This window comes from Hemitrygon akajei, chromosome 14, assembly GCF_048418815.1.
Source record: "Hemitrygon akajei chromosome 14, sHemAka1.3, whole genome shotgun sequence".
NCBI lineage: Eukaryota > Metazoa > Chordata > Chondrichthyes > Myliobatiformes > Dasyatidae > Hemitrygon > Hemitrygon akajei.
The window spans coordinates 18,630,724-18,919,081 of NC_133137.1; the positions used below are offsets into that span (position 1 = coordinate 18,630,724).

General features: G+C 41.7%; 6 protein-coding genes across 12 annotated transcripts in view; 1 reads left to right on the forward strand and 5 right to left on the reverse strand.

The window, feature by feature from the left end:
• Positions 1-7,732: 7,732 nt before the first annotated feature.
• On the reverse strand, positions 7,733-178,777 carry hip1rb (huntingtin interacting protein 1 related b). Of its 5 annotated transcripts, none has more exons than XM_073065535.1 (45): positions 178,677-178,777; positions 175,905-175,998; positions 175,738-175,778; positions 174,696-174,854; positions 171,081-171,273; positions 170,525-170,691; positions 170,325-170,426; positions 169,227-169,398; positions 168,660-168,761; positions 165,310-165,398; positions 160,723-160,823; positions 158,490-159,443; positions 157,341-157,518; positions 155,370-155,510; positions 94,126-94,190; positions 92,509-92,650; positions 90,806-90,862; positions 84,088-84,168; positions 82,661-82,737; positions 77,663-77,724; positions 64,531-64,671; positions 55,963-56,020; positions 54,172-54,247; positions 52,434-52,577; positions 48,702-48,775; positions 48,540-48,612; positions 46,571-46,754; positions 44,813-44,901; positions 39,519-39,635; positions 29,824-29,925; positions 23,208-23,402; positions 22,208-22,355; positions 21,062-21,148; positions 18,111-18,218; positions 16,615-16,751; positions 15,259-15,369; positions 14,459-14,517; positions 14,327-14,357; positions 13,986-14,048; positions 13,145-13,245; positions 11,581-11,686; positions 10,717-10,840; positions 10,550-10,611; positions 9,493-9,687; positions 7,733-8,683 (listed from the first exon to the last, which is right to left on the reverse strand). In XM_073065535.1, the coding sequence occupies exons 1-45, from the start codon at positions 178,710-178,712 to the stop codon at positions 8,633-8,635; spliced, it is 5,649 nt and encodes a 1,882-aa protein (XP_072921636.1). In that variant the 5' UTR covers positions 178,713-178,777; the 3' UTR covers positions 7,733-8,632. The 5 variants fall into 5 exon arrangements, with proteins under 5 accessions (XP_072921636.1, XP_072921637.1, XP_072921638.1 ...); XM_073065536.1 differs by having other exon boundaries at positions 9,413-9,687; XM_073065537.1 differs by lacking the exon at positions 178,677-178,777 and adding an exon at positions 177,763-177,875.
• denr (density-regulated protein) lies at positions 178,583-211,471 on the forward strand. 3 transcript variants are annotated; one of them, XM_073065542.1, is made up of 9 exons: positions 178,583-178,828; positions 178,917-179,106; positions 189,329-189,434; positions 190,110-190,129; positions 196,759-196,843; positions 203,761-203,841; positions 205,762-205,878; positions 206,328-206,467; positions 211,207-211,471. In XM_073065542.1, exons 3-9 carry the CDS (start codon positions 189,338-189,340, stop codon positions 211,249-211,251), a joined length of 585 nt encoding a protein of 194 aa, XP_072921643.1. In that variant the 5' UTR covers positions 178,583-178,828; positions 178,917-179,106; positions 189,329-189,337; the 3' UTR covers positions 211,252-211,471. The 3 variants fall into 3 exon arrangements, with proteins under 3 accessions (XP_072921643.1, XP_072921642.1, XP_072921644.1); XM_073065541.1 differs by having other exon boundaries at positions 178,583-179,106; XM_073065543.1 differs by having other exon boundaries at positions 178,598-179,106; positions 203,764-203,841.
• Positions 211,472-242,748: 31,277 nt separating this feature from the next.
• Positions 242,749-243,777, reverse strand: LOC140738915 (hydroxycarboxylic acid receptor 2-like). Its single transcript, XM_073066930.1, has one exon. The coding sequence runs from the start codon at positions 243,775-243,777 to the stop codon at positions 242,749-242,751; it is 1,029 nt and encodes a 342-aa protein (XP_072923031.1).
• A 4,406-nt stretch (positions 243,778-248,183) lies between these two features.
• LOC140738965 (hydroxycarboxylic acid receptor 2-like) lies at positions 248,184-250,832 on the reverse strand. Its single transcript, XM_073066968.1, has one exon. The coding sequence runs from the start codon at positions 250,817-250,819 to the stop codon at positions 249,773-249,775; it is 1,047 nt and encodes a 348-aa protein (XP_072923069.1). The 5' UTR covers positions 250,820-250,832; the 3' UTR covers positions 248,184-249,772.
• Positions 250,833-273,195: 22,363 nt separating this feature from the next.
• On the reverse strand, positions 273,196-275,211 carry LOC140738966 (hydroxycarboxylic acid receptor 2-like). The gene has a single exon (XM_073066969.1). The coding sequence runs from the start codon at positions 275,184-275,186 to the stop codon at positions 274,149-274,151; it is 1,038 nt and encodes a 345-aa protein (XP_072923070.1). The 5' UTR covers positions 275,187-275,211; the 3' UTR covers positions 273,196-274,148.
• Positions 275,212-286,811: 11,600 nt separating this feature from the next.
• Positions 286,812-288,358, reverse strand: part of LOC140738967 (hydroxycarboxylic acid receptor 2-like) — a 3,171-nt gene continuing 1,624 nt past the window's right edge. The window contains exon 1 of the mRNA XM_073066971.1: positions 286,812-288,358. This exon is cut by the window's right edge and continues 1,624 nt beyond it. The gene's annotated coding sequence lies outside the window, so the exon portion shown is untranslated.

Here is a 288,358-nt window from a genome sequence, read left to right on the forward strand (position 1 = left end):
ACCGATAGCTCTTTGAAAACCTTTTATATATTGAATAATCATGTGTGTATATTTTTTTGAATTTTTTTATATATTGAATTTATTGATTTCCATCTCGTTTCACATTTACCTGATGATTACTCTTTGTATAATTATGTTTTTAGGCAAAATATCTTTCCAGTAAGCTTGGAATGTACTAGTATGTATGGGAATTGAATTTTCAAGTGAAAATGAGAAGGGAGATTTTCCTTTCAAAGTCTTCACAATTATGCAGTGAAGGGTTAAAAGTAAAAATGCTGATTTCAAGCTGTGTATTGGGTAGTTGCACGAATCAGGAGGTAGAATGCAGCGGCAGTACAGTTTTCATTGTATATTTACCTGTCTTTTGATGTAAATGTTAATGTCAACTTGATTTTTTAAAAGCAACTACTTTAAGTTCTATACATTGACTATAGAATTATTACAAATTGTTTTAATTGAAAGTTATTGAAAAAAAGGTTGCATGCCCTTTGTACAAAGTACTGTTGTCTTTAGAATCTAAGATGCTTGGATCTTTTGCTTGATCATAGTTAGAATGTTATAATTAGAATGTTGATATTCTCATTACTATTGTGGTTGATGCAAGTGATTAATCATACTGGGTTACACAAAGGCTGTAACTTGTAACTTGCAACTTGGGTGGTATGAAATTGCCCATAGTTCATTACCATTAAAATACTGATGCCCCTTCCTGAAATTCATAAAGAATATCTTGTCTGAAGTTTAATGAAAACTGTAAACCTTTTACAAAGTTACATTTCAGATATATAATTTAAGGTTTCTGTTCTCTGCTTCACTTTCGCTACCAGCACCAAACCCCTTCCTCCAACACTGCGGGACTGATTTCAACACATTTATTTGTATGGTACCAATGTCACAACATAATTTGATCCTGGTTTGGGTTTTATAGAAGGTGGTTGATTGATTTTTTTTATCGCCTAATGTTACTAAATCAGGTGGAGATTTTTTAAATGGTCTTTTTAGGGTAGATTTTATCTATCAAATGTTTAGTGGCCAAAAGTAAGGGTATGAGGTGAGGAAGCTAGTGGTGGAAGAAATGTTACATAAGCTGCAATGTGGGAGCAGTGCAAGAAAAAAGAGGCAGAGGAATGACGGGTAGAAATTAAATGGGACAGAACTAAAAGTGCTTCTATAATCCATGTTATTGAGTTACTTTAGAGCAGGGATTCCCAGCCCTGGGGTCCACGGACCTTTCAACTGATGGTAAGGATCCTTGGCAGAAAAAAATGTTAGGAAACCCTGCCTTAGAGGTTCATATTGCAAAAAGGAAAGGATTAAATTTCATGTGTTTGCTTACTGATGCTGCCTTTGAAATTAATATTATTGAGGCAAGTAGTGTTAGAATATTCTGAGGAACCAGGATTACCTCAATGTTGAAGATGAGGGAAATCGACTGGATTGTGTCCTGAATGAGACTAGTGGGAGGAGGCAACACTTGCAGGAGATGGGGAAAATGAGATACATGAACAGCAAATTCAGTGTCTGAACACTAGGGATTAAATACAGTTGTTGAACTTGAGCTGGACATAAAAGGGGAATAAAAATGTAAATCCTGTAGATCTTTATGTAATTCCTGTTGGAAACAAATATGTTGACGTGGTTGATCAAGTCTTCATCCAGCAATAGTCAGGGCAGTAGGGCCAATTCTAATTCTTTTTACTTGCCAGAGGTGGCAAGCTCACAGGACTGCATTTGAACATTGGTCTGCACCCAATTAGCTGTAAGTATTACCCACTTCTCATATGGCTAATGAGTTTTAGATTATTTATAATGCTGTTATATTACAATTACAAAAATGGAGAAAATGTATCTTTAATTATTGTGGAGCCATTACAACTGTTTGCAAAGAATGCAAGTCTCTGCTTCAGAAAATGCATTCTTTTTAATGTTGTGCCAGTAACAGAATGTTTTTTTTTGTTCTAATTTCACGGGGAACCTGTACTCAATAATTCCAACTGATCAAATATAGGCAATACACAGTTTCTGAAAGATTTGTATTCACTGTTAACAGATCTGGAAATGGGTGAATTTAGGAGCTGCTATTGGCTCTAGTAGAATTAATTCCTGTTCTCATTTCCATTCCGAAATGTCACTCCGTGGCCACCTCTTCGGCCACAATGAGGCCACTTTCGAGTTGAAGAAGCAACAACTCGTATTCTGTCCAGGTAGCCACCAACCTGATGACATGAACATCGATTTCTCCAACTTCCGTTAATTTTTCCCTTTTCTTCAATTCCCCACTTTAGCTTCTTGCCTCTTCTCCTCACCTGCCTATCCCTTCCCCTTCATGCCTCTCCTACTGCCCTTTCTCAAATTGCTCCTTTTCCAGCCCTTTGTCTTTTCGGTAAGACATAGGACCATACTTGGGCCATCTGGCCCATTTGAGTCTTCTCTGCCATTTGATCATGGCTGATCCATTTCCCTCTCAACCCCATTACCCTTTCACGCCCTGACTTATCAAGAATCTATCAACTCTGCTTTAAATACCCCCAAATGACCTGGTCTCCACAACTGCCAGTGGTAACAAATTCCACATAGTTGCCACCCTCTGGCATGAGAAATTCCTCCTCATCTCCATTCTATATGGATGTCCCTGTATTCTGAGGTTGTGCCCTCTGGTCCCAGACTCTCCCACAATGGGGAACATCCCCTCCACATCCACTCTGTCTAGGCCTTTCAACGTTTGAGCAGCTTCAATAAGAATCTTGCCCTTTCTACCCCCCCCCCCCCCAACCAATCTTCTAAATTCCAGCAAGTACAGGTCCAGGTCAAACACTCCTCATGCGATGAGCCATTCATTCCCAGAATCATATGAACCCTCTCCTATGTCAGCATCTCCTTTCTTAGATAAGGGGCCCAAAACTGCTCTCAATACACTTGAGGCCCCACTAGTGCCTTGTAAAGCCTCAACATTGCATCCTTGAGTTAATATTCTGGTCCTCTCAAAATGAATGCTAACATCACATTTACCTTCCTCACAACTGACTCAACCTGCAAATTAACCTTTAGGGAATCCTACATGAGACTCCCAAGTCCCTTTGCTCCTCAGATTTTTTTTAAATTTTTTGCCCATTTAAAAAATAAGTTTATACGTGTTCCTTCTACCATAGTACATGATCATACACCTCTTGTATTCCATCTGGCACTTGCCCATTCCAATCTGTCTAAATCAAGGATTCCCAATGTTTTTTTAATGTTATGGACTCCTGCCATTAACCGAGGGGTCCACGGATTCCAGGTTGGGAATCCCTAGTGTAAATCCTCTTGCAGCCTTCCTTCTTCATCAACACTCCTTGTCCCTCCACCTTTCTTCATATTGGCTGCAAACTTGGCCACAAAGCCATCAGTCACATCATCCAAATCATTGACATACAATGTTAAAAGAAGCAGGCTCAACACCAATCCCTATGGAACACCACTAGTTACCAGCAGCCAATCAGAAAAGGCCACTTTTTGCATTATGCTAATCAGCCAATGCTCTAACGATGCTAGTATCTTTCCTGTAATACCATGGACTCTTACCTTGTTAAACAGCCTTGTGTTTGGCACCTTGTCAAAGGCCTTCTGAAAATCCAAGTTCATAACATCCACCAATTCTCTGTCTATCCTGCTTATTATTTCCTCAAAGATTTCCAACACATTTATCAGGCAAGGTTTTCCCTTAAGGAAAACAAGCTAACTTTGGCCTATTTTATCATGTGACTCCAAGTGCCCTGAAACCATCTTTAACAACTGATTCCAATATCTTCCCAGCCACTAAGGTTAAGCTAACTGGCCTATAATTTCCTTTCTTCTCCTTCCTTAATTCTTGAAGAGTGGGGTGACATTTGCCATTTTCCAATCCTCCATGCAAGGATCTAGTGATTCTTGAAAGATCATTCCTAATGCCTCAATTCTCTTCAGCTACCTCTTTCAAAGACCTGGTCTGTAGTCATTTGGTCCGGGTGACTTATTTACCTTCAGAACTTCCAGTTTCTCAAGCACCTTCTCCCTTGTAACAGCAACTGCATTCACTTCTTCCCCCGACTCTCTCAAGCTTCTGTCATACTGCTAGTGTCTTCCACAGCGAAGACTGATGAAAAATATTATTCATCTGCTATTTCCTTGTTCTCCATTACTACTTCTCCAATGTCATTTTTCGGCGGTCCAATATCCACTCTCTCCTCTCTATAATTAAAAGTTAGAAAAAACTTAGTATCCTCTGATATTATTGGCTAGTTTACCATTATATTTCATCTTTTCATTCGTTATGACTTTCTTAGTTGCATTCTGTTGGTTTTTTTAAAAGGTTCCTAATTCTCTAACTTCCCACTAATTTTTGCTGTATTATATGCCCTCTCTTCTGCTTTTATGTTCGCTTTGACTTCCCTTGTCGGCCACAGTTGTCATCCTTCCCTTTAGAATACCTCATCTTTAAGATGTATCTATCCTGCATCTTCCGAATTGCTCCCAGAAACTCCATTCAGTGCTGCTCTGCCTTCATCCCTGCCAGTAGCCCTTTCCAATCAACTTTGGTCATCTCCTTTCTCATGTCTCTGTAATCCCCTTTACTCCATTATAATAGATACATTTGACCTTAGCTTCTCCCTTTCAAATTTCAGGGTGATTTCTATCATATTATGATCACGGCCTCCGAGGAGTTCATTTACCTTGAGCGTCCTAATTAAATTCAGTTCATTACACAACATCCAATCCAGAATTGTGCTTTCCCCTAGTGGGCTCAACCACAATCTGCTCCCAAAAGCCAACTGGTAGGCATTCTACACATCCTCTCTCATGAGGTCAGCACCAGCCTGATTTTTCCCGATCTACTTGCATATTGAAGCTCCCCCATTGACTGTCATAACATTGCCCTTTTTGCATGCCTTTTCTATCTGCCATCATAATTTGTAGCCCACATCCTGGCTACTGTTTGGAGGCCTGTACATAACTCCCATTAGTGTATTTTGACCTTTACATTTCAGGAACTCTACCCACAAGGATTCTACGTTTTCTGCTCCTATGTCATCTCCTTGATTTAAGTGGGTTTTTTTTACCAACAGAGCCACCCCACCCCCTCTGCCTTCCTGCCTGTCCTTTCAATACGATGTTTATCCTTGGATATTAAGCATCCAACTATAAACTTCTTTCAGCCATAACTCAGTAATGCCCAAGATATAATTTCTTTCGATCTCCAACTGCACTAAAAGATCACCTACCTTATTCCATATATTGCATGCATTCAAATACAACAAAGTCCTGTATTTGTCATCCATTTTGATCTTGTCCTCCTGCTACACTGCAATTCATCCCACTAACTGCAATTTTGCCCTATCATCTGCCTCTCCTTGCCAGCAGTCTCACTACACACTTGACTCTGCTTTTATACCAACTGCCCCATTCTCAGTTCTATCACTCAGTTTCTCATCCCCCTGCCAAATCCCTCTCAAATAGTTCTAACCAACCCGCCCGCAAGGATATTGGTCCACGTCAGGTTCATGTGAAACCCATCCCTTTAGTTTGTCGTACCTTCCCCAGAAGAGATCCCAATTTGAAACCCTGCCCCCTGCACCAGTTCCTCAGCCACATATTTATCTGCCAGATCATCCTATCCTTGCCCTCACTGTTGCATGGCACAGGCAGCAATCCAGAGGAGGAGGTCATACTTTTCAACTTTCTACCTAGCTCCTTATTCTTTCTTCAGGACCTCCTTGCTTTTCCAACCTACTGTATGTCATTTGTACCAAGACTTCTGGCTGCTCACCCTCCCTGTTTAGAATGCCTTGAACCCCATCCTTGGCACCCGAGAAGCAACATACCTTTTGGCTGTCTTTATTGTGTCCACAGAATCTCATGTCTACTCCTCTATGGAATCCCCTATCACTAATACAGTTCTCTTCTCTTCTCCCCCCCCCCCCCACTCCACCTTTCCTATTGAGCCATAGTGCCAGAGTACCCCCCTTTGTAGGCTGTCCCCTTAACGGTATCCAAAGTGGTATGCTTATTATTGAGGGAAACGGGCAAAGGGGTACTCTTCATTGGCTGTCCATTTCCTTTCCCTCTCCTGGCAGTTACCCAGGTATCTGCCTTCTGTAACTGAGGGGTGACTACCTCCCTGTAGCTCCTGTCCATCAGTTTCCCGTGTCACTTCCCATTTTATTTCATACCACCCACCTGGCTTCACGTATCTCCTTGTTTATCCCATAGCCCTACCACCTTACTTTGGCAACACTCACACAAAATGCTGGAGGAACTCGGCAGGCCTGGCAGCATCTATGGGGAAAAGAAAAAGTACAGCTGACGTTTCGGGCCGAAACCCTTTGGTAGGACTTTTTTTTTCCCCCATAGATGCTACCTGGCCTGCTGAGTTCCTCCAGCATTTTGTGTGTGAGAGTTGCTCACAATTCCAGCATCTACAGATTTTCTCTAGCTTATGACCTTATTTTGGTTCTTCCCCATTCCTTTCCGGTGCTGATGAAGCGTCTCAGCATAAATGCTGACTGTTTATTCCTCTCCGTAGATGGACCTGCTGAGTTCCTCCAGTGTTCTGTGTGTGTTGCTCAAGGCTAGAAACTCATTCCTTATTCTGACAGTTATTTAGAGATCTATATTGGAACTACATGCAACAGCAATATTGCACTTCACATATAAAAGAAAGATGATTTTTTTGCTAAAAAAAGATAGTTTTGTATTGAAAATTTACCCTAGTGATTTTTGGCTGGATGACTGCCAAAAGTCTTCCTGTACTGATCCTGTGAAGGAGCAGGATAAGATATTTAAGACAGGTTAAAGTACTGGTCAGAGAAACATCATTTAGGTTTAGAAATGCCTATTATTTGATTAGGATTAGAATATAGTGAGCCCAGAGTATGTATTTGCTGTGGTTGTGTGAATCCAGTTTCAAACTTGTATATTTGCCATTGTCCAGCAAGTCCTTCATGATTGGCAGGGCTGTGTAACCTTTAATTTTTTTTTCTTCTTTGGTCCTCTGCAATATACTCTAACCATACCTAGAGCTGGAAAGAAAGTTAACTTGATAGAGTAATAGAAAGTTGATAAATCTGCAATTAACACCTTTTCAGAGATGCAAGAGCTCCAGGCCCTTCAATTTGTGATAGAACACCAAAAGCTTAGTTGAGAATGGGTCAAGGTGTTTAGTGCTTGGTTCATTAAGGTATGATAGTCTTTGCCTCCTTTTCCGGTGACATATTTAAGGTGGCAGACTTTGAGATGCTTAAATCTTGGTGGTTCTTCGGATAGCTGTGAACAAGGATTAATTTGAAAATTATTTGGATAACAAGAGACACAATAGATGAGGCCAAGGAGACGTATAAATATTAGAGTGAGCAACAGAAAATGCTGGATCTCCTGCTCAGGCTGCAGCAACAGTGGACAAAATGAATAGTAGGAATGAGAGCAGTGAGAAGGGAATAAATACCCTTTGCTCTAGCTGAAGAGGGTTGAGGGAAAATACAAGAAATAGATATGGTTGTGAGTCCTAACAAATATAGCAGTGGAGAAGCCTTAGCTAAAGAAAGAGATTAGTGCAATCAAAAAACAAGTTCCACAACTCCACAGAAACTGGGAGAGAACAATTCCTTCATTTGAATAGTATTTTTTTCCCTCTTTCTCTCTTCCACCCTCCCCCCATTGTTTTTCTGTCCACCCAAGGCTTGGGGGCATTCAGTGCAACTTGAGTGAAATAAGTCCAGTATTAGAATGCAGCCACCATTGTTTATTTCTGAGTCACATGCAAATATAAAGCTCTAACCCCATCTCTTTGCACTACGGGGAGGGAGAAAACACCAACACCCCTTGAGGCAAATGGAGAGTTGGACTGATTTATTTACCTGCTCTGTAAATTGGCCTATACTTAATTTACTTCACAGGTAGGAGGGAGGGTGGGAGGCATAAGTTAGTTATTGAAGTTTAAAAACCAATATAAATCTTAAATGTATGTAACAGCAATACATTCTTATGGATACAAGATTTCTTTGACTTTTTTGAATCTTTGTTTACATCTGATGTACAAAAACAATACATTTACTCAGTTTATTTCAAATTTTACATTAAAATTCAGTTCTCAAAATTCAATACAGCTTAAAACAATGTTCATAGGGCAAAATTTTCTATTGCTAATAAATACACCACACCTGTTAAAATTTCCATGTACATATAAAATACTTTAGATTTCCCAGAAATTGAGTTAAAATTATGTACAAAGCTTTTGAAGCTACTGAATCTTTACTTAAGGTTGCTAGTGCTTGCCAGCAACTAAACAAATATTCTAGCCCAGTAGCAAATGTACAGTGCACCTAATTAATCTTTCTAACAAAAAAGTCTGATTCTTGAAGGACTGATTGCAAAAGGTTAAAATAAACAGTTATTTCAACCACGGATCCCCCCATTTCATCTTGCTTGACCAATTTGAAAATATGCATATTAATATATGAACTTAGCTCCTACAGTTCTGCTTTTCATTAATTCATAGGGGGCACATCGAAAGAGTAAAATGAGCAAGTTTATGGAATGTAGCACTGCCATCTGATGGGCTTGACTTGTAAAGAATGCAGAGCGACTTGTTCTCTGGTCCAGCATACTGCAGCCACCACGTTTATTTAGAGTTCCGTAAATGAGAAATGTAGTTCGGTTCAGATACATTTAACTGCAAAATATTGAATAGGTAGAGTCAGAAGTAACCCATATTAAGCTGTAAATACAGGGGATGCAGATTTTTTTTTACAATTTAAAAATTGCCTTCCATTTTATTCTACACTATTAGCTACTAGATCACCCAGGACATGTGCCCTCTTCTCGCACATTCAGAGTTTCAAGAACACTTTCTCCCCCCCCCCTGCCATCTGATTTCTAAATGGACATTGAACTGATGAACACCACTTTTTCATTATTTCTGGTTTTGCACTTTTTAATATAAATATGCACTTACTGCAATTCATTTATTTCTATACTTATCATGTATCGCTGCTAAGTTACCAAATTTCACGACGTATGCCGGTGATAATAAATTCTGAGATTCAGTGTTTAGAACTCAACTTCTTGCCAGAGTCAGGCACATCCTAAGGAAGCCAGGTTAGCAACTTAATTCTTGATCTAGATCAGGGGTCTGCAGCCCCTCAGTTAATGGTAAGGCTCCACGCCATTTTAAAAAAAAGGTTGCGAACCCCTGGTCTAGATCCGTGGACTCCATTGGTTACTCCTCTGTTATGAATTACCAGTTTGTTGTTCCTCTCTGCACCTTGTGGCTCATCAGGGGGCAAACTTCTGCTGTTTCCTTAGCATTTTAAATGAGGCTGAGTTGCTAGCTCGGTGCTCAACCAGGCACTGATGATAAGTATGCAAGCAGCTAGCTGGATTTGAACTCGGTATTACTTGCCTCAAAGTCTAGTGTGGATGCTACTACACCGCTGGCCTTGATTACCAGTTGCAGTATACGTTGGATGAGATTAGACTTGCCTGGGGATCTTTCTTGGGTGGGATGGTTGGTTTTTGGGACAGTGGCGGTTTCTTTGAAATTTCAGGTTTCGGTGGTAGCTTCTCGTCTTCTAATAGTTCATCGTGCGTTCCTCCCAGCTCGTAATGTTTCTTCCGGAGATCTCCAAGCTTCATCCTCTCCTGCTCCAGTTTATTTTCCAGCTCCAAAACTTTCACCTAAACAAAGCAGTTGATATACAAGAAATCAGGCTTTATACTCCGTCACCAGCCCTATCTGTTGATGCCCTTGATTTTTTTTTTGAGAAATATGCCTTGAAAGTAAGAAGGGACAAAGCTTCCACAGTTCAAGTAGAAGATTTCGTAGATCCATGTGTGTGTGTGCGTGCGCATATGCCTTAAACTGTGAATAGCTAATCCTTTAAAACTTACTTCCCCTTTGCAGCCTTTCAAACCATAGAATCATACTTTCATCCTTCAGGAACTTTTGTACAAGTCTATAAAATCAGCTCTTAATTTGAAAGTATTAGACTTTTGTCTCCCAAGTCATTTCCATTCAAGGAAGAAAGTTGACCCTGTGTTGCACTCTAGCACAGTCCCTTAGAATGGAGCACAATTTTTACTGTGCCCATGGTCTGTTTTTTTATCAATTATGCTATTGTTTGCACTGTTGTAACTATGTGGTTTTGTGCAGGTCTTGTAGCTTTAGTTTTTGGTCTTGTTTGTCTGGTGGATTTGGAGCTCCTTTCCGGGGAATGCGCTAAGACGGTAGCGCGATATTAATACGCAGCAGCCTCTCCGTTTGCTGGATTGGGGATTGCCAAACGTTATGTGGATTTTCTGGTGTAGTCTGTTTTGTCATGTGCTTTTGTGATACCATTCTGGAGGAACGTCTCATTTTTTAACTGCATTGCATTTGTGGTTTCTAAATGACAATAAACTGAATCTGAATTGAGCTTACTGTAACTAAATATACAATAACTATGCTGAAGAAAAAAGACTATTCCATCATAAATGCTGTCTCTAATGGGTATAACACTTAGTTGTTTTAATTGGCAAATATTGAAAGCAATAATTTTACCTGTGTTTCAATCTCCTGCTTTTTAAGTTTAATCCTTGACATTCCAGAAAAATCCATAGTATCTGGAAAATGGTGGAACAGTAACCTCAATACTCAAAAGCAAACAAGTGGACAATACAAGTATCAAACTGCTGACAAACCCTGTTAACCCCGTGGGGTCTGGTTACCTTTATCTTCAATCTGTTCCTGTCCAGATTTTGTTGATGCAACCACATTAGCAGCCATCTCATTTACGTGCCTGGAGGCTTGTTGCAATTGGGACAGGTTCCTGCTGTTCCGGCCTGCTTTCACCTAAACGGAGAAGTTCACAATTTGAGTGGGTAAACGTCGCTGAGGCTGCCTGTATCTGCTGGGGTCATTTTAAATGGGAACAGTAGAGACTGGAGTGCAGCAGAAGTTTGGAGAGGGAAAGGAATGGAACTGTTCTAGTGTCAGGAAATGTGCTGGGTTAGAGTGCAGATAAACAACGTGAAATCCACTTCAGCAGGATACACTGTCACTGCTATCTGTCTGATCCATCATTGTATTTGAGATGTTCCCTTCAAGCTGTTTTGTCTTCTATGAGGGGGTGATCAATAGGATTCAACAGGTGCATTTAAGGTCAGAGAAATGTATACAATATACATCCTGAATTTCTTTTCAGACATCCATGCAGAGGAGTGCCCCAAAGAGTGAATGACAGGTACAACATTAGAACCCCAAAGCCCTCCCCTCAATTCCCCCTCCCACACACAAGCAGCAACAAGGCAATGAACCTCCCCACCCCCACTACCATAAAAGTATCGGCGCCCTCCACCGAGCACTCAAGCGTGCAGCAAAGCAACAATAAAGGCACTGACTTGCAGAACCCCAAAGACCACTTGTTCACCTGATAATTCCACTTACCACAGGCGCTCTCTCTTCCCTAATAAGGGAAAAAGAGGTGTCCCCGTTTCCCTATTCCTCCTTTCAGTTGTACTGACTTCTCCATCTACCCCCTTCCCTCGTTTTCTCTTGCACGGTTAATCTGTTGTTACTGTGAGTCTCCTCACCTTCGATGCAGCTACAAGCTGCGCTGTGCTGGCTGCGACTTCGTGCGAGCAAACAATCAACTCCTCGTACTTCCCGGTCTTGAGCACAACTTTGTCAGCTGAATCTCTGGATTCCCCCCCCAAAAAAAAAAACACAAAAACATTCCTTATAGATCATTTCATCTCCTCGGTCCTGGGGCCAGCCCTCTGCTTGCCCCAAAATCTGATTACTGAAAGTGTGAAAGAAAATTGCAGCATGCCCAGTTAGCTGCTACAGTGAGGAAGGATGGTTACGTACCCTGGCAAAGGGAAAAGGCTTGCTTATCTGTCAACCTGTTACTGTTTTATCAGCTAGCTAATGCACAAAATGATAACTTAAGTGTTTCTTTTATAATCCTGAATGCAGGGGCTCGGTAAGACTGAGTGGTATGCGGTTTCGGTCTCCTTTCTAGAAAAGACCCACCAGACTGGTGGGTTCAGCCCACGTGATTGAGTGGGCTAGGCTTGTGATCTTTCAGTGTATGAACTTCACAGGGTGTGTGTGAATATAGAAGGACGTTGCTCCTCTGAGCTGTTTAATGTCAGGGCTCGCTATGTACGGGCAGCTTATTTGGCATGAAGATGGAAAAAGCTTCACTCATCTTGCTTCGCTGGAGGGCTGTAGGGACCTAGCTGAATTCATTTGTGTTTCTGGATACTAGGCGATTTGAGGACTATGGAGATTTGGTGTGGTAGATCAGCTATTACCAAGATGGACAGTAGAGCTGACAAAGGTCCAGTCCAAACGGTCTGCTCCTGCTTGCTTTAGTTCAACAAGGAATAGGATAGGAGCTGGAGGAAAGCACATCCAGCAATACTGCTAGTTAATGCTGGACACGTGGGTATGTAGAACAACTAACCTGAACTCAATTTAAGGTTCCTAACAGGTTGGCTAGGAATGTTTATTGAAGGTTTCGTGGAGAAAGCCTGAAGTAAGGTTGTGAGCTTAGTTATTTAACAAAATAGCCTACCTTTCCCGGAAACAAGTGAGCCTGTGAAACAGCTAAACATTAAATCATAGAATTTCCTCCACAAACAGTTTCTCAAAAGAACCCATCGCACAGGATTTTGCCCTGTGCAGCTTTTCTCATGAGAGCAGAAATGAATTTTATAAAGTTCCTTGTTTCCTGACAGCTCGAACTCGAGCCTTGGGATATATTCCAACAGTGGGTTTAAAGTAAGTTGGGTTCTAGGAGGAAGGGTTGTGGTGGGGGGGGGGGGGGGGGGGGAAGGTGATCTGAACCCATACATCAGGATACAGAATAAGATTCAAACGGACTCCTATGATACAGGGAGCAGAAGTTTACTTGGTGCCTGAGATGGACAGTTTATACAGTGCCTCAATGTCATTATTTGTTACGTGGTCCATGAAATACATCATGTCTTTCTATTTTCTAACACCTTTCCATCTAATACTACCCTCACTATTAGATGTAGGTATTTTCTCCATTACTTATGATACAGGGACTAAATGTCTTCCCTTTTATTGCCACAGTAGCACAAAGAACAAGAAAGCAACTACCCAGTGGTTGCAGCCAGTACTTACACCAACTGTGTGGCACCCCATCCAACAGCTTTGGAGGCAGAGATTAGGCCCTCTGTCCAGCGAGAGTTCTTTGCATAGAATTCTTTTGGCGTTGCTGCCCCCTGTAAATGAGTTATTTCTTCATTAACCGAGTCCAAAAATCATCACCTGCATGCATGTCAAAAGGCTTTGTACAATATTAAAACGCTCAGGTGATTTCCTTGAATTGGCTTCAGATCATTTTGCACTCCAATCCCTCCAAACTAATAAGTGCTGGAGGGAGCGTCCATCCTCCTGGGTTTGAGTGGGGAAGGCCAATGGAATGGAAACAAGGGAGTGAAAATGCTGGAATCTGGAGCAACACCTGTGCTACTTACTGGTGGAACTCAGCAGGTCAGATAATATCTATGGAGAGAAATGGACAGTTGACATTCTGGGTGCCTAGGTTATGATCGTCCTAAATTGCAGAAACAAACTAACAGGTCATAATTTTAAAACAAAACCATGAAGTCAATAAATCAACAACTAATGTTTCCAACCATCTACTTCAAAACCATCACAGGCATACGTAGGGAGTTTTCTGGAGTTATGTAAATATAGCAGATATTAATTCAAAAAAAAGTCCCCAGTTCTCAATGTACATTGCAAGTAGTAAATTGAAGTTAAGAGTACAGACTATCCCACAGACTAAGAGATTATGGTTAGCAAAATTGTGGTCATGAGCTTGCTTGTTGGGATAAATAAAGATTTCTATATCACCAGCTTCAGTGTCCCTGTGGTGACTTCAATCATGGTCACAAGAAGCGGTAGTGAGATGCTGGTGTTCCTCTCTATTGGATTGGACAATGACTTTTATGCTTACCCTGCCACTTTCCACAATCTCCTTCTGCAGGCTTGTGGAGGCCACCACCAATTGCCTTATTGCCTGAAAAGGAGGAAATGAAACGCAGATTTAAATCAGTAAGAATTGTCTTCTGATGAGACAACCATGAATTCTAGATTCAAAGGTCACTAGTCCAACAAAACAGTCTGCCGTAGACAACATTTGTTTAAATGAACCAACAGCTCTTCAGTGAAGTGTACTGGTCCTTTTTTACATGCAGAAAGCAGAGAATTTGTTCTATTAAACAGTGTCAAAAGTACAGCTGGATTTTCTGTCTGATAAACTGATTAATGCCAGAAGACCCAATGCACGGTTCCTACCTTCATGAGACTGGTGCAAGAGTTTAGAATTCTGAAACAAAGATAACAGGAAAGCCTCAGTGTACAGTGGCAAAAACATTATCAGTTTTTAAGTAAACAGAGTTCTGTGCGTGATGGTAGAGATTCACAAACCTTTCATTAACTTCAAGTTTAATCCCAGAGCTTCCTTGTCTGGCTTGCTTCATCATTTCCTGCAAGGTGGAACATTGAATGCTTTCAAATCTTGACCAGAGATTCAGAATGTACTGGAGAGCTCCACACTCCAGAAGGCAAGAACTCTTAAGACCTTTAAACGCACGGTGGGTAAACACTTCCCAGCTGGAATTTTTTAAACCATTAAGAACGCCAATCACATTTGCCATGAAATAGAACAAGCTTAAGATCTATATCTGAATTTTGTTCATTTGATTACAAGGTACATTTTAAATGCCTTTCATACAAAAAGTGCATTTCTAAATGACTATCGAGATCCAACTACATTCATGTGCCATAATCCATACTGAAACATGATCACCGTAAGCAACACATGATCTACTAGTCCTTACAACTAAAATATAGCAATCCCTCTCACCTAATAACTACTTAAAAACAGTAATTAAGTACAGTGTTTGGTTGCTTCCAATCAGTATTTGGCTGAAGTGCACAGGAACACAACTGATATCACCAGTAGCAACACGTTTTAGAACGTGCAGAGAAGTTGCTTGCACCTGGGATTAGACCAAGCTGGAAGTAACAACCTACAGGAAATTGCCCAGAAAAATTTGTAGGGACATCTCAAGAGATATTACTCTGTAATAAAACTGATTAGTCATCTGATAGTAGGAATATGAACTCAGGGAAGTGTAAATCGTGTTAGTCATAATGATATTGCACAAACTTAGGGAAACTTACAATGACCTTTTGCTTTCTACAAAAGGTTGACTCTATCCTACCTCAATTCTCTTTACTGCATCATCAATGGCTGCTGATGTTGCTGCCATCTCTTTATCCACCATGTCACCAAGCTCTTCCTGTCTGATGTCAATGCTCTTGGGCCTCAGTTCCTGAGGGAAAAATATAATTAAAGTCTCTACTCCAGCTACAGTTTTAAAGGTTGAAAACATCTACTGCAGATTGCTTAATACCATACGAATTCCTGTTTTCTCAAAGCCACCTTTTAACAATAAAAGCGAATGCATTTGTCCAGATATAAATTGTAATTGGCATTTATCCTCCTGGATAAAACCACAGTATTTCTAGGGCTGGAGATGCCGGAGGATGAAAATGTTGCAGGAACACCGCAGGAGAGATGTCATCAATGGAAGGAAATGAGCATTTGGCATTTCAGGCCAAGACCCATGAAGTGTCTTGATCTGAAACGTTGACTGACTACTTCCCTCCATATATGCTGCCTAACATCCCGAGTTCCTCCAGCATTTTATAAGTCGCTCCAATATTTCCAGGGCTCTCAGGATTCAGTTAACCAGCCGTATTTCCTTTCTGAACTGTTGAAACTTATGTTTTATTCTCGTAAAGCACTGACCCCAAGTCAGATTCTGACCAGGTTCAAGAACAGCAATACGTGCAATCCTCCCCAGATTGAAGAGCTCTACAGTCTAAACTCTAATGGGATTCAGTGACAAATCCAGTTTAAAACAGAAGCAGTTTTCTGAGGATTTAGCACAAATTTCAAGGAGGAATATTAATTTATTTCCAAGGTAGAGGGTTCAGTTGCTGTTTTGCAAGCTGAAAGCAGAATCCAGAAGGCTTCCAGCTGCTCCATAATCGCCTTGATAGAGTTGCATGTCTGTGTGTGTGAGATAGAGCGAGAACAATATATAATGGAACTCTGGAGGGCAGATGAATCAAGGTGCAATTAAATGAGGCAGTGGTCTTGCTGTTGCTCCAAGTCGTATGTTCCTTATGGACCTCCCTGACCACTGGAGCAGCCAGAGTACCAGACTATCTGCTGACATTCCCACTGCAATTACAAGTTTCAATCAATAGCATAGGGACTCGGCACTGCCAACTCATGGAGTCAGAGAGTCCCACCTCCAGAATGGTAAAAATGCAACTCCTTGATACGCATCAATGATTTTTCATTGAAAGCAGAGTGAACAGCTGGATCCTCACCTTGCAAAGAAATCAGTGCTCCTCCTTAAAGTTTACACCGCATCTCCAGTGCAATGAATTGAATTTTGCAGCTTTTCATGTGGAAAATGATCAAATCTCTTGGGAGTTCGCATACATCCAGATTTGGGCTTTCCTAAGATCACTTAAGAATGTGCCTGGTCAGTTGAAAGTCATACCTGCCCAAGGTCAAGGATTTTCTGAATCATTCTCCGAACAGCTGCAGGGTCTGCATGCGCAACTGACTGCTTATCCTTCAAGTGACCCAAATAGCATAGGCTCTCCTTCCCACACTCTCTGCAGCTGTCTGTTAGTCCTGTGGGGTTGGAAAAACATTTTTATGAAAGCAACCTGAAAATCATTTTAACAGGCTCCAACGTTCCCCAGGGAAGACCCCTGGAAAGTGATTACTTTGGAACAATATTCCCACAGTGACCGCATCCTGTACATCCTAGTTCTAGCGAACTGATGCTTAATTATTAAACCAGTACTATTCTTAGTAACACACAGAATGCTGGAAGAACCCTGCAGATCAGGCAGTATCAGTGGAAGGAAATGAGTTTCCACCAATCAATGATCTCACTTTAAGGAGTCTTTATCTTATGTTCTCATTATTTATTGCTATTTATTTATATTTGCATTTGCACAGTTTGTTGTCTTCTGCACTCTGGTTGATCTTTCATTGATCCTGTTATAGTTACTATTCTATAGATTTGGTGAGTATAGAACATAGAATAGTACAGCACATTACAGGCCCTTCGGCGCACAATGTTGTGCCGACCCTCAAACCCTGCCTCCCGTATAACCCCCCACCTTAAATTCCTCCATATACCTGTCTAGTAGTCTCTTAAACTTCACTAGTGTATCTGCCTCCACCACTGACTCAGGCAGTGCATTCCATGCACCAACCACTCTCTGAGTGAAACACCTTCCTCTAATATCCCCCTTGAACTTCCCTCCACTTACCTTAAAGCCATGTCCTCTTGTACTGAGCAGTGGCGCCCTGGGGAAGAGCCGCTGGCTGTCCACTCTGTCTATTCCTCTTAATATCTTGTACACCTCTATCATGTCTCCTCTCATCCTCCTTCTCTCCAAAGAGTAAAGCCCTAGCTCCCTTAATCTCTGACCATAATCCATTCTCTCTAAACCAGGCAGCATCCTGGTAAATCTCCTCTGTACCCTTTCCAATGCTTCCACATCCTTCCTATAGTGAGGCGTCCAGAACTGGACACAGTACTCCAAGTGTGACCTAACTAGAGTTTTGTAGAGCTGCATCATTACATGCCCGCAGGAAAATGAATCTCAGGGTTGTATATGGTGACATATGTGTACTTCGATTACAAAATTTAATTTGAACTTTGAGTTGATAATTCAGGCCTAGACCTTACGTCTGGACTCAAAGCATCCCAAGATGCTGCCTGCCTGGTTCTCAGAGTTCCTGCAGCACTTTGTGTGTTGCTCCAGATTGCAGCATCTGCAGTTCAGCAGCAAGTGTACAACCAAACTGCAGAGAAGCAGCTCTAGCACCGACGGAGCTTCGTCGAGACAGACCCCAGGAAATGTTACGTATTTCACCTGCAGTCTAAGCTCTGATGCTGAACGGTATGCTGGGACTGCTGTTAAGTGTTTAAGTTAAACATCTTTTCCAGGGTCCTCAGAAACACTCAATACTCACTGTCAGCGTGGTCAGTTGGTGCCAGATGTGAGGTGGCACTGCCATTTACTATGGTGTCCGCAGTCAAATGTGCAAACCTGGTCAATGCCTGCAAGAGGCTGCTAGCATCTGTGGGAACCAATGGAAGAGTGTCAAACTGAAGGGAACAATTCATTGAACACGCAGAATAAAGAGAATCAGCAAATTAAGGGCAAAATGCACACCTAATAAAATGATTTTCACAATACTTTCTAAAGGCTTTTTGTGCAGAACACTTAAGACGAGCCTCCTCAACATCCACAACATGATCTTTAACAACTATTTTATTAACCCCAATTAAGGTCTTTTTGATACTGATATGACACCAAGTGAGGTCTTAATAAGTTCAGGCTCCTAAGTCACTGAGTTTGGCACTAAGGCATTCTAATCCTGATTTAACTCATTTAAACACACAAACAAGGAGTGGAGAAAGCCACTTGGCCCCTCAATCCACGTAAGATCATGATCAACCCTGTATTCCCATCTGCCCTTTCGCCTCTTTGATTATCACATATCTACCTACTCTACCCCTGTCTTACAAATGTTCAAGAATTCTGCCACCATTGCCCTTTGTGGAAATTTCCCAAAGACTAATGACATTCAAGATAAAAACTTTCATCTGTGTCTAGAATGTGGAACTCGTTTTAAATCTGTGACTCCAAGTTCTAGATTCTCCTACAAAAGGAATCATGGGCTGTGTAGCCCACCGCAGGTGTTTATTTTTAAATCATCTCCTACTCAAAAGCTTGTCCAACTTTCCCTCATAAGACAACCTGCCCATTCCAGTCCAATAATCTTTTCCTGAACAGTTGCAATGCATTAAGACCCTGCCTTAAATATAGAGTACTCAAGAATTGGTCTCAACGATCCCCTATATAAATGAGACATATCCTTCATTTGTATTCAATTCTTTTGACAGTTGTCTTTTGTTAGTCTTCATAACTACTTGTAGCACCTGCATTTACAAATTGTACACTGGACACTCGGATCTTTCAGCATCTCAAAGTTCTGCAAACTCATCATTTCAATACCATGTTTCTTTTCCCCTGCTAAGATCCCCAATTTTCCACATTAAGTTACAATTGGCCAATCATTGTTTCTTATATTATCTTCACAATTTACTTTACTAAGTTTTCAGAAAATAGAAAGATAGCAATTTTAACTCTGGCACCTTTCATACAAATACTGAGGCCCCAGCAGAGATCCTTAACACTCATTACATCTTGCCAGTAGAAGGCGACCCAATTGACCTGACTAACCAGGTACATCAGATCCATAGTCACATGTTAACTCCCACACTTTTAGCTCTTAGTCTCTGCAACGACTTTTGATGTAATACCTAAACAAAAACCTTTTGGAAATCTGTCTAGATTATGTCACTTTGTTATGCTAGCCAATTTAATGGAGCTTGATTTCCTTTTTGACTTTGTCTGATTAACTTTCTAAGTGCTTTCTAAGTAGTAGGAGTTTTCTAAGTGCCCCACCACAATGGCCTTAATAACTCCTCCTAACATCATCTTTATAACGAGTTGTTAAATGTAACTCCTATATTCTTCTTGAAAATAGAAGCTGCATTTGATATTTTTCAATGTAATTGAACCTTCCTCAAATCCATGGAATTGTGGAAAGTTGAAATCAACTATCTCACCCGTTACTTTCTCTAAAATCCAGGAATGAAGTCCATCGGGATAGGAATTTGTCAGCCCACAGCTCCAACCACTTGCTTAGCACAAATGCAGGGTGATAGTGACATTGCTGATGCCATTGCCCCAGCACACCACCGCATCAAAGATTGTACTGGCAACAACAGACTGGGAGAACATGTGAAGGAAAGGCCTGCGTACTCCAAAGGACCGCAGTCTCCTCAGGAAGCAGAGGCAACTCGTGCTATTCTGAGACCTCATTATCCATCTGACTTCTCTAGTCTACAGATTAAAATCTTCCCTGATTGTTGCTCTATTCTTTTAGACAGGCTCCAACTATTTGCACCCTGCCCTGCGGATACTGACAAGTGCCCTGCACAGCACATTCACAAGCCTTTATTATTTCACATCTGCACACTTAAGTGTTTCCACATCACAGTGAACTGTGATGTTACAACAGGTCCCAATAACCATGGATGTAGGAAGCAACTGAGCCTCAAGTCCAATAACCCTCTGCACATTCATCAGCTGAAGACCTTTGTAAAGTTGGCCTTGACATTGTCAGTGTTCACGGTCACACAATCTGTGACTTGATTTTACAACCTGAGTAAGAAACTGCTATAGGGCAAGTGGTAGGGAGTGGAGATACCTCTACCAAAGGAGAGGTAAGGTGCTCTTTCCCTTGCTGGCCTGCAGCTCACCTTGGGTAAGGTATATAGCAGCTGCTTAGACCCCCCGATCAGGGTCATGTGAAGCCACGGGGACAGGTGGTGGATGAGCAGCTGGTGCACATCACAAATCCTGGATTTGCGACCACTGACACCAGGCAGACAATCTCTGAAGAGTACTGATAATGGCTGGGGCCACCCGTCTTGTAAAGACACCGCCCAGAAGAAGGCAATGGCAAAGCCACATCTGTAGAAAAATTTGCCAAGAACAATTACGGTCATGGACCATGATTGCCCACCTCGTATGACACGGTACATAATGATGATGATAGGATAAACAACCTATGAATCTTCACGTGGCAAAATTCAACATAATAGCACAGTTTGTAGTCTCCACAAGCCTTTCATAACATTTTAAGCTCAAGCAAACTGAATAGTACCAATGAACAGTTGGAAACCGGCACTTACACAGACCATCAGCTGATAGGAAAATCCCAGAGAAGTGAAGGAGGAAAATATTTACCAGTTAGTAATTCACCTTTACATCAAAGGTGAGCTCAGCTTTCAGAATAGCCACTGAATAAAATGTGACCATGTGTGATTGAGACGGAGGTGACAGTACCTGCCATGTTCTTTGTGTACTGGGAGTGTCCTTGCTGCATCAAGTTCACTGATTCCAGTGCTGCCTCTGCCCTGTTGATAAGGTAATCTACAAGAGACAGAAAAATCAGTTCTTCCCTTTAAAGTGCAAACAAGACACGTCCTGGGGCAGTCCCACCTTCACACAATACCAGCCTGCACATTGCTATCACAAAGTCCCGAAGGGCCACTCAACGCGGGTTTAACGCTGTACTTTGCAACTGTCGTCACTCCTGCAGATAGTGACCGTAAACTCGAAGAGCAAACATTGCCGACAGAGGAAGGCACAGCTGCTTCTCCCAACGTTATCCCTGATGCACCTCCAGAGCAGATTTCTAATTGCGAAGTGGAGAGCAAGCTTCCTTCAATAGCCGGTGTGCTACCGCATTTCAATCGTTACTTGGGCAACGAGCTGCTTATTAGAATATGGGGCAGTAACCCAACGTAGGACAGAACTATATTATATACCTTTAACGTTAGTCCGCAAAATTTGAGTGGCGCGTGGTGGGGTAGAAGATAAAAAAGGGAAAGGTGGAAATTGGTTCTTTGAAGAATATGGAAACATTTATAAAGGTGCAGTAGTATCATTATAAGTGTTGGGAAGAGGAATGAGCCATAATCATTGCCCCTTTATTAGGGAGGAAGAGAGCCTACGGTATGTTGAATTGTTTTTGCTGTACTGCAGATCACAGTCTCTCTCGGGGGCTTGCCTATTGCTTACTTGGTAGGTGGCACGTGCTGATGCTTTTTGTTGTTGTAAGTGGGGGAAGGTCGATGCTTGCTGCTGCTTGTGCGTGGGAGGGAGGGGTGGGGGGGACTTTGGGGTTCTAACGTCTTTACTGTCACTCATTCTTTGGGGTATGCTCCTGTTTTCGTGGATGTGTGTGAAGAACAAGAATTTCAGGTTGTATATTGTATACGTTCTCTGATAGTAAATGGAACTATTCAACTATTGATCGAGTGCCCACGGTTATAGCACAGCACCACCTCTTGATATGATTCTTGTCACAAAGTCAGAGTTTGTAAAGTATATTCCTGAACAACTTTTATCACAAGCTGCTTCAGATCATTATATTGCATTCTTGCATGGTGTGAAGCCCCACCTTTAAACCCCAGGGCGTGACCCTACCTGGTGAACTGGTGCATCGGATGTGCAGCGGATCATCGAGTTTTGCAATAGCGTCTTGAATGATGCTCTCAGCTTCCCTCACAGTGCCCTGGACCATGTGGAACTGCTCGTCCAGAAGTTTCTGCTGAAGCTGCTGCTCTCGGTTTGTCTGAAATACAAATCAAACGACGTCACATAGCTGTTTGATGCTCAGCAATTACTGGAGGGAAGGAAATACAGTTTTCCTGCCCTCTGCCTTAGACCATAAGACATAGGAGCAGAATTAGGCCATTCAGCCCATCGAGTCCGCTCCGCCATTCTATCATGGCTGATTTATAATCCCTCTCAACCTCCTTCTCCTGTCTTAACACCTCGACTATTCCCATTTTTCTCAGTAGCTCTCTTTTGTGTCACCATATCAGCACATCATCCATATCACTCTACACCAGCAGTTCCCAACTGTTTTTATGCCATGAATTCCTAACATTAACCGAGGGGTCTGTGGACCCCAAGTTGGGAACCTCTGCTGTACACTGTCTTCCACAAAGCTGCTTCATCATCTCTTTCAAAGGCCGTTCTTCCAGTGGAACCCATCTGAGATGTTTACACGTCTGCTCTTCCCACAGACACTTGCACTTCCTATCACAAATGGTGCTATAATGTTGTAATGCATTGAAACTACAAATAGCAATGGTAAGGTTAAAGAGAATTCAGTAATGTTGGTTAGCGGATAAATAGCCAGGATCCCTGCTCTTTTCTGAATTGGCCCCTGGGATGTTATGTCTATCAGAGAGGGAAGGTGGTGCCTCAGCTCGAAGCTTCACCTAAAGATTGTACCTCAGACAGAGCAGCCTTCTCATAGTCCTGCATAGTCAGGTTCGAATTTGCACTCACGTGGGACGACTGAACCCATAAAGCTTCCGATTCTGTGACAGAGCTAATACTGCAGAGTGACAGCTGGGAACTCTATAATCACCAAGCAGGCAGCCAAAACTCGGAGTGATAATTTAAAGACCCTGACCTTCTCCATAAATTTTCCCTGGAGTTCCTCCAGCTCCCGCGAGGCTTTGTCCTTCTCAGTGCGCATGGCCGTCTCCTTCTCCTGAATCGCGTTCTTCAGCGAGTACGCTTCAGCCTCCTTCTCAGCCACGGTCTTCCTCAGGCTGTCCTTCTCTGCCTCAAGGCCTTGCAGTCTTGTGCTCAACTCAGAGCCCGCCTGTAATTCAAGCACCCAGTGCATCAGTGAATAAAATCCCGGGATCTGCTCGTACCCCGGACTGACAAAGCACGTCAGGATCCGTTCAGAAAGGTGGAGAGCTATTTATCAGAATATAGAATTAGACCAATCTGTCCGGACAAGAGCAAAGTCCCCTTTGTATCGAACCCCAGCATCATGAATGAAGCCATTTAGGACCCTGTGTCCATGCTGGTTCTTTCAAAGAGCTATCCCACTCTTCTCTCTTTCACCACCACCCTGAAGATGGCTATTTTAATACAATTTTTGTGAATGATGGTGGGTGTGTTGGAGCAAGATACCTTTCCTCTGTGCTACTGTTGAACCATAAACTCTCCAACTATTCATAGGAAAATATTCATTATATAAAAGTGACACCGTCCAGTGTGAAGACAAGTAATATGGTTCAAGCATATTTCTAACTGCCCGTCTTTGTGGAAACAACAGTTCTTGGTGCCCCTGAGTTGGAAATGGGATTGGGGGGGGAAGGTGGGAAATGACTTTAATCACAGCTCCAGGATTGCTATTCACTGCTTCAGGGTGGAAAATGCATTCATGTAAATTTACGTCTGAGGAGTGGCCATCTAGCGTAATCGTCAACAGCCTCTTAGCTGTACCTCGTCACGAGTCAGCATATCTCAGCGAAAAGGGGAAGGAAATGGAAGGAAGATGAGTCCTACCCTGTACCGGTGTATTAGCACACGTGTTCCCCTCTACCCTGTACCCGTGTATTAGCACACGTGTTCCCCTCTACCCTGTGCCCATGTATTAGCACACGTGTTCCCCTCTACCCTGTGCCCGTGTATTAGCACACATGTTCCCCTCTACCCTGTGCCCGTGTATTAGCACACGTGTTCCCCTCTACCCTGTGCCCGTCTATTAGCACACGTGTTCCCCTCTATGCTGTACCGGTGTATTAGCACACGTGTTCCCCTCTACCTTGTACCGGTGTATTAGCACACGTTCCCTCTGCGCTGTACCGGTGTATTAGCACACGCGTTCCCCTCTATGCTATACCGGTGTATTAGCACACGTGTTCCCCTCTATGCTATACCGGTGTATTAGCACACGTGTTCCCCTCTATGCTGTACCGGTGTATTAGCACACGTTCCCTCTGCGCTGTACCGGTGTATTAGCACACGTGTTCCCCTCTATGCTATACCGGTGTATTAGCACACGTGTTCCCCTCTATGCTATACCGGTGTATTAGCACACGTGTTCCCCTCTATGCTGTACCGGTGTATTAGCACACGTGTTCCCCTCTATGCTGTACCGGTGTATTAGCACACGTGTTCCCCTCTATGCTATACCGGTGTATTAGCACACGTGTTCCCCTCTATGCTGTACCGGTGTATTAGCACACGTGTTCCCCTCTATGCTGTACCGGTGTATTAGCACACGTGTTCCCCTCTATGCTGTACCGGTGTATTAGCACACGTGTTCCCCTCTACCCTGTGCCCGTGTATTAGCACACGTTCCCTCTGCGCTGTACCGGTGTATTAGCACACGTGTTCCCCTCTATGCTGTACCGGTGTATTAGCACACGTGTTCCCCTCTACCCTGTGCCCATGTATTAGCACACGTGTTCCCCTCTACCCTGTGCCCGTGTATTAGCACACGTGTTCCCCTCTACCCTGTGCCCGTGTATTAGCACACGTGTTCCCCTCTACCCTGTGCCCGTGTATTAGCACACATGTTCCCCTCTACCCTGTGCCCGTGTATTAGCACACGTGTTCCCCTCTACCCTGTGCCCGTGTATTAGCACACGTGTTCCCCTCTACCCTGTACCCGTGTATTAGCACACGTTCCCTCTGCGCTGTACCGGTGTATTAGCACACGTGTTCCCCTCTATGCTGTACCGGTGTATTAGCACACGTGTTCCCCTCTACCCTGTACCGGTGTATTAGCACACGTGTTCCCCTCTACCCTGTGCCCGTGTATTAGCACACATGTTCCCCTCTACCCTGTGCCCGTGTATTAGCACACGTGTTCCCCTCTACCCTGTGCCCGTGTATTAGCACACGTGTTCCCCTCTACCCTGTACCCGTGTATTAGCACACGTGTTCCCCTCTACCCTGTGCCCGTGTATTAGCACACATGTTCCCCTCTACCCTGTGCCCGTGTATTAGCACACGTGTTCCCCTCTACCCTGTGCCCGTGTATTAGCACACGTGTTCCCCTCTACCCTGTACCCGTGTATTAGCACACGTTCCCTCTGCGCTGTACCGGTGTATTAGCACACGTGTTCCCCTCTATGCTGTACCGGTGTATTAGCACACGTTCCCTCTGCGCTGTACCCATGTATTAGCACACGTGTTCCCCTCTACCCTGTACCGGTGTATTAGCACACGTGTTCCCCTCTACCCTGTACCGGTGTATTAGCACACGTGTTCCCCTCTACCCTGTACCCGTGTATTAGCACACGTTCCCTCTGCGCTGTACCGGTGTATTAGCACACGTGTTCCCCTCTATGCTCTACCGGTGTATTAGCACACGTGTTCCCCTCTACCCTGTGCCCGTGTATTAGCACACATGTTCCCCTCTACCCTGTGCCCGTGTATTAGCACACGTGTTCCCCTCTACCCTGTACCGGTGTATTAGCACACGTGTTCCCCTCTACCCTGTGCCCGTGTATTAGCACACATGTTCCCCTCTACCCTGTGCCCGTGTATTAGCACACGTGTTCCCCTCTACCCTGTGCCCGTGTATTAGCACACGTGTTCCCCTCTACCCTGTACCCGTGTATTAGCACACGTGTTCCCCTCTACCCTGTGCCCGTGTATTAGCACACATGTTCCCCTCTACCCTGTGCCCGTGTATTAGCACACGTGTTCCCCTCTACCCTGTGCCCGTGTATTAGCACACGTGTTCCCCTCTACCCTGTACCCGTGTATTAGCACACGTTCCCTCTGCGCTGTACCCATGTATTAGCACACGTGTTCCCCTCTACCCTGTACCGGTGTATTAGCACACGTGTTCCCCTCTACCCTGTACCGGTGTATTAGCACACGTTCCCTCTGCGCTGTACCAGTGTATTAGCACACGTTCCCTCTGCGCTGTACCGGTGTATTAGCACACGCGTTCCCCTCTATGCTGTACCGGTGTATTAGCACACGTGTTCCCCTCTACCCTGTACCCGTGTATTAGCACACGTGTTCCCCTCTACCCTGTACCGGTGTATTAGCACACGTTCCCTCTGCGCTGTACCGGTGTATTAGCACACGCGTTCCCCTCTATGCTATACCGGTGTATTAGCACACGTGTTCCCCTCTACCCTGTACCCGTGTATTAGCACACGTTCCCTCTGCGCTGTACCGGTGTATTAGCACACGTGTTCCCCTCTATGCTGTACCGGTGTATTAGCACACGTGTTCCCCTCTACCTTGTACCAGTGTATTAGCACACGTGTTCCCCTCTGCGCTGTACCGGTGTATTAGCACACGTTCCCTCTGCGCTGTACCGGTGTATTAGCACACGTGTTCCCCTCTATGCTGTACCGGTGTATTAGCACACGTTCCCTCTGCGCTGTACCGGTGTATTAGCACACGCGTTCCCCTCTATGCTATACCGGTGTATTAGCACACGTGTTCCCCTCTATGCTGTACCGGTGTATTAGCACACGTGTTCCCCTCTATGCTGTACCGGTGTATTAGCACACGTGTTCCCCTCTACCCTGTACCGGTGTATTAGCACACGTTCCCTCTGCCCTGTACCGGTGTATTAGCACACGTGTTCCCCTCTATGCTGTACCGGTGTATTAGCACACATGTTCCCCTCTACCCTGTACCGGTGTATTAGCACACGTGTTCCCCTCTACCCTGTGCCCGTGTATTAGCACACATGTTCCCCTCTACCCTGTGCCCGTGTATTAGCACACATGTTCCCCTCTACCCTGTACCGGTGTATTAGCACACGTGTTCCCCTCTACCCTGTGCCCATGTATTAGCACACGTGTTCCCCTCTACCCTGTGCCCGTGTATTAGCACACATGTTCCCCTCTACCCTGTGCCCGTGTATTAGCACACGTGTTCCCCTCTACCCTGTGCCCGTGTATTAGCACACGTGTTCCCCTCTACCCTGTGCCCGTGTATTAACACACATGTTCCCCTCTACCCTGTGCCCGTGTATTAGCACACGTGTTCCCCTCTACCCTGTACCCGTGTATTAGCACACGTTCCCTCTGCGCTGTACCGGTGTATTAGCACACGTGTTCCCCTCTATGCTGTACCGGTGTATTAGCACACGTGTTCCCCTCTACCCTGTACCCGTGTATTAGCACACGTTCCCTCTGCGCTGTACCGGTGTATTAGCACACGTGTTCCCCTCTATGCTGTACCGGTGTATTAGCACACGTGTTCCCCTCTACCCTGTACCGGTGTATTAGCACACGTTCCCTCTGCGCTGTACCAGTGTATTAGCACACGTTCCCTCTGCGCTGTACCCGTGTATTAGCACACGTGTTCCCCTCTATGCTGTACCGGTGTATTAGCACACGTGTTCCCCTCTATGCTGTACCGGTGTATTAGCACACGTGTTCCCCTCTACCTTGTACCGGTGTATTAGCACACGTGTTCCCCTCTACCTTGTACCGGTGTATTAGCACACGTTCCCTCTGCGCTGTACCGGTGTATTAGCACACGTTCCCTCTGCGCTGTACCGGTGTATTAGCACACGTGTTCCCCTCTACCCTGTACCGGTGTATTAGCACACGTTCCCTCTGCGCTGTACCGGTGTATTAGCACACGTGTTCCCCTCTATGCTATACCGGTGTATTAGCACACGTGTTCCCCTCTATGCTGTACCGGTGTATTAGCACACGTGTTCCCCTCTATGCTGTACCGGTGTATTAGCACACGTGTTCCCCTCTATGCTGTACCGGTGTATTAGCACACGTTCCCTCTGCGCTGTACCGGTGTATTAGCACACGTGTTCCCCTCTATGCTATACCGGTGTATTAGCACACGTGTTCCCCTCTATGCTGTACCGGTGTATTAGCACACGTGTTCCCCTCTACCCTGTACCGGTGTATTAGCACACGCGTTCCCCTCTATGCTGTACCGGTGTATTAGCACACGTGTTCCCCTCTATGCTGTACCGGTGTATTAGCACACGTGTTCCCCTCTATGCTGTACCGGTGTATTAGCACACGCGTTCCCCTCTATGCTATACCGGTGTATTAGCACACGTGTTCCCCTCTATGCTGTACCGGTGTATTAGCACACGTGTTCCCCTCTATGCTATACCGGTGTATTAGCACACGTGTTCCCCTCTACCCTGTACCGGTGTATTAGCACACGCGTTCCCCTCTATGCTATACCGGTGTATTAGCACACGTGTTCCCCTCTATGCTGTACCGGTGTATTAGCACACGTGTTCCCCTCTATGCTGTACCGGTGTATTAGCACACGTGTTCCCCTCTACCCTGTACCGGTGTATTAGCACACGTTCCCTCTGCGCTGTACCGGTGTATTAGCACACGTGTTCCCCTCTATGCTGTACCGGTGTATTAGCACACGTGTTCCCCTCTGCGCTGTACCGGTGTATTAGCACACGTGTTCCCCTCTACCCTGTACCGGTGTATTAGCACACGTGTTCCCCTCTACCCTGTACCGGTGTATTAGCACACGTGTTCCCCTCTATGCTGTACCGGTGTATTAGCACACGTGTTCCCCTCTGCGCTGTACCGGTGTATTAGCACACGTGTTCCCCTCTACCCTGTACCGGTGTATTAGCACACGTGTTCCCCTCTACCCTGTACCGGTGTATTAGCACACGTTCCCTCTGCGCTGTACCGGTGTATTAGCACACGCGTTCCCCTCTATGCTGTACCGGTGTATTAGCACACGCGTTCCCCTCTACCCTGTACCGGTGTATTAGCACACGTGTTCCCCTCTATGCTGTACCGGTGTATTAGCACACGTTCCCTCTGCGCTGTACCGGTGTATTAGCACACGTGTTCCCCTCTACCCTGTACCGGTGTATTAGCACACGTGTTCCCCTCTACCCTGTACCGGTGTATTAGCACACGTTCCCTCTGCGCTGTACCGGTGTATTAGCACACGTGTTCCCCTCTACCCTGTACCGGTGTATTAGCACACGTTCCCTCTGCGCTGTACCGGTGTATTAGCACACATGTTCCCCTCTATGCTGTACTGGTGTATTAGCACACGTTCCCTCTACCCTGTGCCCGTGTATTAGTACACGTGTTCCCCTCTACCCTGTACCGGTGTATTAGCACACGTGTTCCCCTCTATGCTGTACCGGTGTATTAGCACACGTGTTCCCCTCAATGCTGTACCGGTGTATTAGCACACGTTCCCTCTACCCTGTGCCCGTGTATTAGTACACGTGTTCCCCTCTACCCTGTACCGGTGTATTAGCACACGTTCCCTCTGCGCTGTACCTGCTCGGTGTTGCGCAGTGAGCCCTGGACAGTCACCAGCTCTTCCTTGCTTGCCTCCAGTTCCCTTTTCAATTGCTCCATTATAAAGCTCTGCTCCTCCAGCTGCAAGTGACGATAATAAGCACAATTAGACCTCAGAGGCCAGGCAGACGTAGGAATTCAGGAAGAGCCCATGAAAATAATACTAGTCCACAACCTGCTAATCAGTCCAACTCCCTATTATAGGGGCGAACGCACGACAATTACCTGTTCCAGATTATGTGCCTTGTGGAAAATTAATCCAAAACAACCATTGATGAGAGATAAAGCAGGATGTTTTTTAAATAAAATTTATTCAGCATTTACTTCAACTATATAATATTTTCATTTATTTAGTGATATACAGTGTGCACTAGGCCCTTCCAAGCCACTCTGTCCAACAATCACCCAATTAGGCCCAAGCCTAATCACGGGACAATTTGCAATGACCAATTAACCTACCAGCCGGTAGGTCTTTGGACTGTGGGAGGAAACCAGAGCACCCGGAGGAAACCCACGCACTCACGGGGAGAATGTACAAATTCCCTACAGGCAGCAGGGAACTGAACCCTGGTCGCCTGTACTGTCAAGCATTGTGCTAAACAGAGTTAGGTATTTTTTTCCAATGGCATTATTTAATTACTCTTCATATTGAAGAAAAAAATTGTGAAAAAATGAAAACTGCTGAGACAATCGCTGGTAGCGACAGAGGCGTCTATAAAAAGGAGAGGCATTACATCAACTTGGTGTGAGAACTTGGGCTACTAAATAAATAGCCAGATGAACCATCCCTGCTAAGTTTAGTTCACTCATAAGTCTTCATCAGCTGGAAAATAATGCTTCAGTTACTTTGTCCATATGTCAACTTCATCTAATAAGCATAGCTAAACTTGGAACTCCATTCACTGCACAGGGCTGCAGTCTCCTGTTTCAGTAGTGAATCATATCAAACCTGATTTCACACATTCCTCCAACCCCATAAGTTGTTTGCAAGTTGCATTAGCAATTATGTAAATGGAAGCAAATTCTCAGATTTAGTGAATTTTCACCACCTTGAAAGCATTTGGAAATATATTTTAAGATATAAAATCTATTATGGAAAAGATTTTGGGTCATTTAATAAAATTTGGTTAAATGCATCAATGAAATTAAATATCCGCTCAGTGAGGTTGTGTATTTGAAAATCAGTCCATGGAATTCTTTTGCTGCATCTCAACTCTAGGGGGCGCCCTAGTACGTATTGACCTTGACCATGGGAGAAGGTGATCTAACTAATTCAATCAGACATATATGGAAAAGAAATCAAAGAACATTTTCTTTTATATATAGTGCTTATATATATATATTTTATATATATATAAGCACAGTATAATAACATTATATTCACAATATAATTTATATCTACAGTTACACTATTTACAAAGAATTTTCATAAAATGACAAAATAAATGCCATCTTGTAACAATTAGATTAATTCACAAATTAGTTTGAAAAACTTTATAACAGTGAAGCTGAGGAATGTACCATTCAGCAGAATTTGTTTGCATGTATTTATAGACGAGACAGGCATGGTGTTGTATATTTGAATCCCCAGTGACTGAAATATAATTCACCCTCACATTCTGCCTCAATCAGCTCAGCTTTTGACACAGTGGATGTATCCAGAGATACCGGCCACGTGACCGATGCACTGCCACCTGGCTGGTCGGAGGACACACCACGTGTCAATCAACATTTGGTCCCTTCCAACTAATCAATGCACGCTTAAATTATTGGTCACCTTAATTGGATTATCTCACCCAGCCCCATGCTTTAAAAGGTGAGACTTGGCCTTGGCTGGTCCTCTCTTACAGACCACCACATTGGAGGTAAGTGCATTGATTTATGTTTGGGAAGGTCTATCGTTTGTCCTGGTAAGGGAGCCGCAGCTATCCAAGGTCAAGGGGGATAGCTGTTGTAGTGCTTTTCCCTTGTTCTTTGTTTGTGTAACCGTACCCTGTCCCCACACCGCTTCCTGTGTATTGTAGTTGCTTGTGTTGACCGAACTTCCCCTTGTAAATAAATTCCTTATTATTAAAACTGTGTGTGTCCAGGCCTCTACTGTTGAGACTCAAAGAACCAGTTATTTTCCATCACAACAGTGGATCACATTACTCCCCTCAAGCGCCATCTAACAGGGTAGAAACTCACCGGCTGCTATCATTCTTTCCTATCCCCTTGTGGGCAAAGAGTCATTTGCCCCTCACACACCCGCTGCTGGTGTTTCCCAACGACCTAGGTCGTGCTTCACTCCTATTTCTCACCTGCACCCCCCCACCCCCCCAAAGTGCAGACTGACTCAATAAATGAAAAAGCATAAAGTTCCAGAAGCCGGAAATCTAAGGAGGGAAAAAAAGATTAGCTTTATAAAGGTCAACACTGAACTCCACCTTGTCACCACTCTCTCAATTCCTCCAATCACTTATTTGTCAGACTGAAAGGAATTTTACTCTAGGTATTGGGGAAACCAAACCTTCTAATCCCATCACAAACTCCACTCCCTGGTCGTGAACATCATCTCTCTCCCTAGCAATGGCAGGTACTGAACTAGCGATCTTACAATCTTAGCATGTTTGAAAATTCTTATGGGGCCAGACTGTATACCAGTGCCATCTTTAAAATGATTTTCATCTATATAACATTACCTGGCACAGTCAATCCTTAGTTCTTTTACTGAACACTTTTCCTCAGGGCGGCACGGTACCGTAGTGGTTAGCACAACGCTTTACAGTACCAGTGACCCAGGTTCAACACCCACCACAGCCTGGGAGGAGTTTGTACGTTCTCCCCGTGACCACGTGGGTTTCCTCCGGGCTCTCCAGTTCCCTCCTGCACTCCAAAGATGTACTGGTTTGTGGGTTAATTGGTTGTTGTAAATTGCCCTGTGATAAGGCTAAGATTAAATCGGGGGTTTGCTGGGTGCGTAACTGACTCGAAAGGCCGGAAAAGCTGATTCAGTATTGTACGTCAAACAAATAAATAAAAATCTCTGTTGCTTCAAGGCAAGACTGCTAAATCATATGTGGACAGCCTCCTATACTGCCCTTGGGAATCAGAGATCATCCAAAACAGTGCTAACTCCCAATTCGATCAATGTTCCTTGGCTCACTGGCCTGTAATGACTCCTGGCTAAACAATACCACAGTCATTATTCTTGATTAGAAAGTCTCTCCTGGCCTCATTATTCTCCAGTTCTAGCCTCCTCCAGCCCAACCGCGAAGATCTGCTCTCCCTCTATCCAAACTTGTTAACTACTATTTATTTGCTTGGCTGTTGGCAGCTGGGCCATCAGCTACCATGAACCAAGGACCTACAGCAGAGTTTCCCAACCTATGTTATGCCATGGGCCAATACCATTAAATAAGGGATCCATGGATGCCAGGTTGGCGATCCCTGAATTCCCTGCTCCTCTTTTTTTCCACTGAATCTCTCAAACCCCACCCAAGTTTCTAGTCATCAGTATTTTACACTCAGAGGCCACTTTCTCAGGTAAGGAGTGGTCTAGTAAAGTGGCCTTCTGCTTTATGTGATCATCTGCTGCTGTAGCCCATCCACTTCCAAGGTTCAATGTGCTGTGCGTTCAGAAATGCTCTTCCGCACACCACTATTGTAACGTGTGGCTTTCCGAGTTACTATCACGCTGCTGACAACTGGAACCAGTCCGGCCATTTTCCTCGGACCTCGTTCAGGAACAAGACGTCTTCACCCATAGAACTTTCGCTTACCGGATGTTTTTGCTTCTCGTAATATTCTCTGTAAGCTCTACTGGCAGCACAAAGTTCTAAGGTTCTGGTGTCTTAGGCGTGATAGAGGAGGAGTTATTAAAGAGGGAGGGGTGGAATTACTAGTCAGGGAAAATGCCATGGCAGTGCTCAGTCAGAACAAGCTGGAGAGGTTGTCTACAGACGTCGTCTATACAAATGAAACTGAGGAATAAGAAAGGGGTGACCACATTAATGTGATTATATTATAGACCACCACCAGTCCATGGGATTTAGAGGAGCAAATCTGCAGAGAGATCACTGTTGCAAAAATACATAAGGACGTGATAAAAGGTGTTTTTAACTTTACAAATACTGATTGGGGCTCCCATATGGTAAAAGGGCTGGAAGGGTTAGAGCTTGTGAAATGGGTTCAGCAAAATTTTCTTAATGAATACATACAGGTCCCAACTAGAGAGAGTGCAATATTAGATCTCCTATTAGGGAATGAGACGGGGCAGGAGACAGAAGTTTGCACTTTGCATCCAGTAATCATAATGTCATTGCGGGCATCCATGGATTTATTAAGAGCAAAATGATAGCAAGGGGACAAAATTGGCCCTCTGAAAGATCAGAGTGGTTGTCTATGCATCGTGCCAAAAGAGATGGGGAAGATCTTAAATGGACGTTTTGCATTTAATTAAGGCCAAGCAGCAGTGAGATCATGGTCCCATTAGAGATCACGGAGGAGGAGCTGTTTGCTGCCTTCAGGCAAGTTAAGGTGGATAAATCCTCAGGGCCTGACAAGGTGGTCCCTCAGACCCTGTGGGAGGCAAGTGCAGAAACTGCAGGGACCCTAGCAGAGATATTTTAAACGTCCTCAGCCACAGGTGAGTGTAGTCGAACAAGGGGATCTGGAAATCAGATTCATAATTCCTTGAAAGTGCATCACAGGTAGATAGGGTCGTAAAAAAAAGATTTTTGGCATATTGGCCTTCATAGATCAAAGTACTGAATACAGGAGTTGGGATGCTATGTTGAAGTGGAAGATGTCTGGGAGGCCCAATTGGATATTGTGTGGAGTTTCGGTCTCCTACATACAGAAAATATATGAATAAGATTGAAAGAGTGCAGAGAAAACTGACAAGGATGCTGCTGGGACTTGAGGACCTGAGGTACTGGGAAAGGTGGAGTAGCTTGGGACTTTATTCCCTGGAGCATACAAGAATGAGGGGAGATTTGATAGAGGTATGGAAAATTATGACAGGCACAGACACGGTAAATGCAAGCAGGCTTTTTTTCACTGAGGTTGGATGGGATTCAAACTAGAGGTCATGAGTTAAGGGTGAGAGGTAAAATGCTTAAGGAGAACATGAGGAGGAGCCTCTCCACTCAGAGGGTGGTGAGGGTGTGGATCGAGCTGCCAGCGCTAGGGGTGGACACAGATTCAATTCCAACTTCCAAGAGAAATTTGGACAGGTACATGGATGGGTGTGGAGGACTGTGGTCCAGGTGCAAGTCCATGTGACCAGGCAGATTAATAGTTTGGCATGGACTAAATGGGCCAAAGGGCCTGTTTTTGTGTCATAGTGTTCTTTGACTCTAGAGACTGTTGTGTGTGAAAACCCCAGGAGAACCTCAAGCAGAACATAAGGTACTGCTCTTCCAGTTTGTGTTTGGCTAAGGAGAAGATGGAGGGCAGACAAGTCAATGTGGGAATGGGAAGGAGAGTTAAAATGGCACGCAACCAGAAGATGTACGACATGACATCACCTTGACCATCATCATCTCTGGGTCACCCCTGGCCTGGGTTGTTAACTGATTTTAAAAAAGAGGCAGAATAATTTCAGTGTCCTCCGATTTGAATTAAAATCTTGACAAGATGGCTAGCTCAAGGCCTTTCATAATCCCTGTCATCCATCAGCAAGCAGCGTTAATGGCTATTGATCGGTTTGCAGAAGGCTGTGGCATCTTTATCACATTATGAAGGAATTGATTTCAAGAGACTCCAGAAAATTGTCCCAAAAGTGAATTAAAGGTTAAAAAGGCCTTCAACGGTATCTATATAGATCTTAATCTATTCCTGTGATTGCTTTGTTTAATCATTAAAGCCTTGAAACTTCATAAATGTTCTCCTCCACTACAGTAGCTTCAAAAAGGCAGCATCCATCATCAAGGACCCCCATCACCCAGGTATTTTTCAATGATTTTAAGTTCCCTGGCCCCCACCGCCTTATTTTCACCATGGATGTCCAGTCCCTGTATACCTCCATTCCCCACCAGGAAGGTCTCAAAGCTCTCCGCTTCTTTTTGGACTCCAGACCTAACCAATTCCCCTCTACCACCACTCTCCTCCATCTAGCAGAATTAGTCCTTACTCTCAATAATTTCTTCTTTGGCTCCTCCCACTTCCTCCAAACCAAGGGTGTAGCCATGGGCACCCACATGAGTCCCAGTTATGCCTGCCTTTTTGTTGGCTTTGTGGAACAGTCCATGTTCCAAGTCTATACGGGTATCCGTCTCCTTCTTTGCTACATCAACAACTGCATTGGTGCTGCCTCCTGCACATATGCTGAGCTCGTTAACTTCATTAACTTTGCCTCCAACTTTCACCCTGCCCTCAAATTTACCTGGTCCATTTCTGACACCTCCCTTCCCTTTCTTGATCTTTCTGTCTCCATCTTTGGAGACGGCTTATCTACTGATATCTCCTATAAGCCTACAGATTCTCACAGCTACCTGGACTATTCCTCTTCCCACCCTGTCGCTTGCAAAAATGCTATCCCCTTCTCACAATTCCTCCATCTCCACCGCATCTGCTCTCAGGATGAGGCCTTTCATTCCAGGACAAAGGAGATGTCTTTTTTTAAACAAAGGGGCTTCCCTTCGTCCACCATCAACTCTGCTCTCAAACGCATCTCTCCCATTTCCCGCACATCTGCCCTCACCCCATCTGCCCACCACCCCACTTGGAATAGGGTTCCCCTTGTCCTTACCTACCACCCCACCAGCCTCCAGGTCCAACGTATAATTCTCCATAACTTCTACCACCTCCAACGGGATCCCACTACCAAGCACATCTTTCCCTCCCCCCCGTCTTTCTGCTTTCCGCAGGGATCACTCCCTATGCGACTCCCTTGTCCATTCATCCCCCCATCCCTTCCCACCGATCTCCCTCCTGGCACTTATCCTTGTAAACGGAACAAGTGCTATACCTGCCCTTACACTTCCTCCCTCGCCACCATTCAGGGCCCCAGACAGTCCTTCCAGGTGAGGCGACACTTCACCTGTGAGTCAGCTGGTGTGGTATACTGCGTCCGGTGCTCCCAGTGTGGCCTTTTATATATTGGTGAGACCCAATGCAGACTGGGAGACCGTTTCGCTGAACACCTACGCTCGGTCCGCCAGAGAAAGCAGGATCTCCCAGTGGCCACACATTTTAAGTTCACATCCCATTCCCATTCTGATATGTCTATCCATGGCCTCCTCTACTGTCAAAATGAATCCAAACTCAGGTTGGAGGAACAACACCTTATATACCGGCTGGGTAGCCTCCAACCTGATGGCATGAACATTGATTTCTCTAACTTTCGTTAATGCCCCTCCTCCCCTTCTTACCCCATCCCTGATATATTTAGCTTTCTCCCCCCTCCTTTTTTTTCTTTCTTTTTGCCCATCACTCTGCCTGTTCTCCATCTCCCTCTGGTGCTCCCCTCCCCCTTTCTTTCTCCCCAGGCTTCCCGTCCCATGATCCTTTCCCTTCTCCAGCTCTTTATCCCTTTTGCCAATCACCTTTCTGGCTCTCAGCTTCACCCCACCCCCTCCAGTCTTCTCCTATCATTTTGCATTTTCCCCTCCCCCTCCTACTTTTAAATCTCTGACTATCTTTCCTTTCAGTTAGTCCTGTCGAAGGGTCTCGGCCCAAAACGCCGACAGCGCTTCTCCCTATAGATGCTGCCTGACCTGCTGCGTTCCACCAGCATTTTGTGTGTGTTGCTTGAATTTCCAGCATCTGCAGATTTCCTTGAGTTTGCCTCATTCTCATTGCTTCCATGAGGAAGGAGGTACAGGAGCCGGAAGGCCCACACTCAATGATTTAGGAACAGCTTCCTCCCCTCTACCATCCACTTTCTGAACAGACATTGAACCCATGAACACTACCTCACTATTTTCCTATTTCTATTTTTGCATTGCTTACTTAGTTTAACTATTCAATGTTGATATTAAACCTGATTGTGATTCAGCAGGACTCCCAGATAATTCATATTCAGACTACATTCCTTTCTAGAGTTATACCAGTCTCCACCTAGGAAAAAACTTCCACTAAACCTCCAAGCTAAAAGTTAACAAGTCATCACCATTCCAGATCAACAGGTAACCCCCATTAAATGAGTAATCCTTGCAACAGATCCCACAAATGGTGATATGCAAGTTGCATCATTTAAAAAGTATGTCAGCTTTATTTTTTGGTTTGGTGGTTTGAGAATTAACTTCACTGTTACGGGCTCAAAATAATCAAATCTTTCAATTCTCAGAGATTGACAACATCCCTATTTAGTGGAACACACACAAAATGCTGGAGGAACTCTGCAGGTCAGGCAGCTTCTATGGCAGTGAATAAACAGTCAATGCTTCAGACCCAGCTCCTTCTTCAGGACTGCAAAGGAAGGGGGAAGACTGAAAAGGAGAGGGGAATGAGGTGATAGGTGGGCAGGTGGGTGGGGAAGGAATCTGGTGGGACAAGAGGAGAAAGGTAAGGAGGAGGGGGCCTTGGGGGGAAGAGTTAGGCAGGTGAGAAGAGGTAAAATGCCAGAGTCGGGAATAGAAGAAAAGGGGAGGGGGAAGGAAAAATTAGCAAAATTTATTGCCTAACTATCTCTGTTAAATTATGTGTTTTCATCTTTCAGAGATGCACATACAAGCAACAAAACCTCATGCACTTTTCATTCACGACTTCCACTCCATTAGAGACAAGGCCACACATTGCACCCAGTTCCAACTTCATATCAGAGGAAGTTAAAACCTCTCTCAAATCCCATTGTTAGATCCTTCAGCAAGAGCTTCAAAGGACCTTGTACATCATCCATTGCTTCAAGTGACTTATTGCAACTGTGCGCCGCGTGCAAATTCCAGACAAGCTAATGGGAAGATCTGATGCTGTCTTACCAATCAACATGGACTACCAAGTTCTGATCACAATGTTTTAGCAAAAGAAATCCATATCTACCAAGAACAAGTTGTCAAGATTCAATATTAAACAAATAATGGGAAATAAACTCGTCTAGAAATAGGATTTCATCTTGTTTTTTGTTGTCCGAACCACGTGCACTCGTACTCAGACAGAACCTGCACAAATTTGTGAATCAGCCAAATGTACGTTAAGCTCGTTGCTACAGTACTTTACATCCCGAAGCCTACGTAATTACAGGAGCTGGGCAGTCCCCAACTGGACAAAAACTTGGCAACTGTACATATGTGGTAGTCACTTGCTACTTGGAATGGTTAGTTGGAGAACTTTTAAGGCCATCGCTGTACTGGTAGTTGCTATGGAGAAGCTGTTTGTGTCTTCACATTGGGGACACCAGTAAAATCTAATTACTATAAACAGACTATTTTAAAATAGAGTTCTGTTTATTTACCAGCTTAAATATTAACAAGTTTGTCGGTTTAGATTGAAAACTGGAATTACGCTGTAGGATGGACGTCTGGTGGCAACAGGTCTACAACAGCCACAGCTCTCTGATATTAAGATCTCAATACATTTACATGGACATCAACCAAATAGTAAAATCCCCTCTAACTCAAAGAAAATTGCCATTACTGACTGCAACATTGGCCATAACTAGAGTGCACTCATATTCTGACTCTTAAGGTCATTGACACATCGGCAGATGCCAAGTCAGAGCAGGATGCCAGGTGTTTACCACTCAGTCTTACCTTCATCTCCGCTTCCCTTTTGGCTTCCTCCATGGCAAATTCAAGCTCTTGTTTCGTACGGGCCACTTCCTCTCGAGTTTGCTGTGTAACCGTCAACTGCTTCGATGTCTCAGCACTCTGCATGTGTCAAACAAAGAAAGGATAGAGATTTGATCCCTCTCCTATCGTAGTATTATACTCTAGTTTACTCTCTGTTCATTATAAACTGCATTGTGCAATAGAGAGGTCTCTGGATCGCTCGGATCTATGGGTGCCAATCACAATGAACTTTATCATGGATACTAGAAACTGGTAAAACTCGGAACAAATCATGCAGACTTCCAAAAGAGGAGACCAAGGGAACACAAACCAATCCTCACAGCGGGGTCAGAAGTGGGGAGAGTAAGCAATTTCAGTTTCCTGGGCATCAATATCTCTGAGAACCCAACCTGGGTGCAACGTATTGAGGCAACTACAAAGAAGGCAAGACAGCAGATATGTCTCATTAGGAGTTTGAGGAGATTTGATTTGTCAACTAAAACACTCGAGAACTTCTGTAGATGTACCGTGGAGAACATTCTGACAGGCTGCATCATCGTCTGGTATGGGGTTGGGGTGGGTGGGGGGGGGGGTTGCTACTGCGCAAGATCCAAGCAAGTTGCAGAAACTTGTAAAGTTAGTCAGCTCCATCATGGTAGCAGCCTCCGTATTATCAAAGACATCTTCAAGAAGCAGAGCCTTAGGAAGGCAGCGTCCATTACTCAGGATGTGCCCTCTTCTCACTGTTACCATCTGGAAGGAGGTACAGAAGCCTGAAGGCACACACTCAGTGATTCAGGGACAGCTTCTTCCCCTCTGCCATCCAGTTTCTAAATGGACATTGAACCCATGAACACTACCTCATTTTTTTTTTCTGGTTTTTGCACTACTTATTTTAACTTAATGATTTAATAGACATATATGTACTTAATGTAACTCAGTTTTTATTTGTTCTCCATATTTATGTCTCATGTTTTCATTGTACTGCTACCACAAGGTTAACAAATTCCATGACATATGCTGATGATATTAAACCTGATTCTGAAATAGGAGACAAACAAACACTTCCTTTTGCACCACTGAAAAGAGGCATGAAAATCTGCTACATTGCGAGAGCCATACGTATTCGAGCCCAGGTTTGTCTTCCTTCTGTGACCAGTTGACCATCTCTGCTGCTTCTTGTCTCTGTCACAACAGTTGGAAATACTGATGGGGCCTTATTGTCTCTTCGGTAGTGATGGGGCCAAATAAGGTGGTCAGTTCGGTTAAAGAGTAACAAGGGCACCAGTTTGAGTTTCCATTATTGTTGCTGTAGAATGCTTCAGCCAAGAAAGAACTTGGAGGGTGAGATCGGGTTTCTCCCATTGCAAGGTCAAACAGCTTGTTGAAACTCAGCATAAACACAGAGGCTGCTTTTGCCAAGTTTATGAAGCAGGCTAATCTGACTCAAAAATCTAGAACTTGCTGAATTGACTGGATTAACTCACTAAGTTTTTGAAACTTCCGCCAAGGAGTGGAAATCAGAATTAACCCTCCAGGTGAACGATCTTTCATCAGGACTGGGAGAAGAAAGTCCAAAAAGAGAGATGGAATGAAAAAGAAGAATGCCTGCGTCTGTGTGGAGGTGAGGAGACAGACGGCAGAAGATGGTGCTGACAGCTTGTTTATAGTAACTAATGTGAAGAGAGAGCAAGCGTGAGAGCGAGAAACTATTCAAGATCCAGAAATGGAGATGGCTGCTAGGAAAGCCCAGCAGGTCAGGCAGCATCGGGAGTGGAGAAAGAAGACTGACGATGAGTATCACAACTGGCCAGTGATTGAAAGAATATTAAAAACTATTAATGCTGGAAAATGGAAACAATGACGATACTGGATACACTGAGCTGGCTTGAGAATTTGTCTCTTCACTGATTCAGGACCTTTAAGGTTGTTGATAGTCAATCTACCAATTGTCTTGATCAGCAGAAGCTGCAAATTAATCTGCTAATCCTTCCTAATTATCCAAGAGCTTCCTTAAACAAGGGACAGGTTTCTGGAAGGCTGTGGTCCAGGAGACGATAAAAAATAGAGCTGATGGTCAGCATCATCATCAGGTGCCGTGCCCTGTTTGAGCTTGGACTGCCATGGCCCACACACTCCTGTTTCGGGTCAAGTGGATCAATTCATTGGTATTCATTTCCAGTTCTCTGGCTGCTGTCTCCATCATCATTTGTCTTTGCCTTCCTCTTGCTTTCTTCCCTTCAATCTTTCCCATAATTACTGTGCATTCTAACTCCTCTTTCCTAATCACATGTCCGATGAAGTTACGTTGCCTTTTCGTGATCGCATACATTATTTCTTTTTTTTGTGCTTGCTCTGTTCATGACATCCTCGTTAGATATTCATTTCATCCATGATATTCTTTGCATCCTCCTCAAAAGCCACATCTCTGCTGCTTCAGTTCATTTCCTCATGTTACTAGATATTGTCCAACATTCTGAGCCATATAACATCACTGGATAAACGTAACATTTCAGTACTTCGAGGCAGGTTGTCATGCCTATTTTAGAGTTGGTTAGTATACTCTTCATTCTCGTAAAGAGTCTTTTGCCATCCCTATTCTTCTTTTGATGTCCATGTCGCACCTGCCATCTGATGTCACCCAGCTTCCTAAGTAGCAAAAGTTCTGTACTTGTTTTATGTCTTCCCCGTTTATTCTCAGCCTGCAGATAGGATTCTTCTTCTTTTTGGATATCACCACACATTCTGTCTTTTTGCAATTGATTGATAGACCCATTTTTGCACTTTCTTCAGCAACTAAATCAATTAAGTTTTGTAGTTCTTCCTCCGTACTTGCAATTAACACAGTGTCATATCGCATATCTGAAATTATTGATGCTTTCACCGCCAACTTTGATTCCCAAGATGTCTCTTATTTTTTGTAATATTGTTTCACCGTACACATTAAACAAATCAGCATCAAAGCAGTAATGAGTTTCCATTAGCAGCACAGGCTGGGCTGGGCACTGACAGTGATATGTGGGTAAGGCTACGGACCTTCAAACCTCTGAGGCATCTTTGAATGTCTTACATGACATGAACACTACTAGCCACCAGCAGCCAACTGGAAAAGGAAATGAGTCCGTGGAGGGAAGGTTGTTTTTCCACGATGGATTAAGTTGTGCTCGTAACGCTTTGCAGTTTCTTGCTGTCTTGGGCAGAACAGTTGCCATACCAAGCTGTGACGTTATCTATTGTGCACCTATAAACTGGATAAACGTGTTTTGAGTCACCTGTAGCTCTCCGAGGTTCCCTCTGGGGACCAAAACCTGTACAAACTCAAGTCTGACAATGTCAAGTTTCAAGCTTGGTTCTTTGCACAGGCAGTAAAGAACATGGCATTAAGATTTGATTCCATGTGATGACGCATTGGAAAAGCAATCAGATGTGTGCCAGTACTTTAATTCTCCAGGAAGAACTTAGAATAGACAAATAGTTCAAATGACTTTTCTTACCACACCCAAGCAATTAACACACATTAACACAGATTTCACATTGTAAACCAGCTGAACCATGCATCACTCCACCTAGAACAGCAGCTTCTGGGCAAGTTTTCATAGGTGCAATTCATTAAGCATATTCAGAAATGGTCCTTATAACCCAGCCTCAAATGTTTTCAACATCAACAAATCCCAGTAAACAGCTTTGCGAAACAAATTTGGTCCCATTTCCAAACCTGTTCTGATTTCAATAGTGCAAGGAAAACATTTATTTTCAAGTAGTTGCTGCGAAGATTAGTGAAAAATACCCAAAACCACTATGAAACATCTGCAACATGTACACAAATTACTAGCTATTCCAAGAAAACCAAGGTAACATGCCTGAATAACTGGCGTCCTGTTGCACTCACCTCAATTATAAGCAAATGCTTTGAGAGGCTGGTTAAAGACTACATCGGCGGCATGCTACCACCCACACTGGACCCCCTACAATTCGCCTACCAACAACGTCATAGTCACAGCACTACACACCATCCTCACTCACCCAGAGGAGAGGGATACAAACGTTAGAGTGCTGTTCCTGGACTATATTTCAGCATTCAACACCATAATTCCCTCCGGACTTGACAGGAAGCTCAGAGACCTCGGCCTGCACTCCGCCTTGTGCAGCTGGATCCTAGACTTCCTATCGGATCGCCGACAGCTGGTAAGGTCAGGCACCCTGACCTCTGCCCCCTGACCCTCAACACAGATGCCCTCAGGATTGTGTCCTGAGTCCCCTCCTCTTCTCCCTTTACGCCCCCGACTGTGCTACCACACAAAGCTCCAATCTGCTGATCAAATTAGCAGATGACACAACGTTGATCGGCTTTATTTCTAGCGTTAACGAGACAGCCTACAGAGGAGAGGTTAACACCCTGACACAGTGGTGCCAGGATAACAAACTCTCCCTCAGTGTCCAAAGAAATAAAACAGCTGATTGTGGATTACGGGAGGAACGAAGACAGGCTTGCCGTGATCAACGGCAAAGGAACTGCAGTTGAGAAGGTGAGTAGCTTCAAGTTCCTCGGTATACACGTCATCGATGATCTCACCTGGACTGTACACACCGGCTTTGTGGCAAAAAAAGCACAGCAGCGTCTCTTCCACCTCAAACGGCTGAGAAAGTTCAGCATGAGCCCCCAAATCCTCAAGACTTTCTCCAGGGGCACCATTGAGAGCATGCTGACTGGCAGTATCACCCCCTGGTACGGGAACTGCACCAACCTTGATCGCTGGGCACTGCAGAGAGTGGTACGGACAGCCCAGCACATCTGTGGATGCGAACTTCCCTCCATTGAGGACATTTATAGCAGCTGGTGCAGAAAGAAGGCCTGGAAGATCATCGTGACACCAGTAACTCCAACCATAAACTGTTTCATCTGTTTCCGCCTGGTAAGCAGTACTGCAGCATTAAAGCCAGGACCTACAGGTTACGGGACAGCTTCTTTCTACAAGCCATTAGACTTATCAATTCACGTGTCTGTACAGTGCAACAGAGTCATAACGCAAAGATTTTTACTCTCTCACGTCGTGGGATGGATGCAAGATTTAAATAACTTATAGTTCCTAATTTAAAGTCAAACACAATTGAGTGACAGCTATCTCAGCCCCACTTCCTCTCGTGAACCGGGATCACACTTTAAAGAAGGGACATAGTGCAAAAGGTTAATTACAGACAAGATGGGCAGAAGTCAAGTGCAAAATAATTCTGCTCATTTGGAAACGGACTGTGCTCAGCGAAACGCTCTTCCATACCTTTCTGAGGAGCTCTGCGTGAGTGTTGACAAGATCGCTGTGCTTTTCCTTCAGCTTATTGTAGCGCTGCTCATTCGCCTGCACTTTCTCTGTAAAAGCAAATTGAGTGACACTTACAGCAACAGAACTATTGATATATTGAGCCAATAAGCTTTGGCAGCATATCTCCAATTATGAGAATTTTGTGACATCTAAAGTTGCTTGCACTCACAGAAAGATAACTGAACCGTAAGTCCCTCTGCCATTCGATTTCAGAATGAAGATTGAAGCCACCAATATTATCTCACTACTGTTTTTACTTCTGTTTTGCACTATTTGATTAATTTATGCATATATATGGTTAAATTAATCTATATACATATACATAAACTTCTTGTAATTCAGTTTTTTCTACATTATGTATTGAATTTTACTGCTGCTGCAAAGTTAATAAATATTACAACATATGCCAGTGTCATATTTATTCAGGTTCTGATTCGGAATAACTCCAGTTCTCAGGTGGCAATGTGCACTGGCTGGAAAGGAAACAGGTAATAAATCAGCCCTGTTCAAAGTACAAAGTACGTATATCCAACCTTGAGCCACAAAGGAACCCATTAGAAAAGAAGAACGTCAACCACCCCATGTGCAGAAAATTAAAACAAATCATATAAACAACAACAGTAAGTGAACTACTCTTCTGCTGTTCACCTGTTTGCAATTAAACAAAACACGCCAATAAATATATCACATATATCCTCACTGCAGCAATGCTTCCAAGAACTAGTCACTATAAACAGCATATTTGCAGAAGTAACATCAGGGTCGTTTATGTTTTCTGTGCCATTTGGCCCACACGATTGTCTATTGATAAGGTGCACGCAGTCAAACACACACGATACACCAATTCCTTCATGAAGTTAGCCCCAAATTTGCAGTTATCGATGGCAGGTAGATTTCTCTGCCATTTAATGCTTCCTCTGAGTGAGGTCCTTTCTGAGACTCAGGGGGAATGAGAGCATCAATATGGTAGGTTTGTAAAAGCCTGGAGACACTAATCCTACAATCGTTAAATAGATAAAGGTGGGTTGTTTCCACTGGCAGGCGAGACTAAAACTAAGGGACATAGCATCAAGATTTGAGGGAATAAATTTAGCATTCCCTTTCCCAAAGAGTGGTGAATCTGTGGAATCCTCTGCCCAGTGATGCAGCGGAGGCTACCTCAGAAAATATATTTAAGACAAGGTTGGATAGATTTTGGCATAGTAGGGGAATTAAGGGTTAAGGGGAAAATCAGGTAGGTGGAGATGAGTCCATGGTCAGATCAGCCATGATCTTATTGAATGGTGGGGCAGGTTCGACGGACCAGATGGCCGACTCCTGCTCCTATTTCTTATGTTCCTATTCAAGATTATCATCCCTGTCACAAACTAATGGTATATTGTAGAGTGCATGAACCCCAAGTACTATTCTGTACAGGAATAGGTCTCAGATGTATTAGTAATAGGACATTCATAAGTAGGATCGAAACTTAAGCATGGGCTTAAAATCACCATTCCCAGTTGGAATTCAGATTATTAATGAACGGGAGTGAAGAATTTGCAGGGATGGGTTAGATTATGGCAAAAATGCACAGAGCGCGGGCAGGAACTGGGATGACATTAATTAGGCCTCATTGTGGTGTCAACTGAATGGGAAAGTCCCACCCATTGGATCAACGCCCTGACGCAGGCATTATTTTTGTTTTGTCTGAATGAACATGTCGAGAATACAACTCACTCTCTGTCTCAACTAGCAAGAACTGCACTTTGTCCGTGTCACCCTTCTGCTTCCGTAGGTTTTCCAGCTCATCGCGCAGCTCTTCGTTGTCGACCAATGCCTTCTGCTTGAGCTTGCGTGTTTCCTCCAGTTCTGTCTCCAGCACGTTAATCTGGGCTTTCAACTGCGCAATGTACGTCTGCGCCTAGCAACAAGATAAAGTCATTGGTAAATTCTCAGATTTTAAATTTTAAAAAAGGTCAAAACACAAAAGATTCACGGTCAGCGTGAGTGCTTCCCATTCCTTTAATTACGATGTGCCAAATCTGACTGCGGGCACACACACACACACACACACACTGCAACCAAACATTGGCGTGACTCTGATTACCAAACCTGAAGCTGGCGTCCCACATGGACGTCAGCCAGTACTGTACCAACATTTACATAGCAGTGCTCAAAGAAGGTAAAGTTTGTTTTGTGTTTGTATTCTACATGATCCTCGTTATGGTTGGAATTCAACTTGCAATTTTTGGTCTTCCATTTCCACATGACACCATGTGCCAGCAGGGGTAGTGGATGTTCACCTGTCACAAAGTAAACTTTATAATTTTTAGGGAGAACTTTTCAATTCAACAGGGACATAAACTTGATATGTGAAATCAGGTTTGGGGTGCAAGGGTTGCTGGAAAATATCATATGTTTTCCCCCTAAGTAGACCAATACTCCAAACCTGACACTGAAGTTATATTCTGCCATTATCCAGGATGCCTCAAAATGTTTTACAACCTCTTGAAGAGCCATCACTATTGTTTTGTACAGCAACGCATCCCACACAGCAATCAGAGGGCCAAACAGCTAAAGTTGTTTTGGTGACACTAGTTGAAGCTGTGTTGACTGAAATAAAGTTGAGAAGCGCAAAGTATTTGCAAACTGACTGAACACACCTGAAGACTTGGCTGAGCACCTCAGGCAAAAGATCGCACCTTCACCAATGCTGCAGTCTTTTGTTTCTGCCCTAAATTAAGCCTAACCATGTCAGAAACACAGGCATCCATGTGTGCCTTCTGTGGGGATCCCTACATTGTGAGTGCATGGCTCTGAACACCCCCTTGCGTCCTTACTGCTGTGATTGCTAAAGCAGTGCTGACTGAAGACTGGAACCCAACTGCCCCGATGGCCTTAAGCTTAGACTACAATGACAGATCTTCCCTGTTCCTAAACACCTTTGCGGTCAGAGACACTTGCCAACAGCTGAAGTACATTTAATTAAAATGCATTCATTTAAAAACACATTCAACTAGTACAAAGAAATTCACCAAAACATTAATTAAAACAAATATTTAAAAACAAAATCTTAGCTTTACTTCTCTTTTCCCTGCAGATCAGATGAATGGGACTGCACTAGAGGTGTCAGAGCTGGTGTGGACCCGAGGAGTCAGATACAAAGGGCATCTTACTCTGCTGTTCAGAACCTTAGGGGCACCAGACAGTGAGACAGACAGTGAGACAGACACACACACACACACACACACACACACACACACACACACACACACACACACACACACACACACACACACACACACACACACACACACACTCACTCACTCACTCACTCACTCACTCACTCACTCACTCTCTGGAGCTAGCTGGTTGGCTACAGAATCACCGTGTTAGAAAACGAGCAGGGCCGCCAGGATCCAGGCCTCAGTCTGCAGTGCCTGAGGCCTTGCAGAACAGTCACCACATGAAGGCCTCAAGGACATTAGGAGCTGTGCAGTCGCAACATGAAGATTACCTTCCTGCTGTCAGCCACGAGTAATTAAGAGAGGCTGAATATTCCTTCTAAGAACGTATTTTTTGGATTTTACTCACATTAAATCAAACATTGAGAGTTATTTTAACACTGGTAAAAACTCCTTATGTTTTACCTTTCTCAGTAACACTTCTTCCAAGTTCAAGGTGAAGTTTATAAAGAGGGTCTCACCTCTGCCTTTACTTTCTCGAGCTCTGCTTTCAGCAGTTCCACCTCTTTCTTCAGGTTGTCAATTTGAAGGTCTCTGCATGAACAATGCACAAAAGGAAATGTTGAACTCAAGCAGAACACCTTCTGCCGAACCCAGTCATTCATTCCCAAAGCTCAGCTTACCGATCGTCGGTCAGAAAGCCATTATTAGTCGGAGGACCAAAAGTAGCATCGAAAATATCCACATCCACCAAATTCTAGAAAAAAAAAGATATTCAGCTCTTCAATATGCAGAAATCTCAACTTCTTAAACCCTACGAAAAGGGACAAATAGCTCTCATCCTAGAGGAGGTTCTCAACCCTCTCTAGCCTCTTTGGACATTGAGACCTCTCCCCTCCCACATATCTGTTCCACTGACCATCCCTGGATTTATTCATTTCACCACTGCCAGCCAGGACTTCAACTTAGGAAGGAAAGTTGATCTTAAAGTAGCTTAAAGGGTCAGCATAACATCAGGGGCCGAAGGGCCTGTACTGTGTGGAAATGTGAGAGGTAAAGTTTTAAACTTGGGAGAAGAATACAATCTGCGCAAGTGCTTACATCGTGATTGGATGATAAGGTCACTTCAACAATTTTCAGTTTGGACTTCCTCACTGGTATGGTCAGTAAGAGGGCAGAATCAGGATTGCTGCCACTGGGAATGTAAAGAAATCGCTGCCCACGCGAGGGGAGGGGTAACAGAGGGTTGGGTGGGCAGGTATCAGAATCACTGGACAGTGACGCAAGGATCAACACAAATTCCAAACATCTCCTTGTGGGCTCCTCTGGACATCGGTGCTCTTCCTGGAAAACGCAAAGCAACTTTACACAATGCAATAATCCTCTTCAGGGACTGAATCCACGTCAGAGCAAAACTCACAGGTATGTGTTTGTGTGAGACTTGCGTTGCCAGGGAATGAAGCGCCATTGGAGCCCAGATGATACAAGTAAGCTCTAACTGTTGGACTTCCATGATGATCTTGCATTGTGGGTGACGGCAACTAACACTGACAAAAACAAGTTAAAATAACACACTCTGACTCCAGTCCCAACCCGAAGCACGAAAATGGAACTTGACTACAGACATTTCTGAAGGAGCTACTCAAAAGCTCCTAATTTTTAAAGTTCAAAGTAAATTACATTACCAAAATCACCATATACAACCCTGAGATTTATTTTCCTCTGGGCATATTCAGCAAATCTATAGAATGGTAACTCTAACAGGATCAATGAAAATCAACTAGAGTGCATGATGCACCATCAATAACTCTCTCTGAGACGTGAAGGCGAGATATCGGCTTTTATTGACTGGAAGAAAGAACAAGCAGTAGTTGACCACCATACTACATCCTGGAGACTGAGGGCCAGACTCAGGCCTCAATCGCCTTTCTACCGGGGTCTGTGGGAGGAGCCACGGTCAGTGGGAGGGGCCACAGGAGCAGTCAGCAGGGGGCATGTCCAGACAGGTATATGTAGTTCACCACAGTGCAGAAGATAACAAACTGCAAATGCAAATATAAATTTATAGCCATAAACAATGAGAACATGAGATAATGAGATAAAGAGTCCTTAAAGTGAGATCATTGGTTGTGGGAACATCTCAATGATGGGGCAAGTGAGTGTATTATCCCCTTTTATTCAAGGGCCTGATAGTTAAGGGGTACTAACTGTTCTTGAACCTGTTGGTGCGAGTCCTGAGGCTCTTGTACCTTCTACCTCAGGGCAGCAGTGAGAAGAGAGCATGACCTGGATGCTGGTGATCTCTGACGATGGATGCTGTTTTCCTGTGACAGCGTTTCATGTAGATGTGCTCAGTGATTGGGAGAGCTTTGCCCCATTATCTAGCTCAACAGGTTGGCATCGAGTGGAGGCTTGTGTGCTTCAAGGACTCCAACAGGCGATGCCAACTCAGGGCCACCGACATTGGAATGGCTGTGGACGAGATGTCAGGCAAAGATTGATCCAACCCCAGCTCCAGAACGGACAGACTCGTGTCTGCCCTTCCCAGGCCCAGCCATACGAAACAACAAACCCTGTGATATACTGGGCCAGATCCACTACCTTTACTAGCATTTTCCGTTCAAATGCATTGGTGTTCCCATAAACTATAGTCCTGTTTTTTTGCCTCCAACATAATTCCAACACAGAGTACAAGTACTCCCTGTATTCTATAGGATTCTTGCTCAGTCCTGGTCTCTGAGTGGCTGTCCTTAATTGGCAGGGTCCTAGCCCAAGTCATACGGTAATGTGCTCACACAAGCAATTAAACAAAGGTCTGCGTATGTATAAATGTTATTCATTTAAGCTTATGTTAACATCTGGTAACGTTGAATAAACTCTTCTCGGGCTTCCAGCCAGGTACAGGTATCAATTTTAACTGATATTTCGATGACAAACTCTGCTATCTTCATCAGGGATGATGCCTGGGCATGTCTAGTCTGGTGGGATTTATACCCCCCCCCCCCCCCCGGTCCATCCCTCCTGATTGGTTAGTCCTTATCCAATCAGTTTTCCGCTGACCCACCTGCTTATAATCAAATTCCAGTTCTTACTTAGAGAGCGACCTTTGTCTTTATTAAAATTCTTTTCCTCTAGTTTATTTCAATGGCTTTCTTCACCAGGTAGTCCTAAAAGCCAATGGCATGGCACAGTAGTTTTGTGCCATTGAAATCAATCCTATGCGAATGCAATGTTCTGCTCCTGCCAATTTCTCTGGGTAACCCACATAAATATATCACCAGGATCCTGAAGAATTAACGGATTAATGCCATCCACAAACACGCAAGGAAGCTCAAATATCAGCTGGGACTCAGGTTGGCTGGCGTTTACAAGATTCCCTGTGAATGCAGAGCAGCGTATATCGGCCAGAGGGGACACACAGTGAAAACACGCATCAAGCAGCACAGGAGGTATAACCGTTCGGGTTACCCAGAGAAATTAGCAGTAGCAGAACATTGCATTTGCAATGGCCACAGGATTAACTTCGATGGCACAAAACTACTGTGCCGCACCAATGGCTTTTGAGACCACCTGATAAAGGAAGCCGTTGAAATACAACTGGAGGAAAAGAATTTTAACAAAGACAAAGGTCCCTCTCTCTAAGTAAGATCTGGAATCCGATTGTTAACAAGATGGGACAGCAGACACCTAATTGGATAAGGACTAACCAATCAGGAGGGGCGGATGACGGGATATAAACACCACTGGACTAAACAAGCCCAGACCTCATCCCTGATGCAGATCACAGGGCTTGTCATCGAAACGTCGGTCAAAATCGATACTTGTACCCGGATGGAAGCCCGAGAATTATTTATTCGTCATACACACTGGGAAAGCACTTGATCATTTTTCATCTTGCATTCTTCTTGCTGCTGCTGCAGAAAGCTAGTCTATACCTTATGTTTTTATACACTTATGACAATAAACTTGAACTCTTCTCAGAAAGATGCAAAAAGGAGGTCGAGCTACCCCAAGTGCCCTGGCAAAAAAAAAATCAGCCCTAACCTATTACTTGTTTAAAAAAATTAAATGGCATGATCCAATAGTTATTTGTGAGTTCTTTGTAGTACAGCACTGACCCTGTTTCAAAAATACCTCATCCTTTTCAAAGACTCTTTAGTAAGACACAACATCAGTGCATATCTTACTTTCCTCCTTACTGATCTAAATCCTTATTAAGTTGCTATTATTGTATTCAAAAGCACTCCTCCCTTCACACTTCAGCAGCCTAACAAGGTCCATCCTAAAGCTTCATCTTGATTCATTGTTTTACTTCCGACATCTAAAGTTGCATGCAATTAAGTCCGTCACATGCTGTTTCAGGCATAGAAAAATTCCCTGCCAGAAGGATCTTCTAGGAAAAGACTTTTGCTTACCTGGGATTCAACCACAGGAGCTGCAGTAACCTCTACGAGGCTTTCAGATTCCTCGATGTCATCCGCTGGGGCTTCATCAGGAATAATCACTACTGGTTTCACATGCTCTGCCAGGGCTGAGGCTCTCAAAAAGTTCGGAGGACTCTTTCAAAACAAAAGAAAACACATGATATATATCTGAATATTGTCCAAAGGTATTGATAATCCAGAGCAACACACACAAAACGCTGGAGGAACTCAGCAGGTCAGGTAGCATCTAGGGAAATTCATAGATGGTCAACATTTCAGGCCGAGACCCTTCTTCAAGACTGAGAAGGAAGGGGGAAGATGTCAAAATAAAAAAGTCACGGGGAGGGGGAAAGAGGCTAGCAAGAAGGTGAAGCCAGGTCAGCAGGAAAGGTCAAGGGCTAATGGAATGTTGGGCTCCATTGCTAGAGGGATTGAACTTAAGAGCAGGGAGGTTATGCTGCAACTGTACAGGGTACTGGTGAGGCCACACCTGGAGTACTGTGTGCAGTTCTGGTCTCCATACTTGAGGAAGGATATACTGGCTTTGGAGGCAGTGCAGAGGAGGTTCACCAGGTTGATTCCAGAGATGAGGGGGTTAGACTATGAGGAGAAATTGAGAAGCCTGTGACTGTACTCGCTGGAATTCTGAAGATTGAGAGATCTTACAGAAACATATAACATTATGAAAGGGTTAGATAAGATAGAGGCAGTTAAGTTGTTTCGACTGGTAGGTGAGACTAGAACTAGGGGACATAGCCTCAAGATTCGGGGGGAGTAGTTTTAGGACAGAGATGAAGAGGAACTGCTTTTCCCAGAGAATGGTGAATATGTGGAATTCTCTGCCCAATGAAGCAGTGGAGGCTACCTCAGCAGATATATTTAAGACAAGGCTGGGTAGATTTTTGCAGAGTAAGGGAAATACGGGTTTTGGGGAAAATCAGGTAGGTGGAGATGAGTCCATGGTCAGATCAGCCATGATCTTATTGAATGGTGGGGCAGGCTTGACGGACCAGATGGCCGACTCCTGCTCCTGTTTCTTACATTCTTATGGAGAAGAAAGAATCTAATAGGAGAGGAGAGTAGACCATGAGAGAAAGGGAAGGAGGAGGAGACCCGGGGGAAGTAATAAGCAGGTGAGAAGAGGTAAAATGTCAGAGTGGGGAATAGATGAAGGGGGTGGGAATACGTTCATCAGAAGGGGAACAATCCTTCTGTGGCTCTATGAGTTATACATGAATCTGAGTTTCTTTCTATAAATGTGTCATAATTCCCACATCTGGACAATGATAGTTGTCCATGAAGAATATCCTGGTAGCTGTAACACAGGAGTTTTGGGTCTTCAAGAACATCGATTGTAACCCAAACCTAGATGATGAGAGTGAACTTGAGAGGACAATTTCCCTCATCTTGATTCAGGACAGATGGGAAGGAAATGCATTTAATCAAAGCACATGATAGCTGACCACGCAGAAATACCAACATCATTAACAGAGAAAGTTTTGATTCACTGTAATCTATGCAGAAAGAAATTTTTAAAATATATTTTGCTCTGTAAAGCAGAAGGAAATGGGTAACACTAACCATCTACAGAAGCTGCAGAGGAGTCTGCATTACAGTAAATGTAATTTTTCAGCCTGAAATTGAGGTCACTAGTTTGTAAGTTAAAATGAGCAGATAAAAGCCTTCATTAGGTAATAGTATCACACTAATTTTCTAAGAAATCCCATACCTCAGGCAATTTTGGGATCTGGATGAGACGCTTGAAATATAACATGTCACGCGATCGGCTAAAGAAACTTTTTAAGCTGCAACAAATTAAAAAGATGAAAAAATTAAGTTGTCTGAGCATGTCCATAAATACTGTACAAAAGTGTATTATAATGCATTACACATTATCCACTAAACAGTACCTCCCCCCAAAACTTTCCAAAGTCTTGTACAATCTCCTTCATCAGGTTCCCACCCACTTTTGTGACATCATTAAACATCAGGATGGTGTGTCTCATGTGGCATGTGGCCAAGTGGTTAAGGCATTGGACTAGCAATCTGAAGGTCGTGAGTTCAAGCCACAACCGAACAGTGTGTTGTGTCCTTGAGCGAGGCACACATTGCTCCAGTCCACCCAGCTGAAAATGGGCACCGGCAAAATGCTGGGGGTTAACCTCGCGATAGACTGGCATCCTATCCGGGGGGGGGGGGGGGGGGGGAGTCTCGTACTCTCAGTCACTTCACGTCACAAGCCTACAAGGCTCGCGAAAGACTTAAACTTTAACTTAACTATGGTGTGTCTCACACCCAAGTCTATTTAAACATATGTAGTACAAAGGTGAATTTGGCAGTAATTCACTGCTTAAGCAATAAGATTGTCATTCAAGTGTCAATTGATGATTCATGACACAGCACAATTTTCCAAGGCATAGCATGCTACAGGCCAAATGTTTTTTTTACTGCCTGTTACACCACTTGCGTTTAGGGCAGCAATGAAAGTCCTCTCAGGGCTTCCTTCATCATGTTAGTAGCTTCTTCTCAGTGTTCACTACTGTCGTTCATGCAAGTCCTGGGTGGAGACTCAGGAATCCTATCACACTCAGAGGTGGAAGGTTTCTTCATTGCTGTTTCTGTAACAATTCTGTTTTACCAGTCTGAACCTCCAAAGCTGGACAAAGTCTGTCCTCTACCTTTTCACCTGTTCGGCATGCGAGACTCTACCGAGAGCCAAAGTACAAAGCCCTGACTCCAGCCAACATAGCTCTCCGGGTCATTGAGGCACGCAAGCCTCCAAACCCTATGACAAGGTTGTGGTCCTCTTGGAGTACTAGAGTACTAATGTTGCTACATGGGAGTACTAATGTTGGTACATGGGAGTAATTTAAAAGAGTACTCGTTGGTTAGTATAGACATGATGATCTGTATTCTGTATGACTACAACATCACTCAGGTAAACAAGCTGAGTGCTGAGAGTAGGTATAGACCTCACTGGTTGGGATAAGATAGTACGAAAGCAACTTCTGGCTCAACAATTACAATCTATAACCATATAACAATTACAGCACGGAAACAGGCCATCTCGGCCCTTCTAGTCCGTGCCGAACGCTTACTCTCATCTAGTCCCACCGACCCGCACTCAGCCCATAACCCTCCATTCCTTTCTTGTCCATATACCTATCCAATTTTACTTTAAATGACAATACCAAACCTGCCTCTACCACTTCTACTGGAAGCTCGTTCCACACAGCTACCACTCTCTGAGTAAAGAAATTCCCCCTCGTGTTACCCTTAAACTTTTGCCCCCTAACCTATTTACACTTTGTAGCAGAATTCTACACAAAAGACAGCATAAATGTACTGTATAAACTTCCCCTCCCTGTTACTGCTTTGTTCAAACTTAGAAAAGGTCTGCACTCCGCAGGAGATTAAAAAAAACTTTATGAATTACAGAACATTTATTCTTCGCCCATCACTCCAGCCAGCCAGAGGACCCTCTGCTGTTGGTTAAAATTATCAACAAGTTCTTTGGTACCTGTGAAATTCGTCATAGAATCGATCCCTATGTCCTTGCAAAGTGTCTGCTGGAAGACCTGTTAAAGAAGGCACACAATAATGCAGACTATGTCATGAAGAACAAAACAATCACTTACAGCTCATGCGCCAACTATCACACTACAGAGACCGGATGTAAATGAGCATCGTGGAAACAGAGGAAAATAAAGTTAAATATGGTTGAAATTAATTTCAAGTTTATTGTCAACTGACTGGACATATATACAACCAAACAAAATGACATTCCCCTAGACCACAGTACCTGCACAGTACATATACATACCACATAAAACAAAATATTATCACAAAAAGGTTAATAAAATATAATTCAAAATGCATGTGCAGCACAGGGAAACAATGAACAGCTCACTGTCCTAGTGACAGGAACTCAATGGTGGCAAGGTATTCATTAGTCTCACAGCCTGGCAGGGGGTTGGGGGGAGAAGCTGTTGCCCAGTCTGACAGTCCTGGTCCTGATGCTCCTGTACCTCCTTCCTGATTGTGGTGAGTCAGATAGATAGTGGGATGGGTGGCAGGGATCCTCAACAATGCTTTGAGCCCTTCGCATACTGCACTCCCAGTAACTGTCACAAATAGTGAGGAGGGAGACCTCGGTGATCCTCTTGGCAATTCTTACTGTCCTCTGTAAGGTCGTACGGTCCGATGCCTTGTATTTATGTAGATAGATAGATAGATACTTTATTCATCCCCATGGGGAAATTCAACTTTTTTCCAATGTCCCATACACTTGTTGTAGCAAAACTAATTACATACAATACTTAACTCAGTAAAAAAAAATATGATATGCATCTAAATCACCATCTCAAAAAGCATTAATAATAGCTTTAAAAAGTTCTTAAGTCCTGGCGGTAGAATTGTAAAGCCTAATGGCATTGGGGAGTATTGACCTCTTCATCCTGTCTGAGGAGCATTGCATCGATAGTAACCTGTCGCTGAAACTGCTTCTCTGTCTCTGGATGGTGCTATGTAGAGGATGTTCAGAGTTATCCATAATTGACCGTAGCCTACTCAGCGCCCTTCGCTCAGCTACCGATGTTAAACTCTCCAGTACTTTGCCCACGACAGAGCCCGCCTTCCTTACCAGCTTATTAAGACGTGAGGCGTCCCTCTTCTTAATGCTTCCTCCCCAACACGCCACCACAAAGAAGAGGGCGCTCTCCACAACTGACCTATAGAACATCTTCAGCATCTCACTACAGACATTGAATGACGCCAACCTTCTTAGGAAGTACATTCGACTCTGTGCCTTCCTGCACAAGGCATCTGTGTTGGCAGTCCAGTCTAGCTTCTCGTCTAACTGTACTCCCAGATACACACCATGGTGCAGGCAGACACAACACTCTTGATGGCGGTCCTGTAGAAAGATGTGAGAATGGGGGCAGGGAGCCTTGCACACCTCAAACTCCTCAGAAACCATAGACTGTGCTTTCTAGACCAGTCAGGAGGTGTTGTGGTGCCACGCTACATTGTCAGTTACGTGTACACCAAGGAACTTTGTACTCTTCACTCACTTACGGCAGAATCATCAGCATGCAATGGACAGCGGTCAACCTTTGCCTTCCTGAAGTCCACAATCATCTCTTTTGTCCACGTTGAAACTCAGGTTGTTGTTCTCACACCACATGACAAACCTCGCTACCTCCTGTCTGTATGCCGACTCATCGTTTTTGCTGATGAGGCCAGCCATTGCTGTATCATCAGTGAACTTGACGATGCGGTTTGAGCTGGATCTGGCAGTGCACTCGTGAGTCAGCAGTGGGCTGGGCACGCGGTCCTGGAGGGCACCAGTGCAATAGAGCTTGACCTCTCGGACTGAATGGCGACTTCCTGTCAAGATCCAATTACAGAGAGGGGTCTCGAGACCTAGTGAGGACGGTTTACCCATCAGCCTCCGAGGGATGATCGTGTTAAATGTTGAGCTGAAGTCAATGAACAGCGTCCTGGTGTATGAGGTGGAACAGAATGGAGTGGAGGGCCAAGGCTATGGCATTATCAGTAGACCGGCTTGAGCAGAAGGCTAATTGGAAAGGGCCCCTTGTGGCTGGATGGTGGGATTTTATACGATCCATTAGATAGATAGATAGATAGATACTTTATTCATCCCCATGGGGAAATTCAACATTTTACCACCCGCTCAAAGCATTTCATGATTAGTGTCAGTGGGTGGCATTGTCACTCTCTTGGGCACCGGTATGATGGTGGCTGCCTTTAAACAGGCATTTTGAGCACAAGAGATTCTACAGGTGCTGGAAATCCTGAGCAACACACAAAATGCTAGAGGAACTCAGTAGGTCAGGCATAATCTATGGAGGGGAATAAACAGTCGGCATTTCAAGCAAAGACCCTTTATCAGGAATCAAAGGCAACAAAAGCTGTGTTGAGTTTGCCAAACAAGACCAATAATTATACAATCTGGGAAAGTTAGTGCAGTGGATTATTAAAAAGATGATGACGATGATGATGTCAACTCAGGCCTGAGAGGCCAGCGTCGGGCATTTTCATGCCTTACAAGGCGCAGAATGAAAGACTGTGTGGCGTGCCACTCCTCACAAAAGAGGAGAATGTTAATAGACTCGAGTTCTCCATTAAGAACAAGCTTGTTCAGTGCAAATAGCGAGGGCGAAACTCAGTGATTATGACATAAATGCAAATGCACTATCCGACAATTGGATTTACTGCCTTAAACTCTTCCAAAATGCAAATAAATATGTCCTGTAAACAGAGCTGGAGGTGCAATTGATATTATTCTCAGTCTGAATATTTTAAGCAAGTGATTTTGCTTTAAGTTTCCATGGATTAGAGCCTAAATAAGATTTTAAAAGAACTAAAAATACCCTTTCGTATGAATTTTTAAGAATGATTTTTATTGAGCATTTTCCATTTGCAGACATATTGGAAAAGCAAAATTGATAAAATCTGACAAATAATTCCATACAAAATATTACTGTATCTTTACTTATGGGTGTCCTTATCTTATTTCATAGTTCTAACAAATGCAATTCCTGCATCTCTGGGTGTGATTACATTCTACATTGTGTTATCTTGGTGACATAACAGAGGAAGGAGTCTGCGTGCATCCGATTTTCATTATTTATTGTCTGTTTGCTTGTTCATCTATTTATTGATGAACTTTGCTCCCTTTTGCATCTGGACAGTTTGTTGCCTTTTGTACATTGGTTGCTTGTCCGTCCTCTTGGGTGCAGTTTTTCACTGACTCTACTATGTTTCTTGGAGTTCCTGAGTATGCCTACAAGGAAGCAAACCTCAGGGCTGTGAGTCTACTTTGAATTTTGTCCTATATTTGCTCAAACCACCAATGAAGAAAATGACTACAGTGACATCCTTGCTGCTTATTGATTCACCCTATGTCCCCCATACCTGCTGGCTTATAGTCTATAGGCACTGAAAACTTCCCCCAGATAAAGGGGACACAGTCAGTTACAACCTTATCACAGATGGGGCCCCCCAGGAAAGATCTAAAACCAGCCCCATTTTCTTTCTTGGAGTAATAGTTAAGAAAGCAGAAGAAATTAATCCAACTTTTGCTGTTGCCTCAATTTGGTGACGTAACACTGATCGTCATAGTAATTTCAATGCTCTACTGAAGAGGAGCGATTGTATCTATTACATTGTCAGAGTAACTCTTCTGGGAGAAGGAGAAGGGAATACAGGCAAAGCTAGAACACGGAGATGTTGACCCCATAAGGACTAACTCTACTTTTTTTATTTCCATTTTTGCACAACTTATGTATTTAATTTAACTGTTTAATATATACATATACATACTGTAATAGAGTTTTTTTTCTATTATTAAGTATTGCCACAAAGACGACAAGCTTCACAACAGATGCCGATGATATGAAACCAGATTTGATTCTGTCTCAGTGGGTGGGGGAAATTTGGTCTGTGGGGAGGAGGGGGAGAAACTGGGCCGAGAGGGGGAGGAAGGGGGGAAACAACGTAAAACCAGATTCGAGCAGATGAATGCAGTTGCCTTTGAAGAGCACCGTGCTCTGCCACACACTTTGTGGGTGTGTCACAGCGTAACAGTGAGACACTGTGGACCGGCCAAACCGGATTTTCCAGACAGCTCCTTTCAGATTTCAATGAAAGGTCAAACTGACAAAGGAGTCTGCATATGTTGGAATCTGGAACAAAAGAATTCAGGTTGCTGTAGAGGGCAGGGTGGAGGTGACAAGTGGAATCAGATTGGAGAGGGGGAGGGATGTTACCCTCCCACACCCTCTCTTGTCCACCTGGATTCCTTCTTCTATTCACCTTTAAATCTGCTCCCTGCATTCCCCTACCCATAATCCCCTCTGAATCTGGCTCCATCCTATCAGCTAGTGGCCTCTATGCAAAAAAACCTACCTGATATCTCCCTTTTACTTTCTTCTAATCTCCTTGAAATTATGCCCCCTGATATTAGTCATTTCTGCCCTGGGAAAAAGTTTCTGGCTGTCCACTAGATCTTTGCCTCTTACCATCCTACACATCTCTATCAAGTCACCACAACACCTCCAGGTCATAGACTCAGTGATGGTGAAGAAAGATGTTGAGGTTACTCACAGAGTAATGTCAGGTAGGGTGTTGGAAAGGGTGAGCAGTTTCAAGCCCCTAGGCATCGGAGAATCTACCCAGGATGCAATCACAAAGGCGGCTCTTCATTAGGAGTTGGAGGAGATTTGGTATGCCACTAAAAAAGAAACCTCCTGTAAATTTCTACAGATGAACGATGAAGAGCCTTCTGACTGGCTGCATCAGAGCCTGGTATGGAGGCTCCAAAACATGAGACTGTAAAAGGCAACAGAGGGCTGTAGACTCAGCCATTCCCATTGTGGGCACAAGCCACCCTGCCAGAGGATATCTTCAAGAGGCAGTGCCTCAAAAGTTGGCATTTATCATTAAAGATCCAGGACTTTATATTATCAGCAAGGTGAAGACCAATGCCCAATATTTTAAGAAAACAACTTCTCCTCCATCATCAGATTTCCAAAATGTCCATGAACAATACATTGTTATTTGTCTTTGGTATTATTTATTGATTATTGTAACTTTTATGTATTGCACTATACTGGGTGCCTCAAAACAACAAATTTTATGACAAATGCCACTGATAATAAACATGAATCTGTAATTGTGTAGATTAGTATCTGTTCGCTAGATTCAGACTTTCTATTAAATTCCTGCTTGCCTGGTGACTGAATTTACAAAGAACCTCTGTTGTATTTACAAGTTGGACAGGAGGATTAGGGATCTGGGTGGAAAAATGCAACCCTAATTTTGTAAGCATATAGACCTTTGGCTCTTCATCATGAACATCTATATGCTTATGCAGTTTGCTCCGTGAAGCTTATTTAGGTGATTATGAGTGTTCTTCTGCGAGCAAGGAGAAGCAGAAACACCATCACCCTGTCTTCTCCAGGCATCTAACTTCTTATGAAACCCGAAAACAATACAAAAATTCTGTCTGGCAAAAGTTAAGGTTTAATAGGCCATTATATTCCAATATTGCACTACAGCACACCAACCTGAAGTATGGCAAGGAACATAATCTCCTAATCCAAAACATTTCTCTTTACGTTCGCCCCATCGTGACCTTTTTAGCAAAGTGCTGCCAGACTGAATGCAAAGAAGTTATCATGGCTACTAGGAAACTTCTCCAGCCATAACCAAACCACATTGAGCTCTCAAAAAACTTTCACCACCTACTTGCATTCCAGATATAGCAGCATTGCTGTTTGTAAAGTATCATCTTGGGAATATAATCAGCCCCTTTCCACATGGACAGCATCAGCGCTTGCCATGTTCCATCAACTTATTCAAGAAGACAACAAGGCTACTCAAAAAGCACTCTTGCCTTGAACTTACTATATTCCTGTATATGCATTTGAAGAAGATGGCCTACGCAATCAAAGGTGAGGTCCTTCAGACAGTTCACAAAATTACTTCTTCTACTTCTTCTTCCTTCCAATAGGATTCTGCTACTGTTGGAACCTGTGATTTCCATTCTGGCGGTGTGTTTTCAGGCCAACAGAGAGATCAGGCATTTTCCTGTCCCCCAGGGAGTTCGGTGAGGATTCCAGCAGTGTGTGCAGCCTGGAGAAGGGGCGCGAGCCCATGACCGACTCCACTTCTCGCTGACTGAAGTGTCGAGTGAGATTGAAAGCAATGAGGATGAGAGCAGAAGGTGACTGGGTATTCAACGCCATCTATCTGCTTTTGACGGGCCTCTCTCTCTCTCCTTCGCACTCAATGCTGCCAGAGTCTTGAATCTTGGGCAAGGTTTAATCAATGCAGTTTATGGATTGGACTCTTCAGTTCATGTTTCTGATTACTCCTTTTTTCAGCTGCCATCTTGTCCAATTCTCATCAGGGCCGACTGGCTCTGCGGCCTGCAGTCAATGACCAACAGTGTTACACTGAACTAAACTGAACATTCCTGGGCTATTCCACGACTCTGTGGCTTGATGTTCTATAACCTGTGCTTCTCGCTCGTTTTTTGCCGTTTGCGCGATTTGTTTTTTTGCGCTTTGGGTGTTTGACATTTTCTTTGAACGGGTTCCACGGTGTTTCTTTGTTTCGTGGCTCTCTGTGGGAAGATGAATCTCAGGGTTGTATACTGCATACATACTTTGATAATAACGTTTGAATATGCATATGCAACATCTCCTTAACCTGTGCAGTCCATCCACTTGAACAGAGTACCTCCTGAAAGATTGGAGATTGGATCTCCTGAAAGCTGGTCTTATAGTACCCAACCTAACTGGCCAACCAGTGTAAGATCAGCTTAACAGAGCTCCACTTGGTTAAAACACTGGGAATAGCTTGTTCAGTAATCTGTTTACTAAGCTAGCGCTGAACACTATTTTTCCCTGTTATATAAGCTGTCAAACTAATGATATGTTTACTGCAAAATTAACGTGTAAATTAATGTTGTGGAAATGTTTTCTCTCAACATGTGCAACGCAATCTTATTAGGCTTATCTGCAATGCAACTTTAATTATTCATCTGCCCTCAACAAACAAATCTCAAATATTAAGGACTGATATTGGATTTCAAATATTAATATTTATGGAGAAATAACATCTCAGGGCACTTTGTAAAGGTGTAAGGAAAAACTGAATGTGACATGGGTCCAGTATGTAAAAGGGAAAGCAAACTGCCCTGGACTCCTTTAAAAGGAGAGGTTAGATCTGGAGTTAGAAAGTCCAGTCCAGTTGTGTGGTTCATCGAGAGGTGATGAGCATGTAATCAGTGGCAGACTGCAAGAACCAGAATGGCCAGACAATTTTGTCTCATTGTACAATGAGATGGACCTTTGACCTCGCAGTTTACTTCATTAATATCTTGCACTTTATTTTTTTTTACCTGCACTGCACTTTTTCCGTAAGCTTTTACGATTTATTCTGCATGTTATTGTTTTACCTCATTCTACCTCAAAGCACCGTGTAGTGATTGGATCTGTATAAACGGTATGCAAAACAGGCTGTTCACCGTATCGTGGTACATGGGGACAATCATAAAACAACATTAATACCATCCGGTCCATCTCCTTTATCTACCTTCAGGCCTCTCACCTTCCCCAGCACCTCCTCCTTAACAACCACCACACTTACCTCTGCCCCGACTCTCCTTCAATTCGGGCACATTACTGGTGACTTCCACGGTGAAGACTGACACCAAGAACCTCGTCAGTTCCTTCACCATTTCTCTGTTACCCACTGTCATTTCCCAGTGATCCAACATCCACTCTTGCCTCTCTCTTTCCTTCTACATATCCAAAAAAAAAAATTAGATCCCCTCTCCTTAATATGCTCCTTCTTCCTTGGGATAATCTTTTTACACCATGGGCTAGTTTTCCCTCATATTTAATCTTCCCCCCAATACCATTCCATAGTTGTCTGTTGATTTTTAAAGGCTTCCTAATCTCCTGGCTCCCGTATGCCTTCTCCTTCACTTTTATACTATCCTAGACTTCCCTTGTCAGCCCATGAATGCCCCCTTCTCTCTTTAATATGCTTCTTCTTCCTTGGGATAAAATTCCACTGTCTCCCCTCAATTACTCCCAGAAACTCCCTCCTGTCTTTGCTGCTCCACTGTCTTCCCTGCTGGGGTCCCCTTCCAATCCACTTGGGCCAGCTCTTCCCTTATGCTCCCTTTACTCAGCTGTCATACAACCACATCCCATTTCAGCTTCTTCCGCTCAGACTCCAGGGCTTGGGATGGAAACACTCTGCTTTAAGTCCTCCGGTTTATTAAAAGGACAGCAGTATGAAGCTGGCCGTTCAAAAAACCACAGGGCTTCCAATCATTACTTCTGCTTGGAAAAATCACACAAGACACCATAAAGGGAAATACTCCAGGGGGGATTATTAATGGTGTCAGCAAAACTTAATTGAGATTTCTATCCAGCAATGATTAAATGGCTTAAAACCTAATTAATATTCTCTGCAATGCATTTATTTTGCAGTTCCTGGTTTCGTCAGGCATTTGAAAAGGGCTGCAGCTTTGCTGGGTACTTACATGAATGGAGCTTGAACATTAACTTCACAGTGTAGTGATACAGGTGGCTACAGTCTTGGATCACCTGAATGAGAGGAGCCAGTCGACACTGACCAGATGGTGTCTGTGATACTGCATACGAGGTATCCAGTGACCTGAATACTAAAAATAAACACGGAACAACAATGTTAAAATGAGTGCTTTGTTGCTACATTGCGTACTGGGGTCACAGGACGTAGGGGAACAGATTGGACTATAACCACATTAATTTTAAAAGGGCCATTAAATCAGAGAGGGAAATGAGAAACGAAAGTTGGTAAACAAACCTGGAAGCCCAGGTAGAGTTAATTCATAATCTTGCACAATCAGCTCCAGATAAAATGACTTCCTTCTATTTAACCATCTCTGGTTAGGTTTACATGGAAAAATACTTATGTGTATGATGTGAATAGAAATGGACCACTGTGCCATTGATTCTGCAAATCAGACAGCTTAGCAAACACCAGACACATTGCTGCAACACACTCAAAATGCTCCAGGAACTCAGCCGGCTAAGGATCTCGGCTCGAAACGTCGTCTGTTCACTCTTTTTCCGTGGATGCTGCCGGGCCAGCTGAGTTCCTCTAGCATTTTGTGAGAGCATCTGCTGACTTCTTCGTGCTTGTGAAACACATTGCTGTCCTCATTCCAGGTACTGCACGCCACAGTTAAGCTCGGGGCAAATTAAGCACAATTTGTAATTGTAATTCGCACCCCTGATCTGACTAGCAACCATGCACGGCCTTCAGCTTTCACCCATCATTCTCATATTCAGATTTAAATTCATCACACTGAAACACTGAAATCTGTCATTCCAATATTCCTTGCATTTTAAACAGCTGAAAAGCTTACAACAGGAAAATCCTCAATGAACCAGCAGCTCATACTGACAGGATATGACTTTTAAAACACAGGAGAGGAATTACTGAAGCGCTGGATCCAACCAAAAGGAAATGCTGCTCAAACTTGCAGATCAGGAAGCCAAAACAAGAGAAAAATCAGCAGATGCTGGAAATCTGAGCAACACACACAAAAATGCTGGAGGGACTCAGCAGGCCAGGCAGCATCTGTAGGGAAATTTTTTTCCCATAGAAGCTGCCTGGCCTGCTGAGTTCCTCCAGCATTTTGTGACAGCAGCAAGCCTGAAGTTTTTATCCCTTATTTAAGAAAATAATAAATAAAAAATAAGAAAATTCAGTTCTGGTCACCGAATTATAGGAAAGATGTCAACAAAACAGAGAGAGTACAGAGGAGATTTACTAGAATGTTACCTGGGTTTCAGCACTTAAGATAAAGAGAAAGGTTGAACAAGTTAGATCTTTATTCTTTGAAGCGTAGAAGGTTGAGTGGGGGCTTGATAGAGGTATTTAAAATTATGAGGGGGATAGATAGATTTGACGTGGATAGGCTTTTTCCATTGAGAGTAGGGGAGATTCAAACAAGAGGACATAAGTTGAGAGTTAAGGGGCAGAAGTTTAGGGGTAACACGAGGGGGAATTTCTTTACTCAGAGAGTGGTAGCTATGTGGAACGAGCTTCCAGTAGAAATGGTAAAGGCAGTTTCGATTTTGTCATTTAAAAAAATGGATAGGTATATGGACAGGAAAGGAATGGAGGATTATGGGCTGAGTGTAGGTCGGTGGGACTAGGTGCGAGTAAGCATTTGGTACGGACTAGAAGGGCCGAGATGGCCTGTTTCCATGCTGTAATTGTTATGTTATATGTTAAAAATTAACTGACCCTACGTTAAATTGGTACTTGGATAGCCCTTTAACATAATTACATCCTAAGGCATCTCATAGGAGCATAATCAAGAATTTCATAGCCAGCTAAAGTGCTGGGAAGTGGCTGAATGCTTGGTTAATTAGATGGTATGAAGAATTGACATGGAAGTAGGGAGAAGTGCAGACGTAGAGCGGTTTGAAAGCATTCTATGGAATAGGACATCTCACCTCCTGTGTACGTATGTGAGAATAAACAGGTTTTCACCATTGTGGTTAAATAATCTGCTGATGCCCTCTGTTAGACTCCACTGAGCAAGGAAATGAGTCAATACCAACACCCACAGAACTAGAGAGGAAGATCAGCAGACTTCAACCCTAAAAACATTTCCCTGCCAACATTTCCTCAAGCTCCGTCAAGATGTTGTATTTATTCCACTATTTATTTACAAATACAGCTGTTTCTATAGACTCGTACTCTTGTCAATGAACTAAAGCTCCTGACAATCTCATTCTTGTCTTCATTGGACCTACCTGGTTACATTTGCCGAAAGAAGTCCATGGTGTTGAACAGAAACCTTAATAACTACTACCTAGTGGCTGCAACACCTACCTTCAAAAGACCATAAGACCTAGGAGCAGAATTAGGCCATTCTGCCCATCAAGTCTGCTCCACCATTTCAGCATGGCTGATCCTGGATCCCACTCTACCGCATTACACCTGCCTTCTCGCCAAAACCCTTGATGCCCTGACCAATCAGGAAACTATCAATTTTCGCTTTAAATATACCCACGGTCTGGGCCTCCACAGGTGTCTGTAGCAGAGCATTCCACAGATTCACTACCCTCTGGCTAAAAAATATCCTTCTTACCTCATGAAGTGAGGTAATCTCTGGCAATCTCTACAAATCTCTGGTGAGACCGCACTTAGAGTATTGTGTTCAATTCTGGTCACCTCATTACAGGAAGGATGTGGAAGCTATGGAGAGGGTGCAGAGGAGATTTACCAGGATGTTGCCTGGTTTGGAGAACAAGTTATATGAAGCAAGGTTAGCAGAGCTGGGACTTTTCTCTTTGGAGCGTAGAAGAATGAGAGGGGACTTGATAGAGGTCTACAAGGTTATGAGAGGCATAGATAGGGTGGATAGTCAGTACCTGTTTCCCAGGGCACCAATAGCAAACACCAGAGGGCATATGTACAAAATTAAGGGAGGGAAGTTTAGGGGAGACATCAGGGGTAATTTTTTTTTTACACAGAGGGTTGTGAGTGCCTGGAATGACTTGCCAGGGATGGTGGTGGAGGCTAAAACATTAGGGGTATTTAAGAACCTCTTGGACAGGCACATGGATGAAAGAAAAATGGAGGGTTATGGGGTAGTGTGGGTTTAGTACTTTTTTTTAAAGGATTATATGGGTCAGCACAACATGGAGGGCTGAAGGGCCTGTACCGTGCTGTAGTGTTCTATGGTTCTGAGTGCTTCGAGCGGCTGGTCATGGTACGCACCAGCTCCAGCCTGCCAGACACTGCAATGTGCCTGCCACTAAAACAGGCCAATGGCCAACACCATCTCCCTATCCATACACTCATCTCTCGGACATCTGGACAGCGAAGATGCCTCTGTCAGACTACCATTTATTGACTACAGTTCTGCCTTCCATACCATGATTCCAAGCAAACTCATCACCGAGCTCCAGAACCTGGGAGTTAATGCCTCCCTCTGCAACTCGATCCTTGGATACTCTGATTAGTGCTCAACAATCAGTCAGGATCGGTAGCAACACCTCCGTCACGATTATTCTAAACACTGGTGCCCCACAAGGCTGTGTCCCCAGACCCCTTACTCTACTCCCTGTTTGCTGATGATCGCATGGCCAGATCTTCTTGAACTCTGTTTTTGCAGATGATACCACTGCACCGTACCACATATCAAATAACCATAAGTCAGAGTACAGGAAGGAGGTAAGAGAGCTTAGTGACATGGTGTCATGACTACAATGTCAGCAAGTGAGCAGGTCATTAGCTTCAGAAAGGGGGGAGGGGGTGCAGTGCACCGGCTCCCGACCACATCAATGGTGTTGAGGTTGGGACAGTAGAGAGTTTCAAATTCCTCGGTGTGAACATCACCAATAGCGTGTCCTGATCCAACCACCCTGATGTCACGGGCAGGAAAGCTCACCAACATCTCCACTTTATGAAGAGGTTAAAGAAATGTCTTATCTTCTCATCGGCTCTTAACAATGTTTATCGACACACCATAGATCTGTCTAGGTGCAAGCCAGCACGCAGTGGTAACTGCTCTGCGTGCAACTGCAAGAAAGTTGCAGAGAGGAGCCAGCCTCCTCTCCATGGACTCCCATCTATACGTCTTGCTGCCTCAGTAATGCAATGATCTAACCTGCCCTGGACGTCCTCTCTCCTTTCCCATCGGGCAGAAGATACAAAAGCCTGAAAGCACGTACCATGAGGCTCAAGGACAGCTTCTATCCTACTGTTATTAGAGTCCCAAATGGACCTCTTCTACCATAAGATGGACTGCTGGCCTCACAACCTACCTCGCTATGATCTTGCACTTTATTGTTTGTCTGCACTGCACTCTTTCAGTGGTTCTTACACTTTATTCCGCATTGTGATCGTTTTGCTTTATTCTAGCTCAGTGCACTGTGTAACGGTTTGATCCGAATGAATAGAATACAAGACAAGCTGTTCCATTAGACCATAAGATATAGGAGCGGAAGTAGGCCATTCAGCCCATCGAGTCTGCTCCGCCATTCAATCATGGGCTGATCCAATTCTTCCAGCCATCCCTACTCCCCTGCTTTCACTGCAAACCCTTTGATGCCCTGGCCAATCAAGGACCTATCTGTCTCTGTCTTAAATACAGCTGCTTCTGGCAACAAATTCCACAGATTTACCATCCCCTGACTGAAGTAATTTCTCCACATCTCTGTTCTAAATGGATGTCCTTCAGTCCTGAAATCGTGCCCTCTTGTCTTGGACTCTCCTGCCATGAGAAGTAACTTTGCATTATCTGATCTGTTCACTGTACTTCAAAACATGCGGCAGTCACAAACCAGGAGCAATAGCAATGGAAAACCTCTATTCAAACTGATTCAGCAACAGGATTCATCCCTGCCTTCAGTGAAGATAGCTTTGATATAAAAGTCTGTTTCAAAATGGACTCCTGATTAATAGACCATTAGAAAGTTAAAACTCGTGGGATTAATACAAACCAGGCTCCTGTGCTACATCATTTTTACAACTTGCACTTTTTTTTTGAAAAGTCCATACCTCCTGGCCAAGAGTATATTCTTACAAGCAGTTTCTAAAATCTAGCTCCCTTTTTATAGGTCACATAAGGTGCCAACAAATAAGTAGTGCAAACAAGGGCATATTTTAGCACATCTACAAGACATTCTAAATAAACTGACAGCCTTCACTGTTTAGAGAGAACAGCTGAGCCAACAAATGGCTCCACTGCAAACATTGATTAATTAAAATAGAGATTAACGTAAATGGATTAATCCTAACCAATGATAACTTCAGGGATTCCCGAGGCCAAGTTAGTCCACAATACAGAACTGCTTGGACTGCTGATCAGATTATATGTTGTGTCATAATGGAAAGTGGAATAGTGAGGGACAACAATTGTAATAAACATCTTCACAAGAAAATGCTTGTTGCAATAAGCTGTTGCTTAAAAAGTCTTTTCAGTGTATTTCCTAGATTACAATTATGCAATACATGTGGTGTATAGCAATCTTCTTTTGGGACATCTCTGCGCCATGCCACTGTGACCAGGTCCTGACAATTCGGTGTTACATAACGATGGCTACCTCCGTTGTCAATCACCTCATCACTCAACCAACATCACCACCTTTCTGCCCCCTCATTCACCCACTCCATCTCATTGCATCTCCTCCGCTGGCTATTTCTATCTGCACCCCGCCCCCACCTTACCTCCCTTACTTGGTTCCATGCCCTCCTTTCTCTGCTTTCAGATTCCAACATCTGCTGCCCTTTATTGCCTCCACCCATCTCCTAACAGCCTCTGCCACTATTTCCACTCTTCTCTGTTTTATATGCCCACCACCCTTTCCTGCCCATCGCTTGCCCACCCTTTCTCCGCACCTCTTTACATGGGCCACCTCCCCTCCACCTTTCACTACAGATGAAGCGTCTCAACCAAAAACCTCATCCATTTCCCTCCGTAGGTCCTGCTCTTTGCTGTTGCCCGAGATTCACAAATCTGCAGTCTCGTCGCTCTGTAATGTCAACTTGCCATATTCTCCGAACCAGCACGGCCCGACAGGGCCCTGCAGGTGCACCCGATCTTGCTGGAGCTTTCACTTTTTCACGCCCCATTCAGTAAGTACTTCTGCACTGCAACTTTCTGAAAGTCTTAAACTTAATACTGGGCTCAACTGGGCTTATCGGCATGGGTGGAATGCAACTGAGCGTCTCCCCTTGATTAGATAGTACAACATTAAGAAAGACCGAGGAACCACGGGGAAGGAGGGCGAATTCTTGTCAAAAGTCAGGTACAGAAGTCAGACTGCAGAGAGCTGGAAGAGTGGCTTGGAAAGGAGAAACAACTGCCTCCCTCCTCACCCCTCGTCACTGTTGAAGCTGAGGTACATTTTGGGAATTTATCTACTGAATAAGCAGGTCCCAGAGATGAAACTCCTCAGTTTCTGGGCTACAGATGCTAAATTTCGTTGCAGTAGTAATTGCCATGTTGTTCAGTAGGCGCATAGATCATTGGCTGCCAGCCTTCTGTGTCAAATTAATTGTCAATCGAGGTGAAAATCCAGCTGAACAGCTATGGGTAAATAAAGTGTTGCAAGTAATCAGTGTGCATTTACACCCCATGTAGGCAATAAACACAGCTGCCATTAATACCAAAAAGATCAATTACAAATTCTAAAATGAGAAGCAAATAAAAGTGAATATTCTGGAAATCTGAAATTAAAACAAACGAAGTGTTGAAAACAGTCAGTTAATACGTTCAGTTTTTATAATGTGAGTACTCCATTCTGGTCTGGACCACTGCAGATTCAAATAAACTTGTAAAAATAGCTTTAAGATATTCATAACATGAGAAAAGCTGCAGATGCTGGAACTCAAGAGCAATGCACACATTTCCACAGATGGTGCCTGACCTGCAGAGTTCCTCTACTATTTTGCATGTGTTGTTTCAGATATTCAGTTTAGATTGGCTTCAGTATTAGCAACAGAACTAAATGAGAATTAAAAATCTGACATTCCACTTCTCACTCACAAACCTTCAATATCCTGATGTTACAGCTCCTTCCCTGCATAAGGCTGAAAGCACAAAATGACTGTGCTTACATTGATACAAGTTTTTATTAAGCACGCTGATATGAATGTCTTTTCCTTTCTCTGGTGTAGTGGCATCAGCGCCGGACTTCAAAGGGTCCCCAGTTCGAATCCGGCCAGTTCCTTGCATGCTCTCCATCCGTGCTGGGTTGAGCGGCAAGCTAGCACCAACTCAGCCTAATAAAAAAGTCAAATGCTAAAGAAATGGCAACAAAAAAGTCGCCTAGTGCACCTCAAGTCGCAAACAGTAACAACACCCATTTGGAACTGGACAAACACAGGGCCCAAACTGGTCCCTTCCACAATGGATTTCAAGTGTACAAATTGGTGTAACACGTGACTTAAGAAACCACGAAAACAATTATCCGTGGCGGGGGATCAACTTGAAACCGGCAGGAACAACTGATGAAGGGTCCCGGCACGAAACGTCGACTGCTTACTATTTTCCGCAGACGCTGCCCGGCCTGCTGGGTTCCTCCAGCACTTTGCATGCATTGCTTGGATTTCCGGCATCTGAAGGTTTTCTCTTGTTTGTGATTGAAGAACCACTAATGAATGGCTCTAGTCCGGGAATTCAGCAGTAAAGCATAGAAATATTAGTATTGTTAAAAGAGGTCATAAGAAGCATTTGATTTGACAGCAGCACCAGAGATATTCAAATTACACCCAAGGGATTCACTTTGTGAAGAACTACTACACTGTTGTGTTTTAAGTGAGAGTTTACATTCCCATTTTATTGGTATCCTGTTTAAACATACCACCTTCCTACTAGTCACTGCATAATTCAGAGTCACATCAACTAGGTGTTGAGAGATCTCAATAGAACTGGGTTTTTTTTGGCTTTCACTTCTCATTTTGTCCACAATATTTCACTTAGAAAACGAGCTTACTTCCACACTGATAATCCTTCCTGGCTTTTAATAAAGTCTTCTGTGACAATAAAATTAATGCAATGGCTAAAATTGGGAACTGATGAACAAGGCTGCATTAGGCAAGTCAGTTCTCCTCCTGCTGAAATGAGCAAATATTATTTGAAAGCTTTCAGAATCAGAATCAGGTTTATTAACACTGACATATGTCCTGAAATTTGTCCCAACATTACCAAGAATCTGTGCAAGTAAATTAGAAACATAGAAAACCTACAGCACAAAACAGGCCCTTCAGCCCACAAAGCTGTGGCAAACATGTCCTTACCTTAGAACTACTTAGGCTTTACCCATAGCTCTCTATTATTCTAAGCTCCTTGCGGCCATCTTGGAGTCTCTTAAAAGACCCTATCGTATCCGCCTCCACCACCGTCGCCAGCAGCCCATTCCACGCACTCACCACTCTCTGCGTAAAAAACTTACCCCTGACATCTCCTCTGTACCTCCTTTCAGGCACCTTAAAACTGTACCCTCTCATGCTAGCCATTTCAGCCCTGGGAAAAAGCCTCCGACTATCCACACGATCAATGCCTCTCAATATCTTGTATACTTCTATCAGGTCACCTCTCATCCTCCGTCGCTGCAAGGAGAAAAGGCAGAGTTCACTCAACCTATTCTCATAAGGCATGCTCCCCAATCCAGGCAACATTCTTGTAAATCTCCTCTGCACCCTTTCTATGGCTTCCACATCCTTCCTGTTGTGAGGCGACCAGAATTGAGCACAGTACTCCAAGTGGGGTCTGACCAGGGTCCTATGGAGCTGCAACATTACCTCTTGGCTGTTAAACTCAATCCCATGATTGATGAAGGACAATACACCATACACCTTCTTAACTACACAGTCAACCTATATAGCAGCTTTGAGTGCCCTATGGACTCGGACCCCAAGACCCCTCTGATCCTCCACACTGCCAAGAGTCTTACCATTAATACTATATTCTGCCATCATATTTGACCTACCAAGATAAACTACTTCACACTTATCTGGGTTAAACTCCATCTGCCACTTCTCAGCCCAGTTTTGCACCCTATCAATGTCCTGCTGTAACCTCTGACATCCGTCCACATGATCCACAACACGCCCAACATTTGTGTCATCAGCAATCTTACTAACCCATCCCTCCACTTCCTCATCCAGGTCATTTATAAAAGTCACAAAGAGTAGGGTCCCAGAACAGATCCCTGAGGCAAACCACTGGTCACCAACCTCCATGCAGAATATGACCCGTCTACAACCACTCTTTGCCTTCCGTGGGCAAGCCAGTTCTGAATCCACAAAGCAATGTCCCCTTGGATCCCATGCCTCCTTACTTTCTCAATAAGCCTTGCATTGGGTACCTTATCAAATGCCTTGCTGAAATCCATATACACTACATCTACAGCTCTACCTTCATCAATGCATTTAGTCACATCCTCAAAATATTTCTAAGCAATTTGACAAAAAAGGACATTCAATTCAAGGAAGAGGGAACTATTTCTTTTGTCCTGTTGATCAATCAATAGAGAAGTATTTGCTGCATTAGTTCACATTGTGTACACAAAATAAAATAGTGGAACACCGAACCTTTTTCATAACATCAATGTACAGTAAGAAACCAACTGTGTCTTGTGCATTTAATATTTGAGTAACCTTCTATATATACATCTATTGGTTTATTAAGCATTCTTGTTCACTTAAATAACTCATCATGGGTTATCTGTAAGTTTTGTTCTTGCATCATCCACGTCATGTGGTAAGAGATGGTGGAGGAAAGTCCGGCAGGTTTTCTTCCCTTCCTATTTGAGAACACGCACTTGTGAATTCTTGTTAAACACAGAATCAATGCCAGGCAGTCATGGAGCTGTTGGCGAAAACTGCTCAGCTAAGTGATCTAGTGGTACACAAAACTGACTCGGGTACCCAAAGGCTGAGAGCACCCATCTACCCAACGAATTCCAGAAGTGAATTGTTCTCAGCACCACTGGGTGATGCCTCAAAGCTACTACAACCTGCCCTGTGCAATTGCTGTACTGACAGAACATTCAGGGAAAGTTTCGGATGACAAACACCTTCCACTTCATTCTGCACTATTTTAAAGTGGATAAACTTAGATTCATCTTTTCTCTCTGCCAATTGACTACAGAATACAACACTTAGCATGACACACACCTAAACCATAATAGATTCTAATTCGAACTTCCTGTGCTGTCCTTAATGTCAAACTCGACAAGTATATTTCAGCAATCTAAGGCACCCTCTGAAAGTGGCATTAGCTTCTTTCAAAATTGTCACTGTAGGAATTACAGAATAAATATAGGCTGCCAGAATTAAAGATCAGGAAAATCCAAATATATCTGGTAATGCAGACGCATTTAGAATCAAGATGTCCGTGGGATTAAAACACTGCAGAAGAGTGAAGGATTAATTTCACATTATAGAAAATAGATCCTTTAAAAACCTGGCGTTCTTGGAAAGGAACAGTGAGCACGTGGGTTGAGGTAGGACTAATTTATGATTAAACTGGCATTGAGTTCAGCCATGGCACAAACCCAAGATTATTTATCACTGCCACTTTGAAACAAAGTAACAATTCAAAATGTATCACAAAAGCAAAAATCAGAGGAGTGCAGGTTCTGAATAGAAGCAGTAAGAACGCTGAGCAAAAGCCGAGTCAAAAAGTTCCTGTTAATTGTCATTCAATCGTACAGGTATACAGCCAAAGGAAACATCGGCTGATCCTCTGGGCCAAGGTGCAAAACTCAGTACGCAGCGAGAGAAGGAGAGCTAAGATGAAGGAAGGAAAGTGACAGAGGGCCAGAAAATTTATTGGGGGGGGGGAGGGGTAAGGATTTTAGGGATAAACTTAACCACCAGACCTGTACATGAATTACACTCTGGCCTTGAGAGAATTTTTAATCTCCTTTTACACTAGCCCACTGGATTTTTAACATTTCCCCTAGTCACCCATCCAACGCAATAGCAAAGAAGTCCAGAATTACGAAATATCCATTAAAATGAGTCACATTTATTTTGAAAGAAACTTATTTTAACCTCAAAGTGCTGAGTGTGGTAATACAGAACAAGTGACATCACGCTAACCATTGACTGGCATGTTGTTACACAAACCACCCAATATTCCAGCCAGGGACTTAACCACTGTGTATAATCAGATGATTAAATACACCTTACCAGTCAGCCTCAATTTCTGCCCATTTATCTTAATGGTGCCCAAATTATACCTGATTTCGGGAACAATACTGCCACAAGGTAACATCTTGCATCCAAGTGAAAGTCCAGTAAATATTCTAACCAAAAGCAAGTTTCAAAGTTTATGTTTTCTACATACATTCATAAAAACAAGCCAGATGTGCATTTTGCTTGCTAAGTTACAAACACAAGTGGTTTTCTAATTCTCACACTTTCTGCCTGTGACTAGGAATCAGATTCACATGCTTCTATGAATGGTCTATAACTGAGAGCGAGAATTGAGACACGGGCTGCGAACACAAGCCACACATTGGGGCAAATTTTCAGCTTGCTACCAAGAAATAAAACAGTTGTTGAAAGATTGCACGGTAGGTAACATATTCTCAAGTAATAAGTATCAAGCAGGTTCTGTAAAGACAGCTGAACAACAATATCACTATAGGCTATAGCACCCCCACCTTCCCAAAAAAAAAGACAGGTAGAATTAGGGGAATAAATAGGTAAGCAAATTGCAAAAAGGTGCAAGAACTTTCCCAACAGTTGGTGGGGTTATTGGGTTGTTTAGTGCAAGGAATTCATAAAAACTTAAATGTGTCCAAGAGAGTTTAAAGCAGGGGTACAGGGGCTCCCAACTTGTGGTTCACGGACCTCTCGGTTAATGGTAGGTATCTATGGCATTAAAAAGGTTGGAGGTCCCTGGTTTAAGACAATATGTAGACAGCATTACTAGGTGCCCGGCATTACCTTAGGAAATTAAACTGAGCAGAAGGAAATCCTCTTTGGGAACAGTGATATTAATTATGAAAGCTTCAATGTTGTTATGGAAAGGAATGGGATTGGTCCTTCAGTTTAAGGCTCTCTACTGAAGCAAGTCTGATTGCAGTAGACTGAGAGGACAGTGAAGGTAGATTGAGAGCAGGCGCTCAGCTGGTTAAATTGACATCTTTCAGAAGAGTAGAGCAGTAAAGTGAAAGGCAAGGATAGTATGATTAGAGAAATTTGGTTACAAAGGATATTGAAGGTTTGGTCATGAAAAATAAGCAGCAGGAATAGGCAACTAAGATCAAGTGAGTCCCTTGAGGAATAAAGAAGAGGTTGGAGAGAATTTCAGAAGAGACCGAAAGAATGCCATGAAGTATCCTTAGCAAATAAGACAATATGAGGATTAGGATGTAGACACAGCCCTAAATGAATACATAATTTATACTAACTAGGGAGAAATAGGTGTAAGATAATGTTCAGGGAGGGGCATGTGGATGTTCTGGAACCACATCAGGATTGAGAAAGGGTAGGGGGTCGAATGTCATGGGTGGAGATACGAGTGCGCCTGATGGAGATTTCTGAATGTTTTTTAGCCACTGGTAAGATACCAGGAGACTGGAGGGTAGAAGTGCTGCTTCCTTAAGATGTGTGCATTTCTGGTCAACACACTTTCAGAAAGATGTGACTGTGCAGAGGAGAGTCGCTGGGATTGGAGAAGTTTAGCTGGGGGAAGATTGGATAGGCTGAGCTGGTTTACTGTGGGGCAAAGACGGCAGAGGAGTGACGGGATAGAGTTATGCAATATTATGAGAGTCAGGGTAGATATAGTCCGTGTCTTTTTCAAAAGTAAAAGGGCATAAGTTCAAGAAGAGAAGAACGAGTCCCTCACCAAGTGCCCTTGTGCAGCTGCTGAAGATGTGCTCCAGGGTCCCTCACAGGGTTAGTGTAGATCGGCAAATTTGTCAGGCTGGGTGGACTGGGTCCTTTTCAGAGTTGTAGAAATCTATAACACTATGACTTTAAACTTTCTCCTGTGGAAGTTGCGGCAAGGCAAGGATTAAGATAATGTCCAGGCAAGGATAGTTCACAGACAGTGAGCAGTCAATCCGGGGAAGACGGTCATTAACTATCCAGACAAATGGTGCAATAAAAAATGTATCCAAATGAAAAATAATTCTTACCAGATTCAGCAACCTTCAGTTCACAGTCCATATAGTCAAACATTTCCACCGTGAGCTGGAAGCTGTAACAAAAATAGTTGACTCTAATATTGAATCTTTAACAGAGCGAATTCAGAGATTCAGTAAGGTGTTTCTCTATGTCTAATTATTATTAACCAGTCTCTCAAATGAATTAATTGCACAGTGGTGCATGACGTAACCAACCCACCATTCCTCCTTCTCAATTTCCAGTTTGTGGTTTATTAAATTAATATCTGTACCGTGAAGAGAGAACAGCACTCTCTGAAGTATAATGGTTTGTATCAATAAACGAAGACATGCAGAAATCACAATAATCATCTAACACTGCCCAACACTGACAGCCAAGTGCACCATTGCCCCTTCATACATTAAGGCAGGCGTTCCCAACCTTTTTTATGCCATGGACCAATATCATTAAGCCAAGAGGTCTGTGGACCCCAGGTTGGGAACCCCTGCTTTAAGGGAAACAAACACAATACATACATACCAGTCTGGAAAACTTTCAACATCACACACATAAACAATTACTTGCAACAAAATACTTGGCTTCTCCTACAATGCACTTATCTAAAAGGAATATATTTGTTGAGCTTTCAGTTGAGAAGAATGGCAAGATATCAACAATCACAACATGATGGACCAGTCCTAAACGTCTTTGGAGATTCCAAAATGCAACAACCTCCACCAATCATACAGCACATGCTGTGCAAAGCCAATTCCACTCTTCTAGGGGTAGAAATGCAGACATTAATAAAGATCATTTTTGGGAATATATTTTAAAATAAGACTTTGTTAAAGCAAATTTATTGGTCATTGCCCTCTCTGCAGAAACTTGGCAGTTCTGGAGGTGCACCACATGTGTCAAACTTGTCTTGTCATTTCCCCATGGCGGGAAATAGTCCATTCTTTCTCCAGATATGCAATTATGATTCCAGAGGAAACAACAGTGCCAGTAACATTATACTGTCTTACATAAATATGCACCTTGAACTTTACGTCAACCTGTCAATCTTCAAGCCATGCCACTCAGGGAGTAGTGCTAATTATTTTTGTGACACTATGTGCTGGTTCATAACTATATTTACTGTGTGTTACTATATGTACTGTGTTTTGTGTTTTGCATCTTGGCCGCAGAGAACACTGTTACACTTAGCTGTACACATGTGTACAGTTGAATGGCAATAAACTTGAACAACCCACCCACACTGTTAATTTTAAATCCATGACCTTTTCCCCTCCCCAAACCCAGACCCCATCAATACGAGGCAAGAGGGCCAAGGCATCCCTATTCTGAGACCCCTATTCAAAAAACAAATACTTTACTGACATAACGCAAGAACTATTCTTCTCTATAATAGTAGAGGTACCAGAATCTTTGCTAGCGTCAGATAATCATGGCAGCAAAGTTAACATGTTTAGAAATCTAACCAATTTAACAAATTTAGAATCTGAATGAATTCACTATATTAAAATAAGTTCAATATCAAAATGCAAACTAATAAAAAGTCACAATAAATTGATTTAAATCTACCAGAGTTTATGCTTGTTAGAAGTACCTGTTAAGCTGATGGATGCCACAGATACGTATCTGAACCAACTTTGCTCTGAATGATGCATGAACAAAACTTGGTACTATTTTACTTTTTAACTCAGAATAGTTTCTAGCCAATCAGCAAAGTTTTTAATGCAGGATATGGGATCACTTTTCTATTGTCGTCCACTCAATAGCAGCTTCACAGTCCCACACGTTTGTGCATGCACGATGCGAGGAGAGCAGGGAGCCATGCCTGTTTCCTCCACTCTGTGATACCGACACAGGGTCTGTATTGTTCCACCGACACCTGCTGTCAATGTGAAGGCACTTTTGCCACAGAAGAGACAAGGAGCACTGTGTGTGAATGAAATGTTGCATGAAACAAATGTAAAACTAATCACCCAGTTACCCATTAAGCACAATTTGCAGTAGCTATGAGGTATGGTAATCAATAATGACTAAGAGATTTAATACTGTGCTCTTTCACCCTCAGAAAAACAATATTAACATTTACAAATTTAATGCCAAATGCATTAATATTCAGGTAACTGCAGTATTTGAGAAAAAAATCTACCGAACGGTTTGTTTACATTGTCAAGATCAGCCCAAAAAGAATGTAGATTAAAGGGTGCCTTTTGACCTACAAACTATAATCGTCCAATGATGGTTCAATTAGGAGACTACCATTTAGGTTTTAACCTAAACGCAAGAATAAAATTCAGAGCAACACACACAAAATGCTGGAGGAACTCAGCAGGTCGGGCAGCATCCATGGAGAAAAGCACAGTTGACGTCATCCTGCCGAAGGGTCTCAGCCCAAAACGTTGACTGTACTTTTTTCCATAGATGCTGCCTGGCCTGCTGAGTTCCTCCAGCATTTTGTGTGTGTTGCTCGGATTTCCAGCATCGGCAGATTTTCTCTTGTTTGTAATAAAATTCAGAGTTTCTGGCTGTAGTGGATCTCTGAAAGCCATGGTCTTTTTACAGTGCTTCTTGTAGAAAATGACATCTCGCCGTGGCAACATTCCAGTAATGTGAAACCATCTTTTTGTCTACAGTGACAAGGTCCGAATAAGCTATGATGGCCCTGAAGTCAGAGTGCAGGTATGATGTAAGAGCAAATATTATTACATAAAACACACAAAGTTAGTGGGATAAGTTGTCACTGAGAAAATGGCATCCAGTACCGTAAGCTTTTTACAACTCACCTCCAAAAAGAGAATAATGCTCTAAAGAAGTACAAGAAGAATGGCAAGATCAATCACAAAACACAAACACCAGAGGGAATATTTTCCAGTGGTTGTGGAAGGGTAAAAGAGTTTCTTAACTTTAGGCATGCACTGACTTCTTCTACGCTATGGAGCTTAACAGGGACGCCAGCTTTTTACACAGAGATGGAAACAGCAGCCATTTTCACTCTTGTCCCTCTACCTAAATGTATCTGGCGTTCAAGCCACCTCGAAGTGGATGAAAGGTGCACTCAAATGGAGTGAAGAATCAACAGCGCAAGGAGACTGAATTTCAATGTGTGAACAGTACTTTTAGAAACCTTACACAAACTGTGACCTTGCACCATCCAAACCACAGCAAAAATACTAAACTGAAGTTGGCCTTCTCAAGTGGGAATTTATGGTCCCTGTGTTTCAGCCAATATATCATCTCAGCCCTCTCATCTGTTGTCATGGTACAGGTGGTTATCAAATGACCCAATGGCACCACTTTGAGAGAACCATAATGTTCTATGACAAGTCCAAGATTAGAAGATATTTAAGTATTTTGAAGAGAGTCTGAAATTTGAATAATATTGGCTTTTTCTGCTAAAATGAATATGCTTCATGAACATCCCCACATAAGTAGAATACTTAGCGCTCTCATAATAGTTTCTTCTAAAGAAAAATAGCTGGACAAGCACTAAGTTGGACAGGCTTGGATACAGTGCAAACCGGAAGAGCACTACACTAGAATGGAAGAGTTACTCCAAACAGCTCTTCCACATTCCCCAGAGATCATTTATAGAGCAGCAGTATTGGCAATTTGTTCCTCTTGTTCAGATGTTCCATGGGCCTAAACATCCGACAGGCAGAGAAGTCAAGTCTACATTTAGGTAAACAGTTTGCTTTTAAGAATAATGAGCACACTATTTCAAGGTCAGGATTTATAAATTATAAATCGCCAGAGATGTGCGCACAGTCCATTACTGAAACTACTTAGAGATTTCAACCACTTAATTCAATTTATGAATTCGTAAAATAAATTAACTAGGTTGAGGATAAAAATATAACAACTCAGTCAAACTGGAAATTAATAAAAGCACGCACTCCATCTTCACCAGATGTACATGGCCGAGGAGTCTCCTCTGAAATGTAAGAGGATATTGGGATTTGATTGAAAACCTTAGGGGACCAAGTTCCCGGTGAATACTTCTTTCACTATGAAACTCTCAGGATGTGGGCCGTGCAAACATGGTCAGTATTTGTTACTTATCTCTAACTACCCTTGAGCAGTGAGTAAGTTATTAACACAGTGAATCAATTCCTCATAGTTATTGGACAGGTGGGTCTAGAATTTTGGCCCAGTGATAATCGAGTAAGTGACACGTTAGTCTTAAGTCTGGATAATGCAATATCGTTCTTTAATAAATGCAATATCGTTCTATGTCATGTTGGTGCACAAGTCAGTGGTGTGCTCCCATGTGCCTGCCGCCTTTGTGCTTCTCGGTGGTTGGGGCCGTAGGATTCGGAGGCGCTGGCAGAGTGGCCTGGGCTATTAGCTGCAACACATTTTGTAGATGCCCCTGATGCGGTCAGACTGTGCTGGAGGTGGGGAGAATGAGTGAGTATTCTGGGTGGCAGGTGGATGCGTTGTCAAGGTTAAGTTCTGGGGTAGTACTCGTCCATTCCATCATGATGATGGGATGTTCCTTGTAGAGAGTGGAAAAGCACTGGTGTGTCAGGAGGAGAGACACTCAGCACAGGGCACACAGCCTCTGGTAGGTCCCTGAAGCCAGCACAAGTATGTGGCTGGTCAAGTGCAGCTTCTGGTCAGTAGGGATCAGCAGGACATTGCTGGTAATACTATTGAAGTCTAGACTGGGTGATTGGTCGGTCTCCTGTTGGAGGCACTTTTCAACGTGTGGCAGAACATTGTCTAGGTCTTGCAGCACGCAGACATGAGCTGCTTTCTGAGGAACCGTGAATAGCGTTGAATATTGCACAATCAGAACGTCTTAGTCCTCCTGATGGATCGTGGGCCACTGTTGCAGCAGCTGAAGTAGATCTAAGACACTGCCCAGAGGAGCTCCTGGAGCGACACCCTGGACCTGGGATGACTGATCAACAATCGCCACACAACCACCCTCCAAAGGTACAACTCCAACACCTCCGACCACAGATCAGCGCAAAGCAAAAAGTGTGCTACCGTGGCTCAGTATTGATCGGACTTACATGTTATTTACATCCGTGCCAGAAGCTTTATCCAGAGCTTCATCAGTCACTTCCAGATTTGGTGGAAACTCGGAATGCTGCGCAAAACATTAACAGCAAAGTGATGAGAAAGTAACCTTGTGTAGGAGTTGAAGTACATTCCAGAGAGCCTCTTTCTCATCTACTTAGATAACATTCTAAACATGTCCCTCCCATCATGAATCAAATCTAAAAATAATGGGAGAGAAATATGTTGCGTACTGGAAGGCAATTACAGCCTCCTTGACGTACAATGGGATTTGGATGTCCTTCTATATTAATCAGCAGTTAAGGAGGGAAACAGCACTCTGGCCTTCATTGTAAGAGGTTTTGATTATAGGAGCAAGGATGGCTTACAGCAAGACCCCACAAGGAGCACGTGCACAATTTTGGTCTTCTTGCCCAAGGAGATATACTGATTCCTGGGACGGTGGGATTACTGAACGAGGAGAGACTAGATTAACCCACTGTTCAGAGACTTTATTGAAATGTAACAGGTTCAACAGGCTGACAGCTGGGAGGGTGTTTCTGTTGGCTTAAGGACCTAGAACCGGGAATCACAGTCCCAGGACATAGGGCAGGGGTACCCAAACTTTTTGATGCCATGGACCAATACCATTAAGCAAGAGGTCCGTAGACCCCAGGTTGGGAATCCCTGAATTAGGGTAAAACATTTGGGACTGAGAAGAGGAGAAATTTCTTCACAGTGAGGGTGGTGATTTCTCCGCTAGAGGGGACACATTTGTTGAATATATCTAAGCAGGAGATAGACAATTTTCAGTGACGTGAAGTGAATTAAGAGTGGCAATGTGGTATTGAGAAAGGTAATCAGGCCTGTTTATACTAAAGAGAGGTATGGCTTACTTCTGAATGGCTACTATTTTTCTTAATCCTTGGAGGATAAATATTTGTCGCTAAATGCTTAAATAGCTTTATACAGTTGCTCAAAAAATAGCCTTTATTTCCGTTGGTAATCAGTACTTGGGGGCACTGAGCGTGTGTGCAAATGGTGGATCGGCATTTTGCTTGCAGTGAAGCAGCAACACTGAATAAATCACTAAACTCCAGCCTGTGGACTGCGGCCAACAATCCTCATCTGGAGAAGACACTCGCTGCTTTCCAACAGCCACACATCCAGTGACCTTTAGCAAAGCTTTGGAAATAACCTTCCGCGTGAAAGGTCGCAATCACTGACAACCCGTCGCTGCAGTTGCAGCTAATCGGCCAATTTCTTTTGAAGCTGTATTAAAACGATTTCATGTAAACACACAAAAATATCGACATCTGAAGTACATGATTTTTAAATGTTTTTATACTAATAGAAGCCTAATCCTAGTTCAGCTGCAGCAAGTGAAAAACATCTCGGGTCGAAGAAACACTTGAGATACAGTGTTGTGAGGGAGACGTACCTTTTTATGAAAATCGATCTTGGTGCTGAGCAGTTTGACGTAGACACTGGCCAGCTGTCCATACCGATCATGCATATGGCCCTATAAAACGTTCAAATAAAACATTACTACTAAATGAAAAAGTTGAATTCTCATTGAAATAGACTCATTTGTTTGGAAAATGGAGTTTTTAAATCATTCTGTGGTGCACTGAACAAGCGACATACAAAGGGGGAAGATAGGCGGTAAATCATTATAGCAGCCGGCAACTGCCTCGTCGTGATGCACTGACTTTAGTGGAGTAGTCAGACTTACAGAAATCTCACAACAAACACACAGAAGAGATGGGGCACAGGAGGGTGAGCAAGGCTGTGCTGTTCTCCTCCATGTCTGGACAGTCGGCACTTGCTGTTGCAAATGGCCTCATCGAGGAACCTGCGGGGTGCAACATCTTACATGATACAGAGATAATCTGACCTCTGGACAACCGCATCCAGCAGAGGCATGAGAACAAAACACATGAAATGTAGCAAAGAGCACCTTTTAGCTTCCAGTCCTCTCCCAATTTCCTGCCTGTTCGATCTATGTTTTAGTGTGAATGAAAAAGTGCAAGTCACAGGCTGCAATTGTAGAATCCAGCGATTAGCACTCACTGAAACAAATGCTGACTGTGGAACAGTATCACTGGAAGCGAGTGACATGTTAGAAAAAATGCCAGGCAGGCCGAGCTGAGTCATGCTTGAAGTGTCTTAAGCCAATTAACTAACTTGGGACAATGGACAGCATTAAAAAGTTGTTAATATTATGTTTCAATATTTCTAATGACTTGCACTCTATGCAATACAGAACTTAAGCTGGTGGATAGAGCAGATCAGGTACAAGGACAAACAATCCTCTCTGCTATTATAGATTTATAACCACATAACATGCAAGTGGGTACATCAAGTAATGCCTCTCTTTCAAAATAACTGAATGAATTTATTCACAAACGTAATTCACCGAATCTAGCACAGACGGACACTTAAAACCAATTCATCCCCAGGAGCCTGGAGGCAGATTTCATATTTATCGGAACCATCTTATATGACTTGTTAAAGAAACTGAGATGAAACCATGAAATTGGAACTTCTATTCTGTGTTTGCTGAGGAGTTAAAGCTTAGCAAAATCATAAGCTGGAGCTGTAGCAGGGAATGCCGGAAGTACTCAGCTCGAGCAGGAGCTGCCCGAGGAGAAGCTGAGCCAGCAGGACAAGTGAGAAAGCTAGCAGTAGAGGAGACCAAAGAGAGAGAGTGAGATAGAGGGTTAAAGTAAGAGGTCTGTGGCCTCCTCCCCTGTTCTAACTCTTGCCTATTGAGATCTTAATGGAGAACCTCCTGTCTTCCATACGCACCCCTCAAATTTAAGTTCAAGGATCCGTCTTTCTTGTTCTCTCTCCACAGCTCCGTCGCATTTCGATACCTTTCTTATCTTTAAGTGTTTTGCCTCTGTAACCTTGACGCCTTTAGGCAGCGCCCTATCTTAGGCATTTCCTCTGATCTTCCCAGTCACCACCACATTACTGCCTTTCCCAAAGTCAAAGTAAATCTATTATCAAAGTAAATATACATATGTCACTATGTACTACCCTGAGATTCATTTTATTGCGGGCATTCCCAATAAATACAAAGAGGCACCATAGAATCAATGAAGAATTACACACAACAAAGATGAACAACCCAGGTGAAGACAACAGCACAAACACAAAAAAGAAAAAAAAGCAGACAAACAAACAATAAATAAATATTGAGAAGATGGATTACCAAGTTCTTGAAAGCTAGTCCATACGTTATAGAATCAATCCATTGTTGGGGTGAGTGAAGTTATCCCCTCTGGTTCAAGAGCCAGATGGTTGAGGGGTAATAACTGTTACTGGATCTGGTGGTATGGGACCTTCCTGACGGCTGCAGCGGGAAGAGAGCATGGCCTGGATGTTTGGGGAAGAGGGGGGCTCGATGATGATGGACACTGCTTTGCTGTGACAGCACTTCTTGTAGATGTGCTCCATGGTGGGGGGGGGGGGGGTTTCACCTGTCATAGACTGGGCCGTTTCCACTTCTTTTGTAATTCTCTGTTTAAGGACATTGGTGTTGCCGTACCAGTCAGTATACTCCCCACCCCCCCCCCATGTATAGAAGTTTGTCAAAGTTTTAAATGACATACTGAGTCTTCACAAACTAAGATGGCACCTGTGTACAACACTCCTTCGATCGACATCTTCTGGATAGATCATCAAACCATATATTTCTCTTCATTTTTGTCTTTTGCACTTGTTTTTTGTTCTTGAATGTGATTCTGGGACTGCTGGAGCCTGTGATTTGCAGTTTGGAGATCGTTTGGGGTTTTCAGCACTCTGCCGTCTCTGAGAGGCAGAGGCAGCCTGCAGGAACTTCATGGCAAGAAGGCTGCTGGACGAGGCTGACATTCCGTCCCATTTCGCTGATTAAGGCTTCCATTGTTCACCAATTAAAGCAACGAGGGAGATTGAAACTTCAAGGTGAATGTGGAAGGTCAGAGCTGGCTGCCTGCCTTTTAATCGCTGGGGGATTTGCTCTGCTACCAGAGAGAGGAGACTGCCTTTTTATCACTCAAACACGAGGAAATCTGCAGATGCTGTATATTCAAGGAACACACACAAAATGCTGGTGGAACGCAGCAGGCCAGGCAACATCTGTAGGAAAAAGTACAGTCGACATTTCGGGCTGAGACCCTTCGTCAGGACTAACTGAAAGAAGAGATAGTAAGAGATTTGAAAGTGGGAGGAGAACGGGGAGATCTGAAATGATAGGAGAAGACCGGAGGGGGAGGGATGAAGCTAAGAGCTGGAAAGGTGATTGACAAAAGTGATACAGAGCTGGAGAAGGGAGAGGATCATGGGACGGGAGGCCTGGGGAGAAAGAAAAGGGGAGGGGAGCACCAGAGGGAAATGGAGAGCAGGCAAGGAGTGATAGTGAGAGGGACAGAGAGGGAAAAAAGAGAAAAAGGGAATGAATGAATAAATAAGGGATGGGGTAAGAAGGGGAGGGGGGTATTAACAGAAGTTGGAAAAATCAATCATATCTCCATCTGTGTGTGTTGCCTTTTTATCACTGGTGGGATCGCTCACTGCCAGAGAGGGTCAGACTGGCTGCTGTGCCTGGAGAACGTTACCCAGGTTTTCTGCATTTTTGATAATGAACTTGAACTATGACTTTTTCTCAGTCTTATATTTTTTTATATTCTGTGTTTTTCACTCGATCTTTCTCGTTTTTTGTGTGGAGGGGAGGGGGATTTGGGGATCAAGGTGCCTGTTCCACTTTTGTTATGTTTTTTGTGTGGGGACGAGGGATCTAGGGGCTGATGATCGTGCTGCAATTCTTTTCTTTCTTGGCTTCATGGCTATCTTGAGAAGAAAAATTTCAGAGTTGCATACTTTGATAATGATTGAACCTTTGAAAGCAGAGGCACAAACGTGCCTTCTTTGTAATGGCACTTGCGTGCTGAAACCAGGACCGATCCTCTGAAATGCTGAGGAATTTAAACTTGCTGACCCTCTCCATCTCTGATCCCCTGGTGGACTGGCTCATGGACTTCCTGTTTCCTCCTCCTGTACTCAATAATCAGCTCCTTGGTCTTGCTGACATTGGGTGAGAGGTTGTTGTTGTGGTACCACTCAGCCACATTTTCAGTCTCCTTCCTACGTGCTGATTCATCACCACCTTCGATTCGGCCTACTGCAGTGACGTCATCAGTAAACTTAAATAAGGCATTGGAGCCAAGTTTAGCCTCACAGTCATAAGGATAAAGTGAGTAGAGCAGTGGGCTAAGCACACAGCTGTGCATCTGTGGACGACTGTGGAGATGTTGTTGCCAATTTGAACTCACTGGGGTCTACCAGCGAGGAAATTAACGATCCAGTTACACAAGGAAGTACTGAGGTCTAGGTCTTGGAGCTTATTGATTAGTTCTGAGGGGATAATAGCATTGAATACTGAGCTGTAGTCACTGAAGAGCATGATCACTGTCCAGGTGTCCCAGGGTTGAACAAAGAGCCCATTAAATTGCATCTGCTGTTGACCTATTGTGCTGCTATTCAAATTGGAGCAGATCTGCGTCACTTCTCAGGCAGGAGCTGATATGCTTCATCACAGTGGATGTAAGTGTTACTGGGCGATAGTCATTGAGGCAGGTTACCGTGTTCTTCTCGGGCACCAGTATAATTGAAGCCAGCTTGAAGCAAGTGGGTACTTTTTGAGACTTCTTGAGTGTTCACAATGGGACAAGGCTTAGATGAGGCCTTGGAAGTGGCTATGAAATGAATAAATTGTATATTTTTCTTCAACTTTGCACTTAAAGTTAAGTAAAATGATTTCACTCAAAAACCACATTGTGTCTCGATTGGAAATTAATCTCAAGGTAGTATATGGTAACATATACACACAGTACTTTGATAATAAATTTATAATTTTTGATAATAAATTACTTCCTTTCATATTTAATTTATAATATGTAAAACTTATAAATTCAATCAACAGTTTAACCTAAGCATCCACATCTAGAATCTCATTTCTACTTTTAATATCGACCCAAGGCCAAACAAAACAACTCCCAAATTCTGCAAAGGTTTAGAGTTTTCATCCATAAGATGATCGGATAATGCTTGCAATCATAAAAATGAACAGAGCAAGTTTGAGTAAACGGAACTCGTTAAGTCAGATCCAGCTTTCTGAATTACCTCATGCTTAGCTGAGTCATATCGGACAAGGTGGTTATGACTCATTTGCTGACCTAGAAGGATTGCTTGGCTGCTTAACCCCGGGTTGGGACGTCACTCTACACAATCAGGACAGCGCAGCAACACCCCTGCTTTCTGCCGTGGCTGAAGAGAGCTGGGCTATGCACATCGATCCTCACCTCAGCCTGCAGGTGTGCAGTAGAGAGCTCCCTGAAGCTGCGTCACTGTACGGTACAGAAACCGCACTGCGGCACACAGCCAGTCAAAACTGTCCAACGCATCACCGGGACCAGCCTATCTGCCTTCAAGAACAAATACAGAAAGGCGCCCGAAAAGGGCCAGGAACATCAAGAAGGATCCCACCCACCCTCCTCATGATCTGTATGTCCCACTCCCATCAGGGAGGAGGCTACATAGCACCCACACCAGGACCACCAGACTCAAAAATAGTTACCTGCCCCAAGCAGCAGGGCTGATCAACATCTCCACCCACTAACCCACTCCTCCACAACCCCAACCACCACTACTTTATCATTTCCTGTCAGTCACCTCATCTATTTATATTTATTGTGCTTTTAATGAGTTTTCCTTGTGCTGCAGTGGATCAGAAGTAACAATTATTTTGTTCTCCTTTACAGTTGTGTACTGGAAATGACATTAAACAATCTTAAATCATTGGAGGTGTTGGATTGACCTCAGCTACTGAACACTATGGAGATCGAGAAGGAATATTATACCAGGATTCCTGCTGAAAATGTACGAGGCTGCACTGAGGATCCGTCTTGTAATCCTAGAGCTGACTGTACGGCCAGCATTCAACATCAAATCATGCAAAATGGTTAGATAATTAGCCAAAGTGACCCGAGATCTTCAGTTAGTTCCTGGAGATTTCTAATAGAAAGGGCTTATGATAAAAGTCTTTGCATCCAGACTGTCAACCACTTTCATTGGTCAGAGAGTTTAGAACTAAACGTAACAATCTCAGGATACAAGGTCTGTCAAGGTGATGTCGGAAAAAGAATTTCTTCGCTCAGCTGCATTTTCTTTTCACACAGAGGGCTTTGGATTTGAATTTTCTTTTCTGAGGCTATTCATGCCTATTTTGTTGCTCCCCTTTGCGCCTTGCGGTGCATCGGGCGGCAACCTAGTCATTTCTTTAGTGTTTGTCTGTTTTTCACGAGCCCGAGTTGCTAGCTCAACTCCGCAAGGAGCTGGTCAGATTCGAACCCGGGAACACTCGCCTCGCAGTCTGGTGCAGATGCCACTACATCAACCAGCCAGCAATTCATGTCTGAGGTCAACATATTCTTTTCTAGACACTAAGTGAAGCAGGGGATGGAAAGAAAGAGCCAGAAAAGTCAAGCTGAAGTAGAAGGTAATACATAATCTTATTGAATGTTGCATCAAGCTCAACTAATGGAAAAAAAAGGATGTAAAACTGGTCAGTTAATGACCACACACTCCTCCCAATGTAAACTGTTTATGTAAGCCGGTCAGACAATAATTTAAAAACTCCTTCCTCCCAATGGAATGCACCCGTCATCTTGTTAGTTATACTTTCAACCCAGTAGTACCACGGAGAGCTAAACTTCTGGTGAAGAATACTTTACATGGGCAGCTTCCTTATAAAAAGCACACAAAAAAATCTATAATAAAAACAGAAAAGAAAAGACGGCATATACCACTTCAGAAGGCCGACGGAGTAATACTTGAGCAGCCCAGTCCGCTCAACTAAACATTTTTCATTGAAAACCTGCATTTTGTCTCGACCTCAGGTTTACTTCTACAGGGACCAACTATTAAAAATCCTCCCCCACCCCTCCACAATTAAAACTTACCACCACATTTTATAAACACTGCATGCCAAAATTTTTCATTAGAGATGATTTTTGTTGCAGATAGAAAAACTCAACAGAAAATACATTGATGTTGCTCAATTTTTAAAAAAATTATTATTAGAATATCATAAATTTCAAGATCCAACATACCCATAAATTTCCCATTTCACAGATGTTACTTTTATGCCTGGTGAAGTCCTGAAGAACCTGGAAATAAACAAAAACTGATTTTTGTGGTAATACTCTTTTTAATAGAAAAATGGAACCAACAAGATTACTAAATAAGACAAACATCATGAAAAAATGATCAATATTGATGTATTTAGAGGGATGAATCCTACACCCACACACACGAATGTTCAATACTCCACAGGGGACAAATATTCCATTCCTAAACTCAAGAAGTGCTGCAGATGCTGGAAATCCAAAGTAACGCACACAAAATGCTGGAGGAACTCAGCAGGCCAGGTAGCACCGATGGAAAAGAGTAAACAGTCAACATTTCACGCCAAGACTATTTCTCAGTCCTGATGAAAGGTCTCGGCCCGAAACATCGACTGTACTTTTCTCCACAGATGCTGCCTGGCCTGCTGAGATCCTGCAGCATTTGGTGTCTACTCCATTCCTAATGAGCCAAACAGTATTTATAATTCAGTTTTTAACGTGTGGTAAATCCCACTGGCTTTCAAAAAAAATCAAAGTGTGCAATTCTGGATAAACTGTAAATATTAGCAGTGTTGGTTATGGCAAATACATGTGCAGGTCTCTCAGTGCAAATATTCTGATGGAAAGTTCCTGACCTGAAACATTAACTCTGCTTCCCTCTGTAAAGATTCCGCCTCACCTGACGATGATTTTCAGACATTCATTTCTTTAATGATACTCCCCATGCTCTACAAGAAATGCCTCCAATGCACACGAAACACAAAACTAAACAAACTAGACAGAGGGACTTCGATATTAAGCAAGATCCACTGCTGCCTTACGTAGAACTTCTGAAAGCTGACATGGCAAGCTCCTCCTGAATGGAGAGGGTTGTATAACTTTGAAATTTTTTACGATCAAGGGCTCAGTCATTGATAATATTCTAGGCTGAGACGTATTTTATGGTTGCAAAATATGCATTTTATAAGGTTGTGTTTGCAACTACCAGTTACTCATGCAGCAATTACCGTATGAACGAATAAAAACAATAATTTAAAGTAGGAAGGATTTATATTGTAGGCTTATAAATTAATTGCAGTTTACATATTAGTAGGTATAACACCTTCAATGGCAAACCATTATGGACAAAGTGTCTGTTCTCATTCTAAACGTGTACAAACTCAATGGACTAAAAAAAAATTGTATTAAATTTAATAAACAAAAATAGAATTCGGTTCAGCTTTCTTAATTGATTCTTTAGTTGGGTAGGGCGATCTTGTGCTGACCAATTATTGAATACTTAGGGAACTTCAGGATATGAAGTTCTAGAAACAAAGTCATCAATTGGTGGAGCGACTTTAGGGGCCTTATGTACTTGTGTTATTGAAGGACTGTTATGTCCAGCCCTTGGGCGAGATGATAAACCAAGGCCCCTTTATTTTCAGTACTGCTTCAATGAAAAGCAGAGATTATTTATAAGCTTTTTAGGAAATATTCCTCTTTCATTCAACATCACAAAGATGATTGGGTCATTACCACTAAGCCTGCTAGGTGATGATTCCAGTTATTACAGCAGAGACTTTAAACTCTATGGAGCAATTTTTAAGAGCCACATTCAAAATGCATTATACACAAATATAAATTAATCGCATAGATTTAAGCTTTCTTTTATTATAGTCTCCTGAAGCAGCAGAGAAAAAAAAACTTACATTTGGATGTCCATCTCTCAAAACTTTGTGTAGAACATGGCAGAACTTCCAGCTCATGATGGAACTGCTAGATAATGGAAGACCAATGGCATAGGACCAGAAGGTAAATGCTCCCTTCTCATGGTGAGTTCCCAATATAATTCATTCAGCAGGAGTCAAGGAAATTCACAAATGGCTGAGTTAACTATGACCCTGCTCAGTCATTTACAAATAATATTCTGCCCATCCATAATGCAAGTTCCTGATCACAGGCACAATCACAAATCCTGTTTTCATTTACAGGGATTTTGGCAACATGGCATTTTCATTCCAATTACTCATCAGTTATTTTCAGCAGCTTAAGGTAGAATTAATTCTTCATGTAAGAGACATATTCAGGACCGTTCTAGTTTAAGCAAACACTACCATGTTAATTTGCATGTTAAAAGAATCTGCTCTTTGAAATTGGATGCAACCCAGCTCATCATATTGAAAACCCATTTGTCTGAACAGGCATGGCAGAATGGAATAAAAAATATTTCCACCGCTAATCATCAAAATTCATTAATAAATTAACCATCAGAAAATACATATTTCATAAAGTTGTATTTGTAACTACCTGTAACTCATGCAGCAATTGCCATATGAGCAAATGAATACTTTAAAGCAGTTGGCTTGTAAGTTAATAGCACATTACATATTAGCAAGTATAACACATTCAATGGCAAAGCATCATTGACAAAGTGTCTGTTCTCATTCTAAATGTGTACAAAATAGATTGAAAAAATATTGTATTGAATTTATTAAACAAAAATAGAATTTGGTTCAGTTTTCTTAATTGGTTCTTTATTTGGGTAGGACAATCTTGTGCTGATCAATTATAATGAAAATGATGGAAAAGCTCATCAAGAGCGGAGTCTGGGTGAATGATAAATATTGATGTATTCTATTTTTGTTAGTGCAAATGAGGGTTTTACTATTCTACATATCTCTGGGTAATTGTCATTCCCTTTGTGTTCCTCTTTCAGATTGACAAGCCAGACAAGTGTATAGCCACAAATGAAGAAAGGATGGCTGAGTAAAAACAAATCACAAAGAAACAGAGTTAACCTGCTTGAATTGAAGAGAAATGTTCATACATATAATGGAATGAATGTCACATTTCTTTTCACTTCAAGCGCAGTGTTCTAAAAATCCCATTATCTGTTTTAAAAGGTGTGTCACCCCACTATCTCAGGTTTACTTTTACCCTTTTGACCAGTCAGCTAGGAACGGACGGTGCAGAAAGTGGAAAGGGCACACTGATGTAAGGTGTGGAGCTGGAGAACTCTGTTCGTGCACATCAGAGGAATGTTTTCCAATCATCATCAACAGAACATCTGCAGATGCAGGAAATCCAAAGCAACACACGCAGGAACACTGCAGACCAGGCTGCATCTACGGAAACGTTTCGGACCAAGACCCTCCACGGGAAAGTTTTGCTCTTCACCTCATGGTGATCAAACAGAAGTTTTAATACCCAGAGCATTGAATTATTCGTTTGACAGGGATAAACGAAGAGTGTGACTTTATCAAGTCCAGTTAAAGTACTCAGTTTCATTGGCTTTACCTGTACTCTTACTTTTAAAAGAAAGGATACTGCGTGCATGCTTTTCTTTGACAGGTACCTCCTGGCTGTTTATAGCTTTACTGATACTGGCAGCCTAGGAAAGAGAGGAAAAGATAACAATTGTCAGCAGGATCTAAACACTGACATCAGCAAAATGCTGGCAGACTGTTTGATGCCATGGGAACTAAAGGTCAGCTAGGAACCGTATACTTCTACTGATTGTGAATTGATAGAAGCAGCTTCTTTAGTAGCTTCCTCTCCACAGCATAATTAATTGTTCAGTAAATGTTATCACCATTTACAATTAATGCCAACAATAACAAAGGTTATTATATTCTACTCCTTTGATCTGTGCACTTTATGTCTGAAAGTACCACCCTTAGCACCAGCAGGTAACAAAATTGCAGTCGGCCCTCCTTATCCGCGAGGGATTGGTTCCAGGACCCCCCCCCCCCCCCACGGATACCGAAAAACGCAGATGCTCAAATCCTTTATTTAACCTGTCTCAGTGCGGTGGACATTAGGACATTAGGACCTAGCGGAACCCCAGACCTTATTTAACCTGTCTCAGTGAGGTGGTCATTAGGACCTAGCGGAACCCCAGACCTTATTTAACCTGTCTCAGTGCAGTGGACATTAGGACCCAGCAGCGCTGCTCTGATTCCAGAGTGTTTCTGTTCACGAAAATAATCACGATCATGATTAAAAATAAAGTTGAAGTAATAAAGCGATCGGAAAGAGGTGAAACACCATCGGTCATTGGGAAACCATTAGGATACAGTCAGTATTTTAATGGAATATGTGAAAGGCCCTGCCCCGATGAAAGCTACAATTATTACTAAGCAACGTAGTGGTTTAATTATTGAAATACATACATTTCTTAAGTGTCTTATATGCATAGAAAGGTAAAATAGATACTATATATTCAGACAAATGTTTGACTAACTGATGCTAAATAATACCGGATGTACCCGTTCAACTTCAAATCTGACTTAAAGACGGACTCAGGAACGGAACTTGTTCATAACCCAGGGACTGCCTGTACTTTAAAATCATCTCTAGATTACTTATAATACCTAAAACTAAGTAAATGCTATGTAAATAGTTGTTATACTGTATTGTTTAGGGAATAAAGACAAGAAAAAATAGTCTGTACATGCTCAAACAATGAGTGTTGGAGAGAGAACTTCTGGGTTTTCCTGATCCGCGGTTGGTTGAATCCGCACATACGGAACCAGCGGATAAGGAGGCCGACTATATACAACACACACCACCGAATATATTGTTCAGCACCTCTTGTGGGATAAGTAAAACCCATATCTCGAAGGAAACATCCGATTGCGATATCTAAAACATTGTCTTGGCACAATGCCACTCCCCATTCTTGATCTCAGAGACAGAACACACCAGCTCAAGCAGATTATTAGCAGGAAAGTTCCCTCTTCCCCTCGATTCTCTTCACTTTTAAAAGAGGAAATAAATGATCGTCACTTTAGGTGAGCCAACAAATTCTCCTTCGTTGCTCAGATCCAAGGGCACAATAGAAAGGATGCCCACAGACAAGATGCAATATATATTGTGGATGCAAGGGGAAATTATAGGATTCCAGCCTATGAAATAATCACACAGTCAACTGGAAAGGAGAAAATCAGCCTGAAAGTTCCTCACAAAGACAAGGACAAAGTACCGGTAAGTGATGATACGCATCTGATCTCCAACTCTAACTTGCATCCAATTTTTGGGAACAACTTACGTAACCAGCTAATGAGAGTCTAGATATTAGTTTCAGCACTTAAGGTTATATCTCCTAGCAGTGGAACAGATGGGCTGTGTGTAGTTAGCTGGCTATACTCAAAAACTCCCAAACTAGTAACTTTACAACCATGGAACCTGACTACAAATACCAGTCAACGCCACGATTTGGGAAGTAGAGCACTGACTTATACTGAAAAAGGCACACTCTACGATTGTGGCCACAGGTGTTATAAACATTTTTATTCAGTCATTTGCAACCATTACAAAAACTATACTTTTAAAAGTTTGTCACAGGTAATTCAGTTACACATTACATATTACATTGCATATTTGTTTTACAGCTAAGGAATAAATCCGTGAAGGTTCCTGAAAATGTAATTTATGTTGGGTTATTTATTAAACAAGGATGAATATTCCAACAATTCCTGCAATAAAACAGTAATTAGATTCATTGCAAGGCATTTTGGGACATCTCAAGGTCTTCTTGTGCAAGAGCATTAAAAAAATTAATATTCATGCACCACATTAATATTAATATTTTTAATACCCTGGCACAAGAACACTTGTTCTGACATCCTACGGCTACAGTCCATGGATATAGAACACATGTTACATTTAAAAGATTTTCAAAGATTAAAACATTGAGCAATATTTAATGGTTCTGAACACCTAAAAAGATTTAGAGCCTGGTACTGTGAGAATATGGAAGCTAGACTCTCATTCAAAGGAGTGATTGCGCAAGTTGAATGTAAAATTTCTGTGACTAGCCCTCTGAATGCAACTGAAGGGAGCTGTGCTAATTCAACTGAACTCGCCAGGTAACGAAACAGCAAGGACTGAAGGCAGCAGACTCATTGGCACCATCTGTTTAGAGACAATCTCCAGGACCATCATGTATCAACTGGCCAGTAAAGCTCAGCCACCTATTATTTACAGTATCTTTCATAACCTGCCATGCATAATGTACATCAATGGTAACTGCATGAATGCTAAAGATGTACGTAAACTTTTTTTAGTAACTATGTTCTTATAAAAAGTTATTCCAATGCCAATTTGACCCAAAGTTTCTTTTGGTGAGCTACTAAAAAAAATTTCATTTTGCAAAATTTAATAGAATTAACATATATAACCAACATGTACTGACACTGGAGAGGGTTCAAAGAGTTCACGAAAATGATTCCAGGATTGAACAGCTTGGATGAAGAGCGTTCGATGGCTCTGTGCTTGTACTCACTGGAATGCAGAAGAATGACGAGTGACCTCATTGAAACCTCTCGGGTGTTGAAAGGCCCCAACGGAGTGGATGTGGAGAGGACGTTTCCTATGGTGGGGGAGAGTTGCGGAAAAGAGAACACTGCCTCTTTATAAGATGGAGGTGTCGAGGAATTTCTTTAGCCGGAGAGTGCAACTTGTTGCCACAGGCGGCTGTGGAGGCCGAGTCATTGGATATATTAAAGGCAGAGGCTGATAGATTTTTGATTAGTCAAGGCATGAAGGGGTAGGGAGAGAAGGCAGGAGATTGGGGCTGACAGTGAAAATGGATCAGCCGTGATGAAATGGCATTGTAGACTCCATGGGCCGAATGGCCTCATTCTGCTCCTACATCTTATGGTCTTGAACTTTTACAAACATGCAGATTGACTCCTCGAGTTGTCAGAGGAAGTGGCTGAGACAGGTAGGTTAACAACATTTAAAAAGGTACTTGGCTGGTACAGTATGGATAGGAAGGTTTATGGGGATATGGGTCTCATGCTGGAAAATACAACTAGCTTAGCTGGGAATCTTGGTCGGCAAATAGTTGAGCCAAACAGCCCATTTCTGTGCGGTATGATCCCGTGGCTCAGAAGCTCAACCTTCCACAGAGTCATGGGAGAAAAGGCATCGTACTTGTTCAAAAACGTCAATTGAATTAAAATTCTGAGGTCCTGAGCAAGGAAATCAAATGGAACCAGTAACCACACGTCCGATTCTCAGAAATTAGTTATTCTGATGCCTAACAGCGCTGACAAATTACTCTATCTTCAGAAGCACAATCTGCTCACATGGATCACGCCAAAGGATATCCTTCCACATGAATCATACGTACAGAGCGTATGCAACGTATCGTAATCTGACAGAAAGAAACAGACAGGAAAGCTTTCTACAATGCAAAGATGCAAGTTCTAAACCCACAGCTGGCTCTGGATCACCTGGAACTCTGCAATTACTTTCCAGAATAAAGTTCAGAATCAGGATCAGGTTTAGGACAAACGTTTGTTGTTTTTTGCAGAGGGACTATGCAATATATATTAAAAATATAAATTACAATAAGCAATAAATATAAAAAATAAATTAGAGGCAAACAGAGGGTAAAATAGTGAGATAGTGCTCATGGGTTAGGCATTGTCCATTCAGAAATCTGATGGCAGAGGGGTAGAAACTGTTCTTAACATGTTGAGTGCATGTCTTCAGGCTCCTGTATCTCCTCTCTGATAGTAGCAATGAGAAGAGAGCATGTTCTAGCTGATGGGTTCCTTAATGATGGATGCTGCCTTTTTGAAACTTTGCCTTTTGAAGATGTCCTGATGTTGGGCAGGCTAGTGCCCATGACAGATCTGTCCGAGCTTGCAACCCTCTCCAGTCTTTTTTCCAATTCTGTGCAGTAGCCCCTCAAAACGATGCAACCGTAGAGAATGCACTCCGCGGTACATTTGCAGAAATTTGCTAGTCTTTGGTGACATACCAGATCTCCTCAAATGAAGCAAAGCCTCGGGCACACTTCCTTCATGATTGCATCAACATCAGTCCTCTGAGATGCTGAGCCCAGGAACTCAGAACTGCTCCCCTTTCCTCTGCTGATCCTTCGATGAGGACCAATGTTCCCTCTAAGGTCTTTTGCCACGAGCACACAAAGGAATTTAAGCTGCACACAAAAGGTTGTCACCCTCTATCTCGCTGGCAGGTTAAGTATGTTTCACAATCGTACACAATCAGATTTCCTTTTCCGGTTTCTGATGCGGACAGTGTTGACAACGTGGAGTTTGCAATGACCTGTCTGCAGGTTTTAGAACTGACTTACTTATACTGTTTTTATTGAAGAAATTATTCGGCACGCACCTATTGTTGTCACTGGGCAAAAAGAAAATCGCACAGAACAAGATCTTTGCGCACACTGGTCATTACAAGTTAGAAGGAACATTGATGAGGACTGGTGAGAGTTCTCCCAACTTCCCATTCCTGAAGTCCACAGTCAGTTTCTTGGTCTTACTGGCATTGAGTCCAAGGCTGTTGATGTGACACCACTCAACTAGCTAATCTATCTCACTCCTGTACGTTTCTGTCACCATCTGAGATTCTACCGACAACGATTGTGTCATCAGCAATTTTATAGTTGTCATTTGAGCAGTACAGTAAAGGGTTTAAAGAGAGTAAAGCAGTGGACTAAGCATGCATCCTTGAGGTGTGCCAGTGTTTATTGCCAGCAAGGGAGAGATGTTACTTCCGATCCACACTGACTACGGTCTCCCGATGAGGAAGTCCAGGATCCAGAGGGAGGTACAGAGGCCCAAGTTTTGAAGTATGCTTATTGCTCTGAGGAAATGATGGTGTTGAACGGAGCTGCAATCAATAGACAGTCGCCTGATGTAGGTATCTCTGTTGTCCAAGGCCGAGCGGAGCGGCAGTGAGATTGCCAAGTTATAGATATTGAAATAATTGATCATCACGCAGTCTTCATATCATGGCAACGTGAGGCACCATTGATGCACCTGAGAGTTTCCAAGTCTGATTTAAAAGCCATTGTACTGTAGAGAACCTCAAGCCTTTAAACCAGGATCCCAAAGTTTGGGCTTTTTGGCCATGGTTTGGATAGCCAAAGAAAGCCTTGTCTTGTCTATTAAAGGTTAACATTTGGTGCTGTTTAGGGATTTAAAACATGATTTTCTTAATCTGCATGTTAAAATAAATAAGGTATCTAAAGGCAAAAACCTAAACTTACACGTTATTAATATTGCCATGGAACAAATTATTCTCAGACTTGTGACAGATCTTTGCATCTCCTGCTACATGGAAGAAAGTTCCTAATATAACTACCATGAATAACCTAAAGAAAAATATTTGACTCCAATCTTGAAAGGAATAGGAAGCCATCACTACACTGCAGGAGGCTAAAGCTAAACAGGAACTGGTTAACAACTCAATAAAGTAATCAGACAAGAAGATGAAGGGCTAGGAGAAGTTCCTAGCCGTCTAGGAGCCGTGGACAGCATGGATTTAGTGGGCCGAAAGGCCTGACTCCATCCTGCATTGCTGTACTATTCTATGAGTGTACGGACATCAGAAGACCACGTGGGACCAGCTTAAACGGGAACCTTGGTAGGCTTGGACTAGTTGGGTTGAAGGGCCTGCTTCTGTGCTGTATGAGACGCTAGAGTTCAAAGCACAAAGTCCAGTTCTCAGCCCCCAGAGGGACTGGATATTACACTGTCTTGTCTGTTTCCGTGATTTACTGCACAGGAACACATTTAGAAAGGGCTATTTTAAGAATTGGTGGCACTGAAAGGGGCATTGAAGTCAGGTATGAAGAAGAAAATGCAGGCCTGCAGACGGTAGACAAGAGAGCTCCAGCTGACCACAGCATCAAATATTTACATTAATGACACAAACTTCTGTTTGTTTTGGTTTCGTGCCCGAAACAGGCTTGAATAGAGTCCATGAAGGAATAGAAGAAACAGCTTGATTTTTTTTTTCACCCATTGCATTTTCAAAGTCTGATCTTTTGAATAAAGTAAAATCTGGGTAACAGTTGATCTGAATTACAGATTTCCGTCCTGCAGTGCAGCGCGGATGCTAAAAGGCGGGAAGTCTGTGTTAGGGAGCAGAGCAGCATATCACACTGGACTTTAGGAATGCAGGTGGACAGAGGGGAGGAGGGGAGTTCTCCTTCCGTTTTGAAGATTAAGTATGTAATTTTGCTACTATAGCTCAGATTACATTTTTGCAGTACAAAAACACATGGAACTAGCTCGCAAGTTATGACATTACGCACTGATTACCAACTTTCCTCAAAAAATGGTCCACAGCTCTAACAAATGCTAGCCAACTGAGTCCAGTTTGAACTGGTGCTACCACTTGCCGCAGAGCTTTTTACAAAGAACCTTATTCACTTCTGTCCCGAATCCCCTCCCTCGCCCTCAGCAGGAAAAACGCCTTCTATTTACACACTGATTCGTCAGGCCACAGAACAAATATGAGGCCAGACAAGCCAGCTCCTTTCTCCTGTCAACCATGATGGGCTATGCAAGTAAGGGAAGCAGAAAGAACCCTCAAGCTCAGCTGCATGCTTCAATATTGACGGATCCCATTCAATAATAATTTTTAAATGTTGGTGTACAAACATAGTGCTATTCATGAAATAAGCAGTATGGTTAATTTGAAAAGCATCCCGTCCCACCTTGCTGCTTATGACCATAGTTCCCAACGTTGCTGGTGCAGGGCTAATTGATAAGATAAGACATTGGAGAAGAAATAGGCCATTTGGCCCATCAAGTCTGCTCTGCCGTTCCATCATGGCTGATTTATTATCCCTCTCAACCCCATGCTCCCCATAACTGTTCATGCCCTGCCTTATCAAGGATCTACCATCCTCTTCTTTAAGTACACTCAATGACCTGGCCTTCACAGTCGCCAATGGCAACAGATTCCACAGATTCACCAACCTCTGGCTAATAAATTCCTCCTCATCTCTATTCTGAGGCCGTGTCTTCTGGTCCAAGACTCCCCCAACTATAGGAAATATCATCTCCACGTCCACTCTATCTAGGCCTTTCAATATACAATGAGATCCCCCTTATTCTTCTGAACGCGACAGAGAAGAGGCCCAGAGCCATCAAACACTCCTCATATGATTAGCCTTTCAATCATGGAATTATTTGTGAACTTCCTCTGAACCCTCTCTGAAGTCAGTACATCCTTTCTTACACGAGTCACGTGAAGTTTATTGTCATTTAACTTTATACATATATATATATAAAACGTATATAATGCATATAGAAAGTTTCTTCAAACCAGGGTGCAAAACACAAAACACACGTAACACACGATAACTTCTGAAGGTAAGGATAAAATCAACTGATGAATCACACATCAATAACAAATAAAGTGCATTAAAGTGCACCCATACCAGAAGAGGCCAGAAACTGCTCACAATACTACAAGTGAGGCTTCACCAGTGCCTTATAAAGCCTCAGCATCACATCCTTGTTTTTATATTCACAATAAATCACAAATGTAAGGAACATGTATTAATACAGGCAGGCGAGGTCCAGTACGCCACTTCAGCAAGGACCATCTGTACTAGATGTTCTTGAACATTAACCCCCACAGCACATCCCCACCGCGGCAACAGAGTAAATTAGAACAAGGAAAGCTGCGGACTTCAGCGAGCTGTCGGAGAGCAAAGATTAGAAAGGTTAGCTTTGTGTGTCACAGGTACATTGAAACAGAGCGAAACGCGTCGTTCGCCTCAAATCAAACAGGTGTCGTCGCGCCTTCAGCGCCAGCGTTGCATCCCATATCTCACTAACCCTGACCATACATTTTTGGAACGTGGGGGGAAGCCAGAGCACCTGGAGGAAATCCAGGCGGTCACAAAGAGAACGTGCAAAGTCCTTACGGACAGCAGCGGGAATCGAACCCCAGTCAGAGCTTGTTGGCTCTGTAAAGCGATTGTGCTAACCACTCTGATCAAGGGATTGGGCCATGCAGACAAATACTCTACTGGAGTGGTGGAGGCGGAGGGGGCAACCTGATAGAGATTTATAAAGTTTGAGAGGCATAAAGCGGACAGCTGGTATCCTTTCCTCAAGGTGAAATGTTCAGTACTTGGACAGTAAGAACATAAGACACCAGAATGGATTAGGCCATTCAGCTCATCGAGTCTGCCCCACCATTCATCAAAATGGCCAATTCAACTTCCCTTGCCTTCTCCCCGTAACCTTTGATGCCCTTACTAATCAAGAATCTATCAGTCTCTGCTTTTAATATACCCAATGACTTGGCCTCCACAGCCACCTGTGGAAATGAATTCCACAGATTCATTACTCTCTGGCTAACAATGATTTGCCCCCCAGCAGCCGTCTGGAGCAACAAATTGCACAGATTCACCATCCTCTGGCTAAAGAAATTCCTCCTCTCTGTTCTAAAGGGAGCCCATCTACTCTGAGGCTGTGCCCTCTGGTTCTAGACTCTGGACCTTTCAATACTCTATAGGTTTCAATCCACAATCTTCCAAACTCCAGTGAGTACAGGTCCAGAGCCATCAAACACTTCTCATCCAGAATCATTCTCCTGAATCTCCTCTGGACCCTCATACAGGGTAAGAGGGCATGAGCAGGACGTGCTTATTTTTATGTACAGAGTCATGGGTGCCTGGAATGTGCTGACAGGGGCAGTGGTGGAGGAAAATGAAAGAAAGCAGATAGACAATGTCTACATGGACTTTAGCAAGGCCTTTGTCAAAGTCCTGCATGGGAGGCCGGTCAGGATGGGTAAGTTGCTTAATACTCAGGATGAGGTAGCAAATTGGATTCTATCACAAACAAGAGAAAGCCCACAGACGCTGGAAATCTGAGGAACACACACAAAATGCCGGAGGAACTCAGCAGGCCAGGCAGCACCTATGGAAAATAGTAGAGTCGATGTTTCGGGCCAAAACCCTTCAGCAGGACTGAAGTATCAACTGTACTCTTTTCCGTAGGTTCTGCCTGGCCTGCTGAGTTCCTCCAGCTTAAATCAGGTTCAACGTTGGCTTAGTGGGAGAAGCCAGATAATGCTAGTAGATAGTTGGCTCTCTGACAGGAGGCCTGTGACCAGTAGCGTGCTGTAGGGATCGGTGTAGGGTCCATTGTTGTTTATCATCTATGTTAATGATTTAGATGACAATGGGGTAAAACGTGTTACGAATGTGACGCAACTCTGAGGGGCCGAAGGGTACAAAGTCGCCCCCTCCTTTTTGAGAATCGCAAGATCGCTATTAATTCGGGTCTGGGACCCAGGAAATGAGAGAGAGAGACGTCCAGAATACACAATGTTTGGAATGTGTCCTGACCTCAGCGAAACAGAACCACTGATAATGGCCATTGTCTCTTGGAGACGGAATTGTGTATTGAGTACTGTACTATTCATTGAAGCCCCTCAGGGGACGACCAGAGTGGGCTGGTTGAGGGATTGCATCATCCCAACCTGATTGACATCTGAGACCCCATGAGTAAGGATAAAAGAGGGTCTGGGGAACAACCCCTTTAGACGCACCAGGAGAAACGCTAGAAATCCCGTGACAGCGTTTAATAGCGACAGCCGGTGGGGGCTCGTGTGCATCCTCCCTTGCCTGGGTTGGCGGGCTCACCACGGAAGAATGGTTTAGCTAAAGGAGAGGCCACAAGGGAACGGCCACGACAACGAGACTCCTGACGGATCGAAACCATAAAAGGAAAATCGCCAAGTTTTTCTCCCAAATCTCTCTCTCTCTCCAACCATTGCAACCCAGCGGTCCCCAAAGGCTGCAGCCTGCATGAACTGAGTGAACTTTATATTTCCATCGGACAATACATTATCCCCTAGACAACGATAGAGCTTATTTCTTATTGATTATTATTATACCCCCACTTTTAGATTTGGTATTGACTACGTATATTATCTGTATATTTGCATTGATATTATTTTTGTGTATTTTTACTAATAAATACTGTTAAAAATAGTATCATCAGACTTCAATGGACCTCTCTATCTTTGCTGGTAAGTGACCCAGTTACGGGCTTCGTAACAAATGGATCAGCAAATTTGCAGATGACACCAAGACTCGGGGGCATAGTGGACAACAAGGATAGCTATCAAAGCTTGCAAGGTGATCCGAATCAGTTGGGAAAATGGACTGAAAAATGGTGGGTGGAATTTAGTGTGAGGTGTTGCACATTGAAAGGCCACACCAAGCTATGACTTTTGTAATGAACGGTAGAGCAGTGCATTGCGACGATTTGTTGAAGCTGTAAAAGACGTTGACTGTTTATTCAATTCCATTGATGCTGCCTGACCTGCTTTAAGTCCCTCCAGCACTTAGTGTGTGCTGCATTAATTCATGCAAATGCAAAGGCCGACTGCACAGATATCACAGTATGTTCTACAGAATGATATAGTAAAAACAGAGTTGATCTTTTAGTTAATAACTTACTTGTTGTTTGTCCACAAAGGCTGACAGATCCCCAACAGGAATGCATCAATAAGGGCATATGAGTCGGATAACAATGGTCTTTGAACCCTGATAGAGGCAATTTTTAAAAGCAGAGACCGATGTCGTAGACTGACATCCAAGTAGATATTGGTGTCCAGCGGATGTACTGTAAGTCCCTTCCTGATCACCAAACAGAACTAACAACCTTTCAACAAGCCAACTTGGCCAAAACTCTCTGTGTGTAGCAGACTATAAGACTGTAAACCCTTCTAATGATTAAAGATTATTCTCTCCAAAAGAGAGATGATAGCGATAAACGATTTTATGCACATTATCTCATCAGCTCAAATTTGTGTATGTGTCATTTGCATTGCAATTAACCTCCCGTCCATTGATTCCGTCCGTGCTTCCTGCTGCTGGGGAAAAGAAGCTAATCTAATCACAGTCATCCTCCCTGCTCCTGTCTGCCAGAAGATACAAGCGTCAGAGAGCGCTAGACATCAAGGACAGCTTCTATCCCACTGCCATCAGACTCCTGAATGGTCTTTCTCGTGTACTAAAAGGTGAATTCCTGATCTCCCAGTCTACCACGTTATAACACTTTCACTTCATTGGTCTACCTGCATCGCACAAACTTTGTATTTGCCAAAGTCTATTTTTTTTTAACCTAAAAGTAACTCTGTACTGGATGGCACAGAAAACAAGCTTTTCACAGTACCCTGAACACGAACATTTCCCTTTGCTCAGTTTGCACAATAACATTCACTTAAATAGAACATGCTATTTATTTGCAACACAAGTGAATCTGCAGATGCTGGAAATAAATAAACACAAAATGCTGGCGGAATTCAGCAGGCCAGACAGCATCTATGGGAGGCCGAAACCAAGGGTTTCAGCCCGAAACGTCGTCACTACCTCTTCCCATAGATGCTGTCTGGCCTGCTGAGTTCTGCCAGCATTTTGTGGTTTTTTAATGCTATTTATTTATTTGCTTGTTTATTGAGATTCTGCCTGGAGTAGGCCTTTCCAGCCTTTCGAGCCGTGCTGCCTAACAAACCCGACTGAACCCTAATCTAACCACAGGACAATCTACAATGACTAATTAGCTTACCAATTGGTACGTCTTTGGGCACACATGACTTCACTTAACACAAAGTAATTTATGTGTCCCTCCACAGCTCTTATTCAGAAATCTGCTTTTGGCTTCTACTTGCTTCAGAACTTTACCTTATCATTCCAGCTGCAGAGCATCTATAAATCATTGTGTGAGGGACAGTAACCAAGACAAACGCCAACAATGTGCTATTGTGCATCTTCTACCAACAGCTGGGATTGCTTTCAAAGCTCTATAAGTCATTCAGATTGTGCCCAGCCTCTCTATTCACTGAGATGGCAAGCTCTGCCAAGCTGTCACAGTTGCACGGTTATATATGGTTTGAGATATTGTTAAAAGCTAAAACCAAGGCAATTCTTATTTTGAAAAGTTGCCCCCTTAGGCTGATCATTTTATTATACATTAAAATTGTCATATGCTTAACTATGTTCTCTCTTTACAGACTGATTGAAACATTTTTTGTGGAATTCACGTTCCCGATCATACACTATTTTCTCTTTCTACACTCATGACAGTGTGACTAGACGCAACTCAAATGCCATCTATAAATTTCCTGATGACACAACTGTTGTTGACAGAGTCTCAGATGACGACAAGGAAGCGTACAGGAATGAGATAGATCGGCAGGTTGAGCACTCAACATCAGTAAGGCACAGAAATTGACTGTGGACTTCAGGAAGGGGAAGAAGTTGGGAGAAGGTACACTGGTCCTGATCGAGGGGTCGGCAGTGGAAAGGGTGTGCAGTTTCAAGTTCCTGCGATCAACATCTCAGAGGACCTATCCTGGGCCCAACGTATTGATGCAATCGTGCCAGTGACTACACTTCACTGAGAGGCTGAGGAGATTTAGTGTGTCACCAAACTCTCAAGCAATTATCTCTATGTGTCCGTAGAGCAGAGGTTCCCAACCTTTTCAGTGCCATTAACCAATTCCGTTAAGGAAGGAGTCCGCGAACCCCAGGTTAGAAAGCCCTGCTGTCGAGGATTGCCAGTTTGATTATGAACACCAGCCTTGCCACTATCAAGGATATCTTCAAAAGGTGATGGCTCAGGAAGGCAGCACCCATCATTAAGGACCCTCACCATTCAGGACATGGCCTCTCTCATAGCTATCATCACGGAGAGGGTACATGTGTCCTGAGGATACACACTCAACGTTTCAGCAACAGCTTCTTCCCCTCCACCTTCAGAATTCTGAACAACTACCTCACCTTTTTATTCTCTCTTTTTTTTTGCATTTGTTGTTATACTTTTCTTATTGTAACTTACAGTAATTTGCTTTTATATTGCACTGGACTGCTGCCACAATAGAACAAACTGCGCTGTATACATCAGTGATAACAAACCTGATTCTGATTCTGCAGATGAGATGCGTGGCCAGCTGAACGCTGTGTGATAAAGCCATGCAGGGGAAGGCCACAACTCCCATTCGCAGTGTAAACAGGACCAAAGAGTGAACTACCCCAAACCTCCGTCGCTAGATCAACAAGTTACCTTCAGCCCAAGGCACTTCGCAGAAGTGTTACCAAACAAGATGGATGGAAAGCCACATCAGGAGATGATGGGCCGATGATCAAAGGTTCGGTCAAAGGGAAAGGGTTCTGAGCAGATTATTGAAAGGAGAGTAAGAAATCAAAGGGAGTGAAGGAGGAATTTCACAATCTACAGCCTTGGCAATTAAAAGTATGGTCACCAGAGTGTGAGCAATTAAATTTAAAGATGAGCGAGACCGGAATTGGAGTATGTGTTTCTTTACCCACAGATAAAGAAGACAAGATAAAGAGAAGTCTGGCCATATAGGGATTTCAAACTTCAAAAAAATCAAGCGGTTGTTATAACGGTTGAACAAGAAGAAAATAAAAATATTTGAAATCCAATCTCAAGCAATCAACATTAGGCCTTAATAGGGCCTAATAAAGCTTACTAAATTCTGTCTTTTTGTCTTTTGCATAGCTCTTCAACTTGGATGTTACTATTACATTTGTATTAAATCATTGAAAAGTCTCAAAGGCTTTAAAAGTTGTCTAATAATTTTAAAATATTATTCTTTTTTGGTTTCTCGCTCTTTCCAAAAAGTCATGACGCAATGGGAAATGGGAACATTCTTAATTGTATAACTTATTTGCTACTGAAAGTAGGACAATATCTACATGCTCCAAGGCAACATATAATATTAGTAATCAACATAATGGGATAGCATGCAGTAATGAGTGGTGAATAGACAGATGGTCTCTCATTTGTTCTCAAGGATTCTCAAAATGTCCCACTATGAAGCCAACAAATGTCTTCTTTAAAACATTATCTCTGAAGGTCTGTAGACAACTACAGCAGCCTATACACACAGAGCAAATAAGATGAACAACTGATTCACTTATTTGTGGCAGCTTTGGTTAGGAATATTTGTAGGTCGTACACTGGCAAAACTCCCAACTTCTTTAAATGGTGTCTTGATATCTATTAAGTTCAACTAAGTTCAACATCAAAAGAACTTTCAAAGGTAAAAGTAAATCTGTTATCAAAAACATATACTACCTTGAGATTCATTTTCTTGCAGGCATTTACAGGAAAGTAAAGAAATATGATAGAATTTTAAGACAAAAACTATACATAAAGACTAACAAACAACCCGTGCACAAAAGATAAACTGAGCAAATAAAAACAACACTGAAACTATGAGTTACAAAGCGTCCTTGAAAGCGAGTCTATAGGCCACAGAATCAGTTCAGATTACTGGTGACTGAAGTTATCCACGCCAGTTCAGGAGCCTGATGGTTGTAGGGCAATAAATGCTCCTGAACCTGGTGGTGGGGTAGCTAAATCTTCTGCACCTCCTGCCCAATGAGAAGAGGGCACGGCCTGGATGGTGGAGATCTTTGATGGTGGATGCTGCTTTCTCGTGGCCTTGCTCCATGTAATTGTACTCAATGGTAGGGAAGCTTTGCCTGTGATGGATTGGGCCGTGTCCACAACCTTCTGTAGCCTTTCCTGTTCCCGGGCGTTGGGGTTTCCATATCAGGCCGTGATGCAACCAGTTAGGATTCTGTCCACTGTGCACCTACAGAAGTTTGTTAAAGTTTATGATGACATGCCGAATCTATGCAAACTTCTAAGAAAGGAGAGACGCTGTTGTGCATTCATTGCAGTGACACTTAAGTGTAGGGTCAGCAATCTAGCAACTGAGATGAAGGGTCCTGGCCCAAAACGTGGACTGTTTACCCTTTTCCATAGACGAGGCCTGGCCTGCTGAGTTCTTCCAGTATTCTGTGGTTGTTGCTCAGCAATATAGTATTTCCTCAGGTGGGCCTCAGTAAAATTCATCCTCTTTGCTTTGACAGAAAGGTCACAGGTACCATTCAGAAAATTTGACTGCAAATCTGATCGGATACCAAGTGCAAAACTAATGGAGTGATGCCTCTGGGATGAGATGTCGAACCAAGGCCTTCTCAGAGACACAGAAGTTCCCAGGATATTAAGAGTGAAAAGCAAACGGCTGGCGGAACTCACCTGGTCAAATAGCACCCAGGGAGACAAAGGAACGGCAATGTGTTGGGTTGAGACCCTACATCATGGCTAAGTGTAGAGAGGAGATAGCCAGTGTACAGAAGAGAGGGGGAAAAGACAGGGCTAGCAGGTGCAATGAGGGGGTGTTGACAGTGGAAATGAACAAAGGTAGTGAGAACCTAGGACGTGTTATTCTTCCATTTGGCATTTCAGCTCCCCGATAAGGTGGAGAAGTCTGAGGAACGCGAAGGGAGGCCACAGTGCAAGCACTAAGTGCAATAAATAAGGTTGGAGGTGAGGTGTGAAAGTCTGCCTCACCTGGAAAGGTTGTTTGGGTCCCTGGATGGTGAGAGGTAAGGGACGAGTGTAACAGAGGAAAGTGCGAGGGCACAGGGAGATTGGGTGGGAAGGGATTAATGGGCCAGGAAGTCACAAAGAAAATGGTCCCAGCAGGAAGTAAAATTCGGAAGGGGATGGTGATGGGAAAATGGGACTCGGTGGGATCCTGTTGCAACTGACAGAAACGGCAAAGGATAACCAGCTGGGTGTGTGTGTTAACATGGTATTAGATGGAAGATTACCAGCGACGCAGGTTCAATTCCCACCGTTGCCTGTAAGGAGTTTGTACGTTCTCCCCGTGACTGCGTGGGTTTCCTCCCCACAGTCCAAAGACATACCGGTTGGTAGTTAATTGGTCATTGTAAATTGTCCCGTGATTAGGCTACGGTTAAATTAGGGGTTGCTGGGCGGCGTGGCTCAAAGTGAGGAAAGGGCCCATTCCGCACTGTATATCAATAAATAAACAAAAGCAGAGGCGTAACCTTTACCTTAACCAATGCTTACAACCAACATCACTAGACAGATTACCGGGTCATTCATTTTATTACCATCTGTGTGCACAGCGACTGGCTTTTCCCACACTTCAAAAGCACTTCATTTTCTGGATAGCCACTTGATGTCTTGAAGAGCACTATATAAATGCAAGTCTTTGTACAGAGAGTCCGCTGATATTTTATGATCAGGAACAGAGTAGAATTTGTATTATAAACTTCTATCTCAGGAAACAAGAGCTCGTAACGCTTATGTAAGTTGAGGTGTAGAATTTAAAAATCAAAATATCCATGGAGCTTCACTTTTATTATAAAACCATAATATCAAGGAATAAAATAATGCAAACTCATACACAATGACAAGGCCAAAGGATTAATTCACCTCAGATGGTAACATTCAAATGAGAAGAAAGTTCAAACTCATTCTACACAATGTTCTCTCTAAGGTGTGTGTGCACACACATCTTTTGCTACTAACACACAAAGGAATTTAAATCGCGCACAAAAGGTTGTCACCCTCTACCTTATTGGCATGGTAAGTAGAGTTCACGATCGTACACAATCACATTTCCTTTTAGCAGGTGAACGAGAGCAAAAGCGGCCAAACCCAAAGGAGATCAAAGTTCTTATTGACAGTGTTCTGCCACCTGTTAAAATGAATACCTCTATAAATAAAATGTTGTTGCAACTGGGCAAAAAATTGCACAACACAAGATTTTAGCGCACACTGGTCACTGCAAATTAGAGGGAATATTGACTCCAAATTTAAGCAGGCAATCCACTCCTGTACTATGGGACTGATTTAAGATCTATACATTTTATAAATTCACATTTGACACCAGTGTTGCTGGTCGAGTGGCATCACAACGACAACCTTGCACTCAGTGTCATCAAGATCAAGAGATTGATTATGGGCTTCAGGAAAGCACACCGGTTCTTACTGAAGGGTCAGGGTGAGCAGCTTTAAGCTTCTGGACTTTAACATCTCAGAAGACCTGTCCTGGACCCAAACACAGAGGCACATCAGTGGTTCCACTTGGTTAGGAGTTGGAGAAGACTTCCCATGTTAACAAAGGCACTTGTAAATTTCTAAAAATGTGTGGTGCCAAGTATTCTCACTGGTTAGATCCCAGCCTGGTACGGGAGCTCCAATGCGCAGAATCGCAAGAGGACACAGAGGGTGGTAGCTCTGCTGGGTTGTTCTCCGATCTTGACAAGTCGCTTGCAAACGTTTTGTCACCGTACGAGAGGACGTCATCAGTGTTAACATTATCGCTGTTAATTTGCCTTCAAGAGACGATGCCTCAAGGTGGAATCCATCGTTAAGGAATCTCACCAGCTGGGACATACCCGCTCCTCCTTATTACTATCAGGAAAGAGGCACAGGAGCCTGAAGACCCACACTCAAAGACTCCGCAACAGCTTCTTCCCCCTCCACCATCAGATTTCTGAACAGACGATAAATTCACGAACATTACCTCATTATTCCTGTTTTTGCACTGTTTGTTTTGTAAATTACTTTAATCTTATTGCTGCAACAAAATAACAAATTTTATCTCCTAAGGCAGTGATAATAAACTTGATTCGGGCATCATGGTTCTGTGTCCGTGGCCCGCGACGTTGACTTGGCTCTGCACTGAACTGAGGCTGAGGCCTGCTCTGGCTGCAGCGATGCCTGGCTTTGTGTCTTTCATAAAACTTCAGTTCCGAATACTACTTACTTATTTTTATTGCTTGCTCAGTTTGCTTCTGTTTCTCTCTCTGCACATTGGCTGTTCGATGGTCTTTTTTTTAAATGGGTTCTTCTGGGTTTCTTTGTTTTGTGGCTGCCTGTGAGGAGACGAATCTCAAGGTTGTATAATGTATGCAAGACACTCAAAATGTTGGAGGAACTAAAAAAGTACTGTCGACATCTTGAGCCGCAAAGGTTCCTGCCGAAGGATCTCAGCCCGTTGCCTGTACTTTTTTTCCATAGATGCTGCCTGGCCTGCTGAGTTCCTCCAGCATTTTGTGTGTGTTGCCCTGGATTTCCAGCATCTGCAGATTGTCTCTTGGTTGTATAATGTCTACATACTTTGATAACAAATGTACTTCAAACTTTGAGGTTACAGTGCCAGCAGCCCGAGTTCAATTCTGCCACTATCTGTGAGGAGATTGTATGCTCTGCCCGTGACCACATGGGTTTCTTCGGAGTGTTTTGATTTCCTCCCACAGTCCAAAGACTTAAGGGTTTGTAGGCTAATTGTTCACATGATTGTAATGAGGCAGCACAGGCTTTTTGGGCCAGAAGGGTCAGTTAACACCCTGTATCCTTAAATAAATAAAAAAAAACCATACCAACATGTTTCCTGCTTTTCCTCTCACTTAATTTTAAAGAGAGGCACACCTAGAAGTTAATTAGTTGCAGGATCTGTCTGCTCTCAAACAAACTGGCACCCACATTTACCAAAGTTTCAGAGTCACTGCCTAGCGTGCTTTGAAGCATCTGTGTTGCTTCAGAAATATTCCCCTTTCAAGTTATATGAACATTTGTTTACATTCCACGCTTCACATCCTAGTACCAGAGGCAATTTCATTCTAAAAACAAAAAGAAAATGACCTTGTAACAAAGTCAGCGCTGCAGTTGTACAACTATCTTAAGTACACAAAATGAAACAATCCTCACAAACACCCACAGTCCCTACATACACAGCCTAGTCGGCGAGTTTATTGCAGAAACACTACCCGGCTGTCACTAATCGAGTCATGGGGACGAGCTGGTACAGAGACTGCGTTCCACAAGGTCACTGTGCAAGCTACCCGTGCCTTCTGCCTCAATCCAGTAACAGGCGACAGATCCATTCCTTGGCTGTTCTGTCTGCGGAAGGCGGAGAAAAGATCCAGTGACTCTCATCCAAGATTCACACAAACACAACACAGAATTTAACAGACAACGCTGCCTCCATGTTTTCATTATATTATCATTGGTCAGAACTTAGGCCAGGTTCCTGTCTCTAATTTATTTATTGAGATACAGTGTGGAATGTCAATCCCACCCAACAATCCCCCAGTGCCCCAACGGGACAACTTACAGTGACCAATTAACCTACCTTCATTACATTATTACTACCATCATTACTAACCGGTACATCTTTGGGCTCTGGGAGGAAACCGGAGCACCCGGAGGAAATCCACGCGGTCACGGGGAGAACATCCAAACTCCTTACAGGCAGTGGTGGAATTGAACCCAGGTCACTCACACTGTAAAGCGTCGTGCTAACCACTACGATGCCGCGCCAAAATCGGGAAGTGCCTCACATGGGAATACTGGAATTGCTTCAGCTAATAATGATTCTTCATGCTGCACAATCCAAAGGTGACTCTCCCCAGAAGGGAATGGCAGGAGCAATCACAGCCAGCAGAATGGCAACAAACAAACAGCTGGCCCAAACATTTCCAGCCGTGACTCACATTAATGCATCCAAGGCTTTTCACAGCAACATGACACCAATCATCACGCAAAGTGACGTCAATCATCATACAAAGCACCTTTTACCCTTTGCACCTGAGTATCGAGCTCCCAGAAAACAATAACAAAAACAATCACAAAAGCAGCAGTACTAAAGGGGAATAATCTCTGCTCAGGCTTTCAGACAGGTACAGATATCGATTATGACCGACATTTTAATGGCAAGCTGCCATCTTCATCGGGGGGGGGGGGTGTGTGTGTGTGAGAGAGAGAGAGAGCAAGGAGAGAGAGAGATGGAGGAACAGAGGGAGGGAGAGAGGAGAGAGAGAGAGGAGGGGGATTGATTCACCATGTTTTGCCAGAAAGGTCACAGGTACCATTCAAAAAATGTCAGTGATAATCGATACCTGGAAGCCCGAGAAGAGTTGATTCGTCATATACACCGGGAAGACACTAGATCCTTTTTCAGTGGTATCTGAGTCACTTTGCTGGTGACAGAACATGAGCACAGCCACATAACTCAGTGTGGAGTCAGACCCCTAAACAAGCCAGTGTTCAGCCTGTGCTCAAACAGCAAGCGTTCAGCTGAACACGATCAATTTATTTCAAGATAGAGCAGGGTAACAGGCCCTGCCAACCCAGGAGCCATGACGCCCAGTTACACACTAACTTCCTACTTCTTTGGAATGAGGGGAGCACCCGGAGTAAGCCCACGCTGATAACGGAAAAAGCGTACTAACTCCCCACAGACAGCGATGGGAAATGAACCCAGGTTGTTGATGCTGCAGTGGCGTTTCGGCAGCGTGCCATCATCGTTACTGAGAAAGTAACATTGTTTTTGGTTCAGTGAGCACCTTTCAGGGAGGCTGGTCATGGTACTTACTGGGTGTCACAGGTGAGTCATGGTGAGTCGCTGACCTTGGTGCGGAAGGAGACTCAAATGTACAAACGTGAAGATCCTCTCCCTCATGGCAACTGAAGTGCCGGGGGTATCTCCCCACCACAAGTAAAGTGCGGCAGGGAATAGTTATGGGAGCTGTGCTAAGGATACTACACCCGTCCACCCCTGCACAGGTAACACATAAGGCAGCAATTACATCAACACTGTTTGCACACATCCTTAACCAATTTTGTGATCTTTTTGAAAGACCTCATCTGGTGCCAATGCTACACACAACACAAAAGTGCATAAAAAAGTTGCAAATTACATTCTAGATACACCTTCTTTAGCTATGAAGGTACTTGAACCAATAAAAGCCTTTTGAGGGGAAGTGCAATAGACTTTTCTCAAGGACAAGTAAGAACTACATTATTTTTTACAACCTTTACACATGAATAGATTCATGTCAGCATTTCCGCTGCATTATTTCTCAATTAACTAACTATGGAGTCAGTATTCACAACCATAAATGTCACGGCATAATACAGTATTGTAATCTCTTCACAAAGATTCTAGAAATTAGTTGTGTTCACATGTCCCATGTGTCTTATCGATACAGTTTAATATGTGTTATATAATACCTTTTAAAAAGAAATCCAATTTTTTTTTTTGCAACACACTGAACCTAGTTCAAGTTCAGTGTTTCCTGGATATATGCAATTACTGGGGGAAAGCAACCAAACAAGTTAAGTAACCAGATCATGTTTCTCATTGAAGCAGAAAGTTGTTATCTGAACTGGTTAAAACTCCTTAGACCAGGTAACCGCCTTAATTTTTCTTTTAGGCAATCAAGTTGAAAAGACACACCCTGTCTTTTCAAAACAATTGAAATCAGATTCAACACCAGAAATAAGCAAAACCTTTGCAAAGGGTAGACTGCTCTAATGTACAGTGGATTTCGGCTAATTGGGCCAGCTGATTAATTGGAACAACTCTTAAAGAACAAAAACTAATCAAGAAAATAGCCGGGATTCACTTGGTCTATTTGGGACCCTTTGCCGCTTAATTGGGACAGGAGATTGCTGTCAAACAGTTTCTAACTAGCGTCAGTTGCTTGCACTTGTGTGGCCATTAGCACACGTTAACTGTGCTTAGAACAAGCTGTTTTTAAATGGCGGGCGTCAATTGCATGTGTTTGTGTTAGGTCATCCATTTGGGCTAACGGACGCCAATTCAAAAAGCTGCGGGCAAGTGATGAAGAGAACACAACTGAATTTGAGTTAGTGACTACACAGGATGCCGGGAAACTCATTGTTGGATTATGTCACTACTTCATGCAGGAAGGCAATGAAGGCATCCAGTTATTTGCACGAGGTGTCTGCACTGATTTTGCTCATTTGTAGTCAATCAAAAGAACATGGCAGCGTACACTGTCTGAATTCCTCTGTCGATGACGATTAGGAACTAAAACTCAGTTTTATAGTACTGTAGTAGTATTGATAGTGTTCCAATTTGTTCTGTTTTTCATTTACATACGTAACTAGTTACTCATTTAAATGGTAGTTCATCTTTTTTCAGATCTTTTTAGCTATTTCCATGAAACTTCCACTAACTGGGGCAGCCACATAACTGGACCAAAATGTACTGGTCCCAATGTGTCTCAATTAAACAGAATTCACTGTATTTGAAAAGTCAATTAGTCCGATGTCTCAATGGAATCTGCCTTGCTGGTTATATTTACCATTACTTTTAATGAATGGTTCTTCACAAAAGCTCTGGTGTTAACACAATAAGTGGGGGTAACATTTTATTTTGGCCCATTTTCTCCCCCAAACTGTATTCTCTTCATGAAACATCATTTATAAAGAACACGACCTTAAATGAATTCCTTTCATGATCTGTAACAATTAAAGTGTTCACTGCCAAACTCAAATGAATAAACTATGAGAAAAGCGTGCATTTTTGGCAAAACTGGGTTTAGTGATTGAAATAACATTATTCCTCCCTTCTCCCCACCCCCCCCCCCCCCCACCCCCGCCAAAAGCAAGATTTACTCTTGAATAATGGATTTGGGACAAAATGATGGAAACAATAAGCTGGAGAAAAAAAAATTGCCATGTCCACACCTGATTTCCACTGCACAAAGACACTTTTGATGTCTATGGATACTTGCGTCACTAACACCCCACTGTCAATTATGACAGCTCCTGTACATGTTTAGGAACACTAATCTCTTTCATGAGACCGAGGTCCTCATTGTATTGAAAGTGCATGTTAAAAACTGGTCTGCTCCGGTATTTTTGTATTCAGAAGTAGAGCAAAACTTGGCACATAACAACATTTGAATGTTTTATACCCAATAATTGGCTACCGGCACAGTAGCGTACAGGACCAGCGACCCTGGTTCAGCTCCCGCCGCTGCCAATAAGGAGTTTGCACATTCTCCCCACGACCGCGTGGGTCTCCTCCGGGTGCTCCGGTTTCCTCCCACATTCCGGTTGGTAGGTTAATTGGTCATTGTAAATCATCCTATGATTAGGCTAGGGTTAAACTGGGTGACTGCTGGGCAGCATGGTTCAAAGAGCTGGAAAGGCCCTCTCTGTACTGTATTGCCTATTAAAAAAAAGTGCAATTTACACTGTTTCCATCAGCAAGATGGTGGATTCAGCAGACAGGCTGACACTCTGCTGTGCCTGAAGATTCCCAATGGCAACTCAATAGCATTTACACATCATGGAGAGAGCTCCCAAATTCTGAGGGGACATTTCATTATCTCTTCTTCATGGAGAGATGTGGAGCAGCTAGAGACAACTTTTCCATTGTTAGTCAGTACTCAATAAAGGAAAATTGTTTTAATTGGACTAAGTCAAATTGGAAAATGATGGCTTTATCTCAGCAGTGCATTGTAAGAACTTAAACGGTTAAACCCTTTCTTAAACCCTTTCATGCATATAATGTAGCCAAACTTGATGGAGTCAATGTGCTGCAATTCCTAGATCTGACAAGTTTCAGCTTGAAAAATTCACATTTTACAAGTTTTTTCTTGATACTTCTCAAGTATCGTTGCTTCTCTTGTGGTGTATCAGAATTTTTAGCACAATGTCTGGTTTTTTTAGCTCAACACTCAACCGAACACGTATGGGGAACCTGCCAGATTCGAACCCAGGACCGCTGGCCTCGACGTCGGGTGCAGATACCACTACACCACCGGCCAGCACTCTCAACCATTGGATCAGAATAAAGAACACATTTCTTTGTTGTCTTTTCTGGGTAGTGTATACAGGCATTGACATTTTGATGGTGATGGCATTCCTGATCTTTTTGATTGCAGGTGTTGTCAAAGTATGAATTTAAATAACACCAGAAAACAACTAGCTGCAAAGTGATTTTAAGGTTACAGAGATAAGGATCCTGTCCAAGCAGTCGATCCACCTTTAAAAAGACAATAGCAATGGGATGAGTGGAATGCAATAGGTTCAGGTACAATATGTACAATGAAAAGTTCATTAGATAAGGCAGGATTTTCAAAAAACTCAATCATTTTAGAGGATGCCAGATAAGCAGTGCCACATTTCATTAAATTATTGATGATATAGCAGTATTATCATCTAGTGATGTTGGAAATGCTTGTCCAATATCTTCAGAATCATCGATTATTCCGAGCACCTGATTCACCATAGTTCATTTCATTATTTTTTAAAATATGGTTTCAAGGACAGAAGCACAAGTTCTATGCTGGACAAGTTCTATCATGAAGGATTGCTTTAATTTAGAAGGCAAATTTTTTTTTAAAAAGTTAACACAGGAAATGCTGAAAAAAATTAGCAGATATAGAAAAATAGAAAATAGGTGCAGGAGTAGGCCATTCGGCCCTTCGAGTCTGCACCGCCATTCAGTATGATCATGGCTGATCATCCAACTCAGAACACTGTACCTGCTTTCTCTCCATACCCCCGATCCCTTTAGCCACAAGGGCCATATCTAACTTTCTCTTAAATATAGCCAATGAACCGGCCTCAACTGTTTCCTGTGGCAGAGAATTCCACAGATTCACCACTCTCTGTGTGAAGAAGTTTTTCCTCATCTCAGTCCTAAAAGGCTTCCCCTTTATCCTTAAACTGTGCCCCCTCATTCTGGACTTCCCCAACATCGGAAACAATCTTCCTGCATCTAGCTTGTCCAATCCCTTTAGAATTCTATACGTTTCAATAAGATCCCCCCTCAATCTTCTAAATTCCAGTGAGTATAAGCCTAGTCGATCCAGTCTTTCTTCATATGAAAGTCCTGCCATCCCAGGAATCAATCTGGTGAACCTTCTCTGTACTCCCTCTATGGCAAGAATGTCTTTCCTCAGATTAGGGGACCAAAACTGCACACAATACTCTAGGTGTGGTCTCACCAAGGCCTTGTACAACTGCAGTAGAACCTCCCTGCTCCTGTACTCAAATCTTTTTGCTATGAATACCAACATACCATTTGCCTTTTTAACTGCCTGCTGTACCTGCATGCCCACCTTCAATGACTGGTGTACAATGACACCCAGGTCGCGTTGCATCTCCCCTTTTCCTAATCGGCCACTGTTCAGATAATAATCTGTTTCTCTGTTCTTGCAACCAAAATGGATAACTTCACATTTATCCACATTAAATTGCATCTACAATGAATTTGCACACTCACCTAACCTATCCAAGTCACCCTGCATCCTCTTAGCATCCTCCTCACAGCTAACACCGCCGCCCAGCTTCGTGTCAACCGCAAACTTGGAGATGCTGCATTTAATTCCCTCGTCTAAATCATTTATATATATTGTAAACAACTGGGGTCCCAGCACTGGGCCTTGCAGTACCCCACTAGTCACTGCCTGCCATTCTGAAAAGGTCCCATTTACTCTCACTCTTTGCTTCCTGTCTGCCAACCAATTCTTTATCCACATCAATACCATACCCCCAGTACCATGTGCTTTAAGTTTGCACATTAATCTCCTGTGTGGGACCTTGTCAAAAGCCTTTTGAAAATCTAAATATACCACATCCACTGGCTCTCCCCTATCCACTCTACTAGTTACATCTTCAAAAAATTCTATAAGATTCGTCAGACATGATTTTCCTTTCACAAATCCATGCTGACTTTGTCTGATGATTTCACCTCTTTCCAAATGTGCTGTTATCACATCTTTGATAACTGACTCTAGCATTTTCCCCACCACTGATGTCAGACTAAACAGATTAGGCAGATTAGGCAGCATTTGTGAGAAGAGAAATGGTTATTATTTGGGAGCCTTTTTTTAAAAATTTCAAGCTTCTTCAGTTAGCTAATTTTCATTTTTTTAAATCTCATTTATGTACAAACCCAAGGCAGCAGCTGAACGTTTGAAATCCACCCCCAAGTGGCACAATAACCAAGTTTATATTGCAATTTTTAAAGGTTGCTTCACAGATTTTTAATTTGATTACATATGTACCAATTTAAAGCCAAAGAACTTCCCTCAACTTTATTGAACGATGGTGAGGAACCAGATCCTGGAGGATAAGGGTGTAAAGTATAACAAGTATGTAAACAAAAGCTGTAGATCTGTGGCAAGATGTCCTCAGGGCAATAAATGCAGCTCAATCTGCTATGATCTCCTCGCTTCAGTAATTCCAAGGCTAAGGTCAACATCGTTTGACAACTTTATGCTTTGCTGACTATGGCAAACCAATGAAATGTTTACAGTGATCAGTCATGAGAAAAAGCAACATAAGGAACGAGAAGCACATCTGAAACCTTTCCTCACAAAGCTGCTATTAACCTCAACCAGTCCAACCCCCACAAGCTGCCCGAAGTTAGTATTAAATCTTTTCTTCCAATTTAACTGCTCAGCAAGAGGATGACTGACCAGAGAACCATGGAGATCCATAGCGCAAGGGGAGGCCTCTCCTCACTGTATATCCACTATCTCTTTGCCAGTAGAGATAAACTGTAACTGCCCTGGATATTCAGATTAAAATTGTAAAATTGAAGCAAAAAGAAATAAAAATGTTTGTAAACACAAGAGATTCTGAAGCTGGAACTCCAGAGGAACACTCAGAAAAATTTGGAGGAACTCAGCTGGTCAGGTTGCATCCATGGAAAGGACTAAACCTGTCTTGGACTGAGACACAGGAGCAGAATTAGGCCATTTGGCCCATCGAGTCTGCTCCACCATTCAATCATGGCTGTTCCTCCTCAACCCCAGTTCCCGGCCTTTTCACCGTAACCTTTGACACCATGTCTAATCAAGAACCTATCAATCTCTGCCTTAAATACACCCAACAACATGGCCTCCACAGGGTTCATGAGCCTTAATATTCAATTTCCAGTGTTATTCAATTAAAAATTGATTTTTCCATGAGTAAAGCAAGTTAGCGTTCCCGTCAGTGGTGGGCAAACTCTTGGAGATGGGTCTTAGAAACAGGGTTGTACAAGCATTTTGAGAAGCATCGTCTGATTAGGGACAGTGAACATAGCTTTGTGAGATGCAGATCATGCGCACGAGCCTGAAAGAATTCCTCACAGAAGTGATAAAACAAATCGATGAAGGCAGAGCAGTGGACGTGATGGATATTGTTTTCACTGTAGGCTTATTCAAAACATCAGAAGCATGGGTTCCAGGGAAACTTGGCTGTGTGGATTCGGAATTGGCTTAACCACAGAAGGCAGGGGATGGTGGTAGATGGAGAATATTCCGCTTTAAGGACTGAGCTCAAGAAGTGTGAGGTAATGCTGCAGCTCTCTAAAACTCCAGTTAGGCTTCACTTGGAGTAGTGTGTTCTGTTCTGGTCATCTCATTATAGGAAGGATGTGGAATCTTTAGAGAGGGCGCAGAGGAGACGCTTCCCAGATTAGAGAGCATGTATTATGAGGACAAGGTGAGTGGGCTAGGACATTTTCACTTTGGAGAGAAGGACTTGATACAAGATGATAAGAGGCATAAATAGAGTGGATAGCCAGAGACAGACCCCAGGGTGAAAATGGCTAATAGAAGGGGGTATAACTTTAAGGTAATTGGAGGAAAATATAAGGGGGGAGATATCAGAGGTAGTTTTTTTTTTTACACAGAGTGGTACGTGCATGCATCATGTGGACGTGAAGGTGGCAGAGGCAGGTTCAATTTTAGGCATAATGATGAAAGAAAAATGGGGGGTTATGTGGGAGGGAAGGGCTAAGTTGATCTTGGAATTGGTTAAGGGGTTAGCACAGCATTATGGGCTGAAGGGCCTGCATCATGCTGTCCTATTCTATAGCAGATATTTCTGATTCATCTGAGTCTGCACTTCAATTTGGAGATCACGTTTAAAAAAAAAATTTCTACATCAAGGCCAAATGGCCAAGCATCATTCCTTATAGACAATAATCTACTGGGGCATTGAAGACACCTTTAACAGGGCACCCCCATTCCTTTTAGTACAGCAGCCACCAGGCCCCATGGCAGAGCATAGAAACAGGTTCTTCAGAGTATTGTCATGCGAGCCATCAGGTGCCCATCACTATGAATCCTATTCTACAGCTCTTGTTGCTCTACGACACGGTGTTCTATGAGTTCGTCTAAAATTTAGGTTCTAAATGCTTCTGAAATGAGGGGAATGTTCCTGCCCCCACCACCCTTAGAAGGTGCATCCTGGTTTCAACTCCCCTTGCATCCACCTGCTTACAGATATCACAGCGAAAGGAAAAGATCTGTCACCACTAAAGCTCCATATAACTTTGTCAGGACACCCCCCCCCCTTCAGTCTTTTCCACTTCAAAGAAAATAAACCCAGTCCCTCCAACCATGTTGAATGGCCCACATATGTGCAGTTATATCCACTTCCATTAACCTAAACAAGATATGTAAATGACATGCTAATGACATGATAATTACCAGAAGATCCTTCTCTCTTGATTCTATTTATAGTTGTAAACACAAGTCCGCTACCTCTAATCTCTTACATGTTACCTCTGGATGAGCATCCAAATATGTAAAAGTGAATCTGGAGCCAGTTTCACTTGTTTTTAAGAAAATGACCATCTTATTTACTGCTACTGTCGCAACACAGCCATAGTATTTATTCCTAAATAAAACGTAACAACAGACCATTAGGACAAGTAGATGGTTTCAGTCAGTGCAACACACACAAAATGTTGGAGGAATCAGCAGGTCAGGCAGTATCTATAGAAAAGAGCAAAGAGTTAAATGTTTCAACTGAGACCCTTCTTCAGGACTGAGAGGGAAGATGTCCGAATTAAGTGGTGGGGAGGAGGGGTATGGTTTCAATCGACTCCCGAGCAAATTAAATTAAGTCCAAGACACTTGCGATGGTCACCGAGAGTTCCTGATTTCAATCACATCAGGAAGCACCTGCTGACTGGAAGATCTTCCGCAAAATAAAGAAATAAAGGTCCGATTAGAGCTAACCAAGTGCTTCCAAGTGACTAGAAATCAACACAATTGGGGCTCGAGGGCAAATCTCAATGGAGCACGTAGAACACGAAGATTCTAAAGGCGTAAGGTGAGTAAAACAGAACTCTCTTTAATGCCCTTCATTTATCAAATAACCTTATAGCCATGAAGGATAATGGCATCTTAATTTTTGTTAAATACGGAAATGCATTTTAGAAAGGCATGCAAGGTAGATAATGTTCAAAATGTAAGAACGAAATTGCCTTCTTTATCATAAGAATACACAGCAAAGAAAACAATTCTCTATAAATACAGCCAAAAATCACCAGAGTGCTTTTCAGGATGCGAGTTCAGAATCAGGGTTAGTATCACTGTCTTATAGAAAACCATAAGACAGGGGAGCAGAATTAGGCATTTCGGCCCATCGAGTCTGCTCTACCATTTCGTCATGGACGATCCGTTTTCCCTCTCAGCCCCAGTCTCCTGCCTTCTCCCCTTATCCCTTCATGCCCAGACTAATCAAGAACCTATCCGCCTCTTCCTTGAATATACTTGGCCTCCACAGCCACCTCTGGCAACAAATTCCAGATTCCCCACTAAAGAAATCCCCACACATCTCTGTTCTAAGGACAGCTGTCTATTCAGAGGCTGTGTCCTCTGGCCTTAGATTCTCCCACCATAGGAAATGTCCCCTCCACACCTGCTCTATCAAGGCCTTTCAACATTTGACAGGTTTCAATGAGATCTCCCCCTCATTCTTCTGAATTCCAGTGAGTAGAGGCCCAGAACCATCAAACACTCCTCATACCATAAGCCTTTTGATCCTGGAAACATTTTTGTGAACCTCCATCTGACCATCACAAAGCACTTGGTTAGGTCTAATTAGCCCATTATTTATTTTGCGGAAACCATATGACATGAAATTTGTTGTTTTTGGGAAAGTTGAACAGTGCAAAGGCATAAAATTACTATAAATTGTACTTTAATTTCTTGAACTAAAAAAATTTCTCAAGAGATCTATTTATTTTCATGTAGAATCCAATCACCACCTGTACTTATATGAATACTATCAGTGTGACAATAAATACACCAGTTAGTTCATACGTCATATATTGTAACTGTCGTAAAACTGAACAAAGTACTAAACTGCCAGAGAAAGTGAAAGAGTAAAATTCTACTGACCCCAGGTAGATCAAAGTGATTTAAAAAGTTAGTTAAGTCATGAAAGAGCTAAGTTGCCAATTTTTAAAATCATTCCGTAACTGTAAATCAAAACAGTTACAATTAAACTATGAAAGTTACAGCAAAAGTTACTGTCGCATCCTACATTGAACAATGCAGCGCTGCGTGTATGTCCATCGAGCGAGCGATAACGACCACTGACATCCTTGAGTGGGTGCGGTGGTTACTAGTGCGTCCCGAGGTGACTGTTGAGTCCAGTCCGGGCTAGAAAGTGCCTCCCACACCGTGGGGCAAGTGTGTGAAGCTTCTGTAGTCGAGCTGCCCGCTGCTGTCGTTCCCTTTTTGTTTCAGCGTTGCCATTCTTTTCACCGTTATTGAGAAGGCTCACAGTATGGGCTCTTCAGACAGCGGTGTCGCTGATGACGATCATCTTTAAATATTAACATGTAATTGTGATGGTTCTAATAATTATTCACCTTCTCGATCACACAGTTAACTATCACGGTTATTAACAATTATTAACATGCAATTGCGAAGGTTCTAATAATTATTCACCTTCTCGATCACACGGTTAACTTATTCACCTTCTCAATCACATAGTTAACTATTACTAGTTGTGCACATTACCAGTTGCAAAGCACAAGAGCTCTAACGTGCAGTTGCAGTACCCACCCCATGATTTATCCGGCACCAAACACGGCAGACCAGGAATGGTGTATCATTATCTACACTTAGCTCTCCACTCCTGAAGCTGAGATCGGGAGGACGGTGAGGAAAAGAATAAAATTTGGAGTGGTTAGTTGGGGTTGGCCCTCACATAAGACATGCAGTGTACATGTATTGCAAGTCTCCCAGCGCTGAGGGACCAAGCAAATCTAAATATGAGCCCCCAAGTTCCCAGGCAAAAAGAAACAATGATGCCTCTGCTATCTGATGCAGGAACAGCACACACACACACACACACAGTGGTCATAAGCGTGCACCATGGCAGCACGGAGAGTTTGTGGAATTTTCCATGTGACGTCAAATGCCCCCCCGAATTGCTCCCGTGCGCATTCAACTCGCGCGGAAAATTCAACTTTCAACTGCGGAAAGGTGAAACTGCTTTGTGAAAGGGCACTTCCAAGAAAGTATCCTGTATGTGGAACAGCATTTTCACGGTGCTTCAGAAATCAATAGATCAACAAAAGTAAAAAGTATGACCAAAGGGGCAGGTTTTTAAAAACAGCATCTTGAAGCAGGAGGAAAGGCAAGAGGTGAAGAGGATGTTTAAAAAGGGCATCACAGAGCAGAGTCTAGGTGGTCGTGGCAAGCGACAACAGGGTAAAGAAAGTGAAACACAAGGTAACATAAACAGAAAATACAAATAAAATTAAGATCAGAGGAGATTACAGAGCTAGGGAATGGTAAGGCAAGATTGCTCATTAAATTAAAGACATTGGGATCTTTGCATTGGCAAGAAGTGAACAGGACACAAGCAGAAGACAGCTAAAACACTTGAAGTTTACTGACCAAAGGGGTAGGTGACCAGCTCAGACAACATTGGAACACACTCATTGGCCATTGTATTAGTACACCTGTACTCCTGCTCATTAATGCAAGTATCTAATCAGCCAATCATCTGGCAGCAACTCAATGCACAAAAGCATGCAGACATGGTCAAGAGGTTCAGTTGCTGTTTGGAGCAAGCATCAGAATGGGGAAGAAATGTGACGTAAAGGGACGGACCGTGGTGCCAGACGGGACTGTTTGAGTATCAGAAACTGTGAATCTCTTGGAGTTTTCATGCTAGAGTTTACAGAGAAAGGTGCGATAAACAAAAATCGTCCAGTGAGCAGCAGTTCTGTGGGGGAAAATGCCTTGCTAAGGTGAGAATGGCCAGACTGGTTCAAGACGACAGGAAGGCGACAGTAACTCAAATAACCACACGGTACAAGAGTGGTGTGCAGAAGAGCATCTGCGAACACACAACACATCGATCCTTTAAGTGATTGTGCTACAGAACAGAAGACCATGAACATGCACTCAGTGGCCACTTTATTAGGTACCTCTCTTTCCCGATAAAGAGGTACTTGAGTGTAGGTATGTCTAGAGATGATGAAGCCATAGATAAAAGGTGAAATGGCACGGAAGACAGCAGACTTATATCAAAGAACATGCAGGGTGAGGGTGAGTAAAGATAATTCTGAGGAAATGGGCAACAGACAAGGAAGGGATCAAGCAACTCACTGGCTTCAATTATAATGACCCATTATCAACACACACCATTCACAAATCAAAGCTGTGTTACTGCCACCTCTAGAAGTGCTAGAGATGCTAAAAGTAATTCTTCGAAAGCTTCCCTTCATTTGCATAAAATTAACCATAAATCACTATATTCTATAAAAATAGTTCAGAAGAGATCAACATATTCTAATTTAACAGCATCAATCTGCATCTCATCACCCTACAGTGAACCAAATTTAATGTTCAATGAACTGCTACATCACAACAGGTTTTCCCATTTAATGTGGGTTTACAGCTGACCCAAAGGTTTTCAATTAAGATTTAAAACCGGTTTGTTTTCTGAAGTTTGACTAGCTCTCAGAACTTAATTTGATTGGTGGTAAATTGCAAATGGAGTGAGGGAACTGGCTCTGAAATACTGTCAGCTCATCAAGACAAGAAAGCCAAATTAAGAGAATTAAAATGACAAAAATCATTGAAGCATCCTGAGTTAATGACTCCACCTTGTTGAATTCTGTTCTTCTCTACCTCAGGAAGCCTGCCAAACCAGATTCCCATGAGGGTTCAAACAAAACAGTCAGAAAGATTCAACAGAAATAAACAGGAAAAACAGCAAATCCCAAACCAATTTTTAAAAATAACTGTACGGTCTTCAAAAAGTCTATTCCAATATTTCACCTTGAAACATGTATCTTTGCCAACTAAATCCTTTCCCAATATTTTGTCTGACCTATTTTATCATGTTTTCTACTATAAAGTCAAAGTTTCAGGAAGAGTGATCACAAATAGAATAACAAATGTCTTTCACCTCCTCCCAAACCCAGGAGCAACAAGGTTAATTGGATCACATCAATACTCGACTGCCCCAGGATGAACCTAGCATCTTCGTTGTCAGGTTTAGTCACGTCACACTGCATCTCCAGGGACGTTTGCTTTCACACTGCCTCTCACACAATTTCCAAAACAGAGAAAGAGAGAGAGAGAGAGCGAGAGAGCGAGAGAGCGAGAGAGCGAGAGAGAGAGCGAGAGAGAGAGAGAGAGAGAGAGAGAAAGTAAAAGAAAACAGGACAGGGACAGAGAGAGAACCAGAGAGAGACAGACAGACACACAGCGAGACAGAGAGAGAGAAGATGAATGAACCAGATAGGAACGAACAGAGAGAGTGTGACAATGAGGGAAACAACATTTTGTCCAGAAGTTTAGTTTACAGAAATATCAGATTTCAAACAACTCCAGCAAAACAAAAGATTATTGGGCGCAATTCAGGCAAAGGATTCTTGCACCATAGTATTAATTACAACACACCCTTGTGAATGGCATCTAATAGCTACAACCACAGGAAGACTAACCAAGACACTCACTTCCTTTCATTCGACCACTCCATACTCCAGGAGTTGACAGCACACAATACCTTAATCATATTCGTAATATCAATGGGGTCACTTTATAAATTGTACTTGCATCACAAAGTTTAAATATGCCCAGGTGAAAGTGGAAATCTTACACTCATTAAAAAAAGAGGTTAAGCTGTTCCTAATCATGTCATAAAGCTGTCTGTGTGTAATTTATAAATTTAAAGGTAGAATTTCCTTCACTGATTCCATCTGTGCAAATATCGTCATGTAATCTGCATTCAACAGTCCTCTTTGCACCATTCTAACCAGTTAAAAAACAATTCCATTATGTTAGAGAGAAATTGATTGAATTGCATTACTTTCAACGTACAATATCCTCTAATTCACCTTTCTTTCTGAAGCACACCGTAAGCTATCTAAGCAACAGGGGCAAATATTTTTCTTCTATACTTCAGAGTGCACAATAACAAAAATGCAGAAAAGGTTGGTAGCTGAATCAGTGTTGTGTAGAAGGAAGGAAGGATATATCTGAAACATTAGCTGATTTTCTGTGTTTCCTCAAATCCTCAGCACATCTGAATGTGTGTTGGAAGGAGTAGAGTACTGAAACTACCCTTATGAATTTAGGATTTGGTTCAGCTGTGCCCTGACATTCATTACAAAGTGTGTCAATAAATATTGTTAACTGGGTGAAGTCCATGAGTGTATGCATTGGCAATGAAAGTAAAAATACTCGGGCAGAATAACTGAGCAGTGATAAAAGACAAAATTTATTCTTATAAAGAAAACATTTTAAGTTGGTTTTGCCTCAGAATTACTTTTGCCCTCATACTCAAGTTAATTGTCACTCATAACTTTCAATTTCTCTCATTTCTCCTCACAGAACAAAGGTTAAAATGTCATCCACCCACCACTTAACCAGAAATCATTTCCTTTTGGTTTTACCGGCTCTGATAAGACAAGAGTTTACTATTTACGTCATGGCTAGTTCACTTAATACAGGCAACCTTCAAAAACTGAAAGCAATTCTCCTTTCAAAAGTCATTATTCAGCCTTTTCCACAAAATTATTTTGCAGTATCAAAATTCAAGATAGGACAACTAAATTTCACTTAAATTTACCTTCCTACTGTTACAAAAATGCACACACACACACCAACCAAATCAATGTACTATGATAATAAGACCATAAGATAGGAACAGAATTAGGCCATTTGGCCCATTCATAATAAATGAACCTTGAACTTTGAATCATTTCAAGGACAAGCATATTAACATTCCCCCAAATAAGTTGTATTTATACCTACATACCAAAAGGGAAAGTAAAATTTACAATAAGTGAAAACTGTATTCAACATTCATTCCAAAGTTCCAATTTCCAATAGCAGCATTTTTACAGTACTCCCTTGAAAACACAGAACATCTCCTCTTCCATGAAGACAAACATAAAAGAGCAAAGGTTTACTGATAAGGTTGTATTATGTTTGGTGGATTAGAAATGAGCGACAACAAGGAATTGGACCACTATTTTTTTGAGTCACAGAAAGTGTGCAGAATTACATAGAGAGTAACTCAGGGTACAATGGGTTTATGAGACCTGCAGTTTGTAAAGTTAGATAGGAGTATGGTGACTGGCAAGAAATATATTTGAGATGGGAATTCATGAAGGAATTAACGCACAATTGAAGGCCGTGACACCTGACTGGAAATGCAAAGATGGAATCTGGGTAAGCAACAGTCTAGTAGTAAGCTCCATGGTAGAGTAGCAGTTAGCACGACACTATTACAGCTCGGGGCATCGGAGTTCAGTTCCAGCGTCATCTGTAAGCACGTCCGTATGTCCTTCCAGTGTACGCATGGGTTTCCTCCGGGTGCTCCCGGCTTCCTGCCACAGTCCAAGGGTGTACTGTTTAGTAGTGTAACCCCCCCAGGTTCGGCCAGTGACATTAGTCTAGGGAAGACAGTCTCTGGCCCTGCTAGGCGTGTGAAATCTGAGGTGCAAAACCTCTTGACTGTGTGGATGCTGCATGATGACTAAGACATTCGCCACGTTGCTAACATCTGGCTCACTCCGTCTTCTGCCGAACCAAAAGACCGAGAACAACTCGCTCTCAGGCACACAAGAAGAAAACAAACGCTCCCCTCATTGGACAGTGTACATTCCAAAGCCCCCGTCATCTCTGGTCATAGCCCAAACACTGCTGCTACAGAACAACCATTACATTAGCAGTGAAACCTTTCCCAGGGCGTTACAGTCAGTTAATTGTAAATCATCCCATGATTAGGCTAGGGTTAAATCGGTGGGTCACTGGGCAACATGGCTCGAAATACCGTAAGGTCTGTTCCACGTTGTATCTCTAAATAAAGAACGCAATACAACAGTTCTTAAAGTACAAGAAATGCTGACCAGTAATGTGGCAGAGTGACTACTGGAACCCAAGATGACCATTTTCAACATGAACAGGTAGTCATCACTGGAAAGAGATCCAGGCCCATTGGACTCAAATCACAGAAATGATTAGGTCCCAATTTACTCTATTTCGGCAGTGAAGCAGCATTAGCCTTGTTCAACTTAAAGTTAAAAATCTATTACAAACGTGACAGGAAACCATGCCTTTTGACAAGTCATTGTTGTTGCATGAATGGAGTCACTGGAGAAAAGTACTGGTAGATACAAGCAGGTTCTTTATTCGACAAAACATGGTACAGCAGGCATCAAAAGGAGACACTTTCAGTGGAAAGGTCTGCTGGCCCAACGTGGGGCTCCATATTTTATGTGCCAAACATCAAAAGCATAATTCTATATTTACAATGTATGGACAATGCTTTTTTTGAAGTCACACACAAGCTTCACACCTCCTGATTCACATCCACACCGCAGACATCCAAATGGATTTTAATCAGCATTGTCTGGACTGGGATTCACGGCTTTTAGGAACCCATCGTTCAGAGCTGGACTGCAAATGAAATCCACAATACACTTTCAGATATGAAAACTGGTAGCCAAAGTCAATTGCTAATTGTATATGTCCTAAACCCCCAAATCACTCTAAAAGTCATCAAAATACGCATTACTGTAATAAAAATACTTTGAACTTGGAATCCTCCTATATGATGCCAGCATTAATTGTTTATATAATCATGGATACATTTTACATCAAAAATGTGGTTTCTAAAACATATTCCCTAACATACAATAAACATAACCACAGGAACAGGTGAGAAAGCTACAATATGGATGACTGATTCATGTCACACTCTATTTATAATAGGTAGACATTAGTTGTCCTCTGTGCAAACCACTAAGATTAATTCTAATATCCTCTGTCGCTACTTACTTAGAATGTATTTCAGATCTCATCAGTGCAGGCAACCATATCCACAGGACTAAAAATATCTATATTAATTATAAAGCCAGGGTCACCAGAATCTCCTCAAGTTATGGACATTAAATGAGAACTTTTGTTCAATCTCCTCAACAGCTCCTTGAGGTCGAGGATCACTTGCTTCTATCCCAGTTCTGTAGGTCTGAGGTATTCAAAGTGCCTAGCTTCCATGGTCTCTGCCTTTGGCTGAGTAGGTGATAGTGATGGGGCAGATGGCACTGTCCACTCTTTCAGATGCTTATGCACGTGTCCCATCATATACGCGAGCTGATCAGTGTCCTTCCTGATGTTCCTTCTCCATTTTAAGCAGCCACAGGTCAGTGTACGAAACTGTTACCCTTCTTCAATGAGGTTTAGGGAATGTCCTTTAAACATTTCCGCTGTCCTCATGGAAATCTCTTGACGTTACCGAATTCAGATGTGATTATCGGTTCTAGAGTCTGATGTGAGGTTTGCAACAACTGGCTGAGTGTGATCACACCTTTAACGCTGGTAACATGGTCCAATCGGAGATGACTCTCCTTGTCCATCTACCCTGCCAATGGATTTTGAGGGGACAACATTAGTTGTAATTCTCCTGTTTTGGGACATTCAGCAAAATCTCCAAAGCATATTGGGGCAGTAGGAACCATAACTACTCAGCATGCTGTCAGATCTGAAGTCTCCTTTCCTCAAATGGCCTAAGACTGAACTGGCATACTGAAGGCAGTAGTGAATTTCAATGCCTGTCTTCACCAAGAGCTGCTTTCCAAAGTAAGAAAGTGTTCCATGGTTTTCAGTTCACTCTCACTCTTAATCATCGGTAATTTTTCAATATCTTTGTGGTTTGGTGTTTTCTATTCTGAATTTTAGGCTCTTTTTTGCCGTTTGCACAATTTGTTCTTTTTTGTGCGTTGGGGGGGGGGGGTTGATGTTTTTCTTTAAATGGTTTCCATGGTTTCCTTTGTTTCATGGCTGTCTGTGGGAAGACGAATCTCAGGGTTGTATACTGCATACATACTTTGATAATAAATGTATTTTGAACATGAATTAACAAGAGGCAGGTTGGTAGACCACCTGTATCTTGGCCAAACACCACTTTGGTAGGGGAGATTCTTATGAAATACCCATCATCTTGTGTGTTTCTGTGTGTCAAAACCCTTGTTCCACTGAAAATGATGCACACTGGACAGAAAAGTAGGTTCCCAAAACAAACATAGGATGTTAATTAATACGTATAGTTCAAGAAAAAAAATTGGAACAGTTTGATGGTATTATTAGCACGGCTGACCTGGCATTTCACCGCATAGTAGTTATATAAATGATTTATTTCCAACAGTATAAGGTGACTTCAACTTATTTCCTCATACCTGGGACATATATTCACTATAATTCATTGTTAATCAAATGCAAACATACAAGTGCCACAACTCCCAGATAATGTCTTGTGGGAGACATCTCCCCTGCTATGGAAAACTTGACTGGGTTACAATACGTAACAGTGGAGATAAATATTGCATCCTTTGTGCAATTAACCTTCAGTTTGAATATTAGCATTCTTAATTGAAGATAAGATGGTTACTTTTAAAAAATATTCCTGACTCATTGCAGTTTTGCATACTTTGCAGAAGCGAAATTTCTCTGTATCTATTCTCTGAAATCAATTTATCTAATTTAAACCATTATATTTCAAGTACCTTGACCAGTCAATTCCCATCAACCTTCTAAACCCATAAAAGTGTGCTAGCATGTTGCTAACTGTCCTTTTATAATTTTGGTCTTTAAACCTTTGAAATAATTATGGTGTATCTGAAACATCCATTCCAAGACCAGTAAGATATTCCCAAGGGTTGCTAATCAGATACAAAGTATTCTAGATATTCTGATCATGGTTCGATCTGATAGAACTTGTTCACTTTTGAATTCAAACCCATTTGAGATAAATGACAACAGTACATGAACTGACCCATGGGGTGGCATGGTGGAGTAGTGGTTAGCACAATGCTTTACTATACCAGCGATCCGGGTTCAATTCCTGCCGCTGTCTGAAAGGAGTTTGTACGTTCTTGACAGACAGACAGACATACTTTATTGATTCCGAGGGAAATTGGGTTTTGTTACAGCCGCGCCAACCAAGAATAGTGTAGAAATATAGCAATATAAAACCATAAATAATTAAATAATAATAAGTTAATCATGCCAAGTGGAAATAAGTCCAGGACCAAACTATTGGCTCAGGGTGTCTGATATTCCGAGGGAGGAGTTGTAAAGTTTGATGGCCACAGGTAGGAATGACTTCCTATGACGCTCAGTGTTACATCTCGGTGGAATGAGTCTCTGGCTGAATGTACTCCTGTGCCTAACCAGTACATTATGGAGTGGATGGGAGACATTGTCCAAGATGGCATGCAACTTGGACAGCATCCTCTTTTCAGACACCACCGTCAGAGAGTCCAGTTCCACCCCCACAACATCACTGGCCTTAACGAATGAGTTTGTTGATTCTGTTGGTGTCTGCTATCCTCAGCCTGCTGCCCCAGCACACAACAGCAAACATGACAGTATGACATGTTCTCCCCATGATCATGTGGATTTCCTCCAGGTGCTCCGGTTTCACCCACACATCCAAAGATGTAACTTACTAACAGTTAGTAGGTTAATTGGTCATTGTAAGTTGTCCCATGATTAGACTAGGGTTAAATCGTGCTTGCTGGGTGGCATGGCTTTAAGGGTCTATCCGTGGTGTATCTCAATAAATAACTAAATAACACAAGTTCTTCAACCTTCTTGCTAACTTTTTTGTAACCTGTTTACCTGACTGAGCCACTAAATCACTTTATTCCTTAACAATTCCAGTCTCTCACTGTAACATGCAAGTCATGTGTAACACCAGTAACATCTTCCACTTTAGCACTCCCACTCTTTCAAGGATTATTTCTGGTGAACAACTGGCCCTGGTGTTCCAACAACCCTGACTGTGTAAGCCGCTTCATCAGTAAGTACTTTTGTTAACCGCTTAAATTATTGACCATTTCAAGTTTAGAAAATTAATGAGGGTGAAAGACAACCTGAAGGGCACCAATTTGTATTTCTGAAGTCCAAAAATGGAAAATGATTGAACGGAAATCCTACCAAAGTTTAAGCAGTTTATGCCCTTTACAACACGCGTGGCCAAGTGGTTAAGGCTTTGGGCTAGCAATCTGAAGGTTGTTAGTTCGAGCCTCAGCCGAGGCAGCGTGTGTGTCCTTGAGTTTGAGCAAGGCACTTAACCACACACTGCTCCTGCACGTTTATAGCCCAGTGGCGGCAGCTGGTGCAGTGTGGACAAGACGAGACGGCCTGTGTTTGCACTTAATTTGTCTGCAAACTCAGATGTACAATTCTGTTTCTTTATCTTCATTACTAACATACCGAGAAGCAGAAACTGCAGATGACATCCATAAGATACACCAAATCTGATCTGGCCAATCGGAGAGCACACTTTCTCTATGTCCTTTCAAACATTTCCATGCTTTACAGGATTTCTTGTTTTCGCTAATGACCTTATTGTGAACATCATCAAATACCTCCAGGAAGTCAACATGTATAAGCGCCTTGCCAGTCACCTCACCAGGAGATGGAATGCATTGGTCAGAAATGGCCTGATTTTCAGGAACCAAATAAACGTCAATTCTGAGCCACTGTTTCTTCAAACTAATTTTTCCCTCTCCATTCTCAGTGCAATCAGCTCACCACAAATGAAACTAAACTCCAGGGTTTGCTCACTGGTCTTTCTCAAGCTCTCCTCTCAGAGAAATTAAAAGCTCCAATCCAAAAACAGCTCTTGAGTTTACAGAGATTTCGGAAATTACAATTAAAAAGCTGCGCTTTTCAATCTTATTCTATAAAATTCTGCCATTGGGAACCAACAATATGTCCATTTGAAGCTCTAGTGTTTCCTTCATTGTCATTTAAATCTATTCAGAGTCCCCAAAACCACACCACCAGCCACCCCACTATTTTTTAACTTTCTCCGCTGTGAAAATGGATGAAATATTCTTGGTTAATAAGTGTGCAACTTTTCTCACTATGAGCCACAATTACATCATATTTAAATGGACTCACAGTCTTTTATACCACTCTCCTATTGATATATTCATCAAAGTCTGCTATTAGCCTTGTTTTTTTACTACATTCACTTTTAGTCCCTCCCACTAGTTTTCTTTTGTATCCATTTGTAGCTTTTTAAAGGTCTCCAGTCTGCCAGATTTCTACATAAGTATTTATCTAGCTCTCTTTTAAAAAGCTTCATGCCATTTCATACTTCATTTGTGCACCTTCATTGTAAAACTATGAATTTCTAAAAGGCACATACAGACATAACAGCATATCGGACAGTTCTTCCTCAGCTTCTTGCAGCTTAACCAGCAGGTTTATTCATTAACGATACAACCTAGTTTACTCTGCTCAATTTTTTTTTACTTCGTGCTTTCAAAACTTTCTTTATTTAAAATTCAAAATCTTGTTTTTCTTTTTGTTTCTCTCGAATTCAAATCCATTCAGACAGTGCCTGACCTGCTGAGTTCCTCCAGCGTTCTGGTGTGTTCCTTTAGATTTCTAATATCTGCAGAATTTCTTGTGTTCACTTTATCCTAATTTTTAAGATGTTTCCTTACTATCAAATTGTTCATGAATTCTGATGTCAATCATTAAAAATTCAGTCTAGCTTGCTTACAAATGCTATAAACAATTTTTTTGTTATAAATTGCACTAAAATAATAACCTACCCCAATACTAACAATAAATAACTCCAAGGAGCTCCAAAGAAAGTTTTGGGTATGTGCTAGCAAGACAAGAAAGGATCCATTTTCACCTGAGATGATCAATAGCCTCCATGAATATCGTAGCATCTGAATATGCTTCCCAGGAACACAATCTGGTTCTAAGCCTTCACGGAATGATTACCAAAAGCTTCAGGGAAAGGTGTTTTAAGAACCATCTTAAATAAAAGTAAGGTTGATTGAAAAGCAGAACATTTCAGACTTAATTCAAAACTCAAAATTAAAATGCCCAGAAACATAAGGGAAATAATGGCAAAAGATACCACACAGCTGTAACCCTAATACCAAAGCTGAGAACTCAAAAGTAGGCAAATAGAAAACACAACTTCATTAAAGTCAACCATGGAAAGCAGATACTAAAATGCAGAGTTCCTTATCACATACTACTGGGCATTATAAGGAGATCTATCTTTCAACAACAAACAAGAGAAAATCTGCAGATGCTGGAAATCTGAGCAACACACACAAAATGCTGGAGGAACTCAGCAGGCCAGGCAGCATCTAGGGAAACAGTACAATCGATGTTTTGGGCTGAAACCCTTCGTCAGAACTGGAGAAAAAAGCTGAGGAGTAGATTTTAAAGGTGGGGGGTGGGGAGAAGGAAATACAAGGTGATAGGTGAAACCTGGAGGGGGAGGGATGAAGTAAAGAGCTGGGAAGTTGATTGGTGAGAGACAAAGAAGGCCGTGGAATAAAGAAAAGGGGGGGGGAGCTCTAGAGGGAGGTGATGGGCGGGTAAGGAGATGAGGTGACAGAAGGAAAAGGGGATGGGAAATGGTGAAGCCGAGGGTGCGGGGGGCGTTATCAGAAGTTTGAGAAATCAGTGTTCATGCCATCAGGTTGGAGGCTACCCAAATGGGATATAAAGTGTTGTTCCTCCAACCTAAGTGTGGCCAGTGGGGGAGGCCAAGGATGGACAATTTGGAATGGAGATGGGAAGCGGAATTAAAATGGGTGGCCACTGGGAGATCCCGCTTTTTTGTGGCGGATGGAGCGTAGGTGCTCGGTGAAGTTTTTTCTTTCAGCTTTTTTTCTCTTTTTTTTGCCTGTTCTCTTCTTAGAATCAGTTACAGCTTCTCATGCTGGGAGAAAATACACCTAATCTTCACATGGGCTCTTTCGATTCATAGAGAAGAACAGCACAGAAACAGGCCCTATGGCCCATCTAGTCCATGCTGAACCATTTAAACAGCCTATTCCCGTTGACCTGCACCTGAACCATATTTTGTGTAATATTGTTCTGGTATTAGTCTGCATCGATTTCATATCTTTACTGTGTTTCTTTACTAACATTGATTGCGTTTCTTGTATTCACTGTGAATGCCCTCAAGGAAGCGAATCTCAGGGTGGCATGTGACGACATATATGCACTTTGATAATCAATTTACTTTTACGAGTTCATAGTTCAAAGTATGTTTACTATCAAAGTAAGTGTATGTGGAAATGTCTGGCCTGGTCAAAGAGGTAGCAGCCAAGTACATGCAAGTATTTTCAGACATACAAATCCATTTCATATACTAAAGCAGGGCATGCACTGGAATTTATAGACGTTCCTGGGCCAGGCTCAAGCATTCCAAAGTTTAACGACACCGCATTCTGACTCAGATCCCAACTTTGATTACCAATCTGTGCCCAAGTTTTTCATCTCTTGTGGATCGGGCAGCCTCGGGGATCTAAGTCCGGGTTATAGCAGCAGTGCCACTGGGTCATTCATGTGCTTGCTTGCTATTCGGTGACTCCACGGGAGAGGGGTATATGCACAGGCATCGTAGGAAGCGCCAGTCACTGGATAGTCAATACTCAAAACCCAACAATATTAACAGCCTCTCCCCAGCAAGTTGCCAGAAGATCTCAATTGCCCAGGGATATGAGTCAGCAAAACTGGCCAAACCGCACATAGAGACGTAGAGGTTAAAAATAATACGCATCACATCGCAATAAATCAGTCGTCTTACATCACAGAAGAGGGGATCAGGTATTTGTACAGAATTACTTTCGTTTAATGTGGAACTTATCTACTACCGGCTCCTCCTAACTGATCACTTATGAAATTACCCGATTGCCTCCCTAAAATACTACTAGTAAAAGCCAGCACTGCAGGTAAAAATGAGGATATTTTTCCAAAAGTTCGTTCAGCCTTTCAGTCTGGACACGGTTAGCAGCCTGGACATCAGTTCAAGCCGAGTAAAATTCTCCATGGCTTTTCACATCCTCATTTAAAAATATCTTGCCAAGATGTCACATGGTCTGGGGTATATGTTAGTTCACAGTGGCACTGGCCGGTATACTTTTACAGGAGAGATTTGTCGGCGCGATCCTTAGCCGTGAGTGGAGCCACTCAATGAAAAACACGGGCTGGCAGATCCATTTGCCTAATTGGTCAATTCTCGTCTAGTTAAACCACACCTGATCCCAAACAGCCCTGGGACAGAAGACGAGTAGTGCTTCCACTCCCCTCTCACCGCAGAGCCGTTTTACGGAATGTGAAGGGCCCGACAGCGGCCGCTCGGTTGCTTCCGAAGCATCGGCTTCACCGAGGCGGCTGGAATCCAGGCAAAACATTCCCAAGCGAGGCTGACACGCCAGTATTTGCAGCCGATCAGCAGCGGCGGCAGCAAGAGGCGTTGACGCCACGTTCACAGGTTTACGGAAATTTCAAATAAGCTGATCGCGGTTTCGGGGTCACTGCACAGGAGATTCGAGTGCCTCCGCCACCCCCAACAACCTGCGCAAATACAAATTCCGTTCAACCATTTGGAACTGATCGATACATTTGTATGTTGATTCTAACAAGAGCCCCGATCTCCCGATAAGCGCTTAGAGAAGTAGTAAATGTCAGACTCATATCAGTCAGCAGCGATGTAGTGAAAGCTGGAGACCCTGGTTGGAGAACGAGAATAATTTCTTATTCACCGGCAAGCTACTTACTCTCTCTTTCTCTCCTTTTTTTGCATGGATTCTGCCCTTCATTCCCTGGATTTATTTAATAATAATGATTGTATTGTGCTCTATTCTACGGAGCTTTCTACCCCAAACACCTGCACTTAACCTGAAGCACAGGCGCTTGCTCTCCATCCATTCAAGTATCAATGTATTATCGTCTCTGTGCCCGCTCTGTAGTGTACCTGCTTCCCGAGTTTTCCCTCCTGCCCTCCATCCCGCTGCCAATGCGCTTTCTGCACCGTACCTGCTCCCCGAGCTCTCTCTCTCTCTCCTGCCCATCCTGCTCCGTGCGCTCTGCACTGTACTTGAGCTCTCTATCCTGCTCTCCTCCCGCTGCCAGTGTGTTTTCTGTACTGTACCTGCTCGCTGAGCCCTCTCTCCCTCCTGCCCTCCATCCCGGTCCGTACTGTACCTGCTCCCCGAGCCCTCTCTCTCTCTCTCTCCATCCCGGTCCGTACTGTACCTGCTCCCCGAGCCCTCTCTCTCTCTCTCTCCATCCCGGTCCGTACTGTACCTGCTCCCCAAGCCCTCTCTCTCTCTCTCCCCCCATCCCGCTCTGTACAGAACCTGCTCCCCGAGCTCTCTCTTTCTCTCTCTCTCCATCCCGGTCCGTACTGTACCTGCTCCCCGAGCCTCCCTCCCCTCTCTCTCTCCATCCCGGTCCGTACTGTACCTGCTCCCCAAGCTCTCTCTTTCTCTCTCTCCCCCTATCCCGCTCTGTACAGAACCTGCTCCCCAAGCTCTCTCTCTCTCCCTCCATCCCGCTGCCTGTGCGCTTTCTGCACCGTACCTGCTGCCAGCGCGATCTCTCTCCGTATTTTACCTGCTGCCTGTCAAACTGCTCCCGCTCCGCTTCCAAACTGTGCACGGAGCGGCGGTGCAGCACCTTGGCCGGCACTTGTCTGATGGTGTTCATCGGGGGCTCCGCTCGGTCACCGCGCAGCCGCTCACCGCAACGACCGCTTTCAGATTCGGCTTCCCCGGCGCGCTCGCGCTCACGCTCACGCTCGCTCCCGCGCCCGCACGGCCGGCGGCGCGCTCGCGTGCATGACGGGTAAAAAGGGGGCGGCACAACCTCGCCAGCGCAATACGGCGCCTGGCAGCACCGTGTCTTGCTGCAAGAGGGTTGGGCCGATTATGGTGGTGCCAATGAGGCAAACTACCACAACCCGCGTGCAAACTGGGAACGTTGTGACTATTGTTCTGATATGCATTCAAAAAATTGCACTGTCCATTTTTAAATGACCAACCTCGTAAGTATTTTATCCCGATACTGATTTATTCTCTCTATCGATAAATTAAACATGAGGAAAGCTGACGATTTTCCCCCCTACATACATTAATTCAACTCTGCCTCTTTGTGAGCTACAGTCCCACAAATGAAATTAATAGCTTAAATATTTGCACATCTAACATGCAAACAAAACAAATGCAAAACTGTTTCCACTATGGCAACAAGATGGTCCATGTGGCATTGGCTGTCAATATCAGTTCTGGGTGCGAGCAACATAAAGTATGCAGTCAAAGCACACTAATGCTAAATTGAAATTCAGCACTTGAACACTACTAGTTAATCAGGCATAGAAGATGAACCATTGAACATTACAGCACAGAAACAGGCCTTTTGGCCCTTCTTGGCTGTGCCGAACCATTTTTCTGCCTAGTCTCACTGACCTGCACCTGGACCATATACCTCCATACACCTCTCATCCATGTACCTGTCCAATTTTTTCTTAAATATTAAAAGTGAGCCTGCATTTACCACTTCATCTGGCAGCTCATTCCATACTCCCACCACTCTCTGTGTGAAGAAGCCCCCCCCCCCCCATGTTCCCTTTAAACTTTTCCGCTGTCACCCTTAACCCACGTCCTCTGGTTTTTTTCTCCCCTAGCCTCAGTGGAAAAAGCCTGCTTGCATTCACTCTATCTATACCCATCATAATTTTATATACCTCTATCAAGTCTCCCCTCATTCTTCTACGCTCCAGGGAATAAAGTCCTAACCTATTCAACCTATTCAACTCAGTTTCTCAAGTCCCGGCAACATCCTTGTAAACCTTCTCTGCACTCGTTCAACCTTATTAATATCCTTCCTGTAATTCGGTGACCAAAACTGCACACAATACTCCAGATTCAGCCTCACCAATGCCTTATACAACCTCACCATAACATTCTAACTCTTATGCTCAATACTTTGATTTATAAAGGCCAATGTACCAAAAGCTCTCTTTACTACCCTATCTACCTGTGACACCACTTTTAGGGAATTTTGTATCTGTATTCCTAGATCCCTCTGTTCTACTGCACTCCTCAGTGCCCTATCATTTACCTTGTACGTTCTACCTTGGTTTTTCCTTCCAAAGTGCAAAACCTCACACTTGTCTGTATTAAACTCCATCTGCCATTTTTCAGCCCATTTTTCCAGCTGGTCCAGATCCCTCTGCAAGCTTTGAAAACCTTCCTCACTGTCCACTACATCTCCAATCTTTGTATCATCAGCAAATTTTAAGCATTCATCACCTTGACCTGGACCATACAACATTTATTTCCAGACTACTTGTTTTTATTCCAGTTTTATTCTAATTTGAATTCAAATTTCCAGCACCTGAATGTTATTGTATTATCATTTTGTTAATCAAAGTAAGAGCAGCATTTGCAGAAGAAAATAAACTTACCAAAAGACAAAACTCAACCTGCAGATTTGTGTACATCAACAGTGATACTGGGGATAGTGAAAATATGTTCCCAAAGTCAGAAAGGTTTAAATAAACTTATTATTTTAAAGAAGGAAAACAAGGGAGGTTGATTCTGCAGATGCTGGAAATCTCGAGCAACATGCACAAAATACTGGAGGAACTTAGCACGTTAGGCAGTATCTAAACAAGCAGTCCATGTTTTTGGGCCAGGACCCTTCATCAGGAATGGACAGGAAGGAGGGGAGAAGGCAGAATAAGAAGTTGAGGGGAAGAGGATGGAGTACAGGCTGGCAAATGATAGGTGAAACCAGGTGAGAAGGAAGGTGGACGTGTGGGGAAGTGGGGGGGAATAAAGTAAGAAGCTGGGAGGTGAAAGGGGTAAACGGCTGAAGGAGGAGGAATCTGATTGGAGAGGAGGCTGGATCATGGGGAAGGAGGAGGGGCTGCAGAAGGAGGTGATGGGCAGGTGAGGAAAGCTGGGTAAGAATAGAGAATGGAAAATGAGAGAAATTACCCCAAGTTAGAGAAATTGGCGTTCGTGCCATCAGGTCAGAGGCTGAAAGTTCAGCAAACAAGTTCTGGCAAAAAGTAAGAACCCATACATGAGAGGACTATCATGAGATATCACTGCATTTCGTTGTCCAAGTATCACTGATGATGAAGATAAACGGAAATTAATGGGATTATATAGAGTGATGGGAGCCTCAACAGATAACTTAAAGGAAAACTTAGTCTGCCTGCAGAAATTTAAAAAATTAAGGAACTGGTAACATTTGTTGAAGAATCACTTTAACCTAGAGTCAAGCAACAAAGTGCAAAGGTTTATGTTTTAGCCATGGTTAATAAAACCTATCAAAACCAAGACCAAACATGTAGCTGAAATGAAGACTACAGATATGGCAACACATGATCACACATATTTAAGGACAAGCGAACCAAAGGCAACCAGAACAGGCTTTGATATCACAGTTGAATTAAACCTTTTGAGCTTTCAATGAGAATTGGCCATTAATTGAAATGAGCAAGCAAGGATTTGCCAGTGAGGCTGGTAGTTCCCTGTGACAGCACACACCAAAACAAAGCCAAACACACTGTCCTGAAGTTATTTTAGGTAAACAAGACTGTGAAGGGAAATAAGTGCCATCTGAATACTTGTCTGTGCTTTAAAAGACCACATCACCGGAATCTGCAGGAATAAGTACGATGTAAAGTTAGTAGGTAAAATGAAAGTTTCAAAAAATGAGTTTGAAATTTCCTAAGTTTCCAGCATCTCGAGTACGTGGAAAGGAAATATGAAGACTGAAATGGTTTGCGATGTTTAACAATAAATAGACTGACATATGGACACTGATTATTGTCAAAAAGTCCATTATTAAGAACCCCCAGCACCCAGGGCATGCCCCTCTCTCACTGTTACATCAGGAAGGAGGTACAGAAGCCTGAAGGCACACACTCAGCGATTCAGGAACAGCTTGTTTCCCTCTGCCACCCTATTCCTAAATGGACTTTGAACCTGTGAACACTACCTCACTTTTTCCAATATATATTATTTCTATCGCTGCACAACTTTTATACATATACCGTAATTGATTGATTGCTTTTTTGATTTTTTTTTCTCTCTTCTATATTATGTATTGCATTGAACTGCTGCTGCTAAGTTAACAAATTTCATGACACATGCTGGTGATGATAAACCTGATTCTGATTCTAAGAGAGAAATGGCATTTGACCTTAACACTGATACAGCGTTACTATTGAGCCAGACTGAGTGTGGAGTTGGGTACTTTGCCTGAAGTCAAGAAGGCACAGCTAAATCTGAAAACACTAGCTGGACTCGCTGGAATGACTGTGAAATATCAAAGACACAGATAAACTTTACCAACAAGAGTTATATCAGGCTCTGGCCCAAACTTCTTGGGAAGAAATTCCCCTAGAATGAGCAACAGCAACATTAAGATGACTGAAGCTGGAACATTGCATGTGGTGTTAGACCCATGAAGGGCATTTTAAAGATGACCTGGGCGCATTGAAAGGCACCGACCAAATGACACACCATAGCTCTTCAAGCCCAGGTCATGTCTTATTCAACTATTAAACTAACTTATTAACTTATTAAACTAAAATTAGAGCTGAAATTGACAGGCTTCACCTAGAGAAAATAATTAACGTTTTAAACATTCAGGGCAGCACCCACTGTACAAAAAGCACAATGAATCCAACAGGGTTCATGGAGATTAAATGATTGTCAATCAAATTACATCCCTGGAATAGTACCCCATTTTGAAAATATAAAAGCTGTCATTTTATTCAGACAGCACACCACCATGTCCAATAGCAATATATAGATTGATCTGTCAGCACTGACTTTTTGACAACACACACAGGGGCTTGTTTGCAAACGAACCAACCAAGACTATTAATTTGCACGTTATCTTTCAGTGAACCAGTCAGCGATTGCTGCAGCTCATTCCCAAGGCTGCCTTATATGATTCCATCTTGCCAGAGGTGGATCAAGCACATGGATTTCAGCTTTCTTCAGAGCGGAGGCTGCCATTTACTACATGTATTCCACTGCCAGGGTCTGTCACGTTGGAGGGATTTCACTCCCCCAGTGTTTCATCATCCTTTAAGTATGTATAGTATCTCATGCAGTAAGTTGCCTGGCATCATAGTAATAGTTCATTTTTCTACCTGTATATATTATATCCGGAGAAGCCAGAGAGTCACTACAGGTCAGCGTGGGTTCTGGACTGACCACTTGGGTTCTCGACTGTGTTGTGTGACCCATGTACCAAGGGCCGAATCAAACGATAAACTGAAATTTAAAAAGAAAACAGAAAATGCTGGAGGCCTGTGTAGAAAGACGAGCTGAGTTCTGATGAAAAGTGCCAGATCTCTTTCCACAGATACTGCCCAATATGACCATAAGACACAGGAGTAGAATTCAGCTGCTCCACCATTCCATCATGGCTGATGTATTACCCCTCTCAACCCCATTCTCATGCCTTCTCCACATAATTGATGCCCTTGCTAGTCAATCTCCGCTTTAAATATAGCCATTCTGCTGAGCACATCCAGCACTTTCTGTTCAAATTCCCTGCACTTCCTAATTTTCTAATCAGGTGCCGCTTGCATTGGAACAGAGTATGAGACCGGACACATATCACAGTGAGACTGGAATGGAAGATTAGGGACAGGCAACTTCAGTTCAGGATCACACTGGCTGACTGAATGGGGAAGTTCTCCAAGGCAGCTGTTTGGAGGTGAAAGTATTGTGAGCATGGATTACGATGTACTAAAGTAGAAGGAAGAGATATAAATGAGTCACTGCTTCAGCTGAAGGAAAGAGTAACGGGATGAAAAGGGTAGTTATTGCAACTCCAGTAATTAAAAAGATGACAGGAGAATGGGACTGGGTACTGATAGTGATGGAGGAGTGAAGTAGGAAGTCATGGAGGAAATATGAGGGGAGGATCTAGATGCTTGAGAAGGGAGGGGAATGTGCTTCGGATGTAAGTAGCAAAAAGCTATAAATGAGGACCTGTTGAACACAAAGAGTAGTAACATCAAAGTTGAGTAAAACGGGAAATCTGTCCTTGACCTGGGTGCAGGAAATGGAATCAATTTGTTTTTGATCCTTGTTAATTATGCAGCAGTTGAGCGGAAGGGAGATGGAGCCAACCCGGAGGAAATGAATGGAGTTTGAGTCATTTACTGTGAAAAGTTTGCTAGGCAAAGCAGGGCAAAGGTGGGGCTGAAGTGACCTAGTTTGGCACTCTGTTCAAGGAAGAATGCCATTCCGCTGTGACCTTCAGATGGTGTATTAAGCCAAGGCCTTATCTGGCCTCTCAGGTGACACAAGTACAAGTCTGAAACAATGGAATTATCCCTGCTCCTCCTGACCAACAGTTATCCTTCAACCAACATTTAAATACAATTTCATAATTTACCACATTGTTATTGATCTAAATTGGTTACACTGAAACAATTTTTCTGCTCATTATTTTGCTGAAGTTATATGACTAAAACTTCAGATTACTTAATTTTTTGGAAGCACCGTAGTGTAGATCTTCTATTTTACCGTAAAAAGAAAGTTTGACCTTTACAATGTGATATCTAGCTCGCTCTACAAATTATAATTGTGACCTTTGAGCTGGCGTGGAATCTCGAGTTTCTTACTGCCAAGACTAACGTGTACTTTAGCAAGTACCACAACTGTACACGTGCACTCATACCACACATTCGCAGTAATGCATTATGAGACATAAATTCATGGGACCTGCTACATTAAATTTGGTGCTCAGGAAAGAATATCCTTTTTGTCTTCACCATTCAAATAAATTACTGGGACCCAAAGGGATGGATGTTTATGAGATTGCACCCCCTTGTGGACACTGTAGGCATACTACTTCTGCATCCTTCCCTATACTGTACCCAAGTTTGCATTGATTCCACCAGTGTTAAGTCAGTCCTGGGAGTGAGAAACCTGAAGTTCCACTCTAGCTCAAACATCACAGTTGTGGTTTGGAGACCAAGCTGGATATCATATTGTAGAGATCAAGCTTTCCTTTTGGGATAAAAAAAAGGAAGATTCACACCAGAGGCATTGATCGTGTAGATGGCCAGAGGCTTATTCCCATGGCTGAAATGGCTATCATGAGGGGGCATAGTTTTAAAGTGCTTGGAAGCAGGTACAAGAGGGGATGTCAGGGGTAAGTTTTTCACACAGAGTGTGGTGGGTGTGTGGAAATGATAACGGTGGTGGAGGCGGATAAAATAGGAATAGGGTCTTTTAAGAAACCCTATGGAGCTTAGAAAAGCAGAGGGCATTGTGGTAGTTTCTACTGCAATGAAGCAGTTTCTAGAGTAGGCTACATGATCGGCACAACATTGTGGGCCGAAGGGCCTATAATGTGTGGTAGATTTTTTCTATGTTCTGTTTGTTGCTTGCAAAATTCAGGCAATTTGATGGTTTAATCATATAGATCAGCTCACAAAGGTGAGCAAAAAAGATAGGTTGCTGTGCAGTGCAATACAGACATCTCCTTTCAGACTTGAAATTAAGCTATGGTATCATTTTACCTTTGAATTAGCACTATTTTTGAAGGAAAATTGGGCAGTTAATATTCTTCAACCTGCACATAAACACAAATTATTTGGCCATTAACGTGGTGCAGTTTGCAGTAGATAGCTGTACTGGTGAGAAAATGTCCAAACGACTTCAATAGCTGTGAGGTTCTGAGATTGTGAAAATGGGAGAGGAATATACTATCTTCTTAAAAAAACTTCAACAGCTCCAGTACTTGTATCTCAAACAAAACATCAACAACTATTTACCATGGCTTTAAAGAAAAGCAAGTCAAACAAGTTCACAAAAATATTACCAGAAAATATTTCAGCAATGAGTCATATATGATGGGTGAACATACTTGTCTATTTACCATAACAACTTGGCCATCTGGTTTAAGCCAGATCTCAAAGGAACAGGGACAATCCCATCAGCCCTATACCCTCTGAGATTTCCATTAATCCTACAGTATTTTCTCTCATTGTCCCACCAATTTTCTCTTAATTTTTCAGTCAGCTACCTTCGCTATGGAATAACTAACATTGCCCAAGTCATTAACAAGGCCATCTTTGAGACATGGAAAGAAGTTAAATACTCACAAGTACAAGGTATAAACTCCATTCAATGTCAGGACCAAACCTCAGTGCTTGGAGCTCTGGGCAGCTTGGCCAATATATTAGGTTTACAAAGTACCTTAAAGGATGCTGCTCCTTAAAAACGTACCACATAAACTATTAGTTGATATTATTTAAACCCATAACAAGACATTGTTAAATCAATGTCTTCTCCTGACTCCCAAAGCCTTTTCACTATCTACAAAGTCAGAAATGCAATGGAGTATACTCATCGTTTGCTCGAATGCGTGCTGTTCTGACAACACTCAGAATTCATAGACAACACAAACGGTTAATCCATTCCCTCTTCCTTCAGCATACAGTATGTACTCTTTACAAATCACATGGTGGTTACTCAGCAAGGCCACCCAAACACACCACCTCTAACAATGTAAAGGGCAGCAGGCACACAGGAACAGTGCCACCACAAGCTTTCCTCCCAGCTTACGCTCTTTCTTATTTGGAAATACACTCGATAGCCATTTTATTAGGTACTCCTTGTACCTAATAAAATGACCACTGAGAGTATGTTCGAGGTCTTCTGCTGTTGTAGCCCATCCACCTCATGGTTTGACGTGCTCTGAATTCAGAGATGCTCTTTTGCACACCACTGTTGTAACACATGGTTACTTGAGTTAATGCCACATTCCTGTCAGATTGAACCAATGTGGCCATTCTCCTCTGACCTGTCTCATTAACAAAGCATTTTCACCCACTGCACTGCTGCTCACTGGATTTTTTGGGTTTTTTTGTGCCCCATTCTCTATGAACTGTTGTGCATAAAAATCACAAGAGATCAGCAATTTCTGAGATAGTCAAACCACCCTGTCTAGCACCAACAATCATTCCAATCAAAGGGACTTAGATCACATTTCTTCCCCATTGATTTTGAGTAACAACTGAACCTCTTGACCGTGTCTGCATGCTTTTATGCACTGAGTTGCTGCCACATGATTGGCTAATTAGATGTTTGCATTAACGAGGTGTACTGGACTACCTAACAAAGTGGCCACTGAGTATATGTTGCTGTTTATATGTCACCAATGGAAATGAGTGTTAGAATTCACTACCGCCACTGCAGTGCTTCCTTTACTAAAACTGCACCAGTTCAGGACAGCAGCTCATCACCAAAGCCTTCTCATGGGCAACTCACAATGTAAAATAAATTGTTGACAGCAACAACCACAGCCAGTAAAATTATTAATATTAGTTTTTTTTTTAAATAGAAGGATATGTCATTGAAACGGAAACCACAAAATAGCTTAAATGCTTTTTCCTGGGACAGTAAAGGATACACTCCAATCCAAAAGGGCAGGAAATAAACAGACCAATCTGCTTATTTGTTCAGCACAAGACTAAAAGCAGGTTGCTATATTGTGACCAAAATACAGTATATCACTGTGATTTTTTTTCCCCAATAACTAACTTTACCTTGCCTCTACCATCTCAAATTAAAGACCAGACTATATATGAGGATAACACAAAAAAAAGTTGCATATACACGAAATACTGGAGAAACTCAACGCGTCAGGCAGCATCTGTGGAGTGAGGTGGGCAATCAGCTTTTCAGGTCTCATTGACTGTCTATTTCCTTCTAAAGATGCTGCCTGACCTGCTGAGTTCTTCCAGCATTCCGTGTGCATGCAACTTCTGTGTACAGCTCCAGATTTCTAGCATTTTGGAGTCATATTAGTGTGTGAAAATTTGCTTATTTTTTCATCCAATTACTTTAGAAATCTTTTACATTTACTCTGACAATATGGAGGTGGACTTGGTTCTGTATACAAGTCATTCCTTAACATTAGAGGCTGCTGGAAAAAATGAAAAGGAAAACATCAGTGGTAGTTCTACAAGTGCAGAGTATCAGGAGCTAGAAAGCAATGAAAAATAAAAATGGAATATATCCAAATATACACAGATTCTTTGGTTTATCATGATGCTAATTATAACCAGACCATTCAAAGAAAATCTAGTAGTAGAGTAGGAATTTTGGTACAGTACTTTTTATCCAATTCCCCTTCCATACTATCAAAGCTGACACAGACTATTATTTACAATACCATTTTATATGGCTCTAGAGGTAGAGGATATAATCAGTAGCAATGAGGAATAAAGCAATAAATGTACACTTTTTCATACATAAATAAACTTTTATGTTAAAAAATCCCAAGTACAAAATTTGCAATTACATTGCTACAAGTCAGTAAATTTGCGGAGTTCTCGGAAACACTTAAGTTTAAAAAAAGTTAATTCTATTGGTAGAACTATTATAAATGTGCAAATAAGTACTTTGACCACATTAGTTAAACTATAAATGCATTGTACAGCTTGACAAAAAAGATATAAAATGACATACATGTAGAAATTAATTAATTACTGAACAATTGTTGTCCCATGCAATAAAATACGTTCATGATAAATATATGCATTGTTGCTCAAATGTTGTTTTCTAATTACATCCTTCAATTGGGAAGGAAAGGCTGGTGAAAATTAACCTTTACCAGTATTGGTAATGTTAACCCAAGAAGAGGCTCAATTCCCTAAGGGATCATTTGGCAACATTTCTTTCAGTTTAGTTCTCTCATGTGGTGACTGCTCTGCCATTTCACACACACTAGCATTCTAGCAGAATCTGTGACACTTCTCTATACAGTGGAGATAGTGTCCTCATTCTAGTTGATGTTATAAATTCTAAATGAATGCTCCATCTCTAGAAATACTGGTTTGCTTAAAAATGTAAACTATATATATTTTCTAGTAACATAGTTGGATATTTAAATTAAATGGTGCATATACACTGCTAATATAAAATGTCAAATTTGAAAAAAGTTGAAAGAGACAAGATTTATATTACCGGTAATCATTAATGATATTAAATAGGTATATGCAAGATGAACGAGAGAATACATTAGTTAGGCAATAGAGGGACCACCAAATTAAAAAAAAATACAATTTATACAATTAACTTAAAAAAATTAAAATAATTCAGTATTTACAGGACAATATTTAAAGGGTCATGTTTGAATAAAAAACAATTTGACAGAATGTCTTTCCTGCATGATTTTTTAAAATATAGTAGAATTAATTCAGTGTTCTACCAATCTACCTAGATGAAAGAATCCTTTAAATCCCTACACATGCTTATCTCCACCAGGTCAATAATTGCCTTTTCTGCTAGAGCAACATCACTCCTGATCACTACATAGCACTCATACTAAAGTGTGAATTGAAAGTGACCAGAGGATTTAGATTGTACTTTGAGTGTGGCTTTTTCCTTTCATTTGCCCAAAAAATTGATCAATTTCTCATGGGAAGTTCACTGCTTGGGAGCGGGCCTCAGAGGGCTTATTGTGTTTGCTTTCCTTGGCTGAAAAATCTATAACAAGGAGTCATGGGCACCGGATAAGGGTTGCCTGTTTAAATTTGACAAATTTCTTTACAAAGAATTCTGAATTCTTTGTAATTCACTACAGGGTAATCATGGTTTTTATTTGTTGAGTAGATTCAGGACCGAGATCTGTGAACTTTTGGAATGTAGGGGAAGCAATAAATATGTGGGAGTGGAGTTTAGATGAAAGGTTGCCAGAGATGTATTTGAATTTCAGAACAACCTTCAGGGTTATTTGCCTGCTCAGGTTCTGATATCTTGTATAAAAGCAAACATACTTCAATATAAATTACAACTTGCTTACATATAAAACATGGAGAGAACTATAATTATTCTAGAGACTGAATACTACTTGATGGCCTAATGATAAACTTACAATGAATATTTGACAGATCAAATGTACTTAAGAAATTCTGCATAATGTATTGTTACTTTAAATTTCTGCCTTCCTATATTAGATTCCTTGTTTGAAGCTCTTTCACTGTGCATCAGAAAATATTCAGAACTGTCAGAAAATGACTGAGAAACTGAAATTTACTGGGCTTATATTACAGCTTTACAAAATAGGGAATCAGAACAGGGATTTTTAAACAAATGCTACCAAAGTTTCTAAACCTCTAAAGAATTATTATTCTACCCATTCCAGAAGCATTTAAAGTGAAAAGGGGCCTAGTAGATCAGGAACTCTTTCACATCAATCATCCAATTCCTGAAATAATTACCTGCAATGAAATTCATTGCAAATGCCAAAGAATAGGAGATTCCCCTTCATGTTCATGGTTCCCTGCAGTTGTATTTTTTTATCTGTCGCTATCACTTGCATTTCATACCTATGACTGAAGCTGAGTATCTTGAAAGAGAATGCCTACATACTGTAACTAGCAGGCTTATTTATGTTGTGGTGAAAGAAAACTCTTCAATGCTTCTCCTCTCCTGTTTACGACACTAAATAGTGTGGAGCGTTGAAACAGTTATACCTCAATCCCTGAGCGTTATGATTTAATCAAGCCAATGTACCTTGGTCCTTATACTTTTCTAAAAATTAGCAGGATTGGGAATTTTTAAATCTATACATTGAGAATCTGGTTTTTGTTCTGGTCTGAATGCATTTGCCACAAATGGTTTGAAAGATTTTGATTTAGTATCAAACAACAATTTGTAGAAATAATTACCAATTTACTCTTCTCAGTTGGTAAGGGAAACTCTCCCTCCATCTGAAAATAATGAAGCTTCAACAACAGTAATGATTTCATACTATAACACAGCCCTATCTTCATTTTTCAGAGGTCCAAATTTTGTTACCCAGTATTTGTTGAAATAGATTATAAACAACTATATTTCCTAAGTTATTTACAATAACCTCATAATTTGTAGAAATTGAGATTTTACTCAAAGCACCATGCTGAACACAATTTTCACATCTACTTTCAGTAGAAATGCTATAATTAACTTGACCAAATATACACGTGAAAATGTGATGGACACATGAAAATGAAGCGTGTAATTTGAAATACTATTTTAGTCATTGTGCAAGAACAATTGCTCCCATTTATTTTTTTTCCAATTTTCATATCTGCATCCTCTAAAACAAATCAGTATCTGGTCCATTGGTAAACATTTTGTAATTGTAATTCAGCTTGAAAGTTCAATATCTTTTCCTTTACAGCCAAGAATCTTGTTTTACCATTTACTCCGCTTTGAAAATTTCCTGTCATTATACCTCATCAAGCAGGAGTAACATTCACTGAATGGTATTTTCTTACTTTAGAGTGAACCACCATCCTGCAAAAATAAAATTGTGTAATAAGAATTTAACCAGGAATTAATTAAATAAAGCTTATAGAACACTGAAATTGACGACATGTTTAATGATGCAACCTGACCTTAATTATAACCAAACTTAAACAGCCTTGTAACTTTTTCCTTTATAATAACTCATAATAACCTGTGTTTTTGTTCCATTAAAACAAAACAAATAAGAGAGAATAATATTGGGCTCACTTATTCTGGGTCTGGCTCACTGCTGGACTCTCCATTCCCAGCTTTCACCTGCTAGCACTTACATGGGCCAGTTACAAAGTGTAAAATGAGTTACCAACATCTCCTTCCCCACCACCAAATTCAAGTCGTGTTCTGCTGCTGGATTGTATAATAGATCGGAATATCGATTACTCCATCCTAGATATACAGCAAGTCCTTGTATGCCTGGGGCTTACTAACTTACTGGAGTCTGGAGGACAATAATTCTCTTCACAGCAGCCTCTAGTTTCTACCAGCTCATCTCAACCAGCTATAAGCAGAATATTCATCACAAATCGTCAGTGAGAAAAGGACAAATTCCTCTATTATGCAGGTCAGTAATAAGCTGAGAGTGAGTAATGAAGGTTTAATTTCTCCCAAAATCACATCTGAGAAAGAGGGCTGAATAGAAGAAAGAATTAGTTGAAGGATATGTAAATCCTGCCAGTCACTTGAACTGTTCGTATTTAATTTTACAATTCATCTTACAAAAGAATCTTCAGCAAAGAAGTCAATCTTACTGTGCTTTCCGTTTTGAAAAGCTGACACAGAAAGCAGGGAAGGAAAATGATTAGAGAAGAGCCTTTAAGATAAGATTAAATCAAGCATAAACCACACACACAAGTTTACCGATTTCAGATACAATTCTTTGCACAGCTCCGCTCTAGCTAAATCACAGATCAGGCTGTTTCATCACTCCTATATTTCATAATCTGGATGAAACTTTAGAATCAAGATTTTGCAAATCACAGAAACCAAAAGAAGCCACCAATTTTAGAAACTGAGAAAAAGAATAAAAAGTTTCATCTCCTTCAGGAGGATTTATATTTGAGCAATGATTTCAAAGAAGTCATACCAAAAGCAGTTCACAATGATTTCACAACAGTTTTTGGTTAAAAGAAACACAAATACAGTGTAAAAAAAAGATCTACTTCAAGACAGAATAGTTTTGTCTTTTATTTTCTGCAGTGATTTTCAGAGCCACACCATAAGGGTGAAGTTTTTTATTCCTTCAACTCCCCTCTAATCCTTCCATCAAATCTCTATCAAGGGATAATTCTGCATTTGTCCAATGCTTTCCCTTCTACTTCCTTTGATCCAAAACAAAAACAATCCTCACCTGGTAAGTCTTCCCACATGGCAACAATTCTCTAGCCCTGCATACATACATTGTAAATCTCTTCCATGCCCTTCCTATCATATATTTCCTGCGATGGTGACACTCACAAATGTACAGAACACACACTTTATATAGTTCTAACATTACTTCCCTATATGCCTTTTCCAATAAAGGTAACTATTCTGATGCCTTCCATCCATCACAACACCTTCAGCAACACAATGAATACAGACTCTCCAAGGTCTATCTATCCCTCTATACTATTTGGTATCCTACCATTTATCATTTTCTTTTACCTTAAAAACATTACCTCGTACATTTCTAGATTATCGTGAAGAGATATTTTGCAAATAAAGTTTGCCTCAATTTGTACAGTAAATTATTTCAATGTTATATTGTGTTCAGTTTCTATCACCAGAGCAGAGGTTTGTTTAGATGGTGACTGGATGGCACTGTGCAATTTTCAGGAATGTAAGGAAACTGATAAGGGTGTTAGTGATGATGGCATTTATGCTTTGCTCATTAATAACCTCTCAAAAGTACGAAAACATTTTTAAGTGAGAGCAGAGGTTGACCTTGAATCAGAATAAATAGGGAAGTGACATTTTTACAGCCAAATCAGTTGAACTATTACCTTGAATTCCATCAATTTTCTTTTCATTATTTTTCATTAAATCGAGAAAATCCAATTTTTAAACATTTCCTCCTAAGTAATCCCATGTGCAAGTAATCTACCCTTTTTCATCTCAGGTCCTAGTCTGATAAAACAATATTTCCATAGTGAGGACCACACGAAACTTGTGTTTTGAGAAAATTGGGATCAGCATATTGATGATGGGATAACAAGTTTTCCAAGTGAAGGAACTGAGGTTTAAATAGATGCCCTGAAACCATGGCAGTACATCCAAATGTTCACCAGTAAACAGCTTTCCCTGTTTTTACTTGGGATGGGAAGAAATTCATTGGAAACGTGCATTTTTTTCCTAGAACAAGTTATCAGGGAAATTAAATGGCAATTAAAGCTTCACTGCCCTATGTAATGCAATTCATTGACAAGCATGCAAGTGGTGACATTTGATCTCACAATTACACAGCAGCAACGACAGCTTAACCAGATCCAAGGAAATGCACATAATACTTTAACTACAGGATAAATACAACAGCAACCAATTTCGCAGCACAGATTAACTTCTATGCTTCAAAAAGTCAAAACTATGTGAGAACTACTTTTTATTCTCTAATTATTTGATAGATTTTTCTCCCAATGATGTAATGTATCTAGTTTTCTCTGTCTTCATTTCACCCTTTATTTTCAAAAAACAGGAAGTTTAAGGAAGCTGAACTCACCCTCACATTGCTGTTGCTGGTGGGACAGGATGACAACCCGAGAGGAAGCTGAGTGTTGCGGTCCAGAGTAGCAACCATCTGTCGAGATTCAGCTAGCAGGCGTTGCAGTTTACTAGTTGGTGAACAGTCATCTCGGTAAGCCTTGTTAATTATAATTGACATAACAAACGTTAGTTGCTTTCGTTGACAATAAAATAGATAATGAACACAAGTTACTTTGTAATAAGCCATGCTATACATTCTTACAGAAATCAGAATACATATCTTACTAGGTTGAAATTCATGAATATCAATGCCAAAAGTGTATTTTAAAGATGATGAGTGGAAGGGCTGTGTAAACAAAACTGCTGAACGCTTCCCATTGGTGCAATGTTGATATCCAGTAGCATTGTTTTCGTAGTCACTAGGTTAGCACAAAGTTGATGCTAATGCAGGTTAGAACTCCAAATGGTACAAAAGCTTTTCAAACAAATCTTAGTTGATGCACATCTACAAGAAACACTGTTGTAGGAAAGTATATAACCATATAACAATTACAGCATGGAAACAGGCCATCTCAGCCCTTCTAGTCCGTGCTGAACGCTTACTCTCACCTAGTCCTACCGACCTGCACTCAGCCCATAACCCTCCATTCCTTTCCTGTCCATATACCTATCCAATTTTTTTCTAAATAACAATATCGAATCTGCCTCTACCACTTCTACTGGAAGCTTGTTCCACACAGCTACCACTCTCTGAGTAAATAAGTTCCCCTTCGTGTTACCCCTAAACTGTTGCCCCTTAACTCTCAACTCATGTCCTCTTGTTTGAATCTCCCCTACTCTCAATGGAAAAAGCCTATCCATCCCCCTCATAATTTTAAATACCTCTATCAAGTTCCCCCTCAACCTTCTACGCTCCAAAGAATAAAGACCTAACTTGTTCAACCTCTCTCTGTAACTTAGATGCTGAAACCCAGATAACATTCTAGTAAATCTCTTCTGTACTCTCTCTATTTTGTTGATATCTTTCCTATAATTCGGTGACCAGAACTGTACACAACACTCCAAATTTGGCCTCACCAATGCCTTGTACAATTTTAACATTACATCCCAACTCCTATACTCAATGCTCTGATTTATAAAGGCCAGCATACCAAAAGCTTTCTTCACCATCCTATCCACATGAGATTCCAACTTCAGGGAACTATGCACTATTATTCGTAGATCACTCTGTTCTACTGCATTCCTCAATGCCCTACCATTTACCATCTAGCATCAATCATCAAAGATCCTCACTGCCCAGGCTATGCTCTTTTCTTGCTGCTGCCATCAGGTAGTAGGTACAGGTGCCTCAGGACTTGCATCACCAGGTTCAAGAGCAGTTACTCCTCCTCAACCATAAGGCTCTTGAACAAAAGAGAATGCTTACACTGACCTATCGAAATGTTCCTATAACCAAGGAACTCACTTCTAAGTACTCTTTATCTTGTTATTTCATGTTCTCGTTATTTATTGGTATTTACTTATATTAGCATCAGCACAGTTTGTACACTCTACTTGATCTTTCATTGATCCTGTTATAGCTGTTATGGATTTGCTGAGTATGGCCACAGAAAAAGGAATCTCAGGGTTGTATATGGTGACATGTTGTATGTACTGTTAATAAATTTTACCTGGACTTTGATAAGAAGGTAGAAATTAATTGCTAATATATTCTGGCTGCTAGTTTACACATAACATGTTTACTACAAAATGGAAATGGACCTGATTTGCCAAACATTTCAGATCAGTAACAAACGGAATTTTACTTTATTGCTGTTCAAACATTCTCCACATTGTATTTGAAGATTGCCATGTTCATTGCACTTGGAAATTCCCTCTTGGTTGATCTTCGTAAACATGAATATCAGAGTCAGTGAAAGTTCCTACTGACCAGAGTGGTTTCCTTCTCCAGTCATAAACCTTCATTCAATGGACTTTAGCAACTTACATTGTTAGAAGACATCATTGTATTGTCCTCAGTGGAGGTCAGTCTTGCTGGTGAGTCATTTACACAAAGCTCATCATGGAGGCTGCTCCTTCTCCTGGGCATTTCCCTCACTGGTGTAGAATTCTTGAAATGTAGTGGCGACTCCAAACCATATGCACTCACTTCCAGACTTTCATCACTGTTATTGGCACAGCAAGAAATAAATGAAAAGGAAAGGACTGTAGTGATTTTGAAACACAGATTTCACTCAGTTCTAACATTTGCGGAGTGAAATTTAACCCATTAACAGTCCAAACAAAATTAACAGCAGCTGTAAATATCCCTGCAACATTCACATGAAGAGAAAAAAAATCAACATTATTATCTAATTGATCATTAGTCAATGATTCTCTCCATAGATGCTGCCTGACTTGCTGTATATTTCCAACATGGGGAGAGGTTGGTGGTAGAGCGGACAGCAAGGAAAATTAGTAAAGCTTGCAGAGGGATCTCAACCAGCTGGGCTGAAAATTAACAGGTTGGAATATAATGCACAGAAGTTGTACTTTGGAAAGGCAAACCAGGGTATTACTTATACAGTGAATGTGATGGCTCTGAGGTGCCCAAACTGACCTATCAATAAAGAAACATTGTTTCTTGAAAGATGCATGACAGGGAGATGGGGTTAGAAAGAGAGTCTTTGGCACAATGGCCTACATAAATCAGGGTACTGAGTCCAGGAGTTGGAACATTATGCTGAAATTGTCATGGTCCAGGTGCAGGTAAATGTGTCAGTACACTGTAGTACTCTGAATCTAATTTTACATTTCCAATATTTGTGCTTTTTTTAGTCAAGTAACAATTTTTTGAGCTTTATATTCTTTCAATGTTCTTGTTGATTGTTAAAGTGACAAACCATAGAACAGAATTTCAGATTCTCAGCAATGTAGAAATGCCCAAGTATTCTTTTCTAATATGCAAGACAACAGGATACAAACAAGGTTTAGTAAATATAATTCTACTTGCCAAAAGTTTCTAATTACTGAGCTAGCAAAAGTTTCCAGAGAATAACTAGCCAGCCGAATCAGGCACCTAAGACAAAAGTCAGTCAAAACAATTCAACAATTCCTTTTCTAATGAATGTAGAGAAAAATAAATTAAGTGCCACACCTCTTTTTTTCCACACCAATAGGAGTACCTAACCCATGCGAGGATCCTGAGCCATCGTTGAGATACAGCCACCACATATCTTTTACATCAACAGCTCGCTCACAGAGCTTCATCCAATTTTGTTCTGACGTTGAAGCCTCCCGGTCAGTTTCATTCTCTGCAGGCAATGGAGGCATTTCTTCATTTATTCCACATTCAATCATTTCATTACTGTATTTGTCTTCCAGGTTATGATTCTCAGAAGCCTTTCCCAATTCTTTTGTTGATGCAACAGAGGTTGCACTTAGCTTTGAACAAAGGGAGTGATGAGTGTCCGTTGATGTGCTGACTGCGCCGGCTTTGCAATGGGAAGAGGTGCCGCAGCTGGGACTGCAGTGATCGGTATTCATGTATGCTACATTCTCATGTTCCATCATGCTGCCATCCACAGATCCTTCAACTCTCCACTTTTGCTTCCTTGACACTTGCTGCACGTCGTTTTCTCTTCCCTGAGGTGAGCCACAATCATTTGCTCTTGTATATCTGCAGTCTTGCTTTGGCTCAACATATTTTGTAGGATGCTTATTCGGCTCATTGGTATTACAGTGAAGACTCCTGGTCTTCCCTTTCAGATTTGCATTAGTATACTGATCAAACTCAAGAGGAAAGGCAACTTGACCATTAGCACAATCACCATTTGCAAAATCTGATGAGCTATAATTTCTACAGTTGAGAGTATTGCGATCTTCGGTGACCGATAAATGGCCTTGTTCTTTAGTACCAATTGGAATAAATTCAGCATCAAGGTTCTGAGTTGATTTGGCTGCTGCTTCTATGTGTCTATTGGTTATGGATTCTGTTTTAAAATCTTTGGTCGACTCTTTTGTCCATTTTTTTAAAACCATGTTATTCTGATGTTCTTGTCCCGTTCCCTTATTCTGTCCATTGTTGTTCTGTGAGAAAAATCTACCAGAACTAAAAGAAAAAAAAGTATAACAGTTATAATGGATAGGTTAACTTCTGGTGTTCCCCTCACTTTTGCAAGTGTTGATACCATTAAAATCTTAAAAGGAAAGTCAGACATATTTCACCAAAAGGTCACCGAATCTTGGGACTTCCATTAACATTATAGCGCCACAATATGTAATTACAACAGTAGGTCATTAAGTACATTCCTACAGCTAAACTCCATTCACTCCCTCCCCCCAAAAATCTTTTATATCTTTGGTGAAGTGAGCTTAAAAATTTTAATTGTCTTAGTATCAACTAAGTTTTGAGGAGTCTTCATGATTTCCACTGTACTTGTGGGGAAAATGGCTCCTGATTTTTACTCAAAATTGAGACAGCTTTTATCAAGATCACATTCCCTATTCTGAACTTTACATCACATGAAATAGCCTCTCTGCACATCTCCAGCCTGTACATTTTTAAGCAGCTTCGTTGGATCACAAACTTAGTAAAAATGGAAGCAATCAGACAGTAATATATAATAAACCACCCTACTTTCCTGACAACTGTTGGTCATGTAATCCAATCAATGACTAAGATCAGATGTAAAGACTACTTCAAAATAAATATTTCATATTCTTTTGCCCTCTAACATATGAAGATGCTCAAAATCAAACACCCCCCCGCCATTAAATGAATGAAACTTCTGTTCTAATGTGGCTGAAGAAACCAGTCGTTATTAAAACATGAAAAACATCACATGAAAGGACATAGCAATGCCACTTTTTAAATGTATTACGAAGTATCTGACTGAAACCAAAGAGTAGAATGCCAGTGAGGAAGATGGAGAAGCACCAAATACACTGCACCAAGCATTAACAAAAATTCAGTATTATGAGCTTTCACATTGCAGAGTACATGCTTGCCCCCAAAAAATAAATCAAATAAATATTACAGTCACATTAGACCTGACATACAAATCTCCAAATAGCTTACCCCAGAATACTTTCAGACCACGCTTCCTGACACTTTCTTCATCCAAAATGCAAATCTCAATGAGATTATTTAATTATCTTCTAATAAACAATCCCACTATAAATCTGCCACTTAAACTTTATAGCTTACATTTAACAAGGGGTAACACACTGATGCATATTAAGTAGCTTATGCCGGTTTCAACAAAGACACATTTATGATGAGTCCTTTCAACGTATTAAGCAGAAAGATATTGGGTTGATGACAGAAGGGGTGGCACTGGTATATGAAAGTGATATTTAAAATGACAAAATCAATTGTTTCTGCCTACCTAATTTCAAGAATTTTCTCTTCCTGCCTTTGAATCAATTCCTGAGAACTTTCGAGATTCAAATGAAGGAGCTGCAAGTCATGTTGTTGCTTTTCATTTACCTGATCATAAGATATGGAATGGCTACATATTAAGATGATATACATGCATGTAACTTTTAAAAAACATCTGGTAAGGGTACACTACATACTAGAAAAATATTGTTTATTAATTTCATCATAATTTTGATTTGTGAACAAGGCATCAGTTTCTGCACACAGTCAAACAATGTAAGCTTGTTTCAATGCAATGCAACCATGAACAATTGTAATATTTGTTTTTTTATCAGTTTAGCTAAGTAATTTAGAAATTGAGAAATCATTAACTACTGAATCCTATGTACTCTACACAGAGTGGATGTGCAGAATGCTCAAAAGATACCTGTAGAGCAAAGGGAATGTTAGATAAAGGTAGCAAAAGCCCAGATTTCAGAAACTAATTAAGCTATATGGATATAGCAAGCCATTCAATAGCTGAAACTGCACAATAAAGATTCAATGGTTATTGACTTCTCAGAATAAGACCATAAAGCTGGCAACTGAAATATCACCATTCTTCTGATACCAAAGGAGCCACCTTGATTTGAGTAACAACTTGATTCTGTTATCACAACAAGTCTTAGTAGCCCTACTTAACATAAAAGGAATCTTTCAATTTTAGAGGAAGACTGAGACAAGGATCCTAGTTCAGTGGTGGATATGTAGCTCGGGTGGTTAATGGCTGGGTTGAGTTGTTCTCTGATCTTGGCAATTTACTTGCAAGCGTTTTGTCACTGTCTATGTCTCCTCGCATGGTGACAAAATGTTTGCAAGTACGTTGCCAAGATCGGAGAACAACTCGACCCAACCAGTTTGAGGACTGTAACTGGTTGGACAGCACAGCAGCAGGCCCCACACATAAGCCTAAGGAACAGAGTTCACCATGTTTTTGGACACATCTCAGGGACCACAAGTTTAATCCACTTTGTGCTCACTAACCAAACCACATGCTCTCATCGTTCAAGGAAAAGGGCATAGTAATTTTAAAATACTCATTCTATTTTTTGTGCTCTGGAATACTTGGTTTAAATACTAATTGGGCTTTTATGCCCAGCATCTTAAATGTTAAATCTGTATCATAAATTGATAAAACATCAACCAACAGTGAATGATTTACCTTCCTAAGTATAAACGAAAGAAGAAAGAAAATGAAACATTTAAGAAATACGGAATAAAGACCAAAGAATAAGAGTCAAGAGAAAAAGAACAGCAATGAAGAAACTGAAAACATTAGTAAAAGTGAGCAAAAGGTAAGATAGTTGTAAGCAAACCTATTCATCCTTGTGAAGTTAGCTCGATGGGTAGATATGGGAAATACATACATAATTCCAATTTATAAACTGTAAAACCAGTAGCCCTGTCATGATCAGAAACGTGGAAAAGGTCAAAGTGAAGCTTTTCACATCCACAACTCAAAATGACACAGATGTAAAGAGTGAGGAAATAATGGGGAAGCTAAAGTACTATCATTTAGGTAAATTCAGACTATACCAGGGATTAAAGGGTTAAATTACAGCCCACAGTATAAACTTGGATAGTTTTCAAAGAATATAGCTAACAATTATGGTCCTGCAGATAATTAAGCATGTGCAATACAATCTGTTTGTCAATAATACCTCCTTGCAAAAATGATCAAAAGAAAAATTACGAGAAACAAGTTAAAAGTTCATCCAGACACAAGAGATTGCCAATGCTGGAACTTGCAGCAACATACAGTCGGCTGGAAGAGCTCAAGCAGCATCTGCTCATCCAGAGTAACACACACAAAATGCTGGAGGAACTCAGCAGGCCAGGCAGCATCTGTGGAAACCAACAAGCAGTTGACGTTTCAGGCTGAGACCCTTCATCATGACAGGGATGGAAGGGGGAAGACACAAGATAAAAAGGTGAGGGGGGGATGAAGGAAGACAAGCTAGAAGGTGATAGGTGGGTGGGAAAGGTAAAGGGCTGGAGAAGGAGAGGAAAGGGAAGAATGTGCACCAGGGGGAGGTAAGAGGAAGAGGTAAGAGGCCAGAGTGGGAATTAGAACAAGAAGGAAGGGGAAGGGGAATTTCTACCAGAGGGAGAAATCAATGTTCATGCCATTAGGCTGGGGGCTACCAGGACGGAATATGAGGTATTGTTGCTGCTCCCTGAGAGTGGTCTCATCGTGGCCGTAGAGAGGCAACAGACCGATGTGTCAGAACAGAAAAGGGGATGGTAATTAAATGGTTGGCCACCGGGAAATTTCACTTTTGGCGAATGGAGTGAAGGTACTCGACAAAGCGGTTCCCGAATTCATGTCAGGCCCATTAATGTAGAGGACATCGCATCCGGAGCACCAGATACAGTAGATGATCTGTCCATCCAGTCCATTTTTTTTTTTACCAATTAAGCATTCATCTCTATCAATTATACAACTGACTCAAAAGTATCATGATGACATCAATGGGAAATAATTTTATAGAAACAGTCACTTTTTTCCACATTTGCCACTTAGTGGCTGGCTACACTTACTCTACATTGTAAAGAAAAAATTACAGTGTGTAAAAAGTTATTTTCTGAAAGAAGTTTAACTTGCAGGTGAATAAAATGGCCTTGTTTTAAAGTAGCAAAGTAGCTGCGTAACCTGTAACTTGTTTACTTCTTACATTTAAAGCATTGTAACATTTTGGTTAGATCGCAGTGTGCTCAAGTCATAGCAGCCACTCTGGGTCCAAACAAAGGTGTAACTGTTCATCCTTTACATCTTTTTTATCATCACAAGACACTGCTGGATATTAAGAACATCAAGGACTGCAGATCTACCCCACTGGCGAACACCCTGATAGCAGTGGAGCTGGACTTGTTGCATACTGTGTTGCCACCTGCTACGGGGGGCAGTGCACAGTCCAACGAATGGTGCAAATGACTGTCATGGACTTTTTCCTTGTGATTGCAAGACTCTGCTGGACATTGGTAATGTAGAAAACTGCAAATGAGACAAAATCATTGGTGAGACGAATAGCAGGGTAGCTGTATGGCCCCAGTTGTTGTGCAGACTGGGCCCTCGTCCTGCAGGGTTGCCCGCTGCTGCTGCCCAGAGGAGGAGACGCCAGAGGCGGTGTGGCGTGGCAGGCATCCGTACTGCCCTCACCTGCTGGTCCTGCCCTCCGGTGTTCACTCAGTGCAAGACAAATTGGATTGCGTTCTTCTGCTGCTGCACCAGCACGTGATGAACTTGTTCTTGCAAAAAAGTGGCTCCAGGACAACATCCCAAGCACCATCAATCTACAGAACTTGGACTAAATGTTTTGGAGACGGTACGTTTACTGCTTTGTAGTTATACGTGTTATATCTGCCTTGTGCTGTGTGTAACTGTTGGTACTGTGCTGTGCACCTTGGACCTGGAAGAGCGCTGTTCGTTTGGCTGTATCATTTACAGCTGAATGACAATTAAACTTGAACCTGAACTTGATTGTAGGTGACAAGACTGATATAACACGACCCAGTTAGGCACATTTCTCTAGCTCTTAGAGTGAGATTCTAAAGCCATCCAGATTTATTAGTCTTTGAATGGCACACACCAGGTGAGAACCTTTACACTGCAATTCATAGAGTCTTATCATGAACAGCCGTGATAGAAATAGTCTGTAATAATGAATATTGCATGGTAATGATGGGCTTCACAGAACCTCACTGGTTTTGCCCTTAACAAAACGAGGGTGGTGCAAAATGCCTAACAATCTGTGCAAAAATGAACCTTCTTGGGGGGGGGGGGGGCAGGGAGGGAGGGCACACATCTCTCTCCTAGTTCAATTTCAGGCTCATGTTTTACTATTACAGTACTGTATATGCTGTGCTTCAAATTCCTCTTAAACTGGCAGTGATAAATGGCACAAGAAGTGAGCTTTCTTCTGACTTGGGTCTCTACCACATAGCAAGTCACATGATCATGATCAGGAACTTTATTAGCAATGATTCCAGGGAATAAGACTATGTCTAAATAGCAGGGGGTTCCAACCTGACCCCTCGGTTAGTGGTAAGGGTCCATGGCATTAAAAAAGGTTGGGAACCCCTGGTCTATGGCAAAGTCTATGATGTAGAAGCCTAATGAACATTATTTTGCTCATCTATAAAGTCAGGGCTATAATTTTTGAGATCGACCATTACGTTTCAACTACAATGGCATTCCATTTATCAGAAATGAAAAAGGAATCAGGAATCTACAGACCTGTCAGTTTAACATCAGTCAGAAAGATGCCAGGGATTATTTAAATTGTACTTGTTGTTTTCAGAATGTAAAAGGGTAATAGAATGGTCCACTTAAAATAATCAAAAGGTCTGAAACAACCCTATGTGTTCACATTCCTATGACACCCAGTCTCGGTAACTAATCTTGCTGAGAATTCATTATCTACGTATCCATTTCTGTTACATGTTCAATCAAATTACCGCATATTCCATTAAACTTGAAGGTCAACTTTGGTATTCTATTTCATGGCAAACTTGTGTAAATTTGGTGCAATTAACAAGTTTCAGATGACCTTACCTGCCGAAGACCATGCAGTTCAGTATCAGCTCTCTCCTGTTTAGATTTTGCCAGTTCCAGAATCTGATCTTTTCTCTTCTCCCGTTCAACTGAAATAAAATTGCAAAGACACATAATTATACTCTTTAATATAAATGTAGCATGTAAAATTACTAAAAATATTGGAAAATGAAATGCAAATACTGTCAACTAATACTTTGTATTCTACACACACAAACTGGTTCAATATTCACATTAAAATTATTTAATATCTGGTTAGGTGAAAATCAACCTCCGATGGTCACAACCTTGTCGTGGTCTGGAGGCTCGCGTGTCTCAATGACCCGGAGAGCTATGTTGGCTGAAGTCAGACCTTTATCCTTTGGCTCTTGGTAGGGTCACCCATGCCAAAGAGGTCAAAGGGTAGACACCAGACCTCCAGGTTCAAGGGTTCAGCTCAGGGCTAACAACCCCGACTGGTAAAACAAAATTGTTACGGAAACAGCAATGAAGAATCCCCTTACACCTGAGTGTGATGGTATTCCTGAGTCTCCACCTGGAACTTGCATGACTAACAGTAGTGAAAACTGAGAGGAAGCCACTGACACGATGAAGGAAGCCCTGAACATCACCAAAGATGGAGGACCTTCATCACTGCTCTAAACACCAGTGGCTTAACGGGCAGACAGACAGAGAAATGAAAGTCAAGTTTAAGTGTTTGCATACAAACACATATTTGAATATTGGTATGAGGGGGAGGAGTAAGCCCCTTTGCCCCTTTCTGAACCTTCTCCAACTGCTCTGCATTGTGGCTGAGTCCACCTGCAGTTACTGTTCACCTCCTTGCTAATCGAGACACTGCTTCCACCTCCCTTTGAGGAAGTTCCCACAGTTCTAGCTGCAGCCTCAATAAAAAATTCTCCATATCCACCCTATCAAGATCCTTCAAAATCTTAAGCAATCACAACTTCTTCCAAGTTCCTGCGGATAGAAGCCGAACTTGTATAACCTTTCCTCATAAGAAAACCTACCCATTCAAGGTATTAGTCCAATAAACTTATACTGAACTGCTTTCATTGCATTTCAACTGCTGAACTGCGGCCACTCTCCTTGTATGCAGACGAAAAGAGATTTCTGTGATCACTGGACTGTACTTCATATTGGTTTCCTTCTGTTTTGTGGCATTTTCTTTCTTGGGGGGGTGGGGGTTTTCATGCTACTGTCGCTGTTCATTTCTGCAAGTGAGGAGGTTGGGGATTGTTATTTTTGCTGTTTTTTTTCTGTGGGTGAGGGGGTCGGGGAATGTTATTGTCGCTGTTTTTTTTTTGCAGGTGAGGAGGGCAGGGATTGTTATTGTCTGAAATATTGCGGAATATTGGTAGCTCGGGTTGACTATTCGGAAGTTTGGTCGGTCGCCGAGAATGGCAAAATGTTTGCAGACATTTCAGCTCCAATCGAGAAGCCATTGTCAGTGCACAGTTGAGGGTATTGTCTCCTCAGAATGCTGATTTATATACTCCCCTGGGGTCAGAATGGATATTACTTAGAGGTCAGGATCTGGTTGGCTGCTTCAGAACACTGAACAATTTAGCAGTAGGAGATTCTGATTATCTAGCTTCAAGGGAGGTCCACTGGAAGTGTTTGCTTCGCTGTCCAGGTCCCAAGATTACTGGCGATTTTGATTGTTGACATTGCTATTTATCTTTTCTCCGTTAGGGTTCACATACCAGATCTATGTCGATGTGTTTGTTGATGGATCCTTCTGTAGAGAACCACGCTTTGAGAAATTCTTGTTCAAGACTCTGGCTGCCTTCCAGTTGAAATGGTGTCCTTCGCCTTCATGAGCTGACACAAGCGAGAGTGGATCGTGCCTTTGTTCTATCAGTCACATTTTTGTTGCATGTTGAGTTCTGATAGGTTCCTCCACAAAGCTGCAGGCTACACAAAATCAGCCAGCGAGCTGAAGGCACGATCCACTCGCGTTAGTATCAGCCCATGAAGATGAAGATGGGCACCATTGCAACTGGAGAAGACAAATATCAGAGTTGTACTGTACATGTATTTTGACAAGAAAATGAACCTTCGAACCTTTGTATTAACAGTATTTCTTAAACTGTCCACGGTACTGTACTCCAGATGAGGTTTGACCATTTTCCTACATAACTGAAGAATAAACCCCCGGTTAGTACGTAGCTCCTTTAACAACAAAAAACAATAATCCATTAGCTTTAATTACCTGCCATTACTGTATACTCACCTTTTGTGAATCGTGCACTAGGACGTACAGGTTGCTCTGTATTTCAGAACTCTGCAGTCTCTGTTGTATTCTACATACATACATTGATAATAAAATGAACCTTTGGGCATTCTTCATTTGCCTGATCTTCACCCACTCACTTAACCTATCTATCTATTGTCCTGACCTCATGTCCTCTTCACAACTTACCTTCCTACCAATCTTTTTGTTGAAAAGACATTGGTTTTCAGCTGATTTAGCAATACAATTCCATTTATTTTTGAAGCAGTCAGAGTCAAAATAATTGCTCAAAAATTAGGAAGGTATTGTTTTCAGCTTAACCTTTTATCCTGAAACCAAAGACACAGAGCAGAGCACAACTTCATTGGGGCAAAAATAAAAAAACAACCTAATACTTCTTGATTAAGCACGTCCTTCGTTTGTGCTGATGAGAACGTTCAAAGTATAGAAAAATACAGCACATGGTCAGGCTTTTTATCAGATGGTGCCTGTGCCAAGCCTGATGCCAACGTAAGCTAAGCCTCTGCTGCCTGTACATGATGTCTGTGCCAAGCCTGATGGCAAATTAAAGTACGTCTCTGCTACCTGTGCATAATCCACATCCCTCAATTCCTTGCCTATTCATTTTTCTATCTAGCAGTGTCTCAAATGCCACTATTGTACCTGCTTCCACTACAGTACTACCTCTGGTAGACATTCCAGACACCGACCACATTTTGTGTAAAAACAAACACTTCTCTTCTCACCTTTGCTTAATGTTATTGGTCCATGACATAAAAAAAGGTTGAGAACCCCTCAGTTAGATGCATCTCCTTTAGTATTTTGGTATTTCCATCCCAGAAAAAGAGACTCTGGCATGTCTTATGAACTTTTATTAAGGAAAGAGGAGCATCATTCCTTAGCCCTTTGGTCACCAAACAAGAAATTCGGTGCAGAGCACTTCATTTTTCTCTCCCAAATTCCTCGAACACAGGGCTACACCCACTGATTTACTGATATCGTTGGTAGGATCAGCAACAGTACACCAACTTGTAATCCATAATGAGTTACAAAGTAACTTTCAGCAACAAAGACAGGTGGAAGTACTATGTTTACTTTAAGATTATTTGTTTACCAGCTAATGTGAGCTCATTTCCCAGATACTGTCTTTCTTGTTTAAGGCGAATAATTTCTTCCCTTTGTTCATTATTTTCTACCGTTTTTTCATCCAACTCATCTAAATAAAAGAAAAAGGATAAAAAGTGACAGTGGATGGTGAAGAGACAGCAAACAAGATAAAACAAATCATGTTCAAAGTGATGAGGAGCGGTGCAGTTTGATGTTTATACTGAGACTATCTTTAAAACATCAGCTTTCTTCAATTCCACGCAACTATTGATTTACAATTTCAATTTGCTCCCTTGCTTCTTCTCTCCACCTATTTTGGATGGGATATCACATTGCCTCTTCCTTCTGTATTTACAATAAGAACCATCAGAGGGGAGAAGGGAAGAGAAATAAAATAAAATCTAAACTATTCAGCGTTTATCTCTGTAACATAGAAATAAAAAGACACCAGTAAATAAATAATCACTTGATACTACAGTGTGAATGAGTAGTTGTATAAATACTTAAATGCATTACTATCCTCCATAGCACATTTATTAATGTCAATTCCTAAACAACTGTAATTTACACCTACCCCTAAGTTTGCAGATTTCATGCCGTAATTTCTTTGAATGCTGCTTGCAGTCGTGAACCTCTTTCCTTGAATTTGTCTCATTTAATCTGGCTTCTCGTAGTGCACCTTCCAAGGTTTTAAATCTAGCTGTAAGATCCATGATGTGATTGCTAGCTTCAACCATGTCTTTGTCCTAGACAAAATGTATTAGCACAATGGTTATTGCAGCATTATGCAAGAAAACATATAGAACAACTTCCAGATAGTTTATTGCTTCTTAAATGCCTCAAATTTGCACGTATTCAAATGATTTTTATTGTTTGTCTCAGAAAAAGCTACGAAGAAGAAGAATGACTCCTGGGCAACAACTTCAAGATTTCCATGATCAACTATGCATGGTAGGAATCTTGGAGATACTGTGCATATGGCAAATCAACTGTTGTCGCTGTTATTGGTCCCAAATCTAGATCTTGGATGCCACAGTAGCGTAGTGGTTAGCACACTGCTTTACGGTACAGGCGACCCGGGTTCAATTCCTGCTGTTGCCTGTAAGGAGTTTGTACGTTCTCCATGTGACAGCGTGCGTTTCCTCCGGGTGCTCAGGTTTCCTCCCACAGTCCGAAGACTGTGCTTGGTAGGTTGAGTGGTCATTGTAAATTGTCCCGTGGGGAGGGGCTAGGATTAAATTGGGGGATTGCCAGGCGGCATGGCTCGAAAGGCCAGAGGGCTATTCCACACTGTAGCTCAATAAATAAACAAAGGAAATTTTACATTAATGGGACATATAAGATGCTGGAAATACGCAGAAAGTCAGACAGCATCTGCAGAGAAAGACAGTTAATGTTTCCGGCTAAAGGACCTTTGTCAAAAATGGAAGGCAAAGAAACCAAAGGGAGGGATGAAGAAACACTGAGAGCAAGAGAGAAGACATCAGAGACAAAGAAAACATTACACAGACACAGTACGTTAATAATCCTTTTTCAAAAGTATATAAATCAATAATTAACTTAACAATTACACACCTTACTCTTAGTGTTCTATCAGGAATGTAAATGTGTAAGATCTGCTTATAGTTGAGAACACAGGTTTATTGTGCATTCCACTGATCAATTTTAATACCTTTAGTTCTAGCATTGTAGTGAGCTCCTGTTCCCGTGCCTGTAACTGCCCCACCCGGGCAGACAGCTCCATCACAGAGGAGTTCAGACTTTTGTTCCTGTCCTGGTTGGGGCAAGCAGAATCCATCAGTTGAATTTAAAAAGGCATTTAAGGGACAAAAACGTGATTAATGTTTTCTTTTTCCCTACTGCCAGTCTTACCTCCAGCTCTTCACAGTTTTTGGCATACCCTGCTGCTTTTTCAGACATTTCCTTCAGCTTTTGTTGAGTACAATTGAGCGTTTTTACGCAATCAACTTGTTGAGATTCCAAAATCTTATGCTGTGTACTTAAATTTCTGATCATCTCATTCCTGTTTCGCAGTTCATCTGTTACATACAATATCGTTAGCCGTTTATATACAATTCTACAAAAGGTACGTTCATGTATTTTCTGTCTGCTGATCTATAATTACTGCTATGAAGAATGTTTTACTTCTAATTGTATTAAAAGACTATAAGGTTTAGAAACAGGTAGCTACAGAAACTCTGTATGCACTATTTCTGTGTGTTTTCCTTGGTATATCTGCATGTTAACTTTGTGATCCATGAACAGCGTATTTTTAGCAAGTTAAAAATCCAGTTCTACTTTTCCCAACATAAATAATCTCTTAAATTCTCTACAGCCAACCATTATTGAGTGTTTCAAGCCAATAGCACATCTCAGAATTTGCTGATAAGACAGAGACACAGTGTAAATTTTTAGAAATGGTACGAACGCTCCACTTTGGCACATCTCTCTTCTAAGCTGAGTATACGCATTCGATCCTCCTCCCACGCCAGCAGCTGCTTCTGATGCGCAGCCACCATTTCATTTAACTCCTTATCCCGATCTTTTAGTTCCACCACAAGCAGCTGTAACTCATTGCGTTGTTTCTGAATGGTAGCATTCTCCAGATCCACATTTGTAATCTGAGAATGAAAAGGTAATGTCATAACAAAGATTAATACAGTAATTTTTCTTGTATTTGAAAGAGTATTGTTAAGATTTTCTTTACAGAAAATAAAATATCACTGATTAAAACAATACATGAATCCATAATCCAATGAGAAATCAGGGCAACTCTATTCACTGTTCTCTAATAAAGAGAATCACTTACTTTACCAATATATTTTGAATACAGAACTGTAGAGCACAGGACAGATCCATTGGTCCCTGACATTGTGCTGACCTATATAAACCTACTCCATAATCAATCTGAGTCCTCCCTCCTACATAGCCCATAACCCTCCATTTTTCTTACATCTATGTCCCTATCAAAGAGTTGTTTCAATGTGCTATTGTGATTTGGAGGCTTGCATGCCTTGATGACCCGGAGAGCTATGTTGGCTGGAATGAGGGCTTTATGTTTTGGCTCTTGGTAGGGTCACCCATACCAAACAGGTCAAAGGGCAGAGGTTAGACTAGGAGTGGTCTACCAGTCCTCCAGGTTCAGGAGTTCATTTCAGGGCTAACAACTTTGACTGGTAAAACAAAACTGTTAAAGAAACAGCAATGAAGAATCCTCCTACATCTGAGCACAATGGTATTCCTGAGTCTCCACCTGTAACTTACATAACTGACGGTAGTGGAAAACCAAGCTACAAACACTGCCAGAGATGGAGATCCTTCACTGCTGCCCTAAATGCCAGTTGCATAATGGGCAGTAGAATAAGCCTCTACTACTGCAGTGAGTTCCAGGCACCTATACCTCTGGCATCTCTCTTAAAAGGATTCCTCTGATATTAGCCATACCACCCTGGGAAAAAGGCGCTGGCTGGCCACTATATTTGTGCCTCTTATAATCTAGAGAGGGTGCAGAGGAAATTTACCAGGACGTTGATGGGTTAGAAAGCATGTCTTATGAGGTTGGGTTGAGTGAGCTACAGCTTTTCTTTTTAGAAAGGACGATGAGGGATGACTTGGTGGAGGTGTACAAGATCATAGATGATATGTAGGTGGATAGGGTCAGATTGATCTTGGAATCATTTAAGGGTCAGCACAACATAGTGGGCCAAAGAGCCTGTATTGTGCTGCACTGTTCTTGGGTCTATTACTATGTTGTATGTTCCATCACATTGCCTCTCATCCTCCTTCACTCCAAAGTTCCAGCTTGCTCAACCTTTCCTCATACGATATCGAATCCAATCCAGGTAGCATCCTGGTAAATCTCCTCTGCACCCTCTCTACAGCTTTCACATTCTTCCTATAATGAGGGGACTCTGCCTTCAGGCTCGTCCTTTTGAAGTTTATCACTTCAAAGTTTCCTAGATTCAACTCCATCAGCCACTTCTCAGCACTGGCCTGCATCCTATTGATGTCCTGTTGTATCCTACGACAACCCTTTACACTATCCATGGTACCACGGGCCTTCATGTCATCTGCAAACTTACTAATTTTAGGAATGAAAAGTGAGAGAAAGAAAAACTGGATCAGAACAGAGAGGGAACAAAGAAAATGTAAAACAAAAAGTTGAATTTCAGTCTTCTAAAACCTCTATGAACCTGCAGGAAATTGATTGTTACATTCTTTTCTGCCTGGCCAATTTCTGAGCCAGACAGGTGGATTGGCAGTTCATGAATAGGTTTAAAATCATTAAACAACTACCTAACTTACACACCTAAGTATGAAGGAACTCAATGACTATAGAGTCAATTGAACCAACTTGGCTACAAGAGCATGTCAGCTCTGTGGAAAACGACACCCATAAGGCCATTCAATCATCTACAAGACACAAATCAGGATATGACAGAATACGCTCTACTTGCCAGGAGAATTCTCCACTAGCAGTGCCAACAAACCTCATGAAACTCAAGGAAACACACAGAAAATGCTGCAGCAACTCAGCAGGCCAGGCAGCATCTATGGAAAAGAATACAGTAGACATTTCAGGCTGACTCCCTTCATCAGGACTGAAAAGAAAGAGCAGGTCAGAGTAAGAAGGTGGGGAGGGAAGGAAGCAGTACAAGGTGGTAGATGATAGGTAAAACTGGGAGGGGGGGAGAGGGTGAAGTAAAGAGCTGGGAAGTTGATTGGTGAATCGGATAAAGGGCGGGAGAAGGAGGAACCTGACAAGACAGGATAAAAGACGATGGAAGAGAGGGAAGGAGGAGCACCAGAGGGAGGTGATGGGCAGGTAAGGAGATAAGGTGAGCCAGGGAATTAGGAATTGTGAAGGGTGGGGGGGTGCAATTACTGGAAGTTCAAGAAATCAATGTTCATGCCATCAGGTTGGAGGCTATCCAGACAGGTATAAGGTGCTGCTGCTCCAACCTGAGTGTGGCCTCATCACAGCAGTGGAAGAGATCATGGACTGACATGTCGGAGTGGGAATGGGAAGTAGAACTTAAGTAAGTGGCTACCGGAAGGCCCTTCTTTTTCTGGCTGACAGAGCAAAACTCAACACCACCCATGACAAAGCAGCCTCCCAACCCATCCATCTTTTAGAAATCTCATGCAGTTTCTTCTACAAAATGTATCGCAGCTACTCACCTGTAATACCCCAACAGCATCTCCCAAGCCTGTAACCTCTGCATCATAAAGGACAAGTGTAATAGGTGCAAGGGAACAGCAGTGCCTACAGGACCTGCTCTAAGAAGAGCACACAAACCTGACATGGAAATTTAATCACTGGATCCAAATACTGGAACTCCCTGCCCAACAACACTATGTGAAGGCCATCTCCAGAAAAACTGTACAAATTCAAGGAGGAATTCAAGAAAATTCAAGAAAAACTGTAGAAATTCAAAGAAATTCAACAAAATAGAGAGTACAGAGAAGATTTACTAGAATGTTACCTGGGTTTCAGCACCTAAGTTACAGGGAAAGGTTGAATAAGTTAGGTCTTTATTCTTCGGAGTGTAGAAGGTTGAGGGGGGACTTGATAGAGGTATTTAAAATTATGAGGGGGATAGATAGAGTTGACGTGGATAGGCTTTCTCCACTGAGAGCAGGGGAGATTCAAACAAGAGGACATGACTTGAGGGTTAGGGGGAAAAAGTTTAAGGGTAACACGAGGGGGAATTTCTTTACTTAGAGAGTGGTAGCTATGTGGAACAAGTTTCCAGTAGAAGTGGTAGAGGGAGGTTCGGTATTGTCAGTTAAAGTAAAACTGGTTAGGTATATGGACAGGAAAGAAATGGAGGGTTATGGGCTGAGTGCGAGTCAGTGGGACGAGGTGAGAGTAAGAGTTCGGCACGAACTAGAAAGGCCGAGATGGCCTGTTTCCGTGCTGTAATTGTTATATGGTTATAGGTCACAACCTGCTCAAAACAGGCATTCTGTTGTTGGGTGAACAACAAAGCATGTTGTTGGGTGAAGTGCAATCAGGCACACAAGAGGAAAAATAACTCACAGTTTTGACAGAGCCATTCAGTGTTGGAAGTGCATGAATAGCTTTTGTAGGAGTGGTTTTATATCTTGCTGCATTTGCGGAAGCAAACTCTTGCATTTTCCCGAAGTTCATCTTTGAATCTCCAATGGATTTTGCACAGGTAACATTCTCTAATGAAGGCTGAGAAATAAAGTACAAGTATTAGATCAAAACAGTCTTTTTAAAGTAAACCTGAAGAATACAAGAAGGGGTGGAACGTTCTGTTCACCATTGTCCTTGGGACAATAGCAGGAGATTTAATGGGCAGAGTTTTCTTACTAATTAATTATAACAAAGGAACACCACTATCTAGGTATACAGATCAAAGTTCAAAGTTTTACTGTATTTTAAAAAGTAAACAAAAATTCTGGCTCCACAGTCAATTCAACCACTACCAATTTCTGCTATGTTGCTGGGGTGAGATACAGGTACTGGTTTCAAAGGGTACTCAGCTTGCAAATTCCAAAGTGGGCTAGAGAATTGGAGATACCAGGGACATAAGGCCTGGCAAATTTTCGTGGAAAGACATGAGCATTGACAAAGAATTTTACAGAGTATTATCAAAATCCAGACTGGAGCAAGACGGCCCAGACAATGCAGCCAGACATTCCTGGCAATGAACCTCAGCACTAAGCAAAGGGGATACTTAAAGGGGAACAATGTTTGAGAATGGGATAATTATACAATTGTACAGAACGTGCCTCAACTCTACTGAACATTGGCAATGATGCAATGGTACAAGACACAATAGGTCAGTTCAAGACTAGCCTTTATCATTCCCATGCATCAAGCTTATAGGACAAGAGAAAGAATGGCCAAGGTTGAGAGAGAAAAAAATCAAGGTCATTGAGTGGAAGACAAACAAAGGGCTATCAAAAGTAACCTTAGCCATCAACTACTTCAAGTAACATGAATTTGCCTTACACTCTTATCGGCTGACAAAAATTAAATACCTAGCACCATACTATAAATAAGTGATAGAGAAATAATACATTCAATGTTTATTTTAGCTTATCTTTCTTACTTTAGGTTTCAGACTGCTTCGCCACTGTTCAAGGTGACTTTCTAGAAACGGATATAAATACAGTATTAACACCCAAATGAATTATTGTTTAGAAATTTTCACTCAATGGTACAGAAACAAATATGCAAAATATTTCAATTAAAACTTTATCATGCATCATACAGTACCTGAGGCAGAACCTGTTGTATTTACTGAATTCCTGGGGTTAATAGGGAGAGAGTCCCCTGAAGGGAGGTCCCCTTCCATTTCAACACCTGGTGCCTAACAGACAGAATCACAGAATCATTAATCACAGAATATTCAATGAGGTAAAAGCAATCTTAAGTCAAGTTTTATAAAATATTTGAATGGTACAATTTTAACTCTATAAGCAAGTAACTCAAAATCCAAGCCTAAAGTGCATTAAGACCTCAGCTTGCACTTATATATTCCTTCCATTCCAACATACACTGTATAATTGTCCACAATTTTCCAACAGCATTGCAGTAAAGTATATTTTCCTTTAAAAGAACTTAATAATTCTTCCCAAATTCAGAGGGCACCACGATACCATAGCAGTTAGCATAATGCTATTATAGCATGGCACAATGGAGTTTGGACTTCAATTCTGGTGCCATCTGTAAGAAGGTTGTACACCCTCCCCGTGGGATGAGTGGGTTTTCCCCGCGTGCTCTGGTTTCCTCCCGCAGTCCAAAGACATACCAAGTAGGTTAATTGGTCGTCGTAAGATTGTCTCACAATTAGGTTAGGGTTAAACAGGGGTTGCTGGGGTGGCGTGGCTCAGAGGGCCAGGTGGGCCTACTCCACGCTGTATTGCTAAATAGATGGTTAGATAGATCGATCAAAATTAGCAAGCCAGAAGGGGAAAATCAGGCAAATTTGAAAGAAAAATATTATTCAATTAAAAGTTTGTGTAGAGTATAATACTAAAAATGATATACGTATATTTACTGAGCTTTGCTTTTGTAAACCATTTCACTGAGGAGTTTCTCAAGCATTGACGTTTCAAATGAAGGGGGAGCAACAGGTTAACAAATGGAGCAAAAGTGGGGAAAAAAAAAGTAAACAGAGTGGAGTTATTTTAGTGATGAACCGGGAAGAATTAATAAAGAACATTCTAGTGGAAATTCTTGAAGCAAGATGAAACTAAAGTGAAGATTATCTTTAAATGCCAAAGGAACGGTGTCCTGAATAAAAAAGTACCTTACATTAAACAGGATATTTTATTTACTTGTCCCAAATCAATTTAAAACTCAATCATAAACTATATAATCTTGCCTGATCTATTTCCTTCTGATTACCTAGTTTCAAACATTTAAAAAAATACAATGAACCTATAGAGAAGATTAATCTGCTCACATCTAACCCTTGATATTAATTGACTGTTAAAAGACAACCACGGGTCCTAATTATCAAACACATTCATTGCCATGTTGACTCATAACTGTCATAATCAGAAAAGATCATCAATACATTACACATACTCACCACTTAGCCAAAAATAAAGGCTGCGTAATTTAAAAATTCCCAAAGATAGAAATGGATAGAGGTTAAGCTATAAATATACTTGCATGCACACAAAATAATTTGTAGTGTAGCAATGTGAGTTTATTTAACCAAATGATGCAGGGACATTTTACAAATAATCATAACATGATGTGTTATCACTTCAGTTATGATGCCATAGTAGTGCTAGTCAGCCAATCAACTCACAGCTATCCTGAGTTCAGGTTCACAGAGATCAACCCTCTTTCTAGCTACCAATATTTCGCCATTAACCTTTCTGAATTAATTATCAATTAATTACCACCACTTCAACAAAATTCATAAAACGTGTTCAGGTATATCAGACTCAATACTAGACCTAGCATAAGCTGAACAAACATGTTCTCACATGTAAACATGTAACTGAAAGATAGTACAATCAGCAGATTGTCAAAAGTATTAAATTAGCCTCTACTCCACCCAAACCCTGGACCCCAAAACCAGCAAATCACATCATCACCACTATCATAAACAATTTACCAAAAGTGGGGCTTTGGTCCAACACTGGCTCTGCCCCTTAGAGCTGAATGAAACCACAGGATCATGTGAATAGTTGTTTTTGTAAAGCTTAAAAGCAGTATATTGCGTACACTTTTAGTTAGACCAGAATTTGTTTAAAGCAAAAAAAAAAATCAGCAAAAACATGTTTTAGAAAACTGATAAAACGAAACATTGGTTAGAATCTAAAATAAATATTATTGATGATTATGATTCTCATCCAATACTCTTTGTATAATAAATAGTTTCTGATAACAAAACTGAAAAATCAAATTTTCATCCCAGGACAGACAAATCAACTGAATAGTCTGTGGGAATACGGAGAAATTGATCTTTGAACAGTGCAGAGATAACAGAACACAGGTTCAAACCAATGAATGAGATTAACAAATGGGTAAAAGTAAAATCCTCTCAAATAACTATAGAGTGAGAGGAGAGAGTGTGAGTGTGTGTGTGAGTGAGATGAAAATTTGTTAGGGAGGGTGAGTGTGTGTTGATTTATAATGGAAGTGTTGATTCATATGGCAAGTATTGATCTGGAGGAAAGTATTTATCTGGAAAATAAACTATACGCTGGAAACAGGAATATTGGTATGCTGGCTCAAACCGATGGATAAATATGATGCTGAAGGAACTCAGCGGCAATAGAGGAAAATAGTTGACGTTTCGAGCAGAGATTAGGATTGACAGAAGGCTGGTTGCAAAATCCTTTCGACGGACAGGTATCCGGTGTGTGTGTGGGTGGGGGGCGAGTAAGAGAAGTTGTCCACTGCGTGATTTACGACCATAGTGACCGCCCCCGCCGCCTTGGAGCTGGACGAGAGCTCACTGAGAGGGGCTGTTCCGATCACGCCGAGGTGTGAAGGCGTCTGTGACAAACCAGAAGGAATCCGTACCGTGGGTGGCGGCCCACCCCGGTATCTAGGTTTCATCCCGGCAACTGGAGCTTCGCTCCGCTCGGCGCCGCCATTGTCAGAGCGACAAGTGACGAAGGGTCCATCACAGGGACAGTTCCGCCTGAGCAAACACCCAGCAACAAACACTAACAGTAACCTTCGCGATCAACACCTGTTTATTTTACCGGTACATTGCGCCCTCACAAACGTACAAACATAAATTCTGTTTCAATTTTACAGGAATTAGTTCCGGCTCTGCTTTTAGCTACCCATTTTGTGCGCTATCGGCGTCAGCTGAAGAAGAGGGCCCTGGCGACGTGCGTAGGTCTGTCTCTGGCCGAATGGTTCATTGAGTCAGTTTGATTCATTTTATGAAGAATAAACTACCGGAGTTTCATGATTACACTGGAATTTGACGAACAGCACAAAGGTATGTAGGTTGTGCAGCTCACTGTAAATAAAGGGCTTTCCACCTATATCTTCGGATCTCATGGGGACTAGAGATGATTCCCTGGTGATCAGGCCACTCGTTGCTGGAATTATCTTAGTTTATTTCAGTTTTCTTTCTCTCTCTCTCGCGTAAATAATGTTTTCCGTGCAGTTGCAGATCATTAACTGAACTGGTTGTGGGGGTTTGTTGTTCCAGTTAGTTTGCAGTGATTCCATAAGGACAAAGGTGTGCACAAGTCAATTAATCTACTCGTGTATAACCTTCATTATGTCCCAAATGTGTTATCAGCCCGTGAAGTAGTTTTTCTTTATTTTGAAGTATAGTCAAGGTTGTGATGTAGGCAACAGTACTCACCAGTTTGCACAAGCAGGAATGCAAAAATGAACAGATCTAATCTTTATAATCCTGAATCGGATTCTGAAAATAGCTGCCTGCTATCATCAAAATATGCAAGGGAAACTCCTGTAATATCCCAATCATTTTTTAAATCTTTTGTTCAATTATTCTAAAACCATAATGGTTGCATTTAACTAGATTACATGCTTTCCCCTTCCTCTTTCTTGTCTATGTCATGTATGGGGTTACACAGCTAATAGACCTGCAGCCTCACAGTGCCAGAGACCCTGGTTTTGTTCATCTGTGTGACCTTGGTTGCTATCTGGAGCTGCCTGTTATTCCTGTGACCATGTGGGTTTCCTCACACGTTCCAAGGATGCACGGGTTGGTAAATTAATTGGCCAATGTAAATTGCCCCTGCTGTGTAGGTGAATGGAGAGTGGTGGGAGTCAATAGGAATGGGGGGGTAAAAAAAAAGGAAGGTGTAGTATTAGTGTAGATGTGGTTGATTGATAGTGTGGCCTTTATGGGCTGAGTGACCTGTTTTCATGCCCTATCTGTAACACAAGCTGTGTATCATAGTTACTGTGCTCATGTTGGGATGACAGGCAGCTCGTGCCAGCTGAGTAAAAATGCATCCCAATTAATTACCGAGAAGGCTAAGAACACTGCCATCACTCCTTGTCACGATCTCTGTTCTCTCACCTCTGACTATTCCCATCAAAATTGAGCATGACCATTCTTTATCATGTTGTCATGTGTTTAACAGAAGTTGATTGTGATTTTTGGATCATAATTATTATGACTAATAACAATTATAAGAATGTGCCATTATTATGATGTTCTACTTCCTATCCTATGTTATGGCCTGACTCTATCATCCCCAATGCATTTGTTAGTGATCCAGTTATCTGAGCCTTTTCTCCATGGATTTATTTAACCAGTGCATTTTTTTTTTGGCCAGCCTCCCTCTTCATTTATTTCACAGCCTTGCGGTTATCCAAAAATCCTCTGCTTAGGTGCTAACTTGCCCAAAGTGCCACTTACCTATCCTTTTGTGCCTCCGATTAAGCAAGCTTAATCAGATGGATTCAGCTGTCCATCTGATTAAGCAACCTTCATTTTTAGATTTTATGTTTTTTATTAAAAATCCATCCATGATCTCATCCCTCCTAATCTGAACCTGGCCTCTTGTAATCATTCCACAATTAATACCTTTGTCTTCAATTATCAAGCTCCACGAATCTGCAACACATTCCTCAAAAATTATACTACTGTACTGCTCTTTTTTTCTTTAAATCCCTAAGTATTAGATGTTGGTGAGATCTGATTTGGAATACTGTCTGCTATTTTTGGTCATCTACCTACAGGAAAGATGTAAGTAAGGTTGAAAGGGTACAGAGAAAATTATTATGTGGATGTTGCCGAGACTGGAGGGCCTGAGTTATAAGGAAACTTGTTTTTAAAGCTCTTAATGATCTGGGACAGGAGTACATCACAAAATCATTTTCGTTTTATAATCCTGCTCAGACTCAGAGGTCCTCTTCTGGTCTCTTAAATTTAAATTATCTCTCTCAAAAGATAACTGTCAGCTTTTTGGAACGATGTTCCTAAGCTGTGGAATTCAATAACCAAAAACTGTAAGGGATGCAGATTCAGTTGATACTTTTAAATGCCAGATCAAAACTTACTTATTTAAACTTGCGTTTAACTAACATCTTTTTGCCTTTTATTTTCATATTTATTTTTAATTTAATTTTTAATGTTACTTTCATGTTTGCACTTTATCCCATTGTAAAGCATTTTGAACTATGTCATCTGTATGAAAAGTGGTCTGTAAATGGTGAGGGCCTCCGTTGGTTGGAGTTGACCATGGATATTGCATCCTGGCTGTCTAGATACACAACCCTGGGCAGTACAATATGGAGAGCAAGCTGTTGCCAATGTTGCAAGCTTCCCCTCTCCACGCATTTGATGAACCCAAACGAACAGCAGGGACTGATACAGTTTGGTACCAGCAGCATCACAGGAGTTGCCAATCAGCATCGAATTCAACATAGGACTGCCTTAGGCACGCCAGCTCCAGATTTTTCCCTCAGCTTTACTCCTGAAGGTTTCCTCATGAGTGGGTGTAGCCACAAGGCAGCAGAGGTTTCAGATCATAATTTTCCTTGTAAATAAGCTGACGAGCCCCATCTGCCTGAAGTGACTGGTTTTAAGGCGCAGTAACCCATCTTTACCCCTTCTCTCAGTAGAAACGGTTCCGCCAGGCTTAGTAGCTAAGCCGCACATGAAGGCCAGGAGCTGAACTTGGTTGTCAGACACTATTTGAGGTGCATGCCCATTAGGAGCATTTAATAGGTAGTGGGAGCTTGTGCCCATTACCACCCCCAGCTATAATAACCTTAATGAACCTTATAAATAAGTTATTATTATCTGGATGGTGGGCTCGAGGCATATCTTTACTGAGGAGGTATAAGGCATTCCTTCCCAATTCTAGTTTGCTGGTCACCCTTGGGCGAGGTGTAGCCCCCTGATCAGTGTCACATGAAGCCATGGGATCAAGTGATGGATGGTTATATGATGCATATTGCAAGTCCTAGTTATGCGACCACTGACGCCAGGCAGGCAATTTCTGAAGAGTTTTGTTAATGGCTGGGGTTACCCGTCTTGTAAAGACACTGCCCAGAAGGAGACAATGGCAAACAATGTCGAAATATTTCCAAGAACAGTGATGGTCAAAGACCATGAATGCCCACGTCATGTGACATGCAGTACGTAAGGATGATGATGGTTATTAATATTATCAGCCACAACCATAGAGAATGGCAGAATGAGTTAGTTTTATTATCACTGACTTGTATGACATGAAGGTTGTTGTTTTACCGCAGCAGAGTAGTGCAAGAACATAGAAAAGTAGAGTTTATGGACTGTTTGGAAATCTGATAGCGGAGGAGCAGAAGCTGCTTCTGGTTCCTGGGCTTGAAGGGACCGGTAGCTTCCCTTGCTCCTGTTTTCATCTGCTCTTGTACCATTCTTTGCTGCTAAGTTTAAAATCTTAATTATTGTTTCTGGCAAAAAATTATGGTTCTACCTGTACAGATCCCAAGATTCCAAGTCAGACTGGTGATCCACAGAAAAGCATCTAGAAGTGGTTGTAGTGATGAAACTGGAGGAGTTGGGTAGTGTCGCAGTTCGTGCAATCCCGTTACAGTTCAGGGTGTTCCGGAGTTCAGAGCTCAATTCCGGCGGCATCCGTAGCGAGACTGTACCTTCTCCCCCTGAACCGCGTGGGTTACCGCTGGGTGCTCTGGTTTCTCCCTGCAGTCCAAAGACCAGTTAGTAGGTTAACTGGTCACTGAAAAATTTCCTGTGAGTTGCCAGATGGTGCAACTTGTTGGGCTGGAAGGGCCTTCTCCGCACTTTATCTCTGAGTAAAATAAAACTTTATGCCTGTCTAGTTTGACAGGTAAAGACCTGAGCTGGGAGCTGGGGATTATGGTCAAATTGAGGCTGAAGGCTTTGGGTGCCCTGGTGACATAGTGCACGAATTTGTTGTCCAATTCTAAAGGCCTGAGACATAAGGCAGAGTGTAAAGTTTGAATAGATCTCCAAAATCATGTTGTGTAAGCTCAATCATTAGTGGGAATTATAATTAATCTTTAATTATTATCATCATCAACATGTTGAGGAACCAACTGGCGAGCAGGCCATTCTAGATTGGGTATTGAGCAATGAGGAAGGGTTAGTTAGCAGTCTTGTCGTGCGAGGCCCCTTGGGTAAGAGTGACCATAATATGGTGGAATTCTTCATTAAGATGGAGAGTGACATAGTTAATTCAGAAACAAAGGTTCTGAACTTAAAGAAGGGTAACTTTGAAGGTATGAGACGTGAATTAGCTAAGATAGACTGGCAAATGATACTTAAAGGGTTGACGGTGGATATGCAACGGCAAGCATTTAAAGATCGCATGGATGAACTACAACAACTGTTCATCCCAGTTTGGCAAAAGAATAAACCAGGGAAGGTAGTGCACCCGTGGCTGACAAGGGAAGTTAGGGATAGTATCAAGTCCAAAGAAGAAACATATAAATTAGCAAAAAAAAGTGGCACACCTGAGGACTGGGAGGAATTCAGAGACCAGCAGAGGAGGACAAAGGGTTTAATTAGGAAAGGGAAAAAAGATTATGAGAGAAAGCTGTCAGGGAACATAAAAACTGACTGTAAAAGCTTTTATAGGTACATGAAAAGAATAAGATTGGTCAAGACAAATGTAGGTCCTTTACAGTCAGAAACAGGTGAATTGATCATAGGGAACAAAGACATGGCAGACCAATTGAATAACTACTTTGGTTCTGTCTTCACTAAGGAGGACATAAATAATCTTCCGGAAATAGTAAGGGACCGATGGTCTAGTGAGATGGAGGAACTGAGGGAAATACATGTTAGTAGGGAAGTGGTGTTAGGTAAATTGAAGGGATTAAAGGCAGATAAATCCCCAGGGCCAGATGGTCTGCATCCCAGAGTGCTTAAGGAAGCAGCCCAAGAAATAGTGGATGCATTAGTGATAATTTTTCAAAACTCCTTAGATTCTGGATTAGTTCCTGAGGATTGGAGGGTGGCTAATGTAACCCCACTTTTTAAAAAAGGAGGGAGAGAGAAACCGGGGAATTATAGACCGGTTAGTCTGACATCGGTGGTGGGGAAAATACTAGAGTTGGTTATCAAAGATGTGATAACAGCACATTTGGAAAGAGGTGAAATCATCGGACAAAGTCAGCATGGATTTGTGAAAGGAAAATCATGACTGACGAATCTTATAGAATTTTTTGAAGATGTAACTAGTAGAGTGGATAGGGGAGAGCCAGTGGATGTGGTATATTTAAATTTTCAAAAGGCTTTTGACAAGGTCCCACACAGGAGATTAGTGTGCAAACTTAAAGCACACGGTATTGGGGGTATGGTATTGATGTGGATAAAGAATTGGTTGGCAGACAGGAAGCAAAGAGTGGGAATAAACGAGACCTTTTCAGAATGGCAGGCAGTGACTAGTGGGGTACTGCAAGGCTCAGTGCTGGGACCCCAATTGTTTACAATATATATAAATGATTTAGACGAGGGAATTAAATGCAGCATCTCCAAGTTTGCGGATGACACGAAGCTGGGCGGCGGTGTTAGCTGTGAGGAGGATGCTAAGAGGATGCAGGGTGACTTGGATAGGTTAGGTGAGTGGGCAAATTCATGGCAGATGCAATTTAATGTGGATAAATGTGAGGTTATCCACTTTGGTTGCAAGAACAGAGAAACAGATTATTATCTGAACGGTGGCCAATTAGGAAAAGGGGAGATGCAACGAGACCTGGGTGTCATTGTACACCAGTCATTGAAGGTGGGCATGCAGGTACAGCAGGCGGTGAAAAAGGCAAATGGTATGTTGGCATTCATAGCAAAAGGATTTGAGTACAGGAGCAGGGAGGTTCTACTGCAGTTGTACAAGGCCTTGGTGAGACCGCACCTAGAAAATTGTGTGCAGTTTTGGTCCCATAATCCGAGGAAAGACATTCTTGCCATAGAGGGAGTACAGAGAAGGTTCACCAGATTGATTCCTGGGATGGCAGAACTTTCATATGAAGAAAGACTGGATCGACTAGGCTTATACTCACTGGAATTTAGAAGATTGAGGGGGGATCTTATTGAAACGTATAAAATTCTAAAGGGATTGGACAGGCTAGATGCAGGAAGATTGTTTCCGATGTTGGGGAAGTCCAGAATGAGGGGTCACAGTTTAAGGATAAAGGGGAAGCCTTTTAGGGCCGAGATGAGGAAAAACTTCTTCACACAGAGAGTGGTGAATCTGTGGAATTCTCTGCCACAGGAAACAGTTGAGGCTGGTTCATTGGCTATATTTAAGAGGGAGTTAGATATGGCCCTCGTGGCTAAAGGGATCGGGGGTATGGAGAGAAAGCAGGTACAGGGTTCTGAGTTGGATGATCAGCCATGATCATACTGAATGGCGATGCAGGCTCGAAGGGCCGAATGGCCTACTCCTGCACCTATTTCCTATGTTTCTATTATGTGCTGTGTCATATGGCATGGCCAATCGTAGTGCATGACCATGACTGTTCTTGGCAAATTTTTCTACATAAATGGTTTGCCATTGCTACCTTCTGGTAGTGCCTTTACAAGACGGGTGATTCCAGACATTATCGATACTCATCAGACATTGTCGGCCTGGCATCAGTGGTCACATAACCAGGACTTGTAATGTACATCAGCTGCTCATGCGAACATCCACCACCAGCTCCCATCGCTTCACATGGACCTTACTGGGGGGCTAAGCAGGTGTTACAGCTTGCCCAAGGGCGACCTGAAGGCTAGCGGAGTGAATTCACGCTTCCTTTAGCAGAAACGTATTACCTTTCTTGCCCCAGCAAAATGTTTTCATTTTGGAATGTAACAAAAGCAATCATTATCATGGTTTTCCCCAGCAATCCTGATGCTTTCAAGCAGATGCTACATTAAAATAACTCAGCAAATCCCAAGATGTTGTTTCATGTAATAACTAACACTTAGGTTCTTTATTGAAACAACAGTATTTCTTCCTTTGGCTTTTAAGGTATTTTTATTTGTCAGGCAATAAATAAGTATTGTTAATCTATATAACACTTTTCACAATGGGTTTTACAAGCAATTAATTACATTGTTTATGCATAATTTAAAAACAAAACAAATTGATATTTTTTCCTGTACATGTTATCTACAGAATTAGGGATTAATAGGATAAATGAGAAATTATTTCTGATGGTTGAAGGACCTAGGGTTGGTCTAAAAAATTTTTTTTAAATTAAGGGTGGAAAAATGTATATGTGCAATGAGTGATAGTGTAGTATTTTATAAGATGCTCAGGATGTGTTCCTAGAATTGAAAACTCAAGTTCAATCAATGCTAAAACAGTTAACATAGCATGATATACATTACGATATTCAGGGGATATTTGTGTAGAGCTCTATATAGGTACGTTCCATTGAAACAGGGAGGTTATGGTAGGGTGCAGGAATCGTGGTGTACAAAGGCTGTAATAAATCTGGTCAAGAAGAAAAGAAATGCTTACAAAAGGTTCAGAGAGCTAGGTAATGTTAGAGATCTAGAAGATTATAAGGCTAACAGGAAGGATCTTAAGAAGGAAATTAGGAGAGCCAGAAGGGGCCATGAGAAGTCCTTGGGCAAGATTAAGGAAAACCCCAAGGCATTCTACAAGTATGTGAAGAGCAAGAGGATAAAACGTGAAAGAATAGGACCTATCAAGTGTGACAGTGGAGAAGTGTGTATGGAACCGGAGGAAATAGCAGAGGTTCTTAATGGATACTTTTCTTCAGTATTCACTATGGGAAAGGATCTTAGTGATTGTAGTGATGACTTGCAGCAGACTGAAAAGCTTGAGCATAAGAAAGAGGATGTGCTGGAGCTTTTGGAAAGCATCAAGTTGGATAAGTCGCCGGGACCGGATGAAATGTACCCCAGGCTACTGTGGGAGGCGAGGGAGGACATTGCTGAGCCTCTGGTGATTATCTTTGCATCATCAATGGGGATGGGAGAGGTTCCCGAGGATTGGAGGGTTGTGGATGTTGTTCCTTTATTCAAGAAAGGGAGTGAGATAGCCCAGGAAATTATAGACCAGTGAGTCTTACCTCAGTAGTTAGTAAGTTGATGGAGAAGATCCTGAGAGGCAGGATTTATGAACATTTGGAGAGGTATAATATGATTAGAAGTAGTCAGCATGACTTTGTCAAAGGCAGGTCGTGCCTTACGAGCCTGATTGAATTTTTTGAGGATGTGACTAAACACATTGATGAAGGAAGAGCAGTAGATGTTGTGTATATGGATTTCAGCAAGGCATTTGATAAGGTACCCCATGCAAGGTTTATTGAGAAAGTAAGGAGGCATGGGATCCAAGGGGACATTGCTTTGTGAATCCAGAAGTGGCTTGCCCACAGAAGGCAAAGAGTGGTTGTAGACGGGTCATATTCTGCATGGAGGTCTGTCACCAGTGGGGTGCCTCAGGGATCTGTTCTGGGACCCTTACACTTTGTGATTTTTATAAATGACCTGGATGAGTAAGTGGAGGGATGGGTTAGTAAGTTTGCTGATGACACAAATGTTGGAGGTGTTGTGGATAGTGTGGAGGGCTGTCAGAGGTTACAGTGGGACATTGATAGGGTGTAAAACTGGGCTGAGAAGTGGCAGATGGAGTTCAACCCAGATAAGTGTGAAGTGGTTCATTTTGGTAGGTTAAATATGACGGCAGAATATAGTATTAATGGTAAGACTCTTCGCAGTGTGGAGGATCAGAGGGATCTTGGGGTTTGAGTCCATAGGACGCTCAAAGCAGCTGCACAGGTTGACTCTGTGGTTAAGAAGGCGTATGATGTATTGGCCTTCATCAATCGTGGAATTGAATTTAGGAGCCGAGAGGTAATGTTGCAGCTATATAGGACCCTGGTCAGACCCCACTTGCAGTTCTGGTCTCCTCACTACAGGAAGGATGTGGAAGCCATAGAAAGGGGGCAGAGGAGATTTACGAGGATGTTGCCTGGATTGGGGAGCATTCCTTATGAGAATAAGTTGAGTGAACTCGGCCTTTTCTCCTTGGAGCAAATGAGGATGAGAGGTGACCTGATAGAGGTGTATAAGATGATGAGAGGCATTGATCATGTGGATAGTCAGAGGCTTTTTCCCAAGGCTGAAATGGTTGCTACAAGAGGACACAGGTTTTAGGTGCTGGGGAGTAGGTACAGAAGAGATATCAGGGGTAAGTTTTTTACTCAGAGAGTGGTGAGTGCGTGGAATGGGCTGCCAGCAACGGTGGTGGAGACAGATACAATAGGGTCTTTTAAGAGATTTTTAGATAGGTACATGGAACTTAGTAAAATTGAGGGCTATTGGTAAGCCTAGTGATTTCTAAGGTAGGGACATGTTCAGCACAACTTTGTGGGCTGAAGGCCTGTATTGTGCTGTAGGTTTTCTATGTTTCTATGTTACAGAAAGTGCCAGCAGCTTCTGTTACCCCTTTAATCACTGAGAAATGTTTAGAGCTCAGCAGCCACATAATTGATGGGGAGACAGCGGTTTCCATCACACTTGTTGAGCAGGAGGCCAAAGGACCTGGGCTAGCAGTCCACTGACCTGCAATCTTCATGATGTGCTACGTCTCAACACAGAGCAGCTGCACTGCTCACCTCAGCCCACCCCGTGGCAACCACCTCTCCATACCGAGTGGCCCTTTCCGTCAGAGACTATCGCTTTGCTTGCAGCATGCAAACCCAAGCATTCGTCTTTTTCTGAAAGGAAATAGGTACCTCCTGTGGTTTTGAACTGGAGGCCCAGTGAATCGGCACATTGCAGTACAGTGTTAAGCTGGGTGTCAGTGTGAAAGTATCCGATGCTCCTCCAGCAGTGACAAATGAGCTGGCATAAATTGCTAATTTTAAATCAAATTTGATATTTGTAAGTAAAGGCACACAGAATATGGGGAAAGACCAGATAGGAAATTAGATCCCACTTCAGCTATGAAATTTTCCAACAGCAGAACAGACTCTATTCATGGGTTTCTTCTCTTACAGGTGTATTCTGCCATTCAGTTGGATTCTGGCTAATCGGTGCTTCAACTCTTTTTAACAATACTTTTCCTTTTCCAACCCTATCGTCCAAATCCACCGCATTCTGAAAAGGGAATCCATTGTATTGATGCAAATAAAATGGCCTCAGATTCTGAACGCCTCATAAATAAATCTCATGCTTTAAATTTATGTTTTGGGTGGGTTTGGAAAGTACATTTATCTTGTTTGTTTTGGACGAACCTCTTTAGATTGATGAGATGGCCACTACTGAAAATGCTGAATCAGAAAACAAAAGGGAAGAAAACCCAGCCAGCAGTAAGCTGCAATGTCCGTTAAAAGTTCTCTATTGTGGAGGTAAGTTACTGTGGCGCAATGCTAGCATGAGGAGGACTTAGTTATTTCGATGGAATAAAATGCAGCAGGATAAAATAGTATTGCTAGTTTGAAATTATATCTTTGAACAGTTTCTCTTCTGCAGCAATATCAGATCGTAGTCATATTGCTGATAATATGGAAATGCATTGCTCTATGTGAGGTGGAAGAAATTGAAAATGTGACCATGTTTATGCAGGACAAGATTCATAGTAAAGTTTGGAGCTCGGACTGTTCTTGTTTTAGTGAAGGAAGTGCAAAAAAAGCGGGGGTGGGGGAGTAATAACTGAATGCGATAAAGTTCAACTAAAGCAAAGCTTGCTCAGAGCAATGATGTTCTCTGTTATGGAGTAGCTTGATGTTGACTTACAAGCTTGTATTTTAACGTAACTTTAAAACATTCAGAAAAAGTATTTGGTAATTTTTTTACTCCATGTGTATGATCCTAATTAAGCATTGAAATAAGAGAATTTTCTCTTTGAATTTGTCACTTCAAAAATGTGTATTGTTTTATTTAATCAATTAAGCTAATTGATTTTATTGTATACAAGGATTTCTCAGCTTTGTGCATTTCAAAATTTCATCATTGTTTTTTGATCTAGATTATGCTTACAATTTTGACCTCAAAAATTAATGTTTCTTTCCCTCTGTTTCTAGTCTGTTCGTTGCCAACAGAGGTAAGTACAATTAATTACATCAAATTCAATAATCTCTCTCCTGCTTCTTTTTCCTATTTTTCTTCATCCATTGCATTTATCTTCATTCTGCTTTAGATGATATTTTTGTAGAATCCTATTTGAGCCCCTATTGACTTGGGTGTGAGAACATAACAATTTACAGTTTGTTTTCCACAGATTTACTACTTGAAAGAAAAGGTATAAAGAGGGAGCAGTTATACTGGGATTTAATTAAACTGTAATACACCCATATTTTTATTTGTATAGAGTCATAGTACGCTATAAGCACAGAAACGCTGTTTGGCCCACCTAGTCTGAGCTGAACTGTTATTCGGCCTGCCCTAGTCTGCCTTCACCTGCATCTTCCATATCCCTCCCATCCTGCTACTAATCTAAGCTTCTCTTTAAGTTTTGCAATTGAACCCACATCCACTACTTCCAGTGCAGCTTGTTCCACACTCACACCACACTCTTGAATGAAGAGGTTCCTCCTCAGGCTCCCCTTAAATATTTCAACTTTCATCCTTAACCAATGACCTCTAGTTGTAAGCACACCCAACCTCAGTGGAAAAAGCCTGTTTGCATTAACCCTATCTATATCCTTCGTAGTTTTGTAAATCTCTATCAAATCACCCCTCAATTTCCTACACTCCAGGGAATAAATTCCAACCTATTCAACCTTTCCCTATAACTCAGGTCCTCAAATCCTGCCAACATCCATTTTTTTTTAAAGTGCCTTTTACAACTGCTTATACGAGGGGTGATTGATAAGTTTGTGGCCTAAGGTAGAAGGAGTCAATTTTAGAAAACCTAGCACATTTATTTTTCCTACATTTACACACTTAGTCCAGCGGTCATATGGATCCCTTTTTTTGTGGAAGTCAGCGTCTTGGACCTCCAGAAGTGGTCCACGGCAGGCATGATTGATAAGTTTGTGGCCTAAGGTAGAAGGAGATGTGTTATTAACTTCAAACTTTCTGCACTTTCACTCAGAGTTGATCTACAGGTGCATGGAACAAGAGCTGTATAGCTCATCTCCGTCAACCTTAGGCCACAAACTTATCAATCGCCCCTGCTGTGGACCACCTGGAGGTCCAAGTCGCTCTCGTTTCATGCGCGTGCAGTTCAACTCTGAGTAATAATGCTGAAAGTTTGAAGTTCATAATGCATCTCCTTCTACCTTAGTCCACGAACTTATCAATCACCCCGCTGTGGACCACCTGGAGGTCCAAGTCGCTCTCGTTTCATGCGCGTGCAGTTCAACTCTGAGTAATAATGCTGAAAGTTTGAAGTTCATAATGCATCTCCTTCTACCTTAGTCCACGAACTTATCAATCACCCCGCTGTGGACCACTTCTACAAAGAAGGGATCTGTATGCTCCATGACCACCGGACTAAGTGTGTACATGTAGGAGGGGACTATGTTGAAAAATAAATGTACTAGGTTTTCTAAAATTGACCCCTTCTACCTTAGGCCATGAACTTATCAGTCACCCCTTGTATCTGCATTTAACTCTGACTCTACAAATTTTAATTTGTAACAAATAAAGTTGCAGTGTGTATCCAAATGGGGCGGCTCAGTAATGTAACACTGTCTGTAGGGCGTTTGTGCGTTCTCCCCATGACCATGTGGGTTTCCCCGAGGTGCTTCAGTTTCCTCCCACAGTCCAAAGACGTACAGGCTCAGAGGTTAATTGTTCACACGGGTGTAACTGGGCGTGAGGGCTCATTGGGTCAGAAGAGTCAGTTTCCGTGCTCTATCTGAATAAAATAAAATGTTATCTTTTTACTGCATATCACAGTTACCGAGAATCAACTGATAAATTATTGACGATTGCATTCCTGCGTCATTGTCAGTGCCATAATTAAGATATGCAGCATATTTGTATATTCAGCCTGAAAAGTGAAAATGTATTTGAAATGTATCTTTTTACAATGGGCTGGTAACGTGATTATTGTTGGCTGCCATGAACTCCATTGTAAGTGGATTTGAATAGGTAACATATTCAAATCCACTACTCTCTAGTTATTTATCAACAGATACAGTATTTTAGAATCAGGTTTTTATCACCGGTATGTGACGTGAAGTTTGTTAACTTAGCAGCAGTCAATGCAATACATTATATATTAAGAGAAAACAAAAAAAAAGAATAAGTAAATCAATTATAGTATACATATATTAAAAGCATACGTATGCTGTAAATAGATTAAAAACATGCAAAAAACAGAAATAGTGTATATTAAGAAAAGTGAGGCAATGTCCATTTAGGATTTCTCAACTTTAAATAGCGTAACAGCTGAGACAAGGAACCTCACTACATCCTTCCACCCAACCATGTTATGTTCTAAGCCTTCTACCATATTGGCAGCCATGCCAGTAGTCAATCCACCCATGATCCCAACAGAAATGACTGACCAGTTCCCTAATTGAAGCCCCACTCTCAAAGTTATGGAAATCCCGAACTCATTGACACTTTTATTGCAGCTGGCTAGCACAATCCACCACATTCTGTTAAATTTATCAAGGATTGTGCAGTAATTAGAATGCCTTATTGGAGCAATGTTAATACAATTATTCTAAATATTTGAGTGTCCTTTCTCATCTATGCAACATCCAACTGTGTGTACAAAAACAAAGTTAAACCATAAGAGATAGGAGCAGAATTAGGCTATTCAGCCCATTGACTCTGCACTGCCATTTCATCATGACTAACCAATTTTCCCTCTCAACCCCATTCTCCTATCTTCTCCCATAACCTTTCATGTTCTGACTAATCAAGAACCCATCAACTTCTGCCTTAACTACACCCAATGACTTAACCTCCATAGCCACCAGTGGCAATGAATTCCACTAGTCACTGGCAACCAACCAGAAAAATCAACCACTCTTTGCTTCCTGCCAATCAGCCAATCCTCTGTCCATGCCATCTTTCATATAATACCATGGGTTCTTGTTTTTAAAAGCTTCCCAATCCTCTAACTTCCCACTAACTTTTTGGTCTATTATATGCCGTCTCTTTCACTTTTCCGTTGGCTTTGACTTCTTCTTTGGGATGTATCGTGTGCCTTCCGAATTGCTCCCAGGAGCTCCAGCCATTGCTGTTCTTTTGTCATCCTTGCCTGTGTCCCCTTGCAACTTTGGCCAGCTCCTCTCTCATGCCTCTTTAATTCCCTTTACTCCACTGTAATACCGATTATATCTGACTTTAGCTTCTCCCTCTCAAATTGCAGGGTAAAGTCTATCATTATGATCACTGTCTCCTAAGGGTTCCTTTACCTTAAGCTCCCTAGTCAAATCCAGTTCATTACACAACACCCAATCCAGAAAAGCCTATTCCCTAGTGGGTTCAACACCAACCTAATTTTCCCAATCTACCTGCACATTTAACTGTCATAATACTGCTCTTTTGCCATGCGTTTTCTAACCTCCCGTTATAACCCACATCCTGGCTACAGTTCGGAGGCCTGTAAATAACCCCTATCAGGGTATTTTAATCTTGCTGTTTCTTAACTCTACCCACAAGGATTCTACATTTTTCAATCATGTGTTACCTCTTTCTAATGATTTGATTTCATATTTTTTTTACCAACACAGCCACACCACCCCCTCTGCCTACCTGCCTGTCCTTTCGAGACATTGTGTATCCTTGGATGTTAAGCTCCCAACAGTGATCTTTTTCCAGCCATGACTCTACTTGCATTGAAATATAACACTTCAGTCCTGTATTGGTCATCCTTTTGGATTTTGTCCCCATGTTATACAGCAACTCATCCCACTGCAATTTTGCCCTGTCATCTGCCTGTCCTTCGTGACAGTCACACTGCATACTGCATCTAGTTCTATAGCAACTGCCCCATCCTCAACCCTATCACTCTGGTTCTCATTCCCCTGCCAAATTAGTTTAAACCTCCCCAAAACCTCTGTCAGACTTGCCTGCAAGGTTATTGGTCCCCCTCAGGTTCAGGGGTAACCCGTCCCTTTTGTGCAGGGCATACCTTCCCAGAAAGAGATCCCAGTTATCCAGAAATCTGAAGCCCTGCCCCTTGAACCAATTCCTCAGCCATATGTTAATCTACCAAATCATCCTATTCTTCTACTCACTGACATGTGGCACAGGCAGCAATCCAGCGATTCCTACCCTGGATGCCCTGCTTTTCAGCTTTCTACCTAACTCTCTAAGTTCTCTCTTCAGGACCTCCTCTCTTTTCCTACCTCGGTTATTGGTGCCAATATGTACCAGCTCTTCTGGCTACTCCAGCTCCCCCTTCAGAATGCCGTGGAGTCGATCTGACACCTAGGAGGCACCATTCCAACCAGGTGTCTCTTTTGCATACAGAATGTCGTGCCTACTGCTCTAACTATGGAAGTCCTTGTCAGTACTGCAGTTTTCTTCTTGCCCCAGCTTCTGAGCCACAATGCCAGACTCAGTCCCAGAGACACGGTCGCTGCGGGTCCCATCGGTAGGTCGCTCCCTCCCACACAGCAGTATACTTATTAACGAGAGGAACAGCTTATAGGAGCGCTCTACAAAGGCTGCCCTTTGGCCTTCTCTCTTCAGACAGTCACCCAGGTACCTGCCTCCTGTAGCTCCTATCTGTCACCTCCTCAGTTCCCTGTATGAGCCGACGGTCATCTCGCTGCAGCTCCAGAACCTTAACACGTTCTCAGAAGAGCTGCAGCTTAGTGCATCTGGTGCAGATGTGGTTATCCAGGAGTCTGGAGATCTCCCAGAATTCCCACATCTCTTATAAAGAGCACCACACAGCCCTGGAGCCATTCTCACTGCACTAACAGACAAAGAATGAAGAAGAAACTTAACAGAAACTTACCTTGCCAAAGCCTGTTGAGTCAAAGCTTCCCCACTTTAATGCTGCTCCACTCCAATAATGGCTGCTCCACTTGTCCTTAACTTACTGTTACTTGCCTCCTCCTCATTTGATTGGGCCTCCAGAAAAAGTTGGTATATAATTTTAAAGATTGTTATACTATGTAAGACTATGTCATTTTACGAATACAGTGAGGCTAACTTGTAGGCAGTTCAAACTTAATAGCAGTTCAAGTGTTCTTGATTACTTGGGAGTAATTTGGAAAAAAAAGCTTAGGAAATCACTAAGCCTAGAGGTTCTAGGCTTCTGCAATCAAAGTTCAAAGTAAATTTATTTTTTAAGTATGTAATGTCACCATATACTACAACACTGAGATTTGGGGGGTTTTTTGGGCAAACACAGTAAATCCAAGAATTATAATAGAATCAATGAAAAATGGACAAACAGCCAATGTGCAAAATACAACAAACTGCGCAAATTCAAAAGAAAAGAATAATAAATACATAAATAAATAAACAAACACACAATAAATATCGAGAACGTGAGATGAAGAGTCCTTGAAAGTGAGTCCATAGGTTGTGGGACTAGTTCAGTCATGAGGCGAGTGAAATAATCCTCTTTGGTTCAAGAGCCTGATGGTTAAGGGGTAATAACTGTTCCTGAACCTGGTGAGTAAGTCCTGAGGCTCCTGTACCACCTTCTTAATGGTGGTAGCGAGAAGGAAACATGGCCTGGATGGTGGGAGTCCTTGATGAAGCCCCCATTCAATGGCACATTCATAGTCCAGAAGTTACTAAATGTTTCCCAGTGTTATGAATGCAGAGTTTATCAACCTTTACCATTGCAAACTCCGAGCTATTAAGGCTTAGGATAATTATTTGTAATTACAGTACAATAAATACAATCTTTACAATCTCTATTTATTATCTAAATGTGGTGTAGTTCTGCCATTAGGGGTCAGTATTGTTCCAGTTAAATCACTCTGGAACCAGGCCATGTAGGTTATTGATAACGGTAAAGAGTCAACACCTCTGCTGTCAGAGTGGCCAGTTTGTCTAAGCCAACCAGATTTCCATATTTTACAGCAATTGTACTTATTCAGCTTCAAATGTCCTTAAATATTAATAAAACATTTCTGCAGTATTCTCAGTTAAATGGTGACTTTTTATTGTTTTATACTAAATAGTTTCCAGTACTATTGCTAACCTTTTCTTACATATTTTTGAATTGTGCTATGCTTGAAAAACAATAACAAATGCTCTGAAGAGTCCTGAGCAAAACTAAATATAAAAGTAATTCTAACTGCTAAATTTAAATTGTAAAGCAGAAAACAATAGATATTGAAATCTTGAAATTAAAAATACTAAAAAACAACAAACCATCAGTAGGTCTGCAAACAGCTGTACAGAGAGAACTATTTAACATTTTCAGTCAATGATCTTTCATCAAACCTTATTGTACATGGGCTGTTAAATGCTGCGTTTATTTTGAATCCCCACTGGCATCTTTGAACCAGTGTAGTTTTGCTGTTACGGTGCATTTGCTCAAAGTTCCTCTACTAGGTGTTTAAGTTTTAACATAAATTGTTACTCTGACCTTCACGAATTGTAGTTCAAGTGTGATTTCTCTCCAAAATTTATATGACTCGTTACCAGTTGTAACACACTGGTAGCAAGCCACCTCAACATTGGTTAACTGATTCTGCTGGTGGTACTTACAACAGCGACTCTCTGAATGAGGTACATTCATTAATACTTTGAAAAACTTAACTGAGTTATAAACACGTGCTTTTGCTTTTACAGTATTGTGAATATATGCCCCAGTATACAAAGTGCAGACAATGGCTGGAGAAGAATTGCCCAGAGGAATTTGCAAAACTCAATATAGGTAACAAAAAAAAGAGAAGCAAGCATTTCTTGTAGTATTTTTAAATGTAGATATTCTGTGCTTCTGTCTGTTGATATCAGCTGTTCTGGGAATTTATTTTTTGTAGCCTAACACCAGTTTTATGGTAAATGGTGCATATGCTATGTACTCTATCTGTTCAGAAAATATTAATGCGTTTGTGATTTTTTTTCCATAATGCAACACTCACCTTATTACCAGTCACAGTAGATATCGCTACAACAAAATTGTCGTGAAGGACAAGCTTGTCCATTGGGCTTCCCTCTTATCAAAGAACTCAGCTTCAATGTGTCCAATATTATATGTGTTTATTCCTTCTACCAAGGTGCATGACGATACTCTTCCTCACACTGTATTTCATCTGCTACTTCTTTGCCCCATCTCCTAGTCTGTCAAAGTCCTTCTATAGACTCCCTGTTTCATCAATGTTATCTGCCCCTCCACTTATCATCTGCAAACTTGGCCACAAAGCCATCAATTCTGTCACCCACATCAATGACAAAGCATGCAAGGAAGCATTCCTAATCCTGACCCCTGCAGATCAACATTAGTCACTGGCAGCCAATCAGAAAAGGTTGTCTTTATTCCCACAAACAGTCCTTTTATTTCCACTCTTTGTCTCCTGCCAGTCAGCCAATTTCTATCCATATTAGTATCTTTTCTGTAATACCATGGTTCTTATTTTGTTTAGCAGCCTCATTGGCAGGACCTTGTCAAAGGCCTGCAAATCCAAGTAAACAACATTCACTGGCTCTCTTTTGTCTATCCTTCCTATCATTTCCTCAAATAATTCCAACAGATATGTCAGGCAAGATATCCCCTGAAGAAAACCATACTGTCTTCGGCCTTTTTTAATCATATGCCTCCAAGTACCGTGAAACCTCATAATTAATAGTAGGCTCATTACCAACTACTGAAGTACAGCTAACTGGCCTATAATTTCCTGTCTTTTACCTCCTTCTATTCTTAAAGTCTAGTGACATTTCAATTTCCAGTCCTCCAAAACCATTCCAGGATCTAGTGATTCTTAAAAGACCACTACTGATGCCTCTAGCAACCTGTTTTCAAAACCTTGGAATGTAGTCCATCCAGTCAAGGTGACTTGTCTACCTTCAGATCTTTCAGGTTCCAAAACACCATCTTAGTAATAGCAACTCCACTCACTTTTGCCCTTGACACTTGAGTTTCAGGCACACTGTTGGTGTCTTCTACAGTGAAAAATTGTGCAAAGTACAATTAGTTTCAACCACTGTTTCCTTGTTCCTGCATTGTTAACTCTCCAACATCATTTTCCAGCACTCTAAAAACATCTTTTGTCTCTCTTTTGCTCTTTATACGTATATCTGCAAAAATACTTTCAGTATTCTCTTTTATTTTATAAGCTAGCTTACCTTGATATCTTATGTTTTATCTCCTTTTTGTTTTTAGTTGCCTTCTGTTTGTTTTTAAAAGCTTCCCAATCCTCTAGTTCATCACTGTATTTTGCGACATTATATGTCCTCTCTTTTGCTTTATGCTGTAGTTGTGCTCCCTGTCAGCAACAGTTGCATCATCCTCTGTCTAGAATACTTCTTTAGGATGAATATATCATGTACCTTCTGAATTTCTCCCAAAAACTCCAGCCAATGCTAATCTGCCATCATCACTGCTAGTGTCCCCTTCCAATCAACTTTGGCCAGCTCCTCTCTCATGCCCTGTAGTTCCCTTTACTCCACTGTAATCCTGATTTTATCAAATTTTACCTTTTTCCCCTCAAACTGCAGGGTGAATTCTATCATATTAAGATCACTGCCTCCTAAGGGTTCCTTTACCTTAAACTCTGGTTTGAACCAGACAAAACAGCTTTGAAATTGTTTGAGCCATCTGAATCTGGTTCTACCTAGCTGAATTTGGTTCTATCCAAGTGAAACCGATAGGCATACTAGCTGGAAGGGAATAGGTGAAGCCAGGTGAGGCAGAAGTGGAGGGGAATGAAGTGAGAAACTGGGAGGTGATAGCTGGAAAAGGTAAAGGGCAGAATAAAAAGAATTCTGCTTGGAGAATCGTGAAGAGATTATTTTGTTACTGACGAAACAAAGACTTCAAATGTTTTCCTTTCAAAGTTTGAACTCATTGTTATTAATTGAATGGAATGACAGAAATAATATTGTGCATTTCTCCAAAATGTCAGCTAATTGATATTTTAATCATTCTGTTTCCTTTTTCTCCAATGTGATCATTATTGATTCTAAAAATAGACACAATAAAAATATAGGATGTTCATCACAAATTAACAATCAAAAATTTAGAAATGGATCACATCAAATCAATTCACCACATTGTATAACATATTTTCTATTTTCTCTTACTTGAACTTTCATCAGTGGTGTTGCGAACAATTTATTAACAGTGTATATATAAACTTAGGGGGATGTGGGAATTAACTATCTTTGTTTGCCAAACAGACTGTGGTTGTTAAATCAGCCACTGAAGGACCCATCAGAGCTTTCACATCAGACAACCCTTTTCCCTCACTTTGCAGAAATGAGAATAACTTGCCTTTAAAGTCTTTGCCCTCTGCTACCTGCTCCCCTTCTCTAAAAATATGGACTGCCCAAGGCCTGCCTCTCCAGGTCTCCCAACCTATCAGGCAGCGTGACTTCAGTCGCATCACAGCTAGTCTGGACTAACTTGACATCCTTACTAGCTGATTGGTCAAAACACCATTCAATCAGCGTAACTTTCCCCAAAACGTTTACAGAACTCAGCACTCTGAATAACAGATCATCGGGAATTCGGACATCCACCCCACTCAAAGCATTATTTGTGGATAATCTCTTTGAATCGCACCAAACCTTAATCCCTGTGGCGTACAATAAAGTACCTTCGTCCCATTCCCCATCACTAGTTTAAAACACAGGCTTAAACACACAAACCGCTTAATCGACTCTAAAACAGCAGTCACACAGCATTTGAGAAATCTCCGGACGAAGCTGCCACAAACCTCACTGGGCTTGTAAGCAAACTTGGCTCGTTAGCCAGCTCTGTTAACAGCCACAGGACTCAGTGGTGAGAAGGCCACCCTTCATAAAATTGAACATCAAGGGTTGGTATGATTTGGGATTCAAACAAATGGGAATGTGGTGATGTTCCAATTAAAGAAACCTAAATTTGAGCGAATGCTGTGTAAATACTGGCCATACACAATTGTCGGCAAGAAATAACAGAACGTACACTGCATAAAATTATAAAGTATATATATTTACAAATTTTAGTTTTATCAAACAGTTAGTAGGAAAGAGAAAAGAAAAAGAAATAAAAAGGCCCATTACAGTTAAACCAGTCCAAATGTGCACATTAAGTTAGAGCTCTTCGTGGAGTTGGCGTTTACTTGCACTGGACCCACACGCCACACTCCGGACTTCGCTCGAAATCCATCTCATACAAATGGGCTCTCCCTCCAGAGTTTTGGATCTTTCTCCTGTCCTCACTGCAAGTGCCACCAAAAAATAACGACCCTGAACCAGATTAATGTTTGTCACAAATCTCTCTTCTCCCCCACCCCTTCCCGCTCTCTAGAACTTTCTCCTGACTCTACCATCCTGATTGGCTGACACATACATTCCTAGGTTGAGCAGCAAGGCTTCTTATGTCTAGCCGAAACCAAAACTTTCTGCCAGCAGGACACAGTGTAAACTGCTATCTACAGCATAGCAATAGAAATCTTAGCCAGGGGATTACAGAAGTTTGCAGGTGATATAAAGATAATGTGGAGAAGCAAATGGTTCTGTCAATCAACCTTCCAACGTTAATTTGGTTAAAGTGATGAATAATTTTCTTTTTTTAGCTGAAGTGTAAGAGATGAGTGGGACCCAAGACTCCTGCACTTCCTGCCCAACGGTAGTAGTGAGAAGAGAAGGAGGCAGGTCAAACACAGGCAGGCGGCACTGAACACTTGTTCATTTTTCACTCTGGTCCTCAACAATTTTAATCTTGCTCGATGCTTTAATTGGCACGGAGTAATGGAGCTGACCATGTGCTATCTGATCTCAGTGCAGCTCACACCACCAGCTTGGCTGCCCTGGCTGGACCTGCACTCTCAAGAGTCTAGTTTCCCGAATCCCTCAGGAGATTGAAAAAGTGCCAGACTGTTTAATCAGTTCAAAAGTATGTCCTTAAAAGGGGAATTACATGCTGCTGACTGTGGTGATAGCAGTTCAGAAGTATACTAGAGTATCTAGTAGTTTTGTGAGCTGTCTGCAACAAATCGCCATTAGCCACGGGTGCCATCTTGTGCAGAAAAGGATCTGGAAAGAATAAATAGGAAGGGCTTTACCTCCTTATAGGAAATCAGATAACATAGGTTAAAACTAAAAGCTTCAGGGTAAGAGTCCGCAAGTTGCTGTTTGAAAGGGTGGTAGAACCAGAATCCCCCAACGCATTTTTAAAAAGTAGTTGGGTATGACTGGAAAAATATTAACTATATACTGTCTGAACCTAATGACTTTGAATAATACAGAATTTGTAAGAGTGTGTTTGTGAATTTCTAGTTCAATATTAACTCTTTCAATCATTCTTCTTCCACTTTACATTGATGTAAAGACTAATTAAGTAATTCAATAGTTTTATTTAAAAAACAGTCTTGATCAACCAGCCTATATCAACCTAGTACAGGTGTCCCCCGTTTTTGGAACGTTTGCTTTACGTCAAGTCGCTGTTACGAAAGACCTACATTTCAAAGTGGGAAACTTTGTCACATGGTGCGAGCAGAATCATCTGCAGCTTAATGTGAAAAAGACTAAGGAGCTGGTGGTGGACCTGAGGAGGGCTAAGGCATCGGTGACCCCTGTTTCCATCCAAGGGGTCAGTCTGGACATGGTGGAGGATTACAGATACCTGGGGATACGAGTGGACAATAAACTGGACTGGTCAAAGAACACTGATGCTGTCTACAAGAGTCAGAGCCGTCTCTATTTCCTGAGGAGACTGAGGTCCTTTAACATCTGCCGGACAATGCTGAGGATGTTCTACGAGTCTGTGGTGGCCTGTGCTATCATGTTTGCTGTTGTGTGCTGGGACAGCAGGCTGAAGGTAGCAGACACCAACAGAATCAACAAACTCATTCGTAAGGCCAGTGATGTTGTTGGGGTGGAACTGGACTCTCTGACGGTGGTGTCTGAAAAGAGGATGCTGTCCAAGTTGCATGCCATCTTGGACAATGACTCCCATCCACTCCATAATGTACTGGTTAGGCACAGAGACTCATTCCACCGAGATGTAACACTGAACGTCATAGGAAGTCATTCCTACCTGTGGCCATCAAACTTTACAACTCCTCCCTTGGAGTGTCAGACACCCTGAGCCAATAGGCGGGTCCTGGACTTATTTTTTCCACTTGGCATGATTAACTTATTATTATTTATGGTTTTATATTGCAATATTTCTTCACTATTCTTGGTGGTGTGGCTGTAACGAAACCCAATTTCCCTCAGGATCAATAAAGTATGTCTGTCTGTCTGTGTTAGTTACCTGTTTTCGCTAACAGAAGGTGTTTTCACTGTTACAAAAAAAGGCAGCGCGCGAAAAAGACAGCGTGTGAAAAAAGGCAGAGCGTGCCAAGCAGACTAGCTCCTCCCCCGAACTGCATTCTAGCCGGCATTGCTTAAACACGTGCCTGTGAGCATCTGTGCTTTATGTCGATTTATTTTGTGCATCCGTTAGCAAGATGAGTTCTAAGGTATTGGAAAAGCTTAAAAGAGTGCATAAGGGTGTTACACTTAGCGTAAAACTAGACGTAATAAAGCGTTTGGATCGTGGTGAATGAAGTAAGGATATAGTGAGTTTGGATAAGGGTTTGTGGAAGTTGACGAAGATGATGTTGAAGAGATTTTGGCATCCCATGACCAAGAACTGACAGATGAAGAGCTGATGAAGAGGAAAGGATAACGAAGCCGAACGCAGTAGCGAACGGCGCGAAAGTGAAGTCGTCCAGGAACTGAACGTGAAGCAACTGTGTGAGATTTTCACTATGATTGACAACGCTGCAATGATTGCAGAAAAGTATGACTTTAATTTTGAAAGGGTACGTAGGTTTAGGGCAGGTTTGCTGGATGGTTTGAGTGCTTACAAAGAACTGTATGATAGAAAAATGAGCAAGGCTAAACAGTCAAGCATACTGTCGTTTTTCAAGCCTTCCACATCAGCCATAGCAGACGACAAAACTCGACCTTCAATATTGAGGCAGGCAGACATAGAAGAAGGTGACCTGCCTGCCCTGATGGAAACAGACGACGATGAGATGACACCCCAGTGTCCCACCACCCCAGTCTACGACGACTCAGCCTAACGCACCATCATCAGTGTCCTCACTGTCTTCCCGATTCCAGTAAGTGAAACTACACTGGGCGTACATTATTTCTAGTTTATATAGGCTGTGTATTTTTATGTGTTATTCGGTAACTTCATAGCTTAAAGGTTACTGGAAAAAGTGCTTCTGCCAGGAGCTCTTCTGCCGAGTGTTTTTGCTGAGAGTGAGCGCTTCCGTGAGATTTTCGCTTTGGTAGACAGCAATAATTGTAGAAAAGTTTTCCTACATTATATATGCTGTGTATTTATCAGATCATTCCTGCTTTTACTATATCTTACTTTTATTTTAGGTTTTATGTGTTATTTGGCATGAGTTGGTAGGTTATTTTTTGGGTCTGCGAACGCGCACAAATTTTTCCCATAAAAATAAATGGTAATTGCTTCTTCACTTTACGACATTCCGGCTTACGAACCATTTCATAGGAACGCTCTACCTTCGAATAGCAGGGGAAACCTGTATACAGTTTGAAATCTGAACCTTTTATTGTTTAAAAATGATCAGATGTGATTTTTTTCCATTGAGAATTAACTTTGATATTTTACTTTTTTAAAAGCAGATCAGTCCCCACAGCAGGATTCAGGAGGAGGAGAGCCACCATCTGGCGAGGAGGAAGAAAAGAAAAAACAAAGACGAGGTTACTTCACCAATATATAATTTTTTACAAATACAGTGAATTCTGGTTAACTGGGACACATCAAGACCAGTACATTTTGGCCCAATTAAGTGGCTGCCCCAATTAGCGGACGTTTCATGGAATTAGTCAAAAATGTATAAAAAAAGAGAAACTACCATTTAACTAAGTAACAAATTGGGTATTTAAATGAAATACAGAACAAATTAGAACACTAACAATACCACTACAGTACTATAAAAGTGTAGTTCCTAATAGTTATCAACAGAGCAAATCATACAATGTACACTACCATATTCTTTTGATTAACTAAAAATGAAAAAAACTCTATGCTGGCACTTAGTACAGATAATGGACTACCTTTATACAATGCTTTTGACGATTGCATCCTCCAAACCTTCATTTGCACTAATTTAGCCATCAAAGCCAATTGTTTTTCCAAAGATTTATTTTTAAGAATTTACAATACATTTCTAAGAAACTCCTGAGATTGCTAAGTAAGTAATGAAGAATATAGATCATATCAGTGTCACGGAGGTATACAGTTGTAGTGTACATCCTGAATTTAAATGCAACTTCTGATGTTAGAATGTAATTGTCCATGCAAAAAAAAACTCAGTCTTATAAATTCCCCTCTAAATGCTGACTAACTGCAAAACACATTCTATCCATTTAAATTAAGCTCCTCCTGAACTCTTTTTTTTTACCCATCTGTACTCTAAATTTCTGGGAAGAAATGAGTCATTTCTGTAACTTTGAATAGCTTCAGTTTAAACATAGATGTATTAGTACTAAACTGCATACACATCTATCATACAATTGTGTTAAGGTCGGCTATGTGCTAATAGCTTATTTTTGTTTTGCTGGTAATTTGGCTTTATTAATGCCATTGTTTAACCCCTGATAACCTGCATCTTCTCTGCAAAGCACCAATCGCAAGAGAAAAATGACTGGAATGTTTTAGGCTTGCATGCATTTTCCATTTGTCACTTTTCAAAGCAAATTTTGTCTCATATAATCTGATGCTGTTGCAAGTGAGCTTGGTTGTCAGAATGCAGCTGCCTTTCAGAATATTGCCAAATCAGAGTTCTGTGTTTCTGCATCTCAATTTATAATTTTCTCCTGAAGATGAAGTTGTTGACCATTTGCTGAATAGACAATCTCCAATGCATGGACCAAATCACAGTTATTGTATGTGAGCCCAAGAGTGAACGTTGGCAATTCAAATGTAAAGAAGGGTTAGATCCAGCCTGTTCCTTTCCTCACTCATCATTGGCATTTAAGTAGTTCCATAGATTCACTGGATCATAACCAGAAGTTTAAGGTTAATGGCACAAAGGAGAATTGGATCACCACATTTAACTTTCTTAAGTTGTGATTAAGAAAAATTACTACAGATACTGAAGTCTTCAATAGCTTTCTTGATCTTGCAAAGCCCATCTGTTTTAATAAGTCTTGCAAGCAATCTCTACATCATTTGTTCTACCTTAAGAAATTATATTTAAACAAGACCAGCAGATGTGTAGAAATCCTTGTAACCATTTTGTGATTTTGTTTTTAGGAATACACAAGAGTCTATAAGATTGTAATAATTCTTGATATGTTGACATCTTCAAAGGAAATCTTGTACAATCTTTCCATCCATTTGTAAAATGTGGTTTTAAAGATTTACTGTGATAAACATTGCTGATATATCATTTTCTTCCTCCATATATAAGGCTTAGTTTAAAATATTTAGCAGAGACATGATTTGCACTTTTTAAGTGATAAATAACTTAATGTATCAATCAAAGATGCTGCGCAAAGTTATATTTGATCCAACCCGAAGTAAGTTTGGACTTCTTATGTCCATAAATAAAACAAACGTAGCACACAGGAAATGGAACACGTGTTCTAAATTAATGTTTCCTATTCATTTTTAAGGTGGCAGGGGTATAATTAAACAAAAAAAGAAGACAGCACCCCAGAAGGTTACAATAGCAAAAATTCCAAGAGCAAAAAAGAAATATGTAACAAGAGTCTGTGGCCTTGCAACTTTCGGCAAGTATTTAATTTTATTTATGTTACTGTCATTTTAATATTCCCCTGTATATAAAGTGAATAAAATATGAATTGGTATTTTCTGTACATTACCCCAATCTATTTTCAATGTTTGTCTCCTGTCAAAATAATTTTGAAATGTCATGGCAGTTGAACAAAAAATATCATATAATAAATTATAGACAGAGAAAAAGCTCATGGATTAATTTTCATTCTCGCTATTATCCCATTCCAATCTATATTCAGTAAAATTGTCACTTCAAAATGAAAGAATTTCATGGCAGTTGAGCAAAATATCATATAGTTTAACAGACAGAGAAAAAAAACTCTTGGATTAACTTTTATTCTTGTTATTATCCCAGACAACATTATCCTAAACTTGGAATCTTGTTCATTCAGCCCAAAATCTTAATTGAAATAATTGTTAATGGTTACTTGCATATAAGCAGAGATTGAACTTAAAGAAGCCCAGCGATTCTTTGCTCAGAAGTTCTCCTGTGGAGCCTCAGTTACAGGAGAAGATGAAATCACAATTCAGGGTGATGTTACAGATGATATCCTGGATGTTATTCAAGAGAAATGGCCAGAGGTAAGATTAATGTTACTTGGATTCAGAAAAACTTCAACTATTTCTGGGCTTGTGATTGTCAAGATGTCTGAGAGTGAAGCTGATTAATACTCTGAGTGTTGTCCTCAGAAGGAAGCTGTTTGGTTGTTGTGGGTGTTCAAAGATTGCGATTTGTGTGCATTACAGTACAGTAGAATTTTTCAGTATGAGTCTTCCAGTATGTAATGAGGAAAACTCTTCCGGATGTCTCTAAGTTGGTATTTGGAACATGTGATAAGTTAAAATTCTAGCTAATTGGATTTGGTCATTACACGCACCCCTCATACAAACTCTTCTCCCTCCTGCCATCTGGGAAAAGGCACCGAAGCATTCGGGCTTTCATGACCAGACTGTGTAACAGTTTCTTCCCCCAAGCTTAAGACTCCTCAATACCCAGAGCCTGGACTGACACCTTACTGCCCTATTGTCCTGTTTATTATTTATTGTAATGCCTGCACTGTATTGTGCACTTTATGCAGTCCTGGGTAGGTAGTCTAGTGTTTGTTTTTTACGTAGTTCAGTCTAGTTTTTGTACTGTGTCTTGTAATACCATGGTCCTGAAAAACGTTGTCTCATTTTTACTATGCACTGTACATAGCAGTTATGGTCGAAATGACAATAAATGTGACTTGGCTACAAGTTAGAGTAAAAATATATCTTTAAAGTTCAGGTTTTAACAGTGGTGGTGGAAGCACAGAAATTATTTGGATAATGTTGAGTACATTAATTATTTGCAGATGCATTTTTTGGCATAAGTTGTTTAATGTGCTTCTTTTAAATGCAAAGCTTGAAAATGCTTTTTGGTTGTTTTGAGAATTTGTTCTTCCCAGAGTAAGTAACTCTGGAAAAGGTCTTGGTTGGAGTTTCCTTGATTTAATCAGCTTTTTGGATGTGGAAGACAGGCATCAGGTGAGGTACAGTGGGCTGTAGTGTAGACAGTGAACTGCTAAAGGCAAGACCCTTAATAGTGTTGCTCAGTAGAGAGATCTTGGCATCCAAGTTCATAGCTTCTTGAAAGTGGCTATTCACTTTGATAGGGTGAAGACTTATGGAATGCTTGCTTTTATTAGTTGAGGCATTGAGTTCAAAAGTCAAGGCTATCTTACAACTTTTTAGAACATTGGTTCAGCAATATCTGGACTATTGCATACAGTTCTGGTTGTCTCACTAAAGGAAGGAAGGATTACTTTGGCTTTGAGACAGTGCAAAAGAGTCTCATGATGGCAGTGAATGAGTCTCGGGCATTTTGCACTGGAGTAGCTGTCAATGGCTTTTGAATTGTTTTTAAATGTTTTTGGTGGTTGAATAATTAAACAAATAAAGTTTTAAATGTCAGAATACAATTACATATAATTTAAATGTTTTCCTGCACTTCTGGCACAAAGACTGCAATAGCCCTCTCTAGTTAACAGCTGTTCTAATGAACTCATTGGTAAGTACAGTAGTGGAGCAGGGGGCCAGCTGAACATGTCAGAAATGAGCTAAGCGGCAACTGGCTGATTACTGGCAGTTCCCAAATCAATTCCTGTCAAACTGCATGATTTAGCATACAGCTTAACCTCCACTTTATTGAATGTTCATTGAAAAACAATTTATTCAGCAATTTTATGTTTTCTCCTCAAAAGAAACATCTTTTAAGCATTTGTAGATGTCAATCACAATAGATCTTTGTCCTTGATTTTGCTGTTGTAATGGATTGAATTGAATTGACTTTATTTCTTACATCCTTCGCATACATGAGGAGTAATAATCTTTACTCCATCTAAATGTGCAATTTAGAGTAATTTTTAATAAGTAATATGTACAACAGGACAGTCAATATAACATAGAAATACAGTTGTGTCAGCATGAATTAAGCAATGTAATGGCCTGGTGGAAGAAGCTGTCCTGGATCCTGTTGGTCCTGGCTCTTATGTTGCAGTACCGTTTTCCGGATGGGAGCAGCTGGAACAGTTAGGGTGACTCAGGTCCTCAATGATCCTTCAGGCCCTCTTTATGCACCTGTCTTTGTAAATGTCCTGAGTAGTGGAAAGTTCACATCTACAGATGCACTGGGCTGTCCGCACCACTCTCTGCAGAGCCCTGCAATTGAAGGAAGTAACAGTTCCCATACCAGGCAGTGATTTAGCCAGTCAGGATGCTCTCAGCCGTGCCCCTGTAGAAAGTTCTGTGGATTCGTGGGCCCATAACAAACTTCTTCAACTGTCTAAGGTGAAAGAGACACTGTTATGCCTTTTTCACCACACAACGGACCACGTGACATCCTCAGTGTTTATGCCAGGGAACTTAAAGGTGTTCATCCTCTCAACCTCAGAACCATTGATGTCAATAGGGGCTAGCCTGTCTCCATTCCTCCTGTAGTCCACAACCAGCTCCTTTGTTTTTGTGACATTGAGTGAGAGGTTGTTTTCTTGACACCACTGTGCCAGGGTGATGTCTTCTCTGTAGGCTGCCTCATTATTATTTGAGATTAGGCTAATCTGTGTAGTGTCATCAGCAAATTTAATTAGCAGATTGGAGCTGTGGGTGGCAACACAGTCATGGGTATACAGAGGGTAAAGGAGGAGGCTTGGTACAGAGCCCTGAGGGTGAGAGGGGCAGAGGTGAGGGACCCCACTCTTACCACCTGCTGGCAATCTGACAGGAAGTCCAGGATCCAGCTACACAAGGCAGGGTGAAAGCCGAGGTCTCTGAGCTTCTTGTCAAGCCTGTAGGGAATTATGGTGTTGAATGCTGAACTGTAGTCTAAGAACAGCATTCTCACATAAGTGTCCATCTTCTCCAGATGTGTGAGTTTGGTGTGTAGAATTGTGGCTATTGCGTCATCTGTCAATCAATTGTGTTGTTAGGTGAATTGTAGGGGGTCCAGTGTGGGTGGTAGCATGCTGCAGATGTAGTTCTTGACCAGCCTCTCAAAGCATTTACTTATTATTGAGGTGAGTGCAACAGGACATAAGTCGTTCAGACTTGTTACCTTGGTCTTTTTAGGTACCGGAACAATGGTAGATGTTTTAAAGCAGGAGGGCACTCTGTACTGGGAGAGGAAAAGATTAAAAATGTCTGTAAACACACCTGGAGTGGCACGATGCAATGAAACTACTGAATTTTGCTATTATCGAATCTTTAAACTGACAGCAACTTCAAGATTTCTGCAGTTGTGTGATCTAACTTAAATTTCTTAAATTTTCTATCAGTGTTGTAGTCTCCGTCCACCCACACAAAAATCAAGTGAAATTAATTGATCTGACTAGAACTTCTGCTATAAAATGAATGTGGTTTGCTACAAATTATAGTATAAACTTTGTCCTTTATTCCTGAAGGTCTGATAGCGATTTTAAAACCATTTGGCTACTTGGTCAGATTGATATCACAGTAGCCGAAATCCTGGAACAGATACCTGACAGCAACAGTTGGAAAAGGGGTAAACCATTTGACAAAGATCAACCTGGAATGTGGAGGAACACATTGCAAATAACGTTGTGGTTACTGCAACTCTGAGAAAGCAACATTTATACTATTTCGAGCACTTTTGCTAGAAGTGCTTATTAGATAGGTGTTAACCATGGAAAGAGGAAGTCAAAGCTAGCATTGCAAATTAAAAATACTGTAAGCAGAAATGGTCAGAAAGCTGAGCAGCTAAAGATATTGAATAAAATAGAAAAATGCAAGCGTTTGGATGGCAAGCAGGAGCAATTGTATCAAAAAGTTAAAGAATGGTGGTATAGCATGTAAAAACACTAAAGAGCAAGAACAGACAACTGGACCCTTGAATCTGCTCCACTATTCAAATAAATCATGATTGATCTGATTATAGCTTCAATTTAGCATTCCATGGTGATACTTCATACCTTGCATATCAAGTATCCATTTACCTTTGCCTTAAAAATATGTACTATTTTCCACCACGCTTTGAGGTAGAGAATTCCATAAATTAACATTTTTTAAAAATCACTTGTCTAATTTGTAGCCCCTTATTTTAAACAAAGTGGGTGTGGGATAATCTTCCAGCTTACTAATATCCTTCTGTAAATAAGGAGAGCATTGCTGCATGCATACATTATTGTGGTCTTATTGACGCTCTATGTAACTGAAGCATAAACTCGGTAATATTCAAAATTTCCACCAGCAAAAAAGAGATAAACATTTTGTTAGTTTTCTATTTATCTGCATAATTGCCTTTTGAAAGTCATGCACTATGATACCTGGATACTTTTACATCTCAGAACTCTGCAGTCTCTTACCATTTAGGTAGAATCACTGATTTATTTTTCCTAACAAAGTGGATAATTTCAATTTTCCCACATTGATCATTTAGCATATTTGCCCTCTTACTTAATCCCTTTGTTGCCATCACATTTTCTCTTCTCAACTAGATATCAGTGTTAGTCAAAAATTCATTTCTGTGAAATTGGACTATAAAGTTTTATTATAACTGTTCTCACACCAGCACAGAAGCATTATAGCATCAGTGGGTGTAAGGTTTGGAAATCTGCTGTTTTGGCTCCTTATTCTTTTTTTAATCCTTTCTGCTAAAATAGCTACAAAACTTTATCACTTGCCCATAGGCGGTGATAAATAAAACTTCAGAGAGCAGAATATTTCCTTCCCTTTTTTATTTTCCCATGCTGCAAAATTCAGCACATTCCAGTAAGTGACTTGTTCAATCCGCTATTTTAAACCTTGTCAATTTTCTTGTTTCTGAATGTTGATTATTCTTGCAGGTGGATGATGACTCCATTGAAGATCTTGGAGAAGTGAAGAAGTGACCTGCACTTATATTGCTCACTTCACCTGGCGGAATAAATTTTGGCCAACAGTGAAAAGGCTTTTTATTACAGATATCCTCTCTAGTCAAACGCCCTCAATGGATTTGAGGCTATTTTCTTGTACTTTGGTTGCCAAAGCTCCTGTGAAAATTCTGGATTATGTTTTTAAAAAAACATTGTGTGCACTAAGATCCTTAGTTTAATAAAATATCTGTTTTGATCTCTTGTGGATCATTGTATCTCAACATTGTTAGTTTAACACATTGTGGTTCTGTGTCACAAATCAGACAGCACAAGGATGTGAATTTTGTTCATACATGCAAATACAATAAATGAGAATACATTAACCCTTCCAGTAGAATTCTTGTACTGTGGGAGCTAGGTAATTGGTTTATAACTGACAGCTGTGCATGAAAGAGTGGTCGGTGAATTGGAGTTACTTGTGCAAGAGTGATCAAGTTCATTAGCAAATATTGTACCTTTTGAAGAGTGAAGTTTAACCAAAGACCAAGATTGTCACTTTCATTAAATGGCTACCTGAAGGACTTCCAGCAAAATGGAACGTAGCAGCAGAGAACGCCACACAAGGAATATCAGTAAACAACAGTCTCACAAAATATTCTGCTGACGGTAATAAATGTATTGTAGCGGACTAGCACATTGATAAGCATTGTCCTTGCCCATAACTGCCTATGCATCCTTCCCTGAGCAACACTTCAATAATTCTTGTCTGCTGCATTCGTCAGTGATAGACTGAGTAATTACTCTCCTAAATGGTAGCTATCATCAGTAGCCAACAGAAACTGCAACAGTAGAATTAGCTCTCCCTTTTGGTGAATGCTTCTTCAGTACTAAGTTGTCAGCTGAAGAGAGGGTAGCTCTGGACAGTAACTGGTGAGTGAATCTTCCAGAGTAAGGCCCACTATTCCACCATGTTTAAGGAGGTAAAAGGATTAGTTAAGGTTCGTGGGAGCAAATCAAGAAAAGAAAGGAGGGGGAGATCGCCTTTAAATCAGAACTACATTGAACAGAGTTGATGTCAGGAAGCTTTCCTTCCATGGTCTTACTAAGGGCGTCAAATGTTACAGGGGGAAGGCAGGAGAATTGCAAGGGATAATAAAACGGCCATGATGGAATGGTAGAGCAGACCTATGGACCGAATGGCCTAATTCTGCCTCTGTGTTTTATGATCTTCATCAATGCTGAACTTATACCAGTGAGGGGGCCCATAACTAATAAATAACTGATGCTACTGAACGAGGAAGCCTGTCATCCAGCAAATGCAGTTGAGGATGAATCTTCCTGTGACAGATACATCAGGAATTGTCAGGACCCTTCTGTGATATCCAGGCAACACTATCTACAATAACACTGTTGTAAATGCCATCTGCAAACTTAGTAACCCACCCCTCCATTTACTCCTCCAAGTCATAAATAAAAATTACAAGGCAAATTTAAATGAGGCATGGTGATGAGAAGGGTCTGAGGTGTGCATGAATAGCTGTGGAAGGTTGGCAGCCAGGTAGAGCCACCACCTCAGCTCTAGAGACCGTGGGTTCAATCCCAACTTCCACCGGATAGAGTGGATGTTCCCAATAGTAGGTGCAATGGCAAAACCAAAGCAATTGCCGCTGCCTGCGACCCTACCGATTTGATATACTTACATGGTGTGCCACCAGCTCCAATGATTGCTCCGAAAGTCAAATCCTTTATTAGCAATTAACAAACAAAATCTTGAAGTGGTCAAACTTAAGTGTGTCCAAATAAGCTAAGTGCAATTGAATGATATTGAGCGGTCAGCAAAAGATACACCATCTAGTGGTCCAAAGCTACAAATTACAGCAAACAAAGCACAAATATGTGTCTTATTCCCTTTGCTTTTTCCACACCCTCACTCGTGACTAATTACCATAATAAGCACACAATATAGAATAAACTGCAGATAGAGAACAGATGTATTGCTCCTGCAGTAGGGGAGTCCAGGACCAGAGGACACAGTCTCTGAATTGAAAGGTGACCCTTTAGAACAGAGATGTGAATGAACTTCTTTAGCCGGAGAGTAATGAATCAGTGGAATTCATTGCCATGGATGACTGCGGAGGCCAAGTCATTGGGAATATTTAAAGATGGAAAATGAGGTTGAAAGGGAATCTAAATCAGCCATGATCAAATGGTCAAGCAGACTAAATGGCCTAATACTGCTCCTACATCTTGTGGTCCTATATGCCCATAAGTACCAAATGCACGATACTTTATTGCAATTAGTCACATTGAACAACCAAATTAGATACTCCTTTCATTCTCCAACAACTCAGGAGGGTTCAAACTAGTGTTGCTGGGAACTGGAGTACCAGGTCAGTAAGTGAAGGATTGGACAGGAAGGTAGACGTCAGTGAAAGTATTGATAGGCAAAATCAAAATAACAGGTATGATGGGTCGGATAATTTGAAATGTGTGTATTTTAATGCTAGGAGTACTATGGGTAAAGGTGATGAACGTAAAGCATGAACTATGAAGTTGTGGCTATTACAGAGACTTGGTTGAGACAGGGATAGGAATGGGTGATTAATGTATAAGGTTTTCAAAGTTTTAGAAAAAATGAAGGTAAAAGGTTGGGGGGTGTGGTAGAGGGAGTTAGATGATAGATAGATAGATACTTTATTCATCCCCATGGGGAAATTCAACATTTTTTCCAATGTCCCATACACTTATTGTAGCAAAACTAATTACATACAATACTTAACTCAGTAAAAATATGATATGCATCTAAAATCACCCTCTCAAAAAGCATTAATAATAGCTTTTAAAAAGTTCTTAAGTAGTTTACTTAAATACATTGAGTCCTAACCCCGGCACTTTAACATATCTTACTCCTGGCGGTTGAATTGTAAAGCCGAATGGCATTGGGGAGTATTGATCTCTTCATCCTGTCTGAGGAGCATTGCATCGATAGCAACCTGTCGCTGAAACTGCTTCTCTGTCTCTGGATGGTGCTATGTAGAGGATGTTCAGGGTTTTCCATAATTGACCGTAGCCTACTCAGCGCCCTTCGCTCTGCTACCGATGTTATACTCTCCAGCACTTTGCCCACGACAGAGCCTGCCTTCCTTACCAGCTTATTAAGACGTGAGGCATCCCTCTTCTTAATGCTGCCTCCCCAACACGCCACCACAAAGAAGAGGGCGCTCTCCACAACTGACCTATAGAACATCTTCAGCACCTCACTACAGACATTGAATGACGCCAACCTTCTAAGGAAGTACAGTCGACTAATACAGTCGAGTAATCAGTAATAATATCGCAGCTGCACTCAGGAAACAATGGGGGGTTCGGACACTGAGTCTGTTTGGGTAGAACTCAAGAATAAGAAAGGGTGCAATCAAACTGATTGTTCTACAGACCCCCTAATAGCCTCTGGGACATTACAGAACACATGCGTAATGAGATTAAGGAAATGTGTAAAAAAAAGGTGGTGTTGTCATAGGGGTTTTCAAAGTCCATAATATGAACTAGGATCTTAGTGCAAGAGATTTAAATGGGGCAGAATTCCTTAGGTGTATCCAAAAGGGTTTTTTAAAATCAATATGTAGACAGTTGGATGAGAGGAGGGGCTGTACTAGACCTGGCTTTGGATAATGATCCTTGGTCAGATGACTGACCTTTCAGTGGGTGAGCAGTGACCACATCTTAACTTTCAGCGTGGCTATGGATAAGGATAAGAATGATCCTTGCGGGAGAGTGTTAAATTGGAGTAGGACAAACTACGGGGGCATTAGGCAGGAACTAAGGCGAGTTAATTAGGAACACCCTTTTTTCTGGCAAGTCCACATCAGACATGTGGAGGGTATTTAAAGATCAATTGCACAGACTACAGGAAAGGCATGTTCATGTTAGAAGGAGGGACAGGGATGGAAAAATAAGATAAAGGATGTCCAGAGAGACGATTAATTTAGTCAAGAAAAAGGGGAAGTATGTAAAGCATTGGAAGTTAGGATCAATGGAGCACATGAGGATTATAAAGAAGCCAGAAAAAAAACTCAAGGAGGGAATTAGGAAATTATGATAGCCAGGAGGGGCCATAAAAAGTCCTTGACAAGTACGGTTAAGGTGAATCACAAGGCATTCTATACATATGATCCAAGATGGCGGCGTGACACAGCTTGCAGCAGTCACTCCGGAGCTGATTATCTGTTATTTGTGAAGCGGGGTGCCGTGCGCAATCATAATTGGTTGAAAACGGATGTGGGAGCACGGCGGAACATCTGGAAATCTCCAGGAAGACCTTCTTTGCTGCTGCTGCTGTGAGGTCCAGGTCTCTGCTGGGAAGAACAGGCCCCCAGTCCTCAGGGTCGCGTTGCCGATGGCCGTTGGCGGGGACGTCTTAATACGCTCGGCAGAGGATGGTGCTCGGAGAAGCTGTGCTGGAGGGGATGGTCGGAGGTTCAACAGACTCAGAATCCGCTGCAGTCAGGTCACTTTCACTGTGTGCTGCGTCTGCGAGGCTGGGTCGGGCGGCGCCGTGGAAGTCCATAGCAGGGGTATTCCCTTCCGCCGCCGGCGTGGGATGACGAGTCAATCGGGACTCTGAGGACTTGTGAAAACTGTGTGATAGTTCCTTTCGAACTTATTGTCTTTTAACATCTTTGGACTATTTTTACTGTGCCCATGGTCTGTTTTTTATCAATTATGCTATTGTTTGCACTGTTGTAACTATGTGGTTTTGTGCAGGTCTTGTAGCTTTAGTTTTTGGTCTTGTTTCGTCTGGTGGTTTTGGAGCTCCTTTCCGGGGAACACGCTAAGATGGTAGCGCGATATTAATACGTAGCAGCTTCTCCAGACGCTGGATTGGGGATTGCCAAATGTTATGTGGATTTTCTGGTGTAGTCTGTTTTGTCATGTGCTTTTGTGACATCATTCTGGAGGAATGGTTTCTCATTTTTTAACTGCATTGCATTTGTGGTTTCTAAATGACAATAAACTGAATCTGAATACACCAAGAGCAAGACGATACCTAGGGGAAGGGTAGGACCACAAGGATAAAGAAGGGAATATTGGCTTGGATGAGGAGAATGTAAGTGAGCGCCTTAATTTTACTTAAGTATTTACCAAGGAAAAGGACATGAAGGACTAGGTAATCAGTGCTGAGTGCATAAATACGTTAAGGCATTTAGAAGTCAAGTAGGATGAAGCAATGGGTGTCCTAAAGAGTATTAAGTGACTAAGTCCCCAGGACTGATGGGATTTACCCCAGGTTATTGAGAGAGGCAAAAGACGAGATTGCTGCGGCCTTGACCATGATCTAGGCACAGGCTATGTCCCAGAGGATTGGCAAGTGGCTAATCTTGTAGCTTTATTTACGAAGGGAACAAGTGAAAATGCTGGAAACTATAGATTGCTGAATCTTACGTCAGTTGTAGTGAAATTGCTGGAGAAAATGAGCATTTGGAAACCCATGGCCTAATTAAGGAGAGCCAGCATGGCTTTGTGCATGGCAGATCGTGCCTTACCAACTTGATTTGAGTTTTTTGACAAGGTGACAAAAGAGATTGATGAAAGTAAAGCATGGAATTTAATAAGGCGTTTGACAAAGTCCCTCATGGGAGGTTCATCCAGAAGATTAGGATGCGTGTGTTTCACAGCTGTTTGTATTCAGAACAGGCTTGCGCATAGGAGACAGAGTAGTGGTTGAAGGGACTTATTCCAGCTGGAGCTCTGAAGTGTTGCTGAGCAGAGAGATCGTCGGATCCAAGTTCATAACTCATTAAAAATGGTTACAGAGGTCAATAATGTGGTTTAGAAGGCTTAAGGAATGCTTGCTTTTATTAGTTGAGGCATTGAGTTCAAAAGTCAAAAGGTTATATCGGAACCTTATAGTACTCCAGTTAGGCCACATCTGGAATATTGCATACAGTTCTGGTCATTTCATTATAGGAAGGATGTTGAGGCTTGGAATAGGGTGCAGAAGAGGTTTTACCAGGATGCTCGCTGGTTTAGAGGGCATGTGCTATCATGAGAAGCTGGGTAAACTTAAGTTGTTTTCTCTGGAGTGGCAGAGGCTGAGGGGTCTCTCCGCCATTTCACCATGGCTAATCAAGAATCTATCAACCACTGCTTTAAATATACATAAAGACTTGGCCTCCATAGCTGCCTGTGGCAACAAATTCTGCAGATTCACCACTCTCTGGCTAAAGAAATAACTCCTCATCTCCATTCTAAAAGGACACCCCTCTATTCTGAGGCTGTGTCCTCTCCCACCATATGAAATATCCTCTCCAAAACCACTCTACCATGGCCTTTCACCATCCGATAGGTTTCAATTCGGTCACCCCTCATTCTTATTAGGAATATAATTTTAAAGATTGTTATACTATGTAAGACTATGTCATTTTACGAGTACAGTGAGGCTAACTTGTAGGCAGTTCAAACTTAATAGCAGTTCAAGTGTTCTTGATTACTTGGGAGTAATTTGGAAAAAAACGCTTAGGAAATCACTGGCAAGAGGTTCTAGGCTTCTGCAATCAAAATTCAAAGTAAATTTAATTTTGAAGTATGTAATGCCACCATATACTACAACACTGAGATTTGGGGGGGTTTTTGGGCAAACACAGTAAATCCAAGAATTATAATAGAATCAATGAAAAATGGACAAACAGCCAATGTGCAAAAGACAACAAACTGCACAAATTCAAAAGAAAAGAATAATAAATAAATAAATAAACAATAAATATCGAGAACGAATCATATTAGGAATCATATTAGAAAATAATTACAATTAAAATCGCAATGCCAGAGTCTGAAGGGTCCAATATACAATTCACATGGCATGAAGGTTCAGGGACCATCCACTGGGATATACCCCTGATACTGATTAAGGCTTTGCAGTCAGCCCCCTAAGGTGCTGATTGTAAACCAGGATTTACAGTGGAGTGGGACGGGCAGGGTAATAGGGTGGTATTGGAGTTGGTGCCCATGGTCCCCTAACAAGGAAAAGTTTTCAAGGTGTAATAAAATGCTTGAACCGCTGGAATCTCCCAAGTAAGGCAGAAGATGTGTCTCAGGTTGCCCAACAGCCAACAATCGTGCCAGGCAGTATCCATGGAAAGAAGCAGCTTTGCCCCACTTTACTGTTTCCACTGCTTTTGTAAGAACAGTTTCATGCTTGACTAGACCTGGATTGCACTTCGCTCGGTCTGGGTGTGCCCAGATCACTGAGATGGCATGGAAGTGAGCAGAACCTCACAGTGGGTGGCGCGATAGAATAGTTGTTACAGGAACCTCATTACAGCACCAGCAACCAGAAAAAAAAGGTTGAGGCATAATTACATTTATTAGTTTAAAATCAATCCAACAGTAGAAGCATAGTTGACTTCAAAATTATCCAATCATCCATACCTACCAGGTAATAACATTGTCACCTAGTTTTCATATCCAACTTTATTCTTACATTCATATTCTTGTGTTTATCCAAACCCAAATACGACCTGGGTTCAACTCCTCAATTCAGTTCAATAGTTCAGAGAAATGTATGTTCTTCGCAGACAGAAGAGTGCCCCCAAAGAATAAATGACAGTAAAAGCGTCAGAACCCCAAAGAACACCCCCTACCCATACACAAACATCAGCAAAACAATAGCCCTCCCCCACCCCACCCACTTCCGCAAAAGAAAGCATCAGCACCCTCCAGTCATCAGCAAAGCTCCCAATAAAGACCATGATTTTCAGTCCAACAAAAACTTATTGCTCACCCGAGAATTCGACATACCACACTTCCACATTGGTGCCTGGTCCTCTGTTGTTAAGAACTAAACTGGAAAATATTTTATACCAAAGTCAAAGAAAAGTACACAGAACAATTAAACACAGTGCAAAGTGATCAAAGCAATCGTGGTGTTGATGCCTTGAAGTTAAACAGAACTCAGATCACACTAACATCTGAGTTTCACTAGGATCACTTTAAACCATCTGTCTTTGTTAGCAATTAAACCATAAGATATAGGAGCAGAATTTGGCCATTTGGCCCATCGAATCTGCTCTGCCATGTCATCATGGCTGATCATTTCCCTCTTAACCCCATTCTCCTGCCTGCTCCCCATTACCTTTCATGCCCTGACTAATCAAGAACCTAGCAACTTCCACCTTAAATGCACCGTGACCTGTGGCAATGAATTCCACAGTTTCTCCACCCACTGGCTAAAGAAATTCATCCCCATCTCTATTCTAAGTGGATGTCCCTTTATTTTCAGGCTGAAACCTCTGGTCATAGACTCTCCCACCAAAGGAAACAACCTCCTCACATTCACTCTATCTAGTCCTTCCAAACATGAGCACCCACAGTTTCCCTTCAGTAAAGGAAAGGATTGTACTTATGATGTTGTCCTAACTGAGAACCTAATGTTATTGAATTAAAAGTTGTGCTTGCAATTTCAGACACTTTGATTATTCATAATTTAGTCCTCTATTACCAAATCAGCCTTTCAATATAAAAGGGAGAACTTGAACACCAAAGTAACTGATATGTATCAAGAAATTATTCAATAATTTGAACCATACTGTATATCCAGCATTGCAGAAGCACTAAGTAGAAATTTAGAAACGGAAATAAAGTAAATATAAAAAGACTTACATCAGGTTGTGCTCAAATAGGGAAATATGAGCTAAGTTATCTTCCAAGAAGAACACTTTTAAATAGTAAGTTATCAGGAAGTGTGGAGAACCGAAGAGAACTAGGAGCATGTGACATCGACCATAGTTCCCTAAATTAAAGAAATTGAATAACCATAGGGAAGCCAGTTTGGCCCTTCATCCCATCGATCTATATCATGTGTCATGACAGTGAGGAAGGGGAATCCCACATTAGTATATTAGCATGTATTATAGAGCAGAAATACCTAAATAGTTCACAACTGAGTTCCAGGCCCCTTACAATAAAGATCTTAATAAAACTCTATCAGGGCCTTGCAGTATCCAGTACATCTTAATGAGATCTTAGTCTCATTCTTCTGAATTCCATCATGTACAGGCCCGAAGACACCAAGTTCTCCTCATATTTAAAGCCTTTCATTCCTGGGATTGTTCTTGCGTACTTCCTCTAGACTCCCTCCGGGGCCTCCATGTCTTTTCTTAGATACTGGGCCCACAATTAACCATTATTCCCAATGTGGTCTGGCCAACACCTTATAAAGCCTCAGCAGTACATTTTTGTTTTTATATTCTGTTCCTCTTGGAATGAATGCTAAAATTGTGTTTGCTTTTCTTTCTGCTGACACAACCTTCAAATTAACTTTGGGGGTATCACAGAAACCCAATAGGGAAAATTGGCTGAGCGTGGTTGACAGGATAAATGAAATCAATGAAAGGTAACTTACAGTTGTGACACAGAATTGAGAATGCAAATGATATGCTGATCTTTGTTATCAAAGGGTTTAAGTACAGAATTTTTTTAAAAATTTACTAGTGCAATTATTTAGAACTTTGGTGTGACCACAATCTGCATTTGTGGTCTCCTTATCTAAAATAATCTTGTCAGATAAATTTGTCTCTATCTTATATCTACAGTGCAATGGCCCGTGTGCCGTGAGCTGTAAGGTTATCCTGTGGGTCCACTCTTACACTTTCTCTGACATCGGACTCCAGAATAAAAGTAGCTCTGCATTGGGCTCGGTCCATGGCAAGCCACAAGGAGGAAAATGGAGAAAATGCTTTCTTTTCTTTTTCAATCTCTTTAGTATTATTAATAATATTATGAACAAAATACAATTGATATATTAACAAAGTATTGTATGTAATTAGTTTTGCTACAACAAGTGTATGGGACATTGGAAAAAAAGTTGAATTTCCCCATGGGGATGAATAAAGTATCTATCTATCTATCTATCTATCTACAAACATACAAATTCCCATTACACATGAAAGAATACATAAGCAATGATTACAGTATAAATGAGTTTTCCCAAAACATGGACCATACCGTATATGTATGAACAAGGTACATCTAGATATTTCATAATATATGGTATAAAAAAACAGAAAAAAGAAAAAAAAGATTGCAAAATTGACTAAACTACTAATCTAATAACTAGTAAAGAAGAAAAAAGAAGCAAAAAAAAAGAAAAAAAAAGAATAACTAAAAAGGAAAAAAAAAGAGCTGTTTATAATATCTCACAAGAATACATAATCATCAGTGTCGTCAACTCCGATCCTCTCAACATAAATAAGATTAAAGCTGGAAAATCCAATAAGCTTGGAACAGGGTCATATTACATCATATGAAAATATTGAATAAATGGTCTCCATATCTCTTCAAATTTAATAGAGGTATTGAATACACCATAGAGAAAATGCTTTCAAGATGTCCTCTTCAGAAAAATGGAGCAACTCCCAGGAAAAGCCCAAGGTGGGCAAGGTGTGATGAGATGCAAGACTGCATCATCTGCTCAACCTTCTCGTCAAACTTTCTCACCCTAGTGGTGCCCCGCACCTTCAAGAAGCTTCCTGCTGGAGTGAAACTAGCATACAGAGCAAATGAGAAACTGTTCAGCCTACGTGGTCGCACTCCAACATTAGAATGCAGATAGGCATACGTTAGGAGACCAAGCTCCAAGACATGGATAAATCACACAAAAGGATGGGCCTCACACTAACATCTCCAAAGCTACAGTGTTCTACCACTGGCCCATGCAGTACATCCCCATCCCTGATGATAAAAGCCAGCAAATATCACTCAGGAGTCATTTCCCCTATCTTGGCAGCCACCACTGAGTGAAGGCAGATATGGAAGCTGAAGTTCACTATTGCCTTTGGGTGTCTGAGATAAAAAGCACTTGAAGACTTTGAACACAGGATAATCCTCAGGAATAACACACAAGATGCTCTAGGAACTCAGTAGGTTTGGCAAATCAATGGAGAGAAAAGAACAGTCAATATTTTGGGTGGAGAGCCTTCAGATGGACTGACAAATAGAGGGAGAGAGCCGGTATAAAAAGGTGGAAGGAAGGAATGCAGCAAGAGCTGACAGGTAATACGTGGATTCAGGATACTGGCTAACAATAATGCCTGCCTTCCTATATGCTTTTGAGATATCAATCACCTATAGTGGGTACCTCAAAATAGAGAATAGGTACCACCAATATTTCCTCTGCAAAATCATCCAGTTCCACAAAGACCATCAACTGTCTCTCCAGCATCAAAGCTCTAATCACCTTCAGTTGACGCCAGTGAGATTCACTTCCCTAAGCAGACATTCTATCGCTAGCCGCATCACGGCAAGGGATTAGAAAGTGCAGAAGAGGAAGTGATTCAACTTTCGTAATCTCCGTGGAAGTAGTACGAGGGGTGATTGATAAGTTCGTGGCCTGAGGTAGAAGGAGTCAATTTCCGAAAACCTAGCACATTTATTTTTTCCTACATTTACACACTTAGTCCAGCTCACTCCATCAAGCACATCCTGCCTCAACTATGACAGGGGACCTGTAGGTCACATATTATCTTCATTAGTCCCTCGAGGCCCACAGCTCAGGAGCGAAAGCAACTCACCTCAACCCTGAGGCATTGCCTACAAAAAAGAATATCTGAACTATGTCATGTAAGCTATAGACTTCTGAACTATTTGAGATTAAAACAAACAATGGTATGTGTGGGTAAAGATGGCATCCGTTAGTCTCACAAGACCATGGATCTGCGCCTGGAAGAGTGTCCTCTCCAGGATGCAGGCCTAGACAAGGTTGTATGGAAGACCGGCAGTTGCCCAAGCATCAAGTCTCCCCTCTTCACACCACCGATGTTGTCCAAGGGAAGGACAAGGGCCAATACAGCTTGGCACCAGTGTTGTCACGGGAGTTGCCAGAACAAGGTTGAAGACAACGTCAGACTGCCTTAGGGACTCCAGCTCCAGATTTGTCCTCAGGGTTTACTCCCGAAGCCTTTCCCATAAGTGGGTATGGCCGCAAGGTAGCGGAGGTTTGAAATTAGAGTTTTCCCTCTCTCAGATGGACTGCCTTCCCAGGCTGACGGGCTCCATCTACCCGAAGCTCTGGTTTTAAGGCGCCAGGACCCACCTTTGCCCCTTCTCTTGTCAGTAGAAAGAGCTCCGCCAGGCTTAGAGGCTAAGCCACACGAGAAGGCCAGGAGTTGAACTTGGTTGTCAGAGGCTATTTGAGGCGCATGCCCTGAGAAGCACTTTTAGGTAGTGGGAGCTTGTCCCCACTACCACTCCTCGGCTTGACAACCTTGGAACCAATATGTGTGGGTAAGAATGACAATACAAAACAGCTGCTACAATTATTTCATTTTTCATTTTATTTAAATACAGTGCGGAATAGGCCCTTCTGGCCCTTTGAGCCAGGCTGCACAGCAATCCCCTGACTCAATTCTAGCCTAATTATTGGACAATTTACAATGACCTACTAACCGGCATGTCTTTGGACTTGGATAGGTAACTGGAGCACCTGGAGGAAACCCAAGTGGTCACAGGGAGAACATACAAACTCCTTATAGGCAGCAGCAGGAATTGAACCTGCACCAGCTGTACTGTGAAGTGTTGTGCTAACCACAATGCTACCATGCCATCCCAAAATCACAAGCTTTACTGCCCACTTCCATTTAATCATAACTTTTTTCATCTTTGTTTCCAGAATAGTTGACAGTCAATATAAGTTGCATTAAAGTTACATTAATAGGTGCAAACAAATTGTCAGAATGCATGCCACTTTCAAGGAATGAATGCCATCTATGCTGCACACTTTGTGGACATCTTGCTTACTTTAAAATAGTGGGTGGATCACTTTAAAATAGTAATTGGATGCCATAACCATAATAAAATTAACACTCTCTACCCAGATTAGAAATATTTTGGTCATCTGCAGATTTCTGCAGTGTTACATGGCTCGAATTGAGACTCTTGTATCACAGGGCTGTATCTTTCAATCTTATACATGCTATGTGTGCTTTGTGTTATGTGTGAATTTTGATACTGTGTTTTGTACCTCGACCACGGACTCATTTGGCTGTTTTCATGAATATTCATGTATAGTTGAATGACAATTAAACTTGGATTGAATTGAAATTTATCGAGAATATCTTCAAACAACATATACAGTGTCTGGCCTCCACCGGTCATGGTCAACCATGGGTACTGCGCCTCTGGTAGTCATGGGATTGGCCTCTCCAGGGCGCAAGCCAGGGCAGAGTTGATATGGAGATCCGTCTGTTGCCCATGCAGTGAGACCCCCCCCCCCCCCCCCTCCGTGCTGATGACAGGTCCAAAGGAACGATGAGAGTCGATACAGTTTGGTGCCAGCAGCATCGCAGGAGTTGCCGTGCCGGTGCTGGGTACAGCAGTCAGCCGCCTTCGGGACTCCGACTCCGGATTTTTCCGCGGGGTTTACTCCCAAAGCCTTTCCCATGAGCGGGTATAGCTGCAAGGCAGCGGAGGTTTGAAATTGGAGTTTTCCCTCTCCCAGATGAGCTACCATCCGTGGTTAACGAGCCCCATCTGCCCGGAGTAACTGGTTTTAAGGCACCAGTGGCCCACCTTTGCCCCTTCTCCTGTCAGTGAGAACAGCTCCGCCGGGCATAAGAACTATGCCACGTGTGAAGGCCAGGAGTTGGACTTGGTTGTCAGAGGCTGTTTGAGACGCACATCATGAAGAGCATTGCTTTAGCAGTGGGAGCTCGTCCCCACTACCACCCTTCAGCTATGACTACCCTTGGAATGTCACCGACATTCCTATTCCTCCACTTGATATTAAAACCTGCTTGAAACTGTTGATGCACTGAGTGAATATGCAAAGTTCAGTTTGAAGGAGGTGACATACAAACAGAAGATCCTCAGAGCAACGGCAATTCAAACTAATCAGAAGGTAAATGCTAAAATTTGTACTGGTATGTTGTTAGATTTTTGTCTTCAACTGTAGGACATAGCTTAGGTTTTATTGTTCATTGTGGAAGGAATTGTTGAAAGTTCAATCACTTTGATAGAGAATTGAGAAAATTAAGTGGAAAGTGCGCAACCTGTTTTTGGTTTTTCCATGTTATACCACACAGTTCTGAATGAGGCAATAACAAAACCACAATGTTAAAGTTGCACTGTATTCATTCCAGCAATTCAGTGTGTATCTGAAATGTGTATACACAAATTATTCAGTTTGTGCAACAAAGCTTGCGAAATATATTTGACCAGAAGTGTTATCAGAGTCCTTCTTGCGATTCTATTGTTTTCCACCCTTTTCTTAAAAGAGGAACTGTTATTTCCTTCCTTTGTACCTGATCAGTTTGTAATCATTAAGAAGAATTTGTCAAAAGCTATAATGACAACAGTGATGAATTTTATGTGATGATGAACTCGCTTTCCACTCGGCCTTGAACCATCTGGACAGCAGTAATACCTAAGTCAGGATGCTGCTTACTCATTTCAGCTCAGCAGTCAACACCATCATACCCACAGTACTAATCAATAAGCTTCAAAATCTGGGCTTCTGTACGTACCTCTGCAACTGGATTCTTGACTTTTTTCATTGGGAGACCACAGTCAGTATGGTTCAGAAATAACACCTTCTCACTGTCTCAATGATAATCAACACTGGTGCATCTCAAGGGTGTGTACTTAGCCCACTGCTCTACGCGCTCTGCACCCATGACTGTGTGGTTAGGCGTAACTCAAATACCACCTATGAATTTGCCGATGACACAATTGTTATTAGCAGAATCTCAGATGGTGAGAAGGAGATGTACAGGAGTGAGACCGACTGATACAGTGGTGTCATAACGACAATCTTGCACTCAACGTCAGAAGCACCAAGAATTGATTGTGGACTTCAGGAGGGGTATGTTGAGGGAACACACAATAGTCCTCATTGAGGGGTCAGCAGTAGAAAGGGTGAGCCATTTCCTGGGTGTCAACATCTTTGAGGATGTATCCTAGGTCTAACATATTGATGCAATTACAAAGGAATTTGAACTGTAGAAGGATAACGATGCACCTGGATACCAGAAACCCACGTGGTCACAGGGAAAACGTACAAACTCCTTACAGGCAGCGCCAGGATTTAACTCTGAACTCCGATGCCCCGAGCTGTAAGAGCGCTGCACTAACTGCTAAACTATCGTGGTGTCCCAACACATTCAGAAGACATCTCAAACTGCAGGAGAATATTCACCAGTCCTATGTAGCTCTGAAAAGTCCTACAAACCCATTGACAGCACAAATAATCTCCTCAAGTCGATGCCTGTGCCGTCTGGGTTCTAATCACCTTTACCAGCTCTGATAAATGACTCTATAACTTTCTATCATAAATAACTTTATAACTTTATACCATAAAGTTATAGAGTCAAGAGGCAACACAGCATGGATGCAAGACCCTGCAGCCCAATAAGTCCATGCCGATAACAGTGCCCAACCAGCCGGCCCCAATTTCCTGTAGGGCCCATATCCCTCAGTCCCACCTCTCCCTATACCAATCCAAGTGTTTCTCAAATAAAACTATTGCACCTGCTGTTATATTTTGTAACTTCAAAACACTAAACTAATTCAAAGAAAGACATGGGAGTCTGAAAATACAAGAGAAACTTCTTTACTTTAAGTGAGGCACACACATATCATGTGGTAGCATGATGACATATGCAATTAATGTATTTTTACAGATAATCCACGATGAATTAAATGAACAAGAATGCTTAATCAAACAATATATTTATACACACGTCACTCAAATATTACTGAAATATTAAATACATAACTCTTCCCTGCTTAGCTATAAACTCCAATAGAGAATGCATCTCAGCTATACACACTGTATACTATATAATACAGCTACTGTATACAGACATCCGCAGCATAGTAAATTTTAAATTGTCCTATTCAGGCCTAAAGATTTAATCACTGTGGAGGACTTATTGTTTGTGGTCTTTGTCTATATCCTACTTTGTTGTATTTTCTGCCAGTTTGCCTTTAAATCTACATCTGTTTGGTGTATGTGAGCCCCTGCCACAATGGTAACACAATTCCATTGGTCAAGCTGGTTTCCATTTAGATGCTGCAATTTTATGCATGCTCATTTTCGACTCTGACCGCAACTCAATTGCATCGCTGTTTGTGGTTTCCATTGAAACAGCAATTTCCACTGCTCTTGTAAATGTAAGTTATGCTTCAGCTACGAGCCACAAACTAAATGATCTTTTAGTGTATCATTAACCCCATTACAGAACTGAAAACGCTCAATCCTTTCAACTCAGCCACATATGATGAAATGGACTCCCCTTCCTTTTGATTCCACTTATAAATTCTGCAATCAACAATGGATTCAATTCTAAATATTCCTGCATTACTTCTATAATATTAGCAAAGCTCATTTCTGCTGGTTTGGTTGGAGCAGTCAAACTTCAAAGCAAACTGTATGCCTTTAATCCCAATGCACTGAGCAAAATTGGCACTCACTTTTCACTGGCTATCTCATTTGCTTCAAAATACTGTGCAATAGCTCAGTATATATGAGATATCAAACTTGTCAATTTTGTCAACATAGCCAGCCATTACTTTTTTTTAAATGATAATCATCACCCGGTACTCATTCTTTGTGAACCCGTGAATTCTTCTGTTCACAGCCTTTTCTTTTAAATCGGCTGTGCTTCTTTTCCAAAGAACATTTGCTTTCTGTAACTTGACCATTCCTTGATCGACTTTATTTTATTTCAAATGTCTCACTGCACTTTAACAGGGCGGTAGCCGTGTTGGATTTGTTTTAAAAATACCTCGTTACCAATGTTATGTTTGTAACTTTGAAACATTAAGCTAATTCAAAGAAAGGCACGGGAGTCCAAAAATATGGGTGTGACTTCTTTATTTTAAGCGAGGTGTACACAGAATTAATGTATTTCTACAGATAGCTCATAATTATTTAAACGAACAAGAATGCTTAATCAATTAACATGTATACAAAATCACTCCAGTATTATTGAAATGTTGAATACACAACACCTGCCTTCACCACGGGCGGCCCATTCCATATCCACACCACCCTCAGTTGCAACTGAGGTCCGTTTTAAATATATCCCCTCTCACCCTGACTCTATGCCCCCTACTTTTAGTCACCCTAACTCTGAAGAAAAGACTGTTAATTTTAAGCATTTCTAAAAGATCACCTCTTTCAAGAATTTCTCCTATATTTGAAGAAGTAAAGTCCCGGCCTGGCCAGCCTCTTCCTGTAACTCAGGCCTTCTAGGCCTGGCAGCATCCTCAAATCTTTTCTGTGTTTTTTCCCCAATTTAATCAAATCCTTCCAAAGCTGTCCAGAGTACTCCAAGTGCAGCCTCACCAACAATTAATACAGCTGCAACATAACCCTGACTGATGAGTGCCAGTGTACTAAATGCTTCTTTTCACCAGCCACTCTGCTCGTGACGCTTCTTTCAAAGGATTAATTAATTGTCCTCTTAGGTACTTCTGTTCCATTACTTCCCTCATGCCCTACCACCAATAGTGCAAGTCCTATGTCAGTTTGACTTTCCAAATGCATCACCCCCATACTTATCAATATTGAAATCCACTTGCCAGTTTCTGAGCCACTTCCCTAACTAATCAAGATCTCCTTGTAATCTATGATAATCTTCTTCCCTCTCAGCAACACCTCCTAACTGTGTATCAGCAAGTTACTGATAAAGCCTTCTGCATTCACATTCAAGTCATTTACATAAATGACAAATATCAAGTGTCCCAGCACCGAGCCCTGAGGCACACCACTAGTCACCAGCCTCCATTCCGAAAAGCAACCTTCAACCACCACCCTCTGCTTCTTACCTCTGAGCCCACTTTTAATCCATCCAACTAGCTATCCCTGCACTCCATGGGACCAAACCTTCCAGACCAGCCTACCACATGAGACCTCGCTGAAGGCCAAATAGGCAACATTTACTGCCACACCCTCATCTACCCTTTTTAGTCATTTCATCAACAATCTCTAAAAGGGACATCAAGCAGAGCTTTCCACACACAAAGCCACGCTGAATCCATCTAATCAGTCTGTCTATCCAATGGCCCGTCTTGTCCTTGCTACGCTTCTTAAGTAACTTTGAGCTGCATTCATGCCAAGTGATGTGGAGAGACCAAAAAGGTGTTTTGGAACATTATCCAATCATCCTTAAAAACTGATAACATCTGCACCGAAATATGGGAATACCTGGCCCCAGCCACTCAGAATAGAGAAGATGAGGAGAAGAAGATGGCGGCGCGACACAGTGCGCGCGGTCTCTCTGGAGAATGATATGTTACTTGTTAAGTAGGGATCCGTACACAATCCTGATTTGATGGAGACAGACGTTAGAGTGTGGAGGAACATCTGGAGAAACTTCTGAAATGCCCGCTTCGCTGCCGCTGCTACTGTGCGGTCCGGAATCTCCGGAGGAGAAGGCCTCCAAGACCTTGGCTTTGCTCGTTTCGGCAGCCGGGACGAGGTCGAAGGCGCTCGGGAGGCTATATCGGAGGGGCTGGTCGGAGGCTTGAAGTTTTCGGACGGACTCAGAGTCTGCTGTGGTCGGGTGCTTCCGAGGCATCAGTTTGTCAGCGCCTGGAAGTTTATGGCAGGGAGAGTATCTCCCTTTTGCTGCCTGATATCGGGACTGTTGGAGTCGATTGGGACTTGAGACATTTTTTTTACCGTGCCCATGGTCTGCTTTTATCAAATTATAGTATTGCTTTGCACTGCTGTAACTATATGTTATAATTATGTGGTTTTTTGTCAGTGCGAGTCTTTGGTTTGTCCTGTTTTTTTTGTGATATCACTCTGGAGGAACATTGTATCATTTCTTAATGCATACATGCATTTCTAAATGACAATAAACGAGGACCAGTGTCCTCATAATCTAAACACCAACACAAGAAAATAGGAGCTGGAATAGCCATCAGGCCCTTCAAGGCTGCCACGCCATTTAATACGACCATGGTCAATCGAAGCTGGCATCATCCTTGATCTATCAAAATCTTATCCACCCCCTTTTTAAATACTTCTAATGATGCAACTTCCACCACCCAATGGGGCTGAGAAGTCTAGAGAATTACCATCCTCTGCAAGAAGAAATTTCTACACACCTCTGTTTTAAATGACTGGCTCTGTTTCTTGGCAAAACCCTTAGGATCTTATATATTTGAAAAAGGGTCATCCCTCATTCTTCTAAACCTCCATGTATACAGATTCAATCAATTTAGTGTCTATTGGAAGCACAACCTTCTCATCCCAGGAACTAGCCCAGTGAACCTCTTTTGTACTGCCTCCAATGTTACTGCATCTTTTTCTAGGTAAAGGGACCAAAACTGTATGGAGTAGTCTAGCTGAGGTCTCACTAACATTTGGCAAAATTGCAGCAAGATCTCCTTATTGTTAAATTCTAATCCCTTTGCAATGAAGACCTGACTACTAGTTCTTTGTGATTCATCCACTAAACTCCTGAAACTATCTGAAAGGTACCAAGGAGCTTGGATCTCAAAGACAGGAATATGCAGAGACCAAGTGTAAAAAGCAGAAAGAATGCAGGACCTTCTAAACAGCCAGTACACCTATCCATCAGCTCCTGTCTGGCAAAACCTCTCCTATCTGTGGTACTGCCTGGATACTCTACACACCTCTCCTAGATTCCAAAGAACTGGAGAGAGATCAATGTCCTGCAGAAGGGTCTTGGCTCGAAACATCAACTGTTTACTCTTTTCCATAGATGCTGCCTGGCCTGCTGAGTTCCTCTGAGTGTGCGTTGCTTTGGATTTCCAGCAACTGCAGATCTTCTCATGTTGGAGATCAAGTTATCCCCATCCTGAAGAGGGGGCTAAAAGGAAGAAGAAAATGAAAATGAGAATGAAGGCTGGAGAGAAATATCCAACTGAAATCTGTGACATATCAATCTTCAGATGTACTTACTTAAGTGTTTCTGCCCCTTTGATGATAGTGGAAGAAAAAGCCAGTGTAAGTATGACAGCAACCTTAACAGCTTAACAACCAGCTCCTATTCCTACAATAGTCCAAAAACACAACACAAAAATTAGGTTATTATCTTCTTCCATACTCGCTACACCCCACACATAATAAAGAAGGATATAACTTACCCATAAATGCGCATGTTGCACACATTCATTGTAATGGACTTGTTACATTGGAGGTGAAATAAATTATGGTAATTTTACAATATTATTACAAAATGGCACTAATTTGGTAGATGGTAGACTATAGGGAAAGTCCTGGATGATGCCACTGCAGTGTTCAAGAACGTCACTGGAAAACTCAAACATACCAAGGGTAAAATAGTGTTAAGTGAAAATGCCACATCTGAATTTTGCAAAGCCCTTCCAGTTCTTTATCTATTCATGATAAAGTAGCTAGTGAGCTAGATCACGTGGAGGCTGAAGGAAATCTTTCCAAGGTTGAGTGGAGTCCATGGGCAACACCAGCAGCTCTAGTAGCCTAGAAGTCAGGGTCTGTGGTCATTTTAAGTTGACCATTAATTCAGTACTGAAAAAAGATCAATATCCTCTGCACACAATGAAGGATATCTTTGGATACCCTCTCCAATGTCAACACATCTTTTCTTAGACACGGGGCCCAAAACTGCTCATAATATTCTATGAGGCCTCACAAGTTCCTAATAAAGCCTCAACATTAGATTCTGTTTTTATTTTCTAGTCCTCTCAAAATGAATGCTAACATTGCATTTGCCTTCACCAACAGAGGCTCAACCTTCAGGTTGACCTTCAGGCAATCCTTCACAATTTACGGCGAGTCTCACCAAAGTAGAGGAAGCCACATTGGGGGCACTGGACACAATAGACAACCCCAGCAGATTCACAGGTGAAGTGTTGCCTCACTTGGAAGGACTGTTTGGGGCTCTGAATGGAGATAGGGGAGGAGGTGAGTTGGCAGATGTTGCATCCAGCACATTATTCTCCAAAACATGTGCCATCTCCAACAAGATGCTACCACCAAACACATCTTTACCTTCCTCTCCCCACACAACTCTCTGCTCTCCGTAAGGATCACTCCCTCTGTGATTCCATTGTCCATTTGTTCCTCCCCACTAATCTCCGCCTGACACATATCCTTGCAAGCAACAGAAGTGCTTAGCCTGCCCATTTGCCTCCTCAATTCAGGCCCACATTTTTATCTTGGTGTCTTCCTTTCCAGTCCTGAAGAAGAGTCTTGGTCCAAAACATGGACTATTTATTCATTTCCTTAGATGCTGCCTGACCCACTGAGTTCCTCCAGCATTTTGCATGTGTTGCATTAATCCTGCTTCTCTTTTCATAGATGCTGCCTGACCTGCTGAGTGTTTCCACAACTTTTCTTTATCTCAGTTAACTTGATTCTTCCTTGTCTCTCCTCAGATGTGTCTCCAAATTTCAACATGTTGTCACAGAACGCCAAGAAAAGTGGACAAATGAAGGGGGACCTAGGTGATAAACCCTGGCTCAAAGTTGCATTACTTACTAGACCCTCACCATCCAGGACATGCCCTCTTCTTGAGACGGTGAGTGAGGGCCTAGAACTCATTATTGCCTTCTCATTCCATCATCAGGGTGGAAGTCCATGAGCCTGAAGGTACCCACTTAGTGTTTTAGGAACAGCTTCTTCCCCTCTGAAGAAGATACACTACCTTGCTACTCCTCTTTAGCATTATTGATGTATTTTTTTTATTGTAATGTATAGTAATTTTTTAATGTCTTACACTGTACTACTACCACAAAACAAATTGCACAACCTGTGTCAGTGATAATAAACCTTATTCTGATTCTAAAGGTACAATGTGATCTTCAAGAAATAGATCTATCACCATTGGGCCTCCATACTGTACATGCCAGCAATGTCATTTTAAAACATAAGAATCATCAGTTTTCCTTCCATTCGCAGAATAAATAAGAACCAAGAGGCAGTGATTGGAAGCAGCTGCCATGTGGTAAGTCCATGTATGATAACAGATAACTTCACTCAACTCACTTGCCCCATCACTGAACTGTTCCCACAAACTGTGTACTCAGTTTCAAGGACTATTCATCTCATGTTCTCAGTATTTATTGGTTATTTATTTGTTATTATTATTTCTCTTTCTCTTCTGTGTATGCACAGTGTGTTGTCCTTTGCACATTGGTTATTTGTCTGCCCTGTTGGGTGCGACCTTTCATTGATTCTTGGATTTACTGAGTATGTCCATAAGAAAATGAACCTCAGGGTTGCATCATGTGACATATATGTACTTTAATCAGAAGTTTACGTTGAACTTTGTTTTCCAAATTTTTCCTATAACCTTCCCATTCCAATTACCAGTTGAATAAGTTTCTCTGAACTACTTCCATCACATTAACATCCCTAGATGAGATCAGTACAGTGCAGAAGTCTCAAAAAATAGTCACACCAGTTAGCAACTTAAATGACTCATAATCCTCCAACATGAGCGTTGAATTCCCCTCGCAATAAGATAATAAAATTCTGTGGTCTTCTCCTGATTCGTTGTTGCACTTATACATAAAAGTTTTTTTGCAAATCTGCAAAGTTCACCATCACATCCAAGTCCCCACTCAGTCTTTGGTCCACTGAAAGAGGATTCTTTGAAGGCAAGTCCTCTTATTACCTCTATGCTCAAGCCTGCCATGATTTCCACACACTTGTGTGCCTTGGAGTAGACACTTGAAAGCACTGAAGAAATAGCATCAACATCGTCTCCACAAAATCCTCCAAGTCCAGCACAGAACAGGTGAACCAGTGTGGCTTCCCCAGTGTCCTCACCTGGGCAACTTCACCAGCCCTGAAGCTCTGATCCCATTTAGAATCCACTGGCCATTTCTGTTACATGCCAGTCTCCCCAAATAGGCAACATTGCTCTGAGCTGGAAGATTAGATCACATAGAATTTAGAGGGAGCTGGCGAGGTGCCTAAATTCTTTGACTGGGGGCCTGCGACTAGTGGGGTGCCACAAGGGTCAATGTTGCAACCTCTGTTATTAATTATTTATTTACATGATTATGAACAGTTTGCTGTTCATAATAAAATAGGGGGTCTTGTTCAAAGTTCCAAAAGTTCAAAGTAAATTTACCATCAAAGTACATAAATGGCACCATATACAACCCTGAGATTCATTTTCTTGCAGATATACTCAATAAATCCATAAAAGAATAATAACCACGATAGAATCAAAGAAAGGCCACACCAACTTGGATGTTCAACCAGTCTGCAAAAGACGCAAACTGTGTAAATGCGAAAGGAAAGACAGGATAATAATAAATAAACATTGTTGAGAACATGAGATAATGAGTATTGTATGTTGCTCTCAGAACATTGCCGAGTTTCTCCGGTGCCATCTCCATGATGGATAGGGAATTATTGATTGTGAAGATTGTGACAATGAATGAATTACAGAGCGTTAAGGAGATGAACTGAGGAATGGCAAATGGAGTTCAACCTAGATAAGTGTGAGGTAATGCATTTTGGGTATTTAAACAAAGGTAGGACCTGAACAGTGAACAGCAGGACACTGATGAGTGCTGTGGAACAGAGGGACCTCAGAGTAAAGTTCAAGTAGACAGGATGGTGAAGAAGGCATCTGGCATGCTGACCTCCATCAATGAGAGCTTTGTTGGAGAGACTGCCCTTGGAATATTGTGTACATTTTGGTCACCGTGCTGTAGGGAAGACACTGTCAAGCTGGAGGGGGTGCAGAAGAGATTTACAAGGATACTGCCTGGACTAGTGGGACTGAGATATAGGGAGAGATTGATCACATTGGATCTGTATTCCTTGGATTGTAGGAGGAGAGGGGACCTCATAGAAGTTTAGAAAAACATGAAGGGTGTGGATAAAGTGCATGGTCGTTGTCTCTTCCCCAGGGGAGTCCAAAACTATATGGAACAGATACAAGATAAGAGGGGACTGATCTGAAAGAGAAGTAACTTCTTCACACAGAGGGTAATGAGCACCTGGAATGAGCTACCAAAAGCTGGTACAAGTGCAGCATTAAAGAGACATATGGATAGATGCATGGAAGGGATGCGCTTGCAGGGTTACAGAATCAAATAAAAACAGAAAATACTGGAAACACTCAAGCAGGTTGAACAATACCTGTGAAAAGAGAAACAGAGGTGATTTTTCAGTCTATTGCACTGAATGATTCCAACAAAGAACCCCTGTTCCTTCCTGAACAATAATCTCATCATCTACAAATAATGACAGCAAACCACACAAGTACAGTCAGCTGGGGTAAAATGCCATGGGCTGTCTAACTGTACCCCAAGGGGGGTACAGAAGTACTTAAGCATCAAAGTTCAAGGATGAACTTTAGTCATTATATACACTTACATGTATTAGGAATTTGCTGTGGTATATTGGCGTGACATGCAACAAAATTTCTTTGAGGAGATTACAAGATAGATAAAGGGGAAGTAGTGGATGTTGTATATTTTGACTTTCAGAAGGCCTTTGACAAGGTGCTACATATGAGGCTGCTAACCAAGTTAAGAGCCAATGGTATTATAGGGAAGTTACTAACATGGTTACAGCATTGGCTAATTGGTAGGTGGCAGCGAGTGGGAATAAAGGGATCCTTTTCTGGTTGGCTGCCAGTGACTAGTGGTGTTCTACAGGGGTCGGTGTTGGGACCGCTTCTTTTTATGCTGTATATAAATGATTAGATGATGGAAAGTTGGCTTTGTTGCCAAGTATGCAGATGATATGAAGACTGGTAGAGGGGCAGGTGGTGTTGAGGAAACAGGGAGGATATAGGACTTTAGACAGATTAGGAGAATGGGCAAAAAAGTGGCAAATGAAATACAATATTGGAAAATGCATGGTCATGCACTTTGGTAGTTGAAATAAATGTATGGACTACTTTCTTAACTGGGAGAAAATCCAGGAATCTGAGATGCAGAGGGACTTGTGAGTCCTTGTGCAGAGCACCCGAAAGGTTAACTTGCAGGTTGTCTCAGTGGTAAGGAAAACAAATGCCATATTAGCATTCAATTCAAGAGGTCTGGAATACAAGAGCAAGGATGTGATGCTGAGGCTTTAAAAGGCACCAATGAGCCCTCACCTTGAGTATTGTGAGCACTTTTAGACCCCTCATCTTAGAAAAGATGTGCTGGCATTGGAGGGGGTCCAGGGGAGATTCACAAGGATGATTTCAGGAATGAAAGGGTTATCATACGAGGAACATTTGATGGCTCTGGGTCTGTACTCTCTGGAATTCAGAAGGATGAGGGGGATCTTACTGAAACCTTCTGAATGTTGAAAGGCCTAGACAGAGTAGATGTGGAAAGGATGTCTCCCATGGTGGGAGAGTCTAGGACAACAGGGCACACCCCCAGGATAGAGGGGCACTCTTTCAAAACAGAGGCATGGAGAAATTTCTTTAGACAAAGGGTGGTGAATTTCTGGAATTTGTTACCACATTCAGCTGTGGAGGCCAGGTCGTTGGGTGTATTTAAGGCAGAGATTGATAGGTTCTTGATTGGACATGGCATCAAAGGTTACAGGGAGAAGGCCAGGAACTGGGGCTGAGGAGGAGAAAAAAAATGGATCAGTCATGATTGAATGTTGGAGCAGACTCGATGGGTCAGATGGCCTAATTCTGCTCCTATGTCTTATGGTCTTAAAAAGCATTCAACAATTATTGAATGGGTCCAGAGAGGTTCATAAGAACAATCCTGGGAATTAAAGAATTAATGTATGAGGAGTATTTAATGGCTCTGGGTCCACACTTGCTAGTTTTGCAAAATGAAGGGAGATCCCATTGAAACCTAATGCATATTGAAAGGCTTAGAGTGGAGGAGAGTATGTTTCCTATATTGGGTGTGCCAAAGAGCAGGGAGCACACCCTCAGAATAGAAGGGTGTTAAATTAGAAGAGAAATGAGAAGGAATTTCTTTAGCCAGAAAGGAGTGAATCTGTGGAATTCACTACCACAGATAGCTGCGGAGGCAAAACCATTGGGTATATTTAAAGCCAAGATTGATAGGTTTTTGATTAGTAAGGGCACCAAAGGTTACAGGGATAAGGCAGAAGGATGGGGTGGAGAGGTAAAACAGATCAAGCCATGATTGAATGAAGGAACAGACTCTGTGGCCTGAATGGCCTAACTCTGTTCCTATGTTCTTATAGTCTCATTATTCTACAAAGAATTACATAAAAATGAAGTTATATATATATGTATGTGTGTGTGTGTGTGTGTGTGTGCGTGTGTATGAATACCTGCATGTATTTACAATGTGAACAGCACTATAAAATACGGCTTAAAGCATTTGCAATGCAGTGTAGAGGTTGAGGTAATAGATAGAGGAGCAACCAAGTTGTGAGCTAGAATGATCAGATTAATTGCCTGGGGAAGGAACTTTTAAGATGGTGTGAAGTTTTTATTTTAATATCTCTGCAGCACTTTTCAGATGGGAACATTAGAAAATGGTGGCTTGCTGCAGGGATAGTGTCCACAATTATTTTTCCTATCTGCTTCTCAATCTTGCCACATACAAATCCTGCAGTAATGGTGTATCACAGCCAATGACCTCTTCTGATGACCTGAAAGTTCACTGTACTTTTTCTATATTGTTAGAGGATGCTGCACCAAAGCAGACGGTAATGGGGTGAGGATAGTCTCTATGATGGCAGTATAGAGCTGGGAATAAATGAATTACCCATACCATTCCATGATCTCTTAATGTTATTATTTATTCAGAGTTTTTAAAAATTGTAGGATCAAAAATGCCTTTTCAAATCTCCCTTGACCCTGCAAAACCAATAACCCTGTAAATAGTCCAACCTCTGCCCGTCAAAGGTAATAAATTCAATGTCACTCTTTCCAGAAGTGAGGGTCAGCTGTTAATATTTACCCATACTGCTGCCCAGCTGATATAATTGAGATCTTCTACTGTGAGGCAATGCTACAAGACTTGTGCATGGCTGTCACCCCTGACCACAGAGACTGCTACAAATTGTGCTACAAAGCTGACGTTCACTTCTGCTCCCCATGTGTGCACATTTCCTCAGTCAGCTCACCCACATTCGGCCGGTGTGTTTCATTGGAAGAGATAAATAGTTTGAGAAAATCCTCCCTATAATTTCCAATTTGTGTAGATCAATGCTCTGATGATAAATGTCACATCTACCAAATAGTGTTTGTGCATAGGGTTGGGGGATGCAAAACATGATTTATCCACTGATGACATTATTGCTTTAGTACCATCTGAGTTTCTACAGGGAGAAGGCTAAAGCAAATTGCAAAGTTAATTTTCTGCTTCTGAAGTGGGACGTGAAATTCTCCAGTTTGAGGTGCACCTTGTTTCCAGAGGTTCCTACTGATACTGATAATGGCTGCAGCTCATAATCCTCAGTCTAACTTAGCCCAGTTGTATGTTGAGTGCATAATTTGAGTGCGTAAGTTGAGTATTAACCCCAAGCTCCTGAAGGAGTGTGCTGAGCAGTTGTGTGGAGTTCTCCAGCTCTTTTTCCAATTCTCAGCCTGGAAAGGGCCCCAATTGTGTGGAAAATATTATGTGTGGTCCCAGTACCCAAGAAGGGCTAACCAAAATGTAACACCTGTGTAGCAGCAGTCTTAGTGCTTGTAACTAGTCACCACACTCTGAGAAAAACAAATTACACTTGGTACTAGTAGGCTATCTGAAGATTCTAGGTATCAGAAGGAGGAAGTGAATAGAAACCTGGAGGAAGTGAATACTCTGGAGACGGTTATATATAAGAAATAAAATAATATGTACAAAATATTCACATGAGCAAGAACAATTCAAAATTCCAACATTCTGTTTAGGTTCCAAATCTTAAATATCAAACCACAACCAATTCTTTTTTAACTAACATCAGTGAGATTCCTTTATTATTCTAATCTCTCTAACTAGTGTTATTCCTTATAACTTTCCTTTTTACTTACCCCTAGTTAGTTACAAAACTATATATAATTCCTGTTCTCAAGTATTATAGTTAACCTCAGATTCAGTTCCAGGCAACGTATCTACAAGTTTAAATTCAGATTTAAAAATTATGTATCTACAGAGTTTAACTCCTTTCACAATTCCCCAACACCACACCTTTTAAATAAAGTAAATCTCACTCAGTAACTAATCAAAGCTTTTGCAAAAATAATCAGTTTTTGCAGAAAATCAAATTTGGATTCTTCGAATGAAAATAAACTTATACATCTAACCGTATTAAGTCCTCCGCATCAGTAAACAATTCGTTCCCGCGCTGGCCCACCATCTTGTGTCTTGGTTCATTGGATTGAAATAGTTCATCATCCATGGTGTCAGTTTACAAACTTGTACAAAAGCTTGACCAAATGCCTTGGTAATAATTTTGCAGGATTAATTCCCGACAACACAGTAGGGATTTTGGACACCCGTCTCTGCTGATATTGTCTCGTTCTAGCTGTTGCGTGTTATAGTCATAGCTTCAATAAATCTTTTATCGCTATTGCCTCTCCTCCAGAGTTTCACCCTGAAATTTTCAATTTAGTACGGTAAAGATACTCACTACTAATTCCACTCTTAACAATCTATATCTTCAGCTTCTAATTGTTGCTTCGTTTCTCCCCTGGTCCGTGGCTGCGTCTGGCCCGGCCCCCGCCCCCACATAGCATTTTTTTAAATTCTCCTTTTTTTAATCAGTAAACCTCGTTTTCACCCCTCTTCAGGTAGAGCTTTCTAACATTACGTCTTTGGGTTTAATTGACCTGGGTTCCAATAATTCTTAAATGACTACCGTGCAAATCTCACACATCTTGAAGATCCTAGAGAGGCTGGCCCTATCTCACCTCCGACCCCTGGTCACTTCAGCCCTCAATCCCCTACACACTGGAATCAACAATACTGTCATCTACCTGCTGAAAAGAGCCTACTGCCTTTTGGATAGGCAGGGCAGCACTGTGATATGGTGTTTTTTGACTTCTCAAGTGCCTTCAATACCACACAGCCCTCATTGCTGGGGGAGAAGCTCCATTCAATGCAGGTTGGCACTTCCTGGATATTGGACTACCTGACCAGCAGACCATAGTCTGTGCAGCTTCAGAGCAGTGTGTCAGACGTGGCTATAAGCAGCACTGGGCCCCACAGGGGACTGTATTGGCTTCATTCCTGTTTACCCTGAAAACCTCAGACTTTAGATGCAACACTGAGTCATGTCATCTGCAGAAATTCGCTGATGACAGCAATAGTTGGGTGTATAAAGGGAGGACTGGAGAATGAATACAGGGCCCTGGTGGGGGACTTTGTCAGTTGGTGCAAGCTGAATCATCTGCAGCTCAAAATCAGTAAGACAAAGGAGATGGTGATGGTCTTTAGCAAGAATAAGCCTGCACTGCTCCCTGTTACCACTGATGGTGAGAATGTGGATGTGTTGAGGACCTGCAAGTAATGGGGTACACCTGGATGACAGACTTGAGTGGAGCACCAACACAGAGGCTGTGTACAAGAAGGGCCAGAGTCGCCTTTACTTCCTGAGGAGATTGAGGTTCTTTGGAGTATGCAGGCCTCTCCTTACATGTTCTACCAGTCTGTTATCGCCAGTGCAATCTTCTCTGCAGTGGTGTGCTGGGGCAATGGCATCAACACGGATGATACCAACAGGCTCAATAAAATGATTAGAAAAGCTGGCTCTGTTATGGGAGTCAAACTGGACACAATGGAGGCTGTGGTAGAACAAAGGACCCTACGGAAAATCCTGGCAATTCTGGACAATATTTCTCACCCTCTGCATGCCGCCTTGGCTGAACGGAGGAACACTTTCAGTAATAGACTGAGGCACCTACACTGCTCCAAAGAGCACCATATGAGGTCATTCTTACCCTCGGCCATCGGGCTCTATGATGAGTCAACCTATAGCAGGAGAAGAGGTGACCTCCTGTTAGACTGTTTAAGGTAATTTATTTTTTATTCTTTCTACTTATAATATTTGTATATCTGTGCAGGTAATGGTACTGTGGCCCTGTAATTTCCTTTGGGATCAGTAAAGTACCTATTTAATTGGAAAAGTAGAGCTGTGGTAGGCTAATAAAGGCATGGCGACTCAGTTGATGATTGCATGATAGCAGTTGTTCTGCCATGCTTATCTTCACATGCAAATCAGAGATAAAATCACATGGCTTACCTACTTTGAATTGGAGGAAAGAGTAAAATTTAAAATTACTCCGGTAGTTTGTTTTATTATTTGCATATTCATTTTAAATAATTACAACTCGTGTTCAGTTCAAAATGCAAAGAACAAATTAATTGAGATATCTCTAAAACAGCCGTGATAGGGTTCTGATGTATAAATGACAGCCACTCATTATTGAGTACATTAAAACTATCTATCAGACACAGAGCAGTTCACATCTACGGCAAGTTAATCATTCCAAATATCCATGTTGTTCTAAAATTAAACATATGACAATAGTATTACTGGTATTCAGTTGTACTGACAGTTACAGATAGAGGATTATCCAACACTGCAAACTTAGCCACAATGGCCTTGGTGTAACTACCACACCAGTCAAAGATGTATTTGACTAGTTTCAGCCATCAGTAAATAGAAGTGCCCAATTTCTGAATCCATGCAAATAATACATAGATTTCACAGCAGGCTCTGCCACATATTGGTCCAAAATATCGGAAAGGACATCAGTCACAGAATACAATTTGGTCAACAGAATATGAGATTCTGCAGATGCTACAAATCTTGAGCTTCACTTTTCCTGATGATGGGTCTTGGCCCAAAATGTCAACTGTTTATTCCCCTCCATAGATACTGCCTGACCTGCTGAGTTCCCCCAGAATTTTATGTATGTTGCATATGATTTGATAACTTCCCATAATCACTTCCAGAGGTGGGGGGGGGGGCAAAATTAAAGGCAGCATTATGGAGAAGAGGCATGGCACAGGTTGGAAATCGATTTCAAACTATGAGCACAGGAAGAATGCGTTAACTGGCATCTGTGCGTTACACATTTCAATGAAACAGCAGCAAAAATAAACCAAGTTCCCCAAAGTATTAAATCAATATCAGAAATGCTTACACTATTACAATCTACTGGAAATGCTTTTAGAGTTTGCAATAAACAATTGATTATAAAACAAATTACAACAAACTTGATTAACATACACACACACAAAACATATTTTAGTGGAGATGATTGAAAGTGTAATATTGGGCAGGTTTCCCTTTTCTTTATCAAAATACTCATGCTATTTCTTTACAATGTCCACTTTGATCCTGACAAAGTTCCATAGAAATCCATCATGTGATCAATGAGCTTCTGTGTATGGTGACATCATATTCTCTAGCAACAAGTAAATGAGCTAAATGAGTGTAGCTGGTTATGAGTAATCTTAGAAACTTTTATCTTTATCTTAGAAACCTGAGAGATCAGTCATCATAGTCCCAATGGAAGAGAGATAGGAAAAATACAAGTAATTTCATACAGTACATAATCGACACATTTCTTCCTGAGGAAATATGAAAAAATTATGCAGATAACAGGCTGAGCTTCATATATTCTCTGTTGACTATGTTTGTAAGTGATCAACGGTGTTGCAGACCGAAGATCTTTCAGGTTCAACAGATTGTTGGGTTTCTTGCTTTGGTGGCAATGAATCCTCTGTTCCTGATCTGAATAATCTGATATTATGAGAGGTAAGAGCTTTCTTCAAAGTTTCTTTGAATGTTGAACTTGAGAAGTAGTAAATAACTGGATCCAGCACACTGTTCAAATAGGTTATGCACAGTGTATTGTAGAATATCTGAACACTGATATCAAATACCACACAGTCGTTTAAATTGCTTGAAATTAAAATGACGATTACAGCGATATTAGTGGGTAGGAAGCAGATGAGAAACACTGCTGCCACAGCTATCACAAGCCTCATAGCTCTTTCATATTTAACCCTCATTTCAGTCTTCATCTGCTTTAGCCTCCAGATAATAGAGCACGTGGAGAACAGGATCACTGAAGCCGGTAAAATAAACTTGAAAACAATGAAAATAATATTAGTCCAAAATGCTGTGAGGCTTAGTGGATGAGTTATGTCAAATGGCTCACAGTGAGTTGCATTGTTATGTGTGAAGGTACGAGGTTCTACCAGAATGTGAACACAAATCAATATTGTTAGAAACCAGAGAATGATTGATACCTTCACTGCAGTCCTTGTAGAGATCTTGTTCACTTCATGATGCGGATGGAGCACTTTGAAATAGCGATTAAGTGAGATAACTGTAAGGAAAACAACGCTCTCTGTCCGGTTCAGAAATATCAGGAATATCTTCAGACGGCACGCAACATCACCAAGTATCCAGTTCTTGTCACGTATGTAGTAATCGGCTCGAAATGGCAGGCAGCAGATTAGCAGAGTGTCGGCAATCGCCAGGCTCAGAGAATAGACGGTGTTTGGTCTCCAGGATTTAACATGAAAACAGAAGATCCACAAGGCAATCACATTTCCAATGAATCCAAAGATAAATGTTAAAATAAGTATCGGCGGATTGTAGGCTGAATAAATGTCCTTCACTGAAGCGCATTCATGTGTCTCATTACCCATCATGGAGAGAGTTACAAATGTTGCAAGAGGAATGGGAGAAAGCAAAAGGACGCAATCTATTAAAGACTATTTCCACAATATGTCATAGTTTATGGGTGTGGCTAAAACAAAGCCAGAATAGTCAGGAAGTTTTTTATCTGAAGTTAGTGGTTATTTGGTCACGTGGTTGCTGATTGTGAACCAGAAACAAGAGTTCCTCACTATACTCCTCCGTTTGCAAAATGGAACTACTACAAATTTCAGTGTACAGAATTTCAGAGTTATCATAATGGAAGTGAAGCAAGTTGAGTGTTGCAGCAGCAGCCTAGAAGGTAAACAGCTCAGTTTGTCTTTAGGACTTTACAAATAAGCCTCAAATAACATCTGAAGTTTGCCTCCCCACTAAGGACAAGCAGGAAGTGATAATGCTTTTAGGGGAATGGTTAAGCAATAAGAAAGAGGAGTAAGAGTAGGTTATGCAGCCCATTGTGCCTGTTCTGCTTTCAGGAATATCATTACAGACTGCTTCTTCCGTGCTTCATTCCTAGGAATAGAGTTAGGCCTGCTTCAGTACATCTTCAGATCATGGCTGATTTGTCTCTAAACTTTCTTTGGCATTCCTGTCTAACTGTAGCAGCATTTCAAACACGTTTTATATTTCTCTGCTTGAAAGTTACTCAGAAACCTAGCTTTCAACAGACTTCAAGGAAGGGAGTTCAAAGATTCATAGGCTTGAAAAGAGTTGCTCCATTTTGTCTTAAGTTGAGAAAACCTTAATTTTAACAAGTGATCTCTAGTTCTGGATTCTCATAATGAAAAAATGTCCCTTCCACATTCATCCTGTCAATACCATGTGAGCTCTTATGTTTTTAATCAATTCACCTTACCCTCTTCTAAACTCCAGCAGATACATTCCAGGTCTTCCAACCTTTCCTTATAAGATAATCATCATAGTTCGAGTTTTAGTCTGATATACTTTCTCGGAAACACTTCCAACACTTTCAAATAAGAAGATCCGCATTGCATTCCATCCTCCAGATATGATCTCAACAGCTGCCCGTATCATTGAAGCATGATCTCCCAACATTTGTGTTCAATTTCCTTGGCAAAAAAAGAGTGACATTGTGACATTCCTCTGATTACTTCTTGTATATTCACTTAAGCCTTTAGCAGATCTGCAAAATCTGCCAACACCTTTAATGTGCCCACTCATTCCTTGGTCCACAGAGAGTGGATTATTCAAAGGCAAGACTTCATTATTATCTCCATGCTCAGGCTTACCATGATTCTCACCTGCCTGTTTGTCTTGGAGACATGGACAACCTACAAGAGGTGCTTTAATGTACTGAAGAAGTAGCATCAAAGTGGTTTTCATAAACTCCTCCGAACCCCACACAGAATACTGTAGGTAAACCAATGTGTTCTCCTCACCTGGACAACTTCACCAGTAATGAAGCTCTCATCACATTTGGACTTCACCGGTGAGTCAGCCATATCTGTTCCAATCCAGTCTCCCAAAATAGGCAACATTTTTGTGAATGATTAAGTTTAAAAAAAATTCAAGGACCTCTTCAAACTCTACTTGAAAAAGTATAGATCTTCCATCAATGATGTAAATCCTTGGCCTGTCATTGTTCCAAAAAGGAGAGGGGCTTCTCGGAGGTACTGAGGACGTGTATGACCAAAATATGTGGTGACCAGGCATAAACAGTGAAAATAACACAGAGCCTCCTAAACAACTCAGCATTCAACACTTGCTTTTTTTTGTCTGTGATAGAGTTTGCATGGCCCATAGTAGGCTCTTCAATTACTCCAGAACCCAATTAAGTGGAATGGAAAAAAATCATCCTCAACTCAAAGAGGAAAACTAGAATTAAAAAAGTAGAGAAATATCAGTTAAAAATCTGCAATATTAACTCTTAGATACGGTTTCTTTGTGCCTTTTTATCAATATTCCAAAATAAATAGACAATATAGACAATAGACAATAGGTGCAGAAGTAGACCATTCGGCCCTTCAAACCTGCACTGCTATTTTGAGATCATGGCTGATCATCTACTGTCAATACCCGGTTTCTGCCTTGACCCCATATCCCTTGATTCCCCTATCCATAAGATACCTATCTAGCTCCTTCTTGAAAGCATCCAGAGAATTGGCCTCCACTGCCTTCCGAGGCAGTGCATTCCAGACCCCCACAACTATCTGGGAGAAGTAGTTTTTCCTTAACTCTGTCCTAAATGACCTACCCCTTATTCTCAAACCATGCCCTCTGGTACTGGACTCTCCCAGCATCAGGAACATATTTCCTGCCTCTATCTTGTCCAATCCCTTAATAATCTTATATGTTGCAATCAGATCCCCTCTCAATCTCCTTAATTCCAGCGTGTACAAGCCCAGTCTCTCTAATATTTTAACAACTAAACACTTGGCTAATACTAGTGTGCTATCCAGAACCACAGCATGGAATTTCTTTTTTTTTTAAATCATTTTGTCCCATCCCTTTATCCAAAATATTAGTTATTTCTGGCCCTTCCTCAGCAGCTTGTGTATAAGGATGATATGCTCCAAAGCTTTGATTTGATGACAAACTCCTTCGCTTGGCTTGAATGGACAACCCTGCAAAAGGTACTGGATACAAGCCAGTCCATCACAGGTAAAGCCCTCCCCTCCAATGGGCACATCTACATGGAGCATTGTCTCACACCACCCAAGACATGCTATTTTCTCACAGCTACCATCAGAAAGAAGGTACAGAAGCCTCAGGACTCACCCCAGCAGGTTAACAAATAGTTATTACCCCTCAACCATCAGGCTCTTGAACCAAATGGAATAACTTCACACAATTTCACCAGACCCATCGTGAAATATTCCCATAACCTATGGACTCACTTTCAAGGACTCTTCATCTCATGTTCTTCACACTTGTTGCTTACTTGTTTATTATTATTATTTCTTTCTTTCTGTATTTGCACAGTTTGTTGTCTTTTGCACACTGGTTGAACTGGTTGAAGTTGATTCATTGATTCTATTATGGTTATTATTCTACCCTGGATTTATTGTGTACGCCTGCAAGAAAATGAATCTCAGGATTGTATATGGTGACATATATGTACTTTCATAATAAATCTACTTTGAACTTTTGAACTTTGCCTGTGCTACTTTCTCCATGGTGATGATGATCATCATCATTGTCAGATTGCTGGAGGGTAACCATGTAACACCTGTCAGGAAGTAGTGCAGCTACTGAAGAATTGAAGGATGCCCACTATAACATTTTAACCCATTCCAGTTTTGGAACCATAGCAACTCAGCTGAGTGAGAGATTTACTTTTAGTAGTTGCTGCCTTCAGTGGGATGCCAAGTGCAATAAATGATATCTACATTGAACTTCAGCTTCCTACAATTTACAAATGCAAATATCTGTGCAGGCAGGAATTCAACTCTCTTAATTTGTGACAGCTATCTAATCATCCTCTATATCATGCCCATAGTCCAGGACGTTATTATAATGGTTTCATTCTCTGCCCCTGAATATTGTATAATACCTTTTGAATTTTATTTTATTTAGTGATAGAGAACGGTAACAGGCCCTTCCAGCCTGACCAGCTGGCATTGCCCAATTACAGCAATGTAACCAATTAATCTACTAATCCATAAATCTTTGGAATGTGAAAGGGAAACAGAGCATATTGGGTAATCTTGCACTTTCGTAGAACCATGCATTACAAGAAGGCCAGTCAACCCATCATGCAAATGCTAGCTCTTCTAACAGTTTTCCAGTAACTACCACTCCCTTTTACCATAATCATGTCAGGTTTCTCCTTTTTAATTACATCTCCAGCTTTCTTCTGAAAATGATCATTGGAGACAGCAAGATATATTCTGTGAATAAAGTACTTTCAGCTATTTTGAATCTCCAGTATGCACATGTCTGAATCTGGTGAAATTTTACTTTTTCACACACAGATCGTCTCCATGGTACGCAGGGCTCCATTCCTGTCAACTGTACATAACCCAGGCAGTTCACAAGTTGACAATGCAGTTGCAAACTGGGTTCCCGGAAGATTCCAGCACCCGTCCCACAAACACTTGCCGTAATTTATGGACTGGCAATATATCGAGTTTCATACCTGGCTTTCTTTTAATTCCGTTCAACTTTGTTTCAAGCCTGTAATCATTTTTTTAAACATTGTGAAGAGTACAAACATCTGAATGTTCCAATTCCACCCCCCACCCCCACCCCCCACATCCCAAATTCCTAGGTTAGGGTTAATGAGTTCTGGGCATGTGATGTTGGCACCAGAAGCATGGAGGAACCTGTGGGCTGCCCCCAGCACATTGCAAATGATGACGCAGACAATGAGTTTCACTGTATGTTTTAATGCACTGATGTATATGTAACAAATAAAGCTATCATTATCTTTATTTTTGTACTTGCTACAGAGAGAGTACAAACTTCTTGGTAAACTTAGAGACATTGGCAAACTTTTCAATATAAGTAAACTACTGTGCAACTGGGTGTTGGATTTCTTAACTAACAGACCTCAGGTAGTCAGGAAGCACATCCCCGTTCATCTCCTCCTTCCCCATTAACCCACCCCACCTGCCCCTGAGCTGTGTGTTAAGCCCACTGCTGACACTCTGTTCAAACATGACTTCAAGGCTAAACATCTGGGTAATCACATTGTCAAGTTCACTACTGACATGACAGTAGTGGGTTTCATAAACCATCAATGATGAAATGGTCTACAGAGATCAGGTGGAAGAGCTCGTGGCCTGGTGCCTAGTAAGTAACCAATATGGAATTGATTATTGACTTCAGGACAACTCGCACCATGCACCCACATTTGTGGCACAGCAGTGGAAACTGAGCAGCTTCAAACTCCTGGGAGTGCCCATCTTGCACAAACTCTCATGCTCTAAAATTGAACATATGACAATAGTATTATTGGTATTCAGTTGTACTGACAGTCCCAGACAGAGGATTATCCAGCACTGCAAACTTTGACAGAATGGCCTTGGTATATCTACCATACCATTCAGCTGTCTTTGACTAGTTTCAGCCATCAGTAAATAGAAGTGCCCAATTTCTGAATCCATGCAAATAATACATAGATTTCACAGCAGGCTCTGCCACATGTTAGTCCAAAATATCTGAAAACACATCAGTCACAGAATCCAATTTAGTCAACAGAATATGAGATTCTGCAGATGCTACAAATCTTGAGCACTTTTCCTGATGATAGGTCTTGGCCAAAAACGTCAACTGTTTATTCCCCTCCGTAGATACTGCCTGACCTGCAGAGTTCCTCCAGAATTTTGTGTGTGATGCATATGACTTGATAACTTCCCATAATCACTTCCAGATGGGAAAAAAACTAGAGACATCTTTGAAAAGGAGAAGCACAGCAGCGTAATGGAGAAGAGGTATGGCACTGGTTGGAAGTCTGTTTCAAAGTACTAGCACAGAAAGAATGCGTTATCTGGCATCTGAGTGTCACACATTTCAATGAAACAGCAGCAGAAATGAATCAAGTGTTAAATTAATCTCTGAAATGCATACACTGATTACAATCTATTCAAAATGCTTTTATAGTTTGCAACAAACAATTGGTTATAAAACAAATTACAACAAATTTGATTAATTAATAAACACACTTTTCTTTAGTGGAGATGATTGAAAGTGTAATATTAGGCAGGTTTCCCTTTTCCTTATCAAAACTCTCAACCTATTATTTTTTACAATGTCCACTTTGATCCTGACAAAGTTCCATAGAAATCCATCCATGTGATCAATGAGCTTGTGTGTATGGTGGCATCATATTCTCTAGCAACACGTAAATGAGCTAAATGTTGTGAGTAATCTTAGAAACTTTATCCTAGAAACCTGAGGGATCAGTCATCATAGTCCCAATGGAAGAGAGATAAGATAAATACAAGTAATTTCATACAGTACATAATCGACACATTTCTTCCTGAACAAATATGAATAAATTAGTAGATAACAGGCTGAGCTTCATATATTCTCTGTTGACTCTGTTTGTAAGTGATCAACGGTGTTGCAGACTGAAGATTTTTGAGGTTCAACAGATTGTTGGGTTTCTTGCTTTGGTGGCAATGAATCCTCTGCTCCTGATCCGAATAATCTGATATTATGAGAAGTAAGAGCTTTCTTCAAGGTTTCTTTAAACATTGAACTTGAGAAGTAGTAAATAACTGGATCCAGCACACTGTTCAAATAGGTTATGCACAACGTATTGTAGAATATCTGAACACAGACGTCAAATAACTTACAGTCTTCTAAATTGCCTGTAATTAAAACGGCGATTACAGCAGTATCGGTGGGTAGGAAGCAGATGAGAAACACTGCTGCCACAGCTATCACAAGCTTCATAGCCCGTTCATATTTAACCCTCATTTCAGATTTCATCTGCTTTAGCCTCCAGGTAATAGAGCACGTGGAGAACAGGATCACTGAGGCCGGTAAAATAAACTTGAAAACAATGAAAATAATATTAGTCCAAAATGCTGTGACCCTGAGAGGCTGAGTTATTTTAAATGGCTCACAGTTAGTTACGTTGTTATGTATGAAGGTACGAGGTTCTACCAGAAAGTGCAAACAAATCAATATTGTTAGAAGCCAGAGAACGATTGATACCTTCACTGCAGTCCTTGTAGAGATCTTGTTCACTTTATGGTGAGGATGGATCACTTTGAAATAGCGATCAAGTGCCATAACTGTAAGGAAAACAACACTCTCTGTCCGGTTCAGAAATATCAGGAATATCTTCAGACGGCACGCAACATCACCAAATATCCACTTCTTCCCGCGTATGTAGTAATCGGCTCGAAATGGCAGGCAGCAGATTAGCAGAGTGTCGGCAATCGCCAGGCTCAGAGAATAGACGGTGTTTGGTCTCCAGGATTTAACATGAAAACAGAAGATCCACAAGGCAATCACATTTCCAATGAATCCAAAGATAAATGTTAAAATAAGTATCGGCGGATTGTAGGCTGAATAAACGTCCTTCACTGAAGGGCATTCATCTGTCTCATTACCCATCGTGGAGAGAGTTACAAATGTTGCAAAAGGAGTGGGAGAAAGCAAAAGGACGCAATCTATTAAAGATTATTTCCACAATATGTCATAGTTAATGGGTGTGGCTAAAACAAAGCCAGAATAGTCAGGAAGTTTTTTATCTGAAGTTAGTGGTTATTTGGTCACGTGGTTGCTGATTGTGAACCAGAAACAAGAGCTCCTCACTATACTCCTCCGTTTGCAAAATGGAACTACTACAAATTTCAGTGTACAGAATTTCAGAGTTATCATAATGGAAGTGAAGCAAGTTGAGTGTTGCAGCAGCAGCCTAGAAGGTAAACAGCTCAGTTTGTCTTTAGGACTTTACAAATAAGCCTCAAATAACATCTGAAGTTTGCCTCCCCACTAAGGACAAGCAGGAAGTGACAACTCTTTTAGGGGAATGGTTAAACAATAAGAAAGAGGAGTAAGAGTAGGTTATGCAGCCCATTGTGCCTGTTCTGCTTTCAGGAATATCATTACAGACTGCTTCTTCCGTGCTTGGTTCCTAGGAATAGAGTTAGGCCTGCTTCAGTACATCTTCAGATCATGGCTGATTTGTCTCTAAACTTTCTTTGGCATTCCTGTCTAACTGTAGCAGCATTTCAAACACGTTTTATATTTCTCTGCTTTAAAGTTACTCAGAAACCCAGCTTTCAACAGACTTCGAGGAAGGGAGCTCAAAGATTCATAGGCTTGAAAAGAGTTGCTCCATTTTGTCTTAAGTAGAGAAAACCTTAATTTTAACAAGTGATCTCTAGTTCTGGATTCTCATAATGAAAAAATGTCCCTTCCACATTCATCCTGTCAATACCATGTGAGCTCTTAAGTTTTTAATCAATTCACCTTACCCTTTTCTAAACTCCAGCAGATACATTCCAGGTCTTCCAACCTTTCCTTATAAGATAATCATCATAGTTCGAGTTTTAGTCTGATATACTTTCTCGGAAACACTTCCAATACTTTCAAATAAGAAGATCCGCATTGCATTCCATCCTCCAGGTGTGATCTCAACAGCTGCCCGTATCATTGAAGCATGATCTCCCAACATTTGTGTTCAATTTCCTTGGCAAAAAAAGAGTGACATTGTGACATTCCTCTGATTACTTCTTGTATATTCATTTAAACCTTTAGCAGATCTGCAAAATCTGCCAACACCTTTAATGTGCACACTCATTCCTTGGTCCACAGAGAGTGGATTATTCAAAGGCAAGACTTCATTATTATCTCCATGCTCAGGCTTACCATGATTCTCACCTGCCTGTTTGTCTTGGAGACATGGACAACCTACAAGAGGTGCTTTAATGTACTGAAGAAGTAGCATCAAAGTGGTTTTCATAAACTCCTCCGAACCCCGCACAGAATACTGTAGGTAAACCAATGTGTTCTCCTCACCTGGACAACTTCACCAGTAATGAAGCTCTCATCACATTTGGACTTCACCGGTGAGTCAGCCATATCTGTTCCAATCCAGTCTCCCAAAATAGGCAACATTTTTGTGAATGATTAAGTTTTAAAAAAATTCAAGGACCTCTTCAAACTCTACTTGAAAAAGTATAGATCTTCCATCAATGATGTAAATCCTTAGCCCGTCATTATTCCAAAAAGGAGAGGGGCTTCTCAGAGGTACTGAGGACGTGTATGACCAAAATATGTGGTGACCAGGCATAAACAGTGAAAATAACACAGAGCCTCCTAAACAACTCAGCATTCAACACCTGCTTTTTTTTTTGCCTGTGGTAGAGTTTACATGGCCCATAGTGGGCTCTTCAATTACCCCAGAACCCAATTAAGTGGAATGGAAAAAAATCATCCTCAACTCAAAGAGGAAAACTAGAATTAAAAAAGTAGAGAAAAATCAGTTAAAAATCTGCAATATTAACTCTTAGATATGGCTTTTTTGTGCCTTTTTATCAATATTCCAAAATAAATAGACAATATAGACAATAGACAATAGGTGCAGAAGTAGACCATTCGGCCCTTCAAACCTGCACTGCTATTTTGAGATCATGGCTGATCATCTACTGTCAATACCCGGTTTCTGCCTTGACCCCATATCCCTTGATTCCCCTATCCATAAGATACCTATCTAGCTCCTTCTTGAAAGCATCCAGAGAATTGGCCTCCACTGCCTTCCGAGGCAGTACATTCAAGACCCCCACAGTTCTCTGGGAGAAGAAGTTTTTCCTTAACTCTGTCCTAAATGACCTACCCCTTATTCTCAAACCATGCCCTCTGGTACTGGACTCTCCCAGCATCTGGAACATATTTCCTGCCACTATCTTGTCCAATCCCTTAATAATCTTATATGTTGCAATCAGATCCCCTCTCAATCTCCTTAATTCCAGCATGTACAAGCCCAGTCTCTCTAATATTTTAACAACTAAACACTTGGCTAATACTAGTGTGCTATCCAGAACCACAGCATGGAATTTCTTTTTTTTTAATCATTTTGTCCCATCCCTTTACCCAAAATATTAGTTATTTCTGGCCCTTCCTCAGCAGCTTGTGTATAAGGATGATATGCTCCAAAGCTTTGATTTGATGACAAACTCCTTCGCTTGGCTTGAATGGACAACCCTGCAAAAGGTACTGGATACAAGCCAGTCCATCACAGGTAAAGCCCTCCCCTCCAGTGGGCACATCTACATGGAGCATTGTCTCACACCACCCAAGACATGCTATTTTCTCACTGCTACCATCAGAAAGAAGGTACAGAAGCCTCAGGACTCACCCCAGCAGGTTAACAAATAGTTATTACCCCTCAACCATCAGGCTCTTGAACCAAATGGAATAACTTCACACAATTTCACCAGACCCATCGTGAAATATTCCCATAACCTATGGACTCACTTTCAAGGACTCTTCATCTCATGTTCTTCACACTTGATGCTTACTTGTTTATTATTATTATTTCTTTCTTTCTGTATTTGCACAGTTTGTTGTCTTTTGCACACTGGTTGAACTGGTTGAAGTTGATTCATTGATTCTATTATGGTTATTATTCTACCCTGGATTTATTGTGTACGCCTGCAAGAAAATGAATCTCAGGATTGTATATGGTGACATATATGTACTTTCATAATAAATCTACTTTGAACTTTTGAACTTTGCCTGTGCTACTTTCTGCATGGTGATGATGATCATCATCATTGTCAGATTGCTGGAGGGTAACCATGTAACACCTGTCAGGAAGTAGTGCAGCTACTGAAGAATTGAAGGATGCCCACTATGACATTTTAACCCATTCCAGTTTTGGAACCATAGCAACTCAGCTGAGTGAGAGATTTACTTTTAGTAGTTGCTGCCTTCAGTGGGATGCCAAGTGCAATAAATGATATCTACATTGAACTTCAGCTTCCTACAATTTACAAATGCAAATATCTGTGCAGGCAGGAATTCAACTCTCTTAATTTGTGACAGCTATCTAATCATCCTCTATATCATGCCCATAGTCCAGGACGTTATTATAATGGTTTCATTCTCTGCCCCTGAATATTGTATAATACCTTTTGAATTTTATTTTATTTAGTGATAGAGAACGGTAACAGGCCCTTCCAGCCTGACCAGCTGGCATTGCCCAATTACAGCAATGTAACCAATTAATCTACTAATCCATAAATCTTTGGAATGTGAAAGGGAAACAGAGCATATTGGGTAATCTTGCACTTTCGTAGAACCATGCATTACAAGAAGGCCAGTCAACCCATCATGCAAATGCTAGCTCTTCTAACAGTTTTCCAGTAACTACCACTCCCTTTTACCATAATCATGTCAGGTTTCTCCTTTTTAATTACATCTCCAGCTTTCTTCTGAAAATGATCATTGGAGACAGCAAGATATATTCTGTGAATAAAGTACTTTCAGCTATTTTGAATCTCCAGTATGCACATGTCTGAATCTGGTGAAATTTTACTTTTTCACACACAGATCGTCTCCATGGTACGCAGGGCTCCATTCCTGTCAACTGTACATAACCCAGGCAGTTCACAAGTTGACAATGCAGTTGCAAACTGGGTTCCCGGAAGATTCCAGCACCCGTCCCACAAACACTTGCTGTAATTTATGGACTGGCAATATATCGAGTTTCATACCTGGCTTTCTTTTAATTCCGTTCAACTTTGTTTCAAGCCTGTAATCATTTTTTTAAACATTGTGAAGAGTACAAACATCTGAATGTTCCAGTTCCACCTCCCACCCCCACCCCCCACATCCCAAATTCCTAGGTTAGGGTTAATGAGTTCTGGGCATGTGATGTTGGCACAAGAAGCATGGAGGAACCTGTGGGCTGCCCCCAGCACATTGCAAACGATGACGCAGACAATGAGTTTCACTGTATGTTTTAATGCATTGATGTATATGTAACAAATAAAGCCATCATTATCTTTATTTTTGTACTTGCTACAGAGAGAGTACAAACCTCTAGGTAAACTTAGAGACATTGGCAAACTTTTCAATATAAGTAAACTACTGTGCAACTGGGTGTTAGATTTCTTAACTAACAGACCTCAGGTAGTCAGGAAGCACATCCCCGTTCATCTCCTCCTTCCCCATTAACCCACCCCACCTGCCCCTGAGCTGTGTGTTAAGCCCACTGCTGACACTCTGTTCAAACATGACTTCAAGGCTAAACATCTGGGTAATCACATTGTCAAGTTCACTACTGACATGACAGTAGTGGGTTTCATAAACCATCAATGATGAAATGGTCTACAGAGATCAGGTGGAAGAGCTCGTGGCCTGGTGCCTAGTAAGTAACCAATATGGAATTGATTATTGACTTCAGGACAACTCGCACCATGCACGCACATTTGTGGCACAGCAGTGGAAACTGAGCAGCTTCAAACTCCTGGGAGTGCCCATCTTGCACAAACTCTCATGCTCTTAAATTGAACATATGACAATAGTATTATTGGTATTCAGTTGTACTGACAGTCCCAGACAGAGGATTATCCAGCACTGCAAACTTTGACAGAATGGCCTTGGTATATCTACCACACCATTCAGCTGTCTTTGACTAGTTTCAGCCATCAGTAAATAGAAGTGCCCAATTTCTGAATCCATGCAAATAATACATAGATTTCACAGCAGGCTCTGCCACATGTTAGTCCAAAATATCTGAAAACACATCAGTCACAGAATCCAATTTAGTCAACAGAATATGAGATTCTGCAGATGCTACAAATCTTGAGCACTTTTCCTGATGATAGGTCTTGGCCAAAAACGTCAACTGTTTATTCCCCTCCGTAGATACTGCCTGACCTGCAGAGTTCCTCCAGAATTTTGTGTGTGATGCATATGACTTGATAACTTCCCATAATCACTTCCAGATGGGAAAAAGACTAGAGACATCTTTGAAAAGGAGAAGCACAGCAGCGTAATGGAGAAGAGGTATGGCATTGGTTGGAAGTCTGTTTCAAAGTACTAGCACAGAAAGAATGCATTATCTGGCATCTGAGTGTCACACATTTCAATGAAACAGCAGCAGAAACGAATCAAGTGTTAATCTCTGAAATGCATACACTGATTACAATCTATTCAAAATGCTTTTATAGTTTGCAACAAACAATTGGTTATAAAACAAATTACAACAAATTTGATTAATTAATAAACACACTTTTCTTTAGTGGAGATGATTGAAAGTGTAATATTAGGCAGGTTTCCCTTTTCCTTATCAAAACTCTCAACCTATTATTTTTTACAATGTCCACTTTGATCCTGACAAAGTTCCATAGAAATCCATCCATGTGATCAATGTGCTTGTGTGTATGGTGGTATCATATTCTCTAGCAACACGTAAATGAGCTAAATGTTGTGAGTAATCTTAGAAACTTTATCCTAGAAACCTGAGGGATCAGTCATCATAGTCCCAATGGAAGAGAGATAAGATAAATACAAGTAATTTCATACAGTACATAATCGACACATTTCTTCCTGAACAAATATGAATAAATTAGTAGATAACAGGCTGAGCTTCATATATTCTCTGTTGACTCTGTTTGTAAGTGATCAACGGTGTTGCAGACTGAAGATTTTTGAGGTTCAACAGATTGTTGGTTTTCTTGCTTTGGTGGCAATGAATCCTCTGCTCCTGATCCGAATAATCTGATATTATGAGAAGTAAGAGCTTTCTTCAAGGTTTCTTTAAACATTGAACTTGAGAAGTAGTAAATAACTGGATCCAGCACACTGTTCAAATAGGTTATGCACAACGTATTGTAGAATATCTGAACACAGACGTCAAATAACTTACAGTCTTCTAAATTGCCTGTAATTAAAACGGCGATTACAGCAGTATCGGTGGGTAGGAAGCAGATGAGAAACACTGCTGCCACAGCTATCACAAGCCTCATAGCTCGTTCATATTTAACCCTCATTTCAGATTTCATCTGCTTTAGCCTCCAGGTAATAGAGCACGTGGAGAACAGGATCACTGAAGCCGGTAAAATAAACTTGAAAACAATGAAAATAATATTAGTCCAAAATGCTGTGACCCTGAGAGGCTGAGTTATTTTAAATGGCTCACAGTTAGTTACGTTGTTATGTATGAAGGTACGAGGTTCTACCAGAAAGTGCAAACAAATCAATATTGTTAGAAACCAGAGAACGATTGATACCTTCACTGCAGTCCTTGTAGAGATCTTGTTCACTTTATGGTGAGGATGGATCACTTTGAAATAGCGATCAAGTGCCATAACTGTAAGGAAAACAACACTCTCTGTCCGGTTCAGAAATATCAGGAATATCTTCAGACGGCACGCAACATCACCAAATATCCACTTCTTCCCGCGTATGTAGTAATCGGCTCGAAATGGCAGGCAGCAGATTAGCAGAGTGTCGGCAATCGCCAGGCTCAGAGAATAGACGGTGTTTGGTCTCCAGGATTTAACATGAAAACAGAAGATCCACAAGGCAATCACATTTCCAATGAATCCAAAGATAAATGTTAAAATAAGTATCGGCGGATTGTAGGCTGAATAAACGTCCTTCACTGAAGGGCATTCATCTGTCTCATTACCCATCGTGGAGAGAGTTACAAATGTTGCAAAAGGAGTGGGAGAAAGCAAAAGGACGCAATCTATTAAAGATTATTTCCACAATATGTCATAGTTAATGGGTGTGGCTAAAACAAAGCCAGAATAGTCAGGAAGTTTTTTATCTGAAGTTAGTGGTTATTTGGTCACGTGGTTGCTGATTGTGAACCAGAAACAAGAGCTCCTCACTATACTCCTCCGTTTGCAAAATGGAACTACTACAAATTTCAGTGTACAGAATTTCAGAGTTATCATAATGGAAGTGAAGCAAGTTGAGTGTTGCAGCAGCAGCCTAGAAGGTAAACAGCTCAGTTTGTCTTTAGGACTTTACAAATAAGCCTCAAATAACATCTGAAGTTTGCCTCCCCACTAAGGACAAGCAGGAAGTGATAATGCTTTTAGGGGAATGGTTAAACAATAAGAAAGAGGAGTAAGAGTAGGTTATGCAGCCCATTGTGCCTGTTCTGCTTTCAGGAATATCATTACAGACTGCTTCTTCCGTGCTTCATTCCTAGGAATAGAGTTAGGCCTGCTTCAGTACATCTTCAGATCATGGCTGATTTGTCTCTAAACTTTCTTTGGCATTCCTGTCTAACTGTAGCAGCATTTCAAACACGTTTTACATTTCTCTGCTTTAAAGTTACTCAGAAACCTAGCTTTCAACAGACTTCAAGGAAGGGAGCTCAAAGATTCATAGGCTTGAAAAGAGTTGCTCCATTTTGTCTTAAGTAGAGAAAACCTTAATTTTAACAAGTGATCTCTAGTTCTGGATTCTCATAATGAAAAAATGTCCCTTCCACATTCATCCTGTCAATACCATGTGAGCTCTTATGTTTTTAATCAATTCACCTTACCCTCTTCTAAACTCCAGCAGATACATTCCAGGTCTTCCAACCTTTCCTTATAAGATAATCATCATAGTTCGAGTTTTAGTCTGATATACTTTCTCGGAAACACTTCCAATACTTTCAAATAAGAAGATCCGCATTGCATTCCATCCTCCAGGTATGATCTCAACAGCTGCCCGTATCATTGAAGCATGATCTCCCAACATTTGTGTTCAATTTCCTTGGCAAAAAAAGAGTGACATTGTGACATTCCTCTGATTACTTCTTGTATATTCATTTAAACCTTTAGCAGATCTGCAAAATCTGCCAACACCTTTAATGTGCACACTCATTCCTTGGTCCACAGAGAGTGGATTATTCAAAGGCAAGACTTCATTATTATCTCCATGCTCAGGCTTACCATGATTCTCACCTGCCTGTTTGTCTTGGAGACATGGACAACCTACAAGAGGTGCTTTAATGTACTGAAGAAGTAGCATCAAAGTGGTTTTCATAAACTCCTCCGAACCCCACACAGAATAATGTAGGTAAACCAATGTGTTCTCCTCACCTGGACAACTTCACCAGTAATGAAGCTCTCATCACATTTGGACTTCACCGGTGAGTCAGCCATATCTGTTCCAATCCAGTCTCCCAAAATAGGCAACATTTTTGTGAATGATTAAGTTTTAAAAAAATTCAAGGACCTCTTCAAACTCTACTTGAAAAAGTATAGATCTTCCATCAATGATGTAAATCCTTAGCCCGTCATTATTCCAAAAAGGAGAGGGGCTTCTCAGAGGTACTGAGGACGTGTATGACCAAAATATGTGGTGACCAGGCATAAACAGTGAAAATAACACAGAGCCTCCTAAACAACTCAGCATTCAACACTTGCTTTTTTTTTTGCCTGTGGTAGAGTTTACATGGCCCATAGTAGGCTCTTCAATTACCCCAGAACCCAATTAAGTGGAATGGAAAAAAATCATCCTCAACTCAAAGAGGAAAACTAGAATTAAAAAAGTAGAGAAAAATCAGTTAAAAATCTGCAATATTAACTCTTAGATATGGCTTTTTTGTGCCTTTTTATCAATATTCCAAAATAAATAGACAATATAGACAATAGACAATAGGTGCAGAAGTAGACCATTCGGCCCTTCAAACCTGCACTGCTATTTTGAGATCATGGCTGATCATCTACTGTCAATACCCGGTTTCTGCCTTGACCCCATATCCCTTGATTCCCCTATCCATAAGATACCTATCTAGCTCCTTCTTGAAAGCATCCAGAGAATTGGCCTCCACTGCCTTCCGAGGCAGTGCATTCAAGACCCCCACAGTTCTCTGGGAGAAGAAGTTTTTCCTTAACTCTGTCCTAAATGACCTACCCCTTACTCTCAAACCATGCCCTCTGGTACTGGACTCTCCCAGCATCTGGAACATATTTCCTGCCACTATCTTGTCCAATCCCTTAATAATCTTATATGTTGCAATCAGATCCCCTCTCAATCTCCTTAATTCCAGCATGTACAAGCCCAGTTTCTCTAATATTTTAACAACTAAACACTTGGCTAATACTAGTGTGCTATCCAGAACCACAGCATGGAATTTCTTTTTTTTTAATCATTTTGTCCCATCACTTTACCCAAAATATTAGTTATTTCTGGCCCTTCCTCAGCAGCTTGTGTATAAGGATGATATGCTCCAAAGCTTTGATTTGATGACAAACTCCTTCGCTTGGCTTGAATGGACAACCCTGCAAAAGGTACTGGATACAAGCCAGTCCATTACAGGTAAAGCCCTCCCCTCCAATGGGCACATCTACATGGAGCATTGTCTCACACCACCCAAGACATGCTATTTTCTCACTGCTACCATCAGAAAGAAGGTACAGAAGCCTCAGGACTCACCCCAGCAGGTTAACAAATAGTTATTACCCCTCAACCATCAGGCTCTTGAACCAAATGGAATAACTTCACACAATTTCACCAGACCCATCGTGAAATATTCCCATAACCTATGGACTCACTTTCAAGGACTCTTCATCTCAAGTTCTTCACACTTGTTGCTTACTTGTTTATTATTATTATTTCTTTCTTTCTGTATTTGCACAGTTTGTTGTCTTTTGCACACTGGTTGAACTGGTTGAAGTTGATTCATTGATTCTATTATGGTTATTATTCTATTCTGGATTTATTGTGTACGCCTGCAAGAAAATGAATCTCAGGATTGTATATGGTGACATATATGTACTTTCATAATAAATCTACTTTGAAATTTTGAACTTTGCCTGTGCTACTTTCTCCATGGTGATGATGATCATCATCATTGTCAGATTGCTGGAGGGTAACCATGTAACACCTGTCAGGAAGTAGTGCAGCTACTGAAGAATTGAAGGATACCCACTATAACATTTTAACCCATTCCAGTTTTGGAACCATAGCAACTCAGCTGAGTGAGAGATTTACTTTTAGTAGTTGCTGCCTTCAGTGGGATGCCAAGTGCAATAAATGATATCTACATTGAACTTCAGCTTCCTACAATTTACAAATGCAAATATCTGTGCAGGCAGGAATTCAACTCTCTTAATTTGTGACAGCTATCTAATCATCCTCTATATCATGCCCATAGTCCAGGACGTTATTATAATGGTTTCATTCTCTGCCCCTGAATATTGTATAATACCTTTTGAATTTTATTTTATTTAGTGATAGAGAACGGTAACAGGCCCTTCCAGCCTGACCAGCTGGCATTGCCCAATTACAGCAATGTAACCAATTAATCTACTAATCCATAAATCTTTGGAATGTGAAAGGGAAACAGAGCATATTGGGTAATCTTGCACTTTTGTAGAACCATGCATTACAAGAAGGCCAGTCAACCCATCATGCAAATGCTAGCTCTTCTAACAGTTTTCCAGTAACTACCACTCCCTTTTACCATAATCATGTCAGGTTTCTCCTTTTTAATTACATCTCCAGCTTTCTTCTGAAAATGATCATTGGAGACAGCAAGATATATTCTGTGAATAAAGTACTTTCAGCTATTTTGAATCTCCAGTATGCACATGTCTGAATCTGGTGAAATTTTACTTTTTCACACACAGATCGTCTCCATGGTACGCAGGGCTCCATTCCTGTCAACTGTACATAACCCAGGCAGTTCACAAGTTGACAATGCAGTTGCAAACCGGGTTCCCGGAAGATTCCAGCACCCGTCCCACAAACACTTGCCGTAATTTATGGACTGGCAATATATCGGGTTTCATACCTGGCTTTCTTTTAATTCCGTTCAACTTTGTTTCAAGCCTGTAATCATTTTTTTAAACATTGTGAAGAGTACAAACATCTGAATGTTCCAGTTCCACCCCCCACCCCCACCCCCCACATCCCAAATTCCTAGGTTAGGGTTAATGAGTTCTGGGCATGTGATGTTGGCACCAGAAGCATGGAGGAACCTGTGGGCTGCCCCCAGCACATTGCAAACGATGACGCAGACAATGAGTTTCACTGTATGTTTTAATGCACTGATGTATATGTAACAAATAAAGCTATCATTATCTTTATTTTTGTACTTGCTACAGAAAGAGTACAAACTTCTTGGTAAACTTAGAGACATTGGCAAACTTTTCAATATAAGTAAACTACTGTGCAACTGGGTGTTGGATTTCTTAACTAACAGACCTCAGGTAGTCAGGAAGCACATCCCCGTTCATCTCCTCCTTCCCCATTAACCCACCCCACCTGCCCCTGAGCTGTGTGTTAAGCCCACTGCTGACACTCTGTTCAAACATGACTTCAAGGCTAAACATCTGGGTAATCACATTGTCAAGTTCACTACTGACATGACAGTAGTGGGTTTCATAAACCATCAATGATGAAATGGTCTACAGAGATCAGGTGGAAGAGCTCGTGGCCTGGTGCCTAGTAAGTAACCAATATGGAATTGATTATTGACTTCAGGACAACTCGCACCATGCACCCACATTTGTGGCACAGCAGTGGAAACTGAGCAGCTTCAAACTCCTGGGAGTGCCCATCTTGCACAAACTCTCATGCTCTAAAATTGAACATATGACAATAGTATTATTGGTATTCAGTTGTACTGACAGTCCCAGACACAGGATTATCCAGCACTGCAAACTTTGACAGAATGGCCTTGGTATATCTACCACACCATTCAGCTGTCTTTGACTAGTTTCAGCCATCAGTAAATAGAAGTGCCCAATTTCTGAATCCATGCAAATAATACATAGATTTCACAGCAGGCTCTGCCACATGTTAGTCCAAAATATCTGAAAACACATCAGTCACAGAATCCAATTTAGTCAACAGAATATGAGACTCTGCAGATGCTACAAATCTTGAGCTTCACTTTTCCTGATGATAGGTCTTGGCCAAAAACGTCAACTGTTTATTCCCCTCTGTAGATACTGCCTGACCTGCTGAGTTCCTCCAGAATTTTGTGTGTGATGCATATGACTTGATAATTTCCCATAATCACTTCCAGACGGGAAAAAAAACTAGAGACATCTTTGAAAAGGAGAAGCACAGCAGCGTAATGGAGAAGAGGTATGGCACTGGTTGGAAGTCTGTTTCAAAGTACCAGCACAGGAAGAATGCGTTATCTGGCATCTGAGTGTCACACATTTCAATGAAACAGCAGCAGAAATGAATCAAGTGTTAAATTAATCTCTGAAATGCATACACTGATTACAATCTATTCAAAATGCTTTTATAGTTTGCAACAAACAATTGGTTATAAAACAAATTACAACAAATTTGATTAATTAATAAACACACTTTTCTTTAGTGGAGATGATTGAAAGTGTAATATTAGGCAGGTTTCCCTTTTCCTTATCAAAACTCTCAACCTATTATTTTTTACAATGTCCACTTTGATCCTGACAAAGTTCCATAGAAATCCATCCATGTGATCAATGAGCTTGTGTGTATGGTGGCATCATATTCTCTAGCAACACGTAAATGAGCTAAATGTTGTGAGTAATCTTAGAAACTTTATCCTAGAAACCTGAGGGATCAGTCATCATAGTCCCAATGGAAGAGAGATAGGATAAATACAAGTAATTTCATACAGTACATAATCGACACATTTCTTCCTGAACAAATATGAATAAATTAGTAGATAACAGTCTGAGCTTCATATATTCTCTGTTGACTCTGTTTGTAAGTGATCAATGGTGTTGCAGACTGAAGATTTTTGAGGTTCAACAGATTGTTGGGTTTCTTGCTTTGGTGGCAATGAATCCTCTGCTCCTGATCCGAATAATCTGATATTATGAGAAGTAAGAGCTTTCTTCAAGGTTTCTTTAAACATTGAACTTGAGAAGTAGTAAATAACTGGATCCAGCACACTGTTCAAATAGGTTATGCACAGCGTATCGTAGAATATCTGGACACAGACGTCAAATAACTTACAGTCTTCTAAATTGCCTGTAATTAAAACGGCGATTACAGCAGTATCGGTGGGTAGGAAGCAGATGAGAAACACTGCCGCCACAGCTATCACAAGCCTCATAGCTCGTTCATATTTAACCCTCATTTCAGATTTCATCTGTCTTAGCCTCCAGGTAATAGAGCACGTGGAGAACAGGATCACTGAAGCCGGTAAAATAAACTTGAAAACAATGAAAATAATATTAGTCCAAAACGCTGTGACGCTGAGAGGATGTTTTCTGCTAAATGGCTCACAGTTAGTTACGTTGTTATGTGGAAAGGTACGAGGTTCTACCAGAATGTGAACACACATTGACATTGTTAGAAGCCAGAGAACGATTGATAGTTTCACTGCAGTCCTTGTAGAGATCTTGTTCACTTTATGGTGAGGATGGATCACTTTGAAATAGCGATCAAGTGCCATAACTGTAAGGAAAACAACACTCTCTGTCCGGTTCAGAAATATCAGGAATATCTTCAGACGGCACGCAACATCACCAAATATCCACTTCTTCCCGCGTATGTAGTAATCGGCTCGAAATGGCAGGCAGCAGATTAGCAGAGTGTCGGCAATCGCCAGGCTCAGAGAATAGACGGTGTTTGGTCTCCAGGATTTAACATGAAAACAGAAGATCCACAAGGCAATCACATTTCCAATGAATCCAAAGATAAATGTTAAAATAAGTATCGGCGGATTGTAGGCTGAATAAATGTCCTTCACTGAAGGGCATTCATCTGTCTCATTACCCATCGTGGAGAGAGTTACAAATGTTGCAAGAGGAGTGGGAGAAAGCAAAAGGACGCAATCTATTAAAGACTATTTCCACAATATGTCATAGTCTATGGGTGTGGCTAAAACTAAGCCGGAATAGTCAGGAAGTTTTTTTATGGTGGTTATTTGGTCACGTGGTTGCTGATTGTGAATCAGAACAAGAGCTCATTCCTAAACTCATCCATTTGCACAATGAATTACTACAAATTCTGCACATTGTATAGAATTTCAGAGTTATCATAATGGAAGTGAAGCAAGTTGAGTGTTGCAGCAGCAGCCTAGAAGGTAAACAGCTCAGTTAGTCTTTAGGACTTTACAAATAAACCTGAAATGACATCTGAACTTTGCCTCCCCACTAAGGACAAGCAGGAAGTGACAAGTTAGGGGAGCAGTTAAACAATTAAAAAAAAGAGGAGCAAGAGTAGATTCTGTAGCCCAATATGCCTGCTCTGCTTTCAATGAAATCATTACAGACTGGTTCTTCCCTGCTTCATTCCTAGGAACAGAGTTAGGCCTGCTTCAGTACATCTTCAGATCATGGCTGATTTGTCTGTAAACTTTCTTTGGTATACCTGTCTAACTGCAGCAGCATTTCAAACACGTTTTATATTTCTCTGCCTTAAGGTTATTCAAAAACCCAGCTTTCAACAGACTTTGAGGAAAGATTCATAGGCTTGAAAATGGTTGCTCAATTTTGTCTTAAGTAGGAAACACCTTAATTTTAACAAGTAATCTCTAGTTCTGGATTCTCACAATAATGGAATGTCCCTTCCACATTCATCCTGTCAAGAACATGCGAGCTCTTATAGTCTTAGTCTATTCACCATACGCTCTTCTAAACTCCAGCAGATACATTCCAGGTCATCCAACCTTTCCTTATAAGATAATCCTCACATATGAAGATTTAGTCTAATATACTTTCTAGGAAACACTTCCAACATTTTTACATAAGAAGACTGGCATTGTACTCCATCCTCCAGACAAGATCTCAACAGCTGCCCATATCAAACAAGAATGATCTCCCACCATTTGTGTTCAATTTCCTTTGCAAAAAAAGACATTGTGACATTCCCCTGATTACTTCCTGTACATTAATTTAAGCCTTTAGCAAATCAGCAAAATCCGCCAACATCTTTAATGTGCTCACTCATTCCTTGGTCCACAGAGAGAGGATTATTGGAAGGCTAGACTTCATTATTATCTCCATGCTCAAGCTTACCATGAATCCCACCTGCCTGTTTGTCTTGGAGACATGAACAACCTACAAGAGGTGCTTCAATGTACTGAAGAAGTAGCATCAATGTGGTTTACATAAAATGCTCCGAACCTCGAAAGGAATTACTGTAAGTAAACCAATGTGTTCTCCTCACCTGGACAACTTCACCATCAATGAAGCTCTCATCACATTTAGACTTCTCCTGTGAGTCAGCCATATCTGTTCCATGCCAGTCTCCCAAAATAGGCAACATTTTCGTGAATGATTAAGTTTAAAAAAAATTCAAGGACCTTCTCAAACTCTATCTTGAAAAAGTACAGATCTTCCATCAATGCATGTGAATCCAAACCTGTCACTGTTCAAAATGGAGAAGGGCTTCTCGGAGGTACTAATGGCAAGTGTATGACCAAAGTATGTGGTGATCAGGTATAAACAGTGAAAATAACACAGAGCCTCCTAAACAACTCAGCATTCAACACCTGCTTTTTTGTCTGTGGTAGAGTTTGCGTGGCCCATAGTGGGGCTCTTGAACTACCCCAGAACCCAATTAAGTGGAACAGAAAAATGTCATCCTCAACTCAAAGAGGAAAAATAAAATTTAAAAAGTAGAGAAATATCAGTTAAAAATCTGCAATATTAACCTGTAGATATGCCTCTTTGTGCCTTTTTATCAATATTCCAAAATAAATGTTTGCATTTTAACAGCCAAACACTTGGCTAATACTAGTGTGCTATCCAGAACCACAGCATGGAATTTCTTTTTTTTTAATTCATTTTTCCCATCCCTTTACCCAAAACATTGGCTATTTCTGGCCCTTCCTCAGTAGCTTGTGTATAAGGATGATATGCTCCAAAGCTTTGATTTGATGACAAATTCCTGTGCTTGGCTTGAATGGACAACCCTGCAAAAGGTACTGGATACGAGCCAGTCCATCACAGGTAAAGCCCTCCCCTCCAATGGGCACATCTACATGGAGCATTGTCTCAGGAAAGCAGCATCCATCATTAGGGACCCCCACCACCCAAGACATGCTATTTTCTCACTGCTGCCATCAGAAAGAAGGTACAGAACTTGAGGTTCCTACAATTGAGGCATTGAACTTGAGGTTCCTACAATTTACAATTGCAAATATCTGTGCAGGCAGGAATTCAACTCTCTTAATCTGTGACAGCTATCTAATCATCCTCTATATCATGCCCATAGTCCAGGACGTTATTATAATGGTTTCATTTTCTGCCCCTGAATATTGTATAATACCTTTTGAATTTTATTTTATTTAGTGATAGAGAACGGTAACAGGCCCTTCCAGCCTGACCAGCTGGCATTGCCCAATTACAGCAATGTAACCAATTAATCTACTAATCCATAAATCTTTGGAATGTGGAAGGGAAACAGAGCATATTGGGTAATCTTGCACTTTTGTAGAACCATGCATTACAAGAAGGCCAGTCAACCCATCATGCAAATGCTAGCTCTTCTAACAGATTTCCAGTAACTGCCACTCCCTTTACCATTATCATGTCAGGTTTCTCCTTTTTAATTATATCTCCAGTTTTCTACTGAAAATGATTATTGGAGACAGCAAAATATATTCTGTGAGTAAAGTGCTTTCAGATATCTTGAATCTCCACTATGCACATTTCTGAATCTGGTGAAATTTTACTTTTTTACACACAGTTCGTCTCCAATGTACGCAGGGCTCCATTCCTGTCAACTGTACAAAACCGAGGCAGTTCACATTGACAATGCAGTTGCAAACTGGGTTCCCAGAAGATTCCAGCAGCCAGAAGATCCATCCCACCCGTCTCACAAACACTTGCCCTAATTTATGGACTGGCAATAAATCGGGTTTCAGACCTGGGTTTCTCTCAATTGCATTAAAGTTTACTTTAAAATGTTGCATGCACATACAACTGCAGCACAGCAGTGGAAATTACGAGCCACTTCAAACTCCTGGGAGTGCCCATCTTGCACAACACCTCATGTCTCAGAACATGTTCCACATAATCAGGAGAGCTCACCAACACCTTTACTTTCTGAAGATGCTGAAGAGAGATGGCGCATGCATGTTGATGCTCGCATCATTCCACGGATGTGCAATAGAGAGCACCCTAACAAGCTGTGTCACTACATGGTATGGTAACCTGCACTCCAGTGGGCAGGAAGGCTTTATAATGGGTAGTCAAATCTGCACAGTGCATCATCGGCACGAGCCTACCCACCATCGAGGGCAGATGTACAGAGAGGTGCCAGAGGAGGACCAGTAACATCATGATGGATCCCACTTCCCTGCTCATGGATTGTTTGTCGCACTCCCATCACAGATGAGGCTAAGCGGCCTCCATGTCAAGACCACAAGAATCAAAAACTGTTGTTTCCCCCAAACAGTAAGGCTGATCAACTCGTCCACTCCCGCCCCCCCCCCCCCCGCCCCCACCACTGCTTTATCATTTCCGGTCAGCCACTTTATGTACAGATACTCTTGAGCCTAACGTCACTTTATGGACATGCAATCAATCATATAAACCAGCTTATATGTTTATTCATTGTGTTTTTAAAAAAAATGTTCTTAGTCCCTTTTTGTGCTGCATCAGATCCAGAGTAACAATGATATTGCTCTCCTTATCCTTGTGTACTGGAAATGATATTAAACAACCTTGAATCACTGATAACTCAGTTGGTGGGTTTGCTGTACGTGTTGAGTGAACCAACATTCTTTAGAATTTGGAAGAGTGAGAGGTGATTTCATTGAAACTTACAACATTCTTATGGGCTGAACAGATTGGCTGTCGGGAATATGCCTCCAGAGTATGTGTCTAAAACCAAGGATCACAGTCTCAGATTAACAGCCGGGCAATTTGAAGCTGAGAATGTTTCAATGGTTCCATTTATTATCAGAGAATGTATACAGTATACAACCTGAAATTCGTACTCTTTGCAGACATCCTCGAAACAGAAGAAATCCCCAAAGAATGAATGACAGAAAAACCATGAAAACTCCAGAGCCCTCCTTCCCCATTGCATACATGAACAGCGGCAAAGCAGCATCAACAGAGAAGAGAGGATATTTGGAATTCAGTTGCCAAGAGGTTGTGGTGGCTCATTTAGTCTGAGTAAATTTATATCAGGGATTATTTAATATAATGAGGGTAAAAGCATATGGAATTAATGCAAGGAGATTAAAAATCAAAAATGATATTGATTATGGTGAAGTGGGCACAAGGAGCTGAATATAAAACAAACTGTTGGAGCAAATGAGTGGGTCAGGCAGCATCTGTGGAGCAAAGGAGGAAAGGCAAGTCTCTGGGCAGCCAATTTCTGCTCCAAACTCTTATGATCTTGTTACATTCTTGAAAATGTCATCCCTAATTGTGGATGCTGGAATTTGCATTAAGACAGCACTGTTGTAACACTTTCACAATTGGCAGCACTTGTGTTACAACTTAATGTCTGCAAATTTACCTTGATGTCACTTCCTATGGGTGTGTTTCTACATATAAAACTAACATTGACTTAGATACCTTGCAAAAGTTTGTAAAAATTGGGTTAGGGTACCTTGAAACCTACTCCATTGTTGTTTGCAAAGACAAACATATGATAAAGCAGGACCTTTAAAGCAGTTGCTATTGGAAGCTGAATGAGATGACTGCATTCTGTGTTTCATTGTTATACTGTCTGTCCCTTATTAAGCCACATGCAAGGGTGAGGAATAAGTGGCTGGTGACACCATAAACATATCTTTAATCACTGTGTTCGGAGGTCCTCTTGGTTTCTATTTTTATTGAGAGTCCATGCAGATATCAGATTGTGGTCTTGACTATGTATTCTACTATCTCAGCACCTGCAAGACTCTTTAGGCTTCTGGCAGTGTTGCAAATGATGAATAGAAATATGAAGGTTTTCTTAATGGAAACACACAGGCAGTCCAACATACTCAAACTTTATGTTGCTTTAATATTCACAAAAAAGTTAACCACAGCTTCTGATCATTTCAATTAAAGATATAAGTAAAATGAATAATATAAAGATATCAATCAATTAAAAATTTAACATATAGATTGCTGTCAGCTAGAATTTTAGAAGTTAGGCTAAACAATTTCACAGATGCAAAAGGTTAATCATTCCACAAGACTTCCATAATTAGTATGAAAATTAAAGAACTTTCATCAGAATTATTTGCTATTTTAAGTGGTTGTGTAAGTAACAGTTATTAGCCACAATGAACTAAACCAGTGTATTTATTGATTACAGTGTCAAAATTGCAGTAGAAATTTAGCAATTGTGAGAATGCAGATCTTACAGATCAGTAAAGATGCAAACTAAAAAATATATAAGTATTTAAAAATCATATGTAAATCTACTATTTATCTCCAGTGAAAACTGAGGTTAATCTGAACATATTGGGAGACTTATGTTGTCATTATAGTAAATACGCATCTTCTATAAACCTAAAGCTGAGCAAACCAAACAGGAAAATTTCACACAACACACACAAAATGCTGGTGGAACACAGCAGGCCAGGGAGCATCTATAGGGAGAAGCACTGTCGACATTTTAGGCCGAGACCCTTCATCAGGAAAATTTCACAAGCCATTTATCAGTTTTTGTAGCCCCTCTTTCCTGTTGTAAATCACATTGGTCCTCTATTTCTTCATTTTTCCTGGTTACTTCAAGAGACAGTTGAAAAAAAAAAGGTATTTCCTTTCTTTTTAAAATTTATAATTTAATTGATTTGTTTGCTTCTTTCCTCACTATTTGTCCAGCACAACACTCTTTATTGAGCACTTCACTAGACTGGCCTTTCTGTTTTAACTGCAGTTGGATGTAGTTAACTAAAGTAAATCTGAAATTGGTCAATATGCTTTAAATCTGAAACCTCTATTAAAAGATAAGACTATGTGAAGGGTTCAACCTGCAATGTTGATGTCATTTTCCTCTACAGATGCTCAATGCTCTCCATTGAGTTTATCCAGCTTTTTGTTTCTAGTTTTAGATGTCAGCATCGGCAGTCTCTTGTGTCTACTTGAAACATACAGTACATACAGTATGGTGCCAAGGTATAGTTACTGAAGAACTTCTCCGAGCTTGTTGCATTGTAGTGGCAGAGAAGTTTGTGAGTCCCTGAGATTCTGAGAGCGATGCTTTCTGGAACTTAGCTCCTGGTAGGTCGAGGGTGAGGTTCCAGACAAAGAGCAATTCAACCAAGACCTCAACATTGGAGGTGGCAAAAGCTGATGACACATCACAATGGGATGAAGGCTGCTAGTCGTCTTACATTCCATGTCACTGGACCCTGACTCCAATCTTTCAAGGACCCTCTGGTACATCAACCTCCCCAAATTAAACAAAGCCATGTACAGGCATTCTCTATTAAGGGAATAACTCCCTAGGAGTACAACATACTCAACTTAAGTGTTCACACTACTCTTGGGAAAAGGAAAATATAGTCCAATACTCTGCAACTTTTCATTTCCTGGAAAGTTATACTGAATGATTTTCATGTTAATGGTTAAACTAATGGATTGACACATTCAGATACACCTTCCTCTTTCTCTCACTGCTTTGCTTCCTGAATTATCTGTGAACTAAGTTTGTAAACTATGCACAATACATGTTTTATTTGAGGTTGAAGTTTATTAGCTTAGTGAACAAAGCCCACAGTTTAGCTACATTATTGTTCAGGGGAGGCAGAGGGGCCTGGGCCCGAGAGTGAGGAATGAGCCAATGTTTGACCGATTTAAGCACCGAGCCAGATTGAAAGGATCGGGGTGTCAGGGCTGGAGGCGAGGGGTGAGCCCGTGTTCAGCTCACTACTCAGTGCGTTGACTCATCTCTGCGCTGAACTGAGGTAACATAGTGGATAGCCCAACACTTTACGATACAGGCGAAGCAGGTTCAATTCCTGCTGCAGCCTCTAATGAGTTTGTAGATTCTCCCCGTAACCACTTGGGTTTTCTTTGGGTGCTCTGGTTTCCTCCCACGATCCAAAGACGCACCAGTCGATAGGTTAATTGGTCGTTGAAAATTGCCCTGTGATTAGGCTAGACTTCAATCAGGAGATTGCCCAGCAGCACAGCTCAAAGGGGCAAAAGGGCCTATTCCATGCTGTACCTCAATAAAAGAATAAAAGTGAAACTGGCTCCAGGACCAGCTGCAGTGTTGACTGGCCTCCTGGCTGTGAACTCACTTTGGTGAACTTTAGTTCTGAATGTTATTTGCTTCCTTTCATTGTTAGCACAATTTTTGGGGGGTTTTAACAGTATTCCTTTTTAATGGGTTGGGCTTCTTTGGTTTGTGGCAGTCTGTAGGGAGACAAATCTCAAGGTTGCATATAGCACGTATACATATAACAAATGTACTTTGGAACTTTGAGCAATTGCCACAGAGGTTGGAATATGAGTTTGCTTCATTCACATTCAGTACTCAGAATATTACACCAAAACACATCTGAAAGATGTGCCTAGATATGAAAATAGAGCTGGGGCCCATTGTAATTCTCTAACACAAACAGTTCCTACTTGACTCAGAACTGTTAAACAATGAGTTAGGGTTTGAAACGGACCACCTTCCTGGTCCATCTTTCAAAGCAGTCTTCTTCCCTGCGTCTACACCCCCTGCACATCCTTTCATACCCGCAAATCGATGCATCTCTGGCCTGTACGTAGCCAATACGAATAAGCAAAACCCTTTTGTGGAGAGAAATACTAACAGTTCATAATGTTTTTAAGTGAACACATTTCTCCTGAGCAACACACACACACACACACACACACACACACACACACACACACACACACACACACACACACACACACACACACACACACACACACACACACACACACACACACACACACACACACACACACACACACACACACACACACACACACACACACACACACACACACACACACACACACACACACACAAAGCCGGAGGAGCTCAGCAGGTCAGGCGCTGGAGGAGCTCAGCAGGTCAGGCGGCATCGCTGGATGGGAGTAAACCGTCGAAGTCTCGGCCGGAAATGTCGACTGTTTATTCCCATGCATCGATGCTGCGGGCCTGCTGAGCTCCTCCAGCTTTGTGTGTATCGCTCTAGATTTCCAGCATCTGTTTTACCTCTTGCGTCCAGGATTTCTGCTGATCTCAGTTGTAATATCTCTTTATCCTGAGACAGTTACAGCAGTTCCAGGCCATTCATCTGAGAGAAGAATTGTTTCAGGATTTCCAGCTTTGACTTTTTTATATGTTTCAAAGACCAGCACCAATCCATAGTGGAAGATGCTTCAGACCCTTTCAACAATGTCCTCCGTTGCCATTGATTTTATTGTTAACGACCTTTAATCAAAAGCATTTATGAAGTCAAGGGGAGCGAGAGCGGAGGTCCTCTCAGGAACGAGCGACGGTTCACAATAAACGCGGGAACGGCGGCCACTGTTACGGGCTGGAAGTTGCTATGTGTCTTACTGTACGAGGCACAGCAGCTGGGTGCAGGAGGCACATTTTACCACCTTCAGTGGCAAAGTGTGAAGCCATCCCGGTGATTTCCTGTGAATAACACACATAATGCTTCAGGAATTCAGCAGGCCAGGCAGCATCTATGGAAAAAAAGTAAATAGTCGACGTTCCGGGCCGAAACTTGGCCTGCTGAATTCCACCAACATTTTGTGTGTGTTGCTCGGATTTCCAAAATCTGCAGATTTTCTCTTGATTGTGGCTTCCAGTGAATAACTACTGATGCTCTCACACATTAAGAGAGTCCGTTTTATTATTGCGGACATCGATTGTTTTCAATGTGCGAATCTTAAATTCAATTTTTGATAGCAGTTTCTGCATTTTGAAATGCGGTTCAATGAGTCATCTCTTGCTTATCTCGGAAACCGTGGATGATCTCAGCGCAATCTTTCCAAAGTTAGACCTCATGACTTTAAAAAAAAAGTATTTCAAGTGTGGCAGTGCTTCCAAGAGCAGGTTGAGATAAAGCGCGCAGATAAATGGCAGAGCTTCACAAATTCTCCGATAATTCCGTTCGTAAGTGATCAAAAGTGTTGCACACTGAAGATCCTTGCGGTTCTACGCCTTGTTGCATTTCTTGCGCTGGATACAGTGAATGCTTTCTTCCTGGTCTGAATAATCTGCTATTGCGAGAAATAAGAGCTTGGTTCAAAGTTTCTTTAAACGTTGAACTTGAGAAGTAGTAAATAACTGGGTCCAGCACACTGTTCAAATAGGTTATGCACAGCGTATCGTAGAATATCTGAACACAGACGTCAAATAATTTGCTGTCATTTAAAGAGCTTGAGATTAAAACGGCGATTACAGCAGTATCGGTGGGTAGGAAGCAGATGAGGAACACTGCCGCCACAGCTATCACAAGCCTCATAGCTCTTTCATATTTAACTCTCATTTCAGATTTCATCTGTCTTAGCCTCCAGGTAATAGAGCACGTGGAGAACAGGATCACTGAAGCCGGTAAAATAAACTTGAAAACAATGAAAATAATATTAGTCCAAAACGCTGTGACGCTGAGAGGATGTTTTCTGCTAAATGGCTCACAGTTAGTTACGTTGTTATGTGGAAAGGTACGAGGTTCTACCAGAATGTGAACACACATTGACATTGTTAGAAGCCAGAGAACGATTGATAGCTTCACTGCAGTCCTTGTAGAGATCTTGTTCACTTTATGGTGAGGATGGATCACTTTGAAATAGCGATTAAGTGCCATAACTGTAAGGAAAACAACACTCTCTGTCCGGTTCAGAAATATCAGGAATATCTTCAGACGGCACGCAACATCACCAAATATCCACTTCTTCCCGCGTATGTAGTAATCGGCTCGAAATGGCAGGCAGCAGATTAGCAGAGTGTCGGCAATCGCCAGGCTCAGAGAATAGACGGTGTTTGGTCTCCAGGATTTAACGTGAAAACAGAAGATCCACAAGGCAATCACATTTCCAATGAATCCAAAGATAAATGTTAAAATAAGTATAGGCGGATTGTAGGCATAATAAATGTCCTTCACTGATGAAGTCTCGTTGGCCATTGTGCAGGGAATTGCTGTAAACTACTTAATTTGCAAACGGAATGAGAATAAAAATCTTGAAAGCTTTAGCTTTTGTAGTATGTTATTTTTCTCTATTGCGTCACGTTGGGAGGTTCAATACCAAAGCCACAGTCCTAAAAAGGAGGTGTAATTATGTCCAGTAGTCAGCACAGAATTGCCATGATCTTGCACTTTGTAGCTTACTTTTTCTTTTGGCAGCTTCTATACTGTTCCTGGATCATTGAGTGTGTGCTTTATAAGATAAACATTGCATTTCAAGTTTTAGTCCAATATACTTTCTCGGAAACACTTCCAACACTTTTAAGTAAGAAGATTGTCATTGCGCTCCATCCACCAGATATGATCTCAACAACTGCCCATAGCAATGAAGCATGATCTTCCAACATTTGTGTTCAATTTCCTTGGCAAAAAAAGAGTGACATTGTGACATTCCTCTGATTACTTCTTGTATATTCATTTAAGCCTTCAGCAAATCAGCAAAATCTGCCAACACCTTTAATGTGCACACTCATTCCTTGGTACACAGAGAGAGGATTATTTGAAGGCAAGCCCTCATTATTATCACCATGCTCGAGTTTACCATGATTCCCACTTGCCTGTTTGTCTTGGAGACATGGACAACCTAGAGGAGGCACTTCAAAAACCTGCCATATTATTCCAAAATAAATGTAAAGTATTTTAACAGCTAAACACTTGGCTATTACTAGTGTGCTATCCAGAACAACAGCATGGAATTTCTTTTATTTATTCATTTTGTTCCACCACTTTACCCAAAACTTTTGTTATTTATGGCCCTTACTCAGTATAAGAACATAAGAAATAGGAGCAGGAGTTGGCCATCCGGCCCATCGAGCCTGCCCTGCCATTCAATAAGATCATGGCGGATCTGCCCATAAACTCAACTGCATCTACTTGCCTTATCCCCATAGCCCTTAATTCCCTTACTATGTAAAAACCTATCTAACTGTTTCTTAAATACTTTGTATATTTAGTGAAGAAGCCTCAACTGCTTCCCTGGGCAGAGAATTTCACAGATTCACCACTCTCTGGGAAAAACAGTTTCTCCACATCTCTGGGGGTGGGGTGGCTCTGTTAGTGAGGAATGATATTCAGCCCCTTGCGAGGGGGGACATAGAATCAGGGGATGTAGAGTCAGTATGGATAGAACTGAGAAATTCTAAGGGTAGAAAGACCCTAATCTACAGGCCCCCAAACAGTAGTCTAGATGTAGGGTGTAAGTTGAATGAAGAGTTAAAATTGGCATGTCGCAAAGGTAATGATACAGTTGTCATGGGGGATTTCAACATGCAGGTAGACTGGGAGAATCAGGATGGTACTGGACCCCAAGAAAGGGAGTTTGTGGAGTGCCTCCGAGATGGATTCTTAGAACAGCTTGTACTGGAGCCTACCAGGGAGAAGGCAATTCTAGATTTAGTGTTGTGCAATGAACTGGATCTGATCAGGGACCTCGAGGTAAAGGAGCCATTAGGAGGTAGTGACCATAATATGATATGTTTTAACCTACAATTTGAGAAGGAGAAGGGAAAATCGGATGAGTCAGTATTACAGTTGAACAAAGGGAACTATGGAGCTATGAGGGAGGAGCTGGCCAAAGTTCAATGGAACAATACCCTAGCAGGGAAGATAGTGGAACAACAATGGCAGGTATTTCTAGGAAATAATGCAGAAGGTGCATTCCAAAGAGGAAGAAAGATCCTAAGGGAAGTAAGGGGCAGCCGTGGCTGACGAGGGAAGTAAAGGACAGTATAAAAATAAAAGAGAAGTATAACATAGCAAAGATGAGTGGGAAGCCGGACAACTGGGAAACTTTTAAGGAGCAACAGAAGATAACAAAAAAGGCAATACGCAGAGAAAAAATGAGGTACGAAGGCAAACTAGCCAAGAATATAAAGGAGGATAGTAAAAGCTTCTTTAGGTATGTGAAAAGCAAAAAAATAGTTAAGACCAAAATTGGGCCATTGAAGACAGAAACGGGTGAATTTATTATGGGGAACAAGGAAATGGCAGATGAGTTGAACAGGTACTTTGGATCTGTCTTCACTAGGGAAGACACAAACAATCTCCCAGATGTAATAGTGGCCAAAGAAACTAGGGTAATGGATAAACTGAAGGAAATTTATATTAGGCAAGAAATGGTGTTGGATAGACTGTTGAGTATGAAGGCTGATAAGTCCCCGGGACCTCATGGTCTGCATCCCAGGCTAATTAAGGAGGTGGCTCTAGAAATCGTGGACACATTGGTAATCATTTTCCAATGTTCTATAGATTCAGGATCAGTTCCTGCAGATTGGAGGGTGGCTAATATTGTCCCACTTTTCAAGAAAGGAGGGAGAGAGAAAACAGGGAATTATAGCCTGACATCAGTGGTGGGAAAGATGTTAGAGTCAATTATAAAAGAGGAAATTACGTCACATTTGGATAGCAGTAATAGGATCAGTCCGAGTCAGCGTGGATTTACGAAGGGAAAATTATGCTTGACTAATCTTCTGGAGTTTTTTGAGGATGTAACTATGAAAATGGACAAGGGAGAGCCAGTGGATATAGTGTACCTGGACTTTCAGAAAGCTTTTGATAAAGTCCCACATAGGAGATTAGTGGGCAAAATTAGGGCACATGGTATTAGGGGCAGAGTACTGACATGGATTGAAAATTGGCTGGCTGACAGGAAACTAAGAGTAGTGATTAACGGGTCCCTTTCAGAATGGCAGGCTGTGACCAGTGGGGTACCGCAAGGTTCAGTGCTGGGACCATAGCTGTTTACAATATACATTAATGATTTAGATGAAGGGATTAAAGAAACATTAGCAAATTTGCTGATGACACAAAGCTGGGTGGCAGTGTGAAATGTCAGGAGGATGTTATGAGAATGCAGGGTGACTTGGACTGGCTAGGTGAGTGGGCAAATGTATGGCAGATGCAGTTTAATGTGGATAAATGTGAGGTTATCCACTTTGGTGGCAAGAACAGGAAAGCAGATTACTATCTAAATGGAGTCAAGATAGAAAAAGGGGAAGTACAACGAGATCTAGGTGTTCTTGTACATCAGTCAATGAAAGCAAGCATGCACATACAGCAGGCAGTGAAGAAAGCTAATGGCATGCTGGCCTTTACAACAAGAGGAATTGAGTATAGGAGTAAAGAGGTCCTTCTGCAGCTGTACAGGGCCCTGGTGAGACCACACCTGGAGTATTGTGTTTGGTTTTGGTCTCCAAATTTGAGGAGGGACATTCTTGCTATTGAGGGAGTGCAGCGTAGGTTCACAAGGTTAATTCCCGGAATAGCGGGACTGTCATATATTGAAAGATTGGAGCGACTGGGCTTGTATACACTGGAATTTGTAAGGATGAGAGGGGATCTGATTGAAGCATATAAGATTATTAAGGGATTGGACACGCTGGAGACAGGAAGCATGTTCCCGCTGATAGGTGAGTCCAGAACTAGAGGCCACAGTTTAAGAATAAGGGGTAGGCCATTTAGAACAGAGATGCAGAAAAACTTTTTCACCCAGAGAGTGGTGGATATGCGGGCTCTGCCCCAGAAGGCAGTGGAGGCCAAGTCTCTGGATGCTTTCAAGAGAGAGTTAGATAGAGCTCTTATAGATAGCAGGGTCAAGGGATATGGGGAGAGGGCAGGAAAGGGGTACTGATTGTCTATGATCAGCCATGATCACATTGAATGGTGGTGCTGGCTAGAAGGGCTGAATGGCCTACTCCTGCACCTACTGTCTATTGTCTATTGTCTATTGTCCTAAATCTTCTCCCCTGAATCTTGAGGCAATGTCCCCTAGTTCTAGTCTCACCTACCAATGGGAACAACTTTTCTACTTCTATCTCATCTATCCCTTTCAAAATTTTGTATGTTTCTATAAGATCCCCTATCATTCTTCTGAACTCCAGAGAGCATAGTTCCAGGTGACTCAATCTCTCCTCATAGGTTAACCCCTTCATCCCTGGAATCAACCTGGTGAACCTCCTCTGCACTGCCTCCAAAGCCAGTATATCCTTCCACAAGTATGGAGAACAGAACTGCACACAGTACTCCAGGTGTGGTCTCACCAGTGCCCTGCATAGTTGCAGCATGACCTCCCTGCTCTTGAATTCAATCCCTCTAGCAATGAAGGCCAGCATTCCGTTTGCCTTCTTAATAACCTGTTGTACCTGCAAGCCAATTTTTTGCGATTCATGCACAAGCACTCCCAAGTCCCTCTGCACAACAGAATGCTACAATGTTTCACCATTTAAATAATAATCTGTTCTTCTATTATTCCTTCTAATTAAGAATGATGTGCTCGAAAGCTTTGATTTGATGACAAACTCCTATGCTCGGCTTGAATGGACAACCCTGGAAAAGGTAGAGAATACAGGCCAGTCCGTCACAGATAAAGCCCGCCCCACCATTGAGCAGATCTACATGGAGCTGTGTCTCAGGAAAGCAGCATCCACCATCAGGGACCCCCACCACTCAAGACATGCTCTTTTCTCACTGCTGCCATTAGAAAGAAGCTGCAGGAGCCTCAGCACTCATCCCAGCAGGTTAACAAATAATTACTACCCCGCAACCATCAGGCTCTTGAAGCAAATGGAATAACTTCACTCAATTTCACCAGACCTATTATTGAAATAATCCCACAACCTATGGACTCACTTTCAAGGACTCTTCATCTCATGTTGTTCATACTTGTTGCTTACTTGTTTAATATTATTATTTCTTTCTTTCTGTATTTGCACAGTTTGTTGACTTTTGCACACTGGTTGAAGTTGGTGTGGCCTTTCATTGATTCTATTATGGTTATTATTCTATTCTGGATTTATTGTGTACGCCTGAAAGAAAATGAATCTCAGGATTGTATATGGTGACATATATGTACTTTGATAATAAATCTGCTTTGAACTTTGAACTTCTGAACTTTGCCTGTGCTACTTTCTCCATGGTGATGATGATCATCATCATTGTCAGATTGCTGGAGGGTAACCATGTAACACCTGTCAGGAAGTAGTGCAGCTACTGAAGAATTGAAGGATGCCCACTATGACATTTTAACCCATTCCAGTTTTGGAACCATAGCAACTCAGCTGAGTGAGAGATTTACATTTAGTAGTTGCTGCCTTCAGTGGGATGCCAAGTGCAATAAATGATATCTACATTGAACTTCAGCTTCCTACAATTTACAAATGCAAATATCTGTGCAGGCAGGAATTCAACTCTCTTAATCTGTGACAATTAATCCATAAATCTTTGGAATGTGGAAAGGAAACAGAGCATATTGGGTAATCTGTTTTAAGGACACTGCACTTTCTTAGAATCGTGCACCATGAGAAGGCCAGTTAACCCATCATGCAAATACTAGCTCTTCTAACAGATTTCCAATAACTGCCACTCCCTTTTACCATAATCATGTCAGGTTTCTCCTTTTTAATTATATCTCCAGTTTGCTTCTGAAAATGATCACTAGAGACAGCAAAATATATTCTGTGAATAAAGTGCTTTCAGATATCTTGAATCTCCAATATGCACACATCTAAATCTGGAAAAAATTTACAGTTTTACACACAGATCGTCTCCATGGTACGCAGGACTCCATTCCTGTTAAATGTACATAACCCAGGCAGTTCACAAGTTGACAATGCAGTTGCAAACTGGGTTCCCGGAAGATTCCAGCAGCCAGAAGATCCATCCCACCCGTCTCACAAACACTTGCTCTAATTTATGGACTGGCAATAAATCAGACTTCATACCTGAGTTTCTCTCAATTGTGTTAAACTTTACTTTAAAATGTTGCATGCACATACAACTGCAGCACAGCAGTGGAAATTACGAGCCACTTCAAACTCCTGGGAGTGCCCATCTTGCACAACACCTCATGTCTCAGAACATGTTCCACATAATCAGGAGAGCTCACCAACACCTTTACTTTCTGAAGATGCTGAAGAGAGATGGAGCATGCATGTTGATGCTCGCATCATTCCACGGATGTGCAATAGAGAGCACCCTAACAAGCTGCGTCACTACATGGTATGGTAACCGGCACTCCAGTGGGCAGGAAGGCTTTATAATGGGTAGTCAAATCTGCCCAGTGCATCACCGGTATCAGCCTACCACCATCGAGGGCAGATGTACACTCCCATCACAGACAAGACTAGGTAGGATCCATGTCAGGACCACAAGAATCAAAAACAGTTAACTGGGTTGGTGGGTTTGCTGCACAAGTCAAGTGAACCAACAATCTTTAGAATTTAGAGGAGTGAGAGGTGATTTCAATGAAGCTTACAACATTCTTATGGGCTTAACAGATTGGCTGTTGGGAATATGCCTCCAGAGTATGTGTCTAAAACCAAGGATCACAGTCTCAGATTAACAGCCGGGCAATTTGAAGCTGAGAATGTTTCAATGGTTCCATTTATTATCAAGGAATGTATACAGTATACAACCTGAAATTCATACTCTTTGCAGACATCCTCGAAACAGAAGAAATCCCCAAAGAATGAATGACAGAAAAACCATGAAAACTCCAGAGCCCTCCTTCCCCATTGCATACACGAACAGCGGCAAAGCAGCATCAACAGAGAAGAGAGAATATTTGGAATTCAGTTGCCAAGAGGTTGTGGTGGCTCATTTAGTCTGATTAAATTTATATCAGGGACTACTAAATATAATGGGATTAAAAGCATATGTAATTAATGCACTAAGATTGAAAATAAAAATGATGTTGATTATGGTGAAGTGGGCACAAGGAGCTGAACATAAAACAAATTGTTGGAGTAAAAGAGTGGGTCAGGCAGCATCTGTGGAGCAAAGAAGGAAAGGCAAGGCTCTGGGCAGCCAATTTCTGCTCCAACCTCTTATGATCTTGTTACATTCTTGGAAATAGCATCACTGATTGTGGATGCTGGAGTTCACAATAAGACAGCACTGTTGTAACACTTTCACAATTGGCAACACTTACAACTTAATGTCTGCACATTTACCTTGATGTCACTTCCTATTGGTGTGTTTCTACATATAAAACTAATGTTGACTTAGATACCTTGCAAAAGTTTGTAAAAATTGGCTTAGGGGGCATCTTGAAACCTACTCCATTGTTGTTTGCAAAGACAAACATATGATAAAGCAGGACCTTTAAAGCAGTTGCTATTGGAAGCTGAATGAGATGACTGCATTCTGTGTTTCATTGTTATACTGTCTGTCCCTTATTAAGCCACATGCAAGGGTGAGGAATAAGTGGCTGGTGACACCATAAACATATCTTTAATCACTGTGTTCGGAGGTCCTCTTGGTTTCTATTTTTATTGAGAGTCCATGCAGATATCAGATTGTGGTCTTGACTATGTATTCTACTATCTCAGCACCTGCAAGACTCTTTAGGCTTCTGGCAGTGTTGCAAATGATGAATAGAAATATGAAGGCTTTCTTGACAGTGTTACGTTCCCCAGTAACCGGGTGACTTATCAGCAAAGATAGATAGGTCCGCTGAAGCCTGATGCTACTATTTTCAAAAGTTTTTATTTATAAAGGGGCACAAACGTATGATTAATACAAAACATTCAGATCATATACATCGTCACAACTCAATCTAAAGCACAGGTATAGTAATAATCAATCAGAAATAAGCTCTATCGTTGTCTAGGGGTAATGTAGATATATATTGTTTACTGGATATCTAAAAGTCTTTTGCGGTCACTGCAGTTCCACCAGCTGCCGTCGTTGTGGTGTCGCGTTGGTGCACTTTTGTTAGAAAGAGAGAGAGAGATGGGATGAAACAGTTACCCAACCGGTTTTCCAACCTGGAGGAGTTCGGTTTGTCGGAGCCTCATTGGGGGAATGAACGCTCATCTGTGGCCTCCCCTGTAGCTAAGCCGTTCTTCCGTTGTGGGGTCGCCAATCCCAGGCAAGGAAAAGACGCACACGAACCCCACCACCGGCTGTCGCTATCAAAACGCTGTCACAGGATTTCTAGCGTGTCTTCTGGTGCGTCTGAAGGGGTCCTCCCCCCCAGACCTTCCTTTATACTTCCTCACGGGACCGCCGGTGTCAATCTCTCTCAACCAGCCCACTTTGCCCGAGGGCTTTACACGTGGTCTTCATGAGACAATAGTCAGAGTCACTTTATTCTGCTTCCCGGGGGAACGTGGTCTTCCGCACGTCTCCCTCTCTCTTGGGTCATTTGACCCCCCCTTGACTAGGGCTCTTGCGATTCTCACAAAGGAGGGGGCTGGGGTCATAACACCTCCCCTCTTAAACTAACACAATACACAAGCTCCTCTCTTCACAGAGTACTACCGTTATACATTCAAGTCAGTATCTAAACAAGTAACAATTACAGTGCCCCTTTCTTTAATATCTTAACCTCACGTACCATACTAAAGTCTGGTAGCATCAAACTTCAGCTCAATAACCACCTATTTTTATTTATTTTCTTCAGCCACACAACTAAGGAGGTGTGATCTTAGCTTAGGTGCATCTACAAAAGTTTATACAAATGCTAATCGTTTCGGTCGTGTTATTTCACCGGCAGGTCTCCAAAGGGGTTGTCTTTATTATTCACAGGCTTTGGTGCAAACCCGTACAACCGGCGTTGCTGTTTAAAAATGGCATTTCTATTAACCATCGCCTTTTTTCCAGTGAGTCCCCCCCCCCCCCCCCTTGGGGAACTTGAGTAATTTGGCGAGGTACTCTCCCACCTTTCCTTTCCACAAGGGTTATTCTCTTAACTCCGTGTCCCCAACCTAGTCCATCATGAGAATTTCCACCCAATTCTTTAATGCTACACAGGTAGTTAACGCTTTTGTCAAAACCATGCAGGCTGATGGGTTTCAGTTCGAACATTTTTCCCCGGCCGCATTTAAATTTCGGCTTCCTCACAGCGCTTCCTTGAATAACAATAGCGCGTGAGGCCCCTTTACATTCCAAATCAACCTGTAATCGATGTGCAGGCATCAATCTAGACTTTAACTTTTTTTCCTTCGATTTGGGAACTACAGATTTACTGTTCTCCTCCACAACAACAGTTATCTCCCCATTCGTAAACTCCACATTAACTCTGAACACCCCCTTCAGCACAACCATCTGGGAACTCACACTTCCCAAGGTTAACCCTTTCTTCCCCGAACCAAGTCTATCTGATCCAAAAGGACGGCCGTCTCGTCCAGCCGAGTCAAATACCTCAGACTTTTTCTGAGCTCCGTGACTAGGTTTAGGACCACGGGCCTCCCCCTCTTGGACACACTCAAACGGGGCATTGGCCTCTTCCAGGCTTTCAATCCCCATACCCTTTTCAAATTCTAACTTCCTCTGATCCTCCCAGTTACTCTCTGGGCAACTCACTTCCGAAGTAAACTCAACCCCTTGGGCTGGAACAACCTCATCTGCCAATCCAGCAGACTTCTTCAAGGTAATGGCATCCTTTTCATCGAGGACTGCCCTCATTTCATTATCGGGAACACCTTTAGACTCATCCAGGTCCAACCCTGGACCTTTTAACAGCTTTATCTGTTTCTCATCTTTATTTCCTACCTTTAGGACCTTTTTCTTCGCTAAAGGAGGATCTACCTTCTCTCCTTTCTCTCCTTTATCCCCTTTTACCTTACTATTCCTCGTTTTACCACCCTCGAAACCCTCGTGGCACAGGGTCGGTAAAAAAGTCTGAGCCAATTTTAAACTGCTCGCTTTCTCAGCTGCCGCTCTCAACAGGCTGCTAGTGTCCGCGCATGCGGGATAGCTCGGGGACTCTATGGGCCGGCCTCAACTCTCACGGGCTGGGTTGTCAGCTTCACGGCTGCTCCAATCTTCCCACCCGCTAGGTCGTTACCCAGAAGGACGTCCACGCCTTCCCCCGGCAACTCCGGCAGGACCCCCATTCCCACTGGTCCCGACACCAACTCACAATCTAGAAGGACCCTATGCAAAGGCACTACCTCAGTCCAGTTTCCTATGCCTCTCAGGGCTACCTCTCCCGTCCGAGGTCCGAATTGTAATACGTTACGGCTAATTAATGATAGCTCCGCCCCCGTGTCTCTCCAAATTCGTACGGGGATAGGCGGGTCCCCCCTCCTCACAGACACTGTTCCGGGTGACAGATAAATCTCCGACCCCTCGCGCTCTCTGCTCCCCTGGGACCCTCTTGCCGATTTTCTGATTACCACTGCACGCCCGATAGGGATCGCTGCTCTCTCTCTCTCTGGCTCCTTTCTCGGAGCAAAGCATTTAGATGCAATATGACCCACCTTTCCACAATTAAAACAGGTTAAACCAGGAAATCTCCAGGTTTCCTGCCTGTTATCCTCACTTTTCCTGCTAGCTCCCGGCAGGATCTCCGCCTCAGCCGGCGGGCTTTCCCTACCATTCCGACGGTCTCTTGGGTAACTTTTTGGCGAGGAAAACTTTGTCTTGTGGGTTAGGGCATATTCATCTGCGAACCTAGCAATTTCTGAGAGGGACTGATTCGTCCTCTCATTTAAATACATTCGGATCTCTTCCGGAACACAACCTTTAAATTCCTCAATCAAAAATAAGTCCCTGAGACGCCCATAATTCTCGGCCACCTTCTCCGCGGTGCACCAACGGTCCAAGAGCACACCCTTCTCATGGGCTAGCTCGGTATACGTTTGATTCCACCCTTTCCTTAAATTTCGGAACCTTTGTCTATACGCCTCAGGTACTAACTCGTAACCTCTGATAATGGCCTCCTTTACTTGGTCATAATTCCCTTCCCCTTCTGGGGGCAGCGCGGCATATACCCGCTGTGCTTTCCCTCGTAACACACTTTGTAACAACGCCACCCACTGCTCTCTGGGCCACTTCTGATTCACTGCCACCTTCTCAAAAAGCAAGAAATAACTATCAACATCCGTCTCCTCGAAGGGGGGGACCAACCTCAACGCCCGACTAACATCAAAACCCTCCTCTCTCTCTTGCCCTTGAGCTCTTCGCTCTTGCTTTCGCCTGTCCAGCTCCAATTCATGGCTCCTTTGTTTCTCTTTCTCTTCTGCTTCTGCTTCTAGCTGCTTTAGCTGGAGCTCATGACCCCGTTTCATCTCTAATTCCTTTAGTTTGAACACCTGCTCCCTTTCCTCAGCCTTTTCCTTTGCAGCCCGTTCCTCAGCCCGTTCCTTTTCCTTTGCAGCTGCTTCTAGCTGCTTTACTTGAAGATCATGTTCCAACCTTACTTTCTCCAACTCTAACTGATCTGTCCCACTTGCTAATCTCTTTTCGGGGATATTTTCCAAATTCTCAGCTGCAAACACCTCCTTCCCAATGTAATACTGATTTATGACCCCTCGCACTTCCTGCTTTTTCATTGATGACCTCACCTCTGCGAGGCCTAACCCCTTTGCCAGATTTACCAAGTCTGATTTGGTAGCCGTCCCTAGCGCCTCTACAGTCGGATTTCTCATAAATTCACCCACATCCATCTTTGCTGGTTTCCTGTCTGGCTACCTGCGTAACCAGATTTAAGTTTGGACTTACAGCCCGATTCACTGACCCTCCCCTTTGGTTTCAAATCCGGGACGAGCATCCCACTTGTTACGTTCCCAGTAACCGGGTGACTTATCAGCAAAGATAGATAGGTCCGCTGAAGACTGATGCTGCTATTTTCAAACGTTTTTATTTATAAAGGGGCACAAACGTATGGTTAATACAAAACATTCAGATCATATACGTCGTCACAACTCAATCTAAAGCACAGGTATAGTAATAATCAATCAGAAATAAGCTCTATCGTTGTCTAGGGGTAATGTAGATATATATTGTTTACTGGATATCTAAAAGTCTTTTGCGGTCACTGCAGTTCCACCAGCTGCCGTCGTTGTGGTGTCGCGTTGGTGCACTTTTGTTAGAAAGAGAGAGAGAGTTGGGATGAAACAGTTACCCGACCGGTTTTCCAACCTGGAGGAGTTCGGTTTGTCGGAGCCTCGTTGGGGGAATGAACGCTCATCTGTGGCCTCCCCTGTAGCTAAGCCGTTCTTCCGTTGTGGGGTCGCCAATCCCAGGCAAGGAAAAGACGCACACGAACCCCACCACCAGCTGTCGCTATCAAAACACTGTCGCAGGATTTCTAGCGTGTCTTCTGGTGCGTCTGAAGGGGTCGTCCCCCCCAGACCCTCCTTTATACTTCCTCACGGGATCGCCGGTGTCAATCTCTCTCTCTCAACCAGCCCACGTTGCCCGAGGGCTTTACACGTGGTCTTCATGAGACAATAGTCAGAGTCACTTTATTCTGCTTCCCGGGGGAACGTGGTCTTCAGCACGTCTCCCTCTCTCTCTTGGGTCATTTGACCCCCCCCTTGACTAGGGCTCTTGTGATTCTCACAAAGGAGGGGGCTGGGGTCATAACAACAGAAACACACAGACAGTCCAACATACTCAAACTTTATGTTGCTTTAATATTCACAAAAAATATTAACCACAGCGTCTGATCATTTCAATTAAAGATATAAGTAAACTGAATAATATAAAGTTATCAATTAAAAATTTAACATATAGATTGCTGTCAGCTAGAATTTTAGAAGTTAGGCCAAGCAATTTCATAGATGCAAAATGTTAATCATTCCACAGAACTTCCATAATTTGCTCTAAATTAAACAAAGAACTTTTATCATAATTATTTTCTATTTTCACTGGTTGTATAAATAACATTTATTAGCCACGCTGAACTAAACCAGTGTATTTATTCGTTCCTGTTTCAAAACTGCAGTAGAAATTTAGCAATTGCGAGAATGCAGATCTTACAAATCAGTAAAGATGCAAAACTAAAAATAAAGGATGTCAAAGTCATGTATAAATCTACCACTTATCTAAGGTGAAACTGAAGTTTATCTGGACATCTTGAAAGATTTATGTTCTCATTATAAGTAATTATGCAATTTCTATAAACCCAACTTTGAGCAAACCAAACAGGAAAAGCTTTTCACTAGATATTTATCAGTTTTTGTAGCACCTCTTTCCTGTTGTAAATTACATTGGTCCTCTACTGTATCTAGTTCTTCATTTTTTCTGATTGCTTCAAGAGGCAGTTGGGAAATAAGGATATTTTCTTTCAATTTTAATTTATTATATAATTATTTCTGTTTGCTTATTTTCTCACTATTTGTCCAGCATAACCCTCGTTAATAAGCCAACTCCCTGGACTGAAG

What these genes read in the sequence shown, in the direction of transcription:
- LOC140738966 (XM_073066969.1), bottom strand. Translation starts at nt 275,186, where the DNA reads ATGGCCAACGAGACTTCATCAGTGAAGGACATTTATTATGCCTACAAT.
- denr (XM_073065541.1), top strand. Translation starts at nt 189,338, where the DNA reads ATGGCCACTACTGAAAATGCTGAATCAGAAAACAAAAGGGAAGAAAAC. An exon ending in ATTTGCAAAACTCAATATAG is followed by an intron (nt 196,844 to 203,760) that starts GTAACAAAAAAA and finishes CTTTTTTAAAAG; the next exon opens with CAGATCAGTCCCCACAGCAG. An exon ending in AAAGAAAAAACAAAGACGAG is followed by an intron (nt 203,842 to 205,761) that starts GTTACTTCACCA and finishes TTCATTTTTAAG; the next exon opens with GTGGCAGGGGTATAATTAAA.
- LOC140738915 (XM_073066930.1), bottom strand. Translation starts at nt 243,777, where the DNA reads ATGGGTAATGAGACACATGAATGCGCTTCAGTGAAGGACATTTATTCA.
- LOC140738965 (XM_073066968.1), bottom strand. Translation starts at nt 250,819, where the DNA reads ATGGGTAATGAGACAGATGAATGCCCTTCAGTGAAGGACGTTTATTCA.
- hip1rb (XM_073065535.1), bottom strand. Translation starts at nt 178,712, where the DNA reads ATGAAACCTAGATACCGGGGTGGGCCGCCACCCACG. An exon ending in TGAAATCTGCAAACTTAGGG is followed by an intron (nt 168,762 to 169,226) that starts GTAGGTGTAAAT and finishes TCTTTTATTTAG; the next exon opens with ATGAGTTGGATGAAAAAACG. An exon ending in AGCTTGTAGCTGCATCGAAG is followed by an intron (nt 10,841 to 11,580) that starts GTGAGGAGACTC and finishes TTCTCCGTTTAG; the next exon opens with GTGAAAGCAGGCCGGAACAG.